The sequence below is a fragment of the Macaca thibetana genome, chromosome X (assembly GCF_024542745.1).
Source record: "Macaca thibetana thibetana isolate TM-01 chromosome X, ASM2454274v1, whole genome shotgun sequence".
Classification (NCBI taxonomy): Eukaryota; Metazoa; Chordata; class Mammalia; order Primates; family Cercopithecidae; genus Macaca; species Macaca thibetana.
The window spans coordinates 16,519,270-16,807,627 of NC_065598.1; the positions used below are offsets into that span (position 1 = coordinate 16,519,270).

The 288,358-nt window shown below is 40.6% G+C and overlaps 1 protein-coding gene, 1 non-coding gene and 1 pseudogene across 13 annotated transcripts; 1 reads left to right on the top strand and 2 right to left on the bottom strand.

Annotated features, from left to right (window-relative positions):
* Positions 1-15,227: 15,227 nt before the first annotated feature.
* REPS2 (RALBP1 associated Eps domain containing 2) lies at positions 15,228-215,769 on the top strand. Of its 12 annotated transcripts, none has more exons than XM_050777637.1 (19): positions 15,408-15,464; positions 72,427-72,550; positions 87,536-87,684; positions 90,478-90,604; positions 94,708-94,805; positions 112,974-113,109; positions 117,945-118,008; positions 120,359-120,501; positions 127,043-127,137; positions 133,064-133,133; positions 134,604-134,657; positions 138,780-138,825; positions 141,933-142,069; positions 147,221-147,307; positions 168,984-169,045; positions 196,866-196,949; positions 197,987-198,132; positions 201,725-201,830; positions 209,909-215,769. In XM_050777637.1, the coding sequence occupies exons 3-19, from the start codon at positions 87,556-87,558 to the stop codon at positions 209,975-209,977; spliced, it is 1,653 nt and encodes a 550-aa protein (XP_050633594.1). In that variant the 5' UTR covers positions 15,408-15,464; positions 72,427-72,550; positions 87,536-87,555; the 3' UTR covers positions 209,978-215,769. The 12 variants fall into 12 exon arrangements, with proteins under 12 accessions (XP_050633600.1, XP_050633603.1, XP_050633594.1 ...); XM_050777639.1 differs by lacking the exon at positions 15,408-15,464 and adding an exon at positions 72,105-72,221 and having other exon boundaries at positions 133,067-133,133; XM_050777636.1 differs by lacking the exon at positions 15,408-15,464 and adding an exon at positions 72,106-72,221.
* Positions 110,031-110,162, bottom strand: LOC126947013 (small nucleolar RNA SNORA16B/SNORA16A family). Its single transcript, XR_007722868.1, has one exon. It is a non-coding gene; the product is annotated as a small nucleolar RNA SNORA16B/SNORA16A family (small nucleolar RNA).
* Positions 165,434-166,889, bottom strand: LOC126946753 (chromobox protein homolog 1-like; annotated as a pseudogene).
* Positions 215,770-288,358: the final 72,589 nt, after the last annotated feature.

Sequence of the window (288,358 nt, forward strand, 5' to 3'; positions counted from 1 at the left end):
CCAATGTGTCTGTGGCTGGTGTTTTTCCCGGAAGCCCTCTAAAGTGGCTTAATATACCTAGATGATTGAGACTCATGCTTCAGTCACTCACTTCAATTGTCGAGAGAGAGTGAGTGAGAGAGAAAGAGAGAGAGAGAAATAATAAACGTTTGTTGATAAAACAAATGTGGTAACATTTGGAAATTCTGGGTTAGAGGTACACAGGGGTAATTTGTATTATTTTTGCAATTTTCTGTGAATCTCAAATTACTGCAAAAAGTTAATAAAATAAAAAATGCTCATGAATTTGTAAAAATCCTGTCTGTTCTAAGTTTATGAATAGATTGACATTAATTTGACCCCAAAATAATATTAAAAAGCACTTTGCAAATATGAGAGAAACTCTGTGAAGAACAAGAGAGAAGTTAGGAATCAGTGTTATGGTTTAAAACGTACCCATAAAATTTCTTCGTGTGTCACTTCTGAGACTAGGTCGTAAAAGGCAATATGGTTGCAGAAGTATTTTCTCTTAGATCACTAGCTCTGGGTTTGGAAGCCAGCTGCCATGTCATGAGGCCACTCAGGCATCCTGTGGAGAGGCCCACATAAGAAGGAACTGAGGTCTCCTGCCAATAGCCATGTGAGTTAACTGTCTTGGAAATAGCTCCTTCAGCCTCAATCAGTACTTCAGATAACTACATCCCTGGTCAACAGCTTGATTGCAGACTCCTGAGAGACCCTGAGCCAAAGCTGTCAGAGGCATTTGAGCCAGAGAGACTCCATCTTGAATAGGGGCTGGGTAAAATAAGGTTGAGACCTGTTGGGCTGCATTCACAGGAGATTAGGCATTCTTAGTCACAGGATGAGATAGGAGGTTGGCACAAGATACAGGTCACAAAGACCCTGCTGATAAAACAGGATGCAGTAAAGAAGCCGTCAAAACCTGCCAAAACTAAGATGGTGATGAAAGTGACCTCTGGTCATCCTCACTGCTCATTATATGTTAATTATAATACATTAACATGCTAAAAGACACTCCCACCAGTTCCATGACAGTTCATAAATGCCATGGCAACATGTGGAAGCTACCCTATATGGTCTAAAAGGGGGAGGAACCCTTAGTTGCAGTGGTGGGGGAGGGGAGCAGGAGTGGGAACTCCCCACTCCTTTCTTGGAAAACTTATGAATAATCTACCCTTTATTTAGCATATATCAAGAAATAACCATAAGTATACTCAGTCAAGCAGCGCATGCCACTGCTCTGCGTATGAAGTAGCCATTCTTTTGTCTCTTTACTTCTCTAACAAACTTGCTTTCACTTTACTCTATAGATGTGCCCCAAATGCTTTTTTGCACAAGATCCACGAACCCTCTCTTGGGGTCTGGTAGGGACCCCTTTCCAGTAACAGAGCCACCCAGCTAAGTCACTCCTGAATTTCTGACCCTCAGAAACAGATAATCAATGTTTGTTGTTCAAGCTGCTGTTATGCAGCAAGAGACGACTAATACAATTCCACATCTTGGGCACCTTGAACTCACACTGCTTGGACAGTTGCCTGAATATGAAATTAATCTTTTCCACCAGATTCTGCTATAATATGTAAATTAGAGTAGACGAAGAGGGACATTTCCAAGACACAACCAAATCTACATTGTCACTTTGGAAACTGTTATTCATGAGATTATAGTATTTGCTCAGAAGTCACCAGGAAGCAGCTAAACTAAAATTTAAGTTTTCAGTGACTGGAACTCCTAGAGAAGAGAATTAAATAAATGAGAGTAAAAATGTGAAATAAGACATGAAATTGGGGCCAGGCGCGGTGGCTCAAGCCTGTAATCCCAGCACTTTGGGAGGCCGAGACGGGCGGATCACGAGGTCAGGAGATCGAGACCATCCTGGCTAACACGGTGAAACCCCGTCTCTACTAAAAAATACAAAAAACTAGCCGGGCGAGGTGGCGGGCGCCTGTAGTCCCAGCTACTCGGGAGGCTGAGGCAGGAGAATGGTCTAAACCCGGGAGGCGGAGCTTGCAGTGAGCTGAGATCCGGCCACTGCACCCCAGCCTGGGCGACAGAGCAAGACTCTGTCTCAAAAAAAAAAAAAAAAAAAAAAAAAAAGACATGAAATTGGGAATGAAATTATGTCATGAAAGTAGGTTTAAACTAGGAGGGGATTTAGTTGCAAAGGAAAACATAAACCTTTTATGAGGGGAAATCTCGGAAGGATACTTTACCACCGTGTTTTTAGTACTTTCCAGGTAATTCTGATTCCTCGTTTGATTTAAATCGACATCATTTAAAAAAATTTAAGTTTCTATTTTAATTTCAGGGGGTACATGTGCAGGTTTGTTGCAAGGGTATGTTGCATGAAGCTGAGGTTTGGGCTTCTATTGATCCTATCGCCCAGATAGTGAACATAGTACCCAATAGATAGTTTTTCAACCCCTGGTTTCCCCTCCTTTTGGAGTCCCTAGTGTCTATTGTTCCCATCTTTATGTTCACGTGTACCAAGATTTAGCTCCCACTTATAAGTGAGAACATGTGATATCTGATTTTCTGTTTCCGTGTTAATTCACTCAGGATGATGGCCTCCAGTTTCATCCATGTTGCTGCAAAGGACATGATTTCATCCTTTTTAATGGCTGCATAGTATTTCTTTTTCTTTTTTTTTTTTTTTTGAGACGGAGTCTAGCTCTGTTGCCCAGGCTGGAGTGCAATGGCCGGATCTCAGCTCACTGCAAGCCCCGCCTCCCGGGTTCACGCCATTCTCCTGCCTCAGCCTCCCGAGTAGCTGGGAGTACAGGCGCCCGCCACCTCGCCCGGCTAATTTTTTTTGGAGTTTTAGTAGAGACGGGGTTTCACCGTGTTAGCCAGGGTGGTCTCGATCTCCTGAACTCGTGATCCGCCCGTCTCGGCCTCCCAAAGTGCTGGGATTACAGGCTTGAGCCACCGCGCCCGGCCGTACCACTTTTTCTTTACCCAATCCACCATTGATGGGCACTGAGGTTGATTCCATGTCTTTGCTACTGTGAGTAGTGCTGCGATGAACATGTGAGTGCATACATCTTTTTGGTAGAAAGTAAATCAACAATTATTTATTACGTATCAGATGAGTAAGACATGCTCTTTGTCTTCAAAATGCTACTTGGAAATATCCTTAACCGTGAAAAAGGGTGTACTGGCCTCATCGTCCTCATTTAGTTCCTTTGTTTGTTTCTATGGCTCTGTATTAAGAAGCAGTTTTCTTTTTCTTTTTTCTTTACACCAGTGTCACTTGCCAAAGCAGTTTTCTTATTTAAAATTTATCTCCAGAGAGAACTTATGTAGCAAGAAGAGGAATGCTATGTGTACAAGAGTTATAGTTCACAGAGCAGGCATCACTGTCGATGTAAATCAGTTAACTGGAATTGTGATTTATGTACCTGCACTGTTCTGTGGGTTGTGTCACCCCCAAGGAAGTGATAAATGCATTTGTGGCCTTGCAAGACAGAGAATCGAATCCCAGATGACTCAGTAGCCACATCAACTTGGTCAAAGTAGAATAGGGTAGGAAAGAAAAATGAAGAATGAGACCACAATCTATATTCACCGTAAAAGGATCCTGTTTGCAGTGCTGGGGTAGCAGTCTTTGTTTATTAAGCATAATGTTATATAGACTGTACTGAAAGCACTTAAGTATTTACAGGTTGGCTTGTGCTGCACATGTTTTTTTTGTGAGATATGGATCATATTACTTTCTGATATAAAATCCTGGCTCAGGTTGGATTATTTGGGAACAGAAACTGAGATGGGGATTTTTTGTGTTGGTGCTTTGATGGGGAAGTGCTCTCAGAAGAAGAGGTGTGAGGGAAGCAGGACAGGGCTGGAGAGGGAGCTACGCAAGCAAGTGGTCTCTGCTGGAGACTTCCCTTAGCCTGAACCCACGGGCCACTCTGGAGCATGATCAGAACCAGAGTCGGTCCCACTTTGAGTCAAGGAGCTGGCCTTGTATGGGAGTCAGTCAGTCCTTGCCTGCGGGCTGTTTCATGGGAGGTGATGGAGGTGTAACCTCCCTGAAGTGACTAGTTTGGCTGAGGGTAGTGTCCAAAGAAGGGAGCAGCTGTGAACCATTAGCAGACAGCACTCACTGGTATGTCCATCATCTGGTGAAGGGAATCTTGGCAGTAAAACAACAGTGCCTACCCTAGGTCTGAAATTTTCTCATGGTCATTATGGCAGAGTCTGGCCAGATATTCCCTAAACTTCTTACTTCTTCTTGGGTACACAGCTTGATGATATTTCCTAGCCTTATTTGCCATATGACTGGTTTCCAACCAATGGAAAGCAGAGAGGTGATTTGTGCCACCTCTGAGCCTGACCCCCCCATAAACCCTCATCTTTCCAGCTCTTCCGAGTTCCCACTTGCTTTCTTTTTCTAACCACTAGATGCAGAAGATCTAGCGGAGGACTTTGAGAACCTAGGGGATGGAGGAGCCAGCAGACGGTGTCGCTGAATGAAAATGACTAAAACTACCCTTTCTACAGGGGTGACATGAGCAGGAAATAAACCGGAATTATGTTAACCCACTGACATTTGGGGATTGTTACAGCAGTTAGCCTACCCTGACTCATTTGCTGGACATTCCATTTTTCAGAAACATAACCAGCTTTGGAAAATTTGATTTTCAGAATTCTATCAATTTCATCAATTATAATCCTTGCTTTCAACTCTATGATGACTAAAATGCTGAATAACTGAAAAATTCTTTCTTAGTCTTTTAAAAAATAAAAAAAGCTCTAAAAATAAAGCTCTAATGATACATTTGAGTATTATGGACAATTTTTTAAAGCACTATAAAAAGATGTGGTCGCGATAATAATTATCCAAAACCGTGTTCTGCGAAACAAAGCAGGAAGCTGCTTTCCCAAGGTTAACAAGTAGTGAGAACTCTTGGTTCCAGTTTGTCTCACTTAACTATTGGGCTTTACCAGTGCACAGAAAGTTTTTAACATTTCTGCTCAGCCATTCCCAGGGATACCAAAGCCTTAATTCCACGGAGAGGAGTGAACTGTCTGATACTTTACATAAGAGGGCAGCAGGGCTGCTGGGAACAATTCTTTGTTACTTGAGAGCAGCCACTTTCTCAGTTTGTTGGACTTCAGAGGACACAGTTGGTATAGGAAGAAAGAGGGCACATAATCACACATCTGCATGGGTGCACATGCACATACACACGCACACACACACATGCACACAAGGGTGGGTGTAAGATATAACTTTACCAAAATTCCAAACTAGTTTTATGGTAGGCAGTCATTTGTTTGTTTGTTTGTTTTAGACAGGGTCTTGCTCTGTCACCCAGGCTGGAGTGCAGTGGTGCCATCTCAGCTCACTGTAGCCTTGACCTCCCAGGCTCAAGTGATCTTCCCACCTCAGCCTCCCAAGTAGTTGGGACTACAGGAGCACACCACCATGCCTGGCTAATTTTTGTAGTTTTTGTAAAGATGAGAACTCGCTATGTTTCCCAGGCTGGTCTCGAACTCCTGGGCTCAAGCAATCCACCAACCTTGGCCTCCCAAAGTGCTGGGATTACAGGCCACCATGCCTGGCTGAGACAGTAATTTGTAAGATTTAATTGTCGGCTGGGTGCGGTGGCTCACACCTGTAATCCCAGCACTTTGGGAGGCCGAGGCGGGTGGATCATGAGGTCAGGAGTTCAAGACCAGCCTGACGGGTCCGTTCTGAGAAATGCGTTGTTGGGTGTCTTCGTTGTTGTGTGAACATCACAGAGTGTACTTACACAAATCTAGATGGTACAGCCTACTACACACCTAGGCTACGTGAAAGTTGTCAGAATCAAAATGGAGTCACTTGCGTTAAAAAAAAAAATCTGATACATAGAGCTGAGGAAGGCTATGAAGAGAGGGTTCTCACACTTTTATGCCTGACAACAAAATTACAACAAAAGACTGCAAAAACTGCAAACTTGAACGAATATCATCACAACCTTCTGTAAAGGCATCTGCCCAGCAACTGCCTGTCTAACCTTGAACTGGTGCCACCCTTGTTATTGATCCTTGTCGCCAAAAATAACCATTTCAAAAAAATTATGTAACCTTCATTTTTCCTTGAAAAATGTTTGTCTTCCTTTACCTCCATGAATATGCACAAGTTCACTGTGGCATACATATTCCCATTGCAATGCCCTATTCCCAAATGAACAACATTTTCTTTTCTTTCTTTTTTCTTTTTTTTCTTTTTCTTTTTTTTTTTTTTTTGAGACAGCCTCCCTCTGTTGCTCAGCCTGAGTGCAGTGGCACAACCACAGCTTACTGCAGCCTCAGCATCCTGGGCTCAAGCGATCCTCCCACCTCAGGTTCCCAAGTAGCTAGGACTACAGGTGCATGACACAATGCCCCACACCCAGCTAATTTTTGTATTTTTTTTGTAGAGACAGGGTTTTGCCATGCTGCCCAGGCTGGTCTTCAACTCCTGGGCTCAAATGATCCACCCACCTTGGCCTCCCAAAGCACTAGCATTACAGGCATGAGCCACCGTGCCTGGCCATAAACATCATTTTCTTTTAGAGAGCCTCTCTTTGATATTTAAGTTGACAGCTATATGGTATAGCCTATTGATCCTAGACTACAAACCTGCAAGCACAGCATGATTGTATTAGTCCATTCTCACACTGCTATAAAGAAATGCCTGAGACTGGGTAATTTATAAAGAAAAGAGGTTTAATAGGCTCATGGTTTTGCAGGCTGTACAGGCAGCATCTGCTTCTGGGAAAGCCTCATGGAGCTTTTACTCATGGTGGAAGACAAAGTGGGAGCAGCCATCTTATATGGCAGAAGCAGGACTGAGAGGTGTTGTGGGGAGGTGCCACACACTTTTAAACCACCAGATCTCATGAGAACTCACTCACCATCATGAGAACAGCAACGAGTGGAAGGGGCTAAACCATTCATGAAGGATCTATCCCCATGATTCAATCATCTCCCACCAGGCCCCACTTCCAACACTGAGGATTATAATTAAGCATGAGATTTGGATGGGGGCACACAGTCAAACCACATCATTTCGCCCCTAGCACCTCCCAAATCTGATGTCCTTCTCACCTTGCAAAATCCCATCATGCCTTCCCAATAGTCCCTGAAAAATCTTAATTCATTCCAGTATTAACTCAAAAGTCCAATGTTCAAAGTCTCATTTGAAGCAAGGCTAGTCCCTTCTACCTAAGAGCCTATAAAATAAAAAACAAGTTAGTTACTTCTGAGATACAAAGGAGAGATAGGTATTGGGAAAATACACCGATTCAAAAAAAGAGAAATTGGACAAAAGAAAGGGGCTACAGGCCCCATGCAAGTCTGAAACCTAGCAGGGCAGTCATTAAATCTTAAAGCTCCAAACTAATCTCCTTTGACACCATGTCTTGTATCCAGGACACACTGGTGCAAGAGGTGGGCTCCTAAGGCTTTGGGCAGCTCCACCCCTGTGGCTTTGCAGGGTTCAGCCTCCATGGCTGCTTTCATGGGCTGGCATTGAGTGCTTGTGCTTCTTCCAGGTGCAGGGTGTAAGCTGTTGGTGGATCTACCATTCTGGGGTCTGGAGGATGGTGACCCTCTTCTTATAGCTCCACTAAGCAGTGCCCCAGTGGGGATTCTGTGTGGGGGCTTCACCTCCACATTTCCCACTCTGCACTCCCCTAGTAGAGGTTCTCCATGAGGGCTCTGCCCCTGCAGCAGTCTTCTGCCTGGAGTCTAGGCTTTTCCATACGTCCTCTGAAATCTAGGTGGAGGCTCCCAAGCCTCAACTCTTGCACTCTGCACACCTGTAGGCTTAACACCACGTGGAAGCAGCCAAGGCTTGTGGCTTGCACCCTCTGAAGCAGCAGTCTGAGCTGTACCTGGACCCCTTTGAGCCAGGGCTGGAGCAAGAGCAGCTTGGATGCAGGGAGCAATGGCCCAAGGCTGCACAGGGTGGCAGGGCCTTGGGCCTGGCCCAGGAAACCTTTCTTCCCTCCTAGGCCTCTGGGTCTGTGATGGGAGAGGCTGTGATGAGGGTCTCTGAAATGCTTTTGAGGCCTTCTCCCCATTGTCTTAGGTATTAGCACTCGGCTCCTTTTTACTAATGCAAATTTCTGCAGTCTGCTTTAATTCCTCCCCTTAAAATAGGCTTTTCTTTTCTACCACATGGCCAGGCTGCAGATTTTTCAAACTTTTACACTCTGCTTCCCTTTTAAATGTAAGTTCCAGTTTCAGGTCATTTCTTTGCTCCCATATATGAACATAGGCTGTTAGAAGCAGTCAGGCCATATCTTGAACCCTTCGTTGCTTAGAAATGCCTTCTGCCAGATACCCTAAATCATCTCTCTCAAGTTCAAAGTTCCACAGATCCCTAGGGCAGGGGCACAATCCAACCAAGCTCTTTGCTGAAATGTAACAAGAGTAGCCTTTGCTTCAGTTCCCAATAAGTTCCTTATTTCCATCTGAGACCTCATCAGCCTGGCCTTCACTGTCCATATCACTATCAGCATTTTAGTCATAACCATTCAATCAGTCTCCAGGAAGTTCCAAACTTTCCCACAGCTTCCTGTCTTCTTCTGAGCCTTTCACACTTTTCCAGTGTCTGCCCATTACTCAGTTCCAAGGTCACTTCCACATTTTCAGGTATCTTTATAGCAATGCTCCACTCCTCAGTACCAATTTTCGGGGGGGGGGGAACATAACGTAAAGAATAGCTCTGCAATGGGAGTAATTGGATTCCATGAGAAAGAATAAAAAAGGATATCTCTTGATATCTTTTGACTATTTCTGAAAATATGATCCCTCTGGCTTTTCCGGCCAACATGGAGCCAAAACAAGTGTGTAAGCTTTGAACCACAAAAAAGTATAAAGATATTCCCTTCTAAAAAGTTCTTGTTTACTGTCAACCTTAAGGGACATGAGTGCTTCTAGTTTCTAAATTCTTATCTGTGTTTATTTTGAAGTTTGATAACTATTTCTTCTACTGAAAAAACTTGTAGAAATAAAGAACAGTACTTGGCATTCCTTAGATATTAACACATTTTTACAAATGTCATTTTTTTTTCTTCCTGTGCCCTGGGTATTACTGCTGTTGGGTCCCGTTTGGCTGTGCCCCACATCTTTTGTTGAGCAGCTTCTCTCTTACATACTGGAGACTTTCAGAGCTGCCCTTTCTTCTGACCCAGCCTGCCATCCCTCACTCATTATTTCCTGGTTGCCAAGTCTCTGGGGCTCCTCCCTTTCTGTCATGTCCTTTTACCTCCCCAGTTCCACCCAGTCTTAGTCAACAGCCATCTCAGCCCCCCTCATCAAGCCTTCCTCGCTGAGCTCTGGCTCATGAATTTTCTCTCTTCTCTCAACTCCCACAGCGGTTAACCCAGAATACACAGTTTAGCACTTAATTATATATTGTCTTTCATTTGTTTTTATTTGTTGTGTTAGTTTTGTCTCTTCCAGTGAGGCTTCAAACTCCTTGAAAGAAACACATCTTGTATTAAAGAAAAATTCCTCTTAGTACTCTGGTAGGGTTACAGTAAATACTCTCTGTTCTATCAATAAATGTTGATTGTCTCGCTGATAGATTGATAGGCACAGATGTGAGACTTTCTACCTGTCTCTGTCATATCTGGTGCTTAATAAATATGTCAAATTTATTATACTTAGTTGAGTCATAAAGATCAGTTCTGAATCTGGTATTCAGTGAGACAAATCACACCGTCTCTGCATCCATTTTCTCATCTGCAAAATGGAGATTAAAAATGTCTTCCCAACCTACCTCAGAAAGTTACTATGAGGCTTAAATGAGACAATAGGTATAAAAGTGCTTTAAAAAGCTTTGCAGCTTTTTTTCTCCACTGCATGAATATTAGGGATTATTATAGCTCACATTTCCTTTGACAGTAGTCACAGGGTAAAGGAGGGTTTCGTGTTTATCACAGAGTTATGTCCCCTTCTAGCCTTTATTAGAATGGTGGGCCATTCTCAGGGAAACCCGAGTACAACCACAAAGGTAGGAAGAGAATAAACATCGGGCTTCCAGTTTTCCTGAGAAGGTATCACAGCTATGGAAACTACAAAGGTGGTGAAATTTCTTTTCTTCTTCTTCCTTCTTCTTCCTTCTTCCTCTTCCTCCTCCTCCTCCTCTTCTTCTCCTCCTCCTCATCCTCCTCCTCCTCTTCCTCCTTCTTTTCAAGACAGTTTTGCTCTGTCATCCAGGCAGGAGTGCAGTGGCACAAACTCAGTTCACTGCAACTTCTGCCTCCCAGGTCCAAGAGATTCTTGTGCCTCAGCCTCCCGAGTAGCTGGGATTACAGGCGTGAGCCATCACACCCAGCTAATTTTTGTATTTTTAGTAGAGACAGGGTTTTGCCATGTTGGCCAGGCTGGTCTTGAACTCTTGGCCTCAAGTGATCTGCCCGTCTTGGCCTCCCAAAGTTCTGGGATTATAGGCATGTGCCACCGTGCCTGATCTTCTTTCCTTTTTTAAATTCTTTTTTTCTTTTAAAATTTTAAATAGAAGCAGGGTCTCATTAGGTTGCTCAGGCTGGTCTGGAATTCCTGGGCTCAAGTGATCCTCCTGCCTCAGCCTCCTAAAGTGCTAGGATTGCATGCATGAGCTACCACGCCCAGCCAGGTGGTGAGATTTTGAAATGGAAATTCCCAAGTGAAGTTAGTCTTTATTGCTCCTAATTTACCTATCCTTTCTGCACTCTTGTTCCCGTTCTGAAGCTTTCTGCTGTTTTAGTTCCCTCCTGGCAGGTTGGATGCAAGACGTAGTATAAAGAAAGCTTAATGAAGAGGTGAGAACTTCTTCCTTCTGGAGAAGATCCTCTTCTCTGTTCCATTTTTCTAGATTCCAAAAGGTAAATATTACTCTGGCTATCACTGAGGTTGACATCATTTTTCATTTTTCTTCTTCTTATGTATCTCTCTTCACTGTCTTCCCCTTTCCTTTCCTTCTTTTTGTATTTACAATTTCATGATTTTTTCCCCTTCGCTTCTCTTCCTGACCTTAGTCCTTTAGTTGACCATAATACCAAAGTATATTTGTTATCATCAGTGGTATTTCTTGAGATTTTTTTGTCTTCTGTTTTTAGTAAAAATAAAACTATTTGGGGTGAAAGTTTTATATATCTCTTTATTAAAGCAAATTCTAAAATGTATGAACATTTTTTATTGATACATATTAATTGTACATATTTATGGGATATATGTGATATTTTGATACATGTATACAATGTGTAATGATCAAACCAGAATAACTGGCATATCCATCATCTCAAACATTTATCATTTCTTTGTGTTGGGAACATTTCAAATCTTCTAGGTATTTTGAAATGTACAATAGGCTGGGCATGGTGGCTCATGCCTGTAATTCTAGCACTTTAGGAGGCTGAGGCAGGTGGATCACTTGAGCCCTAAGAGTGGGCTAGCCTGGGCAACATAGCGAGACCTTGTCTCTATAAAAAATACAAAAATTAGCTGGGCATGGTGGTGAACGCCTACAGTCCTAGTTACTCAGGAGACTGAGGTAGGAGAATTGCTAGAGCCCAGGAGGTCGAGGCTGCAGTGAGCCATGATTGTACCACTGCACTCCAGCCTGGGTGACAGATTGAGACTCTGTCTCAGGAAAAAAGAAATATACAATAAATTGTTAATTATACTCACCCTACTATGCTATCAAACACTAGATTTTACTCCTTCTAACTGTATTTTTGTAACCATTAGCTAACCTCCCTTCATCCTCCAGCCCACCCTTCACAGGCTCTGATAGCTATCACTCTACTTCCATGAGATCAACTTTTTCAGCTCTCACATATGAGTAAGAACATGTGATGTTTGTCTTTCTGTGTCTGGCTTATTTCACTTAACACAATGACCTTCAGTTCCATCCATGTTGCTGCAAGTGACAGGATTTCATTCTTTTTTATGGCTGAATAGTATTCCATTGTGTATATATAACACATTTTCTTTATCCACGCACTGTTGATGGACACTTAGGTTGATCCATATCTTGGCTATTGTGAATAGTGCTGCAATAAACATGGGGGTGCAGGTATCTCTTTAATTACTGATTTCCTTTCCTTTGAATAAATGCCCAGTAGTGGGATTGCTGGATCATATAGTAGTTCTGTTTTTAGTTTTTTGAGAAACGTCCACACTGTTTTCTATAAGGGCAGTACTAATCTGTATTCTTAACAGTGTATAAGACTTTCCTTTTCTCTTATATATGGACTGAGATGATATCTCACTGTGGTTTTGATTTGCATTTTCCTGATGATAAATGATGTTGAGCATGTTTTCATATACCTGTTGGCTATCTGTATTATTTTGAGAAATGTTTATGCAGATCCTTTGCCCACTTTTTAATGGGATTATTATTATTTTTTTGCTGTTGAGTTGAGTTCCTTCTATATTCTGGATATCAGTCTCTTGTTGGATGAATAGTTTGCAAATATTTTCTCCCATTCTGCAGGTTGTCTTTTCATTCTGTTGATGTTTCCTTTGGTGTGCAGAAGCCTTTCAGTTTAATACATTCCCATTTGCTTATTTTTGTTTTTTTGGCCTGTGCTTTCAAGGTCTTAGCCATAAAATCCTTGTACAGACCAATGTCCTGAAGCATTTCCCCAGTGTTTTCTTCCAGTAGTTTTACAGTTTTAGGTCTTATAATTAAGTTTTTAATACATCTTCAGTTGATTTTTGTATATGCTGAGAGAGAGAGAAAGGTCTTGTTTTATTCTTCTGCTTATGGATAGCTGGTTTTCCCAGCACCATTTATTGTAAAGACTGTCCTTTCCCAATGTATTTTCTTGGTGGTTTGTTGGAAGTCAGTTGGCTGTAAATGTGTGGGTTTATTTCTGGGTTCTCCAGTCTGTTCTATTGGTTTATGTATCTCTTTTTATGTCAGTACCATGCTGTTTTGGTTACCATAGCTTTGTAGTATATTTTGAAGTCAGGTAGTGTGATGCCTCCAGCTTTGTTCTTTTTGCTCAGGATTGCTTTGGCTATTCAGGTTCTTTTGTGGTTTTATACAATTTTTAGGATTTTTTTTTCTATTTTTGTGAAGAATGTCACTGGTATTTTGATAGTGATCACAGTGAATATGTAGATTTCTTTGGGTAGTATGGTTATTTTAATAATATTAATTATTCCAATCCATGAGCATGGGATGCCTTTCCATGTTTTTATGTCCTCTTCAATTTTTTAAATCAATGTTTTGTAGCTTTCTTTGTAGTAAAATATATTTTTTATTAGTGCTTAACCCTAGACTGATGTTTTCTTTTGGGTTAGTGTTTCCCAGTGAGGCTTCATGCATATATTTCTGCAGGTCTTCCCAGGAAAAATGACATTTAAAAAGATAATTTTTGGAAAAGAGATGCAGATATGTGGACCTGATGCTGGAACTTCCAGTGCAATGGTGGGACAGACTTTTTTTTTTTTTTTCCAGTGGCTTCTTTTCTGGTCTCTCTCTCTCTCTCTCTTTGAGACAGAGTCTTGCTCTGTTGCCCAGGCTGGAGTGCAGTGGTGTGATCTTGGCTCACTGCAACCTCCATCTCTCAGGTTCAAGTGATTCTCCTGCCTCAGCCTCCCAAGTAGCTGGGATTGCAGGCACTCACCACCATGGCCCAGCTAGTTTTTGTATTTTTAGTAGAGGTGAGATTCCACCATGTTGGCCAGGCTGATCTCGAACTCCTGGACTCAGGTGATCTGCCTGCCTTGGCCTTCCAAAGTGCTGGGATTACGGGCATGAGCCACCGCACCCGGCCTGGACTTTCTTTTAAAAGTGGCTAGAGGGCTCAAGTGGCTCAAGCCTGTAATCCCAGCACTTTGGGAGGCCGAGGTGGGGGGGGTGTGGATCACCTGAGGTCAGGAGTTCGAGACCAGCCTAACAAACATGGTGAAACCCCGTCTCTACTAAAAATACAAAAACTAGCCAGTCATGGTGGCAGGCACCTGTAATTCCAGCTACTCGGGAGGCTGAGACAGGATAATTGCTTGAACCCGGGAGGTGGAGGTTGCAGTGAGCCAAGACTGTGCCATTGAACTATAGCCTGGGCAACAAGACTGAAACTCCATCTCAAAAAAAAAAAAAAAAAAAAAAAATGGCTAGAGTACTAGCCAGGGGGAAGCAAGCACATTTGAAAAATACAGTGTGTATGCTTTAGGATAGGGAGGAATGGAGAGAGAGGAGGACATGGACAGGGATGGAAAGATGTGGGTTCTCGCATTGATTTTTGGCGTGAGCTTGAAAAAGTTTTGTACTTAAAAAAAAATTCCTGTTTTACTACCAAAATAAGTGCTTCCTGTGGAGAGTGAGGATCCTCTGTTACTGAGGTTTGTATTTTCAGGCCCTAGCATATAAATCTGCTACATACGAGATATTCAACTAGTTTTGAAGGAATGAAGGTGAACATGGCAGTTTCCTCATATGTAAAAGCAGGATTTGGACAAAATGATCTGCAAAATGGGTCTTTTACTACTCTAGTATTTACGAGTAACCGATGTTATTCCTTATGAAGTCTCAACTCCTGGTTTGAGCCATGTCTGAAGAGGTGGCCTAACTCCAATACCCACTGAACAGTTTGGCGTCAGTGGGACCCTGTGTGTACAGACGTCTGTGTCTTCCAGCTGTTTAGGACATAAGCACTACTGCTATGGAAGAAAGGAAACCTAATTTCCCATGCCTTGTCCGTTTTCTGGAAAGGGCATGGCGTGGTGTGGGCACCACACTTGCCCCAGCCTTCTGGCGAAAAAACACCACGACCTTCCCCGCTCCCCGAAAAGAGCTTTTCTCCAGTTGGGTCTAGATGCGCCCTTCCCAACCAGGGCGGATGGCCAAAGACTCCGCTCCCTTGCAGGGTAGGCTTGGAAAGGCACGGGGCTCGCCTTCCTGGGCAGCGGAGCAGGTGACGCGCGGAGGGCAGGCAGCGCGCTGGGTTAGTTACCTGGCGCTGGGCGGGGCAGGCGGGAGGCGGGGGCGGGGCCGCGGTGAGATCTCAGGCTGTGATTGGGCCGCTCCGCGCCTGTCTCCATGTGCCGCGCAGCTGAGGCACAACATTCAAGCCCGGGGGCGGGGCCGGCGCGCGCCGGGAGGAAGCGGCCGCGCGGCAGCTGCGGGGCGTGGGGGTGGCGGCGGCGTCGGCTGAGGCCGAGGAGCCGGTGGCTGTGGCGGACGCAGCGGCACCCCAGCTAGGGACAGGGCTCCGTCGCGCCCCCTTGCTGGTCCCATGGAGGCGGCAGCGGCGGCGGCGGCGGGTGGGGGCTGTGGCTCCGGGCCGCCACCGCTGCTGCTGAGCGAGGGCGAGCAGCAGTGCTACTCCGAGCTCTTCGCGCGCTGTGCCGGCGCCGCGGGCGGGGGCCCCGGGTCTGGGCCTCCCGAGGCCGCCAGAGTCGCCCCCGGCACGGCCACTGCAGCCGCCGGCCCAGTGGCTGACCTGTTTCGGGCGTCGCAGCTGCCAGCCGAGACGCTGCACCAGGTGGGTCCCTCCGCCTCTTGTCCCTGCGGGTCTGTGGGGCAGTGTCTGCGGGGGCGGAGGTTGCGAGTGGGGCGACAGGGCTGCCCCCAGGGACCCGGAGGCCTCGGCCAGTTGTCAGAGAACTCTGCAGCCGGGGATGGCGGCGACGCCCTTGTACCCGGGGGACACCAGCCTCCTCCGCAGCTCAGCTCCTCGCCCAGTCAGTGCTGGGTGCGCGCTCCCCATCTTCCTTCCCTGAGACTGTCTGACATTCCCTCCCCTCCCCCGGCCATTTCTGGGGTTCTGCAGCCGCCCAGACCCAAAGTTTGCCCTGTTCTGGAAGTGGTGTTTGTTTTGGCTGCTGCCTGGTTTAACCTCTGCTCGCTGCTCCTGCCCCTCCCTCTCCTGAGTGGGCTGTCAGGGTGCCTTGCTGGGATTTGAACCTGAGGGGTGTGTGTGTCTGTAGGGTTGAAGGCCCAGGGCTGAATGTTGTCCTCTGTATGTAGTTGTGATATATACGTATCTACAATATGTAATTGCCCATAACATATTTCTAAATATTAATATTAAATCAAAAACCTTAATGACAAGTTGCAGAACAGGGACACGGGACTGCAAGAGGACGTTTGTCAAGTGAAAACCAAATTTCCCATTTGAGGCTAGAGGTGGACTAAAGAAGTCCACCATGGGAAACAGCTGTAGTTTCCCATCTATCATTACTTGGACTTGAAATAGAATTGAAAGGTAAGGGGTGTCATAGCTACCACCTTTTGACTGTTCTATACTTGGAAAAGGACTAGGGGATGATACATACCAGACGCTGTGTTTGTTTTGTGCTTTCCTTGGAGCTTGGAGAAAGACTAATTGATAAGCCTTTGTCTGTCATTTCATGTCACCAGCACTTCATGGTGATAAGATTGTTAATATCAGGTTCAAAACGTCAAATGAAGCTTTCCCTAAAAGCAATAGTATGAATGTTATTAACACCAATGGAATATTTAGAGTGGTGAGTGGTATTTTAAAATCTAGTTTCAAAGGAGAACTGAGGGTTTTATGGTTCACTTGCAATGTCATTGTGTTCATACGTATTTTTAAAGAAATTACTTAAGACTGCGTTTTATATTGCTAGAGTGTTTGTACTGCTCTGTGTTTGTGAGCGTAACTTTAAACACTTTGTAATCTTTCACCCTTTTGAATTTGGGATTTCTGAAAATATAATTAGTATTCACAGAACTTAGCATGGCTGTTTGTCCCTAAAAAAGTCCTTGATATACAGACAGTTCTGCCATTGCTGACGAGTAGTTGAGCTGGATCAGGTAAAGAGAAAATCAGTGTCTTAAAACACAAACCATGACTATTACTTGAGGCCCTCAGAATACTCCCGAGCATAACACATTTATTCAATGCTGTAACTGCTTCCCAGCTGAAAGAGGAATAATTGACTGAGGCTATGCAGCAAGTAAGTGACAGCTGGGTACCTATTAAGGCTTATTTTGTTGTCAGTAATGCATCGGATAAGAGGAGGTGGGCATAGTAAATCTGAATATGTTGGTCGATGCCTCCTTAGGAATTGGGAAGAAGGATTTCCTGATGTTAGAACCCATGCTTTCTTGAGGTACATATGGTTTTAAAAGGACCCAAGGCACAGTGCCTGTGCGTGAATGAGATTATATTTTTGATGTCCAGTTGAAATCTGCTTGCAAAAGACTGCTTCAGATACTGGCCAAAGGGGACATCCCTACAGTATTGCTTGGAGTAAATCTTTCAGAGCTTGAAGCTCCCTTATTCAGCCTAGCAAAGCAAAACACATCATCCCCCTTCAATCCAACAAAATTACCATAACTCATTATTCTTGGTACAGGTGAAAATGAACACTGAAGGCATCCCGGACATGTAATCCTAAGAGAGTCAAACAAAGTCAGCAACCAGCAGACCCCTAATTTTCACCCATCACTTTGGTGGTGGTGGTGGTGTGTGTATGCTCCATCCACTTTAATTTGTATTACCCCATCGCTGTATTAGCCATTCTTTAAAACAAACATAGATGTTTTTATCCTTTCCCTGTTAAACAGGAACCTGTAAGTTGAGATTTAAGTGCCCCGACAGGTATAACTGCTCAAATCTTGGAGGCACTAACCAGCCCTGGTATTTTCTATGGTAACAACCAGGTTTTCCTCTTAATAAGCGTACAATTAAGATTACCATAATAATGTTCCAGGAAGAATGAGAATCTTGCAGTCTTACCACAAGTAAATGGTCTATAAAAATATTTATTATTTATTTATTTATTTTTTGAGATGGAGTCTCATTCTTTTGCCCAGGCTGGAGTGCGGTGATGTGATCTCAGCTCACTGCAACCTCCGCCTCCCCGGTTCAAGCGATTCTTCTGCCTCAGCCTCCGGAGTAGCTGGGACTACAGGCGCATGCCACCACGCCTGGCTAATTTTTACATTTTTGGTAGAGACAGCCGTTTGCCGTGTTGGCCAGGCTAGTCTCGAACTCCTGACTTCAGGTGATCCATCCACCTTGACCTCCCAAAGTACTGTGATTACAGGCGTGAGCCATCGTGTCCGGCCTTAACATATTTTTTAATAGGCTATTTTTTTTTTTCAGAGCAGTTTTAGGTTCACAGCAAAATTTAGCAGAGTACCCATATATCCCCTGCCCTGACACACCAGTAGCTTTCCCCACTCTCAACATCCGGCACCAGAATAATAGAGTTTTTACAATCAGTGAACCTACATTGACACATCATTATTCCCCAAAGTCTATATATTAGGGCTCACTCTTGGTGTTGTACATTCTGTGGGTTTGGACAAATGTATAATGACATGGATCTACCATTGTAGTATCATACAGAATAGTTTCACTGCTCTAAAAATCTGTGCTCTATCGATTCATCCCTCCCTCTCCACTAACATGTGGCAATCACTGATTTTTTTTTAACTGTCTCCATAGTTTTGCCTTTTTTTTTTTTTTTTTTTTTGAGACAGAGTCTCACTCTGTCGCCCAGGCTGGAGTGCAGTGGCGGATCTCAGCTCACTGCAAGCTCCACCTCCTGGGTTCACGCCATTCTCCTGCCTCAGCCTCCCGAGTAGCTGGGACTACAGGCGCCCGCCACCTCGCCCGGCTAGTTTTTTGTATTTTTTTTTAGTAGAGACGGGGTTTCACCGTGTTAGCCAGGATGGTCTTGATCTTGTGACCTCGTGATCCGCCCGTCTCGGCCTCCCAAAGTGCTGGGATTACAGGCTTGAGCCACCGCGCCCGGCCAGTTTTGCTTTTTTAAGAATGTCATATAGTTGGAGTCATACAGTATGTAGACTTTTCACATTGGCTTCTTTCATGTAGTAATATGCACTTAAGATTCCTCCATGTCTTTTTATGGTTTGGTGGCTCATTTCTTTATAGTGCTGAATAATATTCCATTGTCTGGATGTACTACAGTTTCACCTACTGAAGGATATCTTGGTTGCTTCCAAGTCTGGGCAATTATGGATAGACCTGTTATAAACATCTGTATGTAGGCTTTTTTGTTACATGCAAGATATAAGCTTTTGACTCATTTGGGTAAATAGCAAGGGGGCATGATTGCTAGATTGTGTGGTAAGAGTATATTTAGTTTTATAAGAAACTGCCAGACTGCCTTTCAAAGTGGTTGTACCATTTTGCATTCCCATCAGCAATGAATTGGTCTCTTTACAGAGTATTTATTTTCCTTTGCTGACTTATTTTAACAGCAGGATTCCAGCATTAGGTGGAAAACATATGAGTTTCTGATGTGTGTCAGGTACTATCCTAGGTGCTGAGGTTATAATAGTGAATCCAACATAATCTCTGTCTTCATGGAGCTTATGTTCCCATGCAAATGTTTTTACACTTCAGAGTTTTTATTTGGTTGAGAAAAGACTTGAAATATAATATCCAAAAATAAAATGTCAGCCTGGTGCTGTGGCACACGCCTGTAGTCCCAGTGCTTTGGGAGGCCAAGGATGGGAGGATTGCTTGAGGCCAGGACTTTGAGATCAGCCTGGGTAACATAGTGAGACCCTGTCTCTACACAAAATAAAATAGCCGGGCACGGTAGCATGCGCTGGTAGTCCTAGCTACTCTGGAGGCTGAGGCAGGAGAATTGCTTGAGCCTGGGAGTTCAAGGTTATAGGGAGCTATGATCGCACCATTGCTCTCCAGCCTAGGCAACAGAGCAAAACCCTGTATCAAAATAAAGTAAAATAAGCCTGTCAAACCCAAACCAAATACGTTGTCAAACCGCGACCTGATTCTCACCACGCACTATGCCTTCTAGTGAAATGCTGGCCTTTGAATACCAACAAAATACTTCATAACCTGGGAAACCAACTACTCTAACATTTGTTGCTCTGTCTTGAAATACTAAACAAAACCATTACCTGTTCATAGACATATTTTCTTTTTCTAATTTAAAAGTGTTCCATTCTGCCATTTTCCACCTAGTGCTAGAATACTGCTCTTAAAACAAGTCAGCACAGGGAAATAAATACTCTATAAAGAGACCAAAAGACCTCTTAAAATAGGCTATGGCCAGGTCCAGTGGCTCACACCTGTAAATCTCAGCACTTTGGGAGTCTGAGGCTGGAGGATTGCTTTAGTCCAGGAGTTCAGTACTAGCCTGGGCAAGATGGCAAAACCCCATCTACACACACACACCCCCTCTACCTACCTCTCTCTGGGGCATGCCTGTAGTCCCAGCTATTCTGGAGGCTGAGGTGGGAGGATCCCTTGAGCCCAGGAGTCTGAGGCTGCAATGAGCCATTATGACACTACAGCACCCCAGCCTGGGTGAGAGAGTCAGACCCTGTCTCATTAAATAAATAAATAAATAAATAAATAAAATATCTACCTTAAAGCAGCAAGTTTTGTATTTGATGTAATGAATTAACAGACCACTTTATAATATCTATCTTTTAGGATAGTGTCAGTCTCTTGGAATGCTGTGTATATTCGAAGTCATCATTAAAATTGGTTTTCGTTTAAAATATTTTTAACATATACACATCTTATTGGAGTTTTCTTTTAAAATTCAAAAATGAGAACATTATTTTTTCAAAGCCAAGTAACAGAAGAATATATAAAAAAGTCAATTTTGTGTATATCTTTTTACATTTTTTTGTATGCTCATGTAAAACATACATGACTTATGTAATTATACACATATGCTCCAGATCTCATCTGTATTAATTTTTTTATTATACTTTAGTTCTGGGATACACTTGGAGAATGTGCAGTTTTGTTACGTAGGTACACATGTGCCTTAGTGATTGCTTCACCCATCAACGCATCATCTACATTAGGTATTTCTCCTAATGCTATCCCTCCCCTAGCCCTGCACCCCCCAATAGGCCCTGGCGTGTGATGTTCCCCTCGCTGTGTCCATGTGTTCTCATTGTTCAACTCCCACTTATGAGTGAGAACATGCGGTGTTTGGTTTCTGTTCCTGTGTTATTTTGCTGAGAATGATTGTTTCCAGCTTCATCCATGTTGGTTTTCATTTTTATGGTAGTTAATTCTTGGACATTAAGGGGAATAATTATAAAACACTATTGCTTCCATATCAAGGGAAATCAGTGAATGGTTAAAAAAAAAAACCTGATAAGTGTTGTCTGATTGTTTAAGCAGCTTTGATTGAGGTAAATAAGTAAAACAAAGCTGTGGGAAGTAGGAAATATTTTAAAAATCTGTGCGCATGCCCTCACCTTTGGGGAGAAGTCTTTTCTGAAGGCTGTCTTCTGATTTTTTGAAGCAACTGTTTAATCATTAAAGAAAATTATAGGTAAAAGACAAATTCTTGTGAACTTTCGCTCATTGCTAGATTATTAGCTAGAACTATTTTTAAAAAATGTAAATGAAACAACTTTATATTTTTACATCTTTAGATCGTATAATTTTATAACTATACTTTAGGGAAATAGAGGCCAGCATATTAAAACAGTAACTAGGGGCTGGGCACGGTGGCTCACGCCTGTAATTCTAGCACTTTGGGAGGCCGAGGTAGGCAGATCAACTGAGGTCAGGAGTTGAAACCAGCCTGGCCAACATAGCGAAACCCCATCTCTACTAAAAATACAAAAATTAGTTGGGTGTGGTGGCGCATGCCTGTAATACCAGCTACTCAGGAGGCTGAGGCAGGAGAATTTTTTGAACCAGAGAGGCGAAGGTTGCAGTGAGCCGAGATCACGCCGTTGCACTCCAGCCTGGGGGACAAGAGTGAAACTCCATCTCAAAAACAAACAAACAGACCAAAACAAACACACACACACATAACTAGGATTAACTCTATGCTGTTTTAGATTGACAGTGTTACTTTTTTCTAAAAGAGAATGAATGCCAGCAGATGTAGGAAGTACCAGAGCTAAACCATTGCCAGGTTAAAAGGAGTACCTCTGCATAATAGTTACTTGTTGACTCTTTTGTAATAAAATATTTCAGGCATGTAAAACTAGAGAGTTACCCAAGAAATAACTGTATATCCACCACTCCGTATAAGTAAAACAGCCCAGCTAGAGTGAAAGCTTCCTATGTCCCCTTCTCTGGTCCCATTCCCTTCCCTCCCTACCCTGGAGGTTACCAGAGTCCTGAACTTGGTGTGAATGACTTGAAGATTTCTTTCTACTTTTATTGTATGTATATGTGGATATATATATTTGTGTATATATAAATCACTAAAAAATATATTATTTTGGATGTCTTTTTAACTTAAGGAATATTGTATTCTGTGTAACCTTCTGCAACTTGCTTTTCCTCCCATTGTTATGTTTTTGGAATTCATCTTGTTGACACATGTAACTTCAGTTCATTTATGTTTCCTTTTAAAAAATCTTTACTACTTACGTTTATAATGACTCATTGTTACAGTGCAGTAGAGACCCTTATGCCAAAGGGAAGTAGGTGGCATGTTTCCTTATTTATATAGAATGTCACATGACTGGGGGACTGTTCGAAACGTGTATGAAAATTTGGAACACCTTCATAGATAGCAGAATGCACACTTACATTCTTGAGTGTGCTAGGGGATGTTTGAGCTAATTAATTAACTTTCATGGGCTTTCTTTTTTCTTCTTTTTTTTTTTTCTTTTTCTTTTTTTTTGAGACAGGGTCTTGCTCTATCACCCAGACTGGAATGCAGCAATCTGATCATGACTCACTGTAGCCTCAACCTCCTGGGCTCAAGCAATCTTCCTGCCTCAGGTCCTGAGTAGCTGGGAATACAGGTGTGCAGCACCAAGCCTGGCTAATTTTCTTTTTAAAAATTTGTTGTGGAGATGGTGTCTCATTATATTGCCCAGCCTGGTATCAAACTCTTGGGCTCAAGTGATCTCCCGCCTCAGCCTCCCAGAGTGTTGAGATTACAGGTGTGAGCCACCACACCCTGCCATTTTTCATCTTTTTAAAAATGGAACATCTTAAATAAGCAAGTAGATAGAATAATGCATTAAACCCTGCTGCACTTGCCACTCAGGCTCAACAGCTGTCAATGTGTGGTTAATTCTATTCCATCTACATTTCTATCTTTGTTCCCTCTCCCCTTTGTCATCCTGAAGCAAGTCTCAAACATCATATGGTTCATAGGACTTATCTTTAAGGAAGAAACCAGGGTGGGAAGAAGGGAATGGAAACATGCAGGGGTTTAGGTTGGCCAGAAAAGGTACCTGTGGCCTATGGTCAAATGGCAAGACTGATAATGGTTCAATACTGTCAAGCCTTTGGCTGTCCTGGAGATAGACATGCTTGAGAACTGATTTAGAATAGTTGGGAAACCTGTAGGGAGATTGAAAAAGTAACCAACTGAAGACCAGGAATACAAGATGGATTTGAACATTGTTCTGGTTTCACACCCCTAAGTAGGGGCTGTCTATTTTAAGGGTGTAGATAATTGGTTTTGAGGAAATCTTGGGTTGTTTTGCTAATTATTTATAACTTTTTTTTTTTTTTTTGAGACAGAGTCTTACTCTGTCACCCAGGCTGGAGTACAGTGGCACAAGCTCGGCTCACTGCAACCTCTGTCTCCCAGATTCAAGCAATTCTCCCTGCCTCAGCCTCCCGAGTAGCTGGGACTACAGGCGCCCGCCACCATGCCTGGCTAATTTTTATATTTTTTAGTAGAGACGGGGTTTTGCTATGTTGGCTAGGCTGGTCTTGAACTCCTGACCTCAGGTGATCTGCCCACCGTGGCCTCCCAAAGTGCTGGGATTACAGGTGTGAGCCACCGCGCCTGGCCTATTTATAACTTTAAAAAGAGGGTTTGGTTCCTTTCCAGGGTTTTTCAAACTTTCTATTTGTTTCGTATAGGCAAGTTTCTCATGTTTTGTATTTATGGCATTCTATTATTCATACTTATCTATTGGTGGGCAACTAACCAACCTGGGGTGCTCAGGACTGAAGGATTTCCTGGGGCATGGAACTTCAGTCTTCAGACAGTCCTAGGCAAACTGGGATGGTCACCCCCTCTCTTGGTTGCTGCATTCATTATCTATTGCTCTTTAATGAATTACCACAAACTTAGCAGCTTAAAGCAGCACACAGTTATTATCTCCCAGTTTCTGTGGCTCGGGAGTCTGGACATGGCTCAGCTGGGTCCTCAGCTCAGAGTTTCATAAAGTCACAATCAAGGTGTCTGGAGCTTGGAGACCTCTGTGGAGGTCCAACACTTGGTTGCAGAATTCAGTTCCTTGTGATTTTAGAACTGAGGCTCTCAACTTTGAGGCCTCCTGCAGTTCCCTCCACATGGCTTTCTCCATAGTCAATTCACAACATGGCTGTTGGCTTCTTCAAGGCCAGCAGGAGAGTGTCTCTCTCCAGTCAGCTCAGACAAGTGGCATCCCATCACCTTTGTCATAGTCCATTAGTTAGAAGCAAGTCACAGGTTCTGTCTCCTCTCAAGGGGAGAGGATTATACAAAAGAACAGATACCAGGAGGTGAGAATTTTGCGGGGGACACCTTGGGATCTTTTCACCACACTTGCTTTCCAGGATTTGTCTGAAGTAGAAAATTATTCTGTTGAGCCTTTTTGTGGCCAGAATATACATATGTTTTGCTCAGCCACTAATTTAGAATTCCTTTATCTTTTTAAGAAACATTTTCATGCATAATTCATCCTAAGTAGAACTGGCAAATATGTAACTTCTTAGGTGTTTTCAATTTTAGTCTTTAGGCAATTGTTTTTCCTCTTAACTAGTAGGAGGCAGGGGAAAAAAAAGTGGAAAAGCAGATGTGAATGCCCTGCCTGGCTACTCCTGCACGCAGTGCTCTAAAGCAGGCCTTCTCAGCCTGGGTCAGTTCAGGGGTCTGTGAATTTAGGTGTGGAAAAGAACTACATTTTTTTTTTTTTTTTTTTTTTTTTTTACTAACTGCCCTTCCCCCAACTGAGATTGAGCACTTCCTTCTATTATGCATGTAAGCAAAAAACCACAGCAGTTTTTTTTTTTTTTTTTTTTTTTGAGACAGGGTCTTGCTCTGTCACCCAGGCTGTAGTGCAATTTCACAATCTTGGTTCACTGCAGCCTCTGCCTCCTGGGCCCAAATGATCCTCCCATCTCAGCCTCCCAAGTAGCTGGGACTACAGGTGCATGCCACCACACCCAGCTAATTTTCGTATTTTTTATAGAAATGGGGTTTTGCCATGTTGCCTAGGCAACAGGGTTCACTGTTTTCGGTCAAATGACAGCAGTGCTGCTGGCAAGTCCATGGTCAGGAGTGAGAGTCCCTCAGGCTGCTGTAGTCCCTCCTCCTCCAGTCTGTCCTGCAGGAAGCTCAGAGTGAATGGATGCTCAGCTGTTTCCTCTGAGACCTCACCAGGGACAGTTCCTATAGTCCCCGCTCTGAGCTCTGCTCCTGACCATTTTATCTGGCCCTCTCAGCTGTGCTTCACTGCAAAGGAGGAAGGACAAGCCCCTCTGGGGCCAGTGCCAGCTGCTTGTTTGGCCTGTTTTATTTACTACTGCTATCTCTACTTCAGAGACTTGGACTAGAACATAGACCTGAAGAAAAAAGTCATTTTAACAGACTTGAGAAACTCAGCCATCCTCATAATATCATTCAGAACCAGGAGAGGACATTATTAACCCTAGGCTAGTAGGAAATGTTCACTTTGACTGAATTCATTTGTAACACTTTGCCACTGGTTTACAAGAAAAATACTTTGATTCCGTCTCCTGGAGGTAGGTAATTATATGTTTCACCTGTGTTAATTTTCCAACTAATTAAAGTGAATCCCATAAATGCCAGCAATTAAGAATTGTTGTTTTTGGCCAAGTGCATGTCTCACGCCTGTAATTACAGCACTTTGGGAGGCTGAGGTAGGCCAATCACTTGAGGCCATGAGTTTGAGGCCAACCTGGGTAAAATAGGGAGACCTTGTCTCTGCAACAAATATAAAAATTAGCCGGGCTTGGTGGCATGTGCTTGTAGTCCCAGCTACTTGGGAGGCTGAGGCAGGAGAATTGCTTGAATCTGGGAGGTAGAAGTTGCAGTGAGCCAAGATTGTGCCACTGTACCCCAGTCTAGGCGACAGAGGCGAGAGTCTGTCTCAAAAAAAAAAAAAAAAAAAAAGGTTGTTTCTTAAGTGCAGACCTTCTGAGATGTGTAATGCTTGCCCCATGCCTTCAAAAGAACATATTTAATACGGTAATCTCTTTGTCTCTCCCTTACTTCAGAGTCAGCCTTGTAAAAAACAGATGATGATACAGCAACAGTTTTTTGCCCTTGGAGGTGTTTGGTGTGCTCTGCTTTTTGAGTTTTTTTTTTTTTTTTTGGCTTTCTTTAAAATTATTTTAAAATGTTTTAACTCCTCTCCTTTGCGTACTCTCTGGTACCCTTATAGTCCCAATACTGAGTAAAGCATGTAAAATTTAGCATGCGGATGTTCGAGTCTCTTTTATTCTTTGTTCTGGATCAAGATGTTTTAGTCTCAGCATGACTGACACTTTGGGGCTGTATCATTCTTTGTTGTGGAGGACTGTCCTGTGCATTGTAGGTTGTCAAGTAACATCCCTGGTCTCTACCCACAAGATGCCAGTAGCTATTGTTGTGATTGTGACAACAAAAAATGTTTCCAGACATTGTCAGATGTCTCCTGGGGGCACAATTTAGTTCTACATATATGATGATAACAACCATGGTAGCAACCGACATTTATTCACTGAATACCATGTATTTGGTTTTATCATATACTTTGTAAAATGTTTGTCATTTAATTCTCACAACTAAACCATAAGATAGTTATTGTATCATCCCCATTTTGAAGAAAGCAAAAGCTGAGGCACTGAGGTTCACTTACTTGCGCAGGGTCACATAGATAAAAGTGACTTCTTGAAATACTTTTCATAATATATATGGGTTGAATCTCAGTCTTAATTGAGGAGACAGACTGAAAAAGGATGTAAAAACAGGAGTTTCCTGATGATATCTCAATTGAGAGGCTATTGCTTTCATAGCGATTCTGTGTAAATGCTGGAATTCTTGCTTAAACGAGGTGATTCCATGGGCATATGTCTGAGTAAAGGACTTGGATCATTTCTAAGAAGCTTCTGTGGCATGGTGAAGCAGAACATAGACAGTCTAGGGCCAAGGATAACTGATAAAACTTTGAAACCAAGGAAGCCATCGGAAATTGGGGTAAGGCTGTGTATCACTCAGGGGCCCACAGGAAATGGCATGCTCAAAGGGTTTTGGTGAAAACAGGAATGTTGAGGCATGAAGGAACTAGCAGCAGGAAGCTATTGCCATCCCTAGACCTAGAGGGGCAAAGGGAGGGAATGTCGTTGCTGGAGCTGTGAAAAGTACTCCCTCTACAGGAACAATAGTCATGAAAGAATACAGCCTTTGCTAGAACTATGGTCAGAGAGGGGCTAATGGGATGAGGGGATGGGGGAGAAGTAACCAATTTCTGTTTCCTGCCCTCTGATTTGCTGCAGTGCCTTTCATTGTTCTAGCCCAACTAGAAGCCAGAGGCAACAGAGCCTGGGTGTTGAAGCTTATTGAGATTAGCCTCTTGGGCTGAGTGGATGAAAAGGACTGAGAGTGGTTCTAGGGGGAAAATAGAGCAACAACCAGCACAGGCTATGAGCAGGAGTGGGAAACACTACCCTGGATCCTAGGGAGGATGGGCCATGGCCAGTGATAGGAGCAATGAAAGTCTTTTTGTGCCAGAAAGAGCCTGGGAATACAGACCTCCATGCAGAGAGGGTTGAATAGGAGTGACTGGTTAATCTGAGATTCTTCCTATTTCTCCAAGGAAGCCTTGAGGAATGTGGGGTTGTCTGTTTGCATTTGGATATGGAAGTATATGTGTGTGTGTATACTTTTATTTATTTTGAGACGGGATCTTGTTCTGTCATCCAGGCTGGAGCACAGTGGCACCATCACAGCTCACTGCAGCCTCTACCTCCTGGGCTTAAGTGGTCCTCCCACCCAGGCCCCCCCAGGTAGCTGGGACCACAGGCATGTACCACCATGCTCGGCTGATTTTTAAGTTTTTTGTAGAGACAGGGTCTCACTATATTCCCCTGGTTGGCCTCACTCCTAGGCTCAAGTGATCCTCCCACTTTGGCCTCCAGAAGTGCTAGGAATAGAGATGTGAGCCACTACACCCAGCCTGTATGTATGCTTTTTGGTCAGAGTGAGGCTTTCCACGAGTTGGAGTGTTTGTCCTTATTCATGACACTGGAAAACATACAACAATGGAGTGACCCTCTTACAGATTCTGCTAGGAGTAGCTACATATGGTGGGAAAGGTTGCTCTGGGAATGGAGATAAATTCAAGGCAGTAGAGAGTGTTTTATAATGTTTGGGGGTATGGCTAAGCATTAGTTTTGCTTTTTCCTTCCCAATAGGATACGATTTCTGTAGCAATTCTTCCTTACCCAAAAATAGCTATATGTGCTCCTGAAAAGTAAAAGCCTGGGACCAGATGGCTTCATGGCTGAATTCTACCAAACATTCAAAGAAGAGATAATACTAATCTTTCTTAAACTCTTCGAAAAAACAGAATTAGAGAGAATACTTCCAAACTCATTTTTTGAGGCCAGCATCACCCTGATTTCAAAGCCAGACAAAAGATACCAAGATACCATAAGAGGAGAAAACCACAGGTCAGTATGTCTGATGAACATATATGCAAAAATCCTAAATAAAATACTAGCAGACCAAATTTAACAACACCTCACAAAGATTATACACCATGACCAAAGTGACACTTATCCCTGAGATGCAAGATTGGTTTAACATATATAAAACAATCACTGTGGCCGGACGCGGTGGCTCAAGCCTGTAATCCCAGCACTTTGGGAGGCCGAGACGGGCGGATCACGAGGTCAGGAGATCGAGACCATCCTGGCTAACACGGTGAAACCCCGTCTCTACTAAAAAATACAAAAAACTAGCCGGGCGAGGTGGCGGGCGCCTGTAGTCCCAGCTACTCGGGAGGCTGAGGCAGGAGAATGGTCTAAACGCGGGAGGCGGAGCTTGCAGTGAGCTGAGATCCGGCCACTGCACCCCAGCCTGGGCGACAGAGCAAGACTGTGTCTCAAAAAACAAAACAAAACAAAACAAAACAAAACAAAACAAAAAAAACAATCACTGTAATACGCCACATTACCAAAATAAGAGATAAAAAACAAGCCAGGTGTGGTGGCTCACACCTATAATCCCAACACTTTGAGAAGCTGAGGTGGGAGGATTGCTTGAGGCCAGGAGTTTAAGACCAGCCTGGGCAACATAGTGAGACACTGTCTCTACAAAAAATTTAAAAAAATGAGGTGGGTATAGTGGCATGTACCTGTAGTCTCTGCTACTTGGGAGGCTGAGGCAGGAGGATCACTGGAGCCAAGGAGTTTGAGGCTGCAGTGAGCACTGATTGTGCCACTGCACTCCAGCCTTGTCAGCACAGCGAGACCCTGTCTCTAAAGAAAAAAAAAAAGAGAACAACCCATGATCATTTCAATACATGTAGAAATAGCATTTGACAAAGTTCAACAGCCTTTTGTGATAAACATTTTCGACAACATAGGTTTAAAAGGGAATTTCCTCAACACATTAAAGACCATTTATGTAGAGTCCACAGCTAATATCATAATCAGTGGGGGAAAACTGAAAACTTTTTTTGTAAGATCCGGTGCAAAGCAAGGATGCCCACTCTTGCCACTTTTATTCAACACAGCACTGGAAGTACTAACATGAGCTACCAGACAATAAAAAGAGATAAAAGGCATCTAAATTGGAAAAGAAGTAGTAAAATTATCCCTTTGTAAATGTTATGATCCTATATGTAGAAAACCCTGGACTCCACAAAAGTCCTCTTAAAACTAAAAAATGAGTTCGGTAAACTTGCAGGATACAAAATCAGCATACAAAAATCAGTTACATTTCTTTGCACCAGTAATAGTCTATCTGAAAAAGAAATCAAGAAAACTGTCCCATTTATGATAGCATAAAAATAATAAAATACTTAGGAATACATGTAATGAAGGAAGTGAAAGATCTGTACATTCAACATTATAAAATATTGATGAAAGAAATTGAAGACACAAAAAATTGGAAAGATATCTCATGTTTATGCATTGGAAAAATTAATAGTGTTAAATTGTCCACACTACCCAAAACAATATACAGGTTTAATGCAATCCCTCTCAAAATACCAATGGCATTTTTCATAGAAATAGAAAAAACAGTTCTAAAATTCATATGGTATGACAAAAGACCTGGAATAGCTAAAACAATCTTTTTTTTTTTTTTTTTTGTGATGGAGTCTCACTCTGTCGCCCAGGCTGGAGTGCAGTGGTGCAATCTTGGCTCACTGCAAGCTCTGCCTCCTGGGTTGATGCCATTCTCCTGCCTCAGCCTCCTGAGTAGCTGGGACTACAGGTGACCGCCACCATGCCCGGCTAATTTTTTGTATTTTTAGTAGAGACAGGGTTTCACCATGTTAGCCAGGATGGTCTCGATCTCCTGACCTCATGATGCACCTGCCTCGGCCTCCCAAAGTGCTGGGATTACAGGCGTGAGCCACTGCGCCCGGCCAGCCAAAACAATCTTGAGAAAGAAAAACAAGGTTGGAGGCATCACACTTCCTTATTTCAGATTATAATACATTATAAAGCAGTAGAAATCAAGATAGTATATCCTGGCATAAAAACAGACATATAGATGAATAGAATAGAACAGAGATCCGAGAAATAAACCCAAGTATATACAGTCAACCACCAAGGAGACACAGTGGGGAAAGGATAGTCTCTTCAATAAATGATATCGGGAAAACTGGATATTCACAAGCAAAAGAATGAAGCTGGATGCTTATATACAAAAATCAACTCAAAATATGTTTTTAAAATATACATTTTAAAACAAAACAGATTTTAAAACAAAATCTCACAATGGAAAAGAAGACCTAAATGTTAATAACTCAAACCATTGAACTCCTAGAAGAAAACATAGGGGAAAAGCTCCTTGATATTGGCCTTGGCAGTGATTTTTTGGATATCACACCAAAAGCACAGGCAACAAAAGCAAAAATAAACAAGTGGTACTACATCAAACTAAAAGACTTCTGCATGACAAAGGGAACAATCCGCAAATAAAAGGACAGCCTATGGATTAGGAGAAAATATTTGTGACACACAGATATATATATCTATATATCTATATATATGTTAATATCAAAGGATATTAACATATATAAGGAGTTAATGTCAAAAATATATAAGGAACTCCCAGAACTCAATGGTAAGAAAACGAATAACCCGATTAAAAAATAGGCAAAGGACTTGATTATTCATTTTCCCAAAGAAGCCATACAGGTTATGAAAAGGTACTCAATATCACTAATCATCAGGGAAATGGAAATCAGAACCACTATGAGATATCAGCTCACACCTTTTAGAATGGCTATTAGAAAGACAACAGATAACAAATGTTAGGGTGTGGAGAAAAGAGAACCCTTTTATACTTTCGTAGATTGGTACAGCCATTATGGAAAACGGTATAGAAGTTCCTGAAAAAATTAAAGGTAGAACTACCATATGATCCAGCAGTTCCTCTGCTGGGTATGTACCTAAAGGAAATGAAGTCAGTGTGTCAAAGAGATGTCTACACTCCTGTGTTCATTGCAGCATTATTCACAATAGCCAAGATATGGAAACAACTTAAGTGACTGTTGATGGATGAGTGGCTAAAAATATCATGGCATACACACGCACATGCACAGATGACAGAATATTATTTAACCTTAAAAAAGGATATCCTGCTATTTGTGACAACATGGATGAACTTATGCTAAGTAAAATAAGTGAGACACAGAAGGAAAAATACTGCATAATCTTTTTTATCTAGAACCTGAAAAAAAGAGTCAAATATATAGAAACAGAATAGAACCGTGGTTATCAAGGGTGGGAATGGGGAGGAAATGGGGCGATGTAGGTCAAAGTGAACAAACTTGCAGTGATGTAGGCCCAGTAAGTCTAGAGATGTAATGTACAGCAGGAGGACTGTAGTTAATAATATTGTATTGTATATGGAAAATGTGCTAAGAGTAGATTTTAGGTGCTCTTACCTCTTCTCCCCACAAAGGTAACTATGGAAGATGATGAGTATGTCAGATTGCTTGCTGATAGTAATCATTTCACTATGGATATGTATATCAAAGCATCATGTCATACACGTTAAAGTTATGCCATAAAAATAGCTATATGTGGGCCAGGCCAGGCATGGTGGTTCATGCCTGTAATCCCAGCATTTTGGGAGACTGAGGTAGGAGGGTTGCTTGAGGCCAGGAGTTTAAGACCAGCCTGGGCAACATAGTGAGAAACCCGCCTCTCCAAAAATGTGTTTGAAAATTAGCGGTGTGTGGTGGTGCATGACTGTGATTCCAGCTACTCGGGAGGCTGAGGCAAGAGATTTGCTTGAGCCTGGGAGGTCGAGGCTGCAGTGAGCTGCAATTGCACCACTGCACTCCAGCCTGGGTGACAGAGTGAGACCCTATCTCTTAAATAAAAAAAGATTAAAAAATAGCTGTATGTGTATATGTATACATTCAGGATTTGTTCTATTTGTTTTCTTTTTCTTTTTTTCTTTTTTCTTTTTTCATAGGCAGTGGTCAATGGCATAAGGTTTTTTTTTTTTTTTTTTTTTTTTTTTTTTTGAGACAGAGTCTCGCTCTGTCGCCCAGGCTGGAGTGCAGTGGCGCCATCTCGGCTCACTGCAAACTCCGCCTCCCGGTTTACGCCATTCTCCTGCCTCAGCCTCCCGAGTAGCTGGGACTATAGGCACCCGCCACCTCACCTGGCTAGTTTTTCATATTTTTTAGTAGAGATGGGGTTTCACCGTGTTAGCCAGGATGGTCTCGATCTCCTGACCTCGTGATCCACCCGTCTCGGCCTCCCAAAGTGCTGGGATTACAGGCTTGAGCCACCGTGCCCGGCCTGGGATTTCTTTATACATTGCTCAAATCCACTAAGGCTCTATTGAGCAAACCATGCCTTAAAAATCTTACAATCCTCTTCATATATTTTAAAGGCAAATGCAAAGAAATAGCTTTGTTCTGTTTTGCATTCTTCATGGGTTAACATATCTTCTGGAAAACTTGTTGCTATGGCAATGGGATATTATCTACCTCGGTAATGTACTACATAAAAATAGCTCTTTGTGTTTGAGAATGATGTTAGTGACAGGTGGTTGGGTGAATGTATAGTAGGCTGCCTTGTCAAGAATAGTTTCCCAACATTCCTTTGTTTAAAGTTGTGAAATCAAAATGAGTATTAATTTTTTTCTCTCTCAAAATGTAATTTTATCTGGAAAAGGCAGGCAGTGGTGTTCTGTTTAATTATGAATTACAAGCCTTCCTTTGCAGGTCAGGTCAATATGATGATTGAAGCCACCTCTCACTGTAATAAGTAAACGACTTCTCTACTCTTTGTGTCAGGGTGTGCAGCACAAGGTTGTGCTGGGGGGCTGGTAGGGATAATTTTCCCATTCTTGAACACATGGTTCTTCCTGAGCACCTCTTATAAACCAAGAAGTAGAAAGCGGTCAGGTGGAAGAGATGAGCTCTGAGCTGTTAATCAAATCTGAATTTCTTGTAGGTTCTTAGGTGGAACAGTTCCTTGGGAAAGGTCAGATTTCCATGTTGCTTTTAGTATTGACTTCACACATGTAGCCAAGGATAGAATCTGACGCAAATCTTAATTTTTCCTTTGAAAAATCCTTTGGGCAATTTCTTAGAGCAGTAACTCTCAAACATTTTGTCATCATCGTCTCACCTTTCTTCTACTTATCAAAATGAGTATTGATTTAATTGTAATGAGTAAATAACAGCTTCCTGCTACTGAAATGAAATTTATTATAGCTTTGAGAATTTGAGAGACCCTCTTAAGAAAATACCACAGCTGGAAATTTGAGACCTAAAAGTAATACAGTTTCAGTATCCCATATCTGAAATGCTTGGTATCAGAAGTGTTTTGGATTTTGGATTTTTTCAGACTTTGGAATATTTGCATTTACATAATGAGATATCTTGGGGATGGGACCCAAGTCTAAACACGAAATTCATTAGTGTTTTATATATACCTTATACACATAGCCTAAAGGTAATTTTATACAATATTTTAAATAAGTTTGTGCATGAAACAAAGTTTCGACTGTGTTTTGACTATGACCTGTCACATGAGGTCAGGTATGGATTTTTTCTTTTGTGACCTCATGTCAGCACTCAAAAACTTTCACATTTTGGAGCATTTTGGATTTCAGATTAGGGATGCTTAATCTGCAGCTCTAATTCTGATATGCATGGTACTACTGCAGAAATGGAACCATTGCCTTTGTCTTTTCTGTTGGAGTCAGTATGGATATCTTGCTACTAATAATATCAGAATAAAGTGTTGAGTGGTTTGCTGGGTGTCCAATACTACTTTTAGAACATTTTATGTATTAACTCATTTATTCCTATAAACATTCTTGACAGTTTTTGTGACTATTTCCCAGATGAGGCGTACTTGTTAGCATGCCTTTCTGTTTCTGGTGAGTAAATATTCTTCTGTATTGGAAGACTTGCTTAGTGGTATGTTGAAGTGTTCTTCATATTGAAAGCATTCTTCTATCAGGAGTTGACACAATTCAGCCTGTGGGCCAAATTCATCCTGCCACCCATTTTTTGTATGTTTTATAATCTAAGAATGGTTTCTGCAGTTTTAAATGGTTGGGAAAAAATAAAAAGAATAATTTGTGATGTGAAAATTACATGAAATTTAAATTTCGGTTTCCATAAACAGTTTTATTGGAACACAGCCACATTCATTTGTTTACATATTGGTATGGCTGCTTTTGAACTACAGTGGCGGAGTTGAGTCGTTGTAGTAGAGACCATATAGCCCCCAGACCCTAAGAAAAAGTTTGCCAATCCCTTCTCTATATTCTTCTATATCTAGAATGGCAGATGGTCCTCAATAGTAATAGCAGATTGGTCAGGTGTCGTAGCTTATGCCTGTAATCCCAGCATTTTGAGAGGCCAAGGTGGGATGATCAGTTGAGCCGGAGTTCAAGATCAGCCTGGGCAACACAGTGAGACCTAGCTCTACAAAGATTAGCCAGGTGTGATGGTGCACACTGGTGTCTCAGCTATTTGGGAGGCTAAAGTGGGAGGATTGCTTGAGCCTGGGAGGTAAAGACTGGAGGGAGATGTGATCACACCATTGTGCTCCAGCCTGGGTGACAGAGTGAGACCTTGTCTCAAAAAATATATAAACAGATTGGATTTATGTACAGGTTCATATGTATATGAATTTTCTTTTGGTATGCAATATATTTTTCTTTTTTCCACTAAACGTTTGTCTTGTCATAAGCTTGGTTTCATGTACTATGTCATGTCGCAAATATACTTGATTTCAGCTCTTCCCATACCCATATTGGTTTTCATAATAATCATAACCCTTTCCAAATGAGGGAGAGTAATGAATTTTATCATTTTGTTAGTTAGTGTGCTTCCTTTGCTAGATCAGGAATTATATTTCCTAGTAATTATAACCCTCTTTATTTTTAACTATATTACTTTCTACTTTTGGACTTTCAGCCAACATATAAATATTGACAGTTTAATAATCTGAACTAAGCCACCTGGACTGATTGTAATATTTTAATTTAATAAATCTTGCATATGGTTAAGATTACATCTTCTACATTCATCAGGTTGGATTTAATACACTCACCATAATCAAATCTAGAACATTCTTGCGATTATTATTATTTTTAAAAAGGTTTTCTCCTTTGTCTCTTGTTTTCCCACTTTTTTTTTTTTTCTGGGACAGAATCTCCCTCTGTCCCCCAGGCAGGAGTGCAGTGGCGTGATCTAGTCTCACCGCAACCTCTGCCCCCTGGGTTCAAGCGATTCTCCTGTCTCAGCCTCCTGAGTAGCTGGAACTACAGGCGTGTGCCACCACGCCCAGCTAATTTTTTGTATTTTTAGTAGAGATGGGGTTTCACCATGTTGGCCAGGCTGGTCTCAAACTCCTGACCTCAGGTGATCCACCTGCCTCGGCCTCCCAAAATGCTGGGATTACAGGCGTGAGCCACCGTGCCTGGCCTGTTTTCTCACTTTTTAAAGTAACGGTCTTACTGAGATGTAATTCACATACCATATAGTCACCTATTTAAAGTGTACAATTCAATGGGTTTGGTATAGTCACAGAATTGTGCAACCATCACCACTATTTCCAGAATATTTTTGTCACCTGAAAAGGAAACCCCATATTCACTAGCAATCACCTCCAGTTCCACCATTCCTAGGCAGCCATGGATCTACTTTTTGTCTATGGATTTGTCTATTCCAGACATTTCATAGAAATGAAATCATATAGTGTGTGGTCATTTGTGATTGTCTTCTTTCACTTAGCATGTTTTAAATGTAGCATGTATCAGCACTTCTTATTGCCAGTTCTATTGTATGGCTATACTACATTTTATTTATCAATTCATCAGTTGACAGACATTTGGGTAATTTCCACTTTTTGCCTATTATGTATAATGCTACTCTGAACATTTGTATATAGGTTTTTGTGTGGACGTATGTTTTTATTTCTGTTGAATATGTACCTAGAGGTGGAATTGTTGTGTCATATGGTAACTCTATGTTTAACCTTTTGAGGAACTGCCAAGCTCTTTTGCAAAGCTGCTGTACTATTTGACATTCTCATGAGCAATATATGAGGGTTCCAATTTCTCCACGTCCTTACCAACATTTGTTATTGTCTGTCTTTTTGATTATGACTATCCTAGTGGGTGTGTAATGGTATCTCATTGTTGTTTTAAGTGGAATTGCCCTGACGACTAATAATGTTGCATGTCTTTTCATATGCTTATTGGCCATTTGTATATGTTCTTTAGAGAAATGTGTATTTAGATCCTTTGTCCATTTTAAATTGGGTTATTTATCTTTATAAAATATTGAATTGTAAGAGTTCTTTATATGTTCTTGATTCAATACATATGATACAATACATATAATACATATTTTAGTCCTCTATCAGATAAATGATTTGCAAAAATTTTCTTCCATTTTGTGGGTTGTCTTTTTTTCTTTTTTTTGAGATGGAGTCTCGCTCTGTCGCCCAGGCTGGAGTGCAGTGGCCGGATCTCAGCTCACTGCAAGCTCCGCCTCCCGGGTTTACGCCATTCTCCTGCCTCAGCCTCCGGCCACCTCGCTCAGCTAGTTTTTTGTATTTTTTTTTTTTTTTTTTGAGACGGAGTCTCGCTGTGTCTCCCAGGCTGGAGTGCAGTGGCGTGATCTCGGCTCACTGCAAGCTCCGCCTCCCGGGTTCACGCCATTCTCCCGCCTCAGCCTCCCAAGTAGCTGAGACTACAGGCGCCCGCCACCACGCCCGGCTAGTTTTTTGTATTTTTAGTAGAGACGGGGTTTCACCATGTTAGCCAGGATAGTCTCGATCTCCTGACCTCGTGATCCACCCGCCTCGGCCTCCCAAAGTGCTGGGATTACAGGCTTGAGCCACCGCGCCCAGCCGTTTTTTGTATTTTTTAGTAGAGATGGGGTTTCACCGGGTTAGCCAGGATGGTCTCGATTTCCTGACCTCGTGATCCACCCATCTCGGCCTCCCAAAGTGCTGGGATTACAGGCTTGAGCCACCGCGCCTGGCCGTGGGTTGTCTTTTTACTTTCTTGATGGTGTCCTTTGAAAGATGAAAGCTTTTAATTTTGATGAAGTTCAGTTTATTTATTGTTTTCTATTGTCACTTGTGTTTTTGGTGTCATATTTAAGGAACCGTTGCCTAATCCAAGATCAGAGATTTCACTTGTGTTTTCTTCTAAGAGTTTTATAGTTTTAGCTCCTATATGTCAGTCTTTGATTCATTTTGAGTTAATTTTTGTATGTGGTGTGAAGTAGGAGTTCAACTTCATACTTTTGTCTGTGGATATCCACTTGTCTTAGCATCATTTTTTGAACAAACTATTCTTTTCCTAATGACTTGTTTTGGAACCCTTGTGCAAAATCAATTGACCTTATGTATTTAAATGTAAGGAATGTAAGGGTTTATGTCTAGACTGTGTCAGTACCACACTGTCTTGATTTGTTTAATCTATTTTTGAGGCAGACTTTTGCTCCCTGATCTAAGATTAAAATGTTTCACAATTGATTATGTCTTATATGCATCAAAACTTGCAGACTGGGTATAAGTGGCTTGAGAAAATATATTGGAGACTAAAGTGGGGCTGTTGGAGACTCATAGGAACCAAATAGTTAGAAGGTGGGGAAGTGAGGCAGTAAGTTGGATGCTTCCCAAGTGTTTAGCAGCCATCCCAAAGTGGCAGTCAAAAATAGGCTAGCTTTACATAATTTCAAAGTTGAGTACTGATGGTTCCAGTTTCTTTTTATGGATTCTTTTAAGAAGTGCTGTATCACCAAATGCTGTTGATGGCATAGAAGACAACACTGTGGAAAAATATGGACATTGACCAGTCTGAGTAAAAAAGATGGACAAATACTCAATTCTAAATGTGAGGAATTTTTAGGAAAACCTTGAGCAGTTAATTTTTCTTGTTTCCCTTTCTATGTGTATATGAATGATAAATGAAAAGTCTAAAAGAACTCCTTTAATAAGCCTAAGATAAATGCTAAGTGGTAGACTACTGTGTCATATCTTATTTGGCATTTTTTTTAGTGCCACGTAAAGTACTGGTGTTTTAGCTTTGAAATGCTCTTATCCTCCTGCTTCCAGCTCTGTCTACACCTCAGAAGGAGCTGGGTCCTTTCCCAGAGTCTGTTGTATAAATTAACCTTCTTCCTGTAGTCACTCTATGTCCATCCGTTTTCCCAGCCACTTTAATTTTGTTCTCTTTTTCCTTTCCCTTGTGCTTGTAGGTTTAAGTCTTAAAAACAAGCCAGGTATTATTGTTTATAGTGGAATTTTCAGTAGGAGTGGAGGTTAACCTGTACATCAATCTAGTAGGAATATTCATTCAGTCACTCAAGGGATGAGCTTATGGAAAAGTTACAAAAGTAGTAGCATTCCCTTATATTCCTCACCCTGCTCCCTTTATGTTAGCATTTTATATAAGGGATCAAGAATAGGAAATTAATCTTGGTACAGTATTATTAACTACAGAGCTTATTTGAATTCCATCAGTTTTTCCACTGGTGGTCTATTTCTGTCCTAGGATCCTCTCCAGGATCCCATATTGCATTTAGTTATTATTTCTCCTTAGTCTCATCCAGTTTGTAATAGTTTCTTAATCTTCAATGACACCTTTGAAGAGTACAGATCAATATTTTGTAGAATGTTCCTCAATTTGTATTTGATGTTTTCTTATGGATAAGGTTGTGCATTTTTGGCAATAATATAATGATGCATATTTTTCAGTGCATCATATCAAGGAGTTAATGATGTTTATGTGTCTTGTTACTGGTGGCATTTACCTTGATTCCTTGTTTAAGTTGCTGTCTGCAGGGTTTTTCTACTGTAAAATTATTACTTTTTCTCTTTGAGGTTAAAATATCTTGGGGGATATGCTTTGAGACTACGCAGATATCCTATTTATCCTCAGATTTTTGTCTATTGATTTTTTTCATTCTTTGGTGGAACACTATATCATAGAGTATTTGTGACAAATATTTGATTAACAGAAATAAAGCTATGGCCTACAAGAAGCAAATATCAATTACACTGAAATCCTATTGTATTGGTTAATACAACGCTAGTAGCTGTGTTCCTCAACTTTCAGGAGCTTAGCACAGCAGATGCTTTTCTTCCCAATAGGGGCATTTCTGGTTGTGTAGGCAGTTTTCTGTCATGTTAATTCAAGGATCCAGACTAAACTTTTTATACTGAAGTAACTTTAAACTGACAGAAAATAGGGATGCAAGAATAGTACCAGGAAATCCTGTATACCCTTTACTAGATTTACTTAACATTTGCTACATGTGCCCTATTTTCTTTCTGTCTATTCATATATGTATATGTATTTTATATATCTGTATTTATATATTGATTGCCACATACTAAATCACTTGAGATTAGATCACATACATCATGTTCTTCTATGCCTTAATAGTTTAAACTTAATATATTTATTTGTTTAAATCTGGTATACACATAGTTTCAGAATTGCTAACCCATATCTGTTTGAGAAACACTTTCACTAACTAGATTACAGCATTTATACGTTCTTTTATTCTTTAGTTTTGCAATATCCAGTCAAGGTATGATTTTCCAGTTTCCCACTGAAGTATTAAGTTTGAAAACGGTACATAAGCACACTGTTATTCAAATTTAGGAAATTTAATATCAGTACTTTAGTATGCAGTCCGTATTCCAGTTTCATTAATTATCCCCAATATGTTCTTCAGTGGAATATTTTTTTTCTCCTGATACAGTATCAAGTCCAGGATCACGTATTGAATTTATTTGTCATGACTTTTTAGTTTCCTTTGATCTGGAACAGATCTTAAAAGCTTTTCGTTGTCTGGAATACTGCATAAGTGACATGTCCTTCTCAGGTAATGCATCAGGAGGCACATGATGTCTCAACCCCTCATTGGTGATTGTAATTTTGATAATTTGGTTAAATTACTGTTTTCTTAAGTGTAAACTATTTTTAGATATGACGTATCAGAGTGATCAATACTGTGAAGCCTTTTACAACAGTGTTTAGATTGAAAAATTATGAGTGAAAAGGCTTTCACAGTCATTCGGATTGAATATGCCTAACATGAAATCCAAACTGTTTTAACCTTTCTTTCAACTTATTTTCCACCATGGAAATAGTAATGCATGATTTAGCCATTCATGAGTTTTATTTTCTCATGCAGGCATTTATTTCTTTAAAAAAATTTAAAGTTTACTGTAAAACTTAAGTTTTAACCATTTTAAGTGTACTCTTCAGTGGCATTAAGTACATTCGCAATGTTGTGCAACCATCACTACCGTCCATCTCCAGGACTTCTTCATCATCCCAAACATAAACCATATCTACTAAACAATAACTCCCTAATTCCTTCTCCACCCCCTGGTAACCTCATTTTATATGCCATCACAATATTTTAGAATAAACACCAACTTCCTGGGGTAAGATCATTTGACTTTTGCTCCCAGATCAGAACTATGATAAAAAAATATTATTTGCTATATACTAACAGGGCAATTTCTGGATTTTGGCATGAATTACTATATTACAACTCTAAATCCTGGTAAGGGAAGCATTTTTGTTCTGAAAGTAAACAAAAATAACCATTAGTTTGATAATCTTTACCTCTGGGGGTGGGGTATTTTGGAGGGGGTGAGTACAAAGAGAGGTGAAATTATTCCTCTAGGGTGGCAGACCATAGTTTAAATTGTTTCTTATGTTTTTCACTTTGGTTGTCTACCAATTGGATATAGTCGCTCAGATCATCCATGTTTTCATACCTGGCTTGATAGGTATAAATACCTATAAATTGGAATAAATTCCAGCAGTTAGAGGCCCATGTTCCTTGGTCTGTAAAGTGAACATAACAAAACTGACTTCTCTCCAAAGGGTGCTTTGAGACAAAACTGTAAAACACTTTGCAGAGTAGAAGGGGGGTCCCTGTTTTTAGTAACATTCCTCAATGTTCTTCAAGAATTCACCTACTGCTAATCATTCCTCTGAGTTAGGAATATATATTAGAACTAGTTTTAATAGCACTGTAAACTGTAGATAGCGTGCCTGGAGCTGAATAAATAACTACAGGTTCAAAAATACTCAAATAATAAAATTGCCTAGGTGGTAACCCACCTAGTTTATTGCTGTGTGGTGTTGGGTATCTCTTTTTTTTCCCTGATGAATTTGAAAAGGCCTTGAAACTGTGGGCAGATTGCTTGGTTCAGATGGGCTGTAATAGGAGACACCAGGATGAGCCTGAGTCTCTTGCTCTTGAAAGATTAGCATATGGATAGATTGCATACCCATTATCAGTTAGGTATCTGCCAGACCATTTGCGGGGTTTCTCTGTAGTTCATACAGTTGGGAAGAATTCCTAGAGGCAAGAGGTCTTTTACCTGAAGATTCAGCAGTTACTATAGGGGCCTTCTTTTGGCTTCTTGCTCTTGGGACACCTTTACTTGAATGAGGTAGTGTCTTGCCATTAGTGCCTGTAGGGCCTTAATGATTCCTATTGGGATGAGTTAGCCAGAAGTGAGGCTCTTCACTTCATGTTGAAACTAACTTTTGCCTGAGTATTAAGGATGGGTGATTCTGAGGTCCTGAGCCAGCTGGAAGGACCTTCATTCACTTTCTATTCTTGTCTGAAGAATGCTTAGGCTCCCTTACTGTTACTTCTCTGGTGGTATCAAAGGCCATGTAATGACAAGGCTGGATGCGGTTACTCACGCCTATAATCCCAGCACTTTGGGAGGCCAAGGCAGGAGGATCACTTGAGTCCAGGAGTTCAAGACCAGCCTGGGTGACAATGGAAGACCCCTACCTCTAAAAAAATTTTAAAAATCTAGATGGGCATGTTGGTGCACTCCTGTAGTCCCAGCTACTTGGCAGGCTGAGGTGGGAGGATTGCTTGAGCCTAGGAGATTGAGGCTGCAGTGAGCCGTGATCACACTACTGCACTCCAGCCTGGGCAACAGAGCAAGACCCTGTCCCCCCCCCAAAAAAAAAGATGTGATGATTGCCCCTTTTGGTTATATCCTGCTGCCTAAGAGCCCACCCCAGAACTTAGTGGCTTAGGATAACCGTTTTCATAGTTTTGTCAGTGAGGGATTAGGGAAGATGTCAGCTGAGCTCTTCATTTCTGCCCCAGGTGACATTGGTTGGGCACTGGGACTGGAGGTTCTACTTCTAAGATAGCTTCTTCACTCTTGTGAATAGTTCCTCAGTGTCTGTGGCCAGTCTCTCTCCATGTGGTATCTCATCCACCCTGGCCTTTCCACATGCCTTAGCTTCCCACATCATGGTGGTCCCTGGGTAGTTACTCTTCTTACAGAGTAGGGATGAACTGAAAGCCTCTATTCTAAGTTCAGTTAAATATTGCTACAAATATTTAGTACTGGGATTGTGGGGTCATTTTCTTACATCATAATTATAACCCAATCAGGGTAGAAAACTGAAAGAAAGAAGGACACTTCATTTTCTTTGCTCTTTGTGTGGATGATGGGTTGTACAAATAGCAGGAGGTTCAACTTTTGGCTTGTTTTGGATTACTGAGCACCATCCTTCAGAAATGATTTCCTAATACTTTCCCGGCCATCTGGCATGAGCACAGAAGACCTTTTACTCAATAAAAGTAAGCTAATAATAATAAGTTGAAACATCTTGATAATAAATATATTTGTACAGCTTTTCAAATCCCAGGTTATTGAAATTCTGTCAGTCTTGGCTGGTTTCCATGCTCCTTCTGTGCCCTTGTGTTTTCTTTTCTTCTTCTTCTTCTTCTTTTTTTTTTTGTTGAGCCACTCCTGCTGACTTCAAAAGGATGCTCTGAGCTCTAAAAGGAGGAGCAGTTTTGCTGGGATGCAGAAGTGGTGAACGTAAGGCTTGGATTCAATTACAGTAATCCTCAGAAGTTCTTGGTAGAAGAGGGGCACAGAATCCCAGCCTCCATTTTGCAGGTAAGGAAGAAGTATAAAAAGATAAAACGGCTTTTCTTAATGTCAGCATCTGATTCTTTACCCTCTTTCATCCTAGCAACGATTGTTAACATAAAACAGATGTTCCTTGCACAAGAGAAAAATAATAGAGCTGGATCTTTTCATGATCCTGCATTTATTATTTGTAGCACTGGATCTCTAAACTAGGAAAAGCGATGTTGATTCTAACTAGAAATTATGGGGCATTTAATAACACATGAGGCAAAATTATGAGGAAAGGTGAGAAACCAAGTGGCTCCTAGCTTCTAACACCTTATTTTCTGTGGTGTAAGTTAATGAATGATCCATTTTTAATTCAGTAAAAAAGGAAATTTCTGATAGGCTTTACCTTAACTTCACATTGCTGTTTATATTACAAACAAAATGCTAAAGTTAACAAGTGTTGTAAAATGCCCTAGGTCAGAGTTTTGAGTGCCCATAAGCAATTCTCTAGAATTATTTTGAGAGCTCAGATTATAGATTTGCCCCCATACCATACACTATATTACCTATCACTGCAAGATTCTTTATAGGGTGTCAAGTATGTAGGAGGATTTAAACTAATTGTCTTAAATGCTTCGTGGGATAGGAGATGATCCAATGGGAACTGAATGTTTTCAATTAGGATGTTTCCATGGATACTATTAAGTGTGCCAAGATTCATAGCCACAGGAGATTTTTACTTCAGTATTGATTAAGAAATCTGAGAACAATCTCAAGAAGTGTAGGGTGTAGGTAGAGGATAAATTTTGAGGATAGTATAAAATTTGCTTTCTCTTCCATAGTTAAGGCCTAGTCCAGAAAAATTCTAGGCAGTCAGCCAAGTCTAACAGCAGGATTTATGTCAAGAGAATGTCCAGAATAAAAGTGAACATGGGTTGTTTCATTTACCCCAGGTATATTTATTTATTAACATTTATTTAATGTTACTTATTATTTGTTTATTAACATTAGCTTTCTTATGTACTTGGTACAAAGCGTTAGAATTACAACCCTTTGTATTTTTGTTGTTTATGAGGAAAACATCCTAAATAATGTCTACAGACATCTTAAAATTCACATTCCTCTGAGAAAGGTTTATCCCTTAGGTTATTACTTTTTTTTTTTTGGTACATGGGTTTTTTACCTGGGTTCTCAGATCTCCAAGAAATCGGTGGATAGAATTCAAGGTGACTTCTTGGATGGAGAAAAAGTACATCTTTATTTTGACTAACCATGGATATTTAGCATTTTCATCAATTAATGAATGCAGGTGACAAATCATAGTACTATTGGCCCCACCTTTGAGTTTGTCCTCAATAACTCACAGATATTTTCATATTGTATCACAGCTGTTGCAGATATCTTGAAATATTGTTTATTCTAAACACTGCTTCAAAATTTGGGCAGTTATTGGCATTCCCACCAGTTTTTTTTTTTTTTTGGAGACAGCCTTTCTCTGGCACCCCGAGGCTGGAGTGCAGTGGTGAGATCTTGGCTCACTGCGACCTCTGCCTCCCAGGTTCAAGCGATTCTCCTGCCTCAGCTTCCTAAGTAGCTGGGATTACAGGCGCACGCCACCATGGCCTGGCTAAATTTTTTTTTTTTTTTTTTAAGATGGAGTCTCACTCTGTCGCCAGGCTGGAATGCAGTGGTGTGATATTGGCTCACTGCAACCTCCACCTCCCAGGTTCAAGCGATTCTCCTGCCTTACCCTCCTGAGTAGCTGGGACTACAGGAGCATGCCACCACGCCCAGCTAATTTTTCTATTTTTAGTAGAGACGGGGTTTTACCATGTTGGCCAGGATGGTCTCGATCTCTTGATCTTGTGATCCACCCACCTCGGCCTCCCAAAATGCTGGGATTACAGGCGTGAGCCACCGTGCCTGGCCACATTACCACCAGTTCTTGATACTTAATGCCGTAACAAAAGGCACATGTATCACTATATCACGAATTAGCATTTTATAATATTTTAATAACTATTTCAGTATAAGTGGCTTCACTTGTAATCATATGTTTTATTTTTGCACTTAAAAATATAATTCCTGAAAGGGATCCATAAGGCTTCACCAGACTGCCAAAGCGTCCATGGCACAGGACATTAAGAACCCTGTGCCAAATGGAATGAAGATTAGAAGCACTATCATATGTTCATTTTCTGATCACAATTTAAGAAAGAGTTTCCTACTTAAGTGCTTTTCACAGAAAATCTAAACTTAAAGGTTAAAAGGGAATTCTTTTGTGCTGGCTCACGTGTGGGCCCTACAAAATACTTTGCAGTCATGTCCAACTTTCGTTTGAGAGTTTGTCTTCAGAAATGGAGGAAGAAAGGCATTCAGGTATATGATGGGTTGCATTCTGTAGAACATTGTTAAATCTATGGGAGCGGAGAAAAGTTCCATTCAGTGTCTTGTGGATTGTGGTAGGAGTCAGTCGTATTCTTGCAGAAATTTCCCTAGACAGTGCCTCTTGCTTCCTCCTTTCTTGTCCCACAGTACTCCATGGGGCAGATGTGGGAACTTGGATGCCCCATGGGAATTGTAACCCCATGCTTTGCCTTATCCTAGTGGGGACTGATCTGAGGTTTATCCATGAAACTGTGTCAATTCATGGCTGGGAGTAGGAATGCAGAAAACACAAGCAAAATGACTGCAGGAAGGTTTAAATAAAATCTCATATGTGGCTTTTCCTTAACACATTATTTTGCAAAAAGTGGCAGAGTGAATTTGCTGTGATATGAGAGCATCATTCTGGACTTTTACTTGATTAAGGGCAGCCACTTTATCTTTAAAGCAGTTTTCGTCACCTTTTAGTGTTCTCTAGCAGAATGCTGAAGGAGCACACTTAAGGAGTGGGGAGTTGGTATTTGGTTCTGTGACAGGTGCTATCTTATAACAGAAAAATACATATTTTTGTGAAACTTCAAATGCATTTTTATTCACCAGCAAGTCTGTGACTCTGGATCCACCACCTTGTTCCAAGTGTGATCAAGCACTGTACCTGACAGCATCGATTATCCTTACCTGTAGGCAAAAATTGTATTACATTTATTTTACAGTGATCTGGAAAAAAAAGCATGACAACAAAAACCAGACACACTTTATTTCTATTCTGGTAACATTTTTTGGTAATAATTTATTACCGTACAAGTCATACACCATATAAGTCACACATTTAAAGTGTCAAATTAAATGGTTTTTAGTATATTCATGGGATTGTGCCATCATCACAGTCAAATTTAGAACACTTGTTACCCCCAACAAGAAACCTCATACGCTTTAGCAGTCACCCCACTATGGCCCCCAGTTTTCTAACCCCAGTCCCTAACAACCACTAACCTACTTTCTGTCTCTATGAATTTCCCTCTTTTGGCCATTTCATGTAAATGGAATTATACAGTATGTTACCTTTTGTGACTGGCTTCTTTCACTTAGCATAATGTTTTAAGGTCTACCTATATAAGAGTATGTATCAGTACTTTATTCCTTTTTATGGCCAAATATTCCATTTTCTGGATATGTCAGATTTTATCTATTCATCTGTTGATGAACATTTGAGTTGTTTCCACTTTGTGCTATTATTATGAATAATGCTGCTATGAACATTCATGTATACATCATGTATACATTTTAATGTGGACATATGTTTTTAGTTATCTTGAGTATATACCTAGGAGTGGAATCATATATATATATTTTTTTAAACCAAAATCAAATTTTAATGTTGCAGAATCCCTGAAGCACTTTTAGAAACTGTTCACTTCCATAGAACAGTTTGCAAATCAGTGTTAAAGTGGAGAGAGTGTTGATTTTTTTGTGCACGTATTTGGTAGACATCGTTTGAATCTTGATTTTATAGGCTGTGTGAATTTTGTCGAGTTACCTGTGAACATCTTTTTTTGAGTATCGAATGTTAGTACCTCTGGATGTTTTAGGAGTTGATAGACTGTATTATTGCTTAAAAAATTTACTGTCCATTTCCTACCATCAACTTTGGCCACGGATTTGCTTTGGCCAGTGGCCTGTGAGGGGAAGTGATGTGTGCCTTCTTCCAGGCAGAAGCTGGTGGTTTGCCTCATCTCTTTTCCTTTCTGCCATGATGACCATTGATGTTCCAGTTGGACACAGGCTTCATCAGCTTGTGTATCAGAATGAAAATGATGTGGGGCAGAGCCCTTATAGATTTTGTTGCATGGGTATGGAAAAAGCATCATTTTAAGCCATCGAGATTTGGTGACTATTTGATACTTTAGCACAGTGGTCCTCAAGCAATGGCAGTTTTGCAATTCTCACCCTGAGATATCTGGCAATGTCTGGAGACATTTTTTGGTTATCACATGTGGGGAAGTGCTCTTGGCATTTAGTGGGCAGATGCTGCTAAGCATCCAACACTGCACAGGACAGCTCCCACAACAAAGACTTATCCGATCCAAAATGTCAATAGTGCTGAAGTTTAGAAACCCTGCTTTAGTATAACCTAGTTTATCCTGATTACGGTAGGGTGTTGAGAAGATTAAATGGAAAAAAATATATAAAATACAGCAAACAGGGTGATCTTTTTTTGGTAATTATGTGACAGAGCTTGGCAATGGCTCTGAGGTCTTCCCTTGCATTTGTGGGTCTTTTCCAACTTCCCTAGGGTTCAGTATTCAGTTTAATTGTAGTTGTGTTTGTAAATCAAGGCTCATTTTTAGCAGAATCATGTACCCTTTAAAAAAGGGAGAGAACTAACATTAAATGCTTGTTTGGCACCAGGCTCTTTGTGTTTTGAATTTTTACAAATACTCTCTGAAACGGATATTCCTTACCTCCATTTTGTTTTGTTTTGTTTTGTTTTGCTTTGAGACAGGATCTCGCTGTGTTGCCCAGACTGGAGTGCAGTGGTGCAATCTTGTCTCACTGCAACCTCCACCTCCTGAATTCAAGCAATTCTCCTGCCTCAGCCTCCTGAGTAGCTGGGATTACAGGCGTGTGCCACCATGCCCAGCTAATGTTTTGTATTTTCAGTAGAGACGGGATTTTGCTATGTTGGCTAGGCTGGTCTCTTAACTCTTGGCCTCCTGTGATCCCCCAGCCTTGGCCTCCCAAAGTGCTGGGGTTACAGGCATGAGCCACCATGCCTGGCCCTACATTTTGTTTTTGATGAAGACATTGAAGCACTGAAGTTAAGTAATTTGACCAAGATCCCATGGCTTATAAGTGGTGGGCCTAGAATTCGAAGCACATGTTTGCCTCCAGAACCCTGTTCTTTCCGCACTGCTATACTACCTCTTTAGCAGTGGCTTTAACTTAGAGAAATGAAGGTAATCCTGATTTCTAACACTTATGTGTTGTATTAGTTATCTATTGCTGTATAACAGGTTACCTCAAAACTTAGCACTTTAACACAACACACAGTTATTGTCTGACGTAGTTTTGAGAGTCAGTAATTTAGGAGAAGCTAAGCTGGGTGGTTCTGGCTCAGGATCTCTGTGGAGATTGCAAACAAGTTGTCTTCCAGGGCTGCAGCCATCTGAAGGCCTGATTGCAGCAGGAAGATCCACTTCCATGGTGGCGCACTCACTGGGCTGTTGGCAGGAGGCCTCAGTTCCTCACTATGTGGGTCTCTCTTTAGGGTTGCTTGATTGTCATACATGGCAGCTGGCCTCCTTCAGAGTGAGGGATCTGAGAGAGACAGCAAGGCAGAAGCCACAATATCTTTTGTGACCTAGCCTTAGAAGTCACAGATGATCACTTCTGCTCTTTTCTATTGGTCGCATACACAACCCTGATATAATGTGGGAGAGGATGATATAAGGGCATCAAGAATACTAAGAGATGGAAATCATTGGAGGCCATTGTGGAGGCTGGTTACTACATGTTAATGATCCTCATTTGCCATAGTTACAAAATTATGAATTATATTTCCTTTTCATATTCTAATATTCCAAACACCTGTTTTGTACTTTAAGATACTCAAATCGTTTCGAATGTGAGTGAAAATACAAAGTGGCTTTTGTAAGCACTTAGTGAATGGGTAAAATGAAGGCCGTGGTACAGATACTTCATTGGGGGATTTTTTTTTTTTTTTTAATGGGTTTGACTAGCAGAGGCTTCTTGAATCCTGAAAAGTTGGTCGGATGTACTTTTTTTTTTTTTTTTTTTCCTGGAAAATCTCCTTGTACCAAACACTGAATTCTTCATTTGCCAAAGTCCACCCAACTTTCTGATGTTTTTATTGCTGGTTTGATGTGCTTGAATGCCAGCCAAAGTATAAGGTGAATCGTAGATGCAAGGACTGTGCAGTTTCCGTGGAGACTTCTTTCAGGAGCCCTTCATTTTTTCATTCAGCTATTGCTAGGAGGCATCCTCTTCCAGTTAATGTGTGGTACACTATCAATTTGAGTGGCTCTTAGGAAGGGGCTCAGTTTGTACAAATTTAGAATTGAGGTTTTTTTTTTTTTTTTCCTGTGTATCTTCAACGTTAAATTAGGTTTTCATGAAACTTGAAGATGCTAAGTGGAAATCTTCCTGAAGCAGTTTAACTATACTTTTGTTTATTACACTTGATTTTGAGCTTTTGGGAATAAAAGAAGGGCCCTGGCTAGGTACAGAGGCATATGAATTTACTGTGTCTAATCGTGCAACCATGAAATAAACGTTTCCACTTCAGGAATCAGCCCATCACTTTTAACCACTGTTGTTTGCATTGGCTTAGAGCTTTGTGCTTCCTTCAAGTATTTTCCTTTTTTCTTTCAAAATTGTGTTCAGTTGGTTGTGACCAATTTTACACAGAGACTGGCACACTCACTTATGTTCTTGACTCCTGCTGTCCCAATGTCATGCTTCATTTACCAGGGATAGCTTTTCCTGGCTTTATCTGTTGACTTGACATCCTGTGCATCATATTTCTTTTCTTAGATATAGAGAAGACTGAAAAAAATCCATGATTTGAAGAAAACTTGCAAAAGTGCAAAGCACTGTGAAAGAGGCAGCTTTAATTTTAATTTTCACTGTAGTCAGAATAGGTGGCCTCCTGATGGGCAGGCTTGCTTTGCTTTCTCATTTTACTCTGTCCAGTGTAGGTACCCAGATCAATCAAGGTCAAGCTGGTCTGGTCATTAATACAACTTTTGGTTTTAAACACAGCTGTGTATGGGAGTTCTTAGCATTATTAATAGAGGTTATAATGAAAACAAGGTATAGTCATACAGTTGTCTCTGTGGGTAGTGACATGGAGGTGGAGTTGTTGCCTAAGATCTGAAAGTCAGGAAGCTGGAGGTTTTTGTAATTTTATTCATTATCAATCTTAAGAATTTATTTTGGTCATTATAAATGCATGACTGGTGCTATTTTCCAGTCCTGAGGTTTTGTGGGAAATCTTTTTGAAAAGAGGCCAGGATGAGGATAAAAATTAATTTTGAAAATCCATTTCAAAGACTCATTATGCTATGCTCTATCGCTGAAATTTTAATGCAACTTATATATTGTGCTGTTACCTTTGGGACTAGCATTCTTAAAAGCTGACTTTTATTTTGGACTTTCTAATATGTGTCAGCTATGTCATCTCATGAGTGTGTTTTTATCTGTGCATCATGTTATATTGGGACCAGGGTGGAATGTAAATCTTTTACTGGCCTAAATCTGAGTCTAATCCTCTGCATGGCTTTGGTAGAAAATCAGTTTCCTCTGCTCTGTCAGATTTTTCAGGTCAGTGCTCTTTGGAAGTTTCCCAATTCTCTTAGATTAAAATAGATTTTGTTTCTGTGCTATATACTGGTATTAGTTAGTAGGACACTGGGATCTAGAAAGCAAGAAAACAGAGGCAGACAAGATATCCATGAGTTCTATTTCAGTTAACTTGTTGACACACTGCACCTTTGAGGAACCAAGGAGTTTGTGTGCTTTCAGGCATCATTTGGGGGAGCAAATATAAGTAACTCCTGTAGGTGAGGCTGTGTACTTAATTTTAATGAGTTCAAGTTCATTAAGTGACCTGCTCACTGGGTCATTAGAATTGACCTCACTAGAAGTGAATGGAAAAGAGAAGAACTACCTAAGTTCCACTCAGTTTGTTTCACTATTATGGGATATTGGAAGTAGAGTGACAACTTGGACTTTTCTCAGTTTTAGCACTGAAAAGTCCCACATCCCAGGAACTTACTCAGTCCCCAGCAAACTGGGGGAAGGGGGGATGGTTAGTCACCCTAGCAGTGAAAAGTAAGGGGATGGATGGTTTGGAACTGGTTAGTACCCTTATGGATTCTTTTTTTTTTTTTTTTTTTTTTTTTTTTTTTTCTGAGACAGGGTCTTGCTCTGTCACCCAGGCTAGAATACAGTGGCATGATCATGGCTCACTGCAGCCGCAACCTCGCGGGTCTAAACGATACTCCCACTTCAGCCTCCCCAGTAGGTGGAACTATAGGGACAAGCCACCACACCCAGCTATTATGTATGTATGTATGTATGTATGTATGTATGTATGTAGGGACAGGGTCTTGCTTTGTTGCCGAGGCTGGTCTTGAACTCCTGGGCTCAAGTGATCCTCCTGCCTTAGCCTCTCAAAGCACTGGGATTACAGGTGTGAGCCACCATGCCTAGCCATTTTATAAATATTTTAAGGAGGGATTTATTAGAGACATGTAGCACCTTGCTGCCCAGTGATGCTAGTGAATGAGTGACTCTACTTTGATTTGACAGAAGAAACAATGGAAAGAGAAGAGATGGAAGTTTTTCTACCTAAACTTTCTAAGAGGACGTGTTTAGGGGATGTTTTGGTAAAAAGTTATTAGCATTAATGTTTACCTTTATCTTTCTCATAGATAATGCAAAGACCTTTAACTCCACTTATCCCTCCTTTTAACCTATGTTGTTATTGCCTTGTATTTTAATACTATATATTAAACTCTACGAGACATCATTATTTTATGCAGGCATTGTTTATTTAATCAGAGTTCAGCAAACTTTTCCTGTAAACGCCAGATGGTAACTATTTTAACCCCTGCAGGCCTTATAGTCGCTGTCACAACTACTCAGCTCCACTCTTATAGTGCCAAAATGGCTATAGACAATATGGAAATGATTGTGTGTACCCATGTTCCAATAAAATTTATTTACAGAAACAGACAGTAGGCCAGATTTGGCCTGCAGGTGTTACTTTGACAATGCCTAATTTAGATTTATCTAGATATGTATTTATTTTCCCTTCATTTCTTGCTATATCTTTGAGGTTCTTCCTGGGGTCATTTTCAAGGCAGGGATGTCTATTCTCATCACTGTTTTTCAACATTGTGCTAGAAATTCCAACTAGTGCAATAAGGCAAGAAAAAGGGAAAAAAAAGGCATACAGAGCAGAAAGGAAAAAAAATGAAACTGGCCAGGTACAGCTACTCATACTTTGAGAGGCAAGGCAGGAGGATTGCTTGAGCCCAGGAGTTCCAGACTAGCTTGGGCAATGTAGGGTGACCCCCATCTCTACAAAAGTAAAAAAAAAAAAAAAAAAATTAGCCGGGTGTTTTGGTGCATGCCTGTGGTCTCAGCTACTTGGGAGGCTGAGGTGGGAGGATCACTTGGGCCTGGGAGGTCAAGTGAACCATGGTGATTGTATCACTGCATTCCAGCCTGGGCAGCAGAGTGACACCCCCGTCTCAGAAAACAAAACAAAAACCTGTCTCTATTTGCAGATGACATGATTGTCTACATGGAAGACCCTGAGAAATCTACAAAATAGCTCCTAGACCTAACTAAGTGAGTTCAGCAAGGTTTCAGGATATAAGATAACATACAAAAATGAGTTGCATTTCTACATACTAGCCATAAACAAATGGACACTGAAATTAAAAATACAGTACCATTTATATTCACTCAAAAAAATACTTGGGTATAAATCTAACAAAGCATGCACAGGACTTCTGTGCTGAAAACTACACAATGCTGATGAAAGAAATCAAAGTCTAAATGGATGGGGAAACATACCATGTTCTGGGATTGGAAGACTCAACATAATAAAGATATAATTTCTCCCCCAGCTTGATATACAGGTTTAATGTAATTCCTGTCAAAATCTTAGTAAGATTTTTTTTGTAGATATAAAATTTATATAGAAAGGGAAAAGAACTAGACTAGCTGAAACGATTTCAAAAAAGAATAATAAAGCAGGAGGAATCAGTCAGTAAGATTTTAAGACATATAACTACAGTAATCAAGACTGTGTGATATTGGTGGAGGGATACATGTATAGATCAACAGAACACAACAAAGAACCTAGAAAGAGACCAACAGAAATATGCCCAATTGATCTTTGACAAAATTGCAAAGCAATTAAACGGAGAAGGAAAGATAGCCTTTTTAACAAATGGTGCTAGGTCAATGAAACATCAGTATGTCAAAGAAAACAAAAACAACAAAAAACCCTTGCCGTAAATAGTACACGTTTTATAGAAAATAGCTCCAAATGTATCACAAACTTAAATGTAAAACGTAAAACTATAAAAATAATTAGATAAAATATTCAGGATCTAAGGCTAGGCAAAGAGTTCTTAGACCTGACACCAAAGCCATAAAGGAATTGATAAATTGGATTTCATCAAAATAAAAAATACTTACTCTGAGAAAGACCTCGTAAGAGGATGAAAAGACTACAGAGTGGGGGGGGGGGGGGGGAAATACTTGCAAACTACGTATCTGACAAAAGACTGGCATCTAGAATATGTAAAGAACTTTCAAAACTTATCAGTAGAAAACAACCCAGTTGGAAAGTGGACAAAATACAAGAAGGGACATTTCACTGAAGAGCATATACAGATGACAAATAAGCACATGAAAAGATGTTCAACATAATTAGCCACTAGGGAAATGTAAATTCCGACCAAAGTAAGCTATCACTACATTCCTATAAGAATGGCTAAAATAAAAAATAGTGACAGCATCAAATGATGGAATCATTCATACTTTGCTGATGGGATGTAAAATGATACAGCCCTTCTGAAAAACAGTTTGGCAGTTTCTTAAAGACACTAAATATGCAACTACCATATGACCCAGCAATTGCACTCCTGGGCATTTATCCCAGAGAAGTGAAGATTTATGTTCATATAAATGCCAGTATGTGAATGTTTTATAGGAGTTTTATTCATAATAGCCCATAACTGGAAACAGTACAGATGTTCTTCAATGGATGATTGGTTAGACAAACTGGTATATCCATAGCATGGAATACTACCCAGCAGTAAAAAGGAGTGAAGTACTGATACATGCAACGATCTGGATGGATCTCCAGAGAATTATGCTGAGTGAGAAAAGCCAATCCTGAATGATTCCATTTATATAACATTCTTGAAGTGACAAAATTGTAGAAATGGAGAACAGATTAGTGCATGCCAGGGGTTGAGGGGGCAAGGGCGGGAGTAAAATGGATGGCTATAAAAGGCATGATGAGGCTGGGCGTGGTGACTCACGCCTGTAATCCCAGCACTTTAGGAGGCTGAGGCAGGTGAATTGCTTGAGGTCAGGAGTTTGAGATCAGCCTGACCAACATGGTGAAACCCTGTTTTAACTAAAAATACAAAAATTAGCTGGGCGTAGCGGCAGGCGCCTGTAATCCCAGCTACTCAGGAGGCTGAGGCAGGAGAATTGCTTGAACCTGGGAGACAGAGGTTATAGTAAGCTGAGATTGCACCACTGCACTCCAGCCTGGGCAACAGAGCGAGACTCTGTCTTAGGAAAAAAAAAAAAAAAAGGCATCATGGGGGGGGGTCCTTGTGGGCATGGAAATGTTCTCTATTGACTGTATTAATGTTGAGATTATGGTTGTGATATTGCACTATAGTTTTACAAGATGTTACCATTGGGAGGAAGTGGGCAAAGGGTACATAGGATCTCTGTGTATCATTTCTTCTGCATATAAAACTACAATTGTCTCAAAAAGTTTAATTAAAAAAGTATTTAAGAAAAAGAACCCAGGATCTAAAAAGATCAGGGTCAGAGAATCACAAATGCTAAATAAGAAGCACTTTTGTATTTGGTGATGTTCTGAAATTCTGGTTCAGTTTTGTTATGAAATGGAGCCACGTGGGTCCATGTGAGTCCCTGTGCATAGGTGTATGATTGACTTTTTCCCTCAAGTGCTTCTAATTTGGGATGTTCTTCACTGTGTGCTCTTTGAGTGTCTCTTGCCTCTGGTTTTTTGTTAGACAAAAAAAAACACACAGTTTTTAAATGTCAGTTCCAAGGTCTTTTCTGAGCACGGTTAACTTTTATGATTTCATTTATGCAGTGGGTTTTCACCTAAGGGCCATGGTATCCAGACACTAGGCTCGTTTATCCCAAGTGATTCTTCTCTTTGCCTGCATGATGGAGATATTCATTCTCTTCTTCTCTTTTGAAGTAGAAACTCCAGTTTTGAGCTGGGCACCTGGATGCCCAGAGTAAAGGTTGTACTGCCCACATTTCATTGTAGCTAGGTATGCTTGTTTGACCAAGTGTGAACGTTCTATTTAGATTAAGCTACAAAATAAGTGGAGCTATCAATTCGCTTTAACCAATATTTAGTGAACAGGTAAAATAAAATACTTTATGTAAAAGCTGTGTGTTCTGGGTTGAATTGTGTCCCCCACAAAAAGATATATTAAAGTCTTAACCCCTAGTACCTCAGAATGTGACCTTATTTGGAAGGAGGGTCTTTGCAGATATAATTAAGTTAAGGTGAGGTTATACCGGAGTAGAGTGGGCTCCTAATCCAATATGACGAGTGTCCTCAGAAGAAGGCAGTCAGGTGAAGACACAGACACACAGTGGGAACCCTCTATGAAGATGAAGATTGAAGCAGTGCATCTACAAGCCAGGGACCGCCTGAGGCTGCAAGAAGCCAGGTGAGACACATGGAGCTGATTCTCCCTCACAGCCCTTAAAAGGAACCCACCCTGCTGACACCTTGGTTTTGGACTTCCAGTCTCCAGAACTGTGGGATAATAAATACATTTCTGTTGTTTGAAGCCACCCAATTTGTGGTACTTTATTATAGCAGCCCTAGGAAACCAATATATTATGCCTTTGATTTATTTTTAGGATGTTGTGGTTTGAATATTTGTGTCTCCCCCAAATTCCTATGTTGAAACCTAGTCTCTGATGCAATAGTATTAAGAAGTGGGGCCTTTAGGAGGTACATGAGGGCAGAGCCCTCATGATGGGATTAGTGTTCCTGGAAAAGAGACTTGAGGGAGCTTGTTTGCCCCTTCCAGTAGGTGAGGATACAGCAAGAAAGTGCCATCTATGAGGCAGAGAGTGAGCCCTCACTATACACTGAATCTGCTGGCACCTTGATCTTATACTTTCCAGCCTCCAGAATGGAAAGAAATTTCTGTTGTTTGTAAATTACTGAGTCTAAGGTATTTTGTTGTAGCAGCCCCAACAAATTAAGACATGGGGTATTTTTAAAAATGGGTTGAACATTCAGAGGCTTCTTAATCTGAGTCCTTAGATATTTGGACTGACTCTGCCTTCTTTTTCCAGGGAAAAAAATCTCACTGTATGAAACAGGCATTCTTCATTGCCCCAGAGTCCTTCCAACTTCCTTATGTTTTTATTGCTGGTTTGATGTGCTTGAATGCCAGCCAAAGTATAAGGTGAATGGTAGATGCAAGGACTGGGCGGTTTCCATGGAGACTTCTTGCAGGAGCCTTTACTTTCTCAGTTCAACAGTTGTCAAGGAAACATCTAGTTTCAATTAAATAAATGTTTGTGGGGTCTGCCAATTTGAGTGTCTCTTGGAAGGGGGATTTGGTTAAACTTCTTAAAGATCGTGATATACAAATCCAGAGCAGAGCCTTTTTAGGTTCCCTTCCAGTTATATTAGGTTTTTCTGTAACTTAGGAATGTTAACTAGTCCTCTGTCTGAAGTGATCAGACTATTTATTCATATGCAGAAAATGTTATTTTTGAGTCTTGTGGGGAGGAAAACTGAGGCTCAGAAAGAGAGGCCAAAGCCAGAGAGCTGGTATTACATGGCACATGACTATGGTCCATGCTCTTTAGTACGTCCTGCAGGATAAGAGATCCAAGGGGCCTAACCTGTACAAACCATTTACAGGCTATGGAGTTTGCTGGCTCAGCACTGTGTGTTTATTGCTTCTAGTTAGCTATTGTTGTATCAGTGGCTGGAGTTGGTAATGGTTCATGAAAATGGTGGTGAGAGTACAGATTCTAGGTATATGCAATTCTAATAAATGAGACTTTCCTAGTGTTATCTCTGTTATGACAGCCTCCCCATTGTACTCTTTATCAAACAGTCAGGTATGGTATATTGCAAAATGCTCACAGTATTTTGCAACTCTTCCCATCAAGAGGTAGAGTCTGTTTCCCTATCCTTAGGATCTTGGCTGTCCTGTTGATTTGGTCTGACCCTGGAATATAGTAGAAAAGACCTTGTGTGGATTTTGATCCTAGGTGTGAGGTAGAGCTTCAGTTTCTTGCTGCTTTGGGAACCTTGTAAAAAAACCCTGGCTGGCCTCTTGGAGGAAGAGAGACTATGGGGAGGAAAATGAAGGTACCCAGCCAACCCAATAGTCGACTGCAGAAGCATAAGTGACCCTCATCTGAGATCAGTGGTGCCTGCCTCGGATCAGTATAATTGTCCAGCTGAACTCAGCCCAAATTACTGACCCCCAGAATTATGAATTAAATAAATGCTGTTGCTTTAAGGCACTTAAGTTTTGGGGTAGTGTGTTATGCAGCAGTAGATAATTGATACAGCCAAGTTTGAAAGCTCTGGAATGATCAGGGCTCACCTTTGACCTGTCCTCTATAAAACCCAAGATTCTTAGTAACACAGTCCTGTTAATAACAGAACTTGCCTATGGCTAATCTAAGTGGAAAAACAGTTTATTGGCAGGATATTGGGTAGCTACATCTTTCTTTAGGAAGACTGGGGATAAGGCTTGAAAACTGCACAACTAGGAGGCAGTACTGCCGGAACTACAGCCAGATAACCTCACAGAATTGGTAGCTACTGAATATTGGATGCCTCCACCTACACCACCACCATTGCCTGCATTGGATGTTGGGTGTGGGGCTGCTTCTGGAACTGGATGTTGCTCCTGTCACTAGAAAACAATCATCTACTGTTCTTGCTGTTTCACAGCACTCATTACTGATTCAGATGCCCGTGTGCCGCGTGTTTATAGCAGTACAATTCATAATTGCAAAAGTATGGAACCAGCCCAAATGCCCATCAATCGAGTGGGTAAAGAAAATATATCAAAAATATATTTTATGTATGTGTGTGATGTATATGTGGGTATATATGTGTGCATATATACCCACATATACATATATATACACACACACACATATATATACACACATACGTACATACACCATGGAATACTACTCAGCCATAAAAAGGAATGAAATAATAGCATTTTCAGCAACGTGGATGGAGTTGGAGACCTTTATTCTAAGTGAAGTGACTCAGGAATGGAAAACCGAACATTGTATTTTCTCACTTACAAGTGGGAGCTAAGCTATGAGGATGCAAAGGCATAAGAATGAAACGATGGACTTTGGGGCCTCAGAGGGAAGGGTGGGAGGAGGTGAGGGATAAAAGACTACACATTGGGTACCGCATTGGGTACAGTGTACACTGCTCGGGTGATGGGCACATCAAAATCTCAGAAATCACCACCAAAGAACTTATCCATGTAACCAAATACCATCTGTTCCCCCAAAGCTATTGAAGTAATAATAAAAACATAAACAAATGCCTGTGTGGGTGGTGTCTGGCAGAGCATAGGTCTTGTGCCCATACCCTGATGGAAAAGAAATCAGGAAAGTGAGAATCTGACACTTTTAGCTTATTTAGCTGAAAGCAGGTGGAAAATTTCATAAACACTGGCAAGGGGTTCGGATAAAAGGCAGCCAAAAGAAAAATGGCAAATGTTCATTAGTTTCTATTGTATACTCTGGTTAGCTCAGTTGGTTACAGCACAGTTGTGATGAAGCCAGCATTGTGGTTTGTTCTTGTTTTATTGAAAGAAAATAGTTCTGAGGTTGTCCCCCTTACACCTGCTCCCTCTTTCACAGATGTGTGCTGATAGCCATTTGTAGGGCCAGGAAATAGTGGGACCTAACTTGCATCTGTCCCTGGCTGCTAAGGTACAAAGAGTATGTGTCTTTCAGTTGGTGGGCCCAGAGACTCCATTCACTGGCATAGTGTGCCACATAAGAGAACTGAATGAATGGTATCTGTGTGAATCTAAGGGGTTGGCTAATTGCTCGGTGAATATGGTTCATGTAACATTTATAATACAACTTGTTGGGCAGCAAGATCATTCAATCCAGATGGTTTCTAGTTTTTCAGAATTTCTCTGATAACTTCTCTGAACTTTGAAATTCTTATTTGCAAAACCATCCATATAGGATTCGTTTCATTATTAGAAATAATACTCATAAAGAGAAAAGCACAATTCCTAGAGGGTGTGTGATAGATGTTCAATAAATGATCATTTCCCTCAGACTTCTTCGATGCACACACCCCAACCAGATTAGAAACTCTTTGAGGACTCAGCTTGCCCTTTTTGTGTTGAATTTCTCTCAGTTGTTAAGTGAAGACCCAATCCGATTGTTAAAATAATAAATGTACCTCTTGCCTCCCTGACTTTCTGGCAAGCTCACTCTGAGGAGGCTGGCCTGGTTCAAAGCTGGCTGCTCCAGGGCACTAAAGCTGGAGAAGGGCCATTCCACCCTGTTCATAACTGTGAACAGTGAACTGTACTTGGGATAGAGCATCTTGGGAACAATAAGGACCTAGATCCAAGCTCATGCATTGTGGTGGGACTGTCAGTTTAGGGGGATGGGTAGATTTTATCAGATCTGTCAGTGGAAAGTTTAGGAAGATGGAATAGTATCTACAGGTAGGAGGAGGTAGTATCCAGTAGTAGGAGGAGGTATCCAGGAAGGAGGAGATCTACCTGGCTCCTAGGGATGTACGTCCTGGCAAGCATTGCTCAGTGGCAGGAGTTGTAAGAGTGGGAAAGGTTTAGGAATTTGAATATCAGGGAAGTGTCAGCAGGTAGCTGAGGATGAGGTGCAGGACAAAGACAGATGAGAGGAAGACCAAGCCTTAAAGTGATGAGTGTCTAGGTAGGGAAGAGGATGGATGGGCATAGCTTGGACACAGAAAGGGTATTCAGTCATGGAAAGAGGTCAGTCTGCAATATAATGTGGCTATCAGGTCACAGGAGGGCCAAGAGCAGGACAGGTTTGGGGCTTGGTTCTGGTTAGTTGAGGCAGAGCCCCTTAGAGCTGTTTGGATTTGCCATGGTGATGCAGGGGACCTGAGTGTGCTGGTTGTCATGAGATCTTGTTTTGGGGAGAACAGTCATGAACAGAGTAGAAAGGCCCTTCCCCAGCTTTAGTGTGCCTTGGAGCCGGCAGCTTTGAATAGGGCCAGCTTCCTCAGAGAGAGCTGCCAGAATATCAGAGAGGCGAGAGGTGCATTTGTTATTTTAACAATTGGATTGGGTCTTCACTAGGAGCTCTACAAAGAAACCAAATTAATGAAGTCAGATTGCCTATCCCGCCAACAGTGAATGTTTATGGTATGAGTTTAGCTCTATGCTAGAGAATCTCAATATATTTAGATTTGGGCTTGAGAGAGAGAACTTCAGTGTGATCTGAGACTGAACTTCCATTCACATTCATTCCCCGAGGAAGCATGTCGAAGATCTGTGTGTAATATACTGGTGTTCCATTTACTTGAAATATCCTGGCTTGCTCAATTCCTCTCACTTAGTCACTCACTTCTCTAAAAAATAAATGTGTATATGTGTGTGTGCATGTGTGTGCACATGCACGTGTAAGTGTGCATAAAATATAGAATAGACTGAAATCAACAAACTTATAAAAATACCAAATAACCTCAATCTGTAATTTTATTTTTGAAAAGCACTAAAAATATCAATAAATGAATTGTCTGAAAAACTAATCCTTTGGCTGGTGAGATAAGTCTAAGTTGCCAGAACCAGTTAAAGCTTTATATAATTTGGCAGTACATTTGCGTTCACCTGAGATTTCTCTGCCTCCAGCTGTACAAAAATTCTGTGATATGCAGAGCCTCGAAACCTGGGCCAGAATGCTAAAACTAATTTTCTTTTGTAATCTGAGCCGTAATTGCATTTTAACTCGGTTCTAGTGTGAAGACTGCTTTTGTATGTGTGTGTGTTTACTTCATGTCATTAATTTCTGGCATTTAAGTTAGTGCCTGGCACATAGTCTACCCTCAGTAAATGTTAGTTCTTACTGCCGAGTCTGTTGTTCTTTTCTTCTAAACCAGTGGGGTATATGCTTCCTTTGTGCCTCAGTGGTTCATTCCCTTGCCCTCTTTCCCTCTCCTCACCCTTGAGTTGTTAGATCCTGGTTTTGCCCTAGGCAGGTGCCAACCCCGAGGAACTCCTGACCCTGTGGTGATGCATGCCTGCATGTGTGCAGCCAGCTGGGCAGCTTGGAAAGCCATAGTATTGACTTGCCAAAGAAGGGCTAGTTTACAAAAGTCATAAGAGATCATTGTCATCAACTGCTGTCACTACCTATTATCCTTTCTCTTTCCAAAAAACAATTTAGGTGCATAATAAAACAATCTGTAGAATTACTCTGTCAAGCCTATGTATGCCCATCATAGTTGTGCAATCAGTTGTGCAAGAACCTCAGTTCCTACTTCTAATGAATTTTATACTGACTATCCCAGACCTTTCTGCTGGCCCCCTAATAGCAGAGGAGAGAATACACTGTGGGAGTCAGGAGCAACTAAAGCAGCTGGTCTGAGTATAGAATTTCTTTGAATTCTCATCTTTAAGAACCATACTCAGCTGGGCACAGTGGTTCATGATTGTAATCCTAGCACTTTGGGAGGCCAAGGTGGGAGGAACACTCAAGTCCAGGAGCCTGAGGCTAGCCTGGGCAACATAGTGAGACTCCATCTCTATTTTTTTTAAAAAAGAACCGTGCTAATTCTTATTTGATTTATTAACATATCTCTGGATTTTAATATAACACCCCCAACCAAGCTGAGTAAATTTCTGGGAGGATGTGTTGTATTTCTCTTTGGCTTTTCTTCGTGGAATCAGGTAATTACAAAATGACTTACCTGAGGTTCTGTTTCTTGATATCCTATGATTGGGTGGAGTCTCTGATCCTTTAAAACTTTAAACAATTGATTTATTTGAATAGATTGATAGAGTCACATAATTCAATATTCAAAGATACAGAACACCATATGTAGGGGTTCTCATCATGCCATGAAGAGTTAAAACACAGGATGCGTATGTATTTTATTTCATGAGCCGTCTTAGTTGGAAATCAATGGGGTGGGTGTTGTGAGGAATGCAAATATGATTTTTAAAATGCAGGACTTGCCCTCAAGAAACTTATAGTCTTATAGGAGAATGTAGCAGGTATACTGAGAGTCATAGTAAAAAGTAGAAGTGTTATATACCAAAAGGAGAGGTTGAAACCATAATTTTAGATTTCACCCATAGAATTCCTTTATATAGAATCTGTGCATCTCAAAAAAGCATTGTATTCTATCTAGTCTTGTTACTGAAACATCAGGGGTTTGGTCTAGGTCCTGCTGCTTGCCACACAGAAAGCCGATTACTGAGACAACAAGTATTGCCAAGAAAGAAGGCTTCAATCTGGTGCTGCAGCTGAGGAGATGGGAACTCAGTCTAAAATCCATCTCTCTGACTGATTAAAACTAGGGATTTATATAGCAGGAAAGAAATGTAACAATGTGTAAGAAAATATGAACTAAGGAGGGACAAGGAGGCATATGGTGCAGTGATCTGATGAGTTTCAGATCTTTGATACTTTTTTTTGAGAGGCCTGAAAGTCCTTTCCTGAGGAAGGAACTTAGATAAAACAAACAAGTTTCAAGCTTTAAGAGCAGAAGGGTCAGTTTCTATGTTTATCCAAAACAACTGTCTATGGGACTGTTGGGTTAGTTTCAGTCTGACTGCTAATTCCAGTACATGAGGTCAGGTGTCTTCTCCACAGTTACCCAGTCGCACCAGACAGTGCCACCTTCAGTAAAGATAGCTAGTTTTAATAAAGCAAACTACTGCTTTGTTCTGTTGCTTAGAAGAAAGAGTACTGCATTTGTGAGTTAAATCTGGGTTTGGTGAGTGGAGACTTTTGAAGCTTTGTTCAACTGTAACCCAGGGTTCCCCAGTGTTTTGGGTATGTACTGTGAAAAAAGACCTACCTTGTCTCTACAAAATTTTTTAAAAAAATTAACTGGGTGCAGTGGCACATGCCTCTTGTCCCAGCTACTCAGGAGGCTGAGGCAGGAGGGTGGTTTAAGCCCAGGAGTTCAAGGCTGCAATGTGCTTAACTGTTGCACCTTGAGTTCTTGTTTCAAAAAGTTCCATGTAGAAGCACAGTCTTGGAAAAGCAAAAGCCCAGCTGGATCCAGAGATGCCTGAGTTGAAGATGAATTTTGGCTCACTCTCCTCATTACCATACTAAAAATCCCACCCAGGGAGGCGCTTATTTGCCATTTTCTATACGTGTATGTAGAAGCATGATTGGTGCCTGCACTCCCTTTACTCCACCTCTGTGTACAGTGACTCAGCTAACCAGCCCAATAAAAGCCTTGTTTTCACCTTTGTTTGGGGGAGGCACCTTCCTTGTTGCAAGTAATAAAACCCTGTCATTATATCCTCCTTGGTTGGGGTCATTGGACTGTAACCTGCCAAGTGATCAAACCCACCTATTGTGTGGGTAACAAAATCCTGGTGACCCAAATGGGACTCAAACCCTCTTGGATACTTTGTTTTGAAATTATATCAGACGGAAGGGGAATGGTTCTGGGGTATGTTTATAGTATTTCTTGCTGACTTTCGGTTAGGTTGTATTCTTTACAACTTTTCTAATTTTATTTTTAATAGATAATAATGGCCAAGTGTGGTGGCTCATTGCCATAATCCCAGCACTTTGGGAGGCCAAGGTGGGCAGATTGCTTGAGTCCAGGAGTTCAAGACCAGCCTGGGCAACATAGGGAGACCCTCATCTCTACAAAAAATAAAAAAGTAGCCAGGTGTGATGGCACATGCCTGTAGTCCCAGCTATTTGCAGAGGGCTGAGGCGGAAGGATCACTTGAGCCTGGGAGGTTGAGGCTGCAGTGAGCTATGATTGTGCCACTGCTCTCTAGCCTGGATGACAGCATGAGACCCTGCCTACAAAAAAAAAAAAAATGGATAATATATCCACATGATCCAAAATTGAAGAGGTACAAAATAATATACAATAAACTCTTTCTCCCCACTGTGTCCTAGCCACCTTGTTTTCTTCCCTGGAGACATCCAGAAACCAATTTTGTTAGTTTCAACTTCTGGAGATGGCTTATGAAAATATAAATAAATGCATCTATATTCAACCCCCTTTTAGAAGAAATGATACCTGCTATACCAACTGCTTTTTGTGCACCTTGCTTTTTTTCTTTTTCACACTTTAGCATGATGATTTTTCTATATTGGCACATAAAGAGCTTCCTCTTGGTTAGTTGGTCGTTTTTATGGCAAACAACTGAGTCCACCCTAGATGGTTAAGCCAAAAAGGGATTAGGATTTTAGGTAACTCATGAAATCCTTTGGAGGGCTGGAGGAACAGGCTAGCATCCGGGTGCCCAGAAACAAAGCCCCAAGACATACATAGTACTAGCATTAAGTGGAAGCCACCTGTGCTGCTGCCTCCACTGAACAGCAGATGCTAGGTATTTGACTTGACTGCAACTGCTTCTACCTCCACTCTGCACCAGGAAGGCAACCTAGCAGTGACACCTGCAAAAGTAGCTCTGAGCAGAGCCTCTTTCCTTACATTTCTCACTTCTGAAGCAAAGTCTGGTGTGGATGTATCTGATTAGTGGTGACTGGGTGACACATTTGCATCTTAGCTTCAATAGAGTCTAGGAATTTTATTCTCAACTTTTAAACCTGGAGGTGGGACTTGTAATAGGTGAAATTTCAGCAAATAGAGAAATACTTTTCAAAATATGATGGACAGTCACAGATATGGCAATGTCCACTAGAGCTGCCTAGAATTCCATTGTATGGATCAACCACAATTGATTAAACTAATATCTTAGATGGTATTCCTCTAAGTGTTTTCTAGTTTTCTAGTCTGTGACTTAGGCAATACTGTATTAATGACAATATACATGTGTCATTTTGCTAATGTAAAATGGAATATAAATTTCTAGCAGTGGAATTGCTAGATCAAAAGGTAAATTGTAATTCTTATGGATATTGCCAAATGGTTTCTGGATGCTATACTGATCCTTGTTTCCAGTAGTGATGTTCCTGATTTTTTATTTTTTATTTTTGCCTAGAGTCTTTTCCTTTTTTAGATTCCATCTGAGCCAGAGTGGCAGGCTGAGTCTTCCCTGCTACTGGGGTGAGTTTTGGGCCTTGGGCCAAGAATACTGACAAATCAGATCTGAGCCATAACCTGTGCCAATAGAGACTTTATTTAGCATCTGGACTGGATTTAGCTTATAGTTTATTGTAGTCCTGCTAGCCCTAAATTAAATGGCATCTTGGGGTATCTAAAAGATAACGTCGCTTCCAAAATTGATTTGCAATGTAGGAGTAGCTTACATCTTGGATTGTTATGTGTTCACAAATGCATAAAGATGTTTTCAAAGAATGGTTCTAAAGAATTATAACACCTTTTCTCTTTAAAAAAGCAAAATCTTATTTCTAGTGTGTGAATTATTGCATAGATTTTGCCAATATCCAATATCTGAACTATGGCATCCAATTGCTCTGGTTGGTTGCCATGAAAGTTTATATTAACATAGGAAGCTCCTGTTTGAAAGCTCCTGAAAAACTTAAACAAATGTATATAAATGGATGGAAAATGGGGGCTGAGGAAGAAGGTGAATACATGTGTTTTCTTCTCATGGAAGTGTTCACTATTTTTTATTAAAAAATTTTTTTAGAGACAGGGTCTCACTATGTTTCTCAGGCTGGCCCCTCGGACTCCTGGGCCCAAGTGATCCTCTTGTCTCAGCCTTCCAAGTAGCTGGGACTACAGGCACGGGCCTCCACATCTGGCTGTGTTTTCAGTATTTTAAGTTGGCATTTACCTAGTGCAGTTGATTATTTCAAGAAAATACACTTTCTGCATGGCTACTGAGGGTATCTGAAAGGATATAAAGTATAGCCCAGGGAAGTAGCACGTTGTTAGGCAGGGGTTAGTAATTCTTTCTGGAAAGGGTCAGTTGGTAGTTTAGGCTTTGCAGGCCAAGAAGGAGAATCAAAGATATTACATAGGTAATTCTATAACAAAAGAAAAAATAAATGTCCACAAGCTTTTTATTGACAAAATTCAAAATATAATAACTGAGTACATTTTTTTTTTTTTTGGTAATACAGGTCTACTTATAAGAAGAACAACATTCTTATTTTGGGGATAACATTTTGCTTAATGGGATTCAAAGAATAGTGTTCCCTTTCATCAAATCGATTGCAAATGTTCATCTGTAAATACCATTTATTTTCTCCTTGTGGGCCATTCAAAACCAAGCAGTGGGCTGGATTTGACCCATGAGCAGTAGTTTTCCAACCACTGATGTAATGGAAAGACCATGAGCTTTGGACCTGGATGCATGTAGGTTTGAGTACTGGCTCTGAATTTGTGACCTTGAACATATCACTTAACTTTCTGAGTTGGGAAGGTTTATTTGTGTATAAACTGGGCGTAATGACACCTATCTCATGGAATAAATATTACCCCCATCCTTGTGATTTTACATTAGTATTCTAGTTCTGTAGATGCTGATATAATTTAGCTAGACTTACCTAGAAAATTAGTATTTAACAGATTTTAAAACTGGCTTTTCAAGGGATAGAATGCTCACATGGTCTTAAAGTACAATGTAAAAACATAACTTTGCAATGAAGAGATCTGGCAGTCACCACCTTAATCAAATGGCCAAGCTTTGCAATCAGTACCAATGGTGGGATGTTCTGACATTGTGTGCCCCTCACTGCTGTGTACCTCTCACTATATCACAGTGTCACCTGTGTGGTGTTCTTGCCAGAAACGTTTGACTTTAATGTAATCACAAGAAAACAGACAAATCCAAAACATGGGACATTCTGAGGACAACTGGTCTGGATTCTTAAATGATTCAGTGTCATTAAGAACCAAGGGGGATTGTTCTAGATTAGGGGGAGACTAAGGGAAAATAAGATAAAAATGCAGTGCATGAACATTGATTAAATCCTGGATGTGGAAAAGAAAATTCAGCTCTGTAGGCATTTTCTGGATAATCGAGGAAATGTGAATGTGGACCATATGTCGTATGTTAGTCTGTTTTCACACTGCTGATAAAGGCGTATCTGAGACTGGGAAGAAAAAGAGGTTTAATTGGACTTACAGTTCCACATGCCTGGGGAGGCCTCAGAATCATGGTGGGAGGCAAAAGGCACTTCTTACATGGTGGTGGCAAGAGAAAAATGAGGAAGAAGCAAAGGCAGAAATGCCTGATAAACCCACCAGATCTCATGAGACTTGTTTACCATCACAAGAATAGCATGGGAAAGACCAATCCCCATGATTCAATTACCTCCCCCTGAGTCCCTCCCACAACACATGGGAATTCTGGGAGATACAATTCAAGTTGAGATTTGGGTGGGGACACAGCCAAACCGTATCATGTTGTATGATAATATTGTGTTAAAGTTGGTTTCCTTGGGTGTGGTGATGATGGTGCAGTGGTGTACGAAAATATCCCTGTTCTTAGAAGGTGAATAGTAAAGTACTTGGAGGTGTGTCATGAGGTGTGTCTGCAACTCACTTTTCAGATGGTTTGGCAAAATGGGAGGGAAGAAGGGAGGGAGAGAGAGAATGTGTGTGAGTGTGTGTGTATGTAGAATAGGTGATTCTGTGCATTGCTGCTCAGTTCTTAGCATAGCACTCAGCACATTGCTTTTGATGGGGAGGTGCCCAATCAAAACTTGTTAAACTAACAAGTACTTTAAGGTTTTATTAGGATTCTCTGAAAGCACACCTCAGCACTGCCTGTCTGCCCTCTCTTTAGCAGTGTCGTTTGGCTTAGGCATATACTATAATGCCTAATGTTGGGTAATCAGATATGGGGGTTCATGTTTTCTTGAGTAGCTCACCCATGTCCCTCTGGACTGAAAGTCTCTCTTGAATGTTAAAGTATAAATGAATGGGAAGGGAAAACCCAGCATAGAGGTTGACCTGTGTTTTCAGCTGTTCCCTGAGAGGCTGAGGTACAATTTGTAAGCATGTACTTCAGATTCTCTTCTGTATTTCTGTTGCTGAGTTTGCCCACTTGGGGAGGGTTGACACCCCCTGGGGCTGTGCTGAGTAGACGAAGGTGTATCTCTGGAGTTCTGACTGGCTGGGGCATCACTGAAGTATTCTCCTGGGCTATGAGGGCTAGGGCCAGGATAAAGAATGGCAGTTGCCTTTCCTTATGCCTTGACCCTAATCAGTATCTTCTTAGCTGAGCAGGAAGGGAACAGAGAAATTAATATTCTCTTATATTCCTGCAGGAACTCTTATGGCTATATAGTGTGAGATGACTAAAGCCCATTTAACAGCTACTTGTAAAAGTAATACAAGAGGAGGGGAAGAAGAAAGATTCTGCTGCAACAGGCTGTGAAGACTAATTCAACATTCATTTGTTGAGCTACTGAGCATACAGCAGGCATAGTAAAATATGAGTCCCCGGGAGATGTAAATAATAAGAATATACTCTTGTCTTCTGCTGAGCACTTGGGGCATAGGGAAAGGAGATGGGCTACAGTGGAGATAATTATCAAAATGCCAATTGTGCTGTGTTGCAAGGCTAGGGATGTGATAGAAAGCTAGTAAAAAGTGTTATGGGAATGCAGAGTACATGCCATGTGGAATTGACTACAAAGATAAGGTTGGTCTTGAGGTGACTTGAAGAATGAGCCTGGCAGGCAAAGAAATGGGCATCTGGTATGACTAAAGTCTTCATTAGCTGCAGGGTGGGGAGGAGAGAGACACGATGATGTTGGAAAGGTAGTTTGGGCCAGACAGGAGGACCTCAGAAGCCATGCTTGGTTTCACAGGAGAGGCATGAAGAGTCCTGGAAGCCCTTTGAAGTTGGAGGGTGATGTGGTTTTGATAAGAGGTCACGGAGGAAATATGGAAGCTGGTGTGTGAAGGTGTGCGTCTTGAGACAGGACTTGAAACAGTCGAGGCGAGAGCATAGAATCTGGATTTTGCTAGCTGCAGCAGAGGGAGAGTAGAAAATAGGGGTGCTCTTGGAGAATTCTTCCAGCCCCTCCCACTAAGAGTTTTTACATTTTAAAATCTTTCTAAGGAAACCTTTAATAATACTTGAGAGAAGCTTATTTAAACCCTTGAGCAGTTCTGAAAATGTATTACATTTCAGCCAGGAAAGAAAGTATTATTTCAGGCAAACTGGAACATGTGTGGACTGGTTACTCAGCACAGTCGCCTAATCTTATAGAATTAGGTAGGAGGGAAGCTATGTTAGTGGCCTTCAACCTTCTTCCAGAACTTTGTTCAGATTTCTCCCAAATGATCGGTGAATTTTTCTGATTTGTATCCAGCATCCCAGACGTTTAGTGTACATCTGTAAGCTGTAAGGAAGTTGATTTAATCTATTCCTTTTTTTCATCTCTTGCCTTCCACCTGAGAAAACACTGGTCCATAGGTTCTTACTCTGTATTAGGAATTTGCACAATGTGTAACCTAAGATGGATCCAGCTGCGAGTTGGATCCAGCTGGGAGTGTTACAGGTTTGGAGTTTAGACTAAAGAAGAGAAGTGGAATCTTTTCATTTTTTCCCCCTTTATTTTGAGGAAAGCCCAGTGATTTGGACTGTTTGAAGGAGCAATTATATAAAACATCTCCACTAATTGAGTATCTGGGATAAATTTTTTTTCACCTTATTTTCTTTAGATACCATTAAACATTTCTACCCACAACTTAGAGCTTTTCCGTGGAGATTTTAAACTTAGAAAACTTTGAACCTTGATGAATGAAAAAAACCTTTCAGAACTAACCTTTTTTGTTTTGATTCAGAAGTCCATGTGTAAGTTCCAAAGGCTTATAATTCTTTTCTCTTCCTTGAGGCTTGAATATTTCAGGATGTTCTTGGTATCTTTCTTGGAGGTTTGGTGTACAAAGAGCAAGGAAAGTAACCTATGGGCTTAGCTCACTTATGTGTATATATTCTACTTTGGCTCCAAAGCAATGATTCTAGTGGTGATATGGGACCAAAGGACAGATTTCAGGTAAATAAGGCCGTTTACTAATGTCAGATTAAGGTATTAGTCTTCAAGTACCATAAATGTTTCACCAGCAATTTCAGTTACCTGTAGTAAAGAGCTTTCCAGTTTGATGTGGTAGTTATGGTAAAGGAGCAACTGAAAGTTAACCTGATAGTAGATTAACACTCAATGAAAATATAGTTGTTAATTTTTTCACATACCAAGGATTACAATTTCTTTTTTTCCTATTTTTAAAGTAGAGATGGGGTCTTGCTATATTGCCCAGGCTAGTCTTGAAATCCTGACCTCAAGCGATCTTCCTTGAGGCTTCCCAAAGTGCTGAGGTTATAGGCATGAGCCATTGTGCCCGGCCTACAATTTCTTAATAGTAGGAGTTATTCTGCAAGACAACTATCTCAATGTTGGAACTACACTAATGTTGTTGGTGTGTTTTTTTCCTTGTGTGGGATAGTCTGTATCTTAAGATACATAATGTATATATTCACAATAAGGGCTACATTATAAAATTCAGAGACATTTTATTTTTGAGGGTAGGTTTCATTCACTTGATTGAGAATTTGTTGACTGTATCTTGGGTGCCTATCCTTATGCTAAGAGATGAATGGAAGTTGCCCCCTGCCTTGAAGAGAAGACATTTTAATGGGAGGCAGAGATAAACAGATAATTAATTATAATGTGATACATTTGGAAATAGTCACAAAAAACTTGAATATGGAGATTTTCAAAAGTACAGAGAACAGGATATTGAACCCTCATGAACCTATTACCAAACTTCAACAATTACTAACTCTTGGTTATGTTTGTTTCACCCATGTGCCCCACCTCCTCACCTTCCCCCTTTTATTTTGAAGCAAGTCTAAGACAGTGTATCATGTGATGGACATTAATAGATACTTGGATAGAGTATTCTGAGAATACACTGGGAAAATATACTGTATCGGGGAGGTGGAAAGGAGCTACAGCAAAGTAACATTTGAGTTCAATCTAGGTGGGGAGGAGGATGTCATTGTTCCAGGTGATGGGATGGAAACCGACAATTATTGCAATGTCTTGAAAAATGTGTATATAGAACTTTTTTGTTCCTCTGAACTGAGCACCCAAGGTGTAATTTCCAATATTAGGAAATTGTTTTGCCTGAGGACTTTATAAAAATAATTAATTCACTTTTAATTTAGATAAACTAGAATAATCCATGAGTAGTGGTAATGACTAATCTGTTCTCTTTTCACCCCAGTGACTTTCTAGACTTTGAACATTAGAATTCACTCCTTGAAAAAGTCACTCTCCTTTGTAAGTAGAGCAACAGCTGTCCTTTGTCACCTTTATTTTTCTCTTTGGAAGAGGAGGAATAATCAGTGGCTCACTTCTGAAACATCATGAGTAGGTAGAATTTAGTAGTCTGAATTTAAAACCTCCCTGTAAACTGAAGGAAGAAGAGGAAATTGACCAGTGGGCACACATAGGTTCTCAAGGGACTTTTTTGGTTAGCCACTAGGTGAAATCCTTGAGATTTCATCATTTATCTTGTCTCATTTTCCTGTTGTGAAATTGGGTGTTCAGCATTGTTTTTCTTGTCTGTTCTCAGATCACAGAACTGTGTGGTGCAAAGCGAGTTGGTTATTTTGGTGCAACACAGTTTTACATTGCCCTGAAATTAATTGCTGCAGCACAATCTGGCCTCCCGGTGCGGATAGAGAGTATTAAATGTGGTGAGTATCTCACATTTGTATGTTTTATTGTCCATGGCGAGTTGCTTATTTATGAGAACCATTTTTAATGGATTTAAACTTTTCTGGAATTTCTCGTTGCTTCCTCCAACTCTTCTGCAAAATGAAATAAGAAAACTTAGCAGGTAGGTAGCTTAGTTTCTTTCTTTTGTAAATGGGGAAAAATTCCGAGAGTAACCTGAGATTAGTTCATTTTAACTGATTTGCAGTTAAAATAGATTTTGTTCTTTAGCAGGATGGGATTGGGCCAGGAATTCTAGAGCCTGTGGCAAATAATCACATTGAGTTTAATTTTCCACTTGAGGTATCTATAATGTTATTGAAGGCTCTGTTAGGGATTAGGGGAGGAGTAATAAGGGAGTTTGAATGGAACTATGCCTTTTCTCTTTCCCATCCCTGCCAGTGCTCAGCCTTTAATTCTGTTTCCAAAGCACTATTCTGATGCTGGTAAGTACTTGGGTGCTACCAAAATTTTGGCAGAATGAATTTATCTTCTTAAGGTTCTGATTTAATATTTTCTCATCTTGCCATCCCTGCCCTCAGCCCACTATATGCTTGAGCACTTTCTACAATTTAAACAAAAAGCAAAGCCCCTAACTGTTAGCAGTATTTCTACTGCCTCCGGATTGGTTTTAAAAATATGTATGAAAAAGGTGATTATTCAAGGGGTGTTCCAAGGTCCTCGATAATTCACTTTGATACAGATTACTTTCATATGTCCATACAGGTATGCAGGAACTTTTTTTCTTTTTCTCATTCTGAGATTAAAAACCTCTTAACTGTTCACACCTGTCCTGAGAAGTCTCTGATAGACATACAAGTGGATCAGGATTTATGGTGAGCCCATGGAAACCTCGTAGGACAATCCAAATGGCTGAGAAGATTCCATAGATGGCTGGTTATGGAAGACCAAGCCCTTCACACTAACCATCAGGAGGTGGCACTCATCATGCTAATCTTTATCAGGGGGCTAGTGTGTGCCAGACACTGTTTCATTTAATTCTCATGACACCCTACTAAATTAGGTACTTGTGTCAGTTTGCATTGCTTAGGATAAGCTGCGATAACAAATGTCACAATCTCAGTGCCTCAACAAGATGGAGGTTCGTTTTCCACTTTGCAGTGGGTCAGGGTGACCCTCCAGGGCAGCTGCCCTCTATGTGGTGACCATGTGATCGTGGCTGCTTTATCTTGTGGCACCTCCGACACAACACCTGTTCCCATAATCGCCACACCAGGGAAAGAGTATCTCACCCTAGCGGTTAAATGCTTTGGCCCAGACATGACTGAAGTTATTGCTGCCCACACTGCGTTGGCCAGAACTTGTCACATTAATCCGTTTCAACGCAGAGCAGATGGGAGAACACAATTCTCTCCTGCGCCTGCAAGGAGAGGACAACTGCGAGTCTCTACTATGGCTGCACACTGCGGGTCTCTACTATGGTGCTGCCGTTGTTCATATCTTACAAATATGGAAATTTGAACTTTAGGGAGGTTGAGTAACTTACCTAAGAACATAAGGTTAGTAGAATTTGGAGCCAGGATCTACTTCCAGTCCCCATGCTCTTAATTTCTATGCAAAATAACCTTGTCTCAATTTTTTCTATTTAGTAAGATGCTGACGGTAATCTGTTATGGAATATTTTCTGAATGGAAAAAATATCGGACTTGAAAGGCATCCCTTGGTATGACAGAATTTGGTTCTTTGAAATAAGTTTCTTGATGGAGTGTCATTTGACAGGCAGGCTTAGTATTCATTGTTGCAAGACATAGCGGTCATTTACTTTGATTAGTTGAAAGTTGCATCACATTGAATTTGGATTTGTGGTAGGCACTGATAGTTTTTATTCCATTGTAAATGATCATTAAGCTTTATTATAGTATCTTCCAATTTTATCTTCTGGGAAAGTTAGAGCTGCTTTATTATATACAGAATAAACTTTTGACACTTTTGTTACTGATTTTAAGTTAGACCTAAGTCTTTTACCTGATTTGTGCCCAGATTGACAGTTTAATTTCCTGAGGTCAGGGAGCGTGATTGTTGAAGTTATCACTTGTGTAAAGGATTAACAGTTTATCACAAATATAAGGCTTTCTCAGTTTTATTTTATAAACCCAGTTGCTGCCTTTTAACCTCTGAGGGTTTATATATACCCAGAGTTAATTCTGAATTATCTTCCTTTGTTTAAGGATTGATTGAATAAAAATTATTTGCATTTAGCATATGTTGAATAAGAATTAGGGCAAGATTGGGCCAAACTTTGTGCTGCCACTTAGAATTTTCCAGTTTGTTGCTTGAAATCTATTAGCTTAATGCTTGATGACACAAATCTTGAAGGCCAAAGAGATCACTCTGTGAGAACCTAATCTGAAAGACTGTGCTAGCCCTGTCACACCCAGGGCGTCATACCCAGGGAGTTGTGGATGGATACCCTTATGTCATGAATAACATGCACCTGTGTGTACGTGTGTGACCCTCTAATCCCTGGTCCTTCCCGTTTTGGTAAATGCTACCACCATCCGCAGCTGCACGAGCCAGAAACCCAGCAGTCATCCTGGATTCCTCCTTTTCCCTCACTCCTTAATAGAATCCATCAAAAGTCCTAGCAATGTGGCTCCAATCTCACTCCCTGTTGCCTTTATCTCTTTGCCCCTACTAGACCAAGTAACCTTCAACTACTTACCTGGACACCACAATGGATTGGCATCCTAGCCCCTCCTCTCTTCTCTACTGTGCTGTCTCTTTTCCCACTGGTTGGTTGGTTGCTTGTTTTTTGACAGACTCGCTCTGTCACCCAGGCTGGAGTGCAGTGGCACAATCACAGCTCACTGCAGCCTTGACCTCCTGGGTGCAAGGGATCCTCCCACCTCAGCCCCCCAAGTAGCTGGGACTACAGGCATGCGCCACCGCTCCCTACTAATCCTACTAATTTTTGTATTTTTTGTAGAGATGGGGTTTTGCCATGTTGCCCAGGCTGGTCTTGACTCCTGAGCTCAAGTGATCGGCCCGCGTCAGCCTCCCAACTTTTTTTTTTTTTTGAGACTGGGCCTCACTCTGTCACCCAGGCTGGAGTGCACTGGTATGATCACGGCTTATTACAGCCTCTGCTTCCCAGGCTCAAATGATCTTCCTGCCTTAGCCTCCTGAGTAGCTGAGACTGCAGGTGTACATTACTATGCCTGGCTAGTATATATGTCTTTTTGTAGAGATGGGGGTCTCGTTATGTTTCCCAGGCTGGTCTCGAACTGCTGAACTCAAGTGACTCTCCTGCGTCAGCCTCCCAAAGTGCTGGGATTATAGGCATGAGCCACCATACCCAGCCTCTTTTCCTACTTTTGAAAGTGTTATCTTTTCAAAATACACAGCAGATTATTCCATCTTCTTCCTTTAAACCCTCCAGTAGTTTGCTTGTTGTGCTTTGTAAAACATTCAAAGTCCCTACACTGATCTGTAACACCCTACACAATCTAGTTCTTCCCTGCTTTTCCATCCTCATCTCAAACCTCAACCCCTTGCTCACTACATGTTACCCAGTCTCAGTGGCCTTCTACCCATTTCTGGGTGACCTCTTTCCTGCTGCAGGCCATATGCCCATTTTATCTTGCGGTCTTGGGTTCCCAGGGATCTGTTTTTCCTTTCTGCTTCCCCTGGCTGGCTCCTTCCCAACCTTCAGGATTCAGAATCTGTCCCTGTTATCCTACCTAAAATAGTTCTGTCAGTTTCATTAATTCATGAAGGAACCAGCATATGGTAAAACTGGCTCAAGAAAGTATAGTCAGATTTATTTATAGTCATAGAAAAGATGCTGGAACAGAATTGCTAAATTAGGTATAAAGCTAATTAATGCCCTATGGGGTAATATAAGTGCAACCTGGCTATTGTACTTTTTTCTAAGATGAAGGTATTTGCATTGCCATAAGACAAGAATTACTTGTTAGCTAACAGTTTTTTCCAAGTTAATATCTACCCGTTCAGGATTATCAAATGCCCAACCAAGAGTAAACAGTAAGTCAGAGCAGAAGTCCATATCCCTAGGAAGTGAGGTGATCCTTGGGTGGGCCTGCTGGGTAATGCTTCTGCAGGGCAATCTCCTCTCCACTTTGTTCTTTCCCAGCATCTGTTTCCTGATAGCACTTACCAGAGTTTGCAAATATTCCTTACAGGTTTCACTATTTTTTTTGTCTCTCTTCCTCACTTGTCCAGCTTGTGTAAGGGGGAGGGAAGAGGATCTGACACCCCTTGCATTGTGGGGCATTGTAGGCACTCAGTGTGTATTGGTTGAATGAATGAATGAAGAGATGCATGTCTACACGTGAGGAGGGTGTCTTAATCATCTACCACTCTTTAAACTAAAACGATTGGAATTCAGATTCTCCTGGAACTCCAGAGGAGTTTTTACAGAAGTCATCTCAGTTTGCATATCATCTTTCTTAGGCACTGATTCTCAACCTTGTCTGCACTTGAGAACCACCTGGAGAGCTTTAAATATAAAATAAAGAATACAGATGCCTGGGTCCATCTCCAGAAATTCTAATTTCATATATCTGCAGTCCAGTCTGAGCATCAGGATTTTTAACAGCTCTCCAGGTGATTCTTATATGGAGACAGGTTTAAGAACAAAAGCTGTATCAAGCATTTTCAAGAGCTTTGCTTAAACTCTCTCTCTCTTTCTCTGTGTGTGTGTGTGTGTGTGTGTGTGTAGTTATAGTAGCTGCATCTGAACTAGGGTGCTGCACGACACAGGGCACATGATTTAAGAGGGCACTTATTCTCAGGGTAGGTGCCGTCTCTGCATTTACACCACCCTGAGAGTGAGTGCCTCCTCAAATATTGGCACTAGGTATATGTCTAGCCCCACCCTAGTCTGAGTTGGGGTTAAACAGATGGCAAAACAGCTAGGGCAGAAGGAAAGAAGGTGAAAAGTAAGGAGTGGTAGAGAATTTCTGATGAGGAAAGCATGTGGTGAACATTTGCCCTGGGACCTGCTGTTACCTTTCTTTCCAGGGTCTGAACTTGAGCACGTGTGGGGACTGAGGGAAGATTAGGCAGAACCTAGAGTAGGGTTTCTCATCATTTTTGTGCCAGGAGCCCCTTTGGCAGTCTGAAGCCTGTGGGCCCCTTCTCAGAATTATGTTTTAAATGCCACAAAGACATAGGATTATAATGGAAACCAATTATACTGAAATAATCACTAAAATACTTAAAATAAATTGTTATATAACAACATACATGCTTCTAGGCCTGGCACGGTGACTCATGCCTGTAATCCCAGCACTTTGGGAGGCCTAGGTGGGCGGATCACTTGAGGCCAGGAGTTTGAGACCAGCCCGGCCAACATGGTGAAACCTTGTCTCTACTAAAAATGCAAAAATTAGCCAGGTGTAGTGGCACATGCCTTTAATCCCTGCTACTCAGGAGGCTGAGGCAGGAGACTAGCTTGAACCCAGGAGGTGGAGGTTGCAGTGAGTCAAGATTGTGCCACTGTACTCCACCCCGGGCAACGAGTGAGACTACATCTCAAAACAAAAACAAACAGACAAAAAACCCAACCCCCAAAGCATATATGCTTCTTTATTAATGCATTAAATAAAACATCTAACAGTGTTTGAAATAACCACTACTTTTTCACAGTAGTGATATGCATAAACAGTACTTCAAGATGTCGGCCTGGCATGGTGGCTGTCGCCTGTAATCCCAGCACTTTGGGAGACCGAGGTGGGCGGATCACGTCGTCAAGAGATTGAGACCATCCTGGCCAACATGGTGAAACCCCGTCTTTACTAAAATAGAAAAAAATTAGCCGGGCGTGGTGACACACACCTGTAGTCCCAGCTACTTGGGAGGCTGAGGCAGGAGAATGGCATGAACCCGGGAGGCAGAGCTTTCAGTGAGCCAAGATCGCGCCATCGCACTCCAGCCTGGGCGACAGAGAGAGACTCTGTCTCAAACAAACAAACAAACAAACAAAAAACCCAAAACCCTAATCTGATAGGTGACAAAGTTATGGATATTGCTAGTGATGCTATAGTGGCTTGTTGCTTACATTCATAATGGAAAGAAATGCTAAATTTCAGTTACAGTAGGGAAAATAAAGATGTAATTTCTTTTTCCTAGTCAAGGTGACAGAACCCATGATTTTTCACTAGTTCACTAGCTTGTGAACTCTGATGGTGCAATGACATGATTCATGTGGTCTTTGGGGCTGTGTTCCCCAAACTGGTTTATGGTCTGGTTGCAGTCTGGTACAGTTTGCAGTGGAAGGAGAGAGAATTAGGACAAAAGGATGAGTTATTTATAAAACTAAATGTATTCAAATCTAAGATTGGGTTTTTTTTTTGGTTCCTCTTGTTAAATGTCCCTTGTGAAATTGATAATGGGTAATAGTTTGGGGTAAAATTCTTGACGAGATAGAATGTTGGTAACTCTGTGTTGGCTTTCTTCATTTCTTTTGTTGTTGTTGTTGGGGGAGAGATTTTTCCGATTTTGTGAAATCCCAAAATTTGTGAGCCACTATTGTGGTCACGATTCTACTGCCAAGAAGATACTGAGGCAAATCATTGAATTCCCTTTGACTCCTCCCTTATCTGCAAAACAGTTGTTCTCAACCTAGGTGATTTCGTCCCTTTAGGGACTTTTGGCAATGTGAGGAGACATTTTTGGTTGTCCCAGCTGCGGAGGGGGACTGCCTGGCATTTAGCCGGTAGAGGCCAGGGATGCTGCTCAACACCCTACACTGCAGAGGACAGGACCCCCTCTTCCAACAACAACAAACTTATCTAGTCTAAAATGCCAGTAATGTTGAGACTGAGAAAGCCTACTGTAAAATAAGTATCAAGACTTAGGAACTCTAATCCTGCTGTGCTCTAGTTTTTTTTTTTTTTTTAATCATACAAGAAAGGTAGAAGGATTTTGTAGAATTGAGTCCTATTTCTGTGGCTTTCGTTTTCAAATGAGAATTATTTTATTCAAGGAAAAATAAAAGCAAATATTCTCTGGTTGAATTGAGGGTGGGGGTCCCTGTGCTTTGCCTATTTGACAAACCCTCCCTATCTCTTAGGGCTAGGAGAGAAATCTTTTGAGTGTGACAACCAGTTTGGTAATTCATAGAAAAGACAGGATAGGAAGCCCAAGCGTAAAGAAAGAAACCCAGGAGGTAAGGTTGTAGCTGGCTCTGTGTGTGTGTGTGTGTGTGTGTGTGTGTGTGATGTGTGTGTGGTGTGTGTGCGCGTCCACACAGTGTCTCTGTATTTTGAGCACTGAATACTATCTTGGGATGTCTCAAGCTAAGGTCAGCTCATCCTTTCTGACTAATGTCCAACCCAATCCCCCTTTGCTTTTCAGTGTTCCTTTGTCGATTTCCTTTACACCCTCTCTCAGCCCTGCTACAGGGACACAGAGCTGCTTTGGACAAAGTTCACCTATGCAGGTTCACTGACTGTATGGCTGGGCACTTATGTTTTCTAGGGGTCTGTCCCTCTACCCCATACCCCTGTCGTTAGCTCTATTGTTGCTCCTTCCCAAAGGTTCTCCCCAACCTTCTGAGCTGTGGATTCCCACCTTATTTGTAAAAATCTTTGTTGTGGGATTCTTTGACAATCTAGTAAAAGCTCTGGATCTTAGCAGGAAAATATACATTGACATTAAAATAAAACATTGTAAAAAATGTTGCCTTCAATGTCAACGGAGTTTCTGGACCCCTAGAGCTGGTTCATGGAGCCCAGTGAAGAGCCCTTCTTCTAGAGAAATGTAATGTATGGGATGGATATAGAGGATGTAAGTTGGAAGAGACATAGTGGAGAAATTGAAGCCCAAAGAGGCAAAATAAAGGGGATGCTGCTTGTTAGCAGCAGAGCCCAGTGGATTGTGGACCTCCTAACTCACTCCTGGGGTTCTACCCTTGGTATGGCCAGGAAATTTAACTTATCCACCATCCTCCGCTGCCACAAATTTACAGGATCACCCTTCCCATTGTAACCTCCACCCCACCATCTAGCTATTACCTACCCATTTCCTAATTGACAAGAGGTATTTCAGATCAATGGGTAGATAGGAGGATAATAGGAGACTAGATGGCTTTGATTACTCAGGCCTGGGTTGATAAGACTGGCCTGATGTTTTTTTGGTTTTTGTTTTCCCCCAAAGTAACTTCAGGAAAATGTGTAGGGATGGTTTCACTTTGGAATTGTAGAACATTATTGTCATAATTCTTTGTTAACCTATAAGTAGCTGGTATAAGTGAATAGGTAAGAAAATGTAGTGGGAGAGAAGGGAGCCAGGAGTCAGGAGTCAAGAATTTTTGTTATGGTCATAGCTCTGCCACTATATTGCTACATGACTAAGACAAGTCTTGCTCTCCCTTTCCTGGGCTTATTTCCTTAACTGCAAAATGCAGACATTTGAGCAGGTTTTCTCTAGATTATTTTCTGAAATGCCACAGTTTCATGCTAAATGTTCAAATCTGTACTAGAAAGAATTTTAATGTTCAGGATGGCAATATAGCCTTGTGTCTGGGAATGTAGGTCCTAGCAATAGGCTACCTCATTATGAATCTTTCCTTCATTACCTTTTATTTGTGTGGCCTCAGGCAAGTTTCTTAATTTCTCTGTTTCAAATGACTCACTGGAAGAAAAGATATACCAGTAACACCTGCCTTATAGAGTTGTTGTAAGCACAAAATCAGGGAATCCCTTATCAAACATTGTAGAAAGCATCTACAACTATGTTATTTAATATGGTAGCCACTTGCCATGTGTGGCTATTGAGCACTTGAAGTGTGGCAGTGTGGCTAGTGTGACTGAGAAACTGAATTTTTAATTAAATGATTTAAATAAAAGGCTTCAAACACTAAAATATTTTCTGTTAAATGCAACCTTATTGATTTAGTAGGACCACATTTCACTTCAACCTTGAATTCTGTAAGACGAGGGTCAGCAACCTTTTTCTATAAAGGGTCAGATAGATTTTGTGGGCAGTATGATTTTGGTTACAACTACTCAACTCTGTTGTTGTAGTATGAAAGTAGCCATGGACAACGTGTAAACAGAGGAGCATGGCTGTGTGCTAATAAAACTTTATTTATAAACACAGAAATTTGAATTTTTAAAATTTTTTTATTTTTTATTTTTGAGACAGAGTCTCACTCTTGTCACCCAGGCTGGAGTGCTGCAGAGGCATGATCTCAGCTCACTGCCACCTCCGCCTTCCATGTTCAAGCTATTCTCCTGCCTCAGCCTCCCAAAGTAGCTGGGACTACAGGCCTGTGCTACCATGCCTGGCTAATTTTTGTATTTTAGTAGAGATGGGGTTTCACCATGTTGGTCAGGTTAGTCTCAAACTCCTGACCTCAAATGATCTGCCCGCCTTGGTCTCCCAAAGTGCTGGGATTACAGGGGTGAGCCACTGCGCCTGGACTGACATTTGAATTTCATATAATGTTTACATCATGAAATATTTTTCTTTTGTTTTTTGTTTTTTGGCAAATATTCAAACATTGTACTTGCGGGATGTACAGAAATAGGCAGCAGACTAGATTTGGTTCTTAGGTATACACCCAAGATAAATAAATTCATGTCCATCAAAAAACATTTATAAGAATTTCACAGCAGCTTTATTTACAATGGCCCCACACTGGAAACAACCCAAATGTTTATCACAGGATAATGGATTAAAATTTTCAATATATTCTTTTTTTTTTTTTTCTTGAAACAGGGTCTTGCTCTGTCACCTAGACTGGAGTGTAGTGGCACCATTTCGATTCACTGCAACCTCCACCTTCCAGGCTCAAACTATCCTCCCACCTCAGCCTCCTGAGTAGCTGGGACTATAGGTGTGCGCCACCACACCTGGCTAATTTTTGTATTTTTTGTAGAGATGGGGTTTCGCCATGTTGCCCACACTGGTCTTGAACTTCTGAGCTCAAACAATCTGCCTACCTCGGCCTCCCAAAGTGCTGGGATTACTGGTGTGAGCTACTGCTCCCGGCTCAATATATTCTTAAAAGTGGATTGCTCCATAGCAATGAAAAAGAATGAATTATGTGTGCAATGCATTGGGTGATTATCACAGATAAAAAGGTTGTAAAAGAAGCTAGTCACAGGAACAAATACTGTATGATTCAATTTATGAAGTTCCATAATGGCAAAGATAATCTGCAAGTATAGAAATTAGTACAGAGGTTGCTGGGTGGAGCAAAGGGAGGTGATTACTGGAAAGGAACATGAAGGAAAATTCTGTATCTTAATTTGGGAATTTGAGTGTTGGTTACAGGGAGATATATATATATATATATATATATGTTTGTGTATATATATTTGTCAAAATTCTTCAAGTGGAACACTTACAGTTCCCTATAAATCATCCCACCATACAGAATATTCTTTACATAATTTAAAAAGAAATCAATTAGCTGCTTACATTTAACATTATAATAATAATAAAATACAGATTTATGGCCACAGTGGCTCACATTCTGATGTAGCAACTATCAACTAGAGCTGTGCTGTTTCAGTATGGTAGCCAGTAGCTGCATGTGGCTATTGAGCACATAAAATGTGACAAGTACGAATTGAGGTATGCAAGGAGGGTAAAATATACATGGGAGTTTGAAGGCTTAATATGAAAAAATAATGTAAAATATTTCATTAATAGTTTTTAATGTTGATTGCATGTTGAAATGATAATACTGGATTAAAATAGATTATTAAAATTTTGCCATTAAAAATGTTTTGACATAGAAATTTTTTAATTGTGATAAAATACAAATAAAATTTCCCATCTTAACCATTTTAAATGTATAATTCAGCAATATGTAAATATGGTCACATTGTTGTGTAACTAGTTTCTAGAACCTTTTCACTTCACCTTACAAAATGGAAACTCTGTATTCATTAATATTCATTAAACACCTTCCCATTTTCTTTTTCACTTCACCTTACAAAATGGAAACTCTGTATTCATTAATATTCATTAAACACCTTCCCATTTTCTTTTTCCTACCCAGTTCTTGGCAACTGACTATTTTTTTTTTTTTTTTTTTTTTTGTGAGTACAGTAACGCCATCATGGCTTACTGCTACCTCCGCCTCCCAGGCTCAAGAGATTCTTGTGCCTCAGCCTCCCGAGTAGCTGGGATTACAGGCGCATGCACCACTACACCTAGCTAATTTTTGTATTTTTAGTAGAGATGGGGTTTTGTCATGTTGGCCAGGCTGGTCTTGAACTCCTGGCCTCAAGTGATCCGCCCACCTCAGCCTCCCAAAGTGCTGGGATTACAAGCATGAACCACTGCACCTGGCCTGCCCATCTACTTTCTGCTTCCATGAGTTTGACTACTCTTGATGCCTCATATAAGTGAAACCACACAGTACCTGTCTTTTCGTGACCAGCTTATTTCACTTCCTTTTTTAAAAAAAATGTGGCTCATTCTTTTTTGGCAGATAATGTTGAAACACTGTGAACAGCTGCTGCCATTTTGATGGAACATGAGTTCTCTTCCCAGTACCCTCCCCTCCGTATTGTCTAGCTAAAGAGGCTCAATGTCACTTGCCATTTATTATTGCATTTATGCTGTTTACATTTTTTCTAATGGATTGAGGAAATTGAGGTATTTCTTTTTTTCTTTTCTTTTTTGAGTGACAGGGTCACCCAGGCTGGAGTGCAGTGACATGATGCAGCCTTGAACTCTTGGACTCAAGCGATCTTCCTGCCTCAGGCTCCTGAGTAGCTGGGACTACAGGCATATGCCACCATGCCTAGCTGATTTTTTAATTTTTTTTTTTTTAACAGATGGTGTCTTACTGTGTTGTCCAGGCTGGTCTCAAACTGCTAGGCTCAAGCGATCCTCCCACCTCGGTCTCCCAAAGTGCTGGGATTACAGGCATGAGCCACCACTCTCAGCCTAAAGTATTCCTAATATATCTGTATCTCTATCAAATATGGGAAAACAAAGGATTTTTCTCTTTTGTAGAGGGTCAAGTGTTTAAAAAGGAGCAGGCATAATTTTCTTTATGGAAGGGAAAAATAGTCATTTATATTTAATATACAAAGCATTTCTATGTTCAAAGAATGTAACCTAAGATACCATTATGAAACAAATTGTCATCTTGGATGGCCACTCTCATTGTCTCTTCAGACCCTCTGAACATTTAGTTTGAACTCTTACTTTGTTTGCTGTGTGTTAATTCAGTTCAGTTTGGGAGACAAGATTCTAACCAATGACTATAAATAGACCTTCTTCTTGACAGAATCATTGTATAGCAGATACTTTATTGATTAATTTTTTCAACGTTTCACTATCAAATTTTGTGTACGTGTGACTAGGAAGAACACTAATCTGAGTATGGTGACTCATGCCTGTAATCCCAGCACTTTAGGAGGCCAAGGCGGGAGGATTGCTTGAGCTCAGGAATTTGAGACCTGTCTGGGCAATATAGCAAGACCCCATCTCTATGAAAAATAAAAAAAGAAATTAGCCAGCATGGTGGCAAGCACCTGTAGTCCCAGCTACTCGGGAGGCTGAGGCAGGAGGATCAGTTGAGTCTGGGAGTTCAAGGCTGCAATGAACTGTGTTAGTGCCACTGCACTTTAGTCTGAGAGACAGATTTGTCTCAAAAAACCAAAAACCAAAAACCAAAAAAAAAAAATTCAGACTGAAAATTTACAAGCTACTTTTACCTTTCACTTCTTAAAAGCTTGCATCAGTTTAAGGGAAATGGCACCTTCATGAAAGTTTTCCATGATAAGAATATTATTATGTATGGTTACAATTCTGTTAAGTTAGAGTTGCTTAGAACCACATGACCAAATAAAGTATGAGATAAATTCAGCTGTATTTTGTCTTTTGCTGTTTGGTGGCTGTCTGGGGTAGAGAGGTGGTTTTCTAGGCACATAGTTCTAAATAAGTGTCATAGACAGGGTGGAAGAATGTGTGAAGTGATAGTGTCCTAGACGATATCTGAGAGCCCTACTTAAGTCCTATTAATTGATATTCATAATTCAGTTAGTGTATTCCATTGCTCCTTGGAGGTATCTGTTGAATGCCAGTAAGACACTGGTCAGGGAGCTTATAAATACTGAGCATTTATTTCTTTTCTCCCTCAAGAAGTACTTGGAAGTAGAGTCATCCTCTTATGGGCAGATCAGGGTGCAAATTATTTTATGTGATCTTGTTTCATCTTTTTAGATCCTTTTTCCAGACCGAGCTGGAGCACATACCTGAGACCTAAACCATAGTATTAGCTTATATTTGATTTACTAAGAATCTAGATTTTCTTTTCTCTTGCTTTTTTGCTTTTGAAGCCCATTCCTGCTTTGAGTACTGGAGAGCTGCCTGAGATTGGGAAACATTAAGATTGGTTACTCTATTTATGTCTCTTGGGTCCTTGGCTGATTGATCACACAGGGGTTTGTCATATTGCCTGTTCCTTTTTTTTTTTTTTTCTCTGGGACAGAATTTTGCTCTTGTTGCCCAGGCTGGAGTGTAGTGGCATGATCTTGGCTCACTGCAACCTCTGCCTCCTGGGTTTAAGCAATTCTCCTGCCTCAGCCTCCCGAGTAGCTGGGATTACAGGCGCCTGCCGCCACACCTGGCTAATTTTTGGTATTTTTAGTAGAGACCGGGTTTTACCAGGTTGGCCAGGCTAGTTTCGAACTCCTGACCTCAGGAGATCCACCCGCCTTCGCCTCCCGAAGTGCTGGGATTATAGGCGTGAGTGAGCCACTGTGCCCGGCCACCTGCTTCTTTGAATCAAATGTGGACATAGCAACTAAAAATAAACATCATGTGGATGTTAGAGAACCAGGGGCCTTCTTTGCCTGGGGAGCTCTAGGATACTTGCTTGCTGTTGCTAAGATGTTTTCTGGCCTTAGCACAGCATCAATCATTGAAAGTACAGCTGTGTTTTTGGAATAGAGAGATGATGGAAGTGCAAAGGCACACTGATGAGTATTATCCTGAACAATGGATACAGATGCAAACCATTATGCATAATCCATAGTGTCCCCATTTTTGTAGGGTTTTGTGCTACGTGATTGTGTGTGATTTGATGTGCTGAGAACTAGAAGTGTGCCAAAGTATCATTTCCGCTTTCAGAATAGTTTTGTTAGAATTTTGAAAGATAAGTAAATATACCAGACCGTTGCATTTCAACTCTTTGTAGCATTTTGAGTGGCTAATGGTTTTGACAGTAGAATGTGGCTGAATGATAGATTGATTGCTCTGACTTGATATTGTGGCTGAATGATAGATTGATTGCTCTGTCTTGATATTGTTTTCCTTATTCCATTATGAAAAGACAACCAGAGATTGGATGTGAAAATTCCTTAAAGAATTACATAGGGTGAGAAACTGTTCTACCCACTACATTTGCCCTAGAAACAAGGGACCTTTCTGTAGAGCACTGGTTAAGAACCAGCTTGCCTGCATTCAAACCTTGGCTCTGCCACAGATGAATTGTGTGATCTTGGGGACATTACTTAGCTCCTTTATGACTGTTTCCACTTTTGTAATGGTGGGGGTGGTAATGATAGTACAGAGTTCATCGTACAGAGTTGTTGCGAGGATTAAATGAGTTAATATTTGGAAATCTTTCATACTGTGCCTGGCATATTTAAGTACTATGTGAATTTTACCTGCCACCATTTGTCATTTATTATTGTATTATGCAATGTCATATCCTTTTTCTTGGTTGTTGAACTGAAGGATGAAATGGGAGATCAGTCCCAAATCTGAATTTATTCTGCGATTTGGCAACATTGAAAAATGTTAAACCAGAATACTTTGGTTAAACTATAGCATTTTAAAAATCATGACATTATTATAGGAGTACTCATTGTTTCTAAATCTAAATTTATATTTAGTGCTCTGGAATTTTTCCTCAAAAATGATTCATCTTTTGGCCATCGAGTTCCCCTTTTTTGCAGTTTTTAAATAAAGTCTGACTGGAGCTTCTCTGATTTCTGGTCCTAAAGAATTGCCTCTGCCTCGCTTTATGATGTCAAAGAATGATGGTGAGATACGATTTGGGAATCCAGCTGAGCTGCATGGAACTAAGGTTCAGATTCCATATTTAACTACAGAAAAAAATTCCTTCAAAAGAATGGACGATGAGGATAAACAGGTAAACAGTTTAATCAGACATGTTCATTTGATTCTGACCATGAAACCGCATGTAGCAGGGCCTCGTATCTACTGTTCAGCTTCCAGCAAATCTCATCATCTGGAACCCAATTACAGACTTGGAAGTGAGCCAGTAAAGTTTTCTCTTAGCAAGAAAGAGAGACTGACACATATGAATCACCACCAGCCACTTAAAGGCCCTTTAGAGCCTACTTTAAAGTAGAATTGTGTCTAAAATAAGGCTACCAATTTAATACATTTATTGATTTCACTAGGTCAGTGGTTTTCTAAATGGATTCTTGGAAATGTAACTTCCAGGAGTTTTTAATGGGTTCTCTTCTACAAAAAGAAGTCTGTGGAAAAGATTTCTCCTATTATAATAAATGTGTTTGGAGAATGCTGCTTCATATTCCCTTGTTGAGGGAAGAACTAAATCCTTAGTCTTGGAAATTTGTAGAGCACATTAGCACGGTAAAGGCCCTGAGAAGTTCTGCAGTGAAGATACCTGGAAATCTGTGTTTACTAAACTTTTTTCACCAGGAAATTCTTTCTTGCGGAACATATTTGGAATACTATCTTGGGAAATGCTGCCATTACCCATTTAGCAGGTTTGGAACCAGAATAGGGAGGATAGGCTGTTAAAATTAGACTACTAATTGCAATAGTCAGATGATGATTGGTGGAGACAACAGTATAAAATCTCAGAAGAGTGGGCCTATCCAGAAGAAGTAAATAGTCTACACATTAGTGTACCCTGCAGGCATCAAGCTACAAGATACTTCCAGCAAAGATACTGAATCATGCAGAGAAGTCAAATTATGTTCAACATAGTGTCTTCTATAAGGTAAATACATTTATTATATCATAGGAACACTTGAGGCTGGGCACGGTGGCTCACGCCTGTAATCCCAGCACTTAGGAGGCCAAGGTGGGTTTATCACAAGAGGTCAGGAGTTCAAGACCAGCCTGGCCAACATGGCGAAACCCTGTCTCTACTAAAAATACAAAAATTAGCCAGGCGTGGTGGCATGCACCTGTTGTCCCAGCTACTTGGAAGGCCGAGGCAGGAGAATGGCTTGAATCCGGGAGGCGGAGGTTGCAGTGAGCCGAGATCACATCACTGCACTCTAGCCTGGGCCACAGAGCAAGACTGTGTCTCAAAAAAAAAAAAAAAAAAAAAAAAAGGAAGACTAGAATGAAAATGTTTTTAAAATGCAATGAATATTAAACGATTATGTTGGAAAACTAACTTCTGTGACTTAACCTGTGATGTTGTATAGATGAGGTGTTGCTACAGAAGTTTTATGTGGATAGTTAGGGGAGGTGTAGCACATCCTGTTAAACAATTCCATGTACTGTCACTTTCATAATTCTGACACATTTTAAACCAGTTCTTCAGGGATATATTTAAAAAGGAGGAGGTATAGGAATTTTCAGTCAGTATTCTTTGGCATATTTTCCCACCATCATTTGGAGAGGAATGAGGGTCCACTGTCCCACAGTGGTTGATGGCCTGCGAAATTTCCAGGCCCAGTCCCTGACTTTGTGAATGAGAATATATCCTTTCACTTCAGGCTGAGTTTATGCATGCCCCACCCAGTCTATGGGTGTGAGCTTATGCTTTAGAGCAAATATGTTGCTTTTGTTTTGAAGAAGAGTATTTGATCAGTATTTCAGATTACATGTTTTTCTTTAGACTAAGGGAGCCTATATATATATAGTCTGTGTGTTGATAAAAAGCATTGTTTTGGCTGGGTGCAGTGGCTCACGCCTGTAATCCCAGCACTTTGGGAGGCCGAAGCAGGAGGATTGCTTGAGCCCAGGAATTCAAGACCAGCTTGGACAACATAGCAAGATCTCATTTCTTAAAAAAAAAAAAAAAAAAAAAAAATTAGCTGTGCGTGGTGGTGCATGCCTGTAGTCTCAGCTACTGGGGAGGCTGAAGTGGGAGGATTGCTTGAGCCCAGGAAGTCAAGGCTGCAGTGAGCTATGATCACGCCACTGTGCCGCAGCCTGGGTGACAGAACAAGACCCTGTCTCAAAAAGCACTGTTTTTTTGTTACTTGAATACTCCAAAGTTACCAGTCTACTAATAAAGTTTTTTTTTTTTTTTTTTTTTTTAAAGAGGAAACCCAGCAGCAGATAAGGTTGCTTACTTTGCCTAGGGTTCTACATCAGGTTCATATTTGAATTGAGATTCAAATTGTAGCTTGTTAATATTTCATCTTAGTGTTTGGGAGTAAGCTGATTGGAATGGTTTACCTATAATGAATTGTTTTGCAGTCTCTCGCTGTTAAAAAAAAAAAAAGCTAGCATTTTACTTTGACATAGTAAGCTCCAAGAATATTAAGTATTAATCATTTAGAAATATATATTTTAATATTCACATTTGCTGGAAGACTTGATAAGTGTAAATCCAGGAAATAAATTTATTAATGAACGAAAATGAAGTCTATCCACAGAGAGATCATAGTTGGGAGTAGGTATGAGTGTTATTTCGTGTGATCAGTGTCTTTCATTTTCCAAAGGAAAATATTATTGGAATAACCAAAAGTGTTTCAGGCTGCTTTTAGTAATTTAGGTAACTCAGCACTGATGAGATTTTATTCTCTGGGAGACTTTTTGAATCCTCAGACACTGCTGTTTAACCATGCTGCATTTTTGAGAAAACATTTCCCCCCATTTGTTAAACCAGCTGGGTCACCAGCAGTAGAGTTGCGTTATGCTTCCTGACTGCAGCTCAGAACGCCAGGCTTGAGTGATCGCCTCTGAACTCTGATCTGGTTCTTTGAAGCAGGAAACACAGTCTCCCACGATGTCACCCCTCGCCTCCCCTCCTTCTTCCCCGCCTCATTACCAGAGGGTGCCCTTGAGCCATGGCTACAGCAAACTGCGGAGCAGCGCAGAACAGATGCATCCAGGTAAGAGGCGACCTGGGGGCCAGCTGTCCCAGGCAGTGTCTTAGAGACTCCTTAATTTACCAGTCAGTGATGCTTCAAGCTGCTTAATTTCCTGATTTAATTACCCCTGTCTTTGGAAACATGGCTCAATTTAATTTTATATTCTCAAGCAAGGTTTTTTTAAAAAATGGATTTAAATATATTTGAGTAATGTTTCGTCTCCTGTCCTAGAAATTAGTTCATCTTTAGACTTTTAAACAACAAGATGATTTAATCTTTCATACACAGATTTTATTGAGTAGAACATACCATGTTAAGGGCTTGTATTTTTTTGGAATTGTTATTCCTTTCTGCAAACACACTGAAGATATTTATATAGTAACTGCTTTAATGAAATTTCTTAAGAAATATAACCGCAAAAGCAAAAGAGTTGATCCAGTCTTTGAAGACTGAGCACATAAATGAAAATATATAGGTCCTGTGCTTTGGAATAAGGATAAAGGAAATACTAGGGGTAGCATTTTGCTGAGGGGTATGTAGCATGCACAGTTGTGGGGTTGCCTCCTTGCTCACATTTATGCTCTGCTGGCCTCGTTAGGTAGTAAAATACGTTAGTTCTGAGGATGACTTGCAGAGTTCGCTGCTCAGGTTGCAGTACCTAAAGCACTGGAAATTCACTGCAGCATCTTGTCCTCCTGGGGTTCAGACTCCTAGTTTAAGATATGACCAATTTAAAGATATTCTAGAATTGGATATCTGAAACTGCCCCACCCCCCATTTTATTTTGTGGGCGGTGGCACCAAATGACCCAGTTTCTGCAGGTTTTTTACTGCGTTAAAAATAGTGGTGACTTTTAGAGGGACACAGAAATAAAACTGCGTGCTAGGCTGAATAAAGAGAGGCTGTAATCTTGCAGAGAGAAGCAGGCGTGGCATAGTGGCAATAGCTTTTGATTGGAAGCAGAAGGTTTGTGGGTTTCTGTGACTAGCTGTAGGACTGGGCAGACCATTGAACATCTCTGAACCACGATTACCTTTTCTCTCTCATAATGGAGTAACAGTATTCTAGAGGGGTATTAGAGGATCAAGTGAGAATGTGAGTAAAGTCCTATGCACGTGCAAGATGATGTTGATAATGGATGGTAACAAAAAAATCACTGTCCTGTAACTTGAATATCGCAGTGGGGTTAGAAACTAAATAGAATTGAGAATTCTTCATTTTCCTCTTATAGTTTCCCCTGTCTGATTTCCCTATTTTCAGGAGTGGGTTTTTTTTTTTTTTTTTTTTCCTATTTCTAATCTTATTTGGGGTTTGGAAGTTGGTTTTCAATTCACAGGTCAAACTGTTTTTGTTCTACTGAGTCAGCCTGTCAGCAAGTTCTACTTTGGTATTCATTATAAAACGTTTCTGTACCTCCTACTTAATGTCCCATTCCCTCCTCATTCCATACAAATTGGGCTTCCATTCGCCCAGTGGTAATGAAGCAGCTTGCTTCTCTCCATCTTTCTTGACTCTCAGCAGCCTGTGCCAAAGCTGTCCATGCCTTCATTTCTTTTCATACTTTTTTAAAAGTGAGGTAAAGTATACATATGATAAAATGTACACATTTTACTTGTTTATTTTTGAGACAGAGTCTCACTTTGTCACTCAGGCTGGAGTGCACTGGTGCGATCACGGCACACCGTAGCCTTGATCTCCTAGGTTTGGGTGATCCTCCCTCCTCAGCCTCCTGAGTTGCTGGGATTACAGACATGTGCCACTACACCGGGCTAATTTTCTTTTTGTATTTTTTGTAGAGATAGTGTTTCGCCATGTTGCCCAGGCTAGTCTCGAACCCCTGGACTCAAGCGATCTGCTCTCCTTGTCCTCCCAAAGTACTGGGATTACAGGTGTGAGCCACAGTGCCTGGCCATGCACATGTTTTAAATCTTCAACTTGAGTTTTAGCAAATGGAGAGGCCCATGTAGCTACCACTTCGATCAATAATTGAACATATCCATTATGCCAGAGATGACCCTCTCCAGTCACTCCCTGCCCCCTAATGCAGTCACTGTTCTGATTTTCATCACTATCATTAGTTTTGCTTCTTCCAGAACTTCATACGAATGAAAACACACAGAATGACTGACTGTACTCATAAATGTTTGCCACCTTTCCTTCAGCGTAATGGTTGAAATTTATCTGTATTGTTGTATCAGTAGTTCATTCACTTCAGAGTGATGAAATCTTTAGGTTTTTTTTTTTTTTTTTTTTTTTTTTTTTTTTTTTTTTTTTTAACACCTCTCCTTGGAGAAAGATGGTAGTTCCAGTTCTTATTAAACCTCTTGTAAGGGGATCAAAGAATTATTTGTTTTGCATTGTATTGCATGCTTGGGGTTTCATTTGGGAAGAAAGAGAGTTGAGTAATAGCTACTTTTTAACCTCCTGAATTCAGATCCAATTGAGGAAGGAGCCAGAAGTCAGACAATTGATGGCCTGAATATCGGCTTTATTACTGATATAGCTGATCAGAGCACATGTCTTAGATTTGTGACCAGATGGGCTTTAGACACTCACCTTTCCAGTCACAGGCAGGCTTGGCCATCCCAGGTTTCCCACACAAGTAGGAAGAGAAAATCTGCCTCTCCAAAAATGGCCCCCCATGCAGCTGAGTCTTCATCCAAGCCCTACTGATGAGACAGTTCTGTCTCTTCCAAGAGAAGGCCCTTGTAGGTGAGGGATGGAAGCCAAGGGCCAGATGGTGGCTTGTTCCCCCATGTGTCTCCCCTGGAAGTAGAAGTAGAAGCTCTTATGGGAAGCAGAGGCACGTGGGATTCACTTCCTAAGGAAAGCTCATGACCGCTATCACCCCAACCATGCCACAGTTCACTGTGTTTCAAACCTTTTGGCAGAGCGCAATTGGTATTAGTGGTTTAATTCAGTGCTCCATCAACACGGAATGATTTTAAAAGTCCTACTTCTCAGAAGACAATGGCAGCCTACCCGCTGAGACTTACTTTTTAAGATTTGGATTATGTGCTCTCTATGTTTGTTTATTTTGCAGTTTTTATATTTGTATTCATTCGTAGCAGGTTCTTAAAATCTACTTAATGGGTTGCCAGGCAATTGTTTTGCTATTTTAATGTGTGTTAATACATTGTAACGTTTGTGTTCCGGTTACTAGGAAGAAATACAAAAAGCAGATGTGAGCCCAAGAGTGATGTATCATTCTTGATGTGCTATTGTTGTACCTTCTTTATTTTAAAAAGAGCAAACTGTGTTAAACATGAGGTCATAACAGGCTGCTCTGCTCTCTACCTAATTTTATTTGTAAGTAAGCTACAGAAATAAAACATTTTACTTATTTATATATTTTCAAAAACTTGAACTATTAACCTATAGAGATGAGAAATAATTTCAACTTGGGTGATCATTTCTGCTTTCTGTTGGAGCTGCATACTACCTGGTTATGTTTAACTGTCTCCCTGCCATATTGGTAAGGTCATTATTAAGTCTTCTGGAAATAAAAGGAGGGAAAACATACATTTGTTTTTGTGGCTTAAAAAGTTATTTTAAAGGCAGCAAAATTGTTTTTTTAAAGTTTGGTTATTGAATAGTAGAATAATAAATATAAAATATATTCATTTTTGTAGTTTTCTCTACATGATTTTACATTCCGTTTGATTTATTTTTCAAAAATAATGTTGGTTCTTAGGGTTCAAAATGCACATTAGTTTTCTTCTTGGGGAAGTAGATCATCAGTGGAAGACATTTACATAGGGGGATATATAGAATTTACCTCATATTTAGAATTTGAACACTTATGACACTTTTCTAGCTATTGTTGCTTTCTATCCCAATTGAAGTTCTCACTGTTCCACCTTCACAATTTATTCCTAATCTTAACCCAATGTAAATATTTTTCTGCTTATCATGAATTGGTTGAATGTCTTTAGATTGTTTAATGAAATTGTGCCAAAGAGAATCAGGGGTTGTCAGTCCTAGATGGCTCTATGAGTATATACTCATGATTCTGTTACCAGTTCTTTCTTGAAAAGCAGAGGCTGTATCAGTTTGAATGTGAAGTCGTAATTTTTGGATGGAATCTTTGCATACCATGCTGACTTTCCTTTCTGCCTTTTCAGCTCCTTATGAAGCTAGGCAGCCGCTTGTCCAGCCCGAGGGATCCTCATCAGGGGGCCCAGGAACCAAGCCCCTTCGGCATCAGGCTTCCCTTATCCGGGTAAGTGATGATGCAGGGTTATGCCAATGGGACAGTACAGTCAAGCTTTGGACTTCGGGGACATGGCTTTTTGATGGACCCTTTTTTTCATTGAAAGGAAGATATGAAACTGCTCCTTCATGCAGATATTGCATGTCTAGTTTGGTTGCTTGTATAAATTCCTAATTCTTTTCTATTGTGTATGTTTCTGTGCCTTCTCAGTGTCTCTAGAATAAACTAGGCTGCTTCTTGATGTTTAGTATATCTAAAATGTCCCTCTGCCTTCACCTGTCTAGTCATTAGCCACCACCTTCAGGAGAGCTTCACTTTTTCTAAAGCAGCCCGTCTTGTCTCTGCCTTATTCTTTATTATTACTCATTTAATGCATGGTTAACTGTTTTCCATTTGTTTTGTGCCTCTAATTACATGGTAAACTTTTGGAAGGCAGAGGTAGTTCTGTATTCTCTCTCAGTGTCTAGACCAAGAGAACAGTTATTGTACAAGTGGCAGCAGCTACTGTTTCCTTATGTAATAAATACAAAAGAAATATGGCAAAAGCTTCTGGCTATACCACAGCTTAGACAATTTCGGCTTCCCTTTCTGCAGTGTTTTCCTTTGGATAAAGAGCTCTTATTTTGTCCTCTGTCTGCAGCTGTTGCCTTGTGTAGTGTCTCTGGGTCCTGTGCTGGGAAGTTATATTCTCAAAGAAGGCTGTGTGTGTGTGTGTGTGTGTGTACATGCACGCGGGTGTGCAGGTTTACTATTTGACACTAAAGACAAGAGGAAGTGGGGCGGTTTGTATAACATTTCAGTCATCTAACTCGGGAAGAAGGAACATTTTTGCACAGGCATTTCTACTCAGAATAGAAGGGTGGTGTCAGACACTCCCATAAAGACGTGGGCTGCTAGTTTGGAACAGAATAAACAAAGTCTTAAGAAGATCCTGGGGTTCATGGAATACCTTCTGGGGATGGGGCACTGTGTTAGACAGGGTGCAGAACTTGATCTTCTAAGGTGGGACTCTGTGTACAAATAATTTCTTAAAGATAATAATTTAGCCATAGGCTATTTTTTATATTTAATGCTTCCTACAACCATAAGATCTAGTTACTGCTGCTTCTAATAGTATAAGTGAGTTGACTGTGGTTGAGAGAGGTCAAATAGCTGGTCTAAGGTTTCATTCGTAACTAGTCAGTGGCAGAGCCAGAATTTGAATCCAGGCCTGTCCAATGTCAAAACCTGCTCCTTTCATTACTTTGGCCTACATTAGAGTCCCATATTACAAGAAGGCTAGGTTCTAGAGTTGGTACATAAAGAAACGTTGGGTGTAGTGAAAAATACTCTTGAAAAATCCCTTATTGGTACCACATTGGAGAACCAATATGCCATTTGCTCCCAGGGCCAGTACAGCTCAGTTTTATCCCCAAGTTGGAAAAGACACTTGTTTCTTCAGCTGAGCTCCAGATGTAGTAGTTGGCTGTGTGTTTAGAGATCCTGTGGTACAAAAATATGTGCCTTTAAGCACGAGAATCACACCCACTGTGGAGTGAGGTTTACGTTAGAAAAGGTTATCAGTAGGACTGGGATTTATCCCTAAGCTCTGCAAAATGTGGCTGTGCAGGTTCCTACAGAGTGTGTCCTGGTCTACAGAGGCCAGATCCTGAATGGTTAGGATGATAGTCAAACTACCAGTGCATACTGAGCTTCACAGCAGTGTGACTGGGCTAACCAGACCCTTTCTACTTAGCCCTCTGGATGGCATGGGCATGGATGCTCATTTGGATTGGCACCCTGTGGCTTCTCTTCTAATCTCCACGTTCCCTTTTCTGCTGACAAACATACTTTGGGAGCCCTTCACTCAACTGATATTTAGTGAACACCTATTAAGTGCCAGGCACTGTGTTGAGAATACAGAAATGAGGCATAACACTAACAGTTTCTGCCCTCATGGAGCTACTGGAGAGATGGTCATTAACCAAACCACCACAAAGTAAATATATAATTGTGATATGGGATATCAGTAGGAATTACACTATACTTTGAGGATGAAAATGGGCGTGGGGTATGACCTAGTCTTGAGGGGCAGGGGCTGATCAAAGAAGGCTTCTGGTGGGGGAGCAACATTCGAGTTATGAGAAGGGTACATAGGTGTTACCCAGGTGATGGGGTGGGAGTGCGGGAGCAGGTGAGAAGATGGAGGGAACCACATATACAAAGACATTTCCTATGGGTTTGGCATTTTATGGACATTATCTCTTTCAGTGCCCACAGCTAGCTTATGAAGTAATTAGTGTTGTTATCCCATTTTTCAGATGACAAAACCTGAGATTTAGAGACCTTATTTGATTTGCCCACATTCACAGCTAGGAAGTGGCAGGGCTGGAATTCAAACACTGGACATGATTCCTCAGTCCCTGGCTCAGGAACCAGATGGATGGTGGTGTCACCTGTTGAGTTAGGAAGCCCTAGGTGAAACACTGGCACTGGGGAAAGATCACAAGTTTAGTGTTTGATGTCAGGAACTGAGGTTTTGAGATAGTCCAGAGAAGTTGTTGAAGAACTGGTAGATTACATGGGTCTGGAGCTTGGGAGCAAGCTTAGGCTGGACATAGGTATTTGGCAGCAATTGGCTATCAGAAGGTCTCATGGTATAGTGCAGAAAAAACCAGGCAGGTGCTTGCCCAAGTCCAACAAAACTGTGTGACCTTGGGCAAGTTACTTCTCTTTTCTGTAATACAAATGACTTCGAATGGATTTAACAGCCCATTGTAACAATCATCAACAGACCGATTCTCTTAATGTGTCTGTGGTTTTCATGGCTGATGTGTTTTTCTTTCCTCTGTTCTTAGGTTTCCTTCTTATGCCTGTTAACTTGGTTTGGCTGGACTCCATGTTCCAGAAAGCAAAATGCCAACCTGAATTAGTCATGTAGATGAGGGGATTTGAAGTGAAGGTTCTTGGTGATAAGGGATTAGTGTTTACTGGGCATGGTGGTAGGCCTAGGCTGGGGTGACTAATTCCCCTCATGTTGCCACGTTAATGTGCCGATGGCAACCTTCTTTCTCTTCTAACTAGTTCTCTGGCCTTGTATTCCAGTTCTTCCTGCCTGGTTACAAGGGGGCATGTCCTCTGGGTCCTGGGGGAAGCCTTTAGGGACTCCCAGCCAATGCTGTTGCAACCCATGGTGTTGGCATTTTAGAGGTGCTTATGCCAATCCAGTGCCTAAACATTGGAATGATTTGTCTTTTTGCTTACTATTTTTAGGAATTTCACTTTTGTTCGGGTGTTGGATTTTTTTCCCTTTGAAATTTCAGACAGTAAGCATATTCTATGTTGGTGGATGGTTGATAGTACTTTGTAAAGAAATTATAAGACTTATTTTCTGCTTCGTCTATTATCACATGTTTAGAGGTTGTTTTGTGGTTTGTTTTTCACAAATTACCCTCAACATCTAGATGGTGTAGTCGTTTGTAATTTTGCTGGCAAAAGATTTAGAATTGCACCCTTTACTCCTTCTGTTCTCGACTGCCTCTGTTTCTGCAAGGGTTGTGAGAAACTTTATGTTAAGCCCTTGTCTTTATTGTTTCCTTGGCAGCTGTGGACATTGACCACCTTCTCGATATGCTCTCATCATTTGGTGTCCATTATGCCTGCTCTCCTGGTTTTCCTCCTGCTTCTATTGCTGCCCCTGCCTCATTTTTTTCAATCCTCCTTCCTCTGCCCTCTGCTTGTTATGCGGGAGACCCCTGGGCCCACTTCTCACTCTACTTACTCTTTAGCTATGTGGATGCTGTTGACCACATAGCACCATCTGCCAGACATCTTCATTCTAATGTTCCACTGTCACTTTCAGCTGACATGTCTTTCTCATAAAATCAGCTTTCACCCTTCCACTCCTAGCTCTACCCACCCATCAGCACAGGCCAGAATGCTGGTCATTGTCTTTGACTTCTCTCTTTCCTTATGCCTGCTCAGTCCCCAAGTCCTGACCATACCACTTTTCAAATAGCTCGTGTCTGTCCATCCCTCTGTGCTTCTTCGTTCAGGTCATTATCCTTTTCACTGACTGTATTGTATCAGCCTCTCTCTCTTCTTACTTCCACTCTTGCCTTCTCCCAATTCATTATTCTCATTGCACACATAAACAATCTTAAAAACACAAATCTGATCATCCTGCTGACTTGATTGAAGCCTGTCCCTCTCTGCCCATGGCTCTTAACATGTCATCCATGTTGCTGTCTGGCCCTCACCTACCTCTTCAGCCACAGCAGCTCACTGCCACTCTCCCTCCACTCTCTGGCCATTTCCAGGATGGTCAGTGTTCTCTGCATGGGAGCCTTACTCTTCACCCTCACTTTTGCCTTCTTTGTTTTTTCTTTTGTCTCAATTCATCTATACTTTTTTCTCCATTGAGAATGTGAAACGTAAGTGTTTTCTGATATTTTCTTGTATATGCGATGTTTCCTTTTTTTTTTCATTCTTAAAAAGAAAAAGGTCCATTGCTTGTCAGCCCATTTATGTGTGAAACTCAGCCAGAGGGATGGGTGTCTGATCATTATTGGTTTCCCATCTCAGAGGCAACCAGGGTTGCCTGTTTCTTTTGTATCATTCTAGGAACATTTTACACATGTACATGCAAATATGGGTATTTGTATATATTAGTGTGTGTGTGTGTGTGTGTGTGCATGCACTGTCTGTCTGTCTGTCTATCTATCTATCTATCTATATTTTTCGAGATGGAGTCTTGCTCTGTTGCCCAGGCTGGGGTGCAGTGGCACAATCTCGGCTCACTGCAAGCTCCACCTCCCAGGTTCATGCCATTCTCCTGCCTTAGCCTCCCGAGTAACTGGGACTACAGGCGCCTGCCACCACCCCCAGCTAATTTTTTGTATTTTTAGTAGAGACGGGGTTTCACCTTGTTAGCCAGGATGGTCTCGATCTCCTGACCTTGTGATCCACCCGCCTCGGCCTCCCAAAGTGCTGGGATTACAGGCATGAGCCACCATGCCCGGCTACATATATATATTTTTTAGACGGAGTTTCGTTCTTGTTGCCCAGGCTGGAGTGCAATGGCACCATCTCGGCTCACGGCAACCTCCACCTCCCGGGTTCAAGTGATTCTCCTGCCTCAGCCTCCCAAGTAGCTGGGATTACAGGCATTCTCCACCACTCCTGGCTAATTTTGTATTTTTAGTAGAGATGGGGTTTCTCCATGTTGGTCAGGCTGGTCTGGAACTCCTGACCTCAGGTGATCTGCCCGCCTCAGCCTCCCAAAGTGGTGCAATATATTTTTACCTGACTTTAGGGAGACAGGTTTGGCAAATGAAATATCCTTCCAGCTAGATCGCACTAGAAAAAATTATCTTTTATTTAAAACCAAAACACACTCAATTTTCAAACCCTCAGGATACTGTTGTGATATTTTCTTTGCTTTTTGGAGGGATGAAAAGTAACAGTTTTCTAGAACATATTCTCAACACTCACTACTCTTCTTCAGAGATGAAAAAATGACCAATAGAGTTTAGAGACCTCTGTTACTCTGCCATTCCTCAGGGGGCTTATCTATGTTTTTGGTGTAAGTTTTCTAATGATCAGGTAGGGGAGGGGATGTTAGGCATTGTTAGCCAGCGCCATATTCATCTCAAAGTGCATAACTTGAAACATGTTTATTTAACTTAGTTATCTCCTTTCCTCCCTCACTTTCTCTTCATCTCAGTTTCTTGCTGTACCTCCTCCCCTAGATATAACTGCAGGTACTTATGGCTAGAAGCAGGTGATCTCCACTCCTTGGGTCCTCTTGGAACCCAAGAGAAAAGGCAAGTATGTGAAAGATGATTAAAGAAATGAATATTCCTGAGGCTCTGTTGGAGTGGTGTTGGCCTGAGTCAAAAGATAATTGATAGTCACCACAAATAAATTGTTCATTCTGAGAGTTTTAATGAAAACAGCAGGAAATAGCCTTTTGGAGAGGCTGACATCGCACCGAGAGATCTTCTTGTGGCATGAAAGATATTTTATGGGTAGACCGAACCTGGATGCAAGGAGGATAAGGAGAGCGGAGGAGTGAGAATGACTGATGGGTTGGGATGGGCTTGAATGAGATGGGTTAGAGTCGAGTCATAAGAGAGTTGGTCATCTGAGTTTGGAAGAAGAATGAAGCAGGTAAACAAGTGGGGCATACTGGGTAAGGTCTTGGCCACTCTGGTTGTCTAACCTAATACTCAGTCCAGGGAATTGACCCATGAAGCAGGTCAGGACCACCCGGGTTCTTTTGGGGTTCAAGAATTATTTACCAAGGCATTACTTGGTAAGTAAGTGTTCATATGAATGTGTGTGAGCTCTCAAACAAACTTGTTCTTCAGAGCAATTACAGATTTTAAAAATCTGTCAAACATTCAACAGATACAAAAGAGCACAGTGAAAAGTGTCCCTACCATTTCCCCCCTCAGCCACTCATCCCAGGGGCAACTGATATGACCCATTTATTTTGAATAGTCCTATACAAAACATTTATATAATATTGTATATGAATATCTTATTTATATACAAGTGAAAATAGGTATTATATATATATAATTATGTAATATATGCAAAACACAGTTATACTTTTTTACACATATGGTGGCACACTATACGTCTAACATGCATTTAGCACTAACAATAAGCTTTATTAACGTTCTATAGCAGCACATAAAGTACTTCCTCATCTTTTTGTTTTTTACAAATGCATAGTATTTCCTTGCCTGCTCTTGCGTAAATCATTTAGCCAGCCCCTTTTTCTTGACATCTCATACTTGCAATCACTGCATTATTTGCAGATATATGGGGGACCAATTCCTAGAAATTGAAATATTGGGTGAAAATTCCTACATATTTGTAATTTTTGATAACGACTTTCAAATTGGAAGTATAGCAGCTAATGTACTTGCCAACAATATATGAAAACGTCTATTTTCCTGTACCTTTGTGAACACAATGTGCTAACACATTTATGGGTCTTTGCCAATCTGATAGGTGAAAAATGATAGCTCACTGTAGTTTAATTAGCATATCTCTTTATTATTGAAGTGAAATATCTTAAGTTTATGAGTCGCTTGTATTTCCTTTTCTGTGAACTATTGATTCATATCCAGTGCCCCTTTTTCTTTTGAGTATTGGTTTGTCATTCTTAATGGCATGAAACCAGAAGCTGATCTGTCTTTTCCTTTGGATCAGAGATATACTGGAGTGTGTGTGGAAGATTGCTCCCTGAGTGGTGAGAGGAGATGCTGGCACCTGAGGCTCTTGAAGGAGTTATGGACCCCAGCTGCTTCCCAGTTCTGGAGAACCCCAGGCCTGCCTGCAATGGGGATTTCTTGTTTATAAGGTCATGACAATAAAGTTGAATTACTTAGTTTATGGGTAGAGATTAGGACTAAAAAAAGTCCTCTGTTGTTAGAGATGGTAAATGTCAACACTGTGTGTGTGTGTGTTGACCTCTCAGCATTGCTTAGACAGCTAAATTCTGTTCCTTTCACTGAAATGGGAGGGAGGAGGAGATAGAGGTAGAGATAAAGATAGACAGAGGGAGAGAATGTGAGTGTGTGTTAGAAAGAGTGAGTTTGATGCATTTTCTAGGTATGTATGTGCCTTATTCTTGAGATCTTCTTTCACCAAATTCATTCCCCATTTTATTTGAGACCCCAGCTGGACTTTTACACCATCTCCTAAAGGGTCAAAGGTTAACATGTCCTCCAGGTGTCCTACTTCACTGAGTCTCCTGTAGAACCCACATATACCTGAAAGGACACTATTGCCATGAGGAGGTCCTATTTTTTCATAGCCTTCAGTCTCCTGCTTACTTATTTTCTTCACCTGCTTGTAGTTCTCCTTCTGATTTTCTAGCCCTTAACTTTCAAGGAAGGATTTCTAGCCCTTAACTCTTGAGGAAGGAAACATTTAATCTTAACTGATACTGAAGTTTATTTTCTCAGTGCAGATCTTTTCTACTTGTTTCTTTTTTCCTTTTCTATTTATTTATTTATTTATTTATTTATTTATTTATTTATTTATTGAGATGGAGTCTTGCTCTGTCACCCAGGCTGCAGTGCAGTGGTGCGATCTCGGCTGACTACAACCTCTGCGTCCCAGGTTCAAGCAATTCTTCTGCCTCAGCTTCCTGAGTAGCTGGGACTACAGGCGTGCGCCACTGCACCTGGCTATTTTTTTGTATATATTTCTTTTAGTAGAGACGGGGTTTCACCATGTTGGCCAGGGTGGTCTTGAACCTCAGGTGATTCACCCACCTCAGCCTCCCAAAGTACTAGGATTACAGGCATGAGCCACCATGCCCGGCCTCAACCTGTTTCTTAGTGTATTCCTCAGGTGCTCACTGTGTACCCACACTTCTTGACAATAAAAGAGATGTTTAGTTAATTTAGCCTCCCAGATGTAGCTGAAAACACTGGGTTGAACCCCTGGTTCCAGGCAGTACTTTGTAAATCTGGAAAGGATAGTAGCTTATTCCCCAGGACCTTTTGGTCTCAGTTATATGCCAAGCTATGGATATGGAAGACTTCTTTACAACTGGCACCATTTTAGCCCCTGGGCCCATCAGTCTTTCCCTTGATCTCAGGTGAGCAGGGGGTGTCATGCCCCCAGTTGCCTATCCCAACAATAATCACTACTGACTGAGATGCTTCTTTGGTCCCAGTGCTGTGCTGGCCCTTTCCAGTCCTCCCAACAATCTCACAAGGTAGGTATTACATCTTCCATTTGTCCATTTGGAAATATTTAAGTGGCTTCCATGAGTCGGCCACCATGCCAGGGGTACATTGAGAACTACACATACAGCCTCTTGCTCTCTAGGTGCTTGCAGTCAAAAAGGGGAGGTAGATTTGAGTCAAACGATCCCACCTATGCATGTGGAATTAAAAACTGACAATTGCCCTAAAGGCCTTGAAGCATGGTACCATGTAGCAAAGGAATCCAGCCTATAGGTAGAAAGTGAGATAAGGCTCCTTTAACAAAGTATCTGTTGAACTGAGCTGTGAAGGATGAATAGGAGTTAACCAGGCAAAGGAAGGATGGTACTGGGAGGTGAGGAGAGGAGTGGAGCATTTCCTGTAGAGGTAAGAGCCTGGACAAAGGGCACACCTTGATCAAGGTTCTTAATTATGGACACCAGAATCTCCTTTGGCTAGTTGAAGCAAATAGTGATCTTTAATAAGGGATTTGGACAGCCTGCTAACTCTTTGGAAGGGCTGAAGATACAGACCCTATTCTGAGTTTGCAAGAACAATCTCCAAAACCTCATAGCAGAGCTGGGCTGCTGAGAGAGCTTTGCCTCTGCCACAGTCAGAAAGCAACAGCATTGGGAAACTGCTGCCCTAGTGTCAGCTCCAACAAGATCCACGCTACACACAACCTTGGCAGCCAAATGAAAGCTTTGTTCCCTGCCTTTAACTTGGGTCTGCATCAGTCTTCTGTGGGTGTATTTGTTGAGTGGAACCTAAGTCCTATTTGGAATTGTAGCAGCAAAGGTGTTTCAACAGTGGAGTTTTTAGCTAGCCAGCTTGTGCAGTGCTGGGACTTATGCTGAGGGGTGGAATGGACGTTGAGTGACCCAGTTTCTACCATATTTCTCATGGAGAGCAGATACATTTGAAGAACTGAAAGAACGCAACTATGGCTAGAGCCTGGAGTGGGAGGGAGATGAAGTCGGAGAGGGAGGCAGGGCCCTGTGGGCTATGTGACTGCCTTGCAGGTGGGAGCTGATGGCTCAGAAGTTAATTTACTGGTTAGTATGTGACCATGCCAGATTGGAACCCAAGTCTATCTGCCTCTGGAACCTGTACTCTTTTTGTACCTCCAGTCAGTAGCCTCATTCTCCAAAGCATTCTTGAATTCTGTCCAAGTTGTGGATGCGTCTGTTTCCCATCTGAACTCAGGCTGCCTTGAGTGTGAAGGGGAGAACGTAGTGAAGAGACAGGCAGCCTTGGCCTGACCAGCAAGCACGAGGGTGGGAACGTCATTGCTTCGTTAATGGAAGTCTGCAGCCTTGTCAGAGTCTCCTCTTACTGCTGATTTCTCATTTTTCTTGGCTTTCTCCTCTAAGCAGAGCACAAAATCCTGATAACAGTGAAGGAAAAATGCCCTTCTGGAACAGCAGATCTTGGCCCCTGAGGGAAGAATTGGAGGCAGTGGTTACTAATGAGCATTTCTTATGTTAATCAAAATACTATTAGTGCCACATACTGCAATCACAGTAAAATGATTAAATACCTGGATTGTATGGCTATCTCTAGGATTCTTCTGTGATGACGTGCCAGATGCTTACATGCAAAAATTATGTGAGAAATAAAATGGTGCTCTGTCAGTATGATTTAATAGTTCGCCAGCCAAAATCTAAACTAGATGATGGGGAGGAGGGTGTAATACAGCATAGTCATAGCTCAAGCACAGATCCTCAATCTGCAAAATTGCAGCAATGATTTAGGCATTGCAGTGAGGTTCTTTTTGTAAAAAATGTTCTATTTTTACAGGATGGATGAACAGATAGAGATAACTATAGAGCTTGATGATCAAGAGTACATACTTTGGACCCAGTTTGTATTCTGGCTCTGCCATTTGCCATAGGTGTGTGGTCTTGGTAAATTACTTCCCTTACCTAATCCTCAGTTTCCTATTCTGCAAAATGGGAATTACCAGATTTACCTCTCAGGGTTGTGAAGATGAAAATTGATTGTGTGCATTTAGGTACTTACAGTGCCTGGCACTTAGCAAAGCAATGAATACTTGTTACCTGACATTCTTCTATGTCTAAGTGATAGTTTTAAAAAGTATAGCTTATTGTAATAAGCAGCAACTGTGTGTTGCACATTAGGCTCAGAGAGATTCCTACAGTTTGGCAGTCAACCTTCTGAACTATTGAAATTAGATCCCTAAGTAAGTTTGGTAATATGTGATTAAAGGCATCTTTGTGGGTTTATTTCCCTGAAGAAACAGATAAGGTTAAATTTTTCTGTTGGGACTTAATTTTAACTAACTTCTCTACAGACAAAACCAAATTATTTATCGCAACTTCCTGTGAATCTATAATTATTTTGAAATAAAGACTAGAAAGAAGGAATTTTTTTTAAAAAGTTCTCTGACTTCAGAAGTAAGGGAGAGGGCTCAGTCTTTATAATGTTGGATGACATTATGTGATAAATGCATATAAAGTTCAGCTTCAGTCAGTTTAAGATAACTCAGGTTAACTGTTCTCTGTCTCTAGACTGGGATTGAGAATTTTTTCGAATGTTTGTTTACTCATTCAGCAAATACTTATTGAGTGTTTTGTATGTGCTGGTCACTTTTCCAGACATTTGGGATATAGCAATGATCAGGATAGACAAAATTTTCTGTCCTCATGGGCTTTATGGGATAGTATGGGGTAGGGTGAGAGGCAGAGCATAAATAAGATTGATCAAGCATAATATGGAATGGTTTCATGTTAAAACAAAATTGCTGAGCTCTGTCTCCTTTTCTAGGTCCTTTTCTTCATTCCTCATTGAATACTTTCCCCACAATTTTACTTGAGCTCTCTTTTCTTTTTAACTGGGAATCTCCTTCAAATCCATGGAAGATTAACCTATATTACTCAAACACATAAAGACTGTTGTAAAAATGAATCAGCATTCTGGTCCTATAGATAGTCTGCATAGATAATCAAATTAGAATTAGAAAGTTGTTTGGGCTCATAATGGTCTAATGTCATTGGTCAGATTGCAAAACCATGATAGCCTCAGGCTTCCATCTTCAGGATGGGCTGTGTGGTTGTAAAGGGCAGATCTTCCTTTCCTTTGGGCCTTGCTTGAAGGATACATTCATTGGGGGAACAGCTGCTATAACAAATAGGCCCCACATTTTAATGACTTTGCACAGTAGGTATATTTCTCACTAATATAACAGTTTGGCAGGCCGCTGTCCTCAGCATGGTGATTCATGCACCAGAGCTCCTTCTGTCCTATCACTCTGCCATCATCTGTTCAGTGGGCACATAGGAAAGAGAGTAGAGGAGTGCCACAGGGTACTAGTCCTGCCTGGAAGTAGGGCAGGCCACTGGTGCTCACATTGCAATGGCTACAACTCAGTCACATGGCTGCATGTAACTTCAAGGGAGGCTGGAAAAAAGTCATTTCTGGTTGGACAGCCACTTAGTGACACCTCTACACCAGGCATAGTAGAGCATGAATTATTGGAGGAGTCTGCTGTCATCCCACCTATCAGCACTGCCACCACTTGCCTCTGTGACTTTTTTTTTCTCAGCCCCATGACTGACTAATTCCGATAATCTTTCTTTAGGCAAATTAATATTCACTTGGGCTATAGTGTAGTCTCACCAGCCCATTAGCTATCCTTTTGTTTACAGTAATCGAGTCTTCTCACATCTTTGCTAATGAGATTATGTTTTGATCAGTGATTGCCTTATGGTAATCTTATTTCCAAAATATTTTTGGCAGAGGAGGCATCCTCAGATATTCACTGTGGGCTTAGTATGAGTTTTTGCTACTCTAGATAGTTTGTTTACTAAGGCACTAACAGGACACTGTTAGAAGATCGTTACCCTCTCATAGGTGAAATGGCTGGACTCTAAAACAGCATTTATAGGATGCCTTCAGGGTGGGCTTATATTTTAAACAGAAATGTTCTATGACTGAAACAGTACACACACCCTAAGTTCTCTCCAACAGTGCTTCCTTGCAATTCATGTTATTTAGCTTTGTTTGATTTTTAAGATAGTTTGATAGTTAGTAGGGGTAAATGTCACCTTTTGGGATTTTATTAATGGTATTACTTTTTAATGTGTCTTTTGAAGTCTTTCATTATAAACAACCTGCTTTCCCCAGAGATAATAACTTGCCGTGCCAAATATTTGCATTTCACTTGAAACAAAACCAAGGAGTTGAATGTTTTAAATATAAGCAAATCTAATTCTCCTGTGTCTAGAGAAACTGTATAATGAACCATATGTATGTGGCTTAAGCAGACAGATGTGAAAGATTTCTCAGTCTCTCCTTTTATTTAAAAAACAGAACACTGGCAGAGCTCAAAATTGGCACCAAGTAGCAAATATCTCTGCTCAGCCAACAAAACCAGTGGAGCTGGAGTTGACCGGGGGAGGCCTCTTTAGGGTACATGCAGAAGTGGAGCTTTTCCTGGTCCTCGCTTCTACTTGGAAAGCTAAGGCTCCACAGCTTATTCACCCTCATTTCTCAGTGCCTTCAGGCTTCACAATGAACCATTCTTAGGTGACTGACTTTTCAGATCTTTGAGAAGATTGTTGTGGTTGATTGTTGGGTTGGTTCAGAAGAGATGGGTTCACGCATCTGGGTCCTGCGGTGAGATGGCCCCTAGCTGCTGACAAAGAGGTGCTGAGCTACCAAACAGACTCATAGGTTTTCTTTCACAAAGAACATCATAGGGCAGTGTTTCCACATCTCTTGCAGTACAAGACATACTTCTGAACTTCCTCAAGCCTGTCAATAAGTAGAGCTCACACTACCTTTTAGTATCTGTGATGTACCTGCCAGGGACTATAGATGGGATAAAGGAGTATCTGATATGGCTCTTGTCCTTCAGATTGAAACCTGGGTGAAGATGTTTAGGAACACTTTAAATGTTCAAACTGTGGTACTTACCATGACTATCATAAAGATTCATATATATTTTTTTGAGACAGAGTCTTGCTCTGTTGCCCAGGCTCGGGTTCAGTGGTACGATCATGGCTCACTGCAGCCTTGACCTTCTGGGCTCAGGTGACTCTCCCACCTCAGCTTCCTGAGTAGCTGGAACTACAAGTGCATGCCACCATGCCTGGCGGTTTTTAAATATTTTTTGTAGAGATGGGGATTCGCTATGTTGCCCAGGCTGGTCTCATACTCCTAGAGTCAAGTGGTCTGCCTGCCTTGGCCTCCCAAAGTGCTGGGATTTGAGCCAACATGCCCAGCCAAGATTCATATTTTTTAAGATGCTCAAATAACTTGGTTTATTAAATCAGTTTCAAGCATACAGCAAGAAGCAAGGGGAAAGAGATGGGGGGTAGGTTAGCACACTTGGTGCAAACCAGTAGAAGGGCCACTCTATGGGTTACACAGAGCTTGTGTGCCCTCTCCCTTTGTCCTAAGGCCTTTTTAGGTTTAGGGAGTAGGAATTATCCTTGCCCACTTAAGTTTTCTTGAAAAGGAGGAGGGGTTGAGGTTCTCATGGGAATCTAAGAAATGAGAGCCAAGGAGTGGCCCACAGGTCTGTAGGGGTGGGAATTATTGACTGTTCATGCTTGTTCTGCTAACAGGCCTTGCCCTGGTTGCGTTAAGTTTGCTCTGCTGTCCACTTATCTTTAGGCTTCCGCAGCCTTTCTTGCCCTGCTGGCTTTGTGTCCTTTGTGTACCTACCTCCCAACTTCTGCTGATGCTTGGTTCTGGTGCCCTCATAACTTTAAGCCCCACCTACCCTTTCTCTATACCACGACCCCGCTGAGCATCTGTTTAGGATCTACTTTCTTTGCTCATTGGCCTTGATATTTCTCATCCACATTCCCAAGAATGAGCATCTGACCTAAGCCCTTGTCAGAGCATCCCAAAGGCCAGTATACTGTGTGCCCACCAACCCTTACTCCCACTCAGGTGACACCAGGTGTGAGGTGGGTCATGGTGCCCACACAAGGCTGCCAGGCCCACCTTTGCAGCAGAGCATGGGAATGGGCGGTGCCCTCTGTCATGGCTGTGGGTATGGCAGGTACATTGGAGGATCTGAGCAGGGAAAAATGTTCTGGGAAGAAGACACACATCTTACCCCTGAGGAGTGAGCATGTGCAGTCGGAAAGCCTGCTGAGAGGAAGCTGGGGTGCGAGGCTTCTGAAGGCCAGGTGGAGAAGGTGGACTTTTTTTGTTAGGCAGCAGGTCATCTCTGCAGGCTTTTAAGCAGAGGAGTTAATCACCCCCTTCTGTTCATTCCTGATTTCTGTTGTCAGAGTAGACCTGAGACCTGCTAAGAGGCCACTAACACCACACTGGAGTGAGGTGATGTAGGAGAGGAGCTAGAAAGCAGATGGTTATGGTATTGAGGAAAGAGCACACGTGGGCCGACAGGGACAGCTACACAGCAGGTTTCTGAGCAGGAGGGAAAGGGCGTGTTCTAGGGGAGCAGCAGCTTCCATGTCAGACCCAGGAATGCAGCAGACCCAACATCCAGCTTGGAGATTTTTTCTCTTTTTCTTTTCAATGGAACTGTATTTTCCCAAAATGTTACAGATCAGTTATAGCAAACAGAATGGTGATGGTCAAGGGAACTGACTCTGGGCTTCTTTTTGACCACAGCAGCTATGTGGAAGCAGCTGCAGCTGCGATGAGAGCCGCCCAGCATGGAGATTTCTGTGTCTTCATTCACTGGGAAGTGGTGGGACAGAGCTTCCAACCCACATCCCACCTTCTTCACGAATCATCTTTGCCACCAAATCGTTGACTCATAGGTCTGTTCTTGTCTCTCCTGCCCATGCCTAGCTTTTAGTTTCCTTTGCTCTGGCTATTTCTGTCAGGGCTGACCTGGGGGGCAGTGCTCCTATGAGTTCTCCACATTATATCATGGCCAGTAATCTAATGCAATTCAAGCTGACATCCTCCACCTTGTGTTCTACCAATGGAACCTGATCAGACATCTGGGCTCATTCAGTAAGTGCTGCTAGGGCATGGCTTTGGAATTTGGTGGGAGCATTTTGGAAGGTTGTGTGGTCTGTTTGGTTGTTTGGTGCTCGGACTGGATTTTCATCTTTTTTGCTTTACTTATTTTTATTGAGATGGAGTTTCACTCTTGTTGCCCAGGCTGGAGTGCAATGGTACAATCTTGGCTCACTGCAACCTCCGCCTCCAGGTTCAAGTGATTCTCCTGCCTCAGCCTCCCGAGTAGCTGGGATTGCAGGCACCTGCCACCACACCTGACTAATTTTTTGTATTTTTTTTTTTTTTTTTTGTAGAGACGGGGTTTTACCACGTTGGCCAGGTTGGTCTCAGACTCCTGACCTCAGGTGATCCACCCACCTCAGCCTCCCAAAGTTCTGGGATTACACGTGTGAGCCACTGCTCTGGGCCTGTTTATTTTTATAATAATAAGAGGTTTTTGAAAAAAATTCAGGTAGCTGCAACCCAGTTAAAAAAAAATCCTGATATGCAAAATCCTGCCTTTGAACAAGAGATTGAAAAAAGGATGGTCATTATTTGCTGCCTGCAGGGGTTCACTAAGGGATATGGGTAAGTTCCCTGAGCTCAGAAAAAGGATAATAATTAATACCCGCTTACATCTCCAAAGTCTTGAGGTGCTAAAAAAGTAGGAGTGTGTGAAATGCTTTGTAAATTTCAAAGCACTCTGTGAAATTTAAGGTATTAACTAATGGGTAATGACTTCTTGAACATTTAAGAGTGGTTTGATTTACATTTAGTAGAAACTAATCTAGTATGAAAATGATATATTTATTACAAACGACTAACAACCCTACAGCTCTCCATCTCTTTATGTAACCTTCCTTCTGACTAAAGGCCCCAGATGACTTTGAGGAATAGCCTGTTTGCTGGGTGAATTCTCACTTAGCACTTCTGGAAATATCCATTCTACAGGTAGTATTTCATCCATTGTCCTTGCCTTCCCAAAGCACCCTTAACCCGAGGTGTGAGATATCAAAGTAATACATATTTTACTTCAGAGATGACATCTCAAGGTTCTGTAGTAGCTCGACATTTTCTAGTCTCCTTTCTTCTCTGAACATTGTCAGAGGGGAGACAGGCGTTCCTGGGAAGAATTAATTCCTGGAATGGTGTGTGTGTGGGTGTGGGGAAGGGGAGGAGATGGCCGGCTGTCTTTTCTAAGGTTAGTGGGTGGAATCGCCCACCCAGTGATTAATTCCCTCCTTGATAGTGTGTTCAGAAGCAGGCACTTTGATGGCTCTTTAGCAACAGTACCCCTCCCCTTCTTTCCTAGCCTCCTTTTATCATAAAACCCTATCTTTTTTTTTTTTTTTTTTTTTTGAGACAGAGTCTCACTCTGTTGCCCAGGCTGGAGTGCAATGGTGCGACCTCTGCTCCCAGGTTCAACCTCCGCCTCCCAGGTTCAAGTGATTGTCTTGCCTTAGCCTCCTGAGTAGCTGAGATTACAGGCATGTACCACCATGCCTGGCTAATTTTTATACTTTTAGTAGAGACAGGGTTTAATCATGTTGGCCAGGCTGGTCTTGAACTCCTGACCTCATGATCTGCCTGCCTGGGCCTCCCAAAGTGCTGGGATTACTTGTGTGAGCCACTGCGCCCGGCTAAGCCTCATTCTTCTTGTGTTCACCTCTTGGTCCCATGAAGGTGGCCCTTGGCAAGTATCACTTTAGTCTTAGGGTTCGTGGGAGGGATAGAACGAAGGCCCACGCCTCCTCCTAGCATCGACATTTCCCTTCTTCACCCAATGCCTACCCTAGCTTTGTTTTCTCCTGCACTACTTTGGTTTTCTAGGCTCTTAAATCCTCAAATTTGACTTGCATGCCCTCTAGTGGCAGGTCTGATGCACCCCTTGTTACCCTGTTTATTGTGGTACCATAACAGCTGTTCTCACCACCCAGCTGTTACTAAATATTTTCTGTAATTCACAAATGCCGAATGAGAGGTTCAGTGGTCCTGACTTGCCACTCAAGTAGGAGCTGGAAATGTGGGATTTGAATTGGAGCTTTTAATTCCTGGATTTATACAGAGTTTCAGTGTAACTGCAACAGTAAAAAAGATGTGGTTATAGCTGTTCTAGTTTCTTTTTCATTGTTTAAAAAGAATCCAGATTATTTTACTATCTACTCAGCTAATCTTAAAGGGTAAAAATGTGAGGAATAGTGGAAAATAAGAATGATCATCTTTTTTTTAACCCTTCCTTCATTACAATTAGAAATTTTTTGTCACTTACTGAGTATTCAGTATTTTATCCCTCGGTGCTGTTAACTTTGAAGAATACAAAAAATATATAAAGCATGATGTCTGCCCTTAAGTTTGTGTTCTAGTTAGATTCTAGTTATGAGGCAGTTAAATTTCTTCACCTGAGGAAAAAAAATTAAGCATAACACATAATAACTTTTATTGGTGCTTAATTTTTCTACTTCTCACTAAAGACAGGTTCTCTGAGCATTTACTTTTAAATTTATTCTTAAAGTCCTTTTCAGTGGAGAGAGAACTACAGGATAACAGCAGTTACCCCGATGAACCCTGGAGGATAACAGAAGAACAGCGCGAGTACTATGTCAATCAGTTCCGATCCCTTCAGCCAGACCCAAGCTCTTTCATTTCAGGTAAGAATGTGGGCTCCCCAGGCATCACTCTCACCAGAATCACAGCCACCATCTTGAGAAATCATTCACACAAAATGAGTATGGCAGCCTTCTGTGATTTCAGTTTGGTTTTCCTCTAAAGTCGAATTTCTTATCAGATGTAAACCATGCAGAAAAAAAGTTGGCAATGACGTTTGGAAAATTATATTTCCATTTCAGTGGGCTTAAATGGGAATTTGGGGGAAACCTGGCCGAGACCCCGCACCTTATCAGCTGAGGCAGTTCTTGAAATGCTAACGTGTCGCTCCAAGGGGCCACCTCTCATTGCTTCCTCATTATATTAGAGCTCGGGCAAGGACAGAATGTGGCCTCCTAAGGAGTTGGTGTCACAAGTCTTTTTATGTTATATGTGCCTTCAAACTCCAAACTCAGGCTCGTTTTCTTTGGCTCAAATGTTTCTCCTCCAGTTTTTCTGAGAGAAATTAAAATGGGGGAGGAAAATTGGCCAGTGCTTTCCCACTTGTCAGTTCTTCTGGGTTGTCTTCAGATATATAGATTCCTGTTGAGTTCTCATGTAAAATTCAAGCTGAGAGGAATTGGTTTAATGCCAGTGTGGCTACATTTTACTAGGCTGAAGGACTAAACTAACAGTGAAATAGTAGAGTCTAGAAGAAAAATTCATAAAGCTTTCTTTTTAGATGTTGAAATTTGAAGAATAATAGTATGTCCTTAATAATCATAACCTGCCATATTGACATGTGGGTAAAGATTAGTTTTATCTTGTGAAATGAGGCACATAATTGAAATATACTTGTATAAGTAATTGCAAACATCATTTACTGATTGGTGGTGATGGCTTTATTGACAGCAGAATAGTACAGATACAACAAATTAATGTTGACGTCATGATTAAGGAAAATAAACAGAAACCCATATTGCACGATTTGACCACTTGCTAACCTTACCCCGCGCTCAAGTGAGTTTCTTCACGACATATGCAGATATTTAGCCAAATTCAAACAGATACCTGTTAGAAATGTTTTTGTTTTCTTTTAACTTTTGTATCTTGCAGAATTTCAGATGTAGACACAACTAGACTGGCTGGTATAACAAACCTCTGTGTACCTATCACATAGTCCCAATGATTTTCTCTTACCTACAGTTACCACATAAGGATGTTTCAGTCAGTCAATGATGGCGGTCCCGTAACAGTATCACGGAGCTGAAAAATTCCAGCTCCATTCATCACCTAGTGATGCTGTAGCCATCATGATGTTGTAGCACAAGGCAGTGCTCACGTTTTTGTGATGATGCTGGTAAAAAATCTGTGCTACCAGTTGTATAAAAGCCTAGCACATATGATTATGTATGGTATATAATACTTAATAATAAACGGCTATTATTAGCCTATTATGTATTATGCTATACGTTTCTTTCTTTTCTTTTTCTTTTTTTGAGATGGAGTCTCGCTGTGTTGCCCAGGCTGGCGTGCAATGGCGCGATCTCGGCTCACTGCAGCCTCCGCCTCCCAGGTTCAAGTGATTCCTCTGCCTCAGCCTTCCAAGTAGCCGGGACTACAGGCACGTGCCCCACACCTGGCTAATTTTTGTATTTTTAGTAGAGATGGGGTTTCACCATGTTGGCCAGGCTGGTCTCAAACCGCTGACCTCGTGATCCGCCCACCTCAGCCTCCTAAAGTGCTGGGATTGCAGGCGTGAGCCACCGCACCTGGCCTTTTATTATGCTATACTTTTATTGTTATTTTAGGGTATACTTTTACTTATAAAAAAAAGTTAACTGTAAAACAGCCTCAGGCAGGAACTTCAGGAGGTGTTCCAGAAGAAGGCATTGTCATACTAGGAGATGGCCGCTCCCTATGAGTTATTGTCCCCTTCTAGTCACCTCCACAGTATAAAGGTGGAAGACAGTGTTATTGATGATTCTGACCTCGTGAAGTTCTAGGCTGATAAGTGTTTGTGTTTCAGTTTTTAACAAAAAAGTTTAAAAGGTAAAAAAATTAAAAATTTAAAAAATAGAATAATAGAATAAAGATATAAAGAAAGAAAATATTTTTGTACAGCTGTGCAAATTTTTTAAATTTTTAACTTTTTGTGGGTACATAAGTGTATATATTTATGGGGTACATGAGATGTTTTGATACAGGCACACAATGTGAAATAAGCACATCATGAAGAATGGGGTATCCATTTCCTCAAGCATTTATCTATTAAGTTGCAAACAATTTGACTACACTCTTTAAGTTATTTTAAAATTGTACAGTGTGTTTTTGTTTTAAGCCAAGTGTTGTTACAAAGGAGTCAAGAAGGTTAAAATAAATTTTAAAGTTTATAAAGTAAAAAACTTGCACTCTAAGGTTATTATTGATGAAAGGAATTTTTACTTGGTAAATTTAATGTAGTCTCAGTGTGCAGTATTTATAAAGTCTACAGTAGTGTACAGTAATGTCCTGGGCCTTCACATTCACTCACCACTTACTCTCTGACTTACCCAGAGCAACTTCCAGTCCTGCAAGCTCCATTCATGGTAAGGGCCCTATAAAGGTGAACCATTTTTCATCTTTTATACCATATTTTTACTCTTCCTTTTCCATGTTTTTTTCTTTTCTCTTCTTTTTTCTTTTCTTTTTTTTTGAGACAGGTCTTACTCTGTTGCCTAGGCTGGAGTGCAGTGATGTGATCTTGGCTCACTGCAACCTTGACCTCCTGGGCTCAAGTGATCCTCCCACCTCAGCCTCCCTAGTAGCTGGGACTACAGGTGCACATCACTATGCCTGGCTAATTTTTTTTGTAGTTTTTTTTTTTTTTTTTTTTGGTAGAGAGGAGGTCTCACTATGTTGCCCAGGCTGTTTTCTATATTTAGTTGTGTTTAGATACACAAATAGTTACTATTGTGTCCCAACTGCCTATAGTATTCAGTGCAGGAACATGCTGTACAGGTTTGTAGCCTAGGAGCAATAGGTTCTACCATCTAGCCTAGGTGTGTAGTAGGCTATACCATCTAGGTTTGTGTAAGTACACCCTGTGCTGTTCACACAATGAGAAAATTACCTAATGATGCATTTCTCAGAATGTATCCTTTTTTTCTAGAAATGGAATCTCGTAATATGTGGCCTTTTGTGTCTCTTTCATTTAGCATAATGTTTTAGTTTTTTTTAAATTAAAACATTTTTGTGGCTACATAGTAGGTGTATATATTTATGGGGTATGTGACATGTTTTGATACAGGCATCCAATGCATAATAATCACATCATGTTGAATGGGGTATCCATCCCCTCAAGCATTTATCCTTTGAGTTACAAACAATCCAATTACATTCCTTAAGTTATTTAAAATATACAGTTAAGTTATTGACTATAGTCATCCTATTGTGCTATCAAGTAGTAGGTCTTATTCATTCTTTCTAACTAGTTTTTGTACCCATTAACAGTCCCCACCTCCCCCCTACTCGCTCCCCACCACTACCCCTCACAGCCTCTGGTAACCTTCATTCTACTCGCTATGTCCATGAGTTCAATTGTTTTGATTTTTAGATCCCACAAATAGGTGAGAACATGCGATGTTTGTCTTTCTGTGACTGGTTTATTTCACTTAACGTAATGATCTCCAGTTCCATCCACGTTGTTGCAAATGATTCGATCTCATTATTTTTTTATGGCTGAATAGTACTCCACTGTGTATACATACCACATTTTCTTTATTCATCTGTTGATGGACACATAGGTTGCCTCCAAATCTCAGCTATTGTAAGCAGTGCTGCAACAAACATGGGAGCGCACATATTTCTTTGATATACTGATTTCCTTTCTTTTAGGTATATACCCAGTAGTGGGATTGCTGGGTCATATGTCAGCTCTAATTGTAGTTTTCTGAGGAACTTCCAAACTGTTCTCCATAGTGGTTGTACTAATTCACATTCCCACCAACAGTTAGCATAATGTTTTAAAGGCTCATTCATGTTGTATGTACCAGAATTTCATTCCTTTTTGTGGCTGAATAATTCCATTATATCAGTACATCCCATTTTATTTATCTATTCATCAGTTGATAGGCATATGGGGTTCTTCTACTTTTGGAGTATTAAGAATAATGCTGATTTGAATATTTGTGTACCAGTTTTTATGTGAACATATATTTTTATTTCTCTTAAATAAATACCTAGGAGTAGAATTGCTAGATCAAACTGTATTGGGAGCTGAAAGCATTCAGATTCAATCTCAGTAAGGTCTAACATTTCAAGTACAGCTGGGTCTTGCAGTTATGTTAACATGTAAAGTAGAATGATTGCCTGATTTCAATTGATACAGGTAAATCAAAAATGAAGGAAGAAAGATTCCCGGATAAGTTTCTCAAAACGCCACTAGGAGTTCTTAAATCTCACCAAAAATCTTTCACAAGATGTCTGTCTTATCTCTGTGTGGTGGGATCAATGGTATTAATTTTCTTCTTTTTGGTCAGTTTTCTATTACTTTTCTATTTGAAATTTCTATTTGAAATGTGCCAAATTTGTTCAAAGTTTTGAAATTCGTCTTTTAAATTTGTGGCAAAATTTTGCAAATTTTGGTAAAAATGAAGCAGAAATTAATTTATGTGATTTGCATCTTTCATGAGCATTATGTTATTGCTTCTTTTGCCCTATTGTAATTTACATATTTTTAAAAAAGCTAATCATGTGTTGCTTTTGGTTCCATGATTCATAATTGCTTTGAGGAATAAATATGTTTGTGGTTATACAGAAGAGATTGCTGAATGAAAAAATTGTGATTCATTTGTATATAAATGTAAAAGCTACTCTAGCTGAGTAATTAATGGTTTATTTAAACAATGGCACTTGACAGGTTCTGTGGCCAAGAACTTCTTCACCAAATCAAAGCTTTCCATTCCAGAACTCTCCTATATATGGTAAGTACAATTAATGCCATATGGCATTCATACCATCATCCATAACCCATCTTTTAGTTCCTACCTTTGCATTTTTAAAAGTCTTATGTTTTGGATGATGTTTTTAACAGACTACAAGAGTGAATACAACTCAGATTTTTGTTGCTGTGAAAATTAAATGTTATATGAAAAGTACAATGAACAATGTGTGGCACATATTAAGCACTATAAGTGTTAACTATTATTTTAAAGTAATTTCCTAATTATTATCCCCATCTCAATCCCTTTTCAGTCTAGGCAATTGTGGGCATATGAAACTTACCAGCCTGTAGATTTCATTTTCAGACTTTTCTACTAGATGGGATACAAGTAACCAGAGGAGATTGACAAACTAGTTTTTATATTTTATAAGTCTGAGTGAACAGGTTGAGAAATATTTTGGAGTTAGGTTAGGTTTGACTATTCTAGCTGCCTCTGAGCTTTGTAAATTTGGCTGGTGTTTATCAGCTGGGCCCTAATTCAGACTTGCAGCTGTGGTATCCACTGCACCTTTATGCACTCTGGCTCCAGAAGGGCTGTGCTGGGATGGTCCAGATGGCTCTATTTGCATTCATGAAAATGCTCGGTGCTGCTGTAAACTCTCGGCTGTGTGTGGGCTAGTTCTTCCCCAAAACTGGGCAGGCGATCACACTGCTATAAATATATAATTAAAAACACTGGAATGTTTATATAAAGCCTTTTGCATGAGGATTTACAGAATTATGTTGGGATTTAAAATTGCTTGTCATGTTTTGTGCATCTTATTGGAAAACTACTCCAATAATACTCATGCATGCCAATGCATCTGGGATTCTGAGCTGGATTTAGGTTCTTCAACAATATATACTCTGGCATAATTTTTTTGTTTTTACAAGTCTTATATTAGTTTTTTGTTGTTGTTTGTTTGTTTGTTTGCTTTTTTGGAGACGAGGGCTCACTCTGTCACCCAGGCTGGAGGGCAGTGACATGGTTATAGCTCATTGCAGCCTCTGACTCCTAAGTTCAAGAGATCCTCCTACCTCAGCCTCCCAGCTAGCTTTTCAGTTTTTTCTAGAGACAGAATCTTGCTATGTTGACCAGGCTGGTCTTGAACTCCTTGCCTCAGGCAATCCTCCTGCCTTGGCTTCTGAAAGCGCTGGGATTACAGGCATAAGCCACCATGCCCGGCCCTTATATTAGATTTTCTGGCTAGGGAAGAAAAAAGAAATTATCATTTTGAAAAGAATACCATTTGTTTTGGCAGAATTCCCAGTCTAAACGTTATTGGCATGAGGCTTCCTATCTTTTTGTTGAGACATGCCCATGAAAGCTGAGTGGTATTCTCTCTATCCAGCATATGAAGCAGTTTCCTGACCCCTCACTCTGGGAACAGCTATTTCAGGGCCCCAGTGCATTCGAAACTGGAGGAGGAGGATGTGAATGGTCTAAAGGAAAGTTATGGAGCTTACCTTAGAAATATATTTTCTTTCAAATAGTAATACCTTTCTAGAATAATTTTGTTTATGTCTTATCTCTATGCTTGTCCTAACACAAGTATACTTGTCTCTGTCTACCTTAGAGATGGTTAAGCTTATGGGGTCTTAGATATAATTCTTTGGCAAATCAGTCTCTTCTGTGCTCAGTAAATAGGTCTGTGCCTTCTAGTGGGAAATAATGACTGAAGTTAAGCCTGTTTAAGACTCCCCTTTCTTCATTTTTGTCTTATCTGGTTCCAGTCTTCTTTAGTTACTAGTTTTATCCTAAAACATCATTCATTCCTTTTTTTATTGAGCTTACTTGTATTTTCCCAGTAGGGAGTTCTCAAGCAAAGAACAGTTTGGTACAAAGATTTACGTGACTTGAAAAGTTCAAGGTTTTCCCTTAAAGCTGAAAAACAAAGAGCTTATTTCTGTGCTCCAGGTAAACTGCATAGTGGCTGGGACAACTATAAAATGGCTGGGGCCACCCTTCCTCTGCCTGTTTTGAACACCATGTCCAGGGCTTTTCACCCCATGCAGCCTGCATTTACTGAATGACTGTGGACTTCTGGGTATCATTTTTATTTCTGTGCCATAGTTTCTTGTGCTGTGTCCTCAGCGTTGTAAGACACACCAACAATGGAACCTGAAGAACTTAAATTTTTATTTATAAAATGCTACTGATGCTGATCCCATCAGTCAACATTTTTCTTCCTTGGAGTGGCCCCCAGAGATTTCAAATGGATTTGGCTAGGAGGGTTTGGGTACTGGTAGGGCCATCACCATAGAGTCTGGGAGTTTTATTGGCACATTTGTGCCAAGTAACTTGTTCTGTAAGCCCCATGGTAGGTACTCATGACATTTGTTTCATCTAGGGAGCTTAGTGATGCTGACTGTGATGGAGCCCTGACCCTGCCTGAGTTCTGTGCTGCGTTTCATCTCATTGTGGCTCGGAAGAACGGCTACCCATTGCCTGAGGGCCTGCCTCCAACTCTGCAGCCAGAGTACCTGCAGGCGGGTAAGGCCTCACCATCAATTGTAAACCTTAAGTATTTTTCCTCCAGGCTGTGTAAAAAACTTTTGTTTCTTAAAATGATGTCCAGATACTTTGGGGAGTCCTTAGTATTTACAGTTATTCTTCTTTAACTGCTATTAGACTTTTACATCTCATAATGTGAGGAATAGGGCTGGTCTGGGTAAGTGTGTATTACCTGTTTTTCTCATTCTATACCCTCTGGATGGATTTGAACCAAAGTCACTTACCCTTTCATGACAGTTGTGAAATAGGCAAGTACTGAAATTCCCAGCTGGTATAAAATGAAGAGGAGGATCCTGTAGAGCCAAGTGTTAACTTGGCATTTTTAGGCACACCCCAGTGTCTCCAGGTGGCCCTGGGCAATGGAGTGGAATAGAGCTCTTATACCTAATTTAAAAGTCAAAAAATTACATGCAGTGAAGTGTGCAAAGTGTTGTCACCTTAAATGTATGCTCGATTAATTTTTATATATGTATACCCCCATGTAACTGCAATCAGATATAGAATATTCTAGCATATCAGAAGGTTAGAATAGAACTGTTATGTTTCTCCTTAATAAAACAGTCTCACTCAAATTATTGTTTTGGACCCTTTAGATAGGAAAGAGTCATGGTGAGTATAACATATGTATTAATTCCTTTGGGAGAGTGGAAAAATTAATAGTGTGTCTTGCCCTATTCAAAGGCAAGTGGGCACTGGTCTGATTTCCATTATTCATGGAAGTATAGTGCTCATTGAGAGGCCCCAGAAATAGCTGGTGCTTTCAACAACCTTTCTCAATTTTTAGGGAATGGCTGTTAAAGAAATGAGAGCTTAGTCATGGGTGATTATTAGCAAGAGAGAGCAGTGTCTAAAGAAACTTTAATTACTTATTAGTAGAGTATAAATTTTGTGATTAGATCTGCAAAAGGCCTTGGATTATCTTGTCTAGTCCCTTCCTCATGATGATACCAGATTCAAAGTGGCAAATGTCTTATCTAAGTCAGTCTCGGTGCCTCTGACTCTCTTAAATAAAGAATCTGTCATTTTCTGTGTTAAATAGTGAGAGGATAGGAACTCAACCAAAGGGAAGAGGCCAAGTTTGTGGCTGCTGCTAAGTGACAGGTAAACATGTTGGGGGAAGAGTGACCCATTCTGGGATCTTCTTCAAATGTCCCCATAAAATATATGAAGGGGAGAGATCAGAGAGCAAAATCTACTAATTTGTGGACTTGGATTTTGCTAACAATACCTGCTTTCTCCCTACTGCAGGCTGTAACTCCAGCCTGCTGCCCTTCCTTAGATGCTTGGAAGATCCTCATGGGTCCCAGGAATTAGCTTGCAATTGAGGAGCATGGGAAACTCCTCTTTTCTCTTTGGTGTCTTTCTCTCTCCATCTCATTCTCTCCCTCTTCTTGTCCCCTCCCTTCCCCTCCCCTCCCCTCCTCTCCCCTCCCCTCCTCTCCTTTCTGTTTCTCCTGAATGAGGGCAAAGAAGCACTGGCATTCTGGGGGCTATCTTGACACCTACATGGCTCTCATTGCCAAGGCAGTGCAGGGCCATAGAAGAACCTCTTTTCTTGGGATTGGAGACACATGGGACTTTTGTCTCTCTCTCAAGGGAATTAACAGCTGGCAAAGGGCCAAGTTCTGTTCTAGGGTTAGTTATATTTAATACCTTCACTGTGTCCTCTTTCAAGCCCTGGAGAGAGTCCTGGGTAACCTCATCTCCCATACCCCCACTGAGTTTTCTGTTTGGGGGTCATAACTAGTGCTGTTTTATTATTTTGATGCCATATGGCCATGGAACCTGTGGGACATGCCATGACTCCTTATTTGAGAAGTCACTTTTGTAGGTGTCCAAGTGTTTCACAGACTATTTCAAAAGTCACTGACATAATGGCTGGGTGTGGTGGCTCACGCTTGTAATCTCAGCACTTTTGGAGGCCAAGGCAGGTGGATCACTGGAGGTCAGGAGTTTGAGACCAGCCTGGCCAACATGGTGAAACCCCATGTACTAAAAATACAAAAATTAGACAGGTGTGGTGGCACACACTTGTAGTACCAGCTATTAGGGAGGCCAAGGCAGGAGAATCACTTGAACCTGGGAGGCAGAGGTTGCAGTGAGCCAAGATTACACCACTGCACTCCAGCCTGGGTGATAGAGCTAGACTCCATCTCAAAAAAAAAAAAAAAAAAAAAAATCACTGACATTATTTTTAGATATCTGAAATGTTAACAGGAAAGAAGTAATCTCTTGATTCCTTTCCTACTGCCAATGGCTTCTTTTGACCTGCTTATTCAGTAAAGGGGAATCTATAAAAAAGCACACCAATGAGCCTCATGTTTCTTCCTAGTCTTTTATGGAGACTGTCAGAATACATTTATACAGGAACAAGGCAAGAATCTGTCATATACACTTCAATTAAACAAAAATTGCACATCATTTCCAGGGCTTGTGGGATTAATCTTAAATAATAATTATATAGTTCTAACAGAAAACATGAAAATAACCCATAAAACTCTATCAAACTCAGTGGCGGTATATTTTAAAATGCTTTATCACTCATGTTTATCATTGTATGAAGCTTAAGAAAATGGCCAGAACCACCTAGGTCTCCTCTGTGCTTTTTTTTTTTTTGCTTTTCTTTGCAAAATATGAGTGATCCTATTCATTTTTTTGTTCATTTTAATGGCATCTCATTTAGTTTTTTTTTTTTTTGAGACGGAGTCTCGCTCTGTTGCCCAGGCTGGAGTGCAGTGGTGCAATCTCGGCTCACTGCAAGTTCTGCCTCCCGGGTTCACACCATTCTCCTGCCTCAGCCTCCCGAGTAGCTGGGACTACAGGCACACGCCACCACACCCGGCTAATTTTTTGTATTTTTAGTAGAGATGGGGCTTCACCATGTTAGCCAAGATGGTCTCGATCTCCTGACCTCGTGATCTGCCTGCCTTGGCCTCCCAAAGTGCTGGGATTACAGGCGTGAGCCACCGTGCCTGGCCTAGTGCTTTTTTTCTTTTCTTTTCTTTTTTTTTTTTTAAAGCTTAACTCTCACCTTTTTCCAACTTTTTTCTAATTGATCTATATTCAGTCTTTAAAAAATCTAATCCAGTTTTTGATAAGATTGGTGAAGAGGATAAATTTGGTTAATATCTTCATGCATTCATAACTAGACAGGCTTGTTTTCTAAAATAATATATATTTTTTTGAGATGGAGTCTTGCTCTGTTACCCAGGCTTGAGTGCAGTGGCATGATCTTGGCTCACTGCAATCTCTGCCTCCTGGGTTCAAGCAATTCTCCTGCCTCAGCCTCTTGAGTAGCTGAAGCTACAGGCACCTGCCACCATGCCTGACAGATTTTACAGATTTTTGTATTTTTAGTAGAGACGGGGTTTTACCATGTTGACCAGGCTGGTCCCGAACTCCTAGCCTCAAGTGATCCACCCACCTTGGCCTCCCAAAGTGCTGGGATTACAGGCGTGAGCCACCCACCACACCTGGCCTGTTTTGTAAAATAATGGAAGAGGAATTCTATCTGATGCCATTTTACTTGCAATTATGGAAATAGTCTCTTTTCCCTAATAGTAAAACTTCAATGACAGAGTTGTATTAGTTGGTGGCTTACCCTCTAGCCTTTTGATAGTTTCAGCTGGGTGAGGTGACTGACACCTGTAATCCCAGCACTCTGGGAGGCTGAAGCAGGAGGATCAGTTGAGGTCAGGATTTCAAGACCAGCCTGGGCAGCGTGGTGAAACCCCATCTCCACCAAAAAATACAAAAATTAGCGAGGTGTGGTGGTGCGCACCTGTGGTCCCCAGCTACCTGGATGGCTGAGGCAGGAGAATCGCTTGAAGCTGGGAGGCAGAGGTTACAGTGAGCCGAGATAGCGTCACTGCACTCCAGCCTGGGTGACAGAGTGAGACTCCGTCTCAAAAAAAATAAAAATAAAAATAAAAATAAATAAATAAAATAAAATAAAAATGAAAAAAAAAGTCACCTTTTGATAGGTGATTGGGTGGGTTCTGGTAGAAATTTTTGCCATAGAGTTTGTTAAAAAATATCTGTGAAGTACTTACTGTGTGAGAGGTACCACATCGTTCACTGTGGTCAGAATGCTGTATGAAACAGAGCTCCTACTCCCATGAACTAGTGGGCAGTTAATACGTGCCATCAAGGGGAAGCACAGATGCAGCAAGAGGGTGCATGACCTTAGGGAAGATTTCCTTAAATGTTTGGGCTGAGATGTGAAGACTGAGCTAGGGACTACATAGGTGAAGAAGGGAGAAGCTTAGGTTCTGAGAAGGGGGAACAGCAGGTTTGCTGGGGAGGCTCTGAGAGGGGACTTGGAACATAGGAGGAGTGAGAATTTCAGGCCACAGTGACTGGCATGCACGGAACCAGGGTAGAGGGGCTGGGTTGAAGCTGAGGAAGAAGGTGGGGAACATATGACGGGCAATAATGTTACCTTATTTTAGGCTGATAAGAGACACAATCAGATTTGCTATGTGAAATGATCATGCAGATCATGCAGGATCATGCAGGTCCAGAGAACAGGTTTTGAGGGGCACAGGTAGAAACCAGAAGACTAAGTTGTGGCAGCTGGCCAGTCAGGAGCAGCAGGGCGCTTGCACTGGGGAGGCGACAGTGAGATGGAGAGATGTGGACACCTTGGAGAGAGGTTTAGCAGGTAATTGACAACATTTATAGTTTTGGAAAGTGTTAGCTTTCTTCACAGGAAGATCCCCTCATGATAAAGCATCAGTCATATAATACTAGTCAGAGCCTTGATTGATAGACCAGAAAGAGAAATCTTAATAATGGTTCACACCACTCTTGGGGCTGGACTGAGGAATGGTGCTTTTACTGAGTTTTTACCAAGGAAACAGACTATGAGGTATGGTCAGAAAAATCACCAGGGCCCACAGTTTGCCCCATCTGATACTGGTGAAATTCAGACCAGAGTAAGCAAATGAACAAATTAAGGTGCTTGTTCTTTTTTTTTTTTTTTTTTGAGACGGAGTCTGGCACTGTCGCCCAGGGTAGAGTGCAGTGGCCGGATCTCAGCTCACTGCAAGCTTCGCCTCCCGGGTTTATGCCATTCTCCTGCCTCAGCCTCCCGAGTAGCTGGGACTACAGGCACCCGCCACCTTGCCCGGCTAGTTTTTTGTATTTTTTAGTAGAGACGGGGTTTCACTGCGTTAGCCAGGATGGTCTCGATCTCCTGACCTCGTGATCCGCCCGTCTCGGCCTCCCAAAGTGCTGAGATTACAGGCTTGAGCCACCGCGCCCCGCCAAGGTGCTTGTTCTTAACTCCATGTGGTGCTGATACTCAGACCAGTAGTTACTTCCTTACTTACTGTATATATGTATGCATGTATGTATTTATTTAAATTAGACACGTAGGTAGGAAGGTAGGTAGATACATAGACAGATGAGACAGGGTCTCACTATGTTGCCCAGGCTGGTCTCAAACTCCTAGACTCAAGCAGTCCTCCTGCCTTGGCCTCCCAAAGTGCTGGCATTACAGGTGTGAGCCACCATGCCTGGCCAATGGTCAGTACTTTACTGCAGAAGGATATTGGCATTTCAGTCCCTGATGGGAGTGGGAGGGTGGGGAAGGATTTAAAACAATGCCAATCCACTTTTCACATTTGATTCAAGTTTTTTTAAACCTTGCATTACAATTTTATTTCCTAATAGCTTGTCTTGACTTGTAGCTTCTGTTTATTATCTGGCACAGTCTGCTTTTCCTCTTTGGAATATTGACAAATTTTCTAGCTGTTGAGATATTTCTTTCCTAATTACTTTGTGACAAAGTAGTGCAGCAGAATCTGCTTCTAAGACATAGCCTGGTGTGAAGTAATTAGCTTACCAAGTAGACTGATCTTTCCTCATGTGAATTCACTTAACTACTGAAATAACAGCCAGTGTCACTATTGCATATTGAAAGAAACCCTTAATGAGATTCTTTTTTCTTTGTTGTAAATCAGCAAGAATTTGTGCTCTTATTTTATCATTCCTGACAACCAAGGAGGTAAATATTTCATAAAATTACCTTGGGTGCACGTCATTATAAGATCTTGCCTATATCCAACAATAGTTAAATGATGTATTTCCTTAGTTAATGTCCCTATACATTAGAAACTACACTAGTAACATGGTTAAGACTTACATATTGTGATAGTGATGGTTAATGTGGAAAATTACTGTGCTATAAAATGAAGTGTTCAGAGCACATACTCTTCAGCCAGACTGCTGAGAGTTAAAGTCCCTGCTCTTCTATTTATCAGCTGTATGACCTTGAGTAAGTTGCTTAACTTCCCTGTTCTCAGTTTCATCACATGTGAAATGGGGATAATAGAAGTACTGGGTTGTCCATGTAAAGAACTGAAAATACTACCCTAGCATGATGAATGCCATAAGTGGTCTATCAGAGCTAGCTGATTTTGTTGTTATATTTAACGAGCACAGAAAAGCTGATGGGAAACACTGATTACTATGGCTCTAGGAAATATTCTTATATATTCTTTTTGTTTCTTCCTAGCTTTTCCTAAGCCCAAGTGGGACTGTCAATTATTTGATTCTTATTCTGAGTCACTGCCGGCAAATCAACAACCTCGTGACTTGAATCGGATGGAGGTAAAGATTTTCGTATGCTGATAAATAAGGATGTGTATGGAGTTAAATCCATTAGCCTATGTTCTTTATGAACTCTGGAAAATGAACTTTTTTTTTTTTGCTTGAAAATGAGCTTTTATAACATTTCCTTTTTGTACTTGGTAATTATTAATACTTTGATGCTCAGCCTTTCAGATCTAGACACCAGATGTATCTATAATTTTTCCCCTTTTCTCCCTAAAACTGGATGTGCTAAAGTAAGTAACATAATCTCTAGACCTTCTAGATGCGAAAAGTAGATATAGCCAAACTAAGCCAGAAAATTCTAGCCAAGTTATTTACTTTAACCAAGCTTTAATTCCCTAGTAAATAATTTTAATTGTATTTTTATCAGTTGGGCATTAATAAGCTATACTGAACCAGAACTGCTTTGAGAAGAGGTTTGAGGACTTTATATGAGGGCCCCAAATCACATTCGGAATTCCTTCAGGGTTTTTAGCTTTTGGACCAAAGGAGGACTGATTTGGATGATCCCCAAAAGGAACTTGGAGAATTCCCCCAGTGTTGGGCCATGGATGGAAGGACTTAGCCAAGTGCTTAGGGAGCCTTAGCTATGGATCAATAAATAGGAGTTGTTATTGTTGTCATCACCACTGTCATTGTCATCATTATCACCATTATGATTACTATGATGACAACTTAGGATACCTGCTGTTCCCTTCCTTAAAAAATTTGGAAATGTTTAATAAATGGAGCTTTATTCACAGACTCCTGTTAGAGTCCTCTGACCCTAGTTGAAACCATTGCAAGATGATAGAAGTCAAAGGCAGGGAACAGGGACATTTCTTTAATTTCTTGTGACTGTGCATGATGATTTATTCTCTCACATGAGGCCCTCATGCCTGTAGCGTGTATTATGGATGGCATCGTCTGCTCCCCTGTGAGCCAGTCAAGCCTGCCTTTCCAGTGCTCCTCTGACTAACATCTCTGTTTGCCACTTTGCTTTTCTTTCTTTGAGTTGCATCCTCCATGATACTTTCCTCAGATTTCTACTCATGGGAAAAAGACATAAAGAAAAGTCACTTCAGGAGGAATGAGAGATGTGCATTTGAAGAATTTTGGTTAAATTTTTTTTTTTCTGCAGAATGCATATGACAGAGACAGATAAAATAGTTTGCCACTTTTCATGGCCCTTGGTTTACTTTGGAGATTCTAGCAGTGTTTAAAGAGCTTTGTTTATCAAACCAGGATGGATACTTCTATGGCTCTCTGACTCTGTGTGTGTATATATGTGTATGATGGCCCCCCTGCTTGCATAAAATGATGAAGTTATTAGTTGATCTTCTTTTAAAATGGCCATAAAATCTGTTACACACACACACACACACACACACACACACACACCCCGATGTCTTTTATACTCTGTTACACACACACACACACACACACACACACACACACACACACACACACAGAGTCTCTCTCGCTGTCTCTTTGTCTCTCTCTCTCTCTCTAATGTCCTGGATGATGTTACATATATTCACCTTTGTGGATGTTATATGCAGCTAGCTTTATATACTTTTGTATACTTTAAGTGACCTTCTTGGGGAGGGGAGATTAAAAACTACCTAGTCTTTTTTTTTTTTTTTTGGCCCTATCCAAAGAAGAAAGCAAAACAACAACAAAAAAATCCCTCTTTTCCAACCAAATTGTTATTTTTGAGGATGCTATGGTTTTAGACAATGAATGCAGTAAACAGAATTCAAGGACAAAGTAATAGGGTTAATTGATGGTTTGTTCATTTAAGAAGTATGGGTCAGATTGCAATAATGATTCAGTATTTCATGTTCTTCTAAACTATTACTGATTTTTCTTTCTACCAATCTTTTAATATATCATGAATGCATGGAGTTTAATTAGATTTTGGAACTAGCGCTGTGATTGATGACTCCAGTATAGGTGGTTGTGTTCTGAACAAAGCTGCAGCTGATTTAGGTCCCAGGTCATGAGAAATTGGCTTAGTGATACATCTTTTTCTAAAGACAGCAGAGCTGTAGCCATGCACTTATTTCCATTAAGAATTACAGATGATAATTTCAGGTATATTTCTCTTTATGAGTGTCTCTTAGATTACTGGATTTCTTTCTTTTTCTAAACAGCTTTACTGATAAGAGACTTTACATACCATACCCATTAAAGTATATAATTCAGTAATTTTTATTATATTAACAGTTGTTCCACCATCACTACAGTTTAATTTTAGAACATCATCAGCCCAAAGAGAAACCCAATACTCATGAGCAGTCACTTCCTATTCCTCTGTCTCTGCCAGCCTCTGATAATCACTAATCTATTTTCTGTCTCTAGATTTGCCTATTCTGGACATTTCATATAAATGGAAGCATATAGTATGTAATGTTTTGTGACCGTATTCTTTCACTTAGTATAATGTTTTCAAGGTTCACTCAGATCATAACATGTATCAGTGCTTCATTCCTTTTTAATGCTGAATAATATTGCATCGTATGGATATGCTACATTTTGTTTGTCCATTCATCAGTTGATGGACATTTGCATTGCTTCCACTTTTAGCTATTATAAATAATGCTACTATGAACATAGATGTACAGGTTTTTGTGTGGATGTGTGTTTTCGGTTCTCTTGAGTATATACCTAGGAGTGGAGTTGTTGGATTGTATCATAACTTTTTGAGGAATCACCAAACTGGTTTCCAAAGCAACTATACTATTTTACATTCTTCCACTAGCAGTGTATGAGGGTTCCAATTTTCCCACATCCTTGTTAACACTTATTGTCTGACTTTTTGATTTTAGACACCCTAGTGGAATTAAGTGGTGTCTCATTGTGGTTTTGATTTGAGTTTCCTAATGATTAATGACATTGAGCATCTTTTTGTGTGCTTATTAGCCATTTGTATATCTTTTTTGGTGAAGTGTCTAAGTCCTTTGTCCATTTTAAAATTGAATTACTTGTCTACTATTGAATTGTAAGTGTTCTTGTGCTTTTGGCATCATATCTAAGAAACCATTGCCTAATATTAAATCACGAAGATTTACTCCCGTGTTTTCTTCTAAGAGATTTTTGTTTTTGTCTTTTTTTGTTTTGTTTTTTGAGATGCAATCTCACTCTATTGCCAGGCTGGAGTGCAGTGGCATGATCTCAGCTCATTTGCAACCTCTGCCTCCCAGGTTCAAACGATTCTCCTGCCTCAGCCTCCTGAGTAGCTGGGACTACAGGTGTGCGCCACCAAGCCCAGATAATTTTCTATTTTTAGTAGAGATGGGATTTCACCATGTTGGCCAGGATGGTCTCGATCTCTTGACCTTGTGATCCGCCCACCTCGGCCTCCCATAGTGCTGGATTACAGGCATGAACCACTGAGTCTGGCCTCTTCTAAGAGTTTTATAGTTTTAGACCTTTACATTTAGGCGTGTGATTAATTTTGAGTTAATTTTTGTGTATGTTCTGAGGAAGAGGTCCAACTTTATTTTTTTGTATGTGGATTTCTAGTCATCCCAGCACCATTTATTGAAAAGACACTTTTTTCCCCTTTGAATTGTCTTGCACCCTTTTTGGAAATCAACTGACCGTAAATGTAAGGGTTTATTTCTGGGTTTTCAGTTCTATTCTATTGATCTGTATGTTTATGATTATGCCAGTACCACAGTGTCTTGATAATTTTAGATTTGTAGTAAGTTTTGAAATCAGGAAATGTGAATTCTTTAACTTTGTTCCTCTTTTTCAAGAATATTTTGCTATTCTGACTTCCTTGCATTTCCATATGAAATTTAGGACAAGCTTGCCAAATTCTGACAAAAAAAGATTGCATTGAATTTGTAGATCAGTTTGGAGAGTATGGCCACCTTACCAATATTAAGTCTTCTAACTCATCAGCATGAGATGTCTTTCCATTTATTTAATTTCTTTCAACAGTTTTTTGAGATTTCTTTTTATCTACATTGCCTACTTCTAAATTATGTTATTCTCCAAAGGGGTCTGATTTGTAATGCAGGTGGCAAAAGACAATGAAGGAAATGCACTGTTATGGTACATTGTTCTACTGGAGATAGTAGACTTCGGATAGGAAATTATATCTAGATACTTCATTTTAATGAGTAAATCTCAGCACTATATGAGGCCGAGGTGGGCGGATCATGAGGTTAGGAGATCGAGACCATCCTGGCTAACACAGTGAAACCCTGTCTCTGCTAAAAATACAAAAAATTAGCCGGACGTGGTGGCACGTGCCTGTAGTCCCAGATACTCAGGAGGCTGAGGCAGGAGAATCGCTTGAACCTGGGAGGCGGAGGTTGCAGTGAACCAAGACTGTGCCACTGCACTCCAGCCTGGGGGACAGAGCAGGATTCCATCTCAAAAACAAACAAACAAACAAACAAACAAACAATTACTTGAGTGAAGACTGTTAAATCCTAGACCAGTTTTCTACTAAGTAATACTTCGGTCTCTTTCTTGGGAATAGTTTAAAACAACAGTTTAAAACAAAAGTGTTGCTTATCTCTCTGGGGTTGTTTAGGTTCTGAGAGGTAAACCAATTAACTTTTTGGAACACCAGATGGCTCCAGGAATTTGCTCTCTTTCCTTCAAGATAAATGTTACAATTTATCTTTATTTGATTTGTGACTATGTTTTAAATATAAACAGTATCAAAAGGCATATGATGACAAGTCTTCCATCTACCAAGTCACCTTTCAGTTCTTACATATCTTTCCAGAGTTTGTGTATATAAATAAAGCAAATGTGAATATATATTATTCTTTAATCTTATAGGCCTTAGAGTGCATATTCTTTTCCAGCTTTGAGGTATAATTGACAAAAATATATATTTACGGTGTTTTGATCTGTGTATATGAAATGATTACTGCAATCAAACTAATTAACATATCTGTCACCTCTCACATAGTTACCTTTTTTTTTTGGTGTGGTGAGAACATTTAAGATCAATTCCCTTAGCAGTTTTCAAATATACCATACATTGTTATTAACTATAGTTAGAATGTGTGTTAAATTGAGAATTTATAAGAAATAAATTTACAGTAAGTAGATTTTAAACGGTTTAAAACTAATTCATACTTAATAGATTTGGGTATTCACATTAGTGTAAGTGAGGACTTCCCCCCGTTTGCATTAGGAGAAAATGTTAATCTGCTTATCGTAAAATTCTTTTATCCCATAACAAGAAGGCTGTTTTAATCAGGTTTAGATACCATCTGCATGACAGATTTTGGCAAACACCCACATTGTGGGGCCACTTGTCAGAACTTCTTTGTGTTTGTGAAAAAATACATAAAGGACAGGTTTGTTCTTGGCCAAATGGACAAGAGTTGCTATGCAATTCTGTGGCTGAATCCCAGTCTGAATTCAGATTTAATACATGTCCCTTAATCTGAATCATATTTTTCCTCTGTGTATGTAAAATTTCAATACAAATTAACATACACCTCACTAGGAACCTAAAAAAAATAAGATAGTATTAAATGCAGGGTTTACTGCAGACGGAAATGTTGGCAAGAAATAATAGCTTTTAAGATATTTTCGACTGGGCACGGTGGCTCACGCCTGTAATCTAGCACTTTGGGAGGCTGAGGCGGGCGGATCACAAGGTCAGGAAATCGAGACCATCCTGGCTAACACAGTGAAAGCCTATCTCTACTAAAAATACAAAAAATTAGCCAGGCGTGGTGGTGGGTGCCTATAGTCCCAGCTACTCGGGAGGCTGAGGCAGGAGAATGGCGTGAACCTGGGAGGTGGAGGTTGCAGTGAGTCGAGATCAAGCCACTGCACTCCAGCCTGAGCAACAGTGCGAGACTTCGTCTCAAAAAAAAACAAAATTTTTTTTTCATCATATGTGTGCATCACTTAATTTCTGTTCCAACCAGTTTAATTCATTTACTTTTCTTTTTCAAAGAAGACATCTGTTAAAGACATGGCTGACCTTCCTGTCCCTACCCAGGATGTGACTAGTGATGACAAACAAGGTAGGAAAAGAATCAGTTTTCTTCCTTAACCAACGTTCTACCTCTGTTATCTTATCTACTCCTCTTGGAATGGTGGCTTCTAGAGCATATGAGGGTGGTTCTCAGCATGTAAACACATTTGGATAGAGTAAGTAGTTCAAATCATTGTCATAAAACAGTAGTTCACAAAGTGGTAGCAAGAGCTTGAGTGTCCAGAGTCTTCCAACTCATTGGCCCTTTAGTCTTTGCTGACCCTCAGGCTACTCTTAACACCTTACACTGGAATCTGATCATGGCAATTAGGAAATGACTGGAAGCTGAACGAATTGAGTGCTTAACATGTGTTTGCAGATGTGATCCCAGACATCAGTGTAAATGCACATTTGCACACCGTTCTAATCCATGAGGAAGTTCTCTTCTGGACAGAGCTTTTGTCCTTAGCGTTTATCTGTTCTTGTCTTTGTGAGTGTGGGAGTGTGACATGGAACCCAGCTATAATTTTCCTATCTTACTGGGCAGCTGAGAAGCAGTGCTGCACAGCATTCCGTGTTAGAGCTACTGCCAGGGATGAGTTGGCCTGGGAATATCTAGAAGTGTGGGAGGGACCCTCTCCCCCACCTCCTACACTTTGTATAGTGCTTTATAATCTACCAGGTCCTTCCTCATATACTGTCTTATTCAGTCCTCACAAAACTGAATGGAGGCTGGTAAGTTTTATCACCTGAAATTTAGAGATGAGTAAACTAAAATTCAGACACTATGAATCATTTGCCTAGTTATTAAGAAAAAGATTTGGGACAAAAACCAAGATTTTTTCTAAGCCTCAAGCCAGTATTCTGCCTGTTATTTGATATTGATTTACTACCCATGAATAAGAGGCTTATTTGAAGGGACTAAAAATCAGTGAAGCTATTTCAGGTTTTATTGTTGAGGCCTGCCATTGATTAGGCATTGTATGGGGGCTAAACATGAAAAATAAGTTTTCCATTAAGCGACAGTAATTGCATGTTCTCTATTTAAATACTTGTTTGGGAAAGACAGGTAGAAGTGGACATTGTCTGCGGTAGCATGTACTCTGACCATTCTCCTAACTACAGTGGAATAACTGGGCAAACTATAAAAATATTGAAACCTGGATTGCACAACCAGGGGTTCTCACGTCATCAGTCTGGGTGTCAGAAATGAAAGAGGGAGAAACTCCCAATACTTCCTGGTAATACTCCTCCTATCTGCTTGAGGTGCTGTCTCTGGGAAGTTGAAAATACATCTTTGCTCTTTGTAGAAGGAGAACCTATTTCCATACTCCAGGAGGTCTTTATTGTTTTAGTAAATGCTATAGCAACTTTTAGAGGTTTGTGAGACCTGTTTTTGTAAGTGATGACTAGCAATTCTTTGTTTTAATCCAATTTGCCTCAGAAATGACATTTTATAGTTTCAATTTTTTTTCCTCTTTTCCCTTTCTTGTTGCTTAAAAAAACAAAACACCACTAGCTTTGAAAAGTACTATCAATGAAGCCTTATCAAAGGACGTGTCTGAGGATCCAGGTAGGAGAAAACCATTTTTGTATATTCTATATAATTATTTTTAAATAAAAAACAGCAAGTCAGTGAGTAGAAGATTGATACCTCTGTGATAGTGTGTCTGTTTCTCTCTATTTATTTGTCTTGTATTTTATTACAAGGAAACCTTTTGGCTTTTTACCCTTTCTCTCTTTTCAGGTATGAGAACAGGGTGATATCTTTTCAAGTTTTTAAGTTTCACTGAAAGGATCACTCCGTGTGAATATAGGGTCATGTTACTAAGTGCAAACTTGAGAAGGCTTGAGGCTGAGATGATTTCAACAAGGCATTTTGGGTTTTGTGTAGAGTAAGAAACTTATGGGGTAGATCAATTGGAGGCCCAGAGTTGGTATTTTCCATTTCCAAAGCAGAAATCTCAAATATTTTTATTATACTTCACCACCAGGAAGGCAACTATATGTGCTTATATATGGAGTGAATTCCAAGAAGAAAAATAAAAGTTGTACAGTTTTTTGGAGAGTCAGACCTGTATCTGTGGAGTCATGGAGAATGGCTGCCCCTGTGTCCTCAGCTCTCTGTTGATGGAGCCATCATTGAACCAAGTTGAATCTAGTTAAAAACAAAGTGACTACAGAAGACATTACTATTTGGAGCTCTAGTTATAAGGACATGAAAGAAGTTGTTGCTTTCTCTTTTGCTGTTATCTTTCTTGCATATTTTAAATAAGTCAATCATGTTTGTTGTGATAAGCTAGCTATCATCCTGGGCTTATTTGTTGAACGCTGGAACAGAGGAATCAATATAATGTTGAGGCTTATGCTGTGGTACAATATTTCCCAAATGTCAAGTTCATTCAGAGTTTCAAAGAGAGATGGGTGGAGGGAGAGGAAGGAATTGGAGGAGTGGGAGAAAAATACGGTAGGGGGAAGGAGAAAGAGAGAATATGAGAATGAGAATAAATATGAATGAATATGGATGATGGATTTCAATTATGGAGGCCTGAGAAACTGTATTTTTTGGCAGCGCCCCAGTTGGTTCTGGTACATAGCCTGTTTTGGGAACCACCAGCTGTGGAAGGTGATGCTACAAAATAGAAAATTAAGGTTATAGATCAACCATGACTCCAAAAGTGATGGGAATTCCGAAGCTTAATTTTGACTTTTGAAACAGATTTGAATTCATTCCTTATTGGGTGAAATGTTCTGTTAATGTAGGCCAACACCTGGGGCAGTTCTTTCTAGCTCTTATTTCTGGAGCTAAAGTGGATGCATTCCAGTTTCGTAAACTTCATGTTGTCGTATTAGTAAAAGCTGTTTAAATTTGGAGTGTTAAATTGGTGCTTCTCCAACAGCCTTTAAGTATCATAACTCTTCCTACTTTTTTTTTTTAAGGGATTTTAGCACAAGATCAAGTGTCATCTGGGGCATGAGCTTTAGATCTCATTTTAAACATTCCTTCATTGACTAGGACATGGCATCACCAAATAAAACTCAACAGGTGTGCCACAGCATGGGAAGTATGTGGGAATTGATTTCACATTGTGCCTGGGAGCATGCTATGTGTTTTCTGATTTGTTTTTCCCACTACTGCCCCTCTCTGGGTATGAGGGAGTTCCTCATCTTAAACATAGTTAATCCCCCCTTTTCTGGGAAATGTTTGGATTCCCAGTGGGAGACACAAGAGTTTCAAGGTGGTGATTTAGAATTCTGGATGGCTGTCCTTCCATGTGTACCTCAGTTCAGTTGCTGCCTTTTGGAGGGTTAATCTCTAGGCCTGCTCCTCTTTCCGTTCCCATTTCCTGGAAAGATGACATGCCTTGAGTGTTCTAGGAAGTTGGCATTCCTCTTTCCAGCTACACGAGAAGCTATGATCCATTTGTTGTAATTGCTGAGAGTGTCTATATTAGCGGAGTCTTAAGAGATTTTTTTAACCAATATCCCATTCCAACCTAATTCAACAGAGCACCATGCACAATGATGGTCTTTTTCTTGATGTCTCTGGCCCATGTTGAGGTGTTTTCAGCTGGTTCACCCTCACAGTGCTGTCTTTAGACTGCTGTTGGTGATTCTAACAGCTGCTCCATTGCCAACTATCACCCCATGTTTTTATTGGGGTAGAGCAGTTCTGTCCTTCTGTTACCTGCTCCCACCTGAACCTCCTTTGCTGTCCTAGAAGGAACTAAATTTAGAAACCACATTTCCAGGCTTGAAAAATTAGGAACCTTTATTTATGCACTCTACAATAGTAGTATTTTGCAATTCTAAAGTACATTCAGTTTTTAAAGTACTTTCACCATATCTGTCCCTGTGAGAAAGAGACTGCATTTTTATTGCCTTTGTTTTCTAGGTGAGGAGACTGAGGTTCAGGGAAGTAACAGCTAGTTAGTGTCATGGCCAGGAGGAGGGCCTTAGTTTCAGGACTCCTGGCCTGGTCTCTAGTCCTGTCTCTCCACTACTCATCCACACCCTCACCCCATCTGTCTGTCTGTCTGTCTATCTCTCACCAGCAGGGCTCACCCCTCCTTCCACACCCATCCCTACCAGCAAAAAGACAAAGATAATGGCAGTTGACAAAGGAATTAACAGTCACCATGGTCTGGTTTGGGGAACAGTATTTTATCATGTCCGGGACCTCTCCTACCCACGTATTTCTTGAAAGCAGTGGGGCCTGAGGGAGAAGAGGGCCACGGAGCCAGCTGCAGGCAGCCTGCGCAGAGGGCTTCCCCAGCTCTGCGGTGAGTCTGGTCCACTCTGTCCACCCAGCCCCAAGGCAGCCTCCTGGGCTGGGAGAGAGGCTTCCTGAGGCCGCTTTCTTTGCTGCCTGGGGTTTGTAGGAGGGAGGGAGATCTTTTTCTGTCCATATCCAGGTGCAGGTGCACGATAATGGGCAAAAGAGGACTCAAACTTCTTGGGTTTTCCAGGCTTTCCTGCACTCTGGCAGCATTTCAGCTGTTTGAAGCTGGAAGACCCCTGTGTTCTCACTACAACAAGCCAAAATGCTTGGGTTGGGAGAAGTGCATCTCTTGTGCAGCTGACCAGTAGTTTGCTTTGTGTCTTGTTAGCATTTATGAGGATTTTCGCCTCCCCTCTCTGCCCTGTTACCTAACCCAAGGATTTTAATGATCATCATAAATTCAGGCTGCTTCATACCAAGGAGGGTTTTTATCTTTGGAGCAATGTAAAAGAGGATGAGATAATGCAGTGAGACATTTTCTTTTTGGAAGAATTCATGCAAACAAAGAAATTACATTCTTCTTGTTCTGTGTTACTAGCACCTTTTCTATGATTTTTAATGACATTTTATGATGAAAAATTTGCAATGTTTGCAACACCTGAGCATAGCTACTGGTTCCTAAAGTTGTCTTCCATAGAGGATTGAAAGCATAAAAAGAGGATTAGCATTTTTGTAAATGTTTCTAATTACGCCTCACAACTTGTGATGGGGAAGAAGGCTCTATGGGTGTTGGCAGTGAGCAAGTTAGTTTATGATTTAAATTTGATGAGGAAAAGTCATATGGCTGGGAAAAGATTCAGCAATTTTTTTTCATAATTCTCTGTATGATTTGGTCACAGAGATGTGGGACACAAGGATATTTTCTTACAGGAGAAGCTGTATAGCTCATTTCCACTTACTTGTGAGAGCTTTGTTTTTTTGTGGCCATGCTGCTCTGGTAGTGTTTTTTTGTTTTTTGTTTTGTTTTGTTTTGTTTTTTAATGTAGTTAGATAGACTTCTTCCTATCCTTCAGGGTAGACTGGTTCAAAATCTATTACTAGACTATCATGATAGACCAAGAAACCCTCAAGTGTGAATCCATCGTTATATAAAAAAGACAACCCCCTTGAAAGGGGTTGTCTTTTTATACTGGAATGTGTTCATTAATCAACTTGAATTTGAGAATGGCCTCTCAAATAGTGCTCTGGCCAAAGGAAAAATATGCTGGGTTTTCTTTCTTTTTAATCGTTCCTTTAGATTTTGAAATAAAACAAGGAAATCATGAAAATGTGGGAGATGTCCAGTTCTCCACATGGGCATTTTTACCTCACATTTGCCTGTTGATGTGTTCTGTACTAGCCCAGGTGCTGCATATAAACTTGTTTAACTGCAGAAATGAAACCCAAGCAAACAACAAATAATCTTTGTTTCAGCAACTTCCAAGGATTCCAACAGTCTCAAAGCAAGACCAAGATCCAGGTAGTGTTCATTTAATTTCTGCTTTAATGCCCTTTGTGCCCTGCCCCCTGCCTAGAAATAAGAACCACAAACCAAAAACCCAACCCATGATTTCCTCTTCCTTTAGATGTAAAGCTTAGGGTATGATCCATTTCACTCATGCGTGGCCTGATGGGAACATGCAGTAATGCTGGGAGCCTTGGTTTCTGTGGTCACTAGTGCTAGAAGGTGGTCACTAGTGCCCTATGGCCCCTCAACATGAAGTGGATTGTGTGAGATGACCCAGTTGTTGCAAGATGATAACTAATAGGGGGAAGTAGCTTTGGAAAGAGGAAAATATGGGTAAGGTAACAAACACGAAAATTTGCTATCATGACAAGGTGAACACCAAAAAGTAAAAAGTCTGGGTAATAAAATCTAGAGTAGGGAAAGAAAATGCTTGTGATAACTTCAGTGAAGCTTGCAGCTTCAGGTAAGCAATGTTTATGGTCTGTTTGAGCCTATCTTAGTGCCCCTCTCGGCTTCACATTTTTTAAGAGGCTATTAAAAGAGAGAAAGCCAGTAAGGCAGAGCTGCGGTTGATGTGAGACTCAGAAAAGAGGCGCAGAGGGGAAATACAGAGACACTAATAGAATTAATCCATTAAGGAAGGGAAATGGTATTGGTACTGTATTTCACTGGTAGAACTGCAGTGTAAGATAGGATACCAAGGATACCATGTGTGTGCTTTCTGTTTTGCTTTGGCTCTTAGAGACATTTTCCCCTCCTTTGCCTACTAGACACAATCCTGAAAAAGTAAATTTAAGTCTGATCATATTTAATATGCTTGAAATACTGATATTTAAGGAACCTCATCTCTTTGTAAGTCAAAGAGTTATCCTTTAGTTTCTATCTGCATTTTCCAAATTGGGTTTTTGTTTCCTTGTTTATGTAAGATACAGATATCTATATTTTTATATTTGTCTATATTTAAAAACAATAGAGTAATTCTTTTAGGTAGGAAGAAAAGGTATAGGCATTCTTTCTGTGGTAAACACATTTACTCATCCTTTTTAAAAGGATGAATGGATCTTTTACAAACTAGTCTGTACTAGTTTTGGGATATACTTTCATAGTAGGAATTGCCATTGAATTGCAGAAATCTGTTATGTGTACTATGTTAACCATAAATCGAACCTCAAAGTTTTAGCTTCTGCTGACTTCCTTTCTCCCTGAAAGCCAGTGAAATTATAAAATCTCATAGCCACATATTCTATTATTAATGTGTCTGGCTAAATTTTACATATTATCCTTTCAGAGATTGTGCTTTTGGTCTAATTTGGAGGATTTTATTTTCATTACTTCTCACTGGGAAGAAGAGAATTGAATTATTTTTATCCTCTTTTTTGAAATATTAAAGTTTTGTAGAAATATAAGGAAAAGAGGGAAAATCACCATTTTAACACCACTGCATTCATCATTTTGTTAACTCCCTACACATTTATGTTTTAATTGGTTGCAGCAGTCATGGTTATACAATCTCACTTATTTTATATTCAGTAACTTTCCATATGAAGATATAAACATACAGGTTATATATGAAAATAAAATGAAAACGAGGAATGTGCGCTATGGGATTGTGTGCTTAACTATGTGCATGCATACACATTATTTGCACACACATTATTTCTTTTTTGAGTGAAAGATGTCACAAAAGCTATATGTGGCATAGAAAGTTCTTTTCATTTCTAGCTAGGGTCTCTAATTGTCTTTTTTAAGTGAAGCGTTCCCATGTAAGAACCTTGTCCGTCCGTATCAGTTCCCTTTGATTCTTGTTGAAAGAGTCAGAGCATTCTTCCCTGCTAGTTTCTGCCTGCCGTTGCCTTGTCTCTCTTGCTAGTTATGTTACAGGGCCCACCCCAGAACACGTCACATGCCATTATGGTGGCTTTATTAAAGTTGCAATCTTTAAGACAGAACCCTCAACTACCAGAAAGAATCCTTGAGAAACTTATTCAGGAAAATTAAAACTCATGATGTCAAAAACAGCTCTGTCAAGAACTGAAGGGGTTTAATAGTAACTGATATATTCTAATTTCCTAAATGCCACTCTAATAGCTAAGTATGAAGAATGGTTTTCAGAGGTTAATTTGTCTCTAGGATGTACCTCTGACTCAAAGGTCGTTTTCTGCTTTGACATGAAGCTAGTTGAGAAGCTAAATACAATAGATGTATACATCTACATTTTAGGGCCTTTTCGCAATCATCATATTGGGAACCCATCCTTAAACCTATTTCTAAGCAGTGTATGGAGTTGAATTTTATTTGGAAAGTAAGTAGGTCTTCAATAAATATTCTAGTTGCTATCACCAAAGTATTTCCCCCCTGACTCATAGGCAGTATGAAAACGTTTTTAAAATGAGATATAGAAACAGAGATTGGAGTTTGAAACGAACTGTGTAACTTTCTGTCTGACCTTTTGCAAGTTATTTAGTTCCTTTTTAAAAAGATGATATTACTGGAGTTACAATCTCAGAAGTTGCCTAGTTAATTATGCCTTGCTGTAGATTGAGGAAGAAGGTTAAAAATGAGACTTTTGCTTTCTCAGGGAAAGACAAGCTAGACCCCTCAATCTGATTGATGTGTATTTTCCTTTCCTAGCTTCGTTTGTGGCATATTCCCCTGAACATTGGATTCTTACCCTCAGCTTATCTGTCCCAATTCCACTTGAACCTGTCATCACATTTGCAAGTGAACAGGAGAAAAGTTCTCTGATCAGTTTATACCATGAAGCCCTTCTGTTAGAACATGGAAATGCCTAAGCTGAAGGGCTCCGTTTTTTTATTAACAATTCCCATAGAAATGGATTTGAATTTACACAAAGTTTTTTTTTTTTTTTTTTTTGGGGGGGTCGATTTAGATCTAAGGTATAATAAGAACAAAGAGGTTAAAAAGATCCCAATTCATAGTTGGATTTGGACAATTATTGTACATAGTGGCATTTAATGGGTAATAGAATTTATGGCTGCTTTGGTAGCTGATCAGTTCTCTGTAGTCACTTTGACTTTGTGGTTATTTTCCATTTCACCCCAACTTCAGAGAGTAAAGCTTTGCTATTTCCCTTCTGACCTTCCCTTATTTTGCTACAGATCTTACTCTAGCACCTCCATAGAAGAGGCCATGAAAAGGGGCGAGGACCCTCCCACCCCGCCACCTCGGCCACAGAAAACCCATTCCAGAGCCTCCTCCTTGGATCTGAATAAAGTCTTCCAGCCCAGTGTGCCAGGTGAAGTGCCCCTTGCCCCCAAACCCTTCTGTTTCCTGTTGGAGCCAGCGGATGTGTGTCTGCCACAGAGGCCTCTGTGAGTCCGGAGAAAGAACAGACCTGGCAGTTTCGCATCCCGTGAAGGTCTTCACGTGGCTATGGTATTCTTGGGAGAGAAAACAGTTGTAGACACATATGTAGCACATGTGTCTGGAGCCTTGCCCACACTTGTTATGGATCAAGAATTAGGAAATTCTCTACCAAGAGGATAAAAATGCTTCACTTCCATGCAGCCTGCTGAGTGTGTGGCTGGGGTCTTACTCTCTGCATGGTTGGTAATTTGTGAACAAGATAGATCGCTGTCTGTCATTTCCTCAGATGCCTGTGTGGTCTTCTATGAAAGATCTTAGAGATTAAGGCCTAGCCAGAACCTTCTCCTGCATTTTACACTTGTGGGAAGATCCTGTGTCCTGTAGGATTTAATGCTGTGGGGACTCTGAATCTGACTGTTGGTTGGGTGGTTGGTGGAGGGTCCTAGGGCACGGGCTCCTTCAGGTGGGCTGCCCTGGGCTTCTGGGGATGGGATGTTCTTGAGCCAGCTGTTGTGTAGCTGGGCTGGAGGTGGGGGAGGCCCAGAGGGGCCCTATCTGCTCCCCTGGCTTCTTGTGAGGTAGGAGATATCCTCCTAAGGAACCTAAGGAATAGAAGATGAGAGGCATGCCTTTGCTTTAGTGAAGGTGATAGGGTACAGTGCTGTCCCAAGTATTATTTTGGGAGCAGCAAGGGCCTTTCCACTGACTCATGCAGGCAAGCTATAAATACAATGATTTCCTGGAACTTTTTCTCCATCTATGTGCATTTTAAATCAGGCCAGCCTCAGATGCTAGTGATTTGCAGATTATTATCTTTTCTACTAAAGCAAGAAAAGACTTTCCTTGGCTCACACATTAGCATGACCTCTGTGTCTGGGCAGAGCTCAGCATGTTTTATTTGTTCTAATAAAGTGTTCTCCTCACAGTAAAGTTATAGATTGTTTTTTAATATACTAGAACCTGGAACTCTCTATCAAATTTAATTCTGTGCCATGAGTTCATCAGACAAAAATTTGCCTTGAATTTCCTGTCATACTTTGATCTGAATTCTGGCATAAATTTCATAGTGACTGGTATTTAGGGTAGGAGTAACCACGGGTGATGATGCTATAAAAATTTCACATGGCTGGCAGATTATGACCTGGAAGATTTTCCTATGGATGCAAGAAGATTCAAACAATCTGGGAAGCTATTTCAATACCGTTACCTTGCAAGGAGGGAGGCTGGAAATGCTCACATGTCTCTCTCAGGTTATGTGACCCAGTAAGGAGATGCCAGCTGTACTGGAGAATTCACATGCTGTGGTTTTTATGACACTGTATCACATAGTGGAAGAGACAAAACTGGGTTTGGACCTCAGCTCAGCTGCTTATTCACTGATTTTCAGCAAGTGGCTTAATGTTTGTGCATCTCAGATTCCTAATCTGTACAGTAGAGCCAATACTCCATGGAGTTGTAAGGTTTTGGTGAGATAATAAACATAATCCAAATACAGGTTGAGTATTCCTTATCCAAAATGCTTGGGATCAGAAGTGTTTCAGGCTTTGGATGTTTTTGGATTTTGGAATATTTGTATTATGTGCTTACCAATTGAGCGTATAATTAAAAAATCTGAAATGCTTCAATGACCATTTCCTTTGAGTGTCATGTCGACCCTAAAAAGTTTAGGGTTTTACAGCATTTCGGATTTTGGATTTTGGGATTAAGGATACTCAACCTGTAGTACTGTGTTTGACCCACAGGCCTTAGTAAGCATGTAAGGCCCATATTCCCATGGCCTGCAAGTATCAAGAATTTAATGCCTGAAATGCAAGCCTCCACCAATGAGGATAACACCCCGACTTCCTTGACGGCTAGTGGACAATTCTGTGATTCCTCCTACCCAGTTTCTCAGAAGGCTCACAAAAGGACTGAACCCCAGTTGCCTGCCGTAGTACCCCATTCATTGATTTACTTTTTCTTGTTTTGCTTCCCTCCTGCCCTGTCTCACTTTCCCCTCACTCGACTAATATACCTGTTCTCAAGTTCATATGTCAGGGGCTTAATTAGGGAAAACCTGAATTAAGACAGCTTTCTTTGATATCTCTGTGTGATGTGACTTCAAAATGAAAAGTACTTTGGTTTGATAATGTCCTGGCGAGGTCCCTTGTGGTAGGGCCTGATAAATGTAATATTTAGACAAAGAATAGCTAGGTGGGTGATGTCTGTGTTCATAGCCTAATTCCATTGTCTTTTCAGTACAAATTTATACAGATGAAATTTTAATGAGCAGTTTAAATTTATCACATGAAGAGTAGAACATTTCTGCAGTATGAAAAGCAGCTGGTATAATTGCATCTACTTTATTTTCATGTTGGTTAATTCTCACAGGAAAGTATAAGGGTCTGTCTAAATTATATAGAATTTTAGTGTATTGCATATTGCTAGAAATTAATTATCGAAATGCTGACAAACTAGAAATGCATGAAGTAGAACTTAAATCCACCAGAAGAGTCTACTCACTGAGAATCATGGTGTACATGTAGGCATCCCTTTGCTGCACTTATCTTTATGTATCACTTTAGATAAATGGGATCACACTATGCTTGCTGTTCTGTATCCTGATCTTTCCAATTAACCATCTTTCTATTTCATATAGAGGATTGCACCATTCCCTGTAAGGTCTGCATGATATGGATATACCATGGTAGACTGTGCTTTGATGGAGAGATCTCTCTCCCTCCTTCTCTCTGCCTTTTCTCTTCCCCATACTTTCCTCTTAAGCTCACCCACCACCCCATGACCCCAGCCTCCGTTCCTTTCTCACCCTTGCAAACCTTTCTCTCCACCCTGACCCCCGTGTCCTCTTTATACCCCTCTGTTTCTCTTTTTGTCTTTCTCCCCCTTCACTCTTCCACAGTTATGAGCCTCCCCTCAGCCTCCCCTTGCCAAGCTCCCCCATACCACCACCTTGTTCTTATGATATAAACAAGGCAGAGGTTATTAATAATTTCATGTCCATATCTTTGTTTCATCATCTAATTATTTTCTTAGGTTAAATCCTGCTGGTTGGAGTTGCAGGGTCAAAGGCTGTAGATGTTTAAAGTGTAGCTATATGTTGCCAAAGGGTGAGGTGGAAAAGCTGTCAACTTGCTCCATCATTAACACTGTCTGAAAGTGTTTCCTCATAATCTCGCCAACACTACTTAATGTTCATCTTTTTAATCATTACCTATATAATAGGCAGTTTCATGTCTCTGATTCCTAGTGAGGCTGAGAATCTTTTTGTATTGTTATTGGCCATGAATATTTCTTCTCTTATGATTTGCCTGCTCAGAAGGCTCGGCCAGCTTCTGTTGCTACATCTCTCTTTGCCTAACCACGGGGACCACTTGTTTCTTCTTCATTTTGCCTAAGTTCTGGACCTCCCTCCTGTCAGGCACTTGGGAATGTGAGGGTGGTCATGGGGAAGCCTACCTCACCTGCTGCTCTGCTCTTCCTTGTCCCTCCAGCCCCTGCACCCCCATATCTCCTCCTTCTGCCAACTTTATCACTTAAGACAGACTGCCTGGGCCACCCTGTTTATGACAATAGAAGAATAAGGAAAGGTAAAGAAAAGAGGGGAAAATAATGTGAGATGAAGCAAGATGTGGACTTGAGTTGAAAGGGAAAGATAAAATTAAGCCCTTGTTTAATAAAATGAGACTTGCAGGATTGTGAAAACAGAGTGATTGAAGCTAAGGTGCTGAGACAGAGTGGCTTAAAGTGGAGTGATAGTGTGGAGAGGAAATAGGATGGAGAGAAGATGCAAAGAAAAATGAAAGAGGAAAATGAAGAGAAAGATGGGATGGTTGTTACGTAGGAGTGATGATGTTTATCCAAAGGAAAAAGCAGGAAATAGAATAAAAAATTGTAGGACCAATGGAAGGAGAGTCCACAGACTCTTGGTATAGGATTCAAATAGCATTTAAAGGAATAGCTTAGAAGTAGGTGGCATTAATGCCTTTACATTTATGAGAATAGGTAACATGATATGGGGAAAAAGAACAAAGGGCTGATTTAGAATGTAAGTCTATAAAAATGAACAAAGCCAACTTTGGAAATATAGAACAGTTGGCTTCAACTTTAGTATCTGTAAAGAGAGTGTGAATGTGTGATTTATAGTAGCCTAGATGATTCCAGGGCTCTAGGTACTGGCGTCAAACCCAAGGCATGTGTTTTCATAAGGAGAAGTGGATACACTATGATTGCTGTGTGTAACAGGGAGATAACCATTTGTAATAGCTGACCCAGTTCTTGGAGCCATTGCCTCACAGTCCCACACAACTGCTGTGTTTGAGAGATAGCAAAAATGTGCAGGAAAGTCTAAGTCAGTGACAATGCAAGTATGCAAAACGTAGAGGCAGCCAGACCTGGAATTTGCTTAGTGATGTTTGGATTTTATAGCTATGTTTCATATAGCTATGAAACATCTTTTATTACTGAGATTCCTGTAAGAAAAATCACACTAAGCTGGTACCTAATCTCCTTTTCCTCAATGAAACAGTTACTTTCATGAGGTGATTTTTTTTTTTCATAAAAAAGGGTTTCTTCTGTCCACGGAGACAGTAAGAACTACCCCTCTCTTCCACTCTTGATTCAGACCTGCCTCTTCTCAAAGCCATGCCTGAGGTTTGTAGCCTGAGGTTTCCATGGTGACAGTAAAAAGCCTTAGCTCTGCCTTGTTCCAGTCATTGAGAATCTGCCTGGCAGAAGGGGCAGATATGGTGTGGAGGAGACATAGCCTTCCTTTAAAGTTTCAGACTGGGCATTTTCATCATTTCCACTCAAATCTAGCTGGGGAGACGTAGGCCCATGGATAGACCTAGTTGCCAGGCAGCTGGGAAATGTAGTCCTTGGCAGGGCAGCCATTTCCCAGAAATACCCTTCTTACTGCAAAAAAGGAGAAGGGGATGTTGATGGTCAGTTTTTTTTTTTTAACCACACCCCATATGGCCAAATACATTGAGATCCACACATTAAAACCATTGTGATGGCTGAACAGAACACATCCGGGGCTAGTGTCTGTCCGTGGGTAGCTAATTTCCTGTCTCTGCTTTAGATATACTGATAATAACAACTCATTCCATGGTTAAGAAACTATGGTACATCATCCTATGGAATTGTATGAAGCTGTTAAAAAGAACAGGTACGTATACTACATGGAGAGCTACCTCAGATAAATTAAGTGACAAAAGCATGGTGCAGAATGTGTATGTTTATAAATGTATAGACAATTTCAGGATGATGCTAAAGAAACTGGCAATGATAGTTGCCTCTGGGGAAGGGGAACAGTATGACTGAGGACAGGACTGGGAAACAAGCTGACTTTCTGTTGAATGCCTATTTGTATCTTTTTAATTTTGGCTCATGTACAGATGTCACCTATTATAAGAAATTTGCTTTTCACTCTTTAGCTGCAATGATGGTATCTGAGAGTACCAGAGATGTCTTTCCTGCCTGAGTTTACCTATCTCAGACTTCCCTACGACTCTGTATTCAGGGTGTCTTTATGACCATCTGCTACCACCTCCTGGAATGCAGCTGAAATGACAGAAGTGTTCTGAGTCCTTTTTTTTTTTTTTGAGATGAAGTCTCTGTCACCCAGGCTGGAGTGCAGTGGCATGATCTCAGCTCACTGCAAGCTCTGCCTCCCGAGTTCATGCCATTCTCCTGCCTCGGCCTCCCGAGTAGCTGGGGACTACAGGCACCTGCCACCATGCCTGGCTAATTTTTTGTATTTTTAGTAGAGATGGGGTTTCACCGTGTTAGCCAGGGTGGTCTCGATCTCCTGACCTCATGATCCACCCACCTCGGCCTCCCAAAGTGCTGGGATTACAGGCATGAGCCACTGCACCTGGCTCTGAGCAGCCTTTTAAGCTCTCATGTGTTCTTCAGATTCCATTTCAGTGCCCTTCCAACACTGAGGAGTAGTTCTGGACGACCTCCCAAAGGTTACATTGTGAGATGTATAGTTGGGTAAAACGTCGTGGTAAGGGCTCTGTCTTAACTTGGAAGTGGCTGTGTTTATTGAGTGGCGAATTGAGAAGTCTTTCCTGGGTTTTCTATAAATGAATATTTGTTTCTGTAACTTAAGAAGTAGGTAAACTGCTTGGGTAAGTTTGAGTAAGAGATGTTTTTTTAAGTAAGAGATGTTCCTAATACCAAACTTACCTTTCAGGTTCTCTAAAAGATGAATTTGGCCACACAAGCAGCTCTGACCTTATAGATTTCCTTATTGTGTTTTTCCTGTGAGTGCTACTTGTTTCTTTTAAAATCTAGTAGGACTATGGGATTTCTGACCCATCCCAAACTTTTGGGTCCACAGTGCACAGCTAGCCAAGGGTTCAATTTGGCAGTCTGGGCAGTTTTTTTTTAAATGAAAGCTTTATTGAGATGTAACCCATATACTATAAAATTCACCTTTTTAAAGTGCACAATTCAGTGATATTTAGTATATTCATAGTGTTATATAACCATCAGCACTATGTAATTTCAGAATATTTTCATCGCCCCCAAAAGAAACCCCATACCTATGAGCAATCATTCCCATTCCTCCCTTTTCTTCCCCTATCCCTTGGCAACCACTAACTTACTTTCTGTTTCTATGGATTTGCCCATTCCGGAATTCTGTATTAATGGAATCATACAATATGTAGTCTTTTGTGACTGGCTTCTTTCACTTAGTATAATGTTCTCAAGGTTCATTCATGTTGTAGCATGAATCAATACTTCATTCCTTTTATGGCTGAATAATCTTTCATTGTATGGATAAACCACATTTTTTGATATTTGGGTTGTTTCCACTTTTTGACTATTGTGAATAATTCTACTATAGACATTCATGTCTAAGTTTTTGTGTAAACATATTTTTTCTTTCTCTTGAGTATATAGGTAGGGCTGGAATTTCTGGTTCATATGGTGACTCTATGTTGAACATTTTGAGGATCTACTGAAGTATTTTCCAAAGCAGCGGAAGCAATTTACTATTTCATTAGCAATTTATGAGGATTCCAATTGTGTTTCTTCACATCCTCAAAACACTTGTTATTGCCTTTTTAATTTTGGCCATCCTAGTGCGCATGAAGTGGTGTTGTGATTTTGATTTGCATTTTCTAATGGCTAATGATGTTATACATCTTTTCATGTACTTATTGGTCATATTTATGTTGTCTTTGGAGAATATTCAGAATCTTTGCTCATTTAAAAATTGAGTTGTCTTTTTATTGTTGATTTGTAAATGTTCTTTATATATTTTGCATAAAATTTCCTTTACAGATACTTGATTTACAAATATTTTCCTTCATTCTGTGGGTTGTCCTTTCATGTTTTTGATGGTGTCCTTTGAATCATAAAAGTTTTTAATTTTGATGAGGTCTAATTTATGTATTTTTCTTTTGTTGCTCGTGCTTTTGCTGTCATATCTAAAAAATGACTGCTTAACTCTAGGTCACAAACACTCCTCTTTTCTTCTCAAAGTCTTACAGTTTCGGATCTTACATTTAGGTCTTTGTTCTGTTTTGAGTTAATTTTTTTATATGGCATGAGATAGGAGTCCAAATTCATTTTTCTGCATGTGGACATACAGTTGTCCCAGTACCATTTGTTGAAAAGACTATTAATTCTCCATTTAATTTTCCTGGCACCTTTGTTGAAAATCAATTAACCATAAACATAAGGATTTATTTCTGGACTCTCATTTCTGTTCCGTTGGTCTATAGGTCTATCCTTATGCCAGTACCACAGTGTCTTGATAATTGTAGATTTATAGTAAGTTTTGAAATTGGGAAGTGTGAGTCCTCCTGCTTTATTCTTTTTCAAGATTGTTTTGGTTATTCTGAGTCCCTTGCATTTCCACATGAAATTTATGATCAGCTTGTCAATTTCTGCAAAAACAAAAAGTCAGCTGGGATTTTGGTAGGGCTTGCATTGAATTTGTCTATCAGTTTGGTTAGTATTGCTGTTTTAATAACATTAAGTTGTCCAATGCATGAATACAGTATGTTTTTGCATTTATTTAGGTCTTTAAGTGTCTTTCAACAATGTTTCAGTATATAAGTCTTGCACTTCTTTTGTTACATGTATTCCTAAAAGTTTTATTCTTTTTGATACAATTCTAAATTGTCTTTAAAATAATTTTCATCACATTATGCATGTTTTCTTCATGCCTTTTTTATATACATTATACATTATTTCTTGGAGATAACCATGTCAGTACTGATAATTTTATGTTTCTTTTATATATCATCTATATGCTGGCTACTCTATTAAAAACTGTTATGAAAAATTTCAAATTTATGTAAAAGTTGAGAACCTCCACCCCAGATTATTTTGAAGCAAATTCCAAATATCATATGATTTTATATATAAACTCTTTATATATCTTTCTAGGAGATAAGGTCTTAAAATACTTGAGCACAATACCTTTATCATACATAACAAAATTAACAATTCTTTAATATCATTTAATATTTGGCCAGTGTTCATATTTCCTGAATTGTCTCAAGTATGTCTTTTTATACTAGCTTGTTCCAATCAGAATTCAAACAAGGGCTACATGCACATTGCACTTGTTTTGGTATATCTTAAGTCTCTTAACTGATAGGTTCTTCTCTCAGTCTTTTTTTTTTCTCTTTGCTATTCATTTATTCATAAAAAATCATCTACCCTGTAGACTTTTTCCACATTCTGTATTTTGCTGATTGTTCTTCCATCCCCTGTATTTCCTAGAAAATGATAGGTAGGTCTAGGCTTGATTAGAGTTAGTTTAGATTTTTGACAAGAATACTACCTAGAGATGCTGTGTACTTCTTACTGCACCACATTAAGAGATCTCTAGTGTCTAATGCCTTTATTTTTGTGATGTTTGATTGATTAGTGCATTTACCTAGTATTAGCCTGATCCATGTGTTATGATAAAGATCCCAGCGACCTTTCAAATAATGGTTTTATCAGCTATTGATCATCATTGCCTACATCCAGTGGTGTGTCAGCAGATGCTTAACAACCGGCCACTTGCCAATTTTTATGGTGTAAACACTCCTGCCACGGCTAATTTCATTCCTACTGATGTGTTACTGAATGTGGAGGTTGGAACAGATGCACACAGTTGGCTCTCACAAGCTGGCATGAGTTTTTTCCAGCAAACCACTGCTTAGATCCATTATTTTATCGGTAGTTGCAAAATGGCGATACTCTATTTTATTTTTTCTACCTTTATTGATTGGGACTATGTTTTATTTAAGCATTTTCCTATTGTTGGACATTTAGTTTGTGACTATCATGAAGCTTGTGAGCTGAAGGAGATCATAAAACAATATAATTCTCAGTACATCAGTAAATTCTTTATATGCATCTGAATTTATAGAATTATATGAAAACTGAAATAGACCTCAGTAATGGTGACCAGAATAGTGTCTTATTCAACCAGTATTTAATGAGCATTTACTGGGTACTTGGCACTTTGGAGAATCTCAAGAGGAATATGGATATGCCCCCAAACTCTGCCAATCAGTGTCACAGTTGTGTGTGATTGTTAGAAGGGTTTTGAGTTTGAGTGGTTGCTAACTAGAGTCATCAGTGGATTTGTGGGCAGGGGGTGCACAGGGCTGGTGAGCTAAACTTTGAAGGATATGACTTTTCAGTCAAATCCTATTGATTCTTTTTGGACATCTGTCTTGATTTACTTCTTATTACTAGCTTCCTGGGAGTCTACTATAGTAGCCTCAAATCTGGCTTGCTTGCTTTGTTCTTTCCTTCATGAGGCAACAGGATTAATTTTCTGCGAGCACAGCTGTGATCACCTCCCTACTCAAAACTCTTCAGGACCTGCTATGTAAACACCAAATTTCTGGTGGAACTGAACTCGAAGCCATGTGATTATATTAGCTCAGTAAGGGACACAGTACCGTGGCCTGGAGTGCCTGGGGAGGAGTGTGTTACAGGAAGGAAGTAGAGACTGGAAGATTCAAGTTGGCTGGCTGGCCAAGAAAAATGGAGACTGGTGGAGAAGGAGTTTGTAGACAGTGTCTTTGGGAAATCTTAGGAGAACAGTCCCATTAGAGTGGTAGGGTTAAGCCAGATTGCAAAAGGTTGTGGCATAAGCAAGGAACTTTGGTGTGGAGAAGTTGTCATCACAAAGTCATTTTGAAATGTCAAAGGCTTAGCAGTTGGTCTGACAGTATGTCACATTTTAAAAAATAATGGTAGTGGCCAGGTGCAGTGGCTCATGCCTGTAATCTCAGTACCCTGGGAGGCCAAGGCGGGTGGATCACCTGAGGTCAGGAGTTCAAAACCAGCGTGGCCAACATGGAGAAACCCCGTCTCGACTAAAAATACACAAATTAGCCAGACGTGGTGATGCGTGCCTCTAATCCTAGCTACTTGGGAGGCTGAGGCTTGAGCCTGGGAGGTGGAAGTTTCAGTGAGCCGAGATCATGCCAATGCACTGCAGCCTGGGCAACGACAGAGTGAGACTCTGTCAATAGATAGATAGATAGATAGATAGATAGATAGATAGATAGATAGATAGATAGATAAGATAGATAGATGTAGGAAAGAGCCATTTCCAAGATGATAGACTCTTTTTGTAGATTGCCTTCTTCCTAACACACATTCATATTCTCTCTCTCTCCCCCACACCACATTATTCAACTCTAATGAAAGTGTGATGGAAACAGCTGCTAGTGAATGAGTACTAACTAATCCTGAAAAAAAGCTGTGTACTTCTTGAAATTTTAGTTTGATTTACCTGAAAACTTATACAGACACACAACTAGTGATTTCAACCAACCTAAGAGTTTTAATAGTAAAATGCTTAGGAGGATTGCATTTATGTAAATGTAATATGAGAGAAGAAACCAGAGACCCATCTTTGACCAAGATTGAATCTCATGCATTTTTGTCACTTAAGTCTGCCCATGTGTCCATCCAGGACCTAGTTAACCCTTATTGCGTATCCTATGGTGCAGGAAAAAGGAGTTATTAGTAAACATGGATAAATTTTAGAGTCATAAAGTGTCAATGCTAAAAGAGAACTTGAATGTCATCTTGGCCAACCCTCACATATTACCAATGAGGAGACTAAGAGCCAGGCAATATAATAGCTTTGTTTTTCATCAGAATCTTTTTTTCTTTTTTTTTTTTTTTTTTTTTTTTTTTTTTTTGAGACGGAGTCTCGCTCTGTCTCCTAGGCTGGAGTGTAGTGGCACGATCTCTACTCACGGCAAGCTCTGCCTTCCAGGTTCACACCATTCTCCTGCCTCAGCCTCCCGAGCTGGGACTACAGGCACCCACCACCACGCCCGGCTAATTTTTTTTGTATTTTTTTTTAATTTAATTTTTTATTATTATTATACTTTAAGTTCTAGGGTACATGTGCATAACGTGCAGGTTTGTTACATATGTATACTTGTGCCATGTTGCTGTGCTGCACCCATCAACTCGTCAGCACCCATCAACTCATCATTTACATCAGGTATAACTCCAATGCAATGCCTCCCCCTCCCCCCTCCCCATGATAGGCCCCGGTGTGTGATGTTCCCCTTCCCGAGTCCAAGTGATCTCATTGTTCAGTTCCCACCTATGAGTGAGAACATGCGGTGTTTGGTTTTCTGTTCTTGTGACAGTTTGCTAAGAATGATGGTTTCCAGCTGCATCCATGTCCCTACAAAGGACACAAACTCATCCTTTTTGATGGCTGCATAGTATTCCATGGTGTATATGCGCCACATTTTCTTAATCCAGTCTGTCACTGATGGACATTTGGGTTGATTCCAAGTCTTTGCTATTGTGAATAGTGCCGCAATAAACATACGTGTGCATGTATCTTTATAGCAGCATGATTTATAATCCTTTGGGTATATACCCAGTAATGGGATGGCTGGGTCATATGGTACATCTAGTTCTAGATCCTTGAGGAATCGCCATACTGTTTTCCATAATGGTTGAACTAGTTTACAATCCCACCAACAGTGTAAAAGTGTTCCTATTTCTCCACATCCTCTCCAGCACCTGTTGTTTCCTGACTTTTTAATGATCGCCATTCTAACTGGTGTGAGATGGTATCTCATTGTGGTTTTGATTTGCATTTCTCTGATGGCCAGTGATGATGAGCATTTTTTCATGTGTCTGTTGGCTGTATGATGGCAACCTACAGAATGGGAGAAAATTTTTGCAATCAACTCATCTGACAAAGGGCTAATATGCAGAACCTACAAAGAACTCAAACAAATTTACAAGAAAAAAACAAACAACCCCATCAAAAAGTGGGCAAAGGATATGAACAGACATTTCTCAAAAGAAGACATTTTTTTTTTGGTATTTTTAGTAGAGACGGGATTTCACTGTGTTAGCCAGGATGGTCTCAATCTCTTGACCTCCTGATCCACCTGCCTCAGCCTCCCAAAGTGCTGGGATTACAGGTGTGAGCCCCCGCATCCTGCCCAGAATCTTTCGAATATGGGAAATCTTTGTTCAAATCTTTGTTGCAGCAGATTTGGTATCAAAGAAAGCAATCTACATTAAATTAATTTGGGGGGCACACCCTACTACTTTTCTATGGGCAGAAACACTAAATATCTAAAGCTAAAGGATGTATTAAAGAATGAATATGGTAACCTTTGCAAGGCACTCTAATGTGTTTTTTTTTCCTGTGTTTCCTTTTATGTGATTTAAAATGTTAGTAGATTTCTCTGAGGTACTTCAGGGAGATAGGAAAGGAGGTTTTGCCTTCATAGATACTTGGAAATCCTAGGAATATATCTATTTGCTTTTTTACATTTCAAAAATGAAGTTATTATTAAAAACTCTAAATATAGCAAGAATATAAGACAAATAGTATACTGAACATCTGACTTCAACAGTTATCGACTGTGTCCCATCTTGTTTCATATCTATCTTCCTCCACATTATTAATTATACTTTTTTCTACCCTTAGCTCAACAAAAACTTTATTGAGGTATGTAGATCATAAAGTTTATCCATTTTCAGTGTAAAATTTAATGATTTCTAGTAAATTTATCAAATAGTGCAACTTTCACCATAACCCAGTTTTAGATCATTTTCAGCACCCCAGTAATACTCCACATACGTATTTACCATTAGTCCCCATGCCCAGCGCCAGGCAACCACTAACCCAATTTGTGTTTCTGCAGATTTTCCTTTTCTGAACACTTTATATAAACCCAATCTACAATATGGGGTCTTTTGTGTCTGACTTTGTTTACTTGGCATGATGTTTTTGAGGTTCATTCATGTTGTATCATGTATCAGTACTTAATTCCTTTTTATTGCTGAATAGTATTCCATTGTATAGCTATATCACATTTTGTTTATCCAGTCTTCAGTTTGACAGACATTTGAATTGTTTCTGCTTTTTGCCTGTTGTGAATAATGCTGCCATTAATATTTGAATACAAGTCTTTGTGTGAACATATGTTTTCATTTCTCTTAGCTAGATATGTAAGGGTGGAATTGCTGGGTATGTGGTAAATTTATGTTTAACTTTTTAAGAAATGGACAAAGTGTTTTCTAAAGTATCTGCACCATTTTACCTTCACATCAGAAATGTATGAGGGTTACTCTTTATATCCTCACCCATACTTATTATCTTTTTGATTATCCTACATCCTAGTGTGTGTGAAGTGACATCTCCTTGTGGTTTTGATTTGTATTCCCCTGATGATTAATGATGATGAGCATCTTTTCATGTGCTTATTAGTTATTCCTGTATTTTATTTGATGAGATGTTGTATTAGTCCGTTTTCACGCTGCTGATAAAGACATACCCAAAACTGGGCAATTTACAAAAGAAAGATTTAGTTGGACTTACAGTTCCACATGGCTGGGGAAGCCTCACAATCATGGCGGAAGGCTAAAGGCGCGTCTCACATGGTGGCAGACAGGAGAAGAGAGCTTGTACAGGGAAATTCCCATTTTTAAAATCATCAGATCTCGTGAGACCCATTCACTATCATGAGAACAGCATGGGAAAGACCTGCCCCCATGATTCAGTCGTCTCCCACCGGCTCCTTCCCACAACACATAGGAATTATGGGAGATACAAGATGAGATTTGGGTGGGGACACAGAGCCAAACCATATCAGATGTCTACTCAAATCATGCTCATTAAAAAATTGAGTGTTTGTCTTATTGTTGAGTTGTATATTCTGTAATTCTTTATATATTCTGGATACAAATCCTTTATCAGATAGATGATTTGCAAATATTTTCCCAGTCTGTGACTTGTCTTTTTGTTTTCTTAATGATATGTTTTGAAGTGCAGAAGTTTTGAGTTTTGACAAAGTGTAATGTTAAATTTTTTCCTTTTTGGATTGTGCTTTTGGTGTCATATCTAAGAAGTCTGCCTAACCTAAGGTCTTGAAGATTTTCTGTTGTTTTCTTCTAAAATTTTTATAGTTTTAGCTCTTACATTAAGATCTTGAATCGATTTTGATTTAAGTTTTGTATAAGGTGTGAGGTAAGGATCTAAGTTCATCTCTTCGTATATGAATATCCAGTTGTCCCAGCACTATTTGTCAAAAAATAGTCTCCTTTTCCTGTTGCCTTGGCACCTTTGCTGAGAATCACTTGTCTGTTAAATATAAGGTCTTATTTTTGGATGCTGCATTCTGTTCTGTTGGTTTATGTTTATTTTTATGCTAGTACTATACTGGATGTTTTTAAACACAGGGTAGTCATACATAATCTTGCAAAGAGGTAATCCCATGACTCAGAAGTCTAAGTATTTGCTACAATGGCATATTTTTTAGATAGTATATATTATCTTATTTACTTCATTTGTGGTTTGTAGCATGTTCAGTAGGATCCTTTGAGCTCCTTGAGGTTGCAATACTTTTTTGCTTTGAAGCCTTCTGTCATGCTTACTCCCTGAATATAGAATACCCTCTGTCTAGCTGTTTATCCTCCATCTCTGCATTTTTCTGCTCTGCCTGCCCTGTAGGTTCAAAATGTGATCCTGATTACTGCTCGATAGTAGCCTTGTGTCCTTGGCAAGGTCATTTATTTCTTCAGGTCTTAATTTTCTCATCTGTAAAGTGAAAGAATCAGATTTGATCTCACTACTTTTCTAAATTCAGTCATTAATATTTTCCTTGTTGAACAGTTACAAGGCATGTGTAAGTTAATCTCTTTTAACTGGTGAAAAAGTATATTCTGTTCCATAGAGAATTAAATGAGCTTATATTTCAGGGGGTGGTGTGTGGTCATCAGGGGATAGAGGCAGGTATTTCTGGAAAGGTGTTCTTGGCAAACATTTTGTTACATACACAGGTGTATATGACATACATGCCCATCACTGTGTATGCTGGGTGATCAAGAGATATGTATAAGGTCATACATGCTTTTATGATTAGAAAGGAGAGAAAGAATGAACAATTTCTGTTACAAAGAAACAGCTATTTTTATGAACTTGCCAAGAAGAGGAATGGTCCTTACTGATGAAATCCTTAAAGCTTTGCATGTGGCTCTTTACTTGATTGATATTTAAAAGTATAGGTCCCACTGGGAGGCTCCTTTCAATGTTTTCCATTCCTTGAGTGTTTTTCCCCCCTTTGGTATTCGAATGCTTTTATTTTCTTCACATAGAATATTCTTAGTTAGGGGGGATGGGAGCCCCTTTCCACAGCTGAAGTTATTCCAAGTTTTGTTCCCCTGAAGAATCGACTTTCTGTTCCTGAAGCTTTCAGTGGCCACATCTGCTGCTTTATTTCCACTCAATAAGTTGGAATGTATTTTCATTTAGTTATCGATTAGGGGCTATGTAAAAATCTGAAGGAAATTAGTAAATAGTAATGTTTATGAATAATGTTTTACCTAGAAATTTCTAAGCATAATTAAATAACAGGATAAAAATTGTTAGAGGTTGGAGTTTTGGATGAAGATACCAGGAAGGAGAGATCCAATAGATCAGTATCAGAATCTGCATGTCTTTCAATAAACTTAAGAAATTGTTTTAAACACTAGAAATTATTAGTCTGTCTTCTGAATTTAGGATTAAATGAGAGTTTCTTTTCCTGAAGTTTTTAATGTGGTTTTCAGGATTGGGGTATTTATTATTTTCTTTTGGATTACACTTATAAAAACTTTTGGCTGGACAAAGCCTTGCTGATAACTAGTATCCCACTTTATTAACTGTAACACTTCATGAATAAACCTGGAATTGCTTGACAAGTATGGTCACTTTTTAAAGTATGTGGGAACAACATTCTCCTCCCGTCTTCTTGCCTTCTTTTCCCTCCCAGGAAGGCAACTGTTTACTATTAATGAGTACATTGTCATCTTTTGCAAATGTACACTATTCAGCTTTTTTTTTTCTTTTTTTCCTTTGCCTTCCACCATGTGATCAAAATATTTTTAAAATTTCACTTTGCATGAAGGTGTACTTTTTCTTTTGACTGATTGGGGCATACTGGATAAAATATTTGGATCCAATTTTAAGTCAAGAGTGGACTGAAAATATTGTAAGAAGATTTTTAAATTAAATTTAATTCCAATTTTCAACCACTGTGCGAGTGCCTACTAAACATAAGGTAGTGTGTTTAGGTGCTGTGGGAGACAAAAAGGTGAATTAGACAAAATTGATAGAATGTAGCTAGATTAATATATCCCACCATTAAAGGAAAGGAACACAAAATTATAAATACAAGGAAGAGATTTCTCAGCAGTGACTGAACAAGGAAAAATGCATGAGCTAATGCTTTTTTTTTTTTTTTTTTGGAAAAAGTGGCAACTGAGGGAAATCCTAAGGCTTTGGGTGCACTTCCGACTCTGCCTGCTTCCCTGCAGAAGCCGTGTGTGTGAGTAGGCAAATCTTGAGATTTCTCATCGAGACCCTAGATCTAGAGCAAAGTGAAATGAATGAGTACTCTTAATTTTCCTTTTTCTTGACTGAGGGTCAGTGGAAATGACTTCAGGAAAGAGAGCTGGAAAAGTAAATAATCATAGCTGATATCCTGATATTGTAGAGGGGGAAGGCCCAGGGCTCCATGCTGAACTGAGGGGACAAACTGAAGTCTGAGAAGTTCCTCCAAGGCCATTGATAGAACTCCAAGAGTTAGGAGAATGCACTCTGCTGCAGGGTTTTAAAATGTTGATTATTTTGGTATTTCCTTCGTAGTTCTAAATAACACATTTGTGTAACTTCTTGTAGACTTCAATTTCTGCCATCATCTTCCCTCCCCCAGTATCTTTCTCCACCCTTCTGATAGTTGTATTATAATTTTGGTTAGATTAATATTTAGTGTTCATATTATTGTTATGGCCATGTAAGCCATATAGTAAATTAGTTACCTTTTTTACTTGCACAGGTTTTTGTTTGCCTTGGAGTGAATATCAACTTGTTTCTTTTCAATGTACTTGCCCTTGATTCAACCACAGACTTCTTCAATTTTTCAGAGTTCCTCTTATGAAATTCTCACACCTCAGGTGTTCTGCCAGTTTCAGCTTTTTGAAGAAATATAAACTGATTGTCTTCAATGCCTGGTACATAGTTTTCATCATGGGATCTCCCTACACTGTCATCCAAGGATTCCCTTCCTCTTTTTCCCATGTTGGATTTCTTTTATACTGTATCCTGTGTCTTTCTCTTTCTTGGTTTACTCTCTTGTTTTGGTGAAACACATCCTTTAGTAGCTGCCTTAGAAAGGGTGCATGGAGCTCAATTTGAGACCCTGAATGTCTAAAAATGTATTTAATTGTATCATCATTGCAGGCTGCTAGTTTTGGATATACAGTCATCAGTTGGAAATAAGTTTTCTTTAGAATTTTGATGGAATTGTGCCAATGGATTCTAGCTTCTAATGATATATGAAGAAGTCTAAAACCATTTGGACATCTGATCCTTTGTATATGACTTGCTCTCTTCTCCCATGCCCTGCTGAAAACTTGTAAATTATTTTGACTCTAGTACTTTGAAATTTCATGATATACCTTGTCATGAGTCTGTTTTCTTCCATTGTCCTGGATATTCAGTGGGTCCTTTAAATTTAGAAACTCATATTCTTCATTTCTGGGAAATTTTATTGAACTATTTAATTGATTATTTTTCCTGCCGTTTTCTCTGTTTCTCTTTGTGGATCTTTTATTTGGCTACTGCCCTACTTTCTGGAAGATTTCCTCAGATTATTTTTGACCTTTCTATTCTCTTTCTGCTATCTTACTTTTAATTTCCAAGTATTCTTTTTTTGTTTTGTTTTCTGAATGTTCTTTTTAAATACCATCCCATTATTTCATCTTAGCAAATAGCATATCTTGTGTCTTATTGAGACTGTCTCTGATGACCCTAGTTAAAATTTTATCTGTCACTCCCTACCCCATTGTCTCTTTTCTCAGTAGAATATGAGCTTCATAAGGGTGTAGCTTTTTTCCCCTGTTTTTCCCATGGATATTTTCCCAATACCTTGAACAATACCTCCCACATAGTGTTTAAGTGTTTCTGGAATAAACTTAATGATCATTATGATGATATTAATAATATATATTTTAACATTTTCTCCTAGTAAAGGTCTAGTCTGTTTCTTTGGGGTCACTTCTTCCTGTTTTTATTGATCACTACCTTAGGTTAGAACATTTTCTGCAGATGTCTGGTAATACTTAGTCATCCACTTATATTTAATAATGAAGGATAAAAAGTTGGTTGGAATATATGAGCAAATTGATGGAAGTTGCCAGCTATTGGCTTCATGGTAGAATGGTCTGGCCAGGCCGTCCTGTTGGAGATCCCTTGATATCAATTCTTTAGATGTCTCTTCCTGGCTGATCTGATTCTCTGGAACACATTCTGCTAATCTCTGGAAGGACGCAGCAGTCTGGGAGCAGAAGGGAAGAAGAAGGCTGGAAGAATCTCAGCATCCAAAGTGCATATTTTTACTGAATCTGTCTGTTTTCAGCACGGCCCTCATGCCTTCATCTGGGCCTGGTGCCTTCCCTGAAAAGAAAACTATATCTAGCATTTTGCTGGAGTGAGAAACATGCTGAAACTGTGCAGAATGTGGGAGAAAATCTCGGGATCTAACTGCTCCTAAACTGCTTTGATCAGTCATTTTTTTTTCTTTTTTCTTTTTTGTGAGGATGGAACATAATCCTATAGATCTTAAGATAGTTTAAAGAAATATTTGTTGATCGCTTATACTGTATTTTGAGTTATCAGGTGAGACAGATATAAGGCATAGATACTACAGCAGAGGGGACTGTAAGAGTAGGGCCCCTGAAGCCAAAAACATCATGAAGAATAGCTAGAACCAGATCCTGAAGGGTCTTCTCAAAGTATACCCTTTTCCTGAAGGATAGGAAATAAATCCACTATTAGTTCATGGCTTTAGGTTTTTATTGCTTTCCTCATTTTACCCCTACATTCAAAGGAGTTTGATGCCCCCAATTCCTGAGAACTGGGGTCTTCTGTGGTACAAATTGGTTGCTCCCTGCTTTCTCAGATCTGTCTAGTCAGCTATCACTTGCTCATCTGTTTTCCCAGTTCCAAATTTAAACAAGAGCGCTTAAACAGTTCTCTTCATTTTTGTGTTAATGAGTTAAGAGTGAGGTTAGTTGCGTGTATTTGAACTGCTATCTATACTCAAAAGTCTTTGGATAGGACATTTAATAAAACGTTGGGTCATATAGCAGAAACGAGGAATTTTACACAGTATCAAGCCAAGATTTTAGTTTAAAGTGGTCCCTGGTTGATAGTACCCTCAGGTTTCTGGCAGAAGCAATAGAGGGAAGAGGAATTCACTTTCCACATGCCTCAAAGTTTTCCTATAAAGTTCCAAGGAATATGAGTTCAGAGTCACAGGTTGCTAAACACAATAGGAAATGAAGCACAATGAGCAAGAACAAACAGGAAATACAAAGCCCTAAGATATTGAAATTATATAAATATGTTGAAAGAAAAGAGGAAGAAAATGAGTGGCCAAGAAATTATAAAAATGAAAAAGCATTTTCAAAAAAGACCAAATAGAACTTCTAGAAAAGAACAATTCCGTAAAATAAACTTGAAGACTGGATTTTGTTAGACATTAAGGACAGCTAAAGAGGGAAGTGGTTACTTGGACAGTAGATCATAGAAAATTATCTAGAACGCAGTACAGTTAGAAAGCTCTTGAAGGAGAGAGGAGGGAAAAATGGTAAAAAGACAACATTTAAAGAATCACTGAGAGTTGACCAAAATTAATGGGTTGCTACATGGTTCAGAAATTCCAGTAAAGCTCAAGCAAAGTGATAAAATAAAATGATGATAGAGAAATACATGTGCAGACATAGGATAAAGTTTGATATTTCGGTGTACCAAAAACAAAGAGGAGATCTTAAAAGCAACCAGAGAGAAGATGGTCTATCTAACAAAAGAGTGATTCGACTGAAGGCTGGCTGCTGCTTCTTTTTTTTTTTTTTTTAATTATTTTTTATTATTATACTTTAAGTTCTAGGGTACATGTGCATAACGTGCAGGTTTGTTACATATGTATACTTGTGCCATGTTGCTGTGCTGCACCCATCAACTTGTCAGCACCCATCAACTCGTCATTTACATCAGGTATAACTCCCAATGCAATCCCTCCCCCCCTCCCCCCTCCCCATGATAGGCCCCGGTGTGTGATGTTCCCCTTCCCGAGTCCAAGTGATCTCATTGTTCAGTTCCCACCTTAATAGCAATAGTGGAAACCAGAAGGCAGTGGAATGTTGCCATCAATGTGCTGGGAAAAAATAGCTGTCAATTTAGAATTCTATACCCAATTAAATCCTCTTTCAAGAGGGGAAAAATGACTTTTCAGTCAAATAAACTAAGTTTGCTGCTAATAGACTTCTCAATTAAGGAAATTCTAAAAGACGTACTTTAGACATCATAAAATAAACTGTAATGGAAATTAGGAAGCTTTTAGCACTGAGTGATAATATCACAAATAAAAACCTATGATATTCTACTAAGGAGGTACTTGGAAAAAAATCTATAACCCTAAATGCTTACATTAGAAAATAAAAGCTACAAATTAGTGAACTAAGCAACCAATTTAAGGTGGAAAAAGAACAAGATATGCCCAAAGAGAGTAAATGGAAGAAGATAAGCAGCATTAATAAGACAGAAAGCAAGCATACAATACAGAGGCTCAAAAAAGTTAAAAGTTGGTTTTTTGAAAAGAGTAACAAAACTGACAAAATGCCAGCTGAGATTAGTGAAGGAAAACTTGAGTATGAGGAACGGGAAAAGACAATTACACATGCAGAGATTAAAATAAATAATAAGAGGGGGGTATGGACACCTTTATGCTAATAAATTTGAAATTTTAGACAATGAATAAATGCCTAGAAAAATATCATTTATCAGAATCGACTTAAGAATTAGAAAGTCTGAAGAGTCCTATAACAATTCAAGAAGTAGAATCATTAGTTTAAAATCTTGTTTAAAGAAAACTCCAGGCTCAGGTGGCTCTCCTGGGAAAATTTTTACTTGATATTCAAGAAAAAATTTCCAATCTTATACAACCTATTTAAGAGTATAAACAGGGCATGGTAGGGGGTGGGGGCTGGTGCTGTCCACCTGAATGAAGCATAATAGAGGACCATATGAGAAAGGACATCACTTGCCAGTCTCACTCATGAAGATAGTTGCAAAAATCCTAAACAAAATATCAGCTAACCAAATCTAGCAGATACAAAAACCTGACCAAGTTGAGATTATCCAGGTCTGCAAGGGTGTTTTAATATTAGACAATCCAGAATGTAATTTACCACATTAACAAATTATAAGGAAAAAATCATACCATCATCTCAGTGGCTGGAGTTATAGCTCCAATTAAAATCCAACAACAAATTATCCTGAAAAGAAGTCTCAAAATAAGGATAGGAATTTTCATAATAATCTATTTCTTTTCAGGGATTATAAATCTATAGTTTTATTAAGATAAAAACTGACAGTGTGGTATGAAGTTTACATTCAAACAAAGTTTTCAAAGAAATCTAACACATGCCTAAAAAGATTTTACAATGTAGCTCTAGATCCAAGTCTAGATGATATCAAGAACTGATGAATCTCACGACTCAAGACAGAGCATTTTGGGTATCAGTTACTTCTTAGGATTTCTTAAAAAGTGGTTTTATTTGTTTTTTTTTTTTGTGTGTGTGTGTTTTAAAGTGAATCACTGCCCAGTATGAAAGTTTAATCTTCTCCTGAGACCAAGAGTTTTGAAATCATTCAACTCTTGAATCAATTCAGTGAAACTTGTGCTATCAGTGACTGAACCCTGCCACCAATGGTTTCAGTGTTCAAAGCTCAAAAAAGAGAATGGCTGCAAAAGTTCTCCCAACTAAGAGCGTGGGCCCTTTACTTTCCCTCCTGTCTTACCATCTCCTCTACCACCCCAACACCTCAGCCAGTGGCTAGGGTGAACAAGCTGATATTTATAACTTCATTATTGGAAAAGAAAGTGTCTTCTAATTTCAGGAATTAGTACCTCTGAGGCAGAATGATCTGCTTGTACTATACACTCTCCAATAAAAGACCTTCCTTCCTCAGTCAATTTCCATCTCCAAAATGGCAACTCTGGTAACTTATTAACTGGCTTAGTCCTTTGTGGGACTAAGTGCATTAAGTTTAGGCAGGAAACACTTTGGCTTATAGATTTCAGACATTCACAGCTTTTAAACAGTCTCTCACAGTCCGTATTTATGGTGCCAGTGACATTTTTTTCAAAGGTAAAATATTCTGGACATAGAAGCAAATCATTAGTTTTCTGTTCTTTGCATTGCTTCACATTTCCCCTATCAGGCCCCAAATTTTAATCAAAATGATGCTACCCATCTTCCTTTCCCCCCTTCCCATTACTCCCTCTCCCACATAATACACCAGTAATAGCCAAAAACTACACATGTGCTACGCTGTAAAAATGCAGAGTTAACACTATTGGGAAGAAAGTTGTGCATTGCGGAGATGCTCTTTGATTATCTACAGTATGTTTTTGCTCTCCCACACACCCAGTTCTACAAGTTTTGTCCTTCATAGAGGGTCCTTTGCTTTTTCTCAGCAAAGCGCAGAAAAGGTTGCTTTGAAGCACTTATCCCCCTCCCCTCCACTGAGATGGATGTGCAAACTATACAGCTTGGAATGGCTTTAAAACACTTGGGCTGCTGCAGGGCACAGAAACAATACTGGCTCTTCAAAGGGCATCTTCTCAAGCCACCTCTGTGGTGTTAAGACAAGTAGAACTTCTTTCCTTCCCACTTGAAACCCACAGTCAGATGTGACAGGGACTGGTACTCAGGAGAGTTAATTCTTGTCATCTTTTTTGTCATCATCCTCTTTGGGGTAGGAACGCCATGTCAGCCTTTCCTCATAGAAGGGTATGACAACCCGTGGGCATTTGACATTGACTTCCTTGGCAGGGACCAGGTCAGCCTCATCAGAGTTTTTCCCTTTCATCAGGAACATGAACTCTCCAGTGGAGTCTGTAGCTCCAATAATCTGCTCCGGCTCCAAACCCCAAGCAAAGACTCATGACTTTTCTGACTCTTCTTTCTTCTTCTTTGGTTTGCTCTCCTCTCCCTTATCTTCAGAATCATAATCAGCTTTGTGCTCACCTCCCTATGATTTATCTGTCTCATGTGCTGTTTTCTGTGACGGCAGAAACTCATGAGGTCGGGGCAATCTAGGTTCTCTTCTGGCTCCCATGTGTTGTCCTCATCTGAGAACCCCTTCCACTTTAGAAGGTACTCCACTTTGCCCTTTACCACTGGGTGGAGAACTTTTTCCACCACATATTCCTGTTCCTCCTCTTCTAGCACCTCCTCCACTTTCTTCTTGTTTTTTTTTTTTTCCCAATAGCATGCGCCAGCTTTCTGGTGTAAAGGGTGATGCTGCTCAGAGCAGCACCCAAGAGCCAGAGAGGAATCGGTGCTGTACTACTGGCGCATCAGGTCAGCCGCGGGAGTGGCGCTCAGAAAAGCAGCAAGGGTAGCCGCAGTGGAGCCCCTCACTGAAATGGCGTACCACAGGCCTCAGCCAACGGCCCTCCCCTCAGCCGAACAAAAGAGACTTGCACTCTGTGCTGCCCACTACCCACTGGCCACACCGCCTTCATAATCTGTTAAAGGGTATCTACAACATACCTACAGCAAACACCAACACCATACCCTATGGTGAGCTAGTAAATGCTCCCCTTTGAGATCAAGAAAAGACAAGAATGCCCATTATTGCCATTGAAATTCAACTTTTACAGTAGATAATTCTAACTAGGTAAGACTGGAAAAATAAAAAACATGGCAAAGGTACTGAAAAGATGAAACAAAGCTGCTCTTAATATTTAATATGGTTGGGCACAGTAGCTGATACCTGTAATCCCAACACTTTAGGAGGCCGAGGTGGGAGGACTTCTTGAGCCCAGGAGTTTGAGACTGCAGTGTTAATGATCATGCCACTGCACTCCAGCCCGGGCAACAGAGTGATATCCTGTCAAGTATAATATTTTTTATAGAAGTGTGGGAGCTTCCCCCCCAAAAATGCTCTCAGAATTTAATGAGGAAAATAACCTATGCCAACTCTTACAATGAGAGATTCACAATGAACAACGGACACATACTTGTGATACCATTTTGTTGCTTGAAGCTCAATTGTGAGAAACTAAAACAGGATTCCATATTAAATGGCTTCAGTCTTTTACCCCATTTCTTCTTCTTATTTGGGGCAGTTTCTGATAAACCCCAATAAATGGTGTTGTAGGTGACATGCTTTTATCTAAAAGTGTATTCAGAAATAGACGCACACATCATCTTTTAGAAGAGCAGGGTATTTGTCTTTTAAAAAAATTAAATCATACAAAAGAACTTAATGAGATTCGAATCAGGATCTAAATACTGTTTCTAATAACTCTCAAGGCAGTGAGTAGGGACAGTCAGCCACAGGGCTTACCTGGTTGGTTTCTCTCTCTCAGGGGTCACTGTCTTGTTGTCTGGTTTTCTAGTGCCTTGAAAACTGTTGTTTCATATATATTTTTTTCTATGTGTCTTTGGTTGTTTTAAATGGGTGGGTAAATCTGCTTTTTGTTACTTCATCTTAGCTGGAAGCAGAAGTCAATTTAATTAAATGGCTCATCATATCTTGTATAGTCCTCTTTTTTGTTAATAAAGAGTTGTTTTAACACACATTAATACAATTGCTTCGCCTTTCCCTTAGAAGCTTGCATAGATTTATTTTATTTTATTTTATTTATTTATGAATGAGACAGGTTCTCACTCTGTTGCCCAGGCTGGAGTGCAGTGGCACAATCATGGCTCACTGAAGCTTCGACTCCTGGGTTCAAGTGATCCTCCCGTCTCAACCTCCCAAGTAGCTGGGACTACAGGCGTGCATTACCAAGCCTGGCTAATTTTTGTATTTTTTGTAGATAAGGGGTTTCTCCACGTTGCCCATGCCAGTCTCAAACTCCTGAGCTCAAGGGATCCGCCTACCTTGGCCTCCCAAAGTGCTAGGACTACAGCATGAGCCACCATGCCTGGCCTGTTTCATTTATTTTGAAAGTAAATTAATTTTAAAGGTCCAATCTGTGAGGATCTAAAGACTAGGAACCCCGAGATGAATCATTCCTGAAGACTTTCAGCATTCTCTCCTGCTGTGTGCTTTGTTATTGACAGCTGTTCAAGGTCTCACCACCTCTGGAGTTTTGACCCACCAATGTGTTTCATAAATTTTAATGAAAGACAGATTGAGAGAAATCATAGATAGGCCCACATGATTGTACAGTATCCATGCACTGGCTCAAAATGAAAATCTCTGTGATATTACCCTGAGTTACATTTGTGGAACACACTAAACTCCGTCTTCTAGCTTGTCTGATCCAGCTAGCTAAGGGAAATCAACAGTAATTTGCAAAATCTTTTATATTCTTGGTACATTGCTCTGATTTATTTTTTAAGGCACAGAAGATTGTCCAAATGCATAGTACAAATTTGCAAATAAACTACATATAGTTATTTGGATGATGGTGTTTTTCTAAGGAGTTTGTAAAGAATGTGGTTTAACTTGCCAGTGTGTAATGCTAAACTTATTTCTTGTGTGTTATTATGAACTTTATTTATAATTTCATAGCAGCTGTTTATTTTCACTGCTAAGGTACAATTCAGATGTTCTTGGCTTAACCCAGTATTCTCTGTATCTCACAAAATTTCAAGTTAGACTGGTACTTTGTAAAGACTCTTCAGATGTGGCCAGATTATTTTGGAAACAGCTTTAGATATCCCTGATAATAAATATTAGGGAGAGAAAAAGAAAATGAGGTCTTTGAGGAATACCTAAATATCATTTCAGTCCATCACTGTCAGCCTCCCTCACTGCTTTCAGATCCATTCCCAGGAGCATTTACAGGGTAGCCAAGCTTCCTCATTTGGGTTCCAGCTCCCTTAGTTTCTGTAGCCTACTCGTTGAGCTAATGAGCAGTGTAGTGGCTGAGAGCTGGGGAGAAATATGAGAGAAATCAAAGAAGACCCTTTCTGACTTTTGTCCTAGATTGTTTGAAACTAAATAACATTAGAATAATGAGGAATTGACCACCTTTCCCATGCTGTGTTTTAGGTGTCTTTTCTGTAGTTTTATTATGTCATCTTAATCATAACAGCCTACATAAATACTTGAGTTTGGGTTAGGATGAAAATGAAAAAGGGATTAGAAATAACATGTACTCTTTTTTCTTAAGCCTTCAGAAGGATTGTAAAAACTTAAAGATGTTAAGTGCAAATGCCATTGCCATTCCAAGTTAACAAGCGTGAGAGTTTTTTGTTGTTTGTTTTTGGGGGTGATCCTTAACAGTATGTGTTTTTCTTTTTAGCTACCAAGTCAGGATTGTTACCCCCACCACCTGCGCTCCCTCCGAGACCTTGTCCATCACAGGTAGGAGACATATTTGATTTATGTAAACTGTTCGGTGATAGGGAAGTTGTCCTATCGCTGTGCTTCTTTGCAAGGGTTGATCGCCATAGATCAGGTCCATGAGATTCCCAAGCTGTTACCCTGTGAAGAGAGCAGAGAGTGGTTTAATTTATTCTCATCCAGCCAGCTCCCCAGCCTCACGTGGAAAAAGGAAGTTTCCTCAATAAGCCACCAAGCATACATATAGTAGTTCACTCTTGGTTGTCCAGGGGTACATCTGTTTTCATCCCCAGAGAAGAGTAGAAGAAGGGGCCTCTCTCTGATTGGAGGTAGGACATGGGTTTTCTGTATAGTATGTGCAATCTGAGTGCCTATATTTTCGTCAGCACTTTAGGAGCTGTGTTAATTCTACATAAACGAAAAATAACTGGTTATCAACATGGGGTTAGTGCCATGGTTTTGGACTATGGTGCTTTCTTTAGGATGGTACTTTTCCTCAGAACAAAAAGCTGAAATAGCAGGAGTGGGAGAGCATGTCACCAAGATCTGTTTTACCCCTAAATTAATTCTGCCTTATTTACATGTGCCACTATGGCCTTACTCATCAATACTTTGCAGAGCTGAAAATGAGAAGGAAACAGTAAATCCATGGAGTGTGGTATATGGTGCTACAGATCTTTCCTTTTATTAATTGCTGCTGAAGAAACTTTCTATCTTTAAAGACCCTTTCTGATTTTTGGCAGAAAATGTTGGGAAATTTCTCAGTAGACAGTCCCTGTTTCTACTTCATTGTTCTGGGTGGTTCAGAGCTATCCTTCCATATGGGGACATCTCAGGACTCATGAGTCACTGAAACCACTTTTAACACATGCTTGTCCTTCTTTCAGTGAATGAAATGGTTTTTAGCATCCACTCAACCTTGAGATGCAAATACTATGAGGTATTGGCTTCCTGCTTTAGTGTGAAGGGTAATAAAAAGCCCATTTCTTCCTGACCTGCATATAAACCAGCGAGAACTCCTTTCCAGGATCTAACATTGGCCTTAAGAGATATTGGTTGAACCGTCAACAAGTATTTATTGAGTCCCTGCTGTATATCTAATGCCAAACCTTAGTTTTGCCCTAAGCCTTTCCTTGGCTGTAATTTCTTCTCATTCAAATTATTAGCTATGTCTATTGAGCATCTCCAATAATTCAGGCTTTGTGCTAAGTGCTTTCAGTGCATTATTTAATCCTCACAAAAGCCCTCTGAGGTAGATACAGGTACTAATACTATCCCTTTTTTACAGATAAGGAAGTTGAAGTATACGGGAGCTAAGCAAGTTACCCAAGGTGGCATAGCTAGTAAATGGTAGAGCCAGCTCCCAAATTGCTGTCTGTCTCCTAAAGGCCCCTCCTGTTACCATCACTGGAGTCTAAGGGTCTATGTATACAGCCAGACAGCAGATCCATTGCACTTGCAATGGAGGCTTTCATCACAGGCCCCTAAGGAGGACCTTGATGAGATGAGGCTCCTGCTCCACACCAACAGCAAACCTGGACTTTGTCACAACAAAATGAGCAGGCATTTGCTAGCTGCTAGTTCACGCCTGGGGCTTGAGAGTCACTTGGTTGAATGCATGGAAGACCTGTCTGAAAGGGCTTTTGTAACCAACCTCCTAGCTTTCTCTTGCTGTACAAATGCCAGTAGTTACTTCCTGGTCCCAAAATATGCTGCTGCTATTGGCAGTCTTCATCTGAGGTGCTTGAGGTGGGCTTCTTGCCTGCTTTTGGAGCTTAGTCACCAAAGATCTGAGTGGGGGAACTGGGAATTCTCTAGTCACTGTTAATGAATGAGTCTGCTTCTTTGTCTACTAGATTTCCCATCACAATATAAACAGTGAGCCCAGTACTCAGCCTAAGCCTCCGGCTCAGCTGCCTAACTATGGAGATTTCAGATTTTAGGAACAGGTGTGTAAGAAACAGAGGCAGAAGATCCACATTCCATTTCTCTCCCCTATTCCCTCCTTTCACCCACTGTAAGTGGGACACACATATTCAAATATATGAAGTCCTGGGCAATAAACACATGGTTATATCTAGTTTTTGTGCCATGTCAAGTTGATATTGACCCTAGGAGAGTCTTAACTAACCACTTGTATGGGATACCTATATATTCTAGTCTTTCCCAAACTGCTTGTGATAAAACAGTCTCTGGGAGATATTAATAGGGCTCTGTGGTACAGATTTGCAGACTGCTGCCCCTCTACCCCTCTGGGAGAGTTGCTGTGCAAGTGAGCTCACTAAAGGCTTTGGAGGCCCACAGTTAAGTAAAGCTGGTAAATTTTGTTAAAGCCAGCAATTTCCTAGCTTCTTTGACCATTGATATCTTTATTTATAAAATACCTGTTAGGATACAAAATCAGTGTGCAAAAAGCACAAGCATTCCTTTACACCAAGAACAGGCAAGCAGAGAGCCAAATTATGAATGAACTCCCATTCACAATCACTACAAAGAGATTAAAATACCTAGGAATACAGCTAACAAGGGATGTGAAGGACCTCTTCAGGGAGAACTACAAACCACTGCTCAAGAAAATTAGAGAGGACACGAACAAATGGAAAAACATTCCATCCTTATGGATAGGAAGAATCAATATCGTGAAAATGGCCTTATTGCCCGAAGTAATTTTTTTTTTTGAGACGGAGTCTCACATTGTCACCCAGGCTGGAGTGCAGTGGTGTGATCTCGGCTTACTGCAAGCTCCACCTCCTGGGTTCACGCCATTCTCCTGCCTCAGCCTCCCAAATAGCTGGGACTACAGGTGCCCGCCATCACGCCCAGCTAATTTTTTGTATTTTTTAGTAGAGACGGGATTTAACTGTGTTAGCCAGGATGATCTCGATCTCCTGACCTCATGATCCACCCACCTCGGCCTCCCAAAGTGCTGAGATTACAGGTGTGAGCCACTGCGCCTGGCTGCCCAAAGTAATTTATAGATTCAATGATATTCCCATCAAACTACCATTGACATTCTTCACAGAGTTAGAAAAAACTATTTCAAATTTCATATGGAATCAAAGAAGACCCTAAGACAATCCTAAGCAAAAAGAACAAAGCTAGAGGCATCATGCTACCTGACTTCAAACTATTCTACAAGGCTACAGTAACCAAAAGAGCATGGTACTGGTATCAAAACAGACATATAGACCAATGGAGCAGAACAGAGACCTCAGAAATAACACCACACATCTACAACCATTTGATCTTTGACAAACCTGACAAAAACAAGCAATGGGGAAAGGATCAAAGGTCAAAATAAAGGGCTCTATTTTAAAGTCAAATCAGGTTCTGATAAATTTATCATTTGGCCTAGATAACATTGTTTTAAATTTGTCAAGGTTGAATATTCAAGTGGAATGCTTGTTTTGTGTAATATATTTTTCCTTTGTTAGCTTTGGCAGTACCTTTTACTATAGGTTCCCTAGTTGTAGAATCGGTTCATAAATTGCTCAGAGCTACTCGTATCTCTGGATTCACGTATCATGAAGAAACAATTTTGTTTCAGACCAACTTGTGTTGGTTGAATCTCAAGAGTTTTGGAAGTTCTCTTATGAGGATTTCTTAAATTTGAAAACTACTATTCTCAAGTAGTTAGGGATCATAGACAGACAGACCAAACCTGGCTTTCCAGGTTTTAAGTAGATAAGAAAAATGAGTTTGTACATTTGCAATATGCATACAGAGATATATAAAGATCGTTTCTACATACACCAAAAGCATATTATTCTTTTATCAAGTGAGAGAGATGGAGTATAGGTTTTCAGCATAACATGCAGTTTAGCTGGCTCGTACTTATTCAAGCCAGTGATATGAACATCTGGATTAAGTTATACAGATGGGGCCCTGGAGTTAGGAAAAGGAATAAATTAAAAGAAACATCTTTTTATTTTTCATACTATAGGTAAGATCAAGAAGAACCTAGTGACTATATACACAATTAAGTAGTTTGTGTTTCACATTTTCCTGTGGCAAGACTAGAGACTAGGGCATGGTCTTTTGGCTCAGCTCTGAAGAGGTGACATTTTTTTTTTTAAAGACTTATTTATAGCATAAATAACCAAAAAGCAATTAAAGTAAACTATTTCATATAGAGCAGTGCGTTCTTTTGTGTTTTTGTTTGTTTGTTTTTGTTTTCTTAAGACGAGGTCTCGCTGTGTCACCCAGGCTGGAGTGCGGTGGCATGTTCAGGGCTTACTGCAGCCTTGACCTCCCAGGCTCAAGTGATCTTCCCACCTCAGCCTAAAGTATTGGGGATTACAGGCATATGCTACTGTGCCCAGCCTAGAGCAGTGTTAAAGTGAGAGTTAAATGTATTAGTCCACTGTTTGTGTCATTTTAATAAATCCAGTAAATTGCCATCTGTAGAGTTTGTGTTTGTTCTTTTTTTTTTTTTTTGAGACAGAGTTTCGCTCTGTCGCCCAGGCTGGAGTGCAGTGGTGCGATCTCGGCTCACTGCAAGCTCCACCTCCCGGGTTCACGCCATTCTCCTGCTTCAGCCTCCCGAGTAGCTGGGACTACAGGCGCCCGCCACCATGCCCGGCTAATTTTTTGTATTTTGTTTAGTAGAGATGGGGTTTCACCATGTTAGCCAGCCTGGTCTCGAACTCCTGACCTCGTGATCCCCCCGCCTCGGCCTCCCAAAGTGCTGGGATTACAGGTGTGAGCCACTACGCCCAGCCTAATTCTGTATTTTTAGTAGAGATGGGGGTTTCACCATGTTGGCCAGGCTGGCCTCGAACTCCTGACCTCGTGATCTGCCCGCTTCAGCGTCTCAAAGTGCTGGGATTACTGGCATAAGCCACTGTGCCCCATGAGTTTGTGTTTATTCAGTAGGTCCGTTATCTGCTAAGGGACTATTTGGTACTTCAGTAGCTAAGTCCTTTTAATTGTGTTGATCTCATGACAGTTTTCTTATGGCAATTGTGATAGAGCCACAGCTTCAGTGTAACTATCTTTAATAAAGAAAAGATTTTGGGGGTGTAAAACATTATCTTTTAAGTTTTCTATTAGCACCACATTTGATGAATTGGGGTTCCCTGCAGACTAACGTGCTCAGAGTTTTCCTATTTCTGCCACTAATTTCTCACCTTATATGTAACAAAGTATTCCTCACTAGCAATGTAATGAGTACTAAAAATAGCACTGGAAGGTGAAAGCGCTGTGGGAGAAGCATTTGATGAATACCTTTAAGCTTAGAGAGACCAAGAAGACTCATGGAAGGGGTGAGATGACCAATAAAATTAGTTTTAAAGAAACAAGAGAACTTTTTTTTTTAGCTGGCTAAAAGATGCAGAGCTTTACTGCAGGAAAAAAACAAAACAAAACAAAACAAAAAACCCCAAATGCAGAGAAACAGGCATGCAAGAGGTCCTGGCATGTTTGAGAAGCTGCCTGAGATTTAGAAAGCCAGATTGTAGGGAAAATGGCTGTAGTGTTCTGGAAGTGGCCACGGGGAGCAAGCCTCCTACTCACTTCTAGTTCCATTTCCGGTAGGGCTGTGGGAGAGAAACAGCCCCTTCCAACGGAGTTCTGTCTGGGGAGCAGAAACTGACGGAAGGACAGGGTTTTAGTTAGCCCAGTGGTTCTCACCCGTGGCTGCACAGTGGAATCATCTGGGGGAGCTTTAAACCTGCTGAGGCCTGGAGCCCCTCCCAGAGATTTTGGTATGGAGTGCTGAGGTCCGGCCACTGAGAGTTTTAAAAACCTCCCCAGGTGATTCTGAAGTGCAGCCAGAGTTGAGAAGCACTGAATTAGGGCAAGAGGAAGGAATAGAGAAGAGGTTGAGAATATAGGGAATTTTATTGATGAGTTCTTATAGGGCACAATGAAAGGGGTTCTGGAGTTGGGGAGGCATGAGGTCAGCTTAGGGGATGTACTCAGACCCTATGGGGACAAGAACTCAGATCACAGGGGATGGCCTGGGAGTCAAGGGATTCTTGTGGTGACTCTTGTGAACAGGGCTAGAGGATGTGACAGGAAGGTCCTGCTGGAAGAACTAGTCACTGTGTGCCTCAGGTCCTGTGTATACTGCTGTGAGAGGCTAGCCATGAACACAGATGGCCTCGAGAGGAAACCAGAACAACTGTGGTCCATTCAGTTAATTCCTCATCTAACTTCGTCGTCTGGCTAAAATCAGGTCCTGAAAGTGATATCGAACCCAGTAGGAATATGGTAATCATGCTACTTTTTTCAAAGACAAATTTTTAAGATACAACTTTTTATAAAATACTACATTTGTTTTATTTGGAAGTAAAAACTGCAGCTCACTTAAACTCAAATGGCAGTTGGTAGGCCCTGAATTTGTGAAATATTCAATACCATTTTTAATACTCTATCCTTTGAATTAATATCCTGTCATTTAAATTATTCTTTCCACAAGTTAATACACAGTTGATGATTCAAAATAGTAAATTCTTCTGGGAGAAATTAAGAGTTTTAGACCACACACACTCTTTTTGGTGGGGCGGGGGGAATTTCTGCTGATTATGTAAGTCTCTTACAGGGCTATCTAATCCATTTTTAAATGTAAGTGTTATTAAAGCATAACATATATACTGAATCTATTTTTAACACATACTAAATCAATTTTTAAGATAGTAAAGTGAAGTACAGGTTGAGTACTCCTTGTCTGAAATGCTTGGGACCAGAAGTGGCTTAGATTTCAGATTTTTTTTTTTATTTTGGAATATCTGCATTACACTTACCTAGTTGACCATCTCAGATCTGAAAATCCAAAATCCTAAATGCTCCAGTGAGTGTTTCCTTTGAGTGTCATGTTGGTATTCAAAAAGTTTTGGGAGGCTGAGGCAGGTGGATCACCTGAGGTCAGGAGTTCGAGACCAGCCTGGCCAACATGGTTAAACCCTGTCTCTACTAAAAAAAAAAATACAAAAATTAGCCAGGCAGGGTGGCAGGCACCTGTAGTCCCAGCTACTCAGGAGGCTGAGGCAGGAGAATCTCTTGAACCTGCAAGGCGGAGGTTGCAGTGAGCCAAGACCACGACATTGCACTCCAGCCTAGGCAACAAGAGCAAAACATTGTCTCAAAAAAAAAAAAAAAAAAAAAAAAGGCCACTTTCAGTGGCTCATGCCTCATCCCAGTACTTTGGGAGGCTAAAGCGGGCAGATCACCTAAGGTCAGGAGTTCAAGACCAGCCTGACCAACATGGTGAAACCCCATCTCTACTAAAAATACAAAAATTAGCCTGGCATGATGGTACATGCCTGGCGTGATGGTACATGCCCAGCTACTCGGGAGGCTGAGGCAGGAGAATTGCTTGAACCCAGGAGGTGGAGGTTGCAGTGAGCCGAGATCGAGCCACTGCACTCCAGCCTAGGTGACATAGTGAGACTCTGTCTCAACAACAACAACAACAAAAGTTTTGGGTTTTGGATCATTTTGGATTTTGCATTTTCGAATTTTGGATACTTAACCTGTATCATATTGTCAACTTTCAAATATCTATAAGAAAATAGCAAGAAACATTAATGTAAACAATAGAGAAATGTCACTGCTTTTAAAACTGCATGTTTGTTTTTTCTTTATGAAATTAAAATTCCATGAATAAACACCAAACATCATGAAATCTCTTGCTATAATATATTCAAATGACCTCATGTAATGTATAAAAGTCATTGAATCACCTTAATATACTGCCTGTTAAAGCATATTTATGAACTTCCAAAGGTATATACAACATCCTAATTTTTACTCATCAAAATATGAATTTAATATGTATCAAGATAGTTTCTATTTATGCATGTATTAGAAAATCAGAAATTATTCCAAAGTGAATTTATAAACATATATCACCTAAGATGCCACCTTCATTTTCTTCCAAAGTGTTACTTTGTTCTGTCCTATGCTGTAGATTAGCTGAAAATCACAACATGTTAATGAGTATTTCAGTGATTAAGAAGATATAAACCAAGAATGTACCTTCAGCTGTGATGATGAAAGAACATACAGAAAGCTGTACTACACTGTGCTGAATGTAATAATATGAATGTGTCTGTCTGTGGTCTTGTCCTTAGCCCTGCTACTGTGTAGCTCTATGGCTTTGTGGGAATTAAGTTAGTCTCATGGACCTATTGCCCCTTCTATAAAATAAGATTGGACTAGAGGGATCCTACTAGTGCTAAGATGTCTGATTCTATTTTGTATTCTCTGTTCAAGAATTTTTTTTGTAATATAGATAAAACGTCATGAAACACAGTTGAGGGACAAGATAGGTTGGACTAATTTTCCCTGCTCCTCACTGCTGAGTACAACTAAAACCCCCAGACATACTATAATGGAAAGAGGATTTTTTTTTTTTTTTTTTTTTTTTTTTTGAGACAGGGTCTTGCTCTGTTATCCAGGCTGGAGTGCAGTGGTGCGATCATAGCCCACTGCACCCTCGACCTCCTGGGCTGAAGGGATTCAGCCTCCTGAGTAGCTGGGACTACAGGTCCATGCCACCACACCAAGCTAATGTTTTTATTTTTTGTAGAGACAGGGTCTTCCTGTATTGCCTAGGCTGGTCTCAAATTCCTGACCTCAAGCAATCCTCCCACCTCAGTCTCCCAAAGTCTTGGGATTACAGGTGTGAGCCACCATGCCTGGCTAGAACAAAGACTTTGAAAGGTTTAAAGAGGAAAGAGGACTGGCGTGACAGTGAACTAGAGACTTCAAGTAGACAGAAGACCAGTAAGGAAATAGAAAGCTTGAACAATACCATGCTTCAACTTGATGTAACAGGTTACTATAGAACACCCAGCATCAGCACAATAGACATTTTTCTCAAGTGCACTTGGAATATTCTTCAGGATAGACCATGTGTTAGGCCACAAAACAAGTCTCAATAAATTTAAAAAGATTGAAATTATATTAAACATCTCCTCTGATGTCAGTGGAATGAAACTAGAAATCAATAATAGAAGTAAAATGGAAGATTCACTAATATGTAGAAATTAACGTACTCTTAAAAACACAAAGAAGGAATTATAAGTGAAATTAGAAAATACCTTGAGATGAGTGAAAACAAAATCATACCAAAACCTATGGGATGCAGTGAGAGCAGTACTTGGAGGGAAAGTTTTAGCTATAAACACTTAACATTAAAAAAGAAGAGATCCAAAATCAACAGTTAACTTTACACCTTAAAAAACTGGAAGAAAAAGAGCACACTAAATCTAAAGCTAGCAGGACAGAAATAATAAAGAGTAGAGTAGAGTAGAGATAAACAAGATAGAGAACAGAAAAACAACAGAGAAAATAGTTGAAAAGTTGATTTTTTGCAAAGATCAACGAAATTGGCAAACCTTTAGCTAGACTGACCAAGAGTATAATTAAGCATGTGTTAACCTCTGGTCAAAATAAAGGGCTCTATTTTAAAGTCAAATCAGGTTCTGATAAATTTGTCATTTGGCCTAGATAACATTGTTTTAAATTTATCAAGGTTGAATATTCAAGTAGAATGCTTGCTTTGTGTAATGTATTTTTCCTTTGTTAACTTTGGCAGTACCTTTTACTATATGTTCCCTAGTTGTAGAATTGGTTCATAGATTGCTCAGAGCTACTCATATCTCCGGATTTATGTATCATGAAGAAACAATTCTGTTTCAGACCAACCTGTGTTGATTGAATCTCAAGAGTTTTGGAAGTTCTCTTATGAGGATTTCTTAAATTTGAAAACTATTCTCAGTTGGCACTGAATGACAAATTCAAAAGGCAAAGGAAATGGCCATAGTGATAAGTGCAAGGAGAAGAGAGGGTGAGAATTAGTAATGAAATACCAGCATTGGAATGGAGGAGAAAGGTATAAGCCTGACCCCCTTCCTTCTTTTTAAAGAAGCACTCAGCATTTTGTTCTTTATCAACACATGTCTTTAAAATTAATCCTAGTAACTAATTCAAAAGAAAGGAAGAGTTCTATGATGACTTTTATTTTAGTATTATAAATAAAAATAAAAACAATACAGACAACCTTAATGTCTAGGAAGAAGGCACTGGTCAAGGGTAATGTATATCTGCCTAATTCGAATATTAGGCATCTATTAAAATGATTACATGACAAACAGTAGAAAAGAGGGGTAACAGCTGAATACAGAAGTGTTTCCTGATTGTACCGCATAAGTATATGGTATACCTTTGATGGTAAGTTTTTCTCATCTCTGAGGGGTGACCTTGAAGGTTCATGGTGCATGGTAATTGGCCCCTTTCCAGCGGTCAGATTTTAAATTACTTTAGATTAGCCACTGTTCCCTTCCCAGTAGGGTTTTGAGATTCTTAGCTCCTTAGTAAGTTTCTACTAACTCTTTTTTAGGGGTCTAAAGAGATCGCTTAGATAACTCATTTATAATTTACCTATTTTGTCTTGTAACTTGTTTTTATAAGTTTCTGTATTTTGCGAGATTCTGTATGTGTAGTTTTTATTTGAATTGGGGTATCTGTGAAGGTCTCCAGACAGTTCAATACTAAATGTGAAGTGCCTAATGCTAAAATACTTGGAGAAGACTGCTGAGTGAGTGGTAGAAATTTAAATGGCTGTTTTGGTGGGGAAGTTACACAGTTTTTCTTTTAAAAATTTTGTCTTACAATTAAGGATTGGGGAAAAGAAAAAAAAGTCCTCTGATGTGACAACTAGAATAAAACATCATTTGAAGATTTACCAGAATAAAATGACCTTTGGAAACTACTTTTAGAGACCAGCTGTCAGAAATAGTGATAAGACATATTGCATAATTATATTGTTATGATGACTCTAGCAATTGTGAGGTTCAAAGAAATAGTGTACTGAAGTATTATCATCTATTCATTTTTTAAAAATCTATGTTCTTTGGATAGTAAACTCTTATTGCCCTCACTCTTAAATAGTAATTTTGCTGTGTACTGAATTTTAGACTGAAAGTAATTTTTCCTCAGTATTTTGAATGCATTACCTCCTCGTCTACCATTTATTGCTGCCACTGCTCCGGATTGTACTGTCAATCTATTTTTTATTCCTTTGGTGCAGCTTTGTCTTTCCTCTGGGGTGGCTTTTAAAAGTTTATTTTTATTTTCAGCGTTCTGTTTTGATGGCGCTGTGATGGGTCTAAGCATAGATTTAAATTTGTTTATTCCAGGTGACACTTGGCGTGCATGTTCCTTCTGGAAAATCATCTTTAATTTTAGAACATTTAGTGATATCTCTGTGGGTTTTGCTTTTCTACTTATTTCTTCTGTTTTCTTCTTGAACTCAAACTAACTATATTTCTGTCAACACATTTAAAAAAAAATTCTAGTAATGAGTCTTTCATCTTTTTTTCTTTTCTTTTTTGAAACAGGGTCTTGCTCTGTCACCCAGGCTGTGTGATGGGACAATCCATGGCTCACTGCAGCCTCAACCTCCGGGGCTGAAGCCGTCCTCCCATTTCAGCCTCCCAAGTAGCTGGGACTACAGGTGCATGCCACTACACCTGGCTAGTTTTTTGTATTTTTTGTAGAGATGGGGTTTTTTCATGTTGCCCAAGCTGGTCTTGAACTCCTGGGCTCAAGCAGTCTTCCCATCTCGACCTCCCAAAGTGGTGGGGTGTACAGATGTGAGCACTGCACCTTGTCACTTTCATCTATTTATGTTGTGATCTTTCTGGGCTTGCTCTGGATGAAATCTTCATCTTCCAAATTAAAAATCCTGTGCATAACTATATAGCCTAGAATTTTTCCTATTCTGTTATTAAGCCTCTATCACTATTCTTTGATTCTAGGTTTTATAATCCATTCTTTTTTATAACAACCTGTTCTTGTTTTACTTTTCCCTATTTTTGTTTTATACCCATCTATGCTTTTTAAAGATCTATTCTCCACTTTTAACTTTGAGGATTCTAAAATACTTATTTTATTTTTAACTTGTTCTATTTTCGTTTTTGTCAGGAGCAAATTTGCCTTTTTTATTTGGCTGTTCTACCATGCTTTTTGGAATTTTGTTTTGTAGGCTTATTTTGAGTTGGAGTTCAATTTCATCCTCAGTTCTCTGAGCTCCTCCCTTTCTACCCGTTCAGTGGCTGTCTCTACCAACTATTCCTGGCATCCATGGCCTCCAGTCAAGAGCTGATTCTTATACTTGAAATACAGCACTTCCATCTGGTGCAGGTGTCAGGGGTCTTATAGATGGCACCCAATGGTGCTTAGCCCAGAACCAGGCTTCAGTGTTATATCTGCTTCAGTTCCTTTCCTAAGTAGGCAACCCGGAGCATCTCCACAGGCTTCATCTTGGTTTTGCAGCTTCACAGGTAGCAAAGTGATACTTTAGCCTCTGGCATCAGGGAATGAGCTTGGTACCAGTCCCCTGCCTCATGTGGGACATTTAAATCCCTGTTATTAGGAGCTCTCAGCTGCCTCTGTCTGCTTCTGCACCCTCTGCCTGACCTACCACTTTGTGATTTGGCCCCACAGGGACCTGTATCTTGCTTCTGAGTGGGACTGAGTCTTTTAAATTTTAACTCTTCATGCTGACACTCTCACATCTGTCATTGCATATCATTTTATGGAAGGGGAAGTTGAGATTCAGAGAGCAGAAGTTAACTACTTGGACCTCGCAGTTGGTAAGTAAGCCAGCCTGCTGTAGAAGAAAAGGGCTGGAAAAGGTTTCTGGGGAAGTGCTAGAAATTTAATAAGCATGTAGAGAGAGAGAGAAAAATCATTCACTGTACATCACAAAAATTAACTGTAGATCTGCTAAGTAAAAGTTGATTAAATTTCTACACTCTCTGCCTGCCAATAATCTTCTAAATGTGAACTCTTTCCTACATTAATCTCAAATGCTTATTTTTTAAAGTGCCTTCCCCAGTGCAGACTTACATTCATCTTAACCAAAATGGCCTTCACATTTGGTGTGTGGGCCATATTTGATGTAGCAAAAGGCCAAGGGTAACCCTTATTCTACCCCCAAAAGGGAACAGAAAGAGAACTTTTGCATAATAAATAATTATTTATGCATTTCAAAATTGATTTTAAGAGTACACAAACCATAGAGGCTTTGCGATTCGTCATGTATTTTATTAATTTATCAAGCACTTCAACAGAGTGCCCGATGCTCTTCTAGATGCTTTACAAATATTAACTCATTTAAGCCTCACAGCAACCATGTGTAGTGGGTTCTGTTGCTGTCCTCACATTGCAGATAAGTAAAGAAGGCACAGAGAACCTCAGCAACTTGCTCAAGGTCACTGACAGCAAGAAAGAGTTAAGGCTATGGTTCCTACCTTGGCTATTTAGCCCCAGTGTGCCAGCTCCTACTATACTACTATGCTGTGCTGTGAAACCAAGTCTCACAATTACTTTCTTAACAATCAAACTGACACACTATATTTGTCAGGGATACACTTTATTTTATGGAACTAGTTAAAAATTAGCTTTACCTCACTTCTGGTGACTTGTTTTGTTTCTTAGGTTCTTCCTCATTATATTATGCCAATGATATTGTTGTATTATATAAAGCTCACTCTGCTGGTATCATTCTTCTGGAAGATGCCATAAGTTCATCTAATCATTTCATCAGATGTTAATGGAATATGCTCACTGTAGGCCCACACTTTGCTGAGAACTATGGGAGCACAAAGATTGTGATGTGATCTTTATCCTGTAGCTCCTTTATCCTGCGTCACCCTCTCACAGCAGTCGTGCCCAACACTATCTATTCTATAGTCTCTCATGGTTCTTATAACTGAGTCATTTTCTGTGTGTCTCATTTAAACCCATTTCTTCATGCTTTATTGACACAGGTTGTAGACAATAAACTGGTCACCATGTTTCTAATAACTAACAATATAGCCCAGTTTTCCCCTAGGGGGCTCAGTTATGGTTGTTTTCTGGGTTTCTGAGCAATGGAATCCTCATTTCTCTTCTCTGCTGCCCCCTATCGCACTGTGACTTTTTTTTTTTTTGAGAAAGAGTCTTACTCTGTCGCCCAGGCTGGAGTGCAGTGGCATGATCTTGGCTCACTGCAACCTCTGCCTCCCGGGTTCAAGCAATTCTCCTGCCTCAGCCTCCTGAGTAGCTGGGATTACAGGCACATACCACCACATCTGGCTAATTTTTGTATTTTTAGTAGAGATGGGGTTTCATCATGTTCGCCAGGCCAGTCTCGAACTCCTGACCTTGTGATCCCCCTGCCTCGGCCTCCCAAAGTGCTGGGATTACAGGCGTGAGCCAATGTGCATGGCCTACACTGTGACTTTAAGGAAGCACTCCTGAGGGGATCAGGGGAGGAGCAGATGTGGATTGGGAGGATGCCCAAATGTGCTACCATGCTAATGGGAAAGGACAGTGGAGGACAACCAGGGGTTGGGCTCAGGGAGGCAGCCTGACAGAGGATTTAAGAGCATGGGCTTGGGGTTTCAAATCCTCTCTCTGCCTCTTACTGGCTTTGTGACTTGGGCAAGTTCATCTTTCTGTGCCTCAATTTCATCATCTGTAAAATGGGGATCATGGTAGTATCCATTTTCATAGGGGTCTGGTGATTAAATGAGTGAAGATCTCTAAAGCACTTAGAATGATGCCTGGTGCCACGGTCAACCCTCAACAACATTTAGCTGTTATAATTATCACCACAGGCCTAGTGAAACAGAGGTGGGGTCTAGTTGGCAGACACAGAACAGACTCCAGATAGCTAGAAATTAGTTGCCACCAGCCCAGAATGAGTGCTGAACTGGCTCGCTAAAGCAGTTGTAGTCAAAGCACGTTGTTACCCTCATCTGTGACCTTTCATGGGCTGTCTCTCTGACTACGTCAGGGGTTGGCAAACTATAGCCTACAGGCCAAATCCACATGGTCACCTGTTTCTATAAATAATGGAAATGTGAAGGAGAATCAGTTGGCAAGAGGCATGCATAGGGCATCTTCAACCTTTTCCATTGGGAAACATGAGTCTCGAGAATCCTGCCATAGATCAAAAGAATGGCAATGAGAAGAACCAGTGGACAGATGGATAGGCCTACCCATCAGCCTTTAACCCTCCTGCTCTTATCTCAAGGATCACATGCCTGTGTTTATAGTTTCTGATTTTTCCTTGAGGACATTTGACCGAGATGATCTGTCTTTCGGACTTTACTCGCAAAACTCTGAGCAGTATCTTTGATACAACTGGCAGCTTCAAAGGCTTGCAGTGGATAGGCCTCCCCAACTCTGTTTCACAAGCATAATTAAAAGAAGCCAGACTAGGCCTCATCACAGTATTGTATCTTGAAGGAGAGGAAGAAGGAAACAAACAAGCCTGTCCAGAGAAAACAGGGTAAAGGAATTTTTCTTCCTACCTTCTTCCTAAATACCCTGCTCTGCCCAGCAAATTTTGTAGGTGTCACCCAGTGGTATATTGGTAAACCTTCTCCCCCGAGGGGTGGGGGAAAGCCCCAGTTTGCAGCCATTGTTGCTGTCTGTGTTGTGAATGCTCCCACCTTGCTGACTGCAAATGGAACTGGGAAGAGATGTGTATCATTGGCTCACTAACACTAGCATGCTCTGTGGTAGACAGCTTCCCTTGCCTCTGAATCCTTGTGTCAGGATTCTACATGCCAGGCAACAAGAGCTTTTTTCTTTATGTATCATGCCAGTGATTTTGGTCTAGGGCACTGTTTCAGCCCAATCCCAGAATGTGCTATTAGAAATGGGGCCATATTTTTGAAATTGCTAGAGGCAAAACTTCCCTCTTGTTTATGTTTAACTTGTGCCACTAGGTGGCACTTTAAGGACATTACAGGAAATTGGCTCTACTGGATTTTTAAAACTTTTTTTTTTTTTTGAGACGGAGTCTCACTCTGTCGCCCAGGCTGGAGTGCAGTGGTGCGATCTCAGCTCACTGCAACCTCCGCCTCCCGGGTTCAAGCAATTTTCCTGCCTCAGTCTCCCAAGTAGCTGGGACTACAGGCATGTGCCACCACACCCAGATAATTTTTGTATTTTTAGTAGAGATGGGGTTTTGCCATGTTGGCCAGGCTGGTCTCAAACCCATGACCTGAGATGATCCGCCCACCTCGGCCTCCCAAAGTGCTAGGATTACAGGCATGAGCCACCGTGCCCGGCCCAAAACACTTTTTATTGATGTATAATATGCATGTAGAAAAGCAAATTGCACATTTAATGCGCAACTCAATTTTCACAAGCAAAGCACATGCATATAATCAGCATCCAAATCAAGAAACAGGATATTACTAGCACCCCAGAAGCCCTCCTTGTGCTGTTTTCCAGTTGCTATCTCTTATTCTTAGGGTTACCACTGTTCTGACTTCTAACAGCATAAATTAGTTTGACCTGTGTTCTACTTTATGTAAGTGGAATCATGCAGTGTATACTCTGTGTCTGGCTTTTTATTAAATGATGTTTGTGTGATTTATTCATACTGTTGTGTGTAATTGAGATCATTGCTGTATAGTATTCCATTGTATGTGCAAATATAACACTGTTTTCTACTATTGATGGACATTTTTGTACTTTTCAGATTTGGGAAATTATGAATAGCGCTGCTGTGAACACTCGTATCCAAGTTGTTGAGTGGATGAGTGTTTTCATTTCTCTTGGATATATACCTAAGAGTAGGATTTCTGGGTCATAGTGTAGGCATATGTTCAGCTTTAATAGGTACTGCCAAACAGTTTTACGAAGTGTTTGTACTGATTTACACTCCATTAATGGTGTTCCCACTCCAGTTCCACGTCCTCATCAATGCTGAATTTATTTTATGGCTGGTTCCTAACTCTTAACATAATTTTTATAGCTCCCTTTCTGGCCAGCTATTTCTAATTGAAAAATTTTAAAGCCACATTATTCTGATGGACATGGCTCATGCAGGAAGGGCTATGTCAACCCAAAAGGGGACATTTATCACAGCCTAAGTGTGAACTATCAGTAAATCGGAAAGGGTGTTACTCTAACACTGCATCACACCAATACACAGAGCAAAGGAACCAGGAAAGTAATTCAGATTGTAAGTGTGATAAAATATCAGTTCATAGGCCAGGGCTCTGAGGCATTTTGAAATTTGTATATACATTTGTTATTATTGCCAGGCCTATATATGTCAGGGATTGGGGCCCAACAGAAAGGATTTCTAAAGGCCTTATAATGAGATGCCTTTCAATTGTGCTGCTGGTGGGTGCTGTTTAGTAAGGGTCTCTTTGGTTTGGCAAGAGGCATGCATGGGGCATCTTTCCTCAACCTCATCCCTGGGGAGCGTGAGTCTCTGGAGAATCCTGCTTTAGATCACCTTACCTGTGAGGCTCATGTTGTTGTCTCTGCAGATGGAGTTTTAATATGGCTTTAGGTATGTGATATAGAGAGTGCAGTTCAGACTTGACTCAGATTTCTGTTCCATTACTAGAAATTGGACATAAAGAACAAAACCCAGGTCATGGTCAAAATATTTGTCTTTAGACCAAAATAAAGTGCTCATAGTCCTTTAGTTGTAACAGTAAGTCTGTCTCATGGATGTTGTCCATAATCTAATGGGTTCCAGGAATCCCCAAGGCATTCTGCCATGTGACTGCTGAATCCAGCAACTAGTTGCCCATTATAGTCACTGGTACCCATTCTTAGCAAAGTTGTTCCTGAGCCTCTCTGTCAGTGTTTGCCTGAGTGTCTCCAATGTTGGATTGGTCTACTGAGGGGGGTGCCCACCAGAGATGTTCACTGCACACTGCCTGAGATATCTATGCTAAAGCAGCAGTAAAACATGAAAGTCTGAAAGGGCTTTTATTTTCAAATTTTTCTCCCCTCCAATATTAGTAGCAGTAATATCCAGTGGCACAGATTTAGACTGTGGATAGCCTGCTTTGTGGGATCTGCTTATATTCTAAATTGGAGCCAGCATTTTCTCAGCCTAGGTTTTCATCTGTTTGGCAAGGAGGAAAATGCTCTTATGTTGGATTGGCTGCTGCTTGCAATAGGAGGAACTATGCCTGGGAAACCCATCATAATTTTAATCCTAATGATGATAGTAGCTGCTATTGTCGAACAGTTACTATGTAATTGTGCTTAGCACACTAGACAGATATTTTGCTTAATCTTCACAATATTGTGAGTTAGGTGAATTATTCCACTTTGCAGATGAAGAAATTGCAGCTCAGAGAGACTAAGCATGTGACCAGCTCACACAACGAGCAAGTGCAAAGCCTGGGTTTGACTCCAGAGCCTATACCCTGTAACTGTTCTGTGCTCTGGGGGTGCAGTTACCAAGGGATGAATTACTGACTTCTTCTCCAGTGGAACACGAAACAGTATTGGGTTCATTGCTGGGTTATTCCACACATTGATTAGAGGACCTGTTGTTTGCGGGCATTCAGCTTAGGTATCAGGAAAATGATAGGGAAACAAGACAGATCCTGCCCTCCAGGTGCTTACCATTCATTCATCATGTTCTGTCTCTCACAGGTGACTTGAGTCATGGATTTTGGTAATCATTCTTGCTGAGAATTCAGTCTTTTGGACCTTCTTGAGGCTCTATTTACCCCTCTCTCTGAGCCTGGTTGGGGAATGATAGGGTGGAACAGTGGTGTGCTAGGCCATTGGTTCTACATCTTCTATGACTGGGGTTAGCAAATGGCTTTCTGTTGTGTTCTTGCCCAGCAGAGATGGGGGACAGGTGAAAACTAGGCACCAAATGACATTTAGAATACTGACAGAATGCTGGAAAGGCCCTGGAGGCAGGAGCAGGATTGTCTTCTCATCTGCCTAGAATTTAGCTGCTGCCTTTGTGATCCCCATTCTTGGAATCCACCTGGATCCTTGGATGATAAAGCCTGAGTTTCTTTTTCTGACCTGCCAATATTGCAAACCTAAAAAAGAAGTTACCTATTATCCACACCTTGGCAAAGTTCTACAGATATACTTTTTTTTTTTTTTTTTTTTTTTTTTTGAGACAGAGTCTTGCTCTGTCACCCAGGCTGGAACGTGGAGTGCAGTAGCGAGATTTCGGCTCACTGCAACTGCCGCCTCCTGGGTTCAAGTGATTCTCATGCCTCAGCCTCCTGAGTAGCTGGGATTACAGGAGTGGGTCACCACACCCAGCTAATTTTTGTATCTTTAGTAGAGATGGGGTTTTGTCATGTTGACCAGGCTGGTCTGAAACTCCTGGTGTCAAGTGATCCACCTCCCAAAGTGCTGGGATTACAGGCATGAGCCACCATGCCCGGCCAGACCATTTATTTTTTAAGTGGGATTTGACTTTTTTTTGTTGTTGCAAATTTGACTTTTAAACAAAATTTTACTGCTGAAGATTTTGCCTAGCTGCAAATATTTATCTATAGAACCATGTGGCATATGCCCCCATTCCCTCCATGATGAATGGATGAGAAAACAATTAAGAAGCCTAGTTAGTATTGCAAGAGCACCTGTGGCCTTGCCCAGACTAGGGCCTTGGAGACTAGGTTTTCTCATCTCTTAAATGAAGAGTTTACACCATCAGTGGTTCCCGGTTGATCTGGGCTGGCTACATAAAAATCACCTAGGGAGCTTGTTAAAATATGAGTTTCTAATGCCCCATCCCTAAGGGATTCTGATGAGAGAAGTCTGGAATAGCATCTACAAGTCTGAATTTATAAAAAGTTCCCCAGATAATTATCCTGCTCCAGTTATATTTGGGAGCCACTGGGCTAGCGGGTCTAGAACAAACATAATTGAGTTGGGGAGAAACTTCTGATGTGCTTGAATATTTGGGGAATACCTATATGCCTGGAGCAGGTTCCATATGGGCAAACTAACCCAATTATGATACAGAGGTAAATTGGAGCCAGAGGATGGAAGAGCTTTAACTGGCCGAGGGATTGTGTTGTGTGCCATAGGCCTTGGGGAGCCAGTGAAAGACTGAGAAAAAGCCTTTTGATTAGATGGTGCTTTACAAGATTAATTTCTCAGTGGTGTGCAGGGTGGATCAGACTGGGCTAGAACTGAAGGCTGGAAAAAGACCTATTGAAGTCTTTGCAGTGGCCCAGGTGACAAGTGTGACAAGTGCGTGGACTCAGATGGGACCAGTGGGACCTTTGTAAAGCTAACCTGCCTCAGTGGAACTGGAATCTGAGACATACTGTTTTAAACTCCTTAAAAATGCATAATTTATTAATGTCATGTTCATCTGCCTAAACTATTATAATTAACTATTTTTATTGTGTTTTTGTCCAGGAGGTTTTAAAGGAGCCCTGTAAATAAATTCATGCAGAGAAGTAGTTGGCAGCAGCAACAGCTGCTACTGCAGGGAGAAGGGACACCCTTCTGGCGAGGCAGCAACCTCATTCTAACCCTACCTTCATCATACTCTTAAGCCAAAGCAAGAAGGGAGAGGAGTGCAACAGGGGCCAACTGTTGGATCTGCCAACCACAGTGGAAAATGCACCTCCCCAAGGGTTAGGTGTGGAACATGGCATTTGACATTCAAGTCAAATAGAATGTTCTTCCTTTGTTCCTCTAAAATCCAGTCTGTAGTCAGTGTTTCTGAAAGTATGTTCCACAGAACATTAGTTCTTCAGGATGTTAATAGAAGTTACATGAGAATAAGGAGATGAAACCAAATAATTTTGGGAACTGATGGGCTATGCAAAGGCAAGTGACTTCCTTTCAGAATTTCAGAGTGTGTAATGTGCTATGTGCTCAGTGACTCTCCAAGGGAGAGATAGACCAGGCAGTGTTTCCTAAGCTTATCTGTAGATTCTTCTTCCCCCTAGGCCAGGGGCTGACAAATTATGGCTCATAGGCCTCATCTATCCCACCACTTTTTTTTGTAAATAAAGTTTATTGGAACACAGTTGTGCCCATTCATCATATTGTCTGTAGCTGCTTTAGCACAACAGCAGAGTTGCAGAGTGGCTACAGAGGTAGTCTGGCCCTCAAAGCCTAAGATATTTACTGTCTGCCCATTACAGAAAGGTTTGCTAATCCCTCTTCTAGACAATTCATGGAACTGGTGCTTCCTGGTACCCCCTTTCAGAGATGCTACTAGAAGATACACATTCTTCTAGTTGTTGTTCCAGTACTGCTTTATGATAAATCTGCCTAATTTTATTCCATTTCCATACTGCCATCATTCCTGCCTCTTGCTTTAAACTACTTTATCTCTCAACCATTTACCCATTATCCAGGATCCAAACCTGGGTTCCATGTGTCCTTATCTTTTCTTTCACTTACAACATTCCAAAAATGGCCAAGGGTGTCTTCAGTTTCCAGTCTGAGTAGCTCTTAAGTCAGCCCAAACCCATTCCTACCAACCTGGCCTAGATAACTATCATCTTTTCTTTTTCAGCATTCGAATTGGGTTCCTTTTACCCAGGTACGAGTTGCCTCTAGTCCTGGATCTAGAATAACCTTTGTAAAATACAAATCTAGTCAGATTGATTCCTTACTTAAAATCCTTCAGTGGACCCTGTGGCCCTCAGGATAAGCTCTGATCCTTAGGATGGATGTATGTCAGTCTGGTTGGGCAAACAGAAACCACTCTTGGTATTTCCTACTGGAAGAGATTTAATTTAAGGAATTAGTTACTTAAGAAACTTAAGAAACTAAGAAAAGGAGTAAATGTTTCCAGGCTTCTGCCTGCTGCAGCGTAGAGAAGGGCATGGAAATGAGGGGTGGTGTTGAGTGTCTAGCAAATGACCCAGAACAAATGAGGTCTGGGAGACCATGTGTCACCCCCTGCTGTCCTTCTCCAGCTTCAGCTCTCCCATTTTTCTCCTGACTCCTCACCCTTCCTCCACCCTGCAAGTCCCCAAATTCTAGATACATCAGGATGCCTTTTTGTCCCCCTAGAAACTTAAAACAACTGACATTTACGAGCTCACAGTCTCTTTAGGTCAGTAACTTGGGAGTGACTTAGCTGGGTGATTCTGGGTCACATTCTCTCATGAGGCTTCTGTCAAGATGTCTTCCAGGGCTGCAGTCATCTGAAGACTTTACTGGAGCTGATGATCCACCTCTAAGATGGCTCACTCATAAGGCTGTTGGCAGGAGGCCTCACTTCTTTGCTCTGTGGACCCCTTGCTAGGACTGCTTGGGTGTCCTCACAGTGTGGCGGCTGACTGTCTCCAGAACAAGCGATGAGAGTGAGAGATAGAGATAGAAACAGAGACAACAAGGAGGAGCATACTAGAGTGCTTTCAGTCCCCTCTCCTGGGAGTACGTTGCATGGTATCTCAGGTCAGCTTCCCTAGAAGCAGAACCTGAGATGAGGATTCTTGAAAAGTGATTTGTTGAAGGAGTGCTTTTTAGGAAAAAACCTAGGAGGAGGAGAGGAAAGAAAAGTAGGGAAGGGGAAGGAGCCAAGCAATGATGTAGTCTCAGATAAAATCTGATCTTGACCTGATCCACATGGGCAGGATTCTGGTACATAGTTGCATAATAGAGTTAACCCTGTTTGAGACAGGGGACTGGCCTTTTATATCCTTCTCTAAGTCAGTCATTATAGGCTGCTGGAGGTTGGGGTGGGAGGTAGACTCCCATTGGTTGAGAATAAGTCTCTATAGAGGAGGGCAGCTGTGAGTCCTCAGTAGCTAACACTCAGAGCAACTGGGGGATGGTGTGCCAGCCAGGGAAAGGTGACCCAGGTGGGGCCAACACAGCACCTACTACAGTGGGCCTCCCCCTACCCATGTCCCAAGCACCTACCATGGTCCCTGACATACCAGAGGTACAAAAGAAATATCTATGTAATTGAATAAATGAATGCATAGAAATGCTTAGCCTCTCTGGACCTGTGTCCATTTCTGGGAAGCCAGCTCAGCAGGAATCATATTGTCCCATCAACCATGGGAATGGTCAAAGACCCAGGACAGTTTGCCACATCGTGAGTGGCAGCACTGTCTTTAAGTCCAGGAGTTTCATTGCAAAATTAGAATGAAAGTATATTTACCATTTGTAAATAAGGAAGTATTAATATTACAATATTAGATATATATTTTTAAAAAGAACTTTAGCTCACATTTCAGTGAGCTGTTTGCTAAAAGTACATTTTCCTGGTTTGTCACATCCTGACTGGGTACATGTTGTTACACATGGAACCATGAGGGCAGAACTGCCATTTGTAATATTAATTGTAATCCATATATCTGGTTTTTTCCCACAAGAATCAGTCACTGGATTTCAGTTCAGAAAACCAAAACTTTTGGACAAAGCCATATTATCGTGTTGGCAGAGTTGTTACCCCGACCCCAAATACACAGAGGAGGAAGGGAACCACTGAGGCCCCCTGTTTTCTTGGATTATCATTCTTCCAAAGTTGGTAACTTAGAAAAGTCTCAAGAAATAGCAAAGAAATCTCCCCACCTTATTCTGCTTTCCACATCCCAAGCTTAACATAAGCCTCAAACTATTTTTATGAAGGAAGGCTTATTGTGAAGAAGGTCTTTTGCATGCCTAAATCTCATCTTTAGTTTTTCTTATCACAAAGCTGGTTATCTTTGCCCATCTCTTTTCCTGGGATAATGTCTGACTCTGTCAAGGCTGTGCCTTATTCTGGAACCTTCCTGATGCCTGTGTTCCAGGTCCCTCCCGAGATTTGCTCCTCCGAATGCTTGATAGATGGATCAATTTAGGGGATTGATGGTCAGATTTAGCCTGACGTAACACCATGCAGTGGTCTGTTACCAGACATAGAGCTGGAAAACCCAGGCCCTTGCATACAAGTTCAGGAAGGTAAATTTGCAAATGAAAAACATTTTAAGACACATCTCACAGCTGCTTCCTCATCCCCCACCCCATTGTTTGTGTTTTTAGAGATGTTTAAGAGAAAAGGAGGCAATAACAAAGACACTGTGCTGTGCTTTGGAATCCTCATTTATGTTGAAAAAGCGTCCATTTATCATCTCCTTCAATATTTCCATGAGGAGACTTTGCTCATCTCACCAGGGAATGGAGTGGTAGAGCAAACACTTCTCTGTCCACCTGATGATGGAGGAGAACCAACTAACTGAAAGGCAGAGAGCCTGAAACTATTATCGTCTCTCTGCCTGCCTGCTGCAAGATATTGCTGCATACCTGTGGTCCCTGCAGGAGGCTGCATGCGTAGACTTGGGCCAGAACATATGTTATCTTCCAAGCAATAGATTTCCAGATAAAAGGCAAGAAGGGGCCTCAGGTTCAAGTTTCATTCTTCAGCGTGGTTCATAGGAGGCCCTGCATTCAGGTGGTTACTGGGCCCTCACTCAGCTGTTAATAAAACTGACTTTTGGCTCATAGAGCTTGGAGTATGCCTCCATTTGTATGAACCTCCAGGGAAAGCAGGGTGAGGGCTTGTGTTCCCTAGACTCCTGACAGTGAATGGCTCCTGGACAGCTTTGCTTGGTTGTTTCCCAGGTACTTCTAACTCAGTCTGCCTAAAGATGAGTTCGCCCTCACTTCTGTTTCTCCTGTGTTTCCCATCTTGGGGATTGACCTTAGTGTTCTTGTGGTAGCTCCAGCTGAAATTACGGATGTTGGAGCATGAGAGGCCCTTTGTGAGCTTACTTTTGGGTCTTTCTCACCATTCCCACACATTGCTCTTTTAGCCCAGGCCTCAGCTGAGACATCACCTGCTCCTCAGTCTTTGCTGACCCATGGGACTGGGTACTTCTGTAGTCCCCATACTTGCCCTCCACAGTCCACTGAAGCAAGTTGGCTTTATCACTTCCCTGTTGCTCCCACTAGATTTTAAGCTTCTCTTAAGCAGAATCTGTATCTTGTTCATCCTTGAGTGCCAGTGCTAGCACAGAGCCTGCCTGTAGTGACTGCTTAATAAATATGTCTTGAATGAGTAACACTCAGGCCTGAGAGTACCTGAGATTGTATAGCATAGTGGTTATAAGCTCAGCTTTGGAAATCAAGGCCTGTGTTCACACTCTGCTATTTGTGTGATTTTGGGTGAGTTCCTTAACTTCTTGATCTTCAGTTTCTTCACCCATAAGATGGGGATAATAACTACTTCCTAGAGCTGTGACGATGAATTGCAATGATACATGCAAAGCCCTTTAATCAATGTATGACACATAGTAAGTGTTGTGTGCATCATAGTACCTGTTGGTAACAACAACAACAACAACAACAACAACAACAACAGTATAGTTATCTTTAATGGAAGGGAGAAAGCTATAAGAACTGGTTGGAGCTAGAAATCAGGAATGTTGAGTGCTTGCATAGTGGATTTAGAGGAGATGGGGAATTGCTTGGGATAAAATGTAGGAACAGATGGGATTACCCTGGGAGAGAATGAACAGGGAGGGAAAAATGGGTGGGGGAACTAAAGACAGAACCTTAAGAAATCCTACATTTGAGGGATAAAAGGAGTCAAAACAGGAAAAAGAGCGAATGACTACAGTTAGGAGATTGCAGCTTCTCAGATGCGAGGGGCAGGAGTTTTAAAAAGATAGTCAAAGGCGCTATACTGGGCAGAAGATCAATGAGGAGAAGATGAGAAGAGGCAGCCATAACGTGTTAAATGGGAGTATGTTAGCGCCCTTGGGAACTAGCCATTTCAGTGGAGTCAGAGGAAGAAGCCATGCTCTGAAGGAGGTTAGAGAAGGCCAGGTTAGGGATGAAGTCAGTTTGTTGTGCTACAATGTGTGTTTCTGTAATGAGTATTATCTGTGGGTCAATAGATGACTGGTGTCAGTATGATGTAGAAGTCACATTGGTTCATATGTAGGGTTTGTTCTTAGCACATGAATGTTTTGGCATCACTGGCTACTAGTGGCTGAAAGCAGACTAACATAGCTGAAGGCAGAAGACTGGGGGAAATGGGGGACATAGAGAGCTGCTCATGAGGCCCAGTCACCCTGTGTTCTTCCACTTGACTGATTCGCACCCACTCTGTCTTGAAGTGCTTTGGGGACATTCCTTGCCAATCTTGGTGAGTTTAGTCACTGATTCCATCCCACTCAGCACCCTCGACCCTTGTGATAACTCCTTCGACCATAGTCCCCCTTCCTTTTTTGAGGTAAAGGGCCATAATTACTAGAGTGTTTTTTTTTTTTTCCCCCAAACTGTGTCCAGCTTTATTAAAGATACTTTTTGTGAACAATCATGGTATTTCAGGCAGGACATGAGCGACAATCATTAACAGTATACAACTTTAAGACTCCCTCCTTCAATGGACTTCCAAAATCAGAAAGCCGTGGTAAAACCCAGTGAAGTCTTCATTTGGTGCCCCGAAGAGGGAAAGTTCAGAGTGAGGGTTGACATTTCACATTCAACGTGCTGTTTAACAACTTTTCATGAGCTGACCCTGACTTTCAGGAAATGAAATGAAAATGGCAGAATTTATCTGAAGATCCACAATCTAGAAACAGAGCACAGGTCTTTCAAGGGTTCTCTCTGGAAAGTCCAGATTGCCAGCCTGACTGGTAACCAGTTATTGGGGGCCAGACCCCCACAGGTATCTGGGTTTGAGGGAGTTAAGTGTATACTGAAGGCAGAGAGGGAGAGGGGGACATAAAAAGGAATTTGTTTCTCCACACCACAAGGCCTTTGTGCCAGGGTGACTGTGTGTGTCAACGTCAGACGGTCCTTCTTTCTGGGAGCCAAGAAGCTGTCTTTCAAAACTAGAAGGGAAAGGTGTTTTCTCCACATCAGTCCAGCTTCAGAGACATTTTTTTTTCTTTCCTGAGATGAAGTCTTGCTCTTGTCGCCCAGGCTGGAGTGCAGTGGCACCATCTCAGCTCACTGCAACCTCTGCCTCCCGGGTTCAAGTGATTCTCCTGTCTCAGACTCCTGAGTAGCTGGGATTACAGGAACCCACCATCACGCCCGGCTAATTTTTGTATTTTTATTAGAGATGGGGTTTCGCCATGTTGGCCAGGCTGGTCTGAAACTCCTCAGGTGATCCACCAGCCTTGGCCTCCCAAAGTGCTGGGATTACAGGCGTGAGCCACCACGCCTGGCCTCAGAGACATTCTATTGGTGACGTATGCCCCTTCTCCATAAAACAACAATGATGTGTTCGGCGTGCTAACAACATGGCTTAAAAAAAAATTTCTGCATTTTTATAAAACTTAATAAAAAATAATACTTCAAACTGCACAGTCACCAGAAATACACAGTTATCAAAAATGCGCACACTTCCCTTGGTATCCCCAGCGCCTTCAGCTTTCTGTGCCTGCTCTGTTTTGGCCTCTGCATTTTCTGCAGAGTTATTCCCCTCCTTGCCAGCATGGGCTTTTCCCTTTTTCCCCTTTACCTTCTGCAGGGGCCTCTTTAGGCTTGGGCTTTGGAGGAGCAGGTTTGGCAGACAACCTTGCAGATCTTCTCTGTGGTTTGTCCTCACTTTGGTTTTATTTCCGTTAGCGTCCCCTTCAGCCTTTGTCTTGGGCATGGTGGCGGCCACTGCAGTGGAATGTAGGTGCTGGATCTGGGGATGCAGCAGCACGTGGGCTTTGGTTGGCCTGGGGGATAGTTCTTACTTCTTCTTCACACTGCTCATAGAGTATTTCTTTATTAGAAATTTAACATTTAAAAAAATCAGAGTTTTTAATGATGATGATTGTTTTTGTTGGTGCTCAAGTTAAAATCTTTTTTTCAACCCTGTTTTTCTGATAAGCCTTGTTATTTTTAGAGTTTGTTGTTGTGAAGCATTAGGTTTTTAGCAATACATACGTTCAATTACAGAAGAAATTCCCACGATTCCTTTTCCTAAGGTTGAACAATCTGGGAAGGAGGGTTAGTTAATAGCAGCATCTATGGGAGGTTTTACCCAAGGATCAGCAGACGTAAGCATTCTTGGCTGCAACTTGGCCTAAATCAGTTTTCCCTTGGTGACTATCTTCCTAAGTGCTCTTTATTATATATTTAGGTGATTGTGTTTTTGCATTTTTGTCCTCTCTCTGATCTCTTTCTACAGTCTGAACAAGTGTCAGAGGCCGAGTTACTCCCACAGCTGAGCAGAGCCCCATCCCAGGCTGTAGAAAGTAGTCCAGCAAAGAAGGTAAGGTCAGCCTGAGGATGCTGTCAGATGGCATTGCGAGTCCCACCCATGGGCTTCTTATCTCTATTAGCTGATCTATTGTTTTAAGGTTTCTGTGTCCTGAAATGAATGTCAGTGATCCAGATTTCCTAGACTGTGGGTTCTTTGTGAAGATTGGGGTCCTGAAGATTCCTGGGCTTGACCCTTGATGTCATTTTGTACATGACAGTACATACTCAACCTCCTTAGCCCTGCAGCTAAACATGGTGGCCTTCTTTATGGCAAGATCAAAAAGGGCTGTGGAGGGGGACAGATGTCTTTAGCAAAACTCCATCCACCTGCTAAGCCTCTTTGAGTGCCTCTTGGAGTGGGGTAGTCTCTCCTTCTTGGTCTTTGTACCATGGTTTCCTCTTGCATTGTGGCATTTTCACCTGGCATCTGCCCAGCCATGCCATTGGGTCACCTGTCATTTGCTCAGTAAGTACCCCTCACTCATCATGCTCTCCATTCATCTCCTCACCCTCTTCTTGTCCTCCATGGCTCTTCTCCCATCAGAGAGAGTGGGCCTTGGACTCAGGAGCACAGGTGAGGTAGAGTCCTCCAAGGAAGCAGGCCAACTGTGTCCTTCCATAATACACTGTGGCTCTTTTTCTTGACTTTATGTAGGAATTGGGGATAGGAGAATGATGAGCATATGATTAAGACCTTTAAAAACTTCCAAAGCTTAGGTTTTAAAAGGCTTCAGAGTGAGGCAGGAGCCTATCTTGTCTTCAGTTAGATAAGGCCCCATGGTGTGAGATGCACACAGGGTCTGTGTGAGTTTCAGGTGACAAGAAGTAATAGACTTCTTGAAACATTTAAAAATAAAAAGAAAAAAGGGAAGACCACTGGACTCTGCTGCCTGTGTCCCCCCAGTTCTTGCTGAGCCATGGGTCAGTAAATAGAGTACCCTCCTGATCTTGGGGTTGAGGCTAAAGGAATGTGGGACACTGGCAGGAAGAGTGGAGGGAATATTTAAATGTTTAACTTTTAATTTGTATTTTGTTTTAAATCCACAGGATGTACCGTATTCTCAGCCACCATCAAAGCCCATTCGTAGGAAATTCAGACCAGAAAATCAAGCTACAGAAAACCAAGAGCCTTCAACCGCTGCAAGTGGGCCAGCTTCTGCAGCAACCATGAAACCGCACCCAACAGTCCAAAAGTAAGTAGACCACATAAACAAGAGCAAGGTAGGAATCTCACTCTGAGATGTACACAGATATGTAAATGTGTTGACATTTACATGCACACCAACAGAAGGATTTCATGGTTTTAAGGTTTTTTTTTTTTTTTTTTTTTCATGCTTGTAGGTTTTATCTTGCTCGTCTCTGTGATGGGATTCAAGCCTCCCAGTCACACAGAAGGCTTTATAAGCTATAGGACTTAACCTGACCTAAAGGGGCGGACGAGTCCTAGGCTGTGGTGTTTGGTTTGGTTTGATTTCTTTCCCTTCCTCTCACCTTCTGTTGTTTCCTACCCCTCTTCCTTGTGAGGGCCCAGATTTTCCTGGCAAGACGACAGTATTGTAAATGGCAGTTTTGCCTCTCTGCCCATGTTATCTCCTTTTCCCTCAGGGCAAATGGCTAGCTCCTTCACCCACAGACACACTTTCAGTAGGTGTGGTATGTGATGGTTTCTGTTGTTGGTCGCCTCAGCACAGAATGGATACATACAGAACTTCCATTATATTTATCCAACCAGCTGGAACAGGTGTTGGAGGGAGGGTGGAGACATCTGTGGACATGGCCAGGGACTGAGACAATGATGCTCTGGACAAACTATTCTTCTCTGTAAAACTTTGGCTTTGAGAAGAGCCATCACTTGCTTCAATTTCTTTGTAGTGAAATTGAGGTAGGTGTTGAGGACAGAAACCTGCTCCTGTCACTTGACTGCAAGTGAGCCTGACTGGTCACTAACATAATGCTCAAGACCCATCATGACCCTGCTTTTGGGGTCTTGCAGGTCTCAGATGCTGCTGCAGATTTTCTTCTGCTTACACTGTTGTAGAACAGTTCTGCAGGTTCTGTGGGAGATTAGCAACTTGTCTTTGAAGCCAAAGTCCCGTTCTGAATCTCTGCAGCCCTCTCCTTCAGGTGATTTTCTTTTTTTCAAATGGACAGGCCCCTGGTGGTATAAGTCCATAGAGGAAGTATATTTTGTTCATCACATTCACCGAGAGCTTTGACCATCTTCCAGCCCCTGTTAAGCCTGGAAGGTGAATCCCTATCAGGAACAGAGATGGCTCAATTTTCTTCCATGTTCTTTTTTTTTTTTTTTTTTTTTTTTTTTCTCGATTTCCTGACCTCGTGATCCGCCCATCTCGGCCTCCCAAAGTGCTGGGATTACAGGCTTGAGCCACCGCGCCCGGCTCAATTTTGTTCCACGTTCTACCCCAGCACTCCACTTCAATTTCAGCTTCATGTTAATTTTAGTCATCAGTGGCTTAACATTCTCCAGAGTAGTTGTCAGGGCATCTGGTGGAGTTCATACAGAGATCTTTTCTTTTTCTCTTTTTTATAACAGCTTTATTGCAATATAATTCACATAGCATACAGTTCATGTTTTTAAATGTACAATTCAATTGTTCTTAGTTTATTCACAAAGTCATGCAACCATCACCACAATCTAACTTTTGTCATGCCTAAAATAATATCAATGCCCATTAGCAATCACTCCCCATTCTCTCCTTCCCCCTCAGCCCCTGGCAACTACGAATCTCCTTTCTGTCTCCATGGCTTTGCATATTCTTGTCATTTCACATAAATGGAATAATGAAAGGTGGTCTTTTGTGACTGGCTTCTTTCACTTAGCATAATGTTTTCAAGGTTCATCTAAGTTGTAGCATAAATCTGGACTTATTTTTTTATGGCTGAATAATATTCCATTGTATTGATAGACCACATTTTATTCATCCATTCATCAGTTGATGGACATTTTGGTTATTTCTGCTTTTTGGCTCTTAAGAGTAATGCCACTATACTATTTGTGTACATGTTTTTGTGTGGACTTACGTTTTCATTTCTCTTGGGTGTGTACCTGGAAGTGGAATTGCTAGGTCATGTGGTAACTCTATCTTTAATATTTCGAAGAACTACCACACTTTTTCATAGTGGCTGCACCATTTTATGTTCCTGTTGGCAATGTATGCGGGTTCCAATTTCTCCATTTTGTCAACACTTACCTTTTTTTTTTTTTTTTATTACAGCCATCCTAGTGAGTGTGAAGTGTTATCTCATGGTTTTGATTTGCATTTCTTTTGTGGCTAATGACATTGATCATCTTTTCATGTGCCTATTGGCCATTTGTTTATCTTCTTTGTGAATAGACATAGAAATGTCTATTCACACCCTTTGCCCACTTTTACTTGGATTATTAATCTTTTTATTTTTGAGTTATGAGTTCTTTATATATTGTGGATACAACTCCCTTGTCAGATATATGAGAAAATTGAGCCATCTTTGTAAATATTTTCTCTCATTCTGTGGGCTGTCTTTTCAATTTCTATTTATTTTTATTTTTTAGAGACAAAGTCTCACTCTGTCACCCAGGCTGGGGTGCAGTAACATGATCATGGCTCATTGAAGCCTTGAATTCCTGGGCTCAAGTGATCCTTTCCCCCTCAGCCTCCTGAGTAGCTGGAACTACAGGCATGAGCCACCATATCCAGCCAATTTCATTTTATTTTTTGTAGTGATGGAGTCTTACTATGTTGCCCAGTCTGGTCCCAAACTCCTGGCTTCAAGGGACCATCCTGCTTCGACCTCTCAAAGTGCTGGGATTACAGGCCTGAGCCACTGCACTCAGCCAATTGTCAATATCAGTCAGATCTGTAAAGTGGTCACAGTCCATTCTAGTTCAGTTGCCCTTGTCTAGAACCCATCTCCCAGTGATGGCACATATGGCTGTTTTTCTAGGAGAACATCAGTTGCTCTTTTGCTCTAAGAATTCGGTGTTTCTTGCTGTGGGATGAAAGGTTGTAGATTATCCCTGTGGTAACCACACTGATTTATCATCCCAACCATGGACGGTTTTGAAAAGTAAAGAGAGTGTTAATGTACTTATGCTGGACAGACAGTTCAAATGGAGATTGTAATGGGCACAGTAGGATGCATGGTCACTCTGGTTATGCCTGTTCTGTGAATTTGCTGTTAATTGGGAGATACTGGTATTAAAACGTTCTGTATTTTTCTCAAGTGCCACAGATATATGCTGGTCTATGCACATACACGAGTGCACATTTATGCACACACACACACATATAGTTAGGCATTCATGCCTAATAATAAATAAGGTAGAGGTAGGTAGTCTGGCTAAGTTAATGTAGAATTTTTGGGAAAAAGAATGTTCTTCTATTATTTTCCTTCAGACTTGTCCACAGGGGACACCTGCAGGTCTTTTAAGTGCTATTAATTCTTACACAAAAAGGGCATTCCAGTTAATATGGTTTGTCAGGAAGAAATACTTATTAAAATGTCTTGGAATAAATGGAACACAAATGTTTGAAAAGGCCCACTTCACAACTTTTATTCAAGTTATAAAATGGGAATTACTTCAGGTGTAAATAATTCATCCCAACAAATTTGTTTCATTTGGTGTCTATCTGCCTGACCGCCTGTGAGTATGAGATTTTATTTTTGGAGCCCTGTGTTGTTAACCACTTGTTAATTTAACACCTCTCATGAACCAGAGTTCTGACCCTCAAGGGTTCAGACCTCTAAGTCCTTTTTCACTGAAGTGTTTGTGCTTTTCTGTAGGCAGTCTTCCAAACAGAAGAAGGCCATTCAAACTGCTATCCGCAAAAATAAAGAGGCAAACGCAGTGCTGGCTCGGCTGAACAGTGAGCTCCAGCAGCAGCTCAAGGTAAGGAATGAGTCCCAGATTTGGATGACCAGGCTTTTCCTTGGCTTTTAAAAAGTTTTTTTTTTAATTTAATAGACATATAATAATTGTACATATTTATAGGGTAGGGTGCATAGTGATGTCTCCATACCTATCATGTACAGTGATCTGATGTGACCATTGGCTGACCATTTAGTTCCATCCCTGTTGATAAGACTTGCCTCTTTGTTCTCAAACCCTTTTTGGAAGGTGGAGAATTACTATATTTAAGTTTCATGGGTTGGTTCTTGCATAGCCAGAGGAAGACTAGTGACTTTAGTATGTAGGTTTCATATTGTGTGTGAGTTAAAAGGAAAGACAATCTATTACAAAGGCTGTTTGAAGCATTCTCTGTTATCCAAAGCTTCTGGGTAAGCCCTTAATTATTTATGTCCTCTCTGAAAGAGAGGACGTAAATTCTTATTTCAGTAGAAGGAAGTGGCCCTGGTACTATCAAAGGCCGGCTCCTCCTCTGGTACCTTGCAAATGGTTCTATTTCACCTTCTCAAGGACATCACCCCTGTTTCTCTTCATCATTACTCTCCCCTGTATTAGTTTCTCAGGGCTGCTATAACAAAATACTACAAATATGGTGGCTTAAGATAACCAAAAATGATTTTCTCACAGCTCTGGAGGCTAGAACTCTGAAATTAAGATATTGGCAGAGCCACGCTCTCTTCAAAGGCTCTAGAAGATAATCCTTCCTTACCTCTTCCCAGCTTCTGGTGTTGCTGGCAGTCCTGGGCCTTCCTTGGCTTATAGCTGCATCACTCCAATCTCTGCCTCTGTTGTCACATGGCCTTCTTCCTGTATCTCTGTGTCTGTGTCCAAATTTCTCTTCTTATTGTATCTTCTTCTAAGGACACCAATCATTGGATTAGGACCCACCCTAATCTAGCATGACCTCATCTTAATTTGATTACATCTGCAAAGAACCTATTTGCATATAAGGTCACATTTACAGGTACTGGGGTTAGGACTTGAACATATATTTTGAGGGGACATGATTCTACCCACTATATCCCCCAGTTCTCTACTGGATCATTCGCCATCCACACGTAAATGTGCTCCAGTATTGTCCATTACACTTGGCCAATTACTGCCCCATTTCTTTGGTTCCCTTTACAGCAAAGTTTCTTAGGAGTGGTTTTTATTCATTGTCTTTACTTTCGAACCAGTGATTTTTCTCCTCCTTCCATTTCAGTTGGCTTTGTCCTCCTCCACTCACACCCGTCTTGGGGCTAAATCCAATGGGGCTGTTTTAATATTATTAATTTTTTCAGAAGAATTCTACACAATTGATCATTTCCTCCTCTGAAATTGCTTTTATAACTGGTTTTTGATATACCATACTCTCCTGGTTTTCCTTATGCTTCACTGGTGCTTCCCGTTTTCATTTTCTGCTGGTCTTCCTTCCCTGACCTCACTTTTATACCCCAACCCCATTTGCCCCAATACTTTAGTATGAAACTTTTCAAACACACAGGAAAGTTGAAAGAATAATAAGTGACTGCTTGTATAGACATCACTTCAGTTCTACAATAACATTTTGCTATAGTTGTTTTTAATCACATATCTACCCATTTATCCTTGTGTCCATCAGTTCATCTTATTTTTGACATATTTTCAAGTAAATTGCAAATATCTGTATACTTTCCCTAAATATTTTAGCATGCGTATAATTAGCTGGAGTTCAATATATTTTTACAGTTTTTTCTTATGATGTAAAATGTTTACACAAAGTGCATGCACAAATATTATTATTATTATTATTGTTATTGTTGTTATTATTTTTGAGATGGAGTCTCACTCTGTCACCCAGGCTGGAGTGCAGTGGCGTGATCTCAGCTCACTGCAAGCTCCGTCTCCCGGGTTCACACCATTCTCCTGCCTCAGCCTCCCGAGTAGCTGGGACTACAGGCGCCTGCCACCACGCCCGGCCAATTTTTTGTATTTTTAGTAGAGACGGAGTTTCACCATGTTAGCCAGGATGGTCTCGATCTCCTGACCTCGTGATCTGCCTGCCTTGGCCTCCCAAAGTGCTGGGATCACAGGTGTGAGCCACCACGCTCAGTGCACGCAAAAATCCTAAGTGTACATTTGCTGAGTTTGTAACAAGTACATGTACTTTCTGAATCCAAACACCCATAAAGATAGAGAGTATTAGCATCACCCCAGGAAGCTCCCTCATGCTCTTTCCTAGTCAATTCCTGCCCTACCCACACAGAGGCAATCAGTATTCTAATTTTTATACCATAGTTTTGCCTGCTCTATAACTTTATATAAGCGATGTCTTACAACTTATACTTTCATATAAAGCTTCTTTCACTTAGTATTATGTTTTTGAGATTCATTTATATTGTTGTGTGTATCAGTAATTCATCCATTTTTATTGATGAGTAGTATTCCATTGGTTGAATATGTTACAGTTTGGTTATCAGTTCTTTTGACAGACACCTGAGCTGTTTCCAGTTTTTGGCAATTTGGAATAAAACTGCATTTTTGAATAAGTCTCTGTATGGACATATGTTTTCATTTCTCTTGGATAAATACCTAGGATTGGAATGTTAGTTTCTGAGAAACTGCTAGATTGTTTTCCAAAGTGGTTGTAGCAATTTGTACTCCTACCACTAATGTATGAGAGTTCCAGTTGTTCCACATCTTTGCCAACATTTGGTGTTATGATTATTAATTTTAGGCAGCCCTGTAGTGATATAGTTTTTATCATCTCCTTGCTGACTAATTATGTTGACCGCTTTTCTTTGTGATTATTTACCTTTCATATCTTACTTTATGAAATATCTTTTCAAATGGTATTTTTCTCCAAAGTAGTCTATAGATTTATTATAAAACCAATAAAAATCCCAGCAGTATTTTTTGTGATTAGACAAGCTAATCCCAAAACTTATATGTAAGGGCCAAGGAGCTGGAATTGCTTAAACAAATTTGAAAAGGAAGAACAAAGTTGGAGGAATAACTTTACTATCAAGCTCCAGTAATCAATATGCTGATGCGTAGATCAATGGAATAGGATACAGAGTCCTGAAATAGACCACATGAAAACAGCCATTTGATCTTTGACAAAGGTGCAAAATCAATTCAGTGAGAAAGAACAGTTTTCAACGAATTGTTTTATAACAATTTGTCATTTGCATTTAAAAAAAGAGCCTTGATCTAAGCTTCACATCTATACAGAGATTAACTTGAAATGAGTCATAGATGTAAATGTAAAACATAAAGCTATAGAATTTTCAGAAGAAAACAGAAAAATCTTCATGATCTGAGTTTAGAAATAACACCAAAAGCACGATCTATAACAGAAAAACTAAAAAAATTGGACTTCATCAAAATTAAAACCTTTTATTTTGCCAAGCATAGTTAAGAAAATTAAGAGACAAGCTGCTGAGTGGGAGAAAGTATTTGCAAACCACATATTTGATAAAAGACTTATGTCTCAATTATATAAAGAGCTCTTAAAATTCAATAATAAGAACTCTCCAAAACATGTCAATTTAAAAATGGGCAAAGGATTTGAACAGACACTTCACTAAATAATATATAAAGATGGCAAATAAGTACACAAGAAGATATTCAACATCATTAGCCATTCGGGAAATGCAAATTTAAACCACAATTACATACCACTATACACATACTAGAATTGCTAAAACAAAAAAATGTGGCATCACCAAGTACTGGCAATTAGAACTCTCATTTATTGGTGGTGGGAATCCAGAATGGTACCACCACTCTGAAAAATCACAGTTTCCTATGAAGTTATACATACACTAACCGTGTGACCCAGCAGTCTCTCTACTTTAGTGAAATGAAAATTTATGTTCACTCAAAAATCTATATATGAATGTACATAGCAGTTTTATTCATGATAGCCCAAACCTGGAAACAACACAAATGTTCTTCAAAAGATGAATGAATAAATTGGGATACATTCATACAATGGAATAGTACTCAACAGAGAAAAGAAATGATACACAACTTGGATGAAACTCAGACATTATGCAGAGTGGGACAAGCCAGTATCAAGAGGTTGTGTACTGTATGATTCCTTTTATTTGACATTCTTGAAAAGGTAAAACTATAGTGATGTGAAACAAACCAGTGGCTATCAGGGGTTATGCCTGAGATGAGAGTTTGTATGAGTAATCCCAGGGAACTTTTGGGGTTGGTAGAACTGTAATATATCTTCTTTGTGGTGGTGGTTACACAAATCTGTACACTAAAAGAAAAAAATTGTTTTACCCTATGATAATTTAAAAAAAATGTTTTTTAAATGTCAAAGTTCATTCTGTTTTATAAAACTTTGTATGTGAACTTGTTTTGTTTTATCATTTTGTTTGGTTTTGGTTTTTCTCCTCTCTCCCTCTGCTTTGGGGTAGGCCAGTTTCATCCATTGTTCTCTATATTTGGTGGGCCCTTTTAATTTGGAAACCGATATTCTCCAGTTCTGGAGGGTTTTTTATTTTTATTTTTGTTGTCGTTGATTATTTCCTCCCCCCTGCCTTCACCCCCATTTTTTCTCATTCTCCCTTACTGATATTCAGACATTGGACTTCTTAGCTTAGTTCTCTAATTTTCTCATATTTTCTCTTCTGTTTTCTTTTTCTCTTTCTTCCTACCTTTTCTTCTTTATTTTTGTCTATTTCCGGAAACTTAATTATATATTCTAAATCTTCTGTTGTTTAATAACCAATGATTTTTTGTTTTCTGTTTATTTTTTATGATATCCTATTCTTGTTTCATTGTCGTGATCTTTTTTTTTTTTAATTATACTTTAAGTTCTGGGATACATGTGCAGAACTCGTTGTGATCTTTTTTTATGGTCATTTTTCTTTCTTCTTCCTGAATAGTTTGTTTGTGTGTGTTGTGTTGTGTTGCATGTACTTTATCTTAGATGCTTTCCTTCGATATCTGATGACCCTTTCTTTGCTCATATTTAAAAGGAAGACGAAAACACTGATTGGAAGTTCCTTGCACGTTGTGAGGCTTGTCAACTTTGAGCTTCACTGTCTGGCAGTTTGGCTCGGCTCTATAGTTGGGGAACCCCTAAAGGGAGTATGATTAGCTCTTTCCTCTTGGTCTGGTTGAAGTCTCCAGAGTGGAGACTGTTTTGGTCACCTGCATGTAGGGAAAGAGTTGGTTCAGTGGAGCAAGAGTGCTGTAGGTCTCAGCATTCCAGGATATTCATTCACTCTCCCTATTTCTGACCCAGTATCTTGTCCTCAACTGTGCTTGTTTCTTGCTAATTCAGATGCTCTCTGTTGTACCTTTTCAAGAAATAAACCTTCAGCATTCTGCCCTGGTGGCAGGAATGATCTGGGGATTTAATTGCTTCTGAAACAGATTTTCAGCCAGCGCTTGTTTTCGCCAGCCCCCATCTCCCCTTATGTACTCCCACTTTCATAGGTATCTGGTGTTGCCAATTTGAGTCTTTCAGGAATTCTCCTATGTAAAATCAAATTGGTTCTTATTTTTCTTCATGTTAGCTTGGGACTCAGCTTTCTTTACTTGATCTGTATGAGTGGAAAAGTTCTAAGTCTAGTGAACAGAAGTCTGAAGAATCATTGAAACAGAACTATAGTCATAGCCTCTCAATTAATTCCCAGGCTAAGCCAGTTTATAGATCCAGAGCCTCTTGAATGATGAAGGGGCATCTATGTCTCCTTATGGAAGGACCCCACTGTGCAGCCAAAAATTTATACTGTAAATCTTTCTCCTAACCTTTCCCAAAGGGACCCTGCTGCCATTTACCAGGGTGACTGTGCATTAGAGGAAGGGAAATAATTAGACTTTTGGGGAATTACTAGACACTGGCTCTGAACTGACACTAATTCCAGGAGATGCAAAGTGTCACTGTGGCCCATCAGAGTTGGGGCTTAGGGAGATCAGGTGATCAATGGAGTTTTAGCTTACGTTCATCTCACAGTGGACCCAGTGGACTCCCAAACTCACCCTGTGGTTATTTCCCTAGCTCTGGAATGCATGCTTGGAATAGACATACTCAGAAGCTGGCAGAATGCACACATTTGTTTTCCTGGATTTCCTAAGTCATTTATCATTCACCAGTTTGCCACTCAGCTTTCGAATTTTATTGCTATCATCTTGTCCCTTTTGTTTTCCCTGTCTTGTGGGTCCGTGACTTTGAAAAGTTGCTGTATTGTTTTAGTGGTGCTCCAGGAGGGAGAGAGTGTGGTACCCCTGGTCAGTCTTCCATCTTTACCTGAAACCTCTATCTATACTGTTTTGCTGGATGATGTTGTATGGTCTCATGGCTTTGAAGACCTAATTTATGTCTCAAGCCCTGCTTCCCTTTTCCTCTGTGCTCTAGACTTGCATATATAACTTCTTACTCAATGTTTTCTCCTTAGATATCCAATACACATCTCAGATAATTAATTGTCAACCCTATCCTTGAAATACTCATTTCTTATCTAATCTTCTCATTCTCAATATCACTACCAGCCAGCTACTTTATTCATACAAAATTCCCAGGAGTCATCCTCAGATTTTCCTTCTCTCCTCCATCAACTTCATCAGCAAGTCCTACCAGTTCTAGATTCAAGATTTATCTAGAATTCATCCACTTCTCCTCATCTTTATGGCTTCTACCCTGATGGAAGCCATTTTCGTTTCTCACCTGAGTCCCTGCAGTAACCTCCCAGTTGCTCCCCTGCTTCCACTCTCACCCTGCTATAATCCACTGTCTACACAGTAGCCAGAGTGAAAATTTTGAATTTTAAGTTGGGTCGTGTTCCTGCCCTGATTAGAAACCCTCAATACCACCCCGCCTACACTTCCATACTCTTTCCTCTGCCCACAAGGCCCTGTATGATCTGACTCCTTGGTTAAATCTCTGACTTCATTTCCTGCCAATGTCTTCCTCGTTCCCTCTACTCTGGTCACACAGGCTTTTTGTTCATCAAATTCACCAAACTCACTCGTTCCTCAGGGCCTTTGCAGTTGCCATTTTGTCTCTAAATATTCTTCCCCCCATATCTTCATATGGCTCACTCCTCATTTCATTCAAGTCTTTGCTCAAGTAGTGCTAACTCTGAGAAGGCTTCCCAGGCCACTCTCTCTCCTTTCTCCCAGATCCCCCTCTGTTACTCTCTATTATGTTATCTTATTTCCTTCTGGGAGTATCTTGTTCATTAACTTTATTATCTTTCTCAAGTCATTTGAATGTAAGCCCTATTGCTCTGATCTGGCATATTCTTTGCTGATACCATCACAGCTAGAGCATTACCTCACCTGTAGGAGATAGAAACCAAAAGACTTCTGACTGGGTGGCTAGGAGAGCATGTGAATAAATACTTGTGAAGTTGTATACTGACTATTAGTATGCTGATTCTTCTGAATCTCACAATTCAGCCTTTATACAGAATTCTTTCCCACCTTGGCGATTCTACTTGAATACTTTTGTGTGTCCCCTCTCTTCCTGCCAAAATACCCCTTTTAGGCCCGAAAGTTTGAATTCCAAAATAACAGATTGCTCAGCCTCTTTTCTGCCTTTCACCCAGATGTCGTACCTTACACCATACGTTGTGCAGAAACCTGGATGAGACTTTGGTGGAGGGGCCACTAGCATACCTTTTTGGCCCTCAGACCTGACTGAGTATGGTGCTGAATTACAAGCCAGAGATTGCAACTAGAAATTTAAGTCCTGTTGGCTCACTGCTCAGTATTAGGAGTCTGTTTTTGCTTTCTGCTCTCTCCTAGTCTTTTAATTTTTAATGACACTCTCTACCAGCTACTGATCTTGTTAAAACAAGCTAAAACTAGGGCAGGGTGGTAGAGGGGAGTAGGTCAGTTTCATTTCATCGTCTTCAGAAAGGAGTTGAGAGATTACAAATTGTGAAGCCCCTTTTTTCTGGTCACCAGCATTAAATCTGGTACCTCCCAGTCTTCCTGTTCTTGAGTTATACAGCACTTGTATTTGTGGGTCCAGTTATAAGTTTCCTTTTAATATCTGATGAAGTAGGAATGAATTCAATAAATGACCCCTTTGCTTTTTTGTTTTTCTTCTGTTTTGTATAACTCAGGAGGTTCATCAAGAACGAATTGCATTGGAAAACCAATTGGAACAACTTCGTCCAGTCACTGTGTTGTGACCCCCCCATGGTTCAAGTGACAGTGGGTGACCTTGTCTGCCAAGATCTTTCTTTTGAATGTTTTGAACCCAACTACTTTTCATAGATGTTTGACCGTGTCAAAAGCTGTGAGCAGCAAAATATAATCCATATGACCTTTTCTCTTGCACTTCACTTGTATGTTTTACTGTGGTGGAAAAAATACTTCAACTGATTATCACACTTGAAATGGTAATTATCAGTGGAATTTGTCTCCTATTCTTAAGTACTTCTGCAAGGTATTAGATGCTGCTCCTTACCAAAAATCAGTCTTCTAGCAAATAAAAATAACTTAGAGCATTATTTATTTAAAGAATTTATGTTTTCTATAAAACCTTATAACCAAGTACCTTCAGGATGCTTGTAACCAAGTACTTTCAGGATGCTTTTTGTATGTGTATCACATACAGTAGGTTGGTTTCCTGAGTAATTGGGAATTCCAACTAGATAATCATTGGTGTGACCATAATAAAACAAAAATAAAAGCATCAGATTTAGACTGGCGCTGTGCCCTCTACCACTATATGCCAAAAAAATTGCTTCTCTAGTGCCATTTTGATATTCTATCTAGCTATAAATAATACATGACTATTGTTTTCTATTGAATGTCAAAGACTTACTGGGTCTTTACACCTCTGTAAAGTGGAGGTTTTGGCAATGAGCTATTTAACTTGGCCAAGCTAGGCTGTCAACCCAGACAACTCAGTCCTTTCATGTAAATTTTTGGGCAAGAGAAGTCTGCTTTGACTGCCTTGCCTGACCAAATTAAATAAATAGTTACCAGATCTCTACTTTTATCCTGCATGGGATAATATATCTGTAAATGCATGAGTTTGGAAACCACCCATCAAATATGAAAGGCTGATGAGACTGTTAGGATTGATAAACATTTTGTTGTTTGAACCCAGGTATCCAAACTGGGGAAGAAGGGGAAATGGTTGTTACCAACAATCTCTAGTAGTTATTTTATTCTTTATTTTAACCTGGATTGCAAATGTATTGGGTATGAAGAGATAATGAAAGAAAGTGGTCCTCATGCTGGATGTGTGACTGTTTTGTTCTCTGTAAAGTGTATTCTTGGGAAGTGATTGGTTTATATCAGATTCAGAGGAGCCCAGTTAACTCCAGTGTAGGTGACATAAAACAGGAAGCTCAAATTGCAGAAGCAAGTATCCTACAGAAATTTAAGTAGCTGCTGCTTCTCCTGAAAGCCCAGGTTGAAAATGGGACTACAGGGGCACAGGGCTACTGACCCTCACAGGGCATGCCAGCATTAACACCACTTTGAGAGACTAATGGCAAGAAATGCTGTCTCCTGTGCATTTTACTAATTTCCCCATTCTTAGGGTAGCGGGGAGGGGGGGGTCTTTTTGAAGCAGTTTTGGATAGGTGTGCAATATGTGGGATTCAGCCTTTGATTTCAATAGAGCTGAGAGCTTTTAGAACAAGTAGGCATTTATTTAATGTTTCCTTAGTCCATTGGCAAGCTTTATCAATAGCTTAATGGCAGAGGATAAAGGCTCAAACAGATGATGTTTTTCCACAGAAAAACAAATTGTTGAATCTATTCCATGCATATTTAAGGATTTTGAATGGATTTTGAAAATCAGGAAACTTGAACTATTTCTCTATTCCCTTTTTTTCTTCCCCATTTGCTGCCTTTTTTGTTTTTGTGGGGGAAGGATGGGGAGTAAGTTTAAACTCTTCCGAAGATTATGAATGGATCAGCGTAAATTTTTAGGCAACTGCTTTTTCCATGTTCTGAGATCTAGGGGCTACAACAGATTTTATCAACAGTGTTCTTTTATTATTTTATTTTATTTTATTTTTTTTTTGAGATGGAGACTTGCTCTGTCGCCCAGGCTGGAGCAGAGTGGTGCAATCTCGGCTCACTGCAACCTCCGCCTCCCGGGTTCAAGCAATTCTTGTGCCTCAGCCTCCTGAGTAGCTGGGATTACAGGTGCCCACCACCACGCCTGGCTAATTTTTGTATTTTTAGTAGAGACGGGGTTTTGCCATGTTGGCCAGGCTGTTCTCGAACTCCTGACCTCAAGTGATCTGCCAGTCTTGGCCTCTCAAAGTGCTGGGATTACAGGTGTGAGCCACCCGCCCGGCTATCAGCACTGTTTTTATTGCAGACATTTCACAGCATGTTTGGCTTTTGGTAAATTCAATCCAGGAAAGACTAGCATGTGTACTTTATCTCATAAGCTTCCAGTACATATGCTCTCAGTTGGGATAGCACTTCATTTCTATTAGGCAGACGTATAAACTAAGGAATGTTAGTCTGCAGTATTCATTTTAAAAATATTGACATGCTTTTGCCCTTCCCTCCATGAAATCAGTGCCAGAGTGAGTCAAATTAGGAGGTTTGTTGGGGTTTTGTCTAGTTGGCTTGGTTTTCATTAAGGGAAAAAACTTGCATTGGACAATCAAATTCCTCCGAGTTTCATAATGTCATCATTATTTTAAGATAGGCAAGCACACACTAATAATATGTATGCCTACCTTCTTGGGTGGACTTAATTGTAACCACAGTTTATTAGTTGCTTAGAAGTGGATTTTTTAAAAAAACAGTTAAATGTGCATAACACACAAGTAATGACACACTACTTTTATTGTTACCTAAGTAGTGCTCATCCTCTGTGTGTTTTCTTAGGATGTGTACTTTAATTAAGGATTATAACACCTGATAAATATTTCTGTGAGCCTTTAATGTGATTTATAGGATGGCTGAGTTACTGAAATCACCATTATACCTCTTCTATAAAACGACTCCAAAATTAGACCTGCCTATTGGGGAGAATTCTATAGACAGAAGGTCAATGTTGCCCCCATCTATAGGGGTTGAATTACCTTGCTGTTAAGTGGTCTTCCCCCATTGGGATCCTACAGTCCCACAGATGAAAGCACAGTAGTAGCTGACAGCTGGTTTATTGGGTCCCTCGGCATCTCTCGTATGTGGCATATTGCTTTCGCCACTTTCCTATGAAGCAGACATCAAAGCAAAACTAAAAGGTAGATATCTGGAATGAATGTTTATGTTGTAATTGGGCAGATATTTACCTTAATTGGAAGGATCTAACTGCTTTGCAAATATTAAATAAGTGCTTGGGCATGATTGGGAGAGGAGGCAGCTTAGCTGGAAGCTGTGCCCATTTTACTGTCACTGGAGAATAGGATGTCAGAGCTGGGCAGGACTGGTACCCATCACTTGCAGTTTGCATGTGGTGAAACCAAAGTCCTAAGAAACAACAGTACCTGGCTCAAAAAATCCATAGAAAGAGGTAACTAGTGGCAGATTTGGGATGCCAACCTGATTTTATGGATTTTGAGTTAGATTCTCTACCCTCTACCAATACTAAAAATAGATTAGGAGGGTTTTTTTTTTTTCTGTTTATCATGTTGAATTTCATTGACTTGGTTAGTCTTTAAATTTGAAAACATGTTTTAGGGAGTTTAGTTCTAGAAATTTCTCTTGGATTGAAGTGACAAAATCTGAAAGAAAAGAATATGATTGAGCTATTTGTTTTCCTGAACACCTCACCTTTTATGATGCAATAAGTTACTCTGAGTTTCTTGGCAGAGTTTTTGACAGCTGTTGCTTTCAATGGATTCCATTCCTGTATTCCTTATGGGAGTTTGTTTTTAAAATAGACTACTGTGATTGAAATGAACTCAATATGTAGTTAAGTTACAGCTTTCTTCAGTGTATTTTTAGTTACTTGGGTCACAAATATTCAATTTCAGCATATTTTAGGGTGAGTAATCAAAAATGTGAATTTGCCTTTGATTTCTTACCACTGTCTGAGCTATCATAAAGCATTCTCTTTAGTTGTGATTTGATTCTATAGTCTGTTTCTAAATGACATTTGTCTGTTTCTTAAATGATCTCACAGCCATGGTAATAATAGATGTGTACTCAGAAGATCAATAAGGTAATATTGGAATTCACGTGTTTTTTGCAGTTAAGGCAGCCATTTGCCAATGTCTTCTTTTAAGCAGTAGTTGGAAAGATCTCAATGACAGTATAACACCTTAGAGCTAAAAACATTTGTTCAACACAAACTAGAATCACACCTTCTCACTAGATATCACCAAGGGAATGTGGTTTTAAAAAGAAAAAGAAAAGAATATCACATATCATAGCAACCAGATCTTCCCATATTATTGACAAGTAGGGATCATTAGGTTCTGGTTTGAACATTCTGAATGTGAACAAAATGTAGTAGTTAAGAGGTGTTTTCCCCCTCTATTTAAAGAGAACACTAGTAATTTTGGTTTTTCTTTCTAACTGCTTTACTGTTTCTAGTGTATTCTTTTAAAACTCTGATTTCAAAGGATCAGTTGAATTTATATTTTAGTTATGGGTGTTTTGTTACTTTTTTTTTGTATCATGACTCAGTATGGTTCAGTTTCCTAGTAAGAAGTGGGGATTTGTGTTTTTGGAGTCCTCAGCTCACATATTTCGCTCCTCCTTCAGCACAAGCTAAGGGAGATCCCACCCACACGGATAGATCAGTCATTGATGGCAATTTGAATGTGGGTATTACTCTGTGGTACCCTGCTTCGCTTGTTTGTAAGGAGAAATGCATCTGGTTATGCGAATTTCCCAAGAGCAGCAGACATGGAGGGCCAGACTTTAAAAGCAATGCAAGCAGATTCAAAGAGCTGTTGCCCTCCCCTAAAAGAGGCTTTTGGAGGCTGCGTTACATGCATACCCTAAAGCAGTCAGTCTGTTAGTATGAGCAAGACATCCGAAGTACACAGTTGCTTTTAGGCTTGTATAGTTATTTTCTATACATGCTAACACACATGATGATAAAGGAACCTTTTCTAGGAGGCATTGCAGGGTTTCAATACACAGGACATGTTCTAGTTATAGAAGCCTTGCTCTGCTGTCAACAATTGGGGAATGCTTATTTTTTCATGTTTTGTGAATACTCTGGTCTTGCTGTAAGCTAATGTCATTGGCTGTGGGAGATTAGAGAAGTGGGTTTATGACTCTGAAGACCAGAAGACACCAGACTTTAAAAGGGCTTAAATTGGAATTTGGGAACTACAGTAAAGGAACCTTCAGGTACCAATTCCATCCTGAAGCACTCTGTTGAACAACAGGGCTAGGTCCTAAAGCTCTTTCAGGGAACTCTTCCCTGGGGCTGGAACAGTTGATGCAGCAACCTCATTGTGTGGAGATTGGATCAACTGAGTTGTGTTATTTTTGTTTTAAGTCACCTTGTGCGAGAACCTCAACTGCACCTATCTTGGGAACCGGGTATACCCTTTTCTTTGGCACTGCCATCCTTTTTGTCTTTAGCACAAATAAGATGTTCAAGTGAGCCAGAAGCCAGAAGAGCCATTTTAGTCTTCATATCTGTTGGCTAAGAGAGATAATGAGCTGATGGTCTATTTTAACCTTGAAAGTAAAAATGTATATTTTTTCACTACAGGTACATTGAACAGTAAAAAGTGTAACAGCAAAGTATATATTTGATGCCTTCTGTCTTTTCATGATAATGTGCTAACAAGTCGTGTTAATATTTTACTCAGCCAGAGTCTTATTCATTTGCTAAGCATTTGGGAACATTATGTATATTGACCTTAAACATAGGTGTCCTATATTTGGATTGTGACTTGTAGACTCAAGCTAACCTTACTGCCTCTTTTTCACACTTGTTGAAAAGTCTGTGAAGAACATAAAGATCTCTAACTTTGGAAAATATACATGATGTGAAACTGGGGTGCTGTGTTAAAAATAAATGTATGATAACTAAGTGTGGGTTTTATGAAGTCTTGGTGTCAGTATATTGTGGTTTGCATTTGGTCTCATGCATTTAATGAAAGTAATGGGAAAAGGAGTTGGGAATCTTTCCAGTTAAGTCAAAGTCTGAGATTTGGTTATTTTTACCTCCTGGTGATCTGAGACAGGTTCTTAAATACCTGCACACAGTAAACACTTGGCAGTCATGGGATATCATGGCTGACTCACAGTGCATTTTAAAGATCTGCTAAATTGAAAACTTGGCTTAATGTGTGGCCAGGTTATTTGCTTTATCTTTTGTTCAAAATCAGTGTTCTTTTGTTCAAAAATATTCCCATCATGATGTCCTTAGCTGGAGTTGAGGTGATCGGGAAGGATCAGGAATAGTTGGCTTGAAATCTCAACCAAGTAATCTGGCACCCTAGTTATAGTTTCTTACTTTTAAAATTTGAATAATTTGGGGAGGCACCTCTCCTATTGGGTGAGGGGTTTTATTCCATATTGTGAATGCAGATGGTGGGCTACACATAGGATATTTCCAATCTACTAGTCCCAAAGGACAAACTAACTCTGGAAGAATCATCTATCATTTGGCCCATAAGCTAGGATGCTGGAGGTCACCAGGACCATTCCTAAGCATTGATGTGGATGACTGGGTCATTTACTTTAGAGATAAAAGGGATCTGAGATAATCTATGCAAGCAGTTCTCAAAGTGTGGTCCTCAGGCCAGCAATATCAGCATCATCAGGGACTTATTAGAAATGCAAATTCTTGCCACTCCTCCCCTGCACCAACTGAATCAGGAACTCTGGTAGTGGAACCCAGCAATCTGTGTGTTAATAAGCCCTCTAGGCGATGCTGATGTACACTAAAGCTTGAACTACTGACTAGCCAATCTGATTTTACAGTCAAAGAAACTGTGGTGCAGAAAGGCAAAACTGACTCATCCAGAGTCTCAGCTGATTCAGAACAAAGGCTAATTGTGTTTCCAGGGCATAGTTTTTGCTGTGCTACATTTTCTATCCATGAGTTTGTTCCTTCCCATGACCCTCCTTCCATCGATATTTATTTTGTGTGTTCCTCCTGTTTAACTGAGCACTACATTAGGGGCTGGAGATGAGACTAACAAGACACACCTCCTTCCCCCAAGGAGCCCACAGTCCAGTGGGACAGAGACCTACAAATGAATTGCAGTGCAGAGTGGGATAGGTGCTATGTTGTATAAGGGTAGGACAACTGCTGTAACAAAGAACCCTGGGAGTTCAATGAATCTCATTTACCTCACCATCCAGGGTGGATGCTTACAGTTGTCCTGTTTTCCTTGTGGTTGTTCAGGGACCCAGACTCCTTACATGTGTGGTGCCATTGTTCCCTAGGGCTGGGGAGTTTCCTCCCATTAGCCAATAGTTTGAGAAAAGAGAGATGGTGGAGAACATACAATTACCTTTCACAGAAGTAACACACATCACTTTTCTTCATTTCCTGGAATTCAGTCATCTGACAAAAGTTAACCACAAGGGAGACCAGGAAATTTAGTCTAGCTGCGAGCTCCAGAGGAAAAAGTTTTGGTGAACACAGTATGTACCAGAAGACACAAGACCAGGTTGCTCTGAAAACACATAGGAGGGATATTTAACTCAGATTATGAGGATTCAGGAAGGCTTCATGGAATAGTCTCAAAAGAGGGATAGGCATTTACTAGGAAGAAGAGGATATTCCAGGCAGAGAGAGCTGCATGTGCTAAGGTGGGATAGGATAAGAACATGATATATTCTGGAACTGCAAAGAAATTCTGCTGTGGATGGAATAGATGGTGTCATAATTTGTTTTCTATTGCTTAGAATACCCAAAACTGGATAATTATAAAGAAATGCAGTTTATTTCTTACAATTATAGAGGTTAAGAAGTCCAAGGTCGAGGGGTCATATCTGGTGAGGGCATTCTTGCTGGTGGGACTCTCTGTAGAGTCTCAAGGTGGTGGGTGATATCACATGGTGAGGGGGCTGAGTATGCTAGCTCAGGTCCCTCAGTTGCTGCTGCTTATAAAGCCACAGTCCCAATCCCATGATAACCCATTAATTCATGAATGGATTAATTCATTCATGAGGGCAGCCATCATGACCTAATTAACTCTCAAAGGCCCCACCTCTCAACACTGCCACTTTGGGGATTAAGTTTCACTGTGAGTTTTGCTGGGGACAAACATTCAAATTATAGCAGATGGATATGGAATATGGAGCAGAGAAGGACGCAAAGGTAGGGCACAAGGCCAAATGGGAAGGCCTTGCATGAGAAGGCATAAACCACCCTGAGATTACAGCTCTTTTCAAGATTTAAGAAGTGCATGAAGTTGCCTACTTCATGAGTATTCAAGGAATGATGTGTGTTCTCCCAAAATTTTCCTACTCCCTAGAAAGAAAATGCTTTACTGGAAGACTGTAAACTAATGTTTTAACATGGACCAAACCTGCTAGTTTAATTTGTTATGTATCTTCTGGCATGTGTTTGGGCAAAGGACCAAAGCCCAGAACACAAGTGACTAAACCCTGGTAAGCAGGAGTCCTAGTGAATGATGTGAGACTTTTTCCATCTTCAGCTCTTTTTGGGGGAGATGTCAGGGGCCCTGAGATAACTGAGAGGTGCAGGACTCCCTTTTTATCAAGCAGTCTATCAAAGGGCAGAAATAGAGTGTGGAAATGAAGCTGAAATATACAATTCCTTTTGAACAAGAGTGCTCTATGAGTTTATTTAACACTTTTGAAAAATTACCAAGCCTGCAGGAGAAAATGCTTCAAATAAAGCATCTCCATGGCAAACTGTAACTTCAAAGAACCCTGCCGTATTGTTTTTCAAATGTGAAGTGTTCTGGAAGTGTGAACAAAAGTATTTCCAGGCTCTGAGTGGTGTTTACCTCATTGCATTTTTCTTTCAAACAGAGGGAAAAGGATCTTTATCTTTGGGTATTAAATTATAACCCAGATATATTTTCCTTTATTTGCCCTGAAATCCTCTTAGCAGATTTGGCAGAAAGAAGGAATTGACACAGAAACTGTAAAAATTTCAAGATTCACCTGTGAAAATCCTCTAGCATCATCAGCAGAAGACATTATATATGTGTGTGTGTGTGTATATACCCATATACACATATATGTGTGTGTATATATATATATACACACATATATGTGTGTGTGTATATATACACACACACACGTGTGTCTATGTGTGTATATACCCATATACACGTATGTATGTGTGTGTATATATATATATACACACACCCATATGCATATATATATGTGTGTGTGTGTATTTTAAACTCAACAATAGCCACAGTAATTGTTTAGAATGTAGACCACAAAATATTTTTTAGGAGGATGAGTATTTTATCATTGACATTGTTTAGACTTAATGGGTTCATGATGATGATAAAAGCCAAGTAACTTTTAGTCAATTTTATTGTTTTAACATTTTCTACAGAGAATACACCCCTTATTCTTGTACCTGGGGTGGACCATTTCTATTCTGGGCATAGCACTACAGAAAAAAGTGAGTGCCTCCATCCCTGTGTTAGAGTTAATCTACAAGGCTGAAGGAAAGCCAGGGGGAAGAAAGATAATACATAGGGAACAGAATAAAGGAAACCAAAGCAAATTAAACACAGATACAGAGAATTGTGATGCAGGTCCTTTGAAATTCAAATGAAATTGGCTTGAACTTCAACCCATGTGTGCTGGGAGCCTGCATCCCAATCTTTCTGTAAGTTCTGAGAGGCAGAGGTAATGGTGGAGGGACTGATGTTTTTATCCTAGTCACTTCTGGCTCTGGTATGCTTCCTAGGAATTAGTTTGATAGATTGGCCGTCTATTTTCCCCCAAAATATCATTTGCATGAGGCATTTGTGTGTATGTGTATGGAGGATGGGGTGGAATGGATATGGGGCAGAATTTGTAGAATATTTAGAGAGATGAGAGCTTTTAAATAGTTTATATCCAGAACCATCACATTGCACAGCTCCAGGGGACATTGTTCATGTTGTATTTTAAAATTTATTATTATTTTTTAAATTTCTGACCATGGCAAGGACATCACCTTGTATTTTATATGAGAGGACACCCCTTGGAGTTTGTGATGCAGCTGTGCTCTTTACGGCTCCATGCTGCGTAGGCCACTCTCTCTCAAAGTGTTCCTCCTTTTGCTTTTTATAGTTCTATTGTTCTGCTTCTGCTGGCTGAAGGAAGGTGGGGAGGTGGGAACTTTAGAGGTCCTGTAACCATTTCTAACCCAGTTATTCTACCCCCACATCAGATCTCTTCTACCCTTACTGCTTCCATGATGGGTTTAGGCCAGTTGTTCTCAACTGAGTGCAATTCTGCCTCTGCAGTGTCTGGCAATGTCTGCAACTTGGCAATGCCTAGAGATAGTTTTGGTTGTCACAACTGGGGGATGCTATTGGCATCTAGTGGGTGGAGGCCAAGGATGTTGCCAAACTTCCTACAATGCACAGGACAATCCCCCACAACAAAGAATGATCTGGCCCTAAATGTCAATAGTGCTAAGACTGAGAAACTGTTACAGAAGAGCCCCTCAGCCTTCTCTCCATTTCTCTCAATTACCCAGAGCAATTTAGCTTTCTTACTGTTATCAGGAATAACCCTTCACATGGTCAAAGCTATATCAACAGGCTCTGCTAAATTAGTCCATTAATTCAAATATCAGCAGGGTTCAGGCAGCAATATAAATTGAGTGAAGTGAGTCAGGAGTAACATGAGAAGTGAGCACTGGCCCATCTGCTTCAGTGGTAGGAAACAATGGAATGGTGGGGATTGTGGCAAATTGGAGACTGCATACCCTGTGTATAAAGGCAGCCCTAAATTATTGCCATGCAGGCACCTGTGTTGATAAATGTCAGATTCCTTGACAGAGACTCAGTATCTCGTCTCCCTCATCCCACAGTAACCCCCTTTTGTGTTATTTATTTTTTTAGTTGGGTTGTTACATACACACATGCACCAAATTTAAGTGTGCAGCACAATGAATCATCAAGATAATCTTGAAGAATGAACTTAGATTTAGACTACCAGGTTCCAAGACTTATACAGCTACAGTAATTAAGACAGTGTAATATTGTTGCGAATGATAGGTTAATGGTATAGAATAGAGAGCCCAGACACATAGCCACACATATGTGATCCCTTGACTTAACATTTTTTTTAAAGCCATCATAATTCAGTGGTGGAAAAGATGGTCTTTTCAATGAATGATGCTGGAGTAATTGGATATCCACATGGAAAAAAGAATGAACCTGGAATACCTACCTTGCAGAAAAATTAATTCAATATGTATCATAGACCTGAATGTGAAAGATAAAACAATCAAGCTTCTAGAAGAATGCATAGGATAATATATTCATGTGTCTCATAAAAAGTTTTTTAAACAGGGCATATAAAGCACTAACTTTAGAAAAAAATTGATACATTGAATTTCATTAAAGTTAAGAACTTTTAATCAGAATTCAGGACTAAGAGAGTTTTGGCAAGCTGAAGAACAGTAGAACTTATTTGCAATACATCTGTCAAGGATACTTGCATGTTTTTTCTATGTTGGCAGCTATGTCTAATTTAAAACACTGAGGGGAAAGAAACCACTGTGCAGGCTGACAATACACAGGCCAAACAAAACAGGTCTGCAAGCCAGGTTGGGCCCACGCATTGCCTGTTTGTGACCTCACCTTTAGCAGCACAGAAGAATGAAAGAGGCTTTAACATTTCCACATTTTCTTTCTTTACTTGACCAGCCTCAGTGAGGGGAAGCAACAATGTAGACATTTGTTTCCAAATAATAAGAATTTTCCCTTAGATGGCAGAACCTCTGGTTATAGTGAGTTTAAGTCTTAAATAACAGTTTCTTCCTCTCTGATAGATGCAATAAGTAAAGAATATTTCAAAATATGATTCCATCAAATTTTTTTCATTGGCTCCCACTGTGTGTTCAGCTTGGCTTGGCTCTGTGAAGACCACAACTGATCCCCTTTTCACTTTGTTTGCTCTCTGACTCTAGAATTTCTCAGCCTCCTCCGATGATACTTTAGAGACCTGGGAAGTCAGCTTCAAGCTTCAGTGAGGCAGAAGTCATGCAGAAACAGACTGAGTTTGAACTTTTTACGTTTCAAGCTCATTAATATCCAACTTCCTTACTTTCTACTGCCTTCCCAAACTCTGGTTCTAGTCTCTTTCCTTCTTCCAAGCACCACTCTTACTTAAGTTGGAGGCAATGGGGTGAGGTTGGAGAAAATTTCCTCTTGTTACCTCTTGTAATCCCACTGTTAGGATGAATAAGAGTAGGTGGCCTGAAGGATGGCACTCTGGAAGCATAACATAGTTGATAAAAGCATGGGGTCTGGAGTTAGACTGCCTGGATTCAAATCCTGGCTCTATTCCTTAATAACTTTGTAATCTTGGGCAAGTTATTTGCTTCTCTGTGCCTCACTCCGTCATCTATACGTTACTGATAATACTGCCCCCCCCCCCCCCCACAATGCACATCACTTAAAACAGTGCCTAGTACGTGCTAGACATGTATTTGTTAAATTAAAAATTGACCGTTGCCTGCTTACCTATGAGGCCTTAGCATTGTGATGAACATTGGGAAATAGAAGATGTGACCTCTGTCCCAGAGAGTATCTCAAAGACCACCAGCCCACTCTTGATTTAAAGATGGGCAAACAACTTGGCCAAATTGACCCTCCTCCTTTCCTTGAACTGGTCAAAATGTGACCACTGGATGATTTGATGACATCCTTCTTTTTGTGAAATCCAGTAATGTCTAAAATCCAAAGCTACTCAGAAGACGATTTAGATCATTCTGTGGAATTCTCTCTCCTAAAAATTGAAACTAGAATTATTATGCAGATGAGGAAAACTTTAATCTTGAGAAGTGAAGTGACTTACCCAGGATCCTTGTTATGGTGGCAGAGAGCTTACCAGAATTGTGTCCTGCAATAATGTGGAAAGCAGAACTTGTGAATGATGAACCTATTAATTTCACTGAGATTTCCAAGCAAAATGTTGAAGGTACACATTGGTTTGTTCTTTTTCTTTTTAGCTAAACATGAGAGGAAAGAGGTAAGTTGAGGGAAGAACCATTAAACAAAAGGGAACCAGTACTTGATGATTTGGGAAATCCTTAGTCTGTTGGGATTGCAAAGGTCAAAGTATTCAGTCACACAAAGGCTCTCTAAAGAGGTTAAATGTGTGACTCACAGATTCTCACAATCAAATCAGGTGGTCTTTAGAAAGGTTAAGAGCATTACCGCTCAGCCATCGTAGCAGAAGTCAAAAACAGATGAAGTTATTTCAAAAATTTTGTGGACCTGGCTTTCATTCCATGACATCCATGGGAGATTCCCAAAGTTCTTAAGAATTGTATACTACTAGAAACACTGTTGGCTTGCACCAAAAGGAACAGAGAGTATGTTAAATGGAAGAAGGCTGTTATATCCCCCAAACTCTACTGGCAGGCAGCAAGCTGATATAAATACTTAGGTACAAACAAATACCAGCTTTCATAAAAAAGGGAGGATGACTCAAAGGGTGGGACCAAGAGTCCAGAGGGTGAAGCTGAGAACCCAGAAGGTAAAGTTGAGAAATAGAGGATTATTTCTAGTCCTGGAAACCTAATGGAGTTTGGCTGGAGTTAAAAATTGCCTTGGATCAATGATTCCTTTTTACCTTCTATTTCCTCTTTTTTAAAAACATAATGTCTGTAACTGTTACCTTATGCCTGTCCCACCATTGTATGTTGAGAGCAGATAACTTGTTTCTTTAGTTTCATACATCCACAGATGGAGAGGAATTGTGCCCCAGAAGTTGTAGGGATTATACCCAGAGCTGTATCTGTACTTAGTTTAGATGATGTAAATGACAAGATGTGGAACTTTTGAACTAGTGAGATTCAGATGAGATTTTTGGACTTTGAGTTGATGCTGTAATGGAATGAGACCTTTGGGGACCTTGGGATGGGGTGAATATATTTTGCACATGGAATGGGTGGGAATTATAGGGGCCACCAGAGGGCAGACTGTGATAAGCAGAATTTTGGCTGTCATGATCTCCACCCTCTGATGCTACTCCTGTGGTTATAGTATGTTACATGGCAAAGGGGATTTCACACATGCCGTTAAGGTTACTAATCAGTTGACCTTAAAATAGGGAGATTATCTGGGATTATCCAGCAGACTCAATGTAATCACAGTAGCTCTTAAATGCAGAAGAAGAAGTCAGAGAAATTTGAAGCATGAAAAAGACTTGTGGATGGAGTGGACAATGTAATGAGGAATGCAAGGCAACCATAAGGAACTAGCTAGCAACAAGTGAGGAGACAGGGACCTTAACCCTATAGCCACAAGGAACTGAGTTCTGCCAACAACTTGAATGTGCGTGGAAGCAGATTCATCCCCAGAGCCTCCAGAAAGTATCATAACCCTGCTGATCTCCTGTCTTTTTCTTTTTTGAGAGACTCTAAACAGAGGATTCAGTTGAGCCACACTGTACTCAGGTTTTTGACCTAAGAAACTGTAAGATAATCAGTATTGTTTTAAGCCACTAAGTTTATGACAATTTGCTACAGCATCAATAGGAAACTAATACAAAGTCTGTATTCAGTTTCCAACATTATGGTGTCCACCAGGTGTTCCTTGGAGTTGGAGTAGGGTGGGAGTGGGGGAAGACCAAAAGATAAAAGGCCCTTTCTGATCTCTCCAAGCATTCATGGTTTTTATGAAAGACTGTCTTTTAGAATATGAAAAAGATCCTAGAGGTATAGTGGCTTAGTGGCTGCTTCTGGTGGATTTCTAGAGGTGATTCTGTTTTTGTCTACATCACTCCTGCAGTGCTACTATTTCCTCCCCAGTTCATGAACCTGACCATGAAAGCAGCCTTTTCTTAGCACAGTTGCAGATAGATGCTGTAACAATGAGGTTAGGAAAAGGGGCATCCGACAGCCTGGATGGTGGGGATAGGGGTGGGGGTGAGGGTAGGATGGTAGGGAGTCCCTGGAGACTCTTGGGTCTTCTAGAGGAGGGCCTTGAGTACTCGGTACTGGCAGCTGGTTCTCAGGTGTCCACAACAGAGAACAGAAAGAAAAAGAGCAAGAGATCTGGGGTGAGAAGATCTAGGCTAGAGTCCTAGATGGTCTTTTCAGGCCATGGGTCTGTGAAAATCACCCCTCCTAACTTCTTGGCTTCCCTTCATAAAGTATGGATAAGAAGAAGAGCCACCTTGAGGAACTGTAGTCCAAATAAAATAACATGATGCATGTGGAAGCATTTTGTCAGCTATTCAGTGTCACAAAGTCATAGTTGGGATTTGTTACACCTGACATCAAACTTAATAGACATTGATTGAGTGTTTCATACAAAATACTTTGGATAATACAAAGGAGACCCTGCCTGGGCTCCTGATGAATGGCAGATGTGGCTTCCAACATGGGACTCCACAATCATGGGCTCAAGTATCCCAGAGGATGGGGCAGGAGGTGGCAAGGTGCCTTTCTCTTTCCACCAAGGTGGCTTCCTTTGGAGATGAGGTTGGGAAGGCTGAGGTAGAATTATATTGGGGGATTTGTGGTATTGTGATTTCCGAGTGATTTTCAAGATTATAAAAAGTATTTTATCTGGGAGTATACTGTGGGGCTTGTGCAAGTGTGTACACATATGTTCACATGCACCTATATGTGGTGGTGGGAATGGAAAGAGGCCCCAATAGCATATATGGAAACATTAAAATTAATTGAAGAAAGATTGGGACTGAAAGGAAGAGGTTCATCCTGTTGCAGATCAGGTTCCTTCTGACTGTAGAACCTCAGGTGCCTATGGACTGTAGGTAAGATCTGAACAGAAGGGAGCTATCCTGTTTCAGTCCCCATTTCTGGAAGGCCTGGAATGGTTAGGTTCACAGGGGTGGCTTTCATAACAGCAGGAATGGTGCATGTCTGTTTTCTTCAGGTAAATAGGGGCGTTTTCAAAAGCTGTGGTGCCTGAAAATGATCATGGGAGTACCTGGAATCATTAAGTTTCCAGAAATCTAGCAGCTTCCAAGAAGCAAATATAAGTAAAAGGGAAAAAAGTAAAAACATTTGGCAAAACATCTAATCCCTAGGACTACTTGACAAGGGAATTTATTATCTCACAAAATAAAAAGTCCTAAGGAAGAGTGATCTGTGGCAGGTTTAATTAAATGACTTGGCAACCCATCTAGAACCCAGGTTCCTTCCATCTTTTTGCTCTGCCATCCTAGCACACTTGTTTTCTCATGATCATAAGGTGGCTGTAGCAGTTTCAACCATTTTAGTCTTAACAATGACATTTAAAGGTGGGAAAAGCTGTTTTTTCTCATGTTTCTATTTTTTTAAATGATTTTTTTTATTGCAGTGAAAGTCACCTAACATAAAATTAGCTGTGTTTTAAAGGGAACAATTCAGTGGCATTTAGTTCATTTGCAGTGTTGTGCAACTGCCACCTTTTCATCACCCCCAAAGGAAACCACATACCCACTGAGCAGTAACTTTCCATTTAGTTTCCCCTAGTCCCTGGCAACCATGAATCTGCTTTCTGTCTCTATACATTTGTCTTTTCTGGCCATTTCATATAACTGAAATCATACAATTTGTGACCTTTTATATTAGACTTCTTTTACTTAGCATAATATTTCAAGGTCCATCTGTATTGCAGCACGTATCAGTGCCTCATTTCTTTTAGTGGCTGCATAATATCTCATTATATGTATATACCATAACTTGTTTATCTAATCTTTCATTGATGGACATTTGTATTCTGCCTACCTTTTGGCTATTATAAATAATGCTGATATGAACATTTGTATGCAGATTTTTATATGGACAAATGTTTGTATTTTTTCTTGGGTATATACCTAGCAGTGGAATTACTGAGTCATATGGTAACTCTACATTTAGCTTTTTGAGGAATGGCCAAACTGTTTCCACAGCAGCTGCATCATTTTACATTCCCACCAGTAGTGCACAAGGGTTCTGATTGCTCTGCATCCTCACCAACACTGGTTATTTTCCATGTTTTGGGAAAATCCTGGTGGGTGTGAAGTAGTACCTCATTGTGGTGTTGATTTGCATTTCCCTAATGACTAATGATGTTGGACATCTTCTTACATGCTTGTTGGCCATTTTATACATTTATTTTTAAGCTTCCCTATTGAATTCACAAGATGGTCACATTTTATTTCTCTGGGCCAAGAAGAAATTCTTCCCCCTTCCATACGTGTTATTTGTGAGGCTTTCATATCTTGTGCTCTTGATATGGTTGCAGGTGCAAAGTAAATGCCAGGTGAATGCATAGACACACAAAAAAGCCACTGCCCATCCCTCTGTCCTGTTATTCCTTGCTGATAGAAACCTGGTTTGATCCAGGTGATGGGTAACCAGGTGATTCAGGGCAGCCCACACCATTCATAGACTGATTATCAGTATATAAACACTCCAGTGATAGACTCTAGTGACAGAAGGGAAAAATGATGTCAATGACAGGACCAGTTTAGTTTAACATTAAAAAAAAAAGTTCTATTCATGCCTTTTGACCTAATAGCTGCACTTTGGAGCATATGTTATAACCAAAATAAGAGAAACAGTTGTGTGGAGAACATAGCTTATGAAGCAAAATTTTTGTAATCCCATTTTCCTGGCCAATGATTGGTTTAGGGTGGACGTGTGATCAGTTCTGGCCAATGGAGTGTCAAGAGAGATCTGCTAGGGAGACTTCTGGAAAAAGCTTCCTCATGCTTCACTGCTAGACAGCTTTGGATGTTATGGTGTGATGATTGGAACTGCTTCAGTCACCCTGTGACCAGGAAGAGATAAGCCTAAGGACAAATCTAACATGCTAAGGATGATGGACAAAAAGATAGAAAGAACGTGGATCCTATATGGAGTTCTTCAGCCATTAATTACCCTTCTCTGAAACCATACTACCTTTGAACGTCGTCTTATGTGAGACAATAAAGTTTCCCTATATTAAGTCAGTCTGACTCGCAGTCAAAAGCTTTCTGAGACACACGGCAGGAACTTGATGGCTCATCTCTAGTTTTCATCCAGAAATTTAAAGCTTAGGATATAATAGCTGACTTCCTGATGTCCACCCAAGTTTTCAGTTGTTCAAATAAGTGTCAATATGTGGTGGCTCTATAATGTGTCAGCTTGATTAAGCTGGTACTACATTTCCCAGAGTTCCTTTCCCTGCATATTTCTAGTTAGGGTCAGTCACAGGATAAGTTTGCAGGAAATTTGGAAGGTGGAAATAGCCAGTTTGCTCTCAGGAGTAGGTCAGGCCCTGTTGCAGCTTGTGCACATTTTCATGGATCAGCTGGGACATCTTGTTGGTAAGTCAGCAGCCAGGTTTGCAGTTTCAGTTCTCAGAGGATCTCTTCCTTCAGTGTCTCCATATCCCAGGCCAGGTATGAGTGTGGCTTTATGGCAAGAGTGCCAATGTCTCCTGCAGGTCACCCAAGGCAGCAAAGGTGGAGGCTTGGAGATGGAGAAAGGCTAACATAAGTTTCAGCTAGTTTCTCACAGGTCCCAGTTGCCCTCCTTCTCACCTACTTCATGTGTACCCAACTTCAGGCTCAGCACTGGACACAGATGAAACAACCAAACTGAGGCTGTTTTACCAGTTCCCATAATTGCTTAAGTCATGATATGATTTGGCCCTGTGTCCCCACCCAAATTTCATATCCAGTTGTAATCCCCACATGTTGAGGGAGGGACCTGGTGGGAGGTGATTGGATCGTGGGGGCAGTTTCCCCCATGCTGTTCTCATGAGAGTGAGTTTGTTCTCAGGAGATCTGATGGTTTAAAAAAGGCACTTCCCCCTTCACTGTCTCTCTCTCCTGCCACCATGTAAAACATGCCTTGCTTCCCTTTTGTCTTCCACCATGATTGTATGTTTCCTGAGGCCTCCCAGCCATGTGGAACTATGAGTCAATTAAACCTATTTTCTTTATAAATCACCCAGTCTCAGGCAGTTATTTATGGCAGTGTGAGAATGGGTTAATACAGGTCAAATCCCTATAATAAATTCCTATTCTGCATAGCTCCTAGTAGTTTTGTTTCTCTGAACCCTGGCTGATATACAGAATCAAGTTTTCCTGAACCTAGGGCTTAGCTTTAGATTTTACATCCAATTTATAGTAGGGAAAGAAGTTTAAATGAATAGAGATAAGCTGTCTAATATGGACTCATGTACTCTTTCTGACTTAAAAAAGACAATAAATTGTGCTTTCACCATTCTATAGGGACACATCCCTAGACTGGATGTGAGTGGTGGGCCAACAGCTTGCAAACTCTGATCTTGGTGTTTTAGAATCCATCACTAATCTAGATATTTATAAGTACTCAGATGACTTGCTGAATTTATTTATTTTCATGTGAATTTTGGGCCACATTGCCCCAAGAAAGGCTATATTTTTTAAACTCCAACTTTACTGTATTTGATTATTTATCTCCACCAAAATGCTATGTAACAAACCACTGCAAAACTCAGTGGCTTAAAATATTAAGTACAGATGTAGCTAATGTGTCTGTGGGTTAGTGATTTAAGCTGGGCTCAGCTGGGCATCACATCTGGTCTTGCCTGGGATCACTCACATATCTGGTGATTGGCTGTCAGCTGGTCTGAGATAGCCTTGGCTAAAATGAGTAGAGTGGCTTCACTGTGCTCCACAAGCCTGTCTCACCCTCCAGCAGGCCATCCTGAGCATGTCCTTATGGTGATGGCAGAGGGCAAGAGCAGGCCAGTCCAGTCATGGAAGCTCCTTTCAAGCCTCTGCTTATGTTATGTTCCCCTACATCCTGTTATCCTAAAGCAAGCCACATGACAGCCTAGAGAGGCACAGGAGAAGGACACTGCAAAGTTACATGGCAAAGGGGACGTGGTTAAAGGGAAAAGTAAAGAATATGGGGCAGTTTTTGCAATCTATCATACTTACCAACACTGTCTTCACAGAGGTAACAAGTAATCATGTCAGTTGCTGCTATTTTCAGAATGATTTCATTTCCAATATTTATTTCTTACGGTTTTTAAATTGTCATGTTAATGTGTGACACAAATTGTTCATTGTCAGCCCATTGTGTTCAAGTCTTGAGCTCAGCACCCCCTCTCATTGGGATAAATAATTGCCTTATAAAAGTGCAGCTTTGTTCAGTGAGCTTGCCCTCCCCTTTTCTTCTCAGATAAGAAAACAAACAAGTAAAGGGTAGCAAAACCAAAAACTCCAGGGGCAAAGAGTTGCTGAAAAGTGACAAATAGACAAATACATACTGCTAGGCTAAGAATAAACTGAGTCATGGCTGCGATTGCATGAGTTATTCATCAGAAACAGTGAGAAGCAGATCAACTGTAAGCCAGTTGCAAATATTATTGCTTATTTTTAATTGTACTGGTTTTATAGATAATTATATTATCTATAATGTAATTTGTAGCCTATTTGTAGGATTAAAAAGCCAAGTGTTTACATTCTTTAAATTCTTGGTAGTTTTTCTATTTGGGGGGAGTATCTTCCTTAGCAATTTTTCTAAGAGATGCTCATCTATTCAGCAAAGATACCCACTATGTATTTGTCTTTGTTAAGGTTCCCCAGAAGCTAGACCTCAGTGAAGGATTCAAGTTCAAGTAGTTTATTTGGAAGTAAAGGAAATACCAGTAAGGAAGTGGGATAAGGATGGGAAGGCAGTCAATAAGTTAGCTCTGTGGGCAACCGGAGAGCACAATTTTGTTGTGGTACTCTGGGAAACCATGTAGAACATGCATTTCATAGTTACTCCACCTAAGACATGAGGAAGCTGGAGCATTTGAAGATCAGTCAACTCCTAGCACTCACTGGTTGAGGGCAGTTCCTCTGGGGGCATCAATTCCCTGGCACTTCTGGCCTGACAAGTGGGCAGGCAAAGTGGGCTTCAGTAGCCACAGAAATCCCTCAGGCCAATGCAGTGCTGGCTATAGGAAGTCAGGCCAGCATCTGAAGTAGTAAGGGAGAGGGTGTAAGAGCAGACCACCAACAGAGCCTGCTATGATTCCCTTGGATATGCTTTGAGACCTTAAGTATAGGTATTAGAACAGTTTTTCTGTCTACAGAAAGTTCACCTCCCCTATTTGAGTGAACACCAAATTGTTAACTTTTCACTGGAGTATAAAATGCAATAAAATTTATACACTTTTCAGCTGTATTAGGACATAATTGATGTACAACAAACTGTACATATGTAAAGTGTACATTTGGATGAATTTTGACATATGCATACACTTCAGTGAATCTTGCCTGAAGCAATTTTTGCTGCGGTGTTCTCAGAGTGACTTTTCGATTTCCCTCATTCTTTCTACATTTGTTAATTGGAATTCTGTAAGGAATATTTGTCTCTTCTTTCCCATTTATTCATTCAATTATTTATTTACGTCAGTGTGGATTCATAACTATTTATTGTAATCTTTGAGTTATAATCTCATCATCTAATATAATCTAATATATTGTAATACTTTGAGTTGTTTAGTTTGTTGCTAAAATTGTTTCACCTTTGCCAATCAGAGGCTATTTCAGGTTGGCTCCTGTGTCCTTTTGACATGCCCCCATCCCTTTTTTCAGCATCTCTATATTTTAATACAGTGTCTGCCGCATTCATGAAGAGTTATGACTACTTCTACATTGGTTAGCATTAGGTTTGGCTGCATGTAGCAAAAACTTTAGGTAATAGTGTTTGAAACAAGATTGCATTTTATTTCTTTTTTTTCTCTCTCTTTGTTTGAGACAGGATCTCGCTCTGTCACTCAGGCTGGAGTGCAGTGGTGTGATCATTGCTCATTGCAGCCTTAATTTCCAGGCTCAAGTGATCCTCCCACCTCAGCCTCCCACGTCAATAGAAATGCAGGTGTGCGCCACCATGCCTGGTTAATTTAATTTTTTTTTTTTAATAGAGAAGAGGTCTTGCTATGTTGCCTAGGCTGGTCTTGGAACTTCTTGGTTCATGCAGTCCTCCCACCTCAGCTTCACTAAGTGCTGGGATTATAGGCATGAACCACCATGCCCAGCCCTTTTCTCTTTTGATATATCATGTTCATAAATTAGAATACTCAATATTGTCAGATTGTCAGTTCTTTCCAAATTATAGATTCCAAGCCATCCAGTCAAAAATCCAAGAATTATTTTTTTGGTAGAAACTGGCAGGCTGACTCTAAAATTTGTATGGAAAATTCAAGGAACTAAAACACCCAAGAGAATTAAAAAAAAAAAAAAAAAAAAAACAAAGACAAAGTCAGTGGACTTTCACTATTTGATTAGAAGACTTACTATAAAACTATAATAATCAAGACAGGATGGCATTGGCATAAGGACAGACATACATCAGTGGGACAAAATAAAAGTCCATAAATAGTTCACTATATACATGGTTAACTTTTTTTTTTTTTTTTTTTTTTTTTTTTTTTACAAAAGTGCTAAGATCATTCAATGTAGAAAGGATAGTCTTTCAACAAATGGTGCTGAAACAACTAGATAACCATATGCAAATAAAGTGAATTTCAACCCTTACGTAAAACTATAAAAAATCTGGAAAAAAATGTAAGGGGAAATCTTTGGGGTCTTGGGTCGGCAAAGTATTCCTTAAAAGAGCACAAAAAGCACAAACCATAAAAGAAAGAATTAGTTAATTAGACGTCATCAAAATGAAAACTTCTGCTCTTTGAAGACAATTTTAAGAATATGAAAGGATCAGTTGCACTCTGGAAGAAAATATTTACAAAACACACTGTATTATGGAGGATTTATATTCTAAATACAACTCACTAATAAGACAATTAAAAATATGGGCAAAAGATTTGAACACATTTCATAAAAGAAGAAATATGGATGGCATATAAACACCTTAAAAGATGCTCAACATTATTAATCATTAGAGAAATGCAGATTAAAATCACAAAGAGGTACCACTACATGTCTACTAAAATAGATAAAATGAAAAATTCTGACACTGTAAAGTGCTGACAAAAATGTAGAGCAATTGGAAACTCATACATTGGTGGTGAGTGAAACAGATTTAGCAACTTCTTACAAAATTAAACATATACCTATCATACTACTCATCAATCCCATTAAAGAGAACTGAACAGGTCAGGTGTAGTGGCTCACGCCTGTAATCCCAGCACTGTGGGAGGCCCAGGCAGGTAGGATTGCTTGAGACCAGGAGTTTGACACCAGCCTGGGCAACATAGTAAGACCTCATCTCTACTAAAAAAAAAAAAAAAAAAAAAAAAAAAAATCTGCCAGGCATGGTGGCTGTATTAGTCTATTTTCCCACTGCTGTAAAGAAATACCCGATACTGGGTAATTTATAAAGGAAAGAGGTTTAATTGACTCACAGTTCTGCATGGTTGGGGAGGCCTCAGGAAATTTACAATCATGGTGTAAGGGGAAATAGGGACCTTCTTCACAAGGTGACAGGAGAGAGAGTTTGTGAAGGAGGAACTGTCAAACACTTATAAAACCATCAGATCACATGAGATTTCACTGTCACAAGAACAGCATGGAGGAAATGGCCCCCATGATCCAATCACTTCCCTCCATCAACGTGTGGGGATTACAGGTCTCTCCCTCGACATGTGGGGATTACAATTGAAGATGAGATTTGGGTGGGGACACAGTGACAAACCATATCAGTGGCCATGCCTGTAGTCCCAGCTGCTTGGGAGGCTGAGGTGGGAGGATCGCTTGAGCCCAGGAGAAGGAGGTTGCAGTGAGCCATGATTGCACCATTGCACTCCAGCCTGGATGACAGAGTGAGACCCTGTCTCAAAAAAAAAAAAAAAAAAAAAAAAAAACAATGTCCACACAAGAACTTGTACACAAATAGTTATAGCAGCTGGACACAACCTAAATATCCATTAACTGATAAATGGATAAACAAATTGAGGTGACTGAGCCACAAAAGGCACAAACTATTCATACATGCAATGACATGAACAGATCTCAAAAGCATTATGCTAATTGAGAAAAGTTAGATACAAAAGGCTACATAGTATGTTTCTGATTATGTGACATTCTGGACAAAGTAAATTGTTTGGACAGAAATCAAATCAGAGATTGCTAGGGGCTGGGATGAGGGAAGGGACTGAATGCAAGGGAACATGAGAGAATTTTGGGGGGTAGGATGGAAATGTTCTACATCTTGAATGTGGTGGTGGTTACATGACTGGGTAAACTTGTCAAAATTCATCAAACTGTATAACTAAAATAGGTGGAATTCTACCACATGTACATTATACAGTGGACCTGATTTTAAGGGGCAGAATTTTATTTTTATCTAAGGTAAAAGAAATCTGGAGGTAATAGGCCAGGGCCAGTATGGTGGCTTCATGTTGTGTCAGGAAGCCTGTTGAGTATCATTTTGCTTTATAATCCTTAGCATATGGGTTTTTTTTCCTCGAAGTTACATCATGGTCCAATATGGTTAGCTTGGATCTGCAGCCATCACATCCATATTCAGACAGTAGGAAGGAGAAGGAGGAAATTTACCACCCTTTCAAAGAGACTTCCTGTAAACTGCATATATGTATATGTGTGTGTGTGTGTATATATATACACACACACATACACACATATATACTGTATATACATATATACTATATATACATATATCTATATATACTATATACATATATGTACTATATATACATATATGTGTGTGTGTGTGTGGGGGGGTGTATATATATCCTTTTACATTTCATTGACCAATGTTTAGTCATTCGATTACATCTAATTGCAAGAGACTGGGAAAATGTAACCTTTAAGCTATACTGTAGTTATATTGAATAAAATTAGGGTTCCATTACTTAAAAGAAGAGTATAATGAGAGTCATGATAGGCAAAAAAGAGTGGCTATCACGAACTCAAGAAAAATGTGAATCTACCATATATTGTAAATCCCTAAACAAGCAGTTGTGCTTGGTTTACTTTTTGGTTCTCAAGGAGATATGTTTCTCTTTCATTTAGAAAATCACTTATTTGATGTGCACAGGCCCCTTTTGAAAGGGGGTTACTTAAATAAAACATGTCTTAAGATTGAGGACAGAGGCATCAAACAGTGAACTACTGGTCTTCAACTTTCACCCATGTATATTTATTCACCAACACACTCTTTCCTGTATCCAGAAAAGGATTAACCAATTCTTATATATTTACTTTCATCTCTAATATTATTCTAATGATAACTGAACATCATTCATGATTAACATCATTGGTAAGTTAGCACTTACCTATTAAAGACTAAAAACTTAACTGAGCAAAAGACAGTAGTCAATAGAGAAAGTACCAATACTTTTTAAAACACCTACAAAGTTTACCATGTACCTTCCCACCCATTTTCTCATATATCTTCCACACGGCCTACCATTTTTCAGGGCAAATTTTGACCAGAAAAGTACTGAGGCAAAAAACATTTTTCCCTACAAATGATGTCATGCAATCACAAAAGAATGATCTCAAACTGCTTTAAAGGAAATACCTAGTTTTCTGGAGGAAAAAAAATCCCTGGAATGAAAACTGGAGTTTCCATTATAACTTTCCATGTTGCAAACTGTTCCTCAGGGAAGAATTGACTATTTCTCTTTTGGAAAAAATACCTGATCTTTTGACTTTGGGTTTCTGCTATCTGGAGAGTGATTTGCTGGTTGCTTTCCTGAGAAGTAAAGACTGGCTTGGGTGTGCTTGATCTGTTATACTTGTTGCCTTTTACATCAGATGTTCATTCTATAACTGACAAAAATTTTCAATGGCTCCTTATCTTAGTCCAGAGAAGGAGGAGCAAACCCTTCCATTTGTTTAGAGGGAAAAAGGGAAAGTGGTGGTGGCACAAATAACTGATAGATACATTTGAGATCCAGCTCTTAGAATAGGCAGACTCTAAGGGTGTAACCAAAAAATATGTTTTGTATCATTCAGCTATCACCACAATAACTCGGCTATCACCACAATAATGCTGCATTAAAAGCCATTCTAAATCTCAGTGGCTTAAATAATTTGTTCTTGCTCATGCACCTGTGAGTTGACTGGCATTTGGATGATATAGACTGAGCTTGGCTAAACTTGGCTGCAAGTTGAAGATTGGGTCCAGACTAGCTCCAAGTGTCTCTCTTCCTTCTTGGACCAGAATGTTTTAGCTGAATATGTTCTTGTAGCAATGGCAGAAGCATAAAAGGGGTGGGGGGAACATCAAGTGCTTTAAGATGTAAGCTCAGAACTGACTTGCTCACTTTTGTCTGTGTTCCACATGGCCAAGAAACATCATTAATGGAAAAGAGAAATATACTCCACCTGTAGATCAAAGAAATGCAACATCACAGAGCAAAGGGCATGGATACAGGGAAGGGTGGATAATTGGAAACAATAATGCAATACCTACTGAGAAGAAGTAACAGCCATCTTTACTTCCACACTTTTAGCTAATCCATCTCACTCCTGCCCAAGACCATAGGCATTCTTTAAAAGCGAACTGCCTGGGAATAATATTACTGGGAGTGTTGGAGCAGGGACCTCTGAAAATCCTCTGCTGCATAAAAGTAACAAGAACACTGGCAAATGAGGTCAAAATCAACTTTTTCAGAACTCTGGAAATTAACCCAAAGCTTGTAGCAATCTGGGAAGCATTTAAATTTTTAAATAGGGTGGCCCTCAGTAAGAACAGTGAGTTTTCTGGTATTTTAACTTGTCTAGTTCCCATCTTCTTCTCTCCAGTTCTGTGATAGCCTTGAAAGCTAATAGCCTGCAGAAGTAAAGACTGGCTTGGGTATGCTTGATCTATGCAACTGCAGTGAGAACTAGCAACCTGGTAGCCACTGGGTGAGTCAGAACAGAGTTGGAGCTCTTTCAAAGCCCCATTCTTAGAGAACTGTCATAATTTGACCTATTTTATAGTTCCCTGGAAAAGGTCACCCACAATGCTTGTCTTTATTTGACCTGACTCGGAGTTCATTCAGTGTGAACTGCCTTCTCCTCAAGGGCATTTGTCAAAAACAATCGGCAACAATTTTTTAATATTATGGCTGCCGGAGGCAGTGGTAAACGTTGAGACAAATAACAAGCTAACTAAAAAACATAAATCGAAAAACTAGGGAATGAGATGTTCATAGATGGCCTTGAAAAGCTGTCACATATTCCTGGAAATTTAGAAGACTACACACATGTTCACATGTACAGGTTTGTGTGCATACTCAGGGCTGCATACATGCTCAAGAAATAACTGAGAAGGTCCTAAGTCCTCACTTCTGACTGACCTTAGGCTTCTGCATAAGCAGAAAGGGAAGGCTAAGACAGAGTTCTAAACTAGTTCTGTAAATTAACCAATGGCTTATAACAAAGAAAAATGGCTGAATCTAGACAAGAACTGTAAGACCATTCATACCGGCTGAGTGTTAAAGGTGTGTCCTAACATGCACAGAGTCCCTCAGCAAAGACTCAGATTTATTGGTTCAAGGCATTTAAGGAAATGACAGTATAATTATTAACTACTAAGCTGAGTAGAGACAAAGAATACAGATTTTACAGAATTAGTTCAGAAATGTCACTGAACAAAGAGCAACAACACCAAACAGTAACAACCACAAACCATGGGGAGGAGGAAGAATCTGATTTTCAGAGTTGCCACATCACATTATACAAAATGTCCAGTTTGTAATGACAAATTATAGGACATAAAAAGAAACAAGAAAATATGCCCCAAATATGGGAGTAAAAGCAATCAATAGAAACTGTTCTTGAGGAGGCCCCGATCTTGGGCTTATTAGATAAATACATAATTTAAATTAGTTATTTTAAGTATATTCAACAGTGGAGGGAAACCGTATCTTAAAAACTAAAGGAAAGCATGAGAATGTCGTCTCACCAAATAGAGAATACCAATGAAGAGATAGGAATTATAAAAGCAGACAAATAAAAATTCAGGGTTGAAAAGTACTTGAGGGGAAAAACAGCAAATTTCTTTAGGCTGAAGAAAGAATCAGTGAACTTGAAGATAGGTGAATTGAGATTGTTCAATCTTAGGAAAGAAATTAAAAAATGAAGAAAAATGAACAGAGCCTCAGAGGCCTATGGGACACTGTCAAGCATACCATTAGTTGTATAGTGGGAGTCCCAGAAAGAGAGAAGACAGATAAAGGGGCAGAAATAATGGGTGAAACCTTCCCAAATTTGATGACAAACATGAATCTACAAATCCAAGAAGCTCAATGAACTCCAAGTTGGAAAAACTCAGAGCATCACACTAAGACACCTCATAATCAAACTGTTGAAAATCAAAGGTAAAGAATCTTGAAAGTAGCAAAAAAGAAGCAACTCATCACATACAAGGTATCCTCAATAAGATTAAGAGCTGATTTTTCATCAGAAACCACTGAAGCTAGAAAATAGTGAGATGACATAGTCAAAGTGCTGAAAGAACAATTATCAACCAAGAATTTGATGTTCAGCAAAACTGTTCTTTAGAAATGAAGTCATTCTCAAATAAACAAAAATGGAAAGAATTTGTCACAAGCAGACCTGTCCTACAAGACATATTGGGATTGTAAACTAGTTCAACCATTATGGAAAACAGTATGGCGATTCCTCAAGGATCTAGAACTAGATGTACCATATGACCCAGCCATCCCATTACTGGGTATATACCCAAAGGATTATAAATCATGCTGCTATAAAGACACATGCACACGTATGTTTATTGCGGCACTATTCACAATAGCAAAGACTTGGAATCAACCCAAATGTCCATCAGTGACAGACTGGATTAAGAAAATGTGGCACATATACACCATGGAATACTATGCAGCCATAAAAAAGGATGAGTTTGTGTCCTTTGTAGGGACATGGATGCAGCTGGAAACCATCATTCTTAGCAAACTATCACAAGAACAGAAAACCAAACACCGCATGTTCTCACTCATAGGTGGGAACTGAACAATGAGATCACTTGGACTCGGGAAGGGGAACATCACACACCGGGGCCTATCATGGGGAGGGGGGGGAGGGGGGAGGGATTGCATTGGGAGTTATACCTGATGTAAATGACGAGTTGATGGGTGCTGATGAGTTGATGGCTGCAGCACAGCAACATGGCACAAGTATACATATGTAACAAACCTGCACATTATGCACATGTACCCTAGAACTCAAAGTATAATAATTTAAAAAAAAAAAAAAAAAAAGAAAGAACACTAGATAGTAAGTTGACTCCACATCAAGAAAAAAAGAACACCAGTAAAGGTAACTACATAGATAAAGACAAAAAACAGTATAAATATACTTTGTTTGTAACTCTTTCTTTTCTCCTCTCTGATTTATAAGACAACTACATAAATCAATAATTATAAATCTGTTGATGAACATATAATGTATAAAGATGTAATTTGTAGAAAAATAACAGCACAAAAGAGGCAGGAAGGAATGGAACTATGTAGGAGAAAAGTTATTGTATATTATTGAAAATAAGTTGTGAATCTAGATTTTTTATATGTTAAGATACAAATTTTATATGTTAAAATGTAAGTTCCAATACCCAGGGCAATCACTAAGAAAACGACTCAAAAATATAGCAAAATGGTAGATGTAGATCTCACATTATTAATAATTACATTAAGTATAAATGGGTTAAACACTCCAATCAAAAGGCAGAGATTGACAGAATAGATTACAGAAAGCATGATCCAATAATACACAGTCTACAAGATACATACTTTAGATTCAAAGACACAAATAAGTTGAAAGCAAAAGGACAGAAAAAGATATATCATGAAACAGTAATCAAAAAGAGATAGAGTGGCTATTCTAATATCAGACAAAATAGACTTTAAGACAGAAATTGTTACTGGTGACAAAGAAGGACATTTTATGATGATAAACGAGTCAATTCATCAGAAAGATATAACAATCATAAACATATGTTCACCTAACAACAGAGTCCTAAAATACATGAAGCAAAAGCTGTCAGAATTGAAGCAAGAAATAGACAATACTTAGGAAATGCAGCTAAAGCAGGGCTTACAGATAAATTTATAGCTGTACATACCTATATTAAAAAGAAGAAAGATCCCCAGTCAATAACCTAATTTTCCACCTTTAGAAAATTAGAAAAACGACAGAAAACTAAACCCAAAGAAAGCAGAAGAAAGGAAAGAACACAGATTAGAATGCAAATTAATGAAATAGAAAATATAAAAACAATAGAGAAATATCAATGAAACCAAAATCTGGGTATTTGAAAAGATGAACAAAATTAACCAACCTTTATTGGGTCAGTTCTGTGGTGTTTTTGAAACAGTTATCTTTTATGTCCTTAGCTTCCCTTCTCCCATTTTCTGCAGGGGTTATTTCTAGCCCTCTTCATTTTCCTAGACATTCCACCACCACCATCACCACCACCACCACCACCACACACACAAACACACACCACTTGAACTGAATTTATGGGAAATAAACTTGTCATTATTTTCATAGAGAAAATAGAAGCTGTCAGATGGGAAATTCTTCAGCTTCTGACCACCAAACTTACTAAGCAGCCCTGGTTCACTCCATGGATCTATTGAGTCAGTCAGACTGTGAGAGAAGCCTTTGGCAATGACTTTTGAAAACAAACTCTGCATATTTAAGTGGATGATGAACCACTTTGGATAAACTAAGGGAACCTGGACCTTTGCCTACTGCCACCAAAAGAACCAGGGTGGCTCCTGGCTGCTTTGCTTGGGACGGGCTCAGCAATGAAGTGCCTATTTGTTTGCTGGTTAGAAATTGTTCATAGTGTTTGCCTTCCTGGGAATCTTGTTCTCCCCTTGGGCATTTAAAGTGGGTTCAATATTTTCATGTGGCTTTCTCCAGAATTCTGTTTTAAGGGATGCTACTCCATTTTTATTCCATTTGCAGGGAATCAGGTTGTAAACCAATCTACACCCTGTTTAGTTGTCTGAGGGAGGAGCAGAGTGTGCTTTTGAACAGACTCTGCTTTTGAAAATTACTTGGAGCGTGCTTTTTGCAATGCCCTGGCCTAATGTTGAAGCATCATGCCAGGGAGGTTGTTTTAAATTACTCATTTACTTCTAAACTTGGGAAGCAGGAGTGGTATGAAGGGAGGAGAGGTTGGGTGGTGGGGAGGAAAAAGAACAGCCTGCATACTTGTTTGCTCATGGTGGTGAGAATGTTATGTCCTGTCCTTACTCTTGAAGAGAAATTATTCATAGCTTTATACAAGTAACCTGATCCCTCCTTGCAAAAGGCACTGATACATATGTGAACAAAAGAGATGTTCTTGCATTTGCTGAAATAAAGAAAAAAGAGAGAAAGAAAAAAGCAAGCAAGCTGTGGCTTCTTCTAATGCTCTATTCCTAAAATTCCTTTATGCCTTCATGATTATTATACACAATTTTTATGATTATATTGGGTTCCAGCACAAGAGGGAAGCTAAATAATTCCAAAGCTCTCTTTCGGTGCTCTGATCCTCTCGTCACTGACCTGTGTGATAATAGCAGTGGAGGGATTGGAAGTTGCTGTGGGAAGAGAGGTGGAAGGGGTGTTGCTTTCTTTGTCACCCACAGAGTCCCTGAATGTGTTTCTCCTCTGGTACCAGAGGGTTTGTGTTGTCAGTTAAGCCCAGAAAAAAAGAATTATAGTGACTAAGACACAGAGTGATTGGGCTTATCTGGGACTCCAGTGACCGTGGGCTACTCCCCAAGAAGTGCAGTTGTTTCATTGCTACTAATACACAGCCTGCTCTAATGGGGGAAAATAATAAACGAGCCCAGAACCTTATGTTGGGTTTTAGCTCATTGACTTAAAAGGCTGAGGTATAATTTCCTTGAGATTTTTACAGTCATGAACATCTGCTCACAGGAGCCTGCAACATCTGCAGCACTTGTAGTCATTCTTTGCAAAGGACCATAAAGTTTATAGAAAAACGAATCCACCCAGACACAGAGGAGACCTGGCAGAGCCACCTTCCTGGCTGAGAAGTTTATTTTATATTCCAGCCTGAGCTACAGAACATTGTGTGCCTACACTTGAGGATGTGTGGAGAAAACAGAGCTGGGATTTCTTCTCTGCCCTTCTCTACATACATGTGTCTGCCCCAGTCACACAGAGTCCCTGCTGTATGTTGGGTGCTTTCTCATTTATGTTATCTTCTTTAATTCTCATAGCAGCCATGTTGGTGGCCATTAGTTCTTTCCACAGTGGTGCATACATATGTACACAGACAATTTTAGGTGTACATACTGTTTTGGGAATTTTAAAGCCCCAAACATAAGTTTCTGAAGTCTGGATTCACAATTATGTGGTGAGGAAAAGGTAAATAGAGGTAGTGTCATATAGAAAAAGGACTGGATTAAGATTGGGAGACCTCCATTCTGATCTCAGTTCTGGGGCCTTTTTATGTTGATTTCTTTGGGGCTTCTATTTCTCATGTACACAGTGTGGGAGTTGGATTTAATTTTCTCTGTCTCTTATAGTTCTCATGCTAAATAAACCAGGAATCAATACCTAGTATGACTTCAACCATATAACATAAATATGTAGGAAGAAGGCAAGAAGGAACTATGCCACAATGTTTTCAGAGATTGCCTTTGGGTGGTAGGATTATGAGGGAGCACTAACTTTGTTCTTTGTTCTTTATGGCTTCTTCCAAATCTTCCATAAAGCGTGTATATTATATATGATCTGAAGAACGTAGTAAAAATTTTGAACCATTTGGTGAAGATGGCACTGCCTTTTTATTGTATTATCTCCTTCAGATAGACCTCTGTTACAGCCACCAGACCAATGTAACACCTCACCTGAGTTTTCCCTACTTAACTATCGTCCACTCAGGTCACTCTGATGACACTGCCTTAGACATGCTTACTTGTTGCTTTGGGTGTTTTGGACTTTATGGTATATATGTGTGGTTTATATATACAACTAGATTAAAAGATTCTCAAGACTGGGGAGAGTGGGTCTCCTGCTTGTTTTTATTTGTTTGTTTGTTTACAGATGTTCTGGTACTGCCCATTGCAGGCACTTACAGTCACATGTTGACAGAACAAATGAATGAAATAGTATATTCCAATGTCTTGGATCTAGGAGTTTCTTCTATTACGCAGCCAACAAAACTGACAGAGCTTTGCATTAGGGGCTAAGGTAGGATTTTTAAAAATTCTATCCAGTGTGGCTCCTGTTTTCCAGGAGCTTGTAGTTCAGCAGGGGAGATTATACACATTTATGAATGTCTGCAATTAAAAACTGTATGATGGGTACCACTGGAGTGATGGAAACTTTGGAGCACAGGATCTCTAGGAGGAAGAATTTACTTCCAACAAGATATCAGGGAAATTATACCTGACATTTTTGGCACCTCACAAAACCTCTGGTCTCCCTCTGATTTCAGACACAGCTGCAGTGGATACTTCCAGGCAAACTCGGAGTCATGCTGACAGCATCCCACCTCAAGTCGGCACATGTATCTTTCTGCCTCAGGGCTTTCTGTAATGCTGTGGGAGCTGGCTTGGTCCATGTGCAAGAGCAGTTTGAAAGTGCGGGGAAGATACTGTTCAGTGGGGTAAGTCTCAACCAATAGAAGGTGGGGGCCAGGCGTGGTGGCTCACCAGTAATACCAGCACTTTGGGAGGCGGAGGTAGGAAGATCGCTTGAGCCCAGGAGTTTGAGACCATCCTAGGCAACATGGTGAAACCTTGTTTCTACAAAAAATACAAAAATTAGCTGGGCATGGTAGTGCATGCCTGTAGTCCCAGCTGCTTGGGAGACTGAGGTGGGAGGATCTCTTGTCGTGGGAGGTGGAGGTTGTAGTGAGTCAACATTGCACCACTGCACTCCAGCCTGAGCAACAGAGCAAGACTCTGTCTGAGAGGCATCCCATAGCTTCTCAGGGATCTCTGTGGAATTTACCTCTCACTGCCTACAACAGTGATCTCAGTAGAGCACCCTTATATTGGCTTGTCCTCCATATCTGTTTTACTCTCTTCACTTCTTCACTCAATATCTGTACTCAAGTTCTTGTCTCAGGCTCTGTTTTTGGAACAACTTAAACTAAGGCAGAAGCTATTGTGGATTCAGAGGCATTTGAATTGGGCCTTGTTCACAGGCAAAGACAAGGAAAAAGGGGAGGTTTCAGTTACAGGCACATTGTAGAGAAGGCATGGGAGAGCACAGTACATTGGTTACAGTAGTAGTTTTGAACTTCTTCTTATCAAGATATGGAATCTGTTCTCTACCCCTTGAATCTGAGCTGGCTTTGACATGCTTTGTCCAATAAAATGCTGCAGAAGTGTGGCTATGTGAGTTCTAAGCTTGGGTCTCAGATGGCTCAACGCAATTCTGCTCTCATTGTCATAAAGCAGAAACTGCCATATTTGGAAACCAGGACTAGCCTGCTGGAGGATGACAGACCATGTGAAGCAATGACCAGCTGTCCCAGCTGAGGAAACTTCTAGACTTATAGCCCTCAGCCAGCTTAGCAGCTGACCACAGACATGGGTGAGCCCAGCTGGACCAGAAGAACCTCTCAGCTAAGCTGAATGCAAATTGTGACTTGAAGAACTGTATTGTTTTAAGCTACTAAGTTTTGGAATGGTTTGCTACGCAATGAAAGCTAACTGATATATCCAGGGGAAAACTGGATCATCCTGATGAGCTAGAAGATGGCATCCATGGTGAATTGGGGGTACATTAGGCTTTGTATGCCACCCCAAAGATTTCAGCATTAATTCAGTAGGTAAAGAAGCACTGTGGGGCCAGGCATGATGGCTCATGCCTGTAATCCCAGCACTCTGGGGGACCAAGGTAAGAGGATCACTTGAGCCCAGGAGTTTGAGACTAGCCTGGGCAACAGAGTGAGACCCCATCTCTACAAAAAATTTTTAAAAATTAGCCAGGTGTGGTGGTGCATGCCTGTAGTCCAAGCTACTTGGGAGGCTGAGGTGGGAGGATTGCTTGAGCCTGGGAAATTGAGGCTCTAGGGTGGGCTGTGATCATGCCACTGTACTCTAGCCTGGGTGATAGAGTGAGACTCTGTCTCAAAAAAGGAAACAAAAGAAGCACCATGGAAGAAAAGACTGGCTGAAAATCAAAGATTTGGGTTCCCCCTTCTGTAGTGTTGAGTTTTTGCCAGGGAGGGTCTACCCAGCCAGGGACTGTCTTGTCCCAGTTCTCTTTGCACATGACTAGTTCTCTCCAGTGGGATGCAAGTGGCAGGGGTGTGTGTAACCTTCAGACTGAGATGGCTAGGGGTTAGGTATAGGACACTCCAAGCTCTCCCTCTGTCCTATCTGGCAGTTGGATGATACCCAGGCAATCTTGCACCCACAGGATGGCAGCACCTCAAGATGGACACACGCCAAATTCCTGAGTCTCCCCTTGGAGGAGAACCTTTCATCAGAGTGGACTTTGCGTGAGCAAGAAATAAACTTTTATCATGTTAATTCATTGAGATTTGGTGGTTGTTACAGCATCTGGCATTACTTGCCCTGACGAATGTTGACACCATCACAGGAGTTTGAGTTGGGTATTGTATACCTCAGAAAAGTGATTTGGAGATGTAGGATTTAGCAGCCAAAGGCAGGGCAAAATGGCTCCTCCAGAGTTCTGGTACTAAGGAGACAATGACCTGGATATGGCTTTTGCTATGAAAGCAAAAAGGAAAGCACCAAAGTAGAGTGTCCTTTCAAGTTAGACATTTTCCTTCCAGGGTAAGAAACTGGTTAAATTGTGGACAGTCCTACCATGCACAAGAAAATATTTACACCTAAACTTGTTTCCATCTGTTTGGTTGTTAGAAAGCTGGCTCTAGCATTTCAAGATTGGAATCTTCAAAGGCCAATTCTTCAAAAACAAACACATCCGTACAGAATGGGAGAAAATTTTTGCAATCTACTCATCTGACAAAGGGCTAATATCCAGAACCTACAAAGAACTCAAACAAATTTACAAGAAAAAAACAAACAACCCCATCAAAAAGTGGGCAAAGGATATGAACAGACATTTCTCAAAAGAAGACATTCATACAGCCAACAGACACATGAAAAAATGCTCATCATCACTGGCCATCAGAGAAATACAAATCAAAACCACAATGAGATACCATCTCACACCAGTTAGAATGGCAATCATTAAAAAGTCAGGAAACAACAGGTGCTGGAGAGGATGTGGAGAAATAGGAACACTTTTACACTGTTGGTGGGATTGTAAACTAGTTCAACCATTATGGAAAACAGTATGGCGATTCCTCAAGGATCTAGAACTAGATGTACCATATGACCCAGCCATCCCATTACTGGGTATATACCCAAAGGATTATAAATCATGCTGCTATAAAGACACATGCACACGTATGTTTATTGCGGCACTATTCACAATAGCAAAGACTTGGAATCAACCCAAATGTCCATCAGTGACAGATTGGATTAAGAAAATGTGGCACATATACACCATGGAATACTATGCAGCCATAAAAAAGGATGAGTTTGTGTCCTTTGTAGGGACATGGATGCAGCTGGAAACCATCATTCTTAGCAAACTATCACAAGAACAGAAAACCAAACACCGCATGTTCTCACTCATAGGTGGGAACTGAACAATGAGATCACTTGGATTCAGGAAGGGGAACATCACACACCGGGGCCTATCATGGGGAGGGGGGAGGGGGGAGGGGGGAGGGATTGCATTGGGAGTTATACCTGATGTAAATGACGAGTTGATGGGTGCAGCACACCAACAAGGCACAAGTATACATATGTAACAAACCTGCACGTTATGCACATGTACCCTACAACTTAAAGTATAATAAGAATAAATAAATTAAAAAAAAAAAAGCCATAATAGATTTTTTAAGGAATATTTTGTTTTGTTTTGATTTGGACTTATATATCTATTAACAATAAACCAAACATTGCGGATTAAAAAAAATAATAATAAAAAATAAATAAATAAATAAATACACAGGCAAAAAAAAAAAAAAAAAAAAAAAAAAAGGATAATGATAATAATGTTGGACCTGCCAGAGAGGCACTGTCCCTTCTGAGTCTGGGATACATTGTTCCTTTCTGTCATGCACTACTGAGATCCTAATCTAAACAAAATGGATGCCACCATTTGGCTGCTTAGTTCTTCTTTGTGAGTGGACACAGGCCCTCCTGAGGAAACAGGATGATCTTTAGGAATTTTCTGGGGAAAGATTTAGATGGATTTCACTTCTGGTCACTCTGAGGGAAATTCAGTGCCTGTGCATGGGAGTGTCTTGGAGCCACATGCTTCTGAGAGAGACTCATCCCTTAGAATTGCTCCTTGAGACAACAAGCCATCCTTGGCACTTTGGAGCTCTGGCACTGCCACCAGTAACTTTGCTCCTTTGTGACATTGGTTGGCTTGGCCTAGCCTCTGCCCACCTCTCTCTGCCACACTCCAAAGGCCAGGTCTGTCTTAGACAGGGAAAACTTTGTAGGACATCCTTGACTCCATCTGTCTGCCTGGTAGGGTGTTTGCCTATTGCCTGTGGCCACACCAACAGACGCCCTGCTTACGGGTCCCCTGGTGTTGGCCTCTCCCCTGCTCCAGCCTGTTTGTCAAGTCTTCTTGGCCTGGCCTGCCCCAGCCAAGCCCAGATTTTGACAATATCCCAAGGGCAGCTGTATCTCTTCAGCTGTGCTTCATGGCGGCCTTGGAGTGCTTCCCACCCAGCTCCCAGAGGCCTCTGGAATGTTGAGAGAGAGCTTTGACCTAGACCTGGCTCACCTCACACCATAACTAACCAGTTTATTATAGCATGCAATAAACCTCAAACCAGCTTGACTCAGATTCTTAAAGGGCCAGTTCTGCCACCCATGTCATCCTGGCAGAAGCATAATGCTAATTTTATTAAACCTCTTTCTAACATTGAAATGGGCAAAATGTGTCTTCAGCATCCCACAGCATCCACTTTAGGCCTTTCAAGAGATGTGAGACTCCTTCTAGTATCTGAACAAATATGCCATAATTATAATTTTTTTTGAGACAGGGTCTTACTCTGTCACCCAGGCTAGAGTGCAGTGTTGTGATCACAGCTCACTACAGCTTTGGCCTCCTGGGTTCAAGCAATCCTCCTACCTCAGCCTCCCTAGTAGCTGGGACTACAGGTGCACACCACCACACCTGGCTAATTTATATATATATATATATATTTTTTTTTTTTTTTTTTGTGGAGACAGCATTTTGCCATGTTGCCCAGGCTGGTCTCAAACTCCTGGGCTCAAGCAGTTCACCCACCTCAGCCTCCCAAAGTGCTGGGATTACAGTCGTGATCCAGTGCACCTGGCCCGTAATTATAATTCTTATGTTTTTCTTCTGCACTTGTTTTAAGAACTGAACCTAAGAATAATACTGGGACTGAAATATTGGCTACCCCTATGATGGGAGGTTGGTTAATAATAATAATGATTATGGTAACACTAACCAAATGTTCTTTGAGTACCTATTACATGTCAGGCTCATTTAAGGATAAATGATGTACATGATCTTACTGATTCCCCATGATACGCTTGCCCTGTGAGATAGATATTATCCCATTTTATAGATGAGGAAACAGATATACAAAGGCCAAATAATTTGCCCAATTTCAGAAAATACAATACTTGGGTAGCCAGGCTTAGAATCCTGGCCATGTCATACTAGAATTTGTGCTGTTAGCTCTGTTATCCTGTATCTTGATTTGTGGCAGACAGGTTGATACGGTTTGGGTCTGTGTCCTCGCCCAAATCTCATAGCGATTTGTAATTCCCAGTGTTGAGGGAGGGACCTGGTGGGAGGTGATTGGATCATGGAGGTGGATTTCCCTCTTTCTGTTGTTGCAGTAGTGAGTGAGTTCTCACGAGATCTGGTTGTTTAAAAGTGTGTAGCACCTCCCTCTTCGCTCTCTTTCTCCTGCTCCACACATGTAATATGTGCCTACTTCTCCTTCACCTTCTGCTGTGATTGTAAGTTTCCTAAGGCCTCCCAGCCATGCTTCTTATACAGCCTGTAGAACCATGAGCCAATTAAACTTCTTTTCTTTATAAATTACCCAGTCTCAGGTAGTTCTTTATAGCAATGTGAGAATGGACTACAGGCCCTAGGTGGATGGTTTTTCTGTCTTAATTAAATCTGGGAGCAATGATGGTAGAATTTTTTCTACACTGGAACAAACAGTTGGGAATTATTTATTTATTCTGTTTAATTACACTAGGCAGTGTTAGCTCTTCATAGCAGAAAAATTCAAATAACTTCCTAGAATTTCAGAATATAAAATTAATACATAATTTTACCACCCAGAGATAACCACTCTTAACACTTGAATATTTTATTTAGTATTTATTTTCAATGTTTTCTAATATTATATTAATAATAAAAGTAATTTTAGAAAGTACAGAGAATCAAAAAGAAAGAAATCAAAGTCATTCCAAATTTTACTGTATTGCTGCTTTTCAGAGTCTCTGTGTGTGTATGTGTGTGGGGGGGGTGGTGTGTGTGTATCATAGTCCTTTATAATCTGAGCTTTGTAATTTAATCATATTTTATAAATGTCTTTCATCTAAAATAATCTGTATTAGTTTTCTATTTCAATGTAACAAATTACCACAAATTCAGAGGCTAAAAACAACACATATTAATTATCTTACAGTTTCCATGAATCAGGAGTTCAGGCACAGTTTAGCTTGATTCTCTGCTCAGAGTCTCACAAGGCTGCTAGCATGAGGTAGGTCAAGCTGTGTTCTCAGCTGGAGGTTTGACTGGGGAAGAATTCTCTCATCTAAGCTCATTTGGGTTGTTGACACAATTTATTCTCTTGAAGCTGTATGACTGAGGGCCTGGCTTCTTCCTGGCTGTTGAATGGAGGCTGCCCTTAGGTCCTGGAGGCCACCCACAGTTGCCTGCCAGGTGGCCCTCTCTGTAGGCAGTTCATAACATGGTGGTTTGTTTCCTTAAGGCCTGTAAGATAAGTATTATATCTCTATCTATATCATAATCTAACCACAAGAGTGACACCCCATCACCGTTGCCATATTCTATTTGTTAGAAGCAAGTCTCAGGTCCTGCTCACACTCCACAAGTGGGAGCATTACACAGGGCATGAACATGAAGCTACTCTAGGATCCATTTGCCATACACCACTTAGAATTGAGCCACACTGTTTCTGCTTTTGATATACTATTTAATGAATCCCTTATATTTGAACGTTAGTGTTCCAATGTATTTTTGTCATTTTAAATAAAACTGCAGTGATCACCCTATCACCCTTGTGGTTCAATCTTTGCATAGGCCCTTAATTATTTCTTTTTCACAAATTATAAAAGATGGATTTGTTGGGTTAAAAGTTCACATATTTTAGAGGCAATTGATAGTGTTGCTAAATTGCTCCCTAGATCAATTTCCCTGGTGGTGTAGGAGGGCACAGGAGGCATTTTAGCAAACTAACTGGAGTTAACATTTGTAAAGTGCTTGAATAGTCCTGGGCACACTGGAAGGTTATATGTACATATTAAGTCAAATGAATTTAAAAAAAAATAATAATTGAGTTACTTCATCCTAACAACAACCCTGTAAAGTAGGTACTAATGCTATTCCCATTTTATAGAAGATGAGGCCAGAAGAGTAGGCATTAGGTGACTGACTTAAATACCAAAGGCCTGAACTGCATCCCAGCTTCTTCACTCATCAAGCATATGACTAAGCAAATTATTCTTCCTGTCTGAGTTTATTGTCTCCTTTGTCAAATAGGATTAACAGCACTTACACTACCTCGCATACATCAAGGGAGTTAATGCTTGGGCTGGTACTTGAAAGCTGTAGACCAGCAATTCTCACCTCTGGCTGCACAGTGGAATCATCTGGGGAGCTTTAAAAACAACAGATGCCTGGGTCCTGGCCCCAGAAATTCTGATGTAATTGGTCTGGGGCGTGGCCTGGGTATCAGGAATTTTTAAAGCTCCCAGGTGATTCTAATGTGCAGCCAGGGTTGAGACCCACTACTAGAGCCACCCACACTTGCCAGGGATTATTTCTGCATACAGCTGAGGAAGCAACATTCAGTTCTTGTTCTCTGCTCTGAGCTGTCAGGAAATGGCCTGCTAGGGTCAGGCTGGAATCAAACCTCTGTCTTAAACTCCAGAGTCAATTCAGTCTGCTAAGTTAGTTTGGGAAGCCATCAATTACCTGCTGTTTTACCCTCCAGTGTGGGTCCCTGGGCAGCGGGGCATCAACCTCAGCTGTGCTGGCAGGGCTGCTTTTCAATGGAGCCTGCTGTCACTGCTGCCGCCGCCGCTGCTGCTACTGCTGCTGCTATTTTTCTAGAAGCCAAAGCAGATCTTCACATCAGAGCTTCAGCTCCCTGCTGCTGTCAGTCACAGCTGCATGACTGAGACTGAGGGACCAGATGCCTGGCTGCCCGCCACTGGAGCTGGGTAGCAGATTTGCTGAGGTGTCTTTGGGGCCAGGCCAGCCTTCCAGTTCACTGTGAAGGCTGGAGATGAATTTTTCTGGGCAGCCAAATGCAGTTTGAAATGAACGTGATCAATCAAGGGAATGAAAGCCTTGGTCAAGTGGCCCCAGCATGACAGAGAAGGCCAGCACCAGCCTCTGCCTTTCTCCTACACTTGAGAAATTGGGAGAAGGTATATGTGTGTGCCATTTTGTTGAGGCCAAACACTACCCAGTGATTATGGGGGAAATGGTGGTGTAGAGAAAGACAAGGAAAAAAATGGAAAACTCTTATTTCAGACAGGCCTACCAGGTGTCAGGCATTGTATGGACACGTTAAATGCATAATCTTATTGAAACTGAGTGATAGAACCACAAGAATTAGACATGGTTATCTCCATTTTACAGATAAAGAAACTAAGCCTTAGAGAGGAAGCCTCCTTGTGAGGTCACATCACTAGCAAATGACAAAAGCAGAATTCATGCTTTTACCTGCTGGCCTGCATAGCACTTGGCTTTTGCATACCACCCTGCTTCTCAAATTGGGAAGGGACATTTTTGATACAGGCAGCTAGTTTTTTTGTGTGAGTTTCCTTGCCTCTCATTAGGATTGTTGCCATCAGGGCCCATCCTTGGCTCAATAGTGCAATATTGAAGATTACTTTTGTCATAGTCCAGCTTCTTCATTGAATTAATTTAGGCAATGTTAGCTGCTACAACAGACAAACCCCCAATTCTGAGGGGCCTAACACAATAGACATTTATTTCTTGCTCACATAAAGTCCAGCTGGCCATGTGAGGATGAAGGTTTTGCTCCATGCAGTCATGCAGAGATCCAGGTCCCTTCTGCCTGAGGCTCTGCCCTCCCCTAGAGCTTCAGTGTCATCCACTAGGTCCTCTGCCTCAGAAAGGCAGGTGGGGGAAGGAAGTATGGAGGATCCTGTAGGAGGTTCCACAGCCCAGGTGAGGACACAGTACACCTTACTTCTGTCCACATTCCATTAGCCAGAACTCAGTCACATGTCAATGCCTAAGCCAAGGCAGGATGGGGAATGCATCTAGCTCTGTGCCACCCAACAACCAGCACCCATGTCTTGGTTGGGGGGCCTGCCAGAATCTGCTTGGTCCTTGGGTACAGACAGCTGGAATTCCCAGGGACAGCCTCATTGGCAAAATGGCTGATGGGTACAGGGTATAAACTCCCCCTTGTCCCCTGATGGAGACACTATCTCCAGAGCATTGCTGCAGGATTAAGTCAAAGTTTTATCTCCACGGGGTTTTCCCTGATACACCCTTGCTTGGCCTCCTTCCCTTCTCAGTGCCACTTCTAGACTCCTCAACTGGCTTTAATACAGATTTACCCACACCAGAGGGTAAAGCAGCAGGTAATTGATTGCTTCCCAAGCTAACTAAGCAGACTGAGTTGACTCTGGAGTGTTACACAGAGATTTGATTCCAGCCTGACTCTAGTGGGCCATTTTCTGACAGCTCAGAGCAGAGAACAAGGACTGAATGTTGCTTCCTCAGCGGTATGCAGAAGAGAAGGAAATCGATTTCAGTGAACATAGAGTAGTTCTGTTCACAACCATATATGCCCCTGAAGTATCTTCATTCTTGAGGCCTTACCTTCTTGATCTTACCTACACCCTCTCCAGAAACCCATCCTACACTTCAGTTCTGCTCTAATTGATAATTACCTTGTACCAAATTTCTGCCCATCGTGCATAGGTCAGGGCAGGAACACCAAGGGTACCCAGCCATGGCTCTGCTGAAGGTCTCTATGGGGCCACCTCACACCCAAGTGGCACTTGGGCTAAAGACCATGGGCCTCTCACAAGATCTCTGGCCCACCTTCTGCTGGCCCTTCAGAGGCAGGAGTCAATAATGGGGTGGCTGCCGGCCCTTGGCTTACCTCTTCATTTGTCTAATGATGATGAATGTCAGTGTGTGACTCCAAAAGCCCCTACTGCTTTTCCTGCAGTGTCTCCTCCTCGGTGTATTTTCTTTCTTCCTTAGCTCTGCCAGCTTCAGACCCCAGGGAAATGATGAGTTTTACAGTGATGGACGGTAGGGGTTTTTCACAGCTGCTAGTTCTAAAATCCCAAGTCAGCAGGATCTGTGCTACCAAGACACATGATTTAGAGGCACTCCATTAAGACTGAAAATGTTCCCTTAGTATTTCCATAACCCTCTGTGATCAAGGACACTTATACCTTTAAATTTCCTTCAGAGCAAATATGGCAAGGAAGGGCCCAGTTGATGTCAAATGAGCATTCTTTTGCTATCTCCCTTTCCCAGGTGAAAGTGCTCCCAAATCCTTCCTCATTGGAATGCCAGGAGGAGTGGTCAGGACTCAAACCTGCGTGCCTTTTCCATGACACTTTTCAGAAACACGAGGGCCAGCCCAAGCAAAGTTTATCTGTGATGCTACTTTCAGTAGCTTCCAGGAGACCTATTTGCATTTTAGTGGGGAAGACCTTGGTCTAGAAAACATAGGGGGGCTCATTACCTTGCCAAGAATAGAGAGAAACAGGGCAGTTGCTGAGGGGAGGCACGCCTTGTGGCTTATGGCTGAACTAGGAGGCAAGCTGGTCCAGATGCCTGTCACCAGATTGTGTATGCAAAGGTCTGAGGCTCTTAAGCAAACTTCTCTTTTCTGCTCCATCTTTACCTAGTTGAGTAGAGGGACCCACAGCCTGCCAATACCAATACTCACTTTTTGCCTTAGGTTGAGTTCCCCGGAAGTAAACTCTGACTTCAGGCTTCATAGGAAAGTACTGATTTAAAGGCCAGTTGGGGAATGCAGAAGTGGCCCTGAGAAGAGAAGGAGGCCAAGCAAGGGTGCATCAGGGAAAACCCCGTTGAGATAAAACTGATTCAATCCTGCAGCAGTGCTCTGGAGATAGTGTCTCCATCAGGGGACAAGGGGGTTTTACACCCTGTACCCATCAGCCATTTTGCCAATGGGCTCCCTGAGCAATTTCAGATGTCTGTACCCAAGGACCAAGCAGGCTCTGGCAGCCTAGGGCAGCCAACCAACCAAGACATGGGCGCTAGCAGTTGGGTGGGAAATCCCACCAGCAACCATGTACAAAAATGGGGAGTGGCTCTGAGGCTAATTGTGTGGACTACTCATGGTCTCTGCCTATTCCTCAGTGACCTTGTGCCCAGTTGGAGGCTGCTTTTTTCTTTTGGAACAGCACTTAATATCACCTTTATGCTAAGAGCACAAAGTGAGTTTTGCCTGGATCCCAGGACTCCCAGGGATGGTTCGGGTAGGGTAGAGGCTTTGTGGTAAGTGTGGGGCTTCCAAAGCCCCTCTCTATATAGGGCATTGTTCGCCATGACATAAACTGAATACACAACTCGAGCAGAGGAGGGAGGATGGCCTGGGATGTAGAGCCTGATGTTAGAAACTTGGAAGAATACATTTTCAAAGGAAACTTCAACTTAATTCATGCACCTTTCACTGTGGGAAAAGGACTGGGATTTGACATCTAACACTTCACCGTCAGTTTTTAAGTTTGGCTGGCACTCTGGAGGTGGGAATCCTTGTGTGTGTGTGTGTGTGTGTGTGTGTGTGTGTGTGTGTGTAATCCACATTGACAGTGTCTAAGAAGCTGGTAATTATCTCCACCCTACCCCATCTGCAGTCAATGGCCTCTTGGACCCAAGCCCTGGGTGCCCCTCCTCAGTGCTCCCATAATGCCTTGCACAAATTTCTATTTTTGCCCAAACCACATTGTTTTTAAATAATTTGTTTTTATGTTTGTCTTAATTAATAACTGAACCCCTTGAAGGTAGAGCCCATGTCTTATGTTTGTCCAAGCTCTATTGCCCAACTCAATGTATGGGTATAGCATAGATGCTTAGTATATATATGCCAAATGAATGAATCATGTAGCAGAACTGAAGAGTTACTAGAGAAAGAAACCAAAAGCATGAAGCTAGAACTATGACTAAAAAAGAGATGAAGGAATAGAAGGAACTGGAATAAATAAATCCATGAAACAAGGGTGTGGAGCACTAGGAAGCCTTATCCATGGCTGGTTGGAGAATGATTGACATGTGCACACCCTACAAACTGGCAATTTCATTCCAAGGCATACACCCTTGAGAATCTCTTGCATACATGTATGAGAGATGTGTGCAAGAACATTCATGAAAGTGTAAGAGCCCCAAATTGGAAACAACCCATGTGTCTGCCCACAATAGAATGGATAAATCAGTTGTGGTAGATTCATATAATGGAGTACAATACTGCAGTGAAAATGAAGGAACTATAGCTACATGCACCAACATGGCTGAATCTCAGAAATGAGATGTTTGATGAGAAGAATCATAGAGGGAGTTATGCAGTATGATTCCATTTGCATACAGTTTCATGAAAGGAAAAAGGATACATGCATAGGGTGAGAAAAAAAATAGAAAGCAAAGCGGGGGGGAGATTAAGACACAGTAAGGATAATGGTTACCTCTGGTGGGGTGGAGAGGGGGGTTCAATTGTAGATGGACATAAGGGGTGCGGGGGCTTCTGGATATGGTAAAGCTCTACTCCTTAGGCTGGGTAATGGTACATGGGTGTTCATTTTATTGCTTTTCTTTAGGGTATGAATACGCGTATGTTTTATACATTCTTTTGTATAATATATACACATTTTTATTGATACTTTAAGAGAAAAATAAAAAAAGAGAAAGTTCTGAAGCATCTCTTCTCTCAAAAATTTCATGCAGATAACACTTCCTAATAGGAATGGGGCTATGGAAAGCAAAGGATATTCTACAGGAGCTCCCTCAGCTGCTAAGAAGTCAAGCTACACATTTCTCTGAGGGTCACTGGGAATTCCTTCCCTTTTGGAAGCTCAGGGTGGAAGCAAGGGTGGGAGGGGAGATTGGGATTAAAAAGTATTATTTCCATGAAATCAGACACCTTGCCTTCTGGAAAACCATGAGTCAGCAAACTATGGCCCACAGACCAGATCCTGCTGGCCTCCTGTTTTTGTAAATAAAGTTTTATTAAAACACAGCTGCGCTCATTCATTCACCTATTGCCACTGGCTGCTTTCATGCTGTAGCAACAGTGTTGAGTAGTTAATACAGAGACCATATGTGACCCACAAAGCGAAAATATTTACTGTTTGACTGTTGAAGAAGTTTGCCAACCTTGTGGTCATCCAGTCACCGATCCTGCAGTGTGCTGAGGCAGTGGTGCTCAAACATGAATGTGCACAGGAATCACCTGGAGGTTTGTGAAAATGAAGATTCTGACAGTGTGCCAGGGATGGGACCTGAGACACTGCATTTCTAACAAGATCCCAGGTGATGCTGATGCTGCTGGTCCATGGACCACACCTTCAGCAACAGGATGCTTACTGACGATGGTCTCTTGGCTCTCATTCATTCCATAAACATTCATTGAGTATCTTCAGCATGTCAGGCCCTGGGGACACCGAGCTGAAATTGAGGTAGCACCTGAGCTTGAGAAGCTTTCATGGCAAACAAAGTCCTCCCCTTTGCCCTATAGTAAAAAACCCAGGATCTGAGTCTTCCAACTTTATTCACTATTGGCTACAGGAGGAGACAAAGGATTCTGGAAAGTCCTTCCTCAAGACAATCTCTTGGCTTCTAAACCTCTTGCCTGCTGCATAATCCGATTTTGAATGTCAAAAGCCGAATATTACTTTGGATTTTCTGTCTACATTCCCTAAAAGCCGAATATTACTTTGGATTTTCTGTCTACATTCCCTCTGTAGCAAAATCTCTCTCTCTCTCTCTCTCTCTCTCTCTCTCTCTCTCTCTCTCTCTCTTTGAGACAGAATCTTGCTCTGTCTCCTAGGCTGGAGTGTAGTGGCACTATCTCTGCTCACTACAACCTCCGCCTCCTGGGTTCAAGCGATTCTCCTTCCTCAACCACCCAAGTAGCTGGAATTACAGGGAGCCGCCACCATGCCTGGCTAATTTTTGCTTTTTTTTTGTTTTTTAGTAGAGATGGGGTTGCACCATGTTGGCCAGGCTGGTCTCGAACTCCTGGCCTCAAGTGATCCACCCTCTTCGGCATCCCAAAGTGCTGGGATTACAGGTATGAGCCACCGCACCTGGCCCCCTCTAGCAAAATCTCAATCTCCCCTCACCCTACCACACCCACTTCCACCTCCTAGCAAATAGGTGCCTTGGGCTAATCAGGGCAAAGTCACATCTTTGAGAAGGCACAGGAGAGATGCACTGTAAAATTGTGGGGAAAAAAGTTGTGCTTGTGGCCTAACAATGAGGCAGCTGAGTGTTATACATTTAGGTTGCTTTGCCCAAGGTTATGTCTCAGGGGTTCCCATTCCCCAGCACCTGTGAGTGTTGGCTGATAGCTCATAGCTGCTCCCATCTCTGCAAGCTGTGCCCCGCCCCTACTCATTCACAGCTCCCAGACTAACAAATGACTGACTGGCATGGGGGTATAAAAGCCTTGCCCTGAGGTTTCAGTAACTTCATTGTGCTTTTATGCTTCCCGTGGGCTGCTGTGGGATCAGGCTGAAGCAAGTCTCCAGTAGAGACCACATGCTTTTCTTTCTTTCTTTTTTCTTTCTCTCTTTCTTTTTTCTTTCTCTTTCTTTCTTTCTTTCTTTCTTTCTTTCTTTCTTTCTTTCTTTCCTTTCTTTCTTTCTTTCTTTCTTTCTTTCTTTCTCTTTCTTTCTTTCTTTCTTTCTTTCTTTTCTTTTTCTTTCTCTTTTTCTCTCTCTCTTTCTCTCCTTCCTTCCTTTCTTCCTTTCCTCCTTTCCTCCCTTCCTCCCTCTATCCCTCTCTCCCTCTCTTCCTTTCTCTCTCTCTCTCTCTTTCTCTCTTTCTTTCTTTCTTGACAGAGTCTGGCTCTGTCACCCAGGCTGGAGTGCAGTGGCGATCTTGGCTCACTGCAACCTCCACCTCCCAGGTTCAAGCCATTCTCCTGCCTCAGCCTCCCAAGTAGCTGGGACTATAGGCGTGTGCCACCACGCCCAGCTAATTTTTGTATTTTTAGTAGAGATGGGGTTTCACCGTGTTGGCCAGGCTGGTCTCAAACTCCTGACCTCAAGTGATCCACCCACCTCGGCCTCCCAAAGTGCTGGAATTACAGGCGTGAGCCATTGTGCCTGGCCAGAACCACATCCTTGCTTAGGCTTTCCCCACTGCCCCATCCTGCTCCCTTCCAATCAATCACTTGAACAGAAATCCCTATCTTAGGCTCTGCTTCTGGGAAACATAACCTGAGTCCTACTTAGGGTTAGATTAATACCAGCTGTTTCAGTTTTCTGTTGCTGCCTTAACCTGCTACACCAGGCCTGTGAATTTGGGAAATAAGTAGAGAGAAACCTAAAGTCAAGGGGTGTCCTACCTACAGCTTATTATGACTGAAAAAATATCAGGAGTTGGGGGAGAAGTTGCCCTGGATCTCGGCCAAGAGTGTGTCCGCTGTCAGTGTCTGGTCTCAACTCTACAGGCCTAATCCTCCAGAATGAAGGAGGAACAGACATTTGGAACTCCATTAAGGGTTTACCTGCCAAGTGGATGTTGCAAAGGCACAGGTGTAGGAGAATGGAATGTGGGTATGGGGATTGTCCTTTGGAGATGAAACTGTTAGCTAAAAGTACGAAACCCCCATAAGTAGATGTAGCCACAGAGGAAGGTCATGGTTTATGTTTTTGGTAAATAGAGGAGACATCTAAGTGGAAGAAATAAGCAAGGCCAAAAACCCAAGAACATTTTTTTAAATGTAATATTCTGAAATGCACTCATGGCCTCACTTTGCACAGTAACACACTTACCATTGGGACTTTGACCATGTAACCTTGTTCATTTATGTGGTAGGGAGCTTTTCTGCCCAGCTAATCTTTCATTCTTCCAGTCTCCTGGTTTGAACTGCTCCATTCTGTCAAACCAAAACTGTAAAAAGAAGAAAAGCACAGAATAAAAAGCTGAGCTGAGATGCTTTTCCTTTCTTTGCTGATGACTGTGAATTACTATGGTTGAATTATAACTCCCTCTGGGATAGATGGTAAATGATGAATGGGAGCTTCAGTGCTAGGCTGACATCTTCTGGAAGGGAGTTGGTTGCCAAGACCATTAGGAAGTCCCTGTGAGTCCCTAGCCCCCTTGTCTTTAACTTTGCTACGCTATAGGCATAAAGGCATCTCACCACAGACAGGGGCTTTTGAAGTCTTTGGATAGGCTGGGCGTGGTGGCTCATGCCTGTAATCCCAGCACTTTGGGAGGCCAAGGCGGGTGGATCACGATGTCAGGAGATCGAGATCATCCGGCCAACATGGTGAAACCCTGTCTCTATTAAAAATACGAAAATTAGCCGGGTGTGGTGGCGCGTGCCTGTAGTCCCAGCTACGTTGGAGGCAGAGGCAGGAGGATTGCGTGAACCTGGGAGGCAGAGGTTGCAGTGAGCTGAGATCATGCCAGCCTGGCAACAGAGCGAGGCTCGGTCTCAAAAAAAAAAATTAAAAAAAAGTATTTGGATAATCCTGTAGGTTAATTTCCGTAAAGTTTAGTGCACAGTTGGCTCCCCTGTTCAGTCTTTCCTTGACTTGGTTTGTATACACCAAATCCAACCCTAAGAGATGACTCCACTCATCTGCTAATGAAACATCACATTATGGAATGAGAAAACAGACCAGGTTTTTAATCTTAGTTTCATCACTTACTAGCTCTGCGATCTTTGTCTGGCAGGACTGTATTTTCCAAAGGTGGCTGCAGTCGTAGCTTCTATCTTACATGTTCTTCTAGAACTTTGCCTTCCCCCATCAAAAGGTGGAATCTAATGCCCCTCCCTTTGGAGCTGGCTGGTTGGCTTTGTGACTATTTCCACAAATAGAATGTGGTGGGAAGTGATGTTGTATGACTTCAGAGGTTAGCTTCTAAAAGGACTGTGCAACTTCTGTGCAATTCTTTTGAGACACTCACTCTTAGAACTCAGTCACCATGCTGTGAGAAAGCCTAAGCAGCCTGTGGAGTGGCCTAAGTGGAGAGAAACCAAGGACCCTGACCCACGATCCTGACTCAGCTCCCAACTGACAGCTGACACCAGCTTACCAACCATATGAATGAACCATCTTGAAAGTAGATCTTCCAGAGCCCAGTTGAGCTCCCCTAAATGATACCACTGAAAACAGAGATGATCCATCCCTGCTGAGTCCTTCCTGAATTGGATATTTGAGGGCATACATAAATTGTTGTTGTTTTTAACAATAAACTTTAATAATGAGTTTTGGGGTGGTTTGTTGCACAGTAATAATAGGTAACTGCAACATTTGGGACCCAAGAGTCCCACATTTCAGAATATATTTTATAGATATAACATCATCAGTAGATCTGTAAAGATGTCTTTGTGCTATGGCAGTAGGGGAAAAAAAACCTTGAAGCAATCAGAACACCAGGCAATTAGAAATGATTGCACAAATTGTATATCATGTTTGTACCTTAGACTGTGCGGTTATTGCAAAGAATCAATTAGCTCTATATTAATTGCCTTAGAGAGATGGCTATGATGTATTGTTAAGGTAGAAAAACATGTTGTAGAGTAATTTATAATATGATCCAATTTTTGTAAAAATGAACCGCAATTAACTCCCTCTGTACATGTGTATATATGTTTATAGGAGTATGGAGAATTTCATAGAAAGACACATACCATGATGATAACATTAGATACATCAGCAATATATGGGAGTGGGTCAGGCAGGAATCGTGGTCACAGTGGTGATCCTGAGGAGGGTCTTAGGGTGAAAATATTAAATTTATACGTCTTTGGATTGTTTCACTTGGTAGAATGACCATATATTGTTTTTGAAATAAAGGAAGTGCAAGAAAGGAAAATAAACTTTCCTACTAAGTTTAAGAAAGAAAGGAATAAAGGGCATGGAACTTGGAATCTGACAGATCTAGACTTGAATCCTAGATCTGCTATATACTAAGCGATCTTGAGCAAGCTACCTGACCTCACTGGGCTTCTGTTTCCTCACCTGGAAAAAGGAAAAATAACGATGTCTACTTTGCAGTGTAACTGTGAGGATTAAAGGAGAACATCATTTTGTGTGATTACCCTCAAAATAAGCCTTAGCTCTGCATATCCAGTCTCGGTTGATGTTCCACCTGAAAAACACAGTCCAACAGACAAAAAAGAAAGAAATTAGCACTTCAGGCTTTGATTCTCTTTCTCTCTCTCTCTTTCTCTCTCTCTCTCTCTCTCTCACACACACACACACACACACACACACACACACATATACACACACAGAAATGCCAAAAGAAAATTGTGAGGGGCAAGTAAAATGTTACAACACTTCGTCAAAATCCTTTGCCTACCACTTTTCCTGTCAGTAACCTCCACACAGATGATAGTGATGATGATGATGCTAATGATGATGATGATTCATTAATCCTTGACTGTGTGCCAGAAACTTTGTGTTTTACATGTATTATCACATCTCAATGTCAAAAATAGGTAAGCAGCAGAGTGCCAGGATTGTTATCCAGGCAGTCTGGCTGCAAAACCAGCCTTCTTAACCATGCCATCTCTTGCTGGCACCCCCAAATTCACTTTCTCTACCTCTCAAATCCCCAATATTTCAATCAGAAATATTTTGAAATATATCTCTTTTCTCCCACTCAGTTCTTCCTTGCCTAAAAGTATGCTGTCTTCATTCCAGGCTGGACATAGTACCTAGACTTCTCTTCATGATCATGGACCATGTAGGGCTGCCCTAGACTAGAAGCCCTGGAGACTTCTGGCCCTGATCCTCCCTCCCCCTCCAGGGGGAAGCATAAGGAGTCTTTTACACGGTCCTTCTCTCACTGTGACCTCTAAGGGAAATTATTGTGCACGAGTAGGTGAACAACATTTTCTGTCTCAGGCTATGGTACGTTGCAAGAATGGTCACAAATTCTTCCCTTCCCTGTATCCACACTCTTGCAATGTTTGTGGATCTGGTCTGGCCATGTGACTTGATTCAGTCAATGGGACAATAGCAATCATGACATACGAAGACTCAAAAAGTGCCTGCATAATGGGGCTTTCTACTACAGGACCCTTCCGCTCTGTGACCAAGTCTGGGCTAGCCTGCTGGAGAATGCAAGACCACATGGAAGAGAACCAAGGAGCCTCAGCTGACTAGCAGCTTACTGGTGATGCACAGCAGGCCCAGCAATCTGCTGAGCCTGGCCTAGCTCAGGAACACTGCACAGCTGAGTCCAATTCAAATTGCCATCTATAGACTCATGTGCTCAATAGTGGTTGATCCATAGTTAGCTTTATGTAAAGCATTCAGGACATACAAATAGGTACTCAATAAATATGAGTTTTCTTCTTCCCCTTTCCCTTGCCCCATAATCACTCTCTCTCTTAAACTGATAAAGGTAAGGCCATTCAAGTAAAGCTACACATTTAGCCAATTCAAGTAGGGCCTGTGACTTTTTGTTCACATGGGTATTTTGGCCAGCACAAGTCGTGCTTGAACTGACTGCCTCTTTCTGTCTGTGGCTGAGCATATTTTCCCAAAAATGGCCATAATATTTCCAGTTTCACATGCTCTTCCAGAACCTTGCTATTCCCCTATCAACAGGAGGAGTCTATGTTGTTTCACCCTGAATATCGGGTGGGACTTTGCGACAGCCTCAAGGAATGGAATACAGTGTTATTTGTGATTAGTAATAATAGACTTCAGAGGCTAGGTCATAAAAGGCAATACATCTTCTACCTAGTGTGCTCCATCTATCTATCTATCTATCTATCTATCTATCTATCTATCTATCTATCTATCTATCTATCTATCTTAGGACAGGCTCCGTTGGAGTCCTGAGCTGCCCATGTAAGAAGTCTGGCTACCGTGTGGCTGACATGTTGGAGAAGCCACATGGAGAGACCTTAAAGAAGTAAAGAGAGATGCCTGCAGAGCCACAGTTGGTTCAGCCCAGGCACTGGAAATTTGACCGAATAAGGTTGCAAGATGAACAGCCCCAGCACCACTCTAACTGCAATCACCTCTTCTGGAGAACAGGTAACTTTACCATGATAGTTTCAGACATAGTTTCCACGCCCTATGCAGTTGGCAGCTTTTTTCCTTATGTACATAATCCGCAGTTGAGAACTCAAGGCTGCTGCTGGCCAAGGGTACAGTGAGCATGACAGCCAGTCATTAGTAAACAACAGAAGTACAGTCAGAACTCACAGAGTCAGAAAATTAGGAAGGCAGTGCTGAATTAGGGAAAATCAGAAATAAAATTATTTTTGTCCATTTTTAAATGGAATGTTATTTTGCGCCTTTCGAATAGTTACACTAACAAAGACATGCAACCCAGTGACTGGCATTGCAAGGGCATTTGACGTGAAACAGTAATAGTTAACACTGAGCAAGCACCTACTATGTATGAGGAGCTGTCCTGAGTATTTTAATCATCACACACCGCCATATGGGAGGTACTATTATTACCTCATTTCAAAAAATCTGCCAAGCATCACACAAGTAATAAATGGCACAGTTGAAATTTGAATCTGGCAGACTGGTTCCAGAGTCCATGATTTTAGTCAGCAAACTATACAGTTTCTTGATAATTGTTAAACAAACCAACGTTTCCAAATTAACTTCTAAGAAAAATAACATTTTAAGAAAGTGGTTTGTAAGCAAATGTGGATATCTTGGGAGACTATAATGGGAATTCTGGTGAAAAATGTTCAAAGGAGGAATGTTCCCTGAAGGAGGTTCTGCCTTCAGAGAACTTACTAGGGAAAATTTGAATCCTATTCACAAAATTGTAAAAACAGGAATTGTGAACCAAATACTGTATTCTACACGCAACCGATGCTGGATTTATGTTTCATCTGCTTTTGTAAGTATGAGGAAAACTTCATATGCCTATTATAAATAATTAACAATAAACACCTGTATGAAATATGAGGAAATGATACACTTATTCACCACATTGTACCCCAAAAATATATATAATTATTGTCAATTAAAAATAAGATAAAACCAAAAAAACTCCTTAATAAAAGTTGTAGAATAAGTATATGAAGAGTAAAGCAATACCAGTGACCTAAAGTTTATTAGACCCATGGATCAAGTAATAAAATTTTGCTTCAAGCCAGCATATGTGCTGTATGAGGCTTTCCTTCTAAAATAATTCCAGAATCTGATCCCGTCTCACGACCACCACTGATACTTCTCTAGTCTAAGCAGCATCTTCTCTCCCCTGGACCTTACAACAGCCTCCTAACTAGGCTTCCTGCTTCCACTCTTGCAATTCTACAATCCATCCTCTGCCCTGCAGCCAGAGTGAATTCTAAAAGATGCAGATCAGAGAACTCTAAAAGACGGAGATCAGATGATGTCACTCTTCTGTTTAAAGTCCTCCAGTGGTTTCTTAATGCACTTTGCTCACCTTTCTGACTTCCCCTCTGACCGCATTTTCACTCTCTCACCAATCCAGCCACACTGGCCTTTATGCTGTTTCTTGAAAATACACCTAACAGGGTTTGACTTGTAATTTCCTTTGCCCTAAGGCTTTCACCTAACTGGCTCCTTCCTTTTGGATCTCTGCAAACATGTCACCTCTTTAGAGAGGTCTTCCCCAAATATGTCACCGGTAGTCCTTCTCCATCGCCTCATCCTCTTTGTTTCTTTTAATGTACGTGTTACAATCTATATTATCATGGTCATCTATTTGTTTTCTTCTTTACTTTCTATCTCCCCCATATCAGTTAGTCTCCCCTTTGTCAGTTTTATTGTGTAACAGACTACCCCAAAACTTAATGGCCTAAATAATCACGTACTCAATTACTTATGATTGTGTGGGTTGCCAGTTTGGTCTAGGCTCAGCTGAGTGTTTCTTCTGCTTGGGTGAGGGTTGGCTGATTTGGGTTGGGCCTGATCATGCACGTGCTGTCAGCAGAAGGATCAGCTACAGCTGGTTGGTTTATAATGGCCTTCGTTGGGAAGGCTGGAGTACTGGGGCGTTTCTCCACATGTTCTTGCATTCTCTAGCAAGTCAGCCCAGGTTTGTTCACATGGCAGTTGTAGTGTTCCAAGAGCTTGAGAGTGGGAGTTTTTGGGCTTCTCGAGCTCTAAGCTAGGAATTGCAGTGTTATTTCTGTTGTATTGGATTGGTCAAACAAGTCACTAGACCAGCCCAGATTCAAGGGATACAGAAATGGGGTCTTCCTCTTGATGAGAGAGGTTGCAAAGTATGGCAGCCAGTATTGCATTTTATCATGCCCCCATTGGATTGTAACTCTGTGAGAGCAGAACTTTGGCCCTGGTCCATGGACTGGTGTTTGGAAACTATTGCTCAAAAGCCCAGAACTGTGCTACATTCTGGTCAATCCCATATTCAGTCCTCACTTGGGCTTAAGTTATTCAAGATGTGGCAATTCTGCCTTTCACATTAACCCACTCTGGAATGCAACCACCAACTGAGAAACTGTCGCTGTAGAGAAAAATTACCCAAGTTGGAATGGAGAGAGGGGAGGGGGTAATATGAGAAATTTTAAATTGAAGAGTGAGGCTGAAAATCTGTCACGTTCTGTAAGATAAAAATCTTCTCAAAAGGGCACATCTGCCAAGACTGCATTTTCACAGGCAGTCTTGACTGGAAACAAGGTCAGCATGAAGCGAGTGTCCTCTCTTCCAGCCAGGCCTTGGGAAACAGTGGAGGGATTTTGATAGGACTAAATCGGATCCCTCAAAGCTGGGGCTCTGTGTCCCATCTAAAGTAAAAAAAAACAAAAACAAAACAAAAACAAAAACAAAACAAAACATAAAAACAAAACAAACAAAAAAACAAAACAAAAAACCTTCTTAAGTTGGCTAGAAATGCTAGCAAGGGCAACCTCATTCTTGCTGTGAAATTAGAATTAAGTTACATGGGAATTTCTCCCTCCTCACACCTGAACTGTTTCAAAGTATACTCCATCAAAATCTACTTCATATTTCAGAAGCAAGTCATTAAATTAGTCAGCCCATCAATAAATATTTAGAGTTGACCTACCATATTTGCAGTGCTGTGCTGAATATCTTGAGGACACCCCAAAGTGGAAGATTCTGCTTCAGAAAACTTACTAGGGACACACAGTCCCTGAAGGTGCTAACAGTGAACACTGTCTGCTGGCAGCATTCCTTGCAGCTGGGGCAATGAGTCTTTCCTTGAGGGAGGGTTTGGGAGCTTCACGTCTATCACAAATATCCTTTATTGAGCAATTCAAATGTGTGGACATTCTGCTTAGAGCTTTATGTTATTATGCAATTGAGTCTTTATGACAGCCCTCTCTTCAGGTGAGTGCCATTAGTATCACATTTTGTCAATGAAAACTGAAGCCCAAAGTTATAGGACTGATTGGTGGTCAAGCCAAGATTTCAATTCACATTTGTCTAACTCCAAGCTAGAACACTATGCTAGCCTTCAAGTATAAGATCACCAGTAGTAAACATAATCAGTAGCATTTATTGTGTTCTTATCACCAGGCGTTACATGTATTATTTTATTTAATCCCCACCATAGCCTTAGGAGATAGTTAAAGTTATAATGTCCATTTCACATATGGAAACACAGAAGCACAGGGAGATTAAGTTCATGCCCAAGGTCACAAAGCAGGTCAAGGTGGCCCTGGATTTTCTCATAATTTTAGTAGCTGATGGTGACTCTCCTGTACCTTCTTGTTCTGGGTGCTGACCTGATTCAGTGGTAGGAGAGCTGCCATTGTTCCACCCACTCACAAGTACCTAAGACACATTAAAATAAGAACCATGTATAATGGACATTGGAGACTCAGAAGCAGGGAGGGTAGAAGGAGGGTGAGGGATAAAAAAAACTACATATTGGGTATGATATACACTACTCAGTTGACAGGTGCACTAAAATCTCAGACTTTACCACTATACAATTCATCCATGTAGCCAAAAACCAGTTATACCTCAAAAGCTATTGAAATAAAAAAAATTAAAACAATGGGAACCATGGCTTTTTCCGAAAAACCTTCCCACTGACCCTGATCCCATTCCTAGTGGCCTATCATGGATTTTATTCCTCTCGCTGCCCTAAATTTCCTCCCTGCTGGAATCTTTACAAGTCTTTTCTTTTGCTCTTTCATTATGGGAGGACGGCTCTGCAGAAATCTTTTCCTTCCCTCTTTGTCTGTCATGTTCTCCCCTTCTAAGCAGGCTGTGGGGACCAGGGCACACAGCCAAGAAGAGGGAAGGAGACCTTCAAATCTGCCGAACGGGCCCTCCTTAGAAGCTCCTGAGAAAAGAGATCTTGAGTGGTTGACACAGAGGAATGTACCCGGAATGCAGCAGCCTCCTGTCAGCTTTATTTCAGGCAAATTAAAGCTGATTGCAGGAGAAGGGGCCAAAGAAACCCAGCCCTTCACACTCTTCTTGGGCATAACACCCAGCTTCTATCTTGGAAGATTCCAACTGGACAGGCTCCAGAAATTACTGCAACTAATGCTGTCATTCTACATAGGATACGACAGAAGCTCAGAGAGCTCGGTGTCTAGTCCAAGGTCACGTGGTCCTTTAGTGACAAAGCCAGGCCTACAGAACCCATACCCAAGTCACTTTTCTTTCCAACCACTTTTCAGCAGGGCTTCCAGCCTTCAGACCTTTGGGGACCACCTTCACAATTTTGGCCACATCCATGAATCATCTGTGCAAAACAATTGCTTAAGATTTTCTAATGTTTTAAATATAAATTATTTAAATTTATATTTAAATAATGTTTAAATATAAATTTATGTTTTAAATATAATGTTTTAAATATAAATTATTGAAAAAAGGAAGCTTCACATCGCCAGTTTGTCCTGGTTTTATATTTTTTTCTAATAAATATACAAAATATAAAATTATATCATTTTATTCCCCATCAGCAGTATGCCTTCCACTTTTTTCGGAAACCAGGTCTCACAGGTAACCACAACGAGGTATAAGCGTCACTGAGTTCAAGTTTCTTCTTGGTTACTTCCCAGTTGCAATGTCATGGGCAAGTCACTTCACCTTTCTGAGCCTGTTTTCTTAGCTGTGAAATGAGAGGGAATACTAATTCTCACCCCTGCACTTCTTATAGGGTTGTCATGAGAACCAAACATGGGAAGATACTTGAAAGAGCTTTATTCATTTAGAGAAGCCAGACCAATGGAAATTTTCATTATTACTCCTCTTAGGAGTTTTACTGTTTTCCCATTTACAGTAGAAATATTTCTTCAGTTGCCCATCTTCCACGAGATGTGAAGGTCTCCTCGTGCTGGTCCCACTCTTTTTGAGGACAGAGTGTCTCTGAGCAAATCCCATATTTTCACATGCTTATCTGTCCTGTGGGGTTTCTACTCCTCTTTAGTACTCAAGGACATTCCCAGGCAGATGATGAGTGAAGGTCTGGTTTTACATAGTTTGATGAACAGACTTTCTTAAACACCATGTCCAAAGTCTCCAAAGTTAGTGAGAAAAATATCCTAGGAAAGGCTCAGCTGTCATTATCCAGCCCTGGCTAGTTCTGGACAGAGGAAAGGAAAATGCTGACCTATAGCTAAGAAATCTGGAAATCTGATCTGAATTTCTGGTTTTAAAGTATTGAAAGGAGTGTCAGTTTGTAGGCCTTGTTCACTGGAACTAAAATTTAAGGGTAAATTTCACCAGAGATAATTCATTTTCTGACTTTTTTTTTTTCTTTTTTTACTATCCAGTCTTTGTGTTTAAAGATCTTGAAGAAAGAGCTTGTTTGGGCTTCTGGATTTATAATGGATTGTCATCAGGGATATGTGTGTGTACCATTCATAGCACTTATGTGCCAGGCACTATTCTGGAATTTTACAAATATTAACTCATTTAATTATCTCACCAACCTGTGAAGCAGGTACTATTAGTAGCCTCATTTTATAGATGAGGAAACTTAGGCACAGAGTAGTTAAGTGGCTAGCCCAAGGTCAAACAGCTAGTATTGGGCAGATCATTAAAACCTAGACAATATAACTCCAGGATATCTTTTTAACTGCTATACTATGTTATGAAATATAAACATACTGAAAGTCTAAATTCCATCTTTCAAGCCCTAATTTCTTTTTTTTTTTGCTTTCTTTTTTTTGTTTTGTTTATTTAAATTATACTTTAAGTTCTAGGGTACGTGTGCACAACGTGCAGGTTTGTTACATATCTATACATGTGCCATGTTGGTGTGCTGCACCCATTAACTTGTCATTTACAATAGGTATATCTCCTAGTGCTATCCCTCCCCAGTCCCCGCTCCCCACAATAGGCCCTGGTGTGTGATGTTCCCCTTCCTGTGTCCAAGTGATTGTTCAATTCCCACCTATGAGTGAGAACACGCGGTGTTTGGTTTTCTGTTTTTGTGATAGTTTGCTGAGAATGATAGTTTCCAGCTGCATCCATGTCCCTACAAAGGGCATGAACTCATCCTTTTTTGTGGCTGCATAGTATTCCATGATGTATATGTGCCACATTTTCTTAATCCAGTCTGTCGCTGATGGACATTTGGGTTGATTCCAAGTCTTTGCTATTGTGAATAGTGCTGCAATAAACATACGTGTGCACGTGTCTTTACAGCAGCATGATTTATAATCCGTTGGGTATATACCCAGTAATGGGATGGATGGGTCAAATGGTATTTCTAGTTCTAGATCCTTGAGGAATTGCCACACTGTTTTCCACAATGGTTGAACTAGTTTACAGTCCCACCAACAGTGTAAAAGTGTTCCTATTTCTCCACATTCTTTCCAGTACCTGTTGTTTTCCTGACTTTTTAATGATCGCCATTCTAACTGGTGTGAGATGGTATCTCATAGTGGTTTTGATTTGCCTTTCTCTGATGGCGAGTGATGATGAGCATTTTTTCATGTGTCTGTTGGCTATATAAATGTCTTCTTTTGAGAAGTGTCTGTTCATATCCTTTGCCCACTTTTTGATGGAGTTATTTGTTTTTTTCTTGTAAATTTGTTTGAGTTCTTTGTAGGTTCTGGATATTAGCCCTTTGGCAGATGAGTAGATTGCAACAATTTTCTCCCATTCTGTAGGTTGCCTATTCACTCTGATGGTAGTTTCTTTCGCTGTGCAGAAGCTCTTTAGTTTAATTAGATCCCATTTGTCAATTTTGGCTTTCGTTGCCATTGCTTTTGGTGTTTTAGACATGAAGTCCTTGCCCATGCCTATGTCCTGAATGGTATTACCTAGGTTTTCTTCTAGGGTTTTTATGGTTTTAGGTCTAATATTTAAGTCTCTAATCCATCTTGAATTAATTTTCATATAAGGAGTAAGGAAAGGATCTAGTTTCAGCTTTCTACTTATGGCTAGCCAATTTTCCCAGCACCATTTATTAAATAGGGAATCCTTTACCCATTTCTTGTTTTTGTCAGGTTTGTCAAAGATCAGATGGCTATAGATGTGTGGTATTATTTCTGAGGGCTCTGTTCTGTTCCATTGGTCTATATCTCTGTTTTGGTACCAGTACCATGCTGTTTTGGTTACTGTAGCCTTGTAGTATAGTTTGAAGTCAGGTAGTGTGATGCCTCCAGCTTTGTTCTTTTGGCTTAGGATTGTCTTGGCAATGCAGGCTCTTTTTTGGTTCCATATGAACTTTAAAGCAGTTTTTTCCAATTCTGTGAAGAAAGTCATTGGTAGCTTAATGGGGATGGCATTGAATCTATAAATTACCTTGGGCAGTATGGCCATTTTCATAATATTGATTCTTCCTATCCATGAGCATGGTATGTTCTTCCATTTGTTTGTGTCCTCTTTTATTTCACTGAGCAGTGGTTTGTAGTTCTCCTTGAAGAGGTCCTTCACATCCCTTGTAAGTTGGATTCCTAGGTATTTTATTCTCTTTGAAGCAATTGTGAATGGAAGTTCATTCATGATTTGGCTCTCTGTTTGCCTGTTACTGGTATATAAGAATGCTTGTGATTTTTGCATATTGACTTTGTATCCTGAGACTTTGCTGAAGTTGCTTATCAGCTTAAGGAGATTTTGGGCTGAGACGATGGGGTTTTCTAAATATACAATCATGTCATCTGCAAACAAGGACAATTTGACTTCTTATTTTCCTAACTGAATACTCTTTATTTCTCTCTCTTGCCTGATTGCCCTAGCCAGAACTTCCAACACTGTGTTGAATAGGAGTGGTGAGAGAGGGCATCCCTGTCTTGTGCCAGTTTTCAAAGGGAATGCTTCCAGTTTTTGCCCATTCAGTATGATATTGGCTGTGGGTTTGTCATAAACAGCTCTTATTATTTTGAGATATGTTCCATCAATACCGATGTTCCATCAATACCGAATTTATTGAGAGTTTTTAGCATGAAGGGCTGTTGAATTTTGTCAAAAGCCTTTTCTGCATCTATTGAGATAATCATGTGGTTTTTGTCTTTGGTTCTGTTTATATGCTGGATTACATTTATTGATTTGCATATGTTGAACCAGCCTTGCATCCCAGGGATGAAGCCCACTTGATCATGGTGGATAAGCTTTTTGATGTGCTGCTGGATTCGGTTTGCCAGTATTTTATTGAGGATTTTTGCATCGATGTTCATCAGGGATATTGCTCTAAAATTGTTTTTGTGTGTGTGTGTGTGTGTGTGTGTGTGTGTGTGTGTGTGTCTGCAAGGCTTCCGTATCAGGATGATGTTGGCCTCATAAAATGAGTTAGGGAGGATTCCTTCTTTTTCTGTTGATTGGAATAGTTTCAGAAGGAATGGTACCAGCTCCTCCTTGTAACTCTGGTAGAATTTGGCTGTGAATCCGTCTGGTCCTGGAGTTTTTTTGGTTGGTAGGCTATTAATTATTGCCTCAATTTCAGAGCCTGCTATTGGTCTATTCAGGGATTCAACTTCTTCTGGTTTAGTCTTGGGAGAGTGTATGTGTCCAGGAATTTATCAGTTTCTTCTAGGTTTTCTAGTTTATTTGCATAGAGGTGTTTATAGTATTCTCTGATGGTAGTTTGTATTTCTGTGGGGTCGGTGGTGATATCCCCTTTATCATTTTTTATTGCGTCTATTTGATTCTTCTCTCTTTTCTTCTTTATTAGTCTTGCTACTGGTCTATCAATTTTGTTGATCTTTTCAAAAAACCAACTCCTGGATTCATTGATTTTTTGAAGGGTTTTTTGTGTCTCTATCTCCTTCAGTTCTGCTCTGATCTTAGTTGTTTCTTACCTTCTGCTAGCTTTTGAATGTGTTTGCTCTTGCTTCTCTAGTTCTTTTAATTGTGATGTTAGAGTGTCAATTTTAGATCTTTCCTACTTTCTCCTGTGAGCATTTAGTGCTATAAATTTCCCTCTACACACTGCTTTAAATGTGTCCCAGAGATTCTGGTATGTTGTATCTTTGTTCTCACTGGTTTCAAAGAACATCTTTATTTCTGCCTTCATTTCGTTATGTACCCAGCAGTCATTCAGGAGCAGGTTGTTCAGTTTCCATGTAGTTGAGCGGTTTTGATTGAGTTTCTTAGTCCTGAGTTCTAATTTGATTGCACTGTGGTCTGAGAGACAGTTTGTTATAATTTGTGTTCTTTTACATTTGCTGAGGAGTGCTTTACTTCGAGCTATGTGGTCAATTTTGGAATAAGTGTGATGTGGTGCTGAGAAGAATGTATATTCTGTTGATTTGGGGTGGAGAGTTCTGTAGATGTCTATTAGGTATGCTTGCTGCAGAGTTGAGTTCAATTCCTGGATATCCTTGTTAACTTTCTGTCTCATTGATCTGTTTAATGTTGACAGTGGGGTGTTAAAGTCTCCCATTATCATTGTATGGGAGTCTAAGTCTCTTTTTAAGTCTCTAAGGACATGCTTTATGAATCTAGGTCCTTCTGTATTGGGTGCATATATATTTAGGATAGTTAGCTCTTCTTGTTTAATTGATCCCTTTACCATTATGTAATGGCCTTATTTGTCTCTTTTGATCTTTGATGGTTTAAAGTCTGTTTTATCAGAGACTAGGATTGCAACCCCTGCCTTTTTTTGTTTTCCATTTTCTTGGTAGATCTTCCTCCATCCCTTTATTTTGAGCCTATGTGTGTCTCTGCATGTGAGATGGGTCTTCTGAATACAGCAAACTGATGGGTCTTGACTCTTTATCCAATTTGCCAGTCTGTGTCTTTTAATTGGAGCATTTAGTCCATTTACATTTAAGGTTAAGATTGTTATGTGTGAACTTGATCCTGTCATTATGATATTAGCTGGTTATTTTGCTCATTAGTTGATGCAGTTTCTTCCTAGCCTCGATGGTCTTTACATTTTGGCATGTTTTTGCAATGGCTGGTACCTGTTGTTCCTTTCCATGTTTAGTGCTTCCTTCAGGAGCTCTTGTAGGGGAGGCCTGGTGGTGATAAAATCTCTCAGCATTTGCTTGTCTGTAAAGGATTTTATTTCTACTTCACTTATGAAACTTAGTTTGGCTGGATATGAAATTCTGGGTTGAAAATTCTTTTCTTTAAGAATGTTGAATATTGGCCCCCACTCTCTTCTGGCTTGTAGAGTTTCTGCCGAGAGATCTGCTGTTAGTCTGATGGGCTTCCCTTTGTGGGTAATCTGACCTTTCTCTCTGGCAGCCCTTAACATTTTTCCCTTCATTTCAATTTTGGTGAATCTGACAATTATGTGTCTTGGAGTTGCCCTTCTTGAGGAGTATCTTTGCGGCGTTCTCTGTATTTCCTGAATTTGAATGTTGGCCTGCCTTGCTAGGTTGGGGAAGTTCTCCTGGATAATATTCTGAAGAGCGTTTTCCAACTTGGTTCCATTCTCTCTGTCACTTTCAGGCACACCAGTCAGACATAGATTTGGTCTTTTCACATAATCCCATATTTCTTGGAGGCTTTGTTCATTTCTTTTTACTCTTTTTTCTCTAAACTTCTCTTCTCACTTCATTTCATTCATTTGATCTTCAATCATTGATACTCTTTCTTCCAGTTGATACAGTCAGTTACTGAAGCTTGTGCATTTGTCACGTATCTCTCGTGTCATGGTTTTCATCTCTATCAGTTCGTTTATGGACTTCTCTGCATTGGTTATTCTAGTTATCCATTCTTCCACTCTTTTTTCAAGGTTTTTAGTTTCTTTTTGCTGGTTACATAGTTCCTCCTTTATCTCTGAGAAGTTTGGTCAACTGAAGCCTTCTCTCAACTCGTCAAAGTCATTCTCCATCCAGCTTTGTTCCGTTGCTGGCAATGAGCTGTGTTCCTTTGGAGGGGGAGATGTGCTCTTATTTTTTGAATTTCCAGCTTTTCTGCCCTGCTTTTTCCCCATCTTTGTGGTTTTATCTGCCTTTGGTCTTTCATGATGGTGATGTACTGATGGGGTTTTGGTGTGGGTGTCCTTTCTGTTTGTTAGTTTTCCTTCTAACAGTCAGGCCCCTCAGCTGCAGGTCTGTTGGAGTTTGCTTGAGGTCCACTCCAGACCCTGTTTGCCTGGGTATCAGCAGTGGAGGCTGCAGAAAATAGAATATTGCTGAACGGTAAGTGTTGCTGTCTGATTCTTGCTCTGGAAGCTTCGTTTCAGAGGTGTACCAAGCCATGTGAGGTGTGAGGTGTCAGTCTGCACCTAGTGGGGGATGTCTCCCAGTTAGACTACTCAGGGGTCAGGGACCCACTTGAGCAGGCAGTCTGTCCGTTCTCAGATCTCAGCCTCCATGCTGGGAGAACCACTGCTCTCTTCAAAGCTGTCAGACAGGGACATTTTCGTCTGCAGAGGTTTCTGCTGCTTTTTGTTTAGCTATGCCCTGTCCCCAGAGGTGGAGTCTACAGAGGCAGGCAGGCCTCCTTGAGCTGTGGTGGGCTCCACCCAGTTCAAGCCTCCTGGTGGCTTTGTTTACCTACTTAAGCCTCAGCAATGGCGTGTGCCCCTCCCCCAGCCTCGCTGCCGCCTTGCAGTTAGATCTCAGACTGCTGTGCTAGCAATGAGGGAGGCTCCGTGGGCATGAGACCCTTTGGGCCAGGCGTGGGATAAGGTTCCTGCTGCTTGAAGAATTTCCTGATCTAACTCAAGAGAAACCTTGCTTAAACTCCAATTGTGCATTCTCTGTATCTCTCTAAAGGCACATGCCACTTTCTTTTCTTTTCTTTTCCTTTTTTTTTTTTTTTTTTTAAGACACAGTCTCGTGTTGTTGCCCAGGCTGGAGTGCAGTGGCGTGATCTCAGCTCACTGCAACCTCTGCCTCCCAGGTTCAAGTGATTCTCCTGCCTCAGCCTCCTGAGTACCTGGGATTACAGGGGCCTGCCACCATGCCCAGCTAATTTTTTTGTATTTTTAATAGAGATGGGGTTTCACCATGTTGCCCAGTCAGGTTTTGAACTCCTGAGTTCAGGCAAGCCACCTGCCTTGGCCTCCCAAAGTGCTGTGATTACAGGCATGAGCCACCGCACCCAGCGGCACATGCCACTTTCTAGCTTGCATTAGAATGATGTTTATTTGTCTTATTTTCCTCTCGCTCCTCTCTCTCTCTCTTTCTCTGTCTCTGTGGTGTGTGTGTATGTCTGTGTGTCTGTGTCTGTGTCTCTGTGTATGTATTCCTTAATAGTCATTAGTGGCCTTCACAAAATATTTCTGGCTCTCCACTTCCAGGTGTAGAGTAGAATTGCATTTCCTAGTCTCCTCCTTTGCTATGGCTTAGCCACAGACAATATTTAAGAGAGTGTCTGGTCTATTGCCCAGGTCCCTAACAGAACATGAAGGGAAGAGTCCTGTCAAGCTATGGTGGACAGGTATTGTATGCAAGATATAAACATTTTCTTGTTGTAAGAGATATTTGTTGTTCAAATATTGGGGCTATTTGTTACTATAGCAAAACCTAACCTATACTGACTGATGTAATCTAGTTGTTCCCCAGTTTTAGTTGTCAGTATGCAGTATGGGAGATGGACAACTTCTTAAGAACTGCACAGTTTGGCTTTTGGAAGGGAAAAATTTTAACCAGGGATGGAGGTTGACCTTAACATGGATATATAAAAGGTATCCATATTGGAAAGGAAGAAATAGAGTTCATTCTACTTATAGAAGACATTATTATGTGGAAAATCCTAAAGCATCTACAAGAAAGCTCCTAGAAATAATAAGTCAGTTTAGCAAGTTACAGGACACAAGACAAATACACAAAAATCTACTGTATTTCTATATACTAGCAATAAACAATTGGAAGTCACAATTTTAAAGTAGCACCTCCAAAAAGTGAAACATTTAAGTGTTAGTCTAACAAAATATGCATAGGATCTTTATGCTAAAGGCTACAACACACTGAAGAAATAAACCAAGGAAGGTCGAAACAAATGGAAACATATACCATGTTCATCCATCAGAAAATTCAATATTGTTTAGATGTTAGTTCTCCACAAATTGATCTATAAATTAAATGCAGTCCTAATCAAAATTCCAGCAGGATGTTTTTGGGGAGTAGATATGTATAAACTTATTCTAAAATTTACATGGAAAAGGAAATGGACTAAAAGAGCCAAAATAACTTTGAAAAAGAGCAGAGAAGTAACACTATTTAATTTCAATACTTACTATAAAGTCACATTAATCAACATAGTGTGGTATTGGTGAAAGACAGAAACATAGATCAATGAGATAGAACAGAAAGTTCAGAAGCTAACCTACTTGAATATAGTCCATTGATTTTCATTAAAGTTGCAAAGGCAATTCAGTGAAGAAAGAATAATGTTTTCAATAAATGGTGCCAGAACAATTGGACATCCATATGCAAAAAGATGAACCTTGACCCAACTTCACAATTTATACAAAAATTAATCTCAAATGGATCATAGACATAAATATAAAAACCAGTAAGCTATAAAGCTTCTAGGAAAAGAGGAAGTCTTTGTGATCCAAGGAGTCCTTAGACATGACACAAAAAACATGATCCATAAAAGAAAAAATTGATAATAAGTCAGATTTTATCAAAATTAAAAATGTCTGCTCTTCAGAATACATTGTTAAGAGAATGAAAAGACAAGCAGATTGAAAGAAAATATTTACAAATCACAATTCTGACAAAGAACTGATATCCCAAATATACAAAGAACTCTCCAAATTCAGCAATGAGAAAAATGGGCAACTGATTTGAACAAACATTTCATAAAAGAAGATACATGAATGATAAACAGGTATATGAAAAGAAGTTCACCATCATTAGTCACTGGGGAAATAAAAGTTAAAACCACAATGAAATACCACTTTACACTTAGTATAATAACTACAGTTTTTTAAAAGCACCAATATCAAATGTTGACAAAGATGTACAACAATTGGAGTGCTCATACGTTGCTAGTGGGAATGTAAAATGTCAAAAACACTTTGGAAAACTGTTAGTGTCTTATAGAGTTAAACCTACATTTACCAGCAATCCCACTTATAAGTATTTGCCTGATAAATGAAAACATATATTCATATAAAAACTGTATATGAATTTTATAGCAACCTTATTCATAATTGCCCAAAACAAGGAATAACACATGGCAGGGAATACTCAGCAATAAAACAAAATGAAATACGGATACCTGCAACAACATGGATTATTCTTTTTTTTTTATGCTTTATGTTCTAGGGTACACGTGCACAACGTGCAGGTTTGTTACATATGTATACATGTGCCATGTTGGTATGCTGCACCCATTAACTCATCATTTACATTAGGTATATCTCCTAATGCTATCCCTCCCCCCTCCCCCGACCCCACAACAGGCCCCAATGTGTGATGTTCCCCTTCCTGTGTCCAAGTGATCTCATTGTTCAATTCCCACCTATGAGTGAGAACATGGATGGCTGGGTCAAATGGTATTTCTAGTTCTAGATCCTTGAGGAATCACCACACTGTCTTCCACAATGGTTGAACTAGTTTACAGTCCCACCAACAGTGTAAAAGTGTTCCTATTTCTCCACATCCTCTCCAGCACCTGTTGTTTCCTGACTTTTTAATGATCGCCATTCTACTTGGTGTGAGATGGTATCTCATTGTGGTTTTGATTTGCATTTCTCTGATGGCTAGTGATGATGAGCCTTACTTCAAACTATACTACAAGGCTACAGTAACCAAAACAGCATGGTACTGGTACCAAAACAGAGATATAGACCAAAGGAACAGAACAGAGCTCTCAGAAATAATACCACACATCTACAACCATCTGATCTTTGACAAACCTGACAAAAACAAGAAATGGGGAAAGGATTCCCTATTTAATAAATGGTGCTGGGAAAACTGGCTAGCCATAAGTAGAAAGCTGAAACTAGATCCTTTCCTTACTCCTTATACAAAAATTAATTCAAGATGGATTAGAGACTTAAATGTTAGACCTAAAACCATAAAATCCCTAGAAGAAAACCTAGGTAATACCATTCAGGACATAAGCATGGGCAAGGACTTCATGTCTAAAACACCAAAAGCAGTGGCAACAAAGGCCAAAATTGACTGATGGGATCCGATTAAACTAAAGAGCTTCTGCACAGCAAAAGAAACTACCATCAGAGTGAACAGGCAACCTACAGAATGGGAGAAAATTGTTGCAATCTACTCATCTGCCAAAGGGCTAATATCCAGAACCTACAAAGAATTCAAACAAATTTACAAGAAAAACACAAACAACCCCATCAAAAAGTGGGCAAAGGATATGAACAGACACTTCTCAAAAGAAGACATTCATGCAGCCAACTTGAATTATTCTTAAAGGCCTTCTGCTAAGTGAAAGAAGTCAGGCCCCAAAGGCAACATACTGTATGATTCCATTTATGTGACATTGTGGAAAAAGGTAAAACAACAGATCAGCACTGAAGAACCCATCAGTGGTTGCAGGGTTTAAGTGTGGGACAAGGAGTTGATTACAAAGGGGGCACCTCAAGGGAATTTTTTGGTGTGATAGAACCGTGTCTTGATTATGGTGGTGCTTACAGAACTATATCATTTGTTGAAGCTGATAGGACTCTATGCTACCAAGAGTGAACTTTACTGCATGTAAAATAGAAAATAGATAAATAGAAACAACAAATGCATATATTATGTGAGCTTGGTACACCTGCTAATTTTTTTGAAATATCTCTCTCTCGTTTTGAGTGTTTAAATCACTCTGGAATCAGTGCCTGTCAGAGATATATTCTGCCCCCAACTGCTGATGTGTGTGTGTGTGTGTGTGTGTGTGTGTGTGCTTGTGTGTGTGTTTTTCTATCTGTCTAACTCAAGTTTCCAAGAGAATGGAAATCATCCATGCTCAAGTAATTCTTTCATCTCCATCTCTGCATGAGTCACCATTTTGTTAACAGGAGACAGGAAAAGTCTCTGGAGGCATGTTAGCATGAAGTGCTTATCCTGCCTCAGACTGCAGTGCCAATCTCTCATTTGATTTCCCACTAAGTATGCCTACTATTGTATCAATTTTCCTTCCCCCAATAATCTGTTGGGTGGAGTAGTCAACTGGCCCTGCCACATGTCCTGGTGTCCACAGATCCACAGATGAGAAGGAGGACAGGAAAAAAGGGTGGCCTGGTCCAGTGTCCCATGAGGTGAATGGGGGAGCAATTCTCCTTCATATTTTTTTTTGAAACTGTAAAATTTTTGGTCTAACATTTAGTTTACACAGTAAAAGGCATAAAGTGTACAAACCCTAAGTGTTTTACTTGATAAGATTTTGTATATACCCAAATAACCACATGAAGATATAGAACCACTTTTGGCACCTCAGATGGTTCTTCATGCCCCTTTTCACTCAGTAACTATCTCTCACTCCTTCCCAGAGGTAACCACTCTTCTGCCTTCTATTACCATAGAATAATTTTGCCTGTTCTCAAACTTCATGTAAATGGTATTACACAGTGTATACTCTTTGTGAACATGGCTTCTTCTGCTTAGCATAACATCTGTCAGATTCGTCCATATTGTATGTATCAGAATCTTATCTGTGTAGTAGTCTATTGCATGAATATTCAATAATATTTTACCCACTGTGAACGTTTGAGTTTTTGGCTATTATTAACAAAGCTGCTATGAAAATTTGAACATTTTGTGCATGTCCTTTGGTGGGCATATGCATGCATTTCTCTTGAGTTTATAGATAGGAGTCGGATTTTTGGGTTACAGGAGATGCATATATTTAGCTTTTAGTAAACATTACCAAACAGTCTTCCAAACCAATTGTATCATTTTGTGTTCCCACCAGCAATATATGAGAGTTCTTGTTGCTTCATACCTTGTCAGCACTTGGTATTGTCAATGTTTTTAGTTTTAGCCATTGTGGTGAGTTTGTGGTTGTATCTTATCATGGTTTTAATTTTCCCCTTGAAATGTACATATGTCCCCTTGCTGTTGTCCCAAGGAGGAGAATTTCTGATTGGTTTGAGGGATATGGAGTGGGAGTGGCAATGGCAGGTGATGGGATGGTGGGAGAAGCACTTTCATTAGGAGGGAGGGCTTGTGAATTGTCCCAGCATTGCAGTCCAAAAGAGGGTAGCATCCATGTGCCTATCTTCCTGAAGGCTGTTCCCTCAGAGGGCTGGCTCATTATTAACAGGCATACTCATTTCTCCAGGAGGCTGTGCTTGAGTTATGACAGGCAGAATATGTCCCTCTCCTGAGCAGATGGGCTGCTTGGAAGGCTTTCTGGTACTATATGAACTGGTGTGGCATTTCCAGTCATTTGTTTTCAGAATGACAATGTGTCAGTTTAACTACCACTCCCCTGATACACTTGCCAATTAGAAGAGACAGTGAGAAAACAGCGCAAGAGACAATTATTTATCAAGATGGGGGAAATCAAAACTCACTTTCACCTATTTGTTTGGTTCGTCGATGACCCTTTAAGCCCAGGAACCTCCAAAACACAGAGCCAGGTGAGCTATCAGTCATTTTGCTGTACATTTCCTCAGATCTATTCTGATTTATGGTGGGAAAATAATGGAGAAAACTGGGGATACATCGACAGTCCTAAGTGCTCTCTGCGTTCATTTTAGCCGGCCGCAGCCCCAATGCCTGTGATAACCCAAGGAAGAAGTCATCAAATAAACTGACAAATAGCACTCATTGGCTTGAGAATTGAATATCTAAGTATGAATTCTAACCTGCTACTTGCCAATTGTGTGATGGCGGCATGTTAATTGGTGTTGTGGAGCCTCAATTTCTTTTTTTGTAAGCACAGACACTAAAGTTCATCTTACAAGGATTTTTTTGGGGGTAAAGATTAGTTGGAACAACAAATATGAAAGTACGTAACACATGTAATAGGTTCTCAATATATATTACTGATCTAATAGCCAAAAACAGCTCAGATGTCCTTCTACAGTTGAATGATTAAACAAACCATGGTATGTACATCCCATGAAAAACTACTCAACAATAAAAAAGGGACAACGATGCGTACAGTACAAACAACTTAAATGAACCTGCATAGAATTATGCCAAGTGCAAAAACCCAATCTTAAAAAGTGACATATTGTATGATTCCATTTATATAATATTTTGGTAATGACAAAATTTTAGAAATGGAAAACAGATTAATGGTTGCCAGTGTTTAAGGATGGGAAGATGGCTTGGAGGAAGGTGGGTAAGACTTAAAAAGGATTATAAAAGGACTTTGTGGTGATGAAACTGTTCGATATCTTGAGTGTGGTAGTAGATACACAAACCTACACACGTTCTCAAATTGATAGAACTAAACATACACACGAATACAAGCAAAACTGGGGAAATCCAAGTAAGTTCTACAAATTCTTAATATTCTGATTGTAATATTGAACTACTTTTGCAAAATGTTACCATTAGGGGAAACTGGTTAAAGGACATGTGGGCTCTCCCGCTATTATATCTTATGACTTCATCTAAATTGACAATTACATCAATAAAATTTTCAATTAAAATATTACTGATCTCTTTAAGTGTAACATGGCATGGATTATAAGAAGCACTATTTAATAACAAGCACAATTTAATAATTTAAGACAAAAAATACACTGCCTTATTAAATCTATTTTTAGATTGCAGGACAAATCCTGACTTGAGAAATCTTAAAATGTGTTTGTGAGGGAGGGAGAAATTACAAGCTATATTAAGGAAATCTGATAGTTTCTAGCAGCTTCTATTAATCCTCCTTCTTCATGCTCTCTCTTCAGATACCCAAAGTTTTCCTCAAGCCTAATTCCAAAAGGAAGAAAGAACCTCTGACAAAAGAAGCCACACAAAGCTGCTGTTGATTTATTTCATTTACTTATTTGTTGCTTCTCCCTTGTCTCTGCCCACCTTTCATGCCCAACTCATCATTAAGCCCTAGAATAATGACTTGTAGATAGTGTACATTATATATTTGGTGAAGATAATGAAAGGATTTTAAAACAGGATTGCTGATTAGGGAAATTCCTAAGTTACAGGAATAACAGTCTAATGGTAAAATGTTTAGCACCTTGGCAGTTTGGGATAAAAATCATTTTGGCCCTGTTCAAATAGCTCAACAGAACGCCCTACCCACTGTAACCTTATTCACATACAAAACTCATCCTTTCCCAAATATATGTTCCAAGTTTTAAAAATTGAGCCTAAAATTGTAAGGGTATGTGCACATTGAGAAATGAAATGTCATTAACACAAATGTGACTTCTGGTGGGTGTTCTAGACCTATCAGCTGATAATTGATGATGAGAATTTTGTCTTCTAAATAAGGAGTATTCTTATTCTGTCCTGAGAAGACATTTTAAAGTGTTTTACCTCGTATGTTTGAGGTAATATTTAAAGATTTTGCCCTCTGGCTTCAAATTTCCTCTCTCGATAACAATAATTAACTTGAATTAAGGTTTATGCAAAATGCAATAAAAATAACGCAATATTTTAATTATTGGCAAACCAATTTTCATTTTCTTGAAGTAGAAATAATGAAAAAATAGATGTCAACACTCCACTACTTCCCATGATTTTATTATTTTAGATGCCAGGATAATGTTTTAAAATACTATCCAAATGTGTTTTCCCTCTTTGGTGGGTAGTTATTAAAGGAGGAGGAGGAAGAGGAAGAGGAGGAGGAGAAGAAGAAGAAAAGAGGAAGCACCTGCTGTTCTTCTGCCATTAAGATTATGCAATAAGATGAAGGCCTACTGTCCTGGGAGGAGGAGGTAGATACAGCATAGGACAAAATAGTCATTGTTCAGTTTTAAATTTCAACTAGATTAAAAAAAAACCCTTACTGGGGCAATAGTCTTGAAAGCCAGACTAAAAAAAGAAATAAAGGAGTTTTCTTAGGACTCCCAAAGTTGGGCTCCTGTATAATAGAAACCAAAGCTTAGATGGTTACTATGGTCTGAAAATTTGTGTCTCCCCAAAATTCATTATGTTGAAACCTAATCTCTAATATGATGGTATTAAGAGGCGGGGCCTTTGGGAGATGATTAGTTCATGAGGGGAGAACTCTCATGAATGGGATTAGTGCTCTTATAAAAGAGGCCCCAGAGAGCTGCCTTGCTCCTTCCATCATGTGAGGACACAGCAAGAAAATGCCATCTTTCAACCGGGAAGTGGACCCTCATAAGACACAAAGTCTGCTGGTGTTTTGGTCTTGGACTTTTTCAGCCTCCAGAAATGTGAGAAATAAATGTTTGTTGTTTATAAGCAACTTGTTCTGTGGTATTTTCTTATAGCAGCCCAAATGGACTAAGACAAGAGTTGGCTGTAGAAAAGCCATAGAGTAGGAAAAACAGGGACACAGTGAAAGTCAGGGACACTCCTGCAACTGGAGAGGGAACAGCGTTCCAGTTCTGGGAGGTGACGCTGGGCACAGAGAAAGGAAGAAGATGCAAGTGTCCCCCTACATTCCCATTCTTTCCATCCTCCAAATAGCCCTCTTTGGGGGCAGAAGTAAGGGGTGGTAGGAACACCCAGATAGGCTTGGGAGAATCTGAGAGCACTGGGGTAAGTGACCATCTCACCAGGCATATCCTGGATTAATACAAACATTTCAGAGAAATCTGCAACAACATTGTGCCTCCTTCTTGATGAGGAAGAAGCCAAGTAACAGCAGTGGAGAGAGGTACCTCCACAGCCTCACAGTCTCGCGTACTCCAGAGGCAGTAGAGAGTTCCAGGACCCCTAACTTGGGCACAGAAACATTGAAAGGAGAGATGTGTTCAAGAAAGTCTGAGGACAAGGAAGCTGTAGAGTTTGGGGACCTCACCATGGAGGCAATGGCAAGGTCTATGATCAATAGTAGAAGATGCCAGCACAATGTCCAGAAACTAGCCGTAACTCAGTGGAGACCAGGGCAGGATGCCAAATGAGTAGGTGGTCCAGGCTACTCCCAGAGGATAGCAGGAGGACCAGGCCATCTTTCCTCCAGTCATAAAAGTGCACCTAGTTGGCTGGGCACTGTGGCTCATGTCTATAATACTAGCACTGTGGGAGGCTGAGACAGGCAGATCACTTGAGCCCAGGAGTTTGAGACCAGCCTGGGTATAAGGTACATGGATGTGCTTTGGTCAAGGAATAGGCTGAGGTGGATATCCAGGCCTGCATGACTCAGTGAGTACGGCACACAGGCACACACCTCTACTTGCTATATAACTTGTTTGTGTACGTTCATGCTTGGCTTACTATTTTCTGTAAAAGGTATAATTGCCCTGCTAATGCTGTATAGGGGTTCTTGGGGCTCAGCTCAGCTCAACATGGCTTGACATGGTAGGCATGCTGGTGCCCAGAGAAAGAGAGAGAGAGCCAAAGCTTTCCATCTTGCAGATGGACAGGAGGGAGCCAGGACACAGCTCGGCTTGCTCATGCCCAGAGACAGAGTTAAGCTGCTAACCCTGAAGGCAACGGAGAGCCGGCCATGCAGTTGCAGGCATGGGGGCAGCAGAAGCCACAGAACCAGAGCAGACAGCTGAGATAAAGGCGGACAGTGTGAGAGAGCTAGTGTGAGTAAGCTATTGATGAGAGCTGCTGCTGAATAAAACTACATTTTACCTGCCTACAACCCCCGAAGTGTTCTTTCTGCCCATCCGCCCTTGGACTTCAGCATGGGCTGGACCTGGACTCCTGGATCTGACACTGGGCAACGTGGCAAAACCCCATCTCTACTAAAAATACAAAAAAATTAATCAGGCATAGTGGCATGTGCCCATAGTCCCAGCTACCCGGGAGGCTGAGGCAGGAAGTCGCTTGACCCTGGGAGGTTGAGGCTGCAGTGAGCCATGATCGCACTACTGTACGATCACGATCGCACCTGGGTGACAGAGCGAGGTCCTGTCTCAATTTTTTTTTAAATGGACCTAGTAACCATATTGGGAAAAAGAGGGGGAAGAATTTTTGATAGATAGGCAAAAATCAGAAAAACAGTATACCTGAAAGAAGCAATTAAAGCTAAGAAACTGAGATGTCTAGAGTTAGCACCATCAATAGGGATGGGGGGAGCTCAAGAGCAAGAAATAAAGTTATATTTCTTTACACCCCATTTTGTGAATTTTAAATTTTGACACTGGTATATATATTTTTAAAAAGTACAGTTTATTCACAGTAGAATGGGGGAAAGGGATGTGGCAAATGCTATCACTGCCCCACCTATATCCCCTTGGCATTTACCATTTCTGTGTGTGTTTGCCTGACATCCAACCACCAGCACCTGCAACCCCTTGCCTAAGAGGTTTATCTGGCAATTGGAACAAGTTTGCCCTGGGAAGGCCGGTAGTGCTGGGGAATTAACACTTCCCAGGGAATAGCCCGTAGCCAATGACTGATGGGAGTTGATGGATAAATGCCCTGGCTCACACATCCCTTGGCTCTGACGTGTGTGATCTACACTGTCTTCCACAGTCCCCAGTGGGTTTAAACTCTAATTGCCCACAGGGATAACCCATTTGACAATGCACACTTCCCAGCCCTTCTCTGTCTCAATTTTTCCACTTCATTATTGGTGTTTACCAGGATCACTACCTCAATAAATAATTTGCACTGGAATCCTTTCCCCAGAGTCTGCTTCTGGGGGAACCCAGACTATCAGGGAAGAATATGAGTGGAAGAATGGCCCAAGATAGAGGTCAGCAAACTTTTTCTGTAAGGAGCCAGATAGTAAATATTTTAGGTTTTGTGAGCCACATATGACTCTCTGTTGCATATTCTTTGTGTGTGTGTGTTTTACAATCTTTAAGAAATGTAAAAATTGTTCTTAGCTTGAGGGCTGTACAAAAACAGACCATGGCCCACAATTTGCTGATTTTAGGAGAAGAATCTACTCCAACAAAGATTTTAGATTCCAAGGGAGATTCTTCTCTAGTTCAATGCCTAAAATTCTGGTCCTTAATATACATTTAGATTTGTTTTCAATCTCCCTTTGGAAGACACACATTAAAAGAAAGAAGATGAGTAGAGCAAACTAGTGACAAGCAGTTTGAAACATTTAATTAGAAGTTCAAAATTGAAAAAGTCAGGAAGGGCAAGTTAAGAAAACAGAACCAGGTACATAGATTGGAATAGCTGGGGCTGATACTCCTCACAGTAGAAGGTAGTATCAGATTCCCCAGGCTTTTCATTACTGGGCTGCCATCATTTATTTTAGTAGAGTAACTTTTGGTAAGTCACCTGATTTCTCCAAACCTAAGTTTCTTCATCTGCAAAATGAGGACAATGATGATGGTGATGATAGTGGTAATATATGCCCAATAGGGTTGCTGTGGCATTTACACAGTACTTGGCCACATAGTAAGCACTTCTTTAGTGCTATAATTGGATCAGAGCACCATCATGAAATGTAATTTGTTCACTCATCTCAATATATGCTAAGCACTTATTATATGCCAGGAACTGTGCTAGGCTCTAGGGGGCATGAAGATGGAGAAATGGAGAAGAGGGCGGAAGGGCTATTCTTAGTAGAGAGAACAGTAAGAGAAAAGGCTTGGAGAAATGTCAAGCATGGGGTGTTTTCATGGAACATAGAATAGTAGAACATGGCTAGATGGTAAGTTGACAGATGAGGAGGGCTAGGAGGTGAGGAATTCTAGGAAATGAGTCTGGGGCTAAATTTTTAAAAAGCTCTAAATTATTTCTAAGTCTTTGAAGGTTGAGTTTATACTGTGGTTGATGGGAAGTTACTGGTAGATTTTAAGAAGGGAAGTAAAAAATTCAGACGAGTTTTTGATGAGTCTGGCAGAATGGATGCTGTATTGGTGGTGGTTGCCAGGGGAGGTTGGTGGGCTTGGAAGCAGGAAGATTATTTAGGAAGCCATTGTCTTATGTATCAGTTAGCTTTTGCTGCATGACAAACTACTTCAAAACTTAGTGCTTAAAGCAAAAACTATTTGTTTAGCTCACAGTTCTGCAAGTTGGCAATCTGGGTTGACTCAGCTGTGTGATTCTTCTGGTCTCAGCTGGGCTCACTCATGCATCTGCAATCAGTGGCTGTATTGCTTGGGAGCTGTCTGGCCTATGATGGTGTCAGATGTGATGGCTTGTTTCTGCTCCATTTGGTCTTTTATCCTCCAGCAGACTAGCCTAGGCTTGTTCATAAGGCTGAGTTCCAAGAGAGTGAGTAGAAATGCACAAGACCTCTTTAGGTCTAGGTCCAGAATTGGCACAACATTACTTCTGCTTTATTCTCTTGGCCAACATGTATCACAAAACAAGCTCAGATTCAAGGGAAAGCAAACAGAGTTCCTCTCTTAATGGAGAAACTGCAAAGTCACATTACAGAAACTGTGGATACAGAAAGGGGAAGAATTGTGGCCATTTTTGTAAAACATCTCATGCACCATAGTGCAAGCAGAAGATGGTTAAGGCCTTAACTAAAGCAATAGCACATGGAAGTGAAGAAAAGGGGCTCCATTTCAGAGGGATACTCCTTAATTTCCAGCTTGGGTGGCTAGTTAGTGCTGCCAACCTTTCTAAGACAGGAAATAAGAAGGAAGAATGCAGATTGGCAGTAGGAGAATGTGTGGGAACTGGTTTGGGATGATGGTCAGAGATGCTGCTGGGATAATGAATTCAAGATGTTAAGGAGGCAGGGTCTTCCTTCCCTCTGTGGGCCTGATAGGACTGTCCACATTTCCAGGTTTTTGACTTAGCTCAAGAATGTTGATACCCTGGGTCCATTTCCCCTACAAATCTGTGTTATACACTCCCCAGGTAGGTTCCATTT

Excerpts from the sequence above, each read along its gene's own strand:
- REPS2 (XM_050777637.1), top strand. The coding sequence starts at position 87,556 with ATGATGTCAAAGAATGATGGTGAGATACGATTTGGGAATCCAGCTGAG. Across the intron at positions 127,138-133,063 it reads GTGACTTGAATCGGATGGAG|AAGACATCTGTTAAAGACAT; the intron begins GTAAAGATTTTC and ends TCTTTTTCAAAG. Across the intron at positions 142,070-147,220 it reads CTTCCAGCCCAGTGTGCCAG|ATATACTGATAATAACAACT; the intron begins GTGAAGTGCCCC and ends TCTCTGCTTTAG.